The sequence below is a fragment of the Pecten maximus genome, chromosome 1, assembly GCF_902652985.1.
Source record: "Pecten maximus chromosome 1, xPecMax1.1, whole genome shotgun sequence".
Lineage (NCBI taxonomy): Eukaryota > Metazoa > Mollusca > Bivalvia > Pectinida > Pectinidae > Pecten > Pecten maximus.
The window spans coordinates 33,456,764-33,700,556 of NC_047015.1; the positions used below are offsets into that span (position 1 = coordinate 33,456,764).

The following is a 243,793-nucleotide window of genomic DNA, read 5'->3' on the forward strand; positions in this document are numbered from 1 at the left end:
TGGTAATATTAATATTATAATGTGTATTATTTTGAGTGGCTAACGAATGCTTGGTTTGCCAGATTATAGTCATATGATATGCCTCACTGGATATTATAGTTAAAACATGAACAAAAAATGTCATTCTAGTACTAGTGCACAAACTAAATATTGCAATTTGATAACAAGTGTAAATTGCTTTGTGTTGCAAACAACAGCTATTATTGACCCTATAAGTATATAATGTGGTACCTAGATATATCATAATGTTTTCTGTTTACTTGATGTTATATAAAACACATATTACTCTGAGGTCAATATTGTCTATACGGTTTTTTCGACTGTTTGTGATGAGGTGTTAATGCTTAAATGATGCACAAAGTGTGTTGTGTGTTATACAATGAATGCATCGGGGTTTTTTTTTTTGGGGGGGGGGGGGGGGGGGGAGTTCATGCAACTTATAATTTTTTAATCAGAAAAGGCGATTGTAGCATATATATACTGTTATGATTTAGAAATATTAGATTAAGAGCAGCGGTTGCAAACAATGTCAGTTGAAATAACATTTTTTTAAAGCGTCAGTTTCATCTTATTACAGACGAGACGATTTGATCGACGTTGTCAAAACTGGACAAATGCTTCCCCTGTGTAATGAACACACAACGTCACAGCTGTATACGTTAATAAGATAATTGTGAGGAACGTAGGTACTATCTGTTGACATTTTTGACAGGTGATCCCAGATGGGGTAACAACACGTATAATCAAATCTCTTCAATTAGGTAATGCTAGAATTGAAGCCTAGACGTACTTCAACACCCACGTTTCCACGCTGTAATCTCGTTGAACATTTTGAGAACAAGGAGTTTAACAAAGACGTATTGGGATATAAAAAGGAATAACGCACAGTAAATGATTTAGAACAAAACAAAACACATGTACAATGCTGCCTTTTACATACTGGTCATGAGTATGTACAATGCTGCCTTTTACATACTGATCATGAGTATTATGTTCGATAGAACAATTAGTTGGGGAAGTAAAAAGGACAAATTTCCATTTACAAACAGGTGGATGAATAAATAAGCTCAACCCTAACATAAATGGCCGAATTACAGCACAACTTAGTTGCATAACATATGCCAAGAATTGTCCCGGGTAAATAAAACGAGAACTAATCGACTGTTACACTAGCATTCGACCAACCATGATAAAATTATTTCGTATTGGTAGCTTGGGTACTTCCCGCAAAAACAAAAACAAAAAACAAAAACAAAAAACAAAAAACAAAAACTTGCTTACATGATATATTTCTTCCATCATTCACAGATTTGTCTCCCATTAACCTGTTCAAGATTTCTGGCAACCCCCAAGGGTATAACAGATAGCACGTGCTGGTGACAATGCAATAGCGTCACGTCGTTAAATTCAATCAAGTTACTTCAACATTGTGTTGCATAACAATATCTTTTTTGAATAGTTGAACAACTTGACCGTGCATAATCAAAATAATCTGATGGGAAAAAAATAATAATCACCTACCTTAAGACCTTGACAGAGAAATAATTCCCAATCCTTAGATGATATTATGCGTTTATAATATATTATGAAGGTATCATTTTCCCCGAAAGATTGCCCGTTTATTACCCTACAACAAGTGCAATAGGTTATTTATTTTGCCGAAACATAATAACAAATGAGGATAGAGTCAAGATATAAATATCGTTTTTATTTTTTGATTGATACAAAGTTAGGCATTTTACCAGTTTCCTTTAGAATCTCTCGAAAACAGTTGACCGGTATACTTGTTGATTGCATTGTATTCTGCGCATTCTTATTTTGCTGGATTGTTATCTATTTCTGTTTCTTCGACTGACGGAAAACGTTTGTGCTGTTTTCGTCTGTCATTTGTCAAAAACCGGGAGTGAGACAAGTCGGTGCAGCAGATTATGAGGGTCACCATGGGGGCAGGCGTCCCAGTGATATAAGAAGGTTGTTTTCTCTCACGATATGATGTTTCATTATCCTCGTCACCTGATGCGTTTTAAGTAGTCATGGACACCGTTAGGAACATGAGGTGTAACAGTTTGGATTGTCTAGCCCTCGCCAGAACGTCGAGTTAGACAACAAAGAATATTATCCATATGATTTCTCTATCCCACCCTCAAGGTAAGGTATGATTATATTAGTCAACAGCATCTTATACATTATATAAATATCTAAAACAACTGACTGACCACAGATATGATATATAAACACCTACATGTTACTTTCGAGGATCGGGAATTGATAAACGAGGATCAATGTTGGTTTCAATGCTTTAAAATATAGTTACACCGATGGGCAAGTGTTTGGGAACACACACTCGACCGGTCTATATGCAAGATGATCTGCTTTTTTATTGTTTAATAGTAAAATTCTGTCTGAAGTGGAACATCAAATGGAAAGTCAACATGAAATTGTAAGTAACTGAATGTTTTTCTCCTAGTTGCTAAACATAGCATTGCAGTATCAATCAATTGAAAGACATGGCATTAACAGTTAACAAACAAGCATTGCAAAGGTTTTTACATATGTTCATTACCTGTTACTATGTATCTAAATCGACCATTGTTTTGGAGACATAGGTGTGGATAAATAAAGTCAATGCACAGTATTTATATAATTACTTAATTCACATTTGTTCACAGTTCTGAGATAGAATGCTGAAACAAAAAAGAGAGAATCGGCTATACCATCGACGTAAATATTAAATTTAAATTTAAATACAGAAAAGAAACAATGGAATTGAAAACCATTAATGCTATACATTTGATACTTGTCTTAATTGACGTAGATTGACGCCGGTGATGAAGTAGAAGGTGATTGCCTCTTTGGAGCTCATGGTCATGTATTTGTTTCTACTATGTAAATTTATAATGTTCATATTACACTCTGGTGTTGTTAAACTTTTGTTTCAGCTCAGGTGGTGGGTTTATATGTCCGTATTCTTGTTTTCTTACTTGATGGTAAATGTTACCTTCACGTCGTGTTTCAGTTCCTTCCTGAGGAGAAATGTAATGCGGGGTGTGTTTAAAAACTTGAACAGAGAATGTCGAAGACGGCGTCTTCTCGTTATTTTTCAGACGAACGTCTATGTAATATAAATGTCTATTCAATGACGACATATACAATTTTCACATTAGCAAGAGGAACAAAAGCGTCTAAGTTACACGCGATAATTGGTAAGCTTGTCGTTAGGAAACACTTGGTGTCTGTTTCTAATGAAATGGTATTGCGAAAGTGTAAGTAAGGAGGACAATCGTTACACCAACACGTCCGCCAATTGAAATGTTTGTCCGTCCTTTCACTGATGCATCCGTAACAACGTCAATCAACTGGTCATTCCCGACGATTACAATAACATGGTACATTAAATCCTGGTCTGATTCCCTGCACGGTTCAGCTAATAGTTGATCCACAGACAACCTTTATTGCATTTTCTAAGACGTCCTTCGAGGGAATTAGGGGGTAACTGGATGAGAGAAATGTACTGTAAACATTTTATATTTTACTTGTTTATGCTACTGGATGGGTTGGTGGTGTTGGGGATAACAATATATAGAAATGTACAGATATATCAGTGTACAAATTGTACGGTATGTTAAGCAAGGAAGATGAGAGATAGCAAAATATATGAAGCATAGCAACAAAAATAAGAAGAAAAAATGTAACGGTCGGGATCACGAATTTACGACCTCCAGCACAAAGTAGCCTAGACCAATTGAACGTCTTTTGTTTCATCAACGACACTCGCTATGAACAATTAAATAAACTACGGATAATGTCATGTTTTGTAAAGTGCGATAGCAGTGTTGAGAATGGAACTAAATGTTCAATATCAGGCAATTACAATATCTTCACCTATTCAGTAAATGTATATGGGATGTTCATGAAAAAGAAAGCAAACAATACAAGTTTCGCTAACAGTGTGAAACATCTGTTTTATGTCGTGTTTGCCATCCTTCTTTACCTCGTGTTTTATAAGTTCATTTTTTTCTCCTGTTTTCCTTTTTTCTTTTTTTTTATTGTCAAACATTGGCGACACATTTTTGTTTATATACTAGCGGGAAAGAAAAACTGAACTAACTCCGTGCACGGTGAAAATGTCCTTCAGTTAAAATTCAGTTGACCGTAACGCCGCTCGACGCTGCATGCTTTTAGCAGATTTTTTTAAGAAAGCGTGCATTCAGGGTACTCTTGCACCATATGTACTGGTAAATCATTACAAATCGAACATTGGAACAGTAAAAATCAGTTACAAAACAGTTCGAAGCATTTGCACAGCGAATTGCCGCGTTTAAATAATGTCAATATGGGTAGGCACCATTGCTTTGATAATGCATGGGCATTCACAATGCCATGTACACCAGAAATTTGGTGTACATGAGACAACAATACCCCGTTGAGTTCGGCATCTCTGAGTCACAGAGATATTGGATGACTGTCCCAGGAGCGGACGCCCGCGCATTACGTCGCGACGTCAATATAGACACAAACGTGTCTCGCACCTCCGTAACCGATTTCAGACGGCAAGGGAGACGGAGACGGCACGTCAAGTTGTCGGCACTCATAGTCGGCCAGTCTGTCCAGGAACGGTTAGAAATCGGTTACGAGAGTTTCATTTAAGGCCATGACGTCGTTATATTGGTCCGCCACTTACGCAGAGGCGACGCCAACATCGAATGCAGTGGCTACTTGCACACCTAATCGGTTTTGTTTGGCCCATTGGAGACACATGTTGTTCACTGACGAGTCCAGCTTTACAGGTCAGATGGACGACAACGTGTATAGCATGTAGTGGTGAGAAATATTTTGAAGCTTGCGTAACGGAAAGCGACAGATTCGGGGAAGGATATGTTATGGTATGGGCAGGAATATCTCGTGAAAATTATATCTCGTGGTTATTGATGGTAATCTTACATCAGTAAGATATCGGGATCAGATCTTCCTCTTATCCATCAACGTAACCTTACGTTACAGCAGGACAACGCCCAATGTTGATAGGGTTTGTTGTGACATTCTTACTCAAAACAACGTTCCGGTTATTGTTTGGCCAACATGCAGTTCAGATATGTCCCCAATCAAGCATTTGTGGGACGAGCTAGACTGGAGGGTAAGAAAGCGCCCTCCTACAATACAGGGTAGCATCATTAGACAAGCAGTAGGGCAACATGTACAGACCAACATGTTTTAGTTTGGATTAACGGGAAGACTTTATATATATAACAGCAGTAGTAATAGGATATAGGGCGAGTAATATGATTTGCCAGTCGTTGACTTTGACCACGACACATGATGCATTTCCATTCCTATCAATGTCGGAGATCAACTCTAGTGGACTGAAATCTGCAAAAGCATGTAGTTTTCTATGATGGAAATATGGTAAAATGATGAAGCTAATGCATTAGTCGTTCTGATGCCTAGACGACACTGGATACACTCATGTCCCATCAATGTCACACCAATTTGTACACGTATATTTGTGGACGTCTGAGATATCGTGGATCTAGGACGCTAATTGGGCTGACATAACACTGATTAGGTAAACTGTCTACCAGTCACCGAGAACCAGACGTAACGATGGGATACCTGTTCACATGAAGGAGGGAAATGGCCAATGATAACAATGTATGCTTAACGTCATGAAACCGAATCTTTTAAAACTATTTACGGTATGATTCTGAATTACAGATATGTTTTGATTCTTGTCACTTATGTCTAAATGAAAATAACAGGTTGGAATGACAATCAACTACTGCGGGTACAGGACAACCGAAAGGAAGAATCTACAAAGAAATGTTATGTAGTTATGTCCGATTTTTGTTATTTTATGTTAAAGATAAACATTTCAAAAAAATGTCATTCTTAAGCGACCATGGTTGGTTGTTATTGTGCAAAACAACAGCGAACATTGAAAATAGAACGTACCGTAATTATAACTCAAGTCCATAAAACGAGATTAAGATACGAACGAAAGATGTAGATCGTCATGGATACATATCGATAAAACACGATACAAGGATTCTAAGAACACGTGTTCCGGAGACAATTCATCAACTATTGCACTCTTATAATTTCATAAAGAAGAAGGAAAATATGATATTTCCAAATGAGAGCATGGTGTCGTCTATGGTCTTCGACAACCTGTATCTCTCAAAATCTTGTGTTGTCAATTCAATCAGGGAATGTCGCATCAACTGGGACAAGGTAACACCGTAGGTGTGGGATATAGGGATGTAGCTATCTAAAAATTGAAAATTAAAAATTAGGAAATTGAAGTCACCACACTTAGCCTGCAACTTATTTGTAAACTGGACCTGTTGCTTACGTTGAGAGTGAAGAGCAAGGTAAGCGGCTGAATAGTCTGTAGTGTCTTTCTTTAATTTCGTGCTCTACAATGTATATCCGATCGACATGGGACCTAGTCGTGTATTCAAAGAAATACGCTTCAGTGTTGTCCACAATTATAGTCTCCGTCGTTAACCTTTCTTTCTTGGAATGCTTTCATCACAAAGAGATTGAAGGCGCGTTCCTTAAGTTTGAATCGAGGAATGACAATTTTGAGAATGGAAAATGCTATAAAAGAAGACACGTGCAGATGTCCAAGATTGATCATCAAACGCTAGCTGTTATATTGAAAGATTGAAATACCAAAGAAGGATTGGTCACTATTTCTTTAAAAAAATGTATATGTAGGTTTTTCGTGGTTGTGAAGAAAGAAGGACATAACTGATAATGATGTAAATGTAAATACACTTGAAATCGCTTGTTGATATGGCAATATCTGCATCATAACGTGACCGTTTAATTGAAAAATGTACATTAATATTGCAATTATGTGTTACTTTGTCAAAGATGCATTTGGTTTCTATTATTATTAATCAGTTAATATGCAGTTGATATGCATTGTATTTCATATATGACTACTAAATATGGCAAACATTCGTAATCAGCAATGCTAACAATGCCAGTCTAGGCAACCGAAGTGTACATTACATACTGACTCCAGGCGTCGTGTTGACAGGAACAGATCACATGATAGATACATAGGCAGTATATTATAGTAACGACTTCATGTATCATCATTATCCGCGTCACTCACCCCAGACTCTGTCATCGTTACTTTAAATAACGTTAACATAATGATGAGATAAAATTGATAAAACAACACGATGCCATCCGTAACGAAGGCCACTGGGTTCAATCAACAGGTATTTTGCATTCCATTGGATTTATATGTATATCACATCAGAAAAGAAAATGCCGATTGCAGTATTCAATGCTACGAGTAACCAGTCTCACCAGCGATATATGATAATTTTAAATAATCAATTTTGATATTTCTACATCTGTTGACGTTTGTTAGTGATGTTCTTGGTCTTCTTGCGTCTGAACTAAACAAGAAATCAACAGATTTTTCAAACAGGATTCAGTCCTTAAAATTACTGCATTAAATTTACCTCAATCCAAATCCATTCCTCACGAACGTTACAACAGCGAATTCCCATGTCAAATTAAAGTATCACATCATCGATAGGTTGGTTTGGGCAAACGCAAGTAGATCAGATTTCAACATGGCGAAATTAATGGTTTCCTTTTTTAGATTGTGTTGATAAAACAAGGCAGAATCCCGTAATTAGAACTGAAATCAATATCGGTAAAACTCAGAAATTCACAAAAAGGTGAAAAATACAATACTAAAGAATCATGAAAAATAATTTTCTATAGGACGAGTCTCTGCCATTTCGTATTTGGCAGCCACCATTTTATTTGACGGAATCTTAACAAAATGGCACGTTTACTTGAGGAACAAAGAGAGAACACAACGTCGTGGCAGTCTCTAATGAGCATATAAAAAGCGGAAATATCACATCGTAGTGTGAGGGATAACAAAAAAACAAAAACAACAAAAACATCGATGGTTACCATATTCCCATGTTTTAAATATATGATCGCCGCTATTTGACAGCAGTTCCCTTTGTGCAATTATAAAAAAAATAGAAGATGGAAGGAACACAGTTGTCATTATCGTCAAAGGGGGAAATTCAACATTTTTTATTAGAACCAGCAATGTTGTTTCTCTTTTCTCTGTTACTGTTGTTTAAAAAGCTTCTGATTTCGCGTTCGAGATTGCCTTTGCTTTTATGAAAATTGAAAGCGTTGACAGGGAGCTTCATGTGGAAACAAAAACAAGTAGTTCCTACTGCAAATGCGTCATCATCCATGGCGTCATGAATCCTGGAAGAGCGTGTCAGTTACTAACGATCTAGGATATTTTGACTTTTACGATTTTATATTAGGCAGGAGATAAACAGGCTAAATAATGAGTTTTACACTTATAGTCTTTAATTGGATATTATAGCTGGTAGTATCTAGAGTTCTTCGTGTCCCTATCATATCTTTCTATTGGTCCAGTTTTATGATTACATTTCTCTCCTCGGAAGTGGTACAAATGTATATCTGCTTCGTAATTATGTGACAGGGATAATCTATATATGTCTATGAAGGGGGATCGGTGTAATTGGTCGTCACCAGCTATATCGTTATTCCTGAAATGTAACCATAATAGGATTATGCTTTGTACTATGGTCTCCACTGGTTCATTGTAGATAATTTTATTAAAATTTATATATCAATTACATCTTCACAATAAATGAGACCAATGGAGATATCGACTCAATTTGCCCAATAAAAGTGATACATAGAAATATCGATTGTCTCTCACACAAAAAACGACAAATGGAAATATTGGTTTTATTTTCATTAATGAACTAAAAGTTTAACATCGATTGCATTAAAACAATACAATCACCAAAGGAAATATAAATTATAATATCTAAGAAGTGTCCGATGGTTATGTTGATTTAATTTCCACAATAAAGTGGCCAATGTAGATACTGATTTTATTTTCACTACAAAAATGACCGATAGTGATATATTGATTTTTATTTACACAATAAAATCACCAATGAAGATATCGATTTGATTTCTCCCCGTGGATTCGGTTTAAGCTGTGCTGTCCAACAAAACACTTGATTTGACGCAGATGAGTACATATTCACACATTACGTCTTCTGATTACAGTCGAGTTTTCTACTGGTTCTAACTGATCTAATTATGTTCCCCGGACGAACTCCCACCGACATATTACATGATGAAACGCAATCAAGATGGCGCCGATCATAAGAACGAAATGTGATGTAATAAAGGGCGAGTCTTTTCAGTACATCCTACCAGTGGAATTACTATTCCCCGAAAGAGTTGTCACAATAATCTAACAAAATCAAATCTTTCATATCAACCAGACAAAAAACAAATAATCGGACATGGCATGGACACGGATGTGTCTCAGGGAACTCCGTAGTCAAGGGATCAAATTTCGGCGATATTGACTGTTTCAGACCTTAAATATCTATCAATTGAATATGTAGTTAATCTAGTCTTCATTCGAGTCTTCAATGTTGTACCTTTGTAATGATATTTTTGAGGAAACAACTTTTAAAATGGGATGAAACAAAACCGGAAGTCCAAGAAGCCCCGTAGGCGCCATAGTAGGGCGTTTCAAAAAGTGAGAGACTTTGCAGGATGAGCCTACATATGTTGAGTTTAGCTGCATGGCATGTTCTAAAACCTTTGTCGAAAAGAAGATAAAGATGATTAAATGTAATCGATGCTACGGTTTTAGATATATAGACTTTGATACTCGCAAGTATGAATCCTATTTAAGTCTGATTCAATGTGGTTTTGTTCATCTTAAAGATTGACAGTGGGAAAAAAAGTATGTTAACGGATAAAAATATTGAAGACAGGTGTCGGGAAATGATAGAAGAATACGAAGGAAGGATTGCAGAACTGGATAATTGGATACAAGTGAAATGTAAATCTGAAACCACCAAAAGATCTGATATTAAAGGCTGTATAAAGGAGAAAGTTAGCACACAGTTTAAATCAAAGGAATTACAATCAAACACGAATGTCATAGTTTCAGGAATGAAAGAACGTAAGGAACGAGAAAACAACCTCGTATTATTTGGCATCCCATAAAAGTCAGAGAACGGCGAAAGAAAAAGAATGGAAGCCGACATCAGAGTGGTAGATGAATTAGTAGATATATGTGGAATAGGAAACAGCAATCAAGTAATGCACAGAAAAGTAATCGGACTGGGCCAAAGGCCAGAAGCAAACGAGATCTCGGACACAACTCGGCCGATTCTTGTATGTTTCAATTTTCTGACACCGAAGAAATTATATTTCAAAGTATAAGAAGGCTCAAAAATCATCACATCCTTTCCATTATACAGATACGTAATGATCTTACAAAATGCGAAAGAAAAGGAGAAAAGAAACTGAATTATGAAGCAAAAACGAAGGGAAAATGAAGAACAGAGAATTTCATCTATCGCGTTGGGGACCATAATAGAGTAGGAGAAGTGGGCGTCTACCTAAACCAACGAATACCTTAAATAGAAGAGAGCAGGAATTTGATTTTTTTTTTCATTACGAGTTAAGACACTTTTAGGATGTATATGTGTAATGATCATAGCCATAATTATATAGATATGGACATGAAGGCATATGTTTTGACTGCTTTCAATATCTATCTATTTATTTATTTATTTATTTTATAAGTTATGGGGCCGCGGTGGCCGAGTGGTTAAGGTGTCCCGACACTTATCACTAGCCCTCCACCTCTGGGTTGCGAGTTCGAAACCTACGTGGGGCAGTTGCCAGGTACTGACTGTAGGCCGGTGGTTTTTCTCCGGGTACTACGGCTTTCCTCCACCTCCAAAACCTAGCACGTCCTTAAATGACCCTGGCTGTTAATAGGACGTTAAACAGAAACAAACCAAAAATTATAAGTTAATTGTATGGCTTACTTGTAAGTATGGAAGTGCGAGTGTGATGTTGAAGGGAAGTGAACCTCGTGCAAATGAGGTGAACTTCAAAGCAGTTCATGTATTATTTGCGCGAGGTTCACTTCCCATCATCAGTCTTTGGAAAATTCGGTCGCAGCGGTATGAGTGTGGCAGCTCTCTTTCCAAAGACAACACAAAATATAGTTTTGATTATTAAGATGTTGATAAAAATTAATACGACTTTTTCAGGATAAAATACTCATTCACTACAAATATTTAAATACTTTATAATAAAAACTTAAACAAAGATGGCTGACGCGTTTGAATATCTTGGGGTTTATGTCCAGGCCACTCTTTAACTTAACACATTTAGTAACAGTGAACTACGGGTCTTGTGTACCTCCCCATCCAGATGTTGGCATTTCTTTCTGCCTCATTGAGAAATCTCAGAAGGACGACACAGCTGTATGGTGCGATCTCCTTTATTTTGCGCACCAATATACGTCATTTTCAGTTTGTTTTGAAAGTTGCTATACCTTGTTTGTCTTTTTGCACAATCATTTTAAGACTGTAAATCGAACATCAATACAGAATATAAATAATGCAATATTAACAAGTTCTGCCAGGCTTCGAATATGGACGAAATCTATAAAACTAGAACTTTTGTTGATGCCAAAAATGATCCAAACTATCTTTCATAGTTTGGATCCACCTATATTAATCTTTGATGATGATGCTTTTCCGTTTCTGGTAAAATGTTGGAATTATTTCCCAATATGATAGCTGAACTACATGTATAACTGTTATTTATACCTAACTAAAAACTAATCATATGTTAAAGAGTTAGTCAATTCCGTTGTGGGTGTGAAACTTATCTTTAACATGATTTTAAATTACAAGCATCAATGTGTGCTGAATGTTTCCAGGGCTTCTTCTGAAAGTCATTATTTTATAGTAATAGCTGACTCCTGAAATCGTACCGGTATGTCAGTTCAGATAAATGGCTCATGATGACAGGCTATAGCCATGTGTGCCAGATGAACTAATTAGAGAGGCCTGGTACGTACTAATGGACTTTTCGTTAATTTTAGATAGAGGTGTCAATTAAAATACGGGTTTATTGTGATGAATTGATTTAACAAAACCTTTTTATATCAGAAAGGTGGTATATATCTGTATTGTAGTGATGACTTGTAGTGTCGACATGCAAATAAAGTTTAGTCCTTTTCAATCCAATTATGGTTCTTTGACCCAAAATCCCAAATTGTGATATCTATTTTAAAAAGGGAAAAATTTAGAAGAAAAATAATTAAAAAAAAACATAAAACAAAAAACCACTGTTTGATTGATACGTCAGCAATCTGAACTGTAGTGGTCTTTTAAAATTGTGGTGATCTTTTTGATGGTGGCTACCTTTTTGACATTTCAAAATTGTGGTGATCTTTTTGATGGTGGCTACCTTTTTGAGATTCCTTGTTAACATTATATTTGTTGAGTTCGGCAGCAAATATTTCCAACAGATTTTTGTCAAACCTTATAAACCTTGTCATCAACTTCTAGTAGGAATAGACCTGTCCTAATTTTGCACTACACAGAAAAGTCCCCGTGGACCATTGAACTCAGACAGACACTGTCACATACGATTTAGTATGAAAAGTGTTATTTAATAAAGTGACCAGGCCGCGGTTTACATAATCGTCCTCAGATTGACAAAACTGCCCCTGCCTTCAACGGGCGTTTATCTTTGTACGGTATCAAATATTGTGAAAAAAGATTGGCAATCAATTGTTTCATGACTTCACAATTTTGTGTGTATGCAAACGAATCCGAAAACGAAATCACAAAACCAGTAAAAACAGGGAGGCATTTGGACATTAAGTACAAGTTAGTGTTTTGCAAGATTAGGTGCTTTCTTCTTCATCGACGATACCCGTTAAATCGAGATAACGGCAAGTTCACTACAGATAAATAGTTTGATTCTATCAAGACAAGTTCTCTATAGAGGAATGTTTTTTATTTAATATTCGTTAAACTTTACGCATGTCAGTCTAATTGTTATGTGTCTGAAATCCCGCATTAAGCCACAATAAGACATTAATACGAAACACGTCCTGAAACAAATGTCTAGGCTAGGATTGTCTGACACACATCCTGATTAAAGGATAATGGACAGTTTAACCTGGGCAGACGTAACGCAGAATTAACTTTAATAACAGTATGTCGATGTCACTACCCATTAGCTGGCGCCAGACGGCAGCAATTGCGTGTGTGATCCAAGAAATTGTCACAGGTGGATGTGCTCAAGATGGTAGATTACACGTAGATCTGTTTAGATTATTTGATCAGCTGGAATTCGTTCCATTGATTTTTATCTTGGGCTACGTCGTGGTAGGAGCCAGATAGTGTTACATGTTGTCCGTTCATCGGTCCGTCCGTCCCAGAATTGTGCGCTGGCGTCCCTCCGTCTGCCCGTCCGGTTCGGACGTATTGCATAAATAAAGAATTGTACCTTGATTGCCTAATTGCTTTTTTGTTACTTTGACTAGTTTTGGAATTTGTACTTTTTTAATAACAATATCTAGGTTTACAGTTAAAGTGAGACATTTTCAGAGTTTTACATTTATTAATCAGTAGCATCAAGATGCTGATATTATGTACGGGAATTTTTGGATCACGCATCAGTGGTGTGTAGTCACACTCTTGAAATGTTTCGAAGAACAGATTTCGTTAAGAATATCTCATCATTAGCTTTACCATTACCCTGGGACTTCGTTCCATATAAAATATTTTGAACTGCGGATTACCTTTAGCTCTATTAACGTCATAGCGGGAGTGGATACACATATGTAAACACGTATTCTCTAGTCGAAGTGTATCATTTTTAATCATTCGTTTTTTAAAGCAAGATGCCAAAGCATAGCACTAAAGGTTGTGTATGGGATGTGCAAGAAGAACATTAAGTTGTGTTATTGATCCGGTGATATCAGACTGGTAAGTACAAAGTAGTACTTACCAAGAAAAAAAAAACAATATAAAAATCACTATAAAATCATAAGATAAAATATATAAACATATAAATATGTAATTTATATACAAGTGTAGACAAGTATTATAACATTTTTAATTGACCGCGTTAAAGCATTCTGGACAGAATTTGTTCTATTAAAGAACAGGTTAAAGCCAGTAGGGGAGTCAAAGTTGATGTATCCTCACTTGTGTTATTCCTAAGATAGCGTTTGTGTTCTGGTCAAACAAACTCGTGAAGCAATCATCTGATTCTGTATGTAAGCCATGAAGGTTCTAATCCAACAGATAACTCTAAACATTTGTGAGCAGATAAGTATAGGGGTCAACTTATCTCAAGAATTTACCGTTTCTATATCGTCAATGTATTGATTTTGGTCAATAATAAAAATGATTGATATGGTGCCAGCTCAGAATTGCTATTGATTTGGTAAGCTATAAACTGTACAAATTACTTGAGACGCCAAGGAAATGAGAACAGTTCAGGAAATGGGATCAGCACAGGCCATCTACACACGTGGATTTTTTTTTTTAATTATTCAAAAATGTCGTAGATTATTATTGAAAACGAAACATAAATATAGAAGTATGTTTACCAAATATACCACTTACTTCTATCTTTTTGTTAGTGTTAGTAACAGGGACAGTTTATACTATGACGAATCGCCCTTTCCTTGACAGTAATTTCGATCTTTTTGTGCGTAACAGGGACAGTTTACAGTATGGCAAATTCCTCGTTTCCTGGCAGTAAATTCGACGTTTTTGTGAGAAACAGGGACAGTTTACTCTATGGACAATTCCCCTTTTCCAGTTAGTAACATCACTGCTTCCCCAATTGAGCATTCGCATTTGACTCCACATCTTAGAATGTATTACATGTAGCATTATCTCGATTTCAGTGATGGATGTTGATTGCTGAGGAATGATGTATGCATAAACCTTTGTACGCAACATTAAGATGAATAAAACTTGGAATATGGATGCATAGGGGGAAATTTCATTAAGGATCTACAGCAAATCTTATCAGTCAAACAGCTATGCTATAGAGAATCATTTCTGATATTTTCTATACTCAGAAGGTATGAAATTGTTACTTTGAAAGATGTTTTATTATTAGTTGTGGGGAAAAGGCGAGGTGGCTGCCAGAATATTTGGGCCATTCGTTAAAGCTCGGGATCCCTCGGACCATTTTTAAGAATTCGAGACTTGATCATTAAGTGTTGCTGTAGAAATTCAGATAGAATACATTTTTAATTGAAAAGAGGTAATGAAATACCATTATTACAGGTAGACTATTTTGTATTAGTATCACAATAATGTCTGTCTGCTGATACAATACATTGATGTACCGCAGATAATACATTCGGAACATTTAAAAAAAAAAAACAGATTATATTTTACTGATCTGATACATATCAGTAACAATACAACATGGCTAAAATGGATTTCCTGGATATCTTTTATTCTGATTGACCTTCCGAACCTTATAAAAACGTCGCACCATATGACTGATATTGTAGTTTTAGTGCTTGGTCTGATGATCACAGGCATCTCATTAAGAAACCATAAGTGTATATCTAGTGTAGAGGGATCAAAGCTTTACAAACAGACACACAGGTGACTACCACCATTGAATGGATAGAGTAATATATGCAGCATATGCCGAATAAATAGCGAAAGAAAACACCGCGTCTGATATATATATAGCGCAAACAGGTGTGTCAGTACAGTATGATTCCACTATAAATGTGTGTGTCGGTAACCGATCATTTGTAACCACCGTCCTTTTTCTGTGGTCAATAAGACGTAAAAGAAATACTACAACCAACCAGGATTTGTCAGTGATGCTAGAGGCCAATATTCGAAAAAAAGGCGGGAAGTTAGAAAAAATCCAAAAGGCATAATCCACGGTATCCTGTAGTTTATGATATTTAGGACTGTATATTAATCATTATTACATAGCGATGTCATGCTAGCCATGTATGTTTAACTTGTTTTTAAACAGTAAACAGTATCAATAGATGATTTTAACGGAATATGGTGAGATAAATATTTATACCTGACCTTATAATTCACGAGTGCTATATAGTTTCTCCCAACAAAATCTTCGCACACATGACAATGTTAACAAACATATACTTGGTACTTTGATATAACGCTACACATGACAATGTTAACAAACATATACTTGGTACTTTGATATAACGTTTGTTTCATCAAAAAAATATACACTGTTATATATAATTATTGCATTGATCTATCTGAACAACAAACATGTTTTGTTTTTGTTTTTTCTTTATACATACCTTTTGTTGTTTTTGACGATGTCGAGATAAGCGATGCAAATTTTAAATCTCATGGTTCATTGATCAGACGAAAGGTTATAGACATTATCTTTTCCACATGTTATGTTCTGTTCATAACATTTTAAGGGTCAATAATCCAAACGTGAATAAGATTTGTATCTTTAGAGTAAACCAAATGTTTATGGAATCAACAATAATAAAAAGAAACTTGTCTGTGTTATGTCTTCAAATATCCGTTAAGTTCTTACAAAAATCATCAACGTCTTCTGTATATAAACAAAGCAAAATTACACTGTCCGATACGTTTATCCGTGCCTGATATGTTATTGTTCAATCCAGAACATCCCTGCGGCCATACTGAAATACCGACGACCTTATTGATCACAACTGTGAACACAACACAACGACGTTCATCAAAATACTATGATAATAGGTAACAATATACCTAAAAGTATCCGAAACATCCAGCTCAGCTGATGACTACAGGTTACACAGAGCAGCCCTCACGAGTTGAAACTGAAGTGAAATGTCGTCACACATTGGATGACTAAAACATTAAACAAAGTAATGTATAGCTCATTGTGGTTCCCTCGCGAATCCTGCAGTGTACTCCTTCCATTAAAAGTATTATGTCTTGTTAAACACGAATGTTGTGGCAGTCACTACCGCTAAAGATCACACAATCTTAATGGGGAGTGTAAACCATGCCTGGTCCCCCCAACCTTCCTAACGGTAGGTCTTATCAACTTCGCCAGTACCACTCTGATCGTGTGTCGTTACTGCTGGGTGGTAAGCTCTACCGGCAGACTTTTAATCCCCGACTTTTGCCGTAACCTTAAATTCGTATAAATATTGGGAACTTACACATGTAGATCTTATTATCATATTTGGATTATCTCATAGGGGGGACAACCAACCAATTGAAAAATAGGAAAACTGTTTAGCAGCCACTGTAATGTAAAACATGAATGTTGTACAGTCAAATTTGAAAATTAAACAATTTGCTTTGTTTGTATTGTTTGAAGTTCCATTTACAGCTATAGGTATGGCCATTTAAGGACGGAACTGATACCGACTTTATAGTGCTACCTCACTGCAGCATGCTGTCGGTGACACCCAGCAAAACACCACACCCGGTCACATTATACTTGAAACGGGCAAACCAGTCGTTCCACTTCCAGTATGCTGAGCAGGAATAGTAACTACCAATAGTATAGACTCTGAAACCGTATCCCAAGTATCATTCAAAAATGATTATAAATAAAAGCAAAATCTCCACCACACATACACACACACACACACACACCCACACACACACACACAAAGAAGAGAAAAGAAAACCCGTAATTTTAGTTCAAAATTGATCAAACGTAGATAGTAGATATGATACTCTTGAATAAGACAAGAAATATAAAACCAGGTGACCCGAAATGGTAAAAGATTATCCGCCATCGACGATATCTGTAATACAGGATATCCATGTAACTCTTTGTTGAAGAAATAAATTAGTCAACTCATAGAAAAGGCTTTTTATTGTTCCTTTCCTTTTGCTGTTATTTTACATTTACATCGGAACACTACACATAGCGTAACTCCTTTAACATTCCATACAATTGGACGCAATGGTCACATGGACAAATAAGATAGGAGGAAAACAGGATCACAAGTGTTAATGATATCACATACAGGCATGAACTCAATAAAAGTAGGTCCCTTTTGCTGAAGAAAAAAACGATAGGGACTCAATTTCAAGCCGTGTGTGCCGTAGACAGAATTGTGTTGAGCTTTACAAAGGAGACAAGACAAGAGAAACATTCCCGATTTACAATGAGAGTTATACTTGCATGTAACACGTTTCTTAAAAACAGAAGGCCCGGATCTAACTGAAGAAATTCTAAAGCGTCGTGATTCCATCACTCCGATACAGAACTGCTCTCCAGATAGACAAGAATAGCCGAAAGTCATACCACCAGATAGAGCACCCCAAAGTCGGGTTGTCTTGTATGAAATATACATTTAATGGTTTACATGGGTATAAAGCATTAAATTATTGAAAAAAGATTAATTACTGTTGAAAAGTTACTACTTGTTTTTTTGTTGTTTTTTTAAGTATTTGCCACCAGAACTGACAAGACGTAAAATTATGTCAGTGTGACCTACTTTTTAATGGTATTTTTACATCTCATTAACAGAAACTTCAAAAGAATCAGTTTTACTCCAGTTTTGAATTTGTATCAGCCCGAAAAATGAAACTTGCATTTTACACCCTGTGTCAGGCTGTGACCCCTGAAATTTCTATGAACCCAGAAAAAACTGATGTTTTGAATAGCATATCATATGCATATGCAACTGACCTTGAAGTATCTTTGTGCAAAATATTAGCCTTATTACTGATTGGCCGCAGAAAGGCCCAAATTGGCACTCCTTTTTAATGATCATTTTCTGGACAACAACTTTTGAAACCCTTGTCTCCGCTGCCTGTTAATTCGAATGAGTGTTTCAGACAGCTTTGAAAAGAGATAGTTACTTCATGACGTGTGGTAATAAAATCTTAACATGTAGCCTAAAACAAGAAAAAAAATAGATATAAAGTGCAAAGTAAATCCAAAAAAACGATCAAACAGGTATTCTACGAGTTTTAATGCTTCCCAATTATCACCAAATATCAAATAAACATTACAAACCATGACACTGGTCTACTTGGATAAACATAGATAACCCTTAACAAGACAAGCTTTCACAAAAAGAAATAAGAATCAAGCAAAGATATCAATGAATAGAAATAACGGCACTTTGTCATTTAAAATGTGACCCCCCCCCCCCCCAAAAAAAAATAAAGAAGACATTTTGAGAAAAACTCAAGAGCGTGATATTGCAAGGTTCTTTCGCTCTAGCGTTGGTTATGATGAAATGTTTATAAGCGTTTCTCATCAATATCATATAATTTGCAATGGCTTTGAAGGGGGTAATTATATTTTTACAGTAATTGATATATTGCATCAATTAGTTTAATCTATAACCAAAATGTAATTAGGGAGATAAATGGTCGGAAACATTCTAGGCTCGCACTGAGCCAACCAACAGCGGATAAGACATTGGTGATATGGAATCTTTAAGGTCCACATGGAGTCTTCCCGTAACTTGTCCCTGTATCTACTTCACGGCATTTTAAGCGGTATAATGATATGTACTTATGTAACTAACGTAATAATGGAGTAGAAAATATATCTTACGTCATCCATAATATGACGATGCATACAAGATATAAAAAGATATGTTTTTTGAGAATTCATATATAATGTTTCCGCTGGATCTTATTTCTAAATCTAGGAATTATTGTATTTTAAACCAAGTCTTACTCTTACATGCACTGGTTTAACTCCATGATAATATACCATCTTATTATTCTTTCTTATTGGATTGGAGAGTTCTTTGATGATGAACCTGTAACATTTGATGGAAGAGACAACGATTTCACAAGATGCAATGATAGGCTAATTGTCTACTACGACTGAGGCTGAGTATCTTCAAAGAAGAGAAAACAATAATTAGACTTCAAAGCTACACAATAGTATAAAGTCCTAACTCAGGGCAACAAACCCTCAGTAGTAGACATTGGTTATATTGTCATTGTTGATTAGCTGCGAGATGTGGGCAGTACAACTTGATCAGACGTAAATAGCACAAGTTTGACTCTACAGACAGACAACACTTTCCATGCCTTCTAGCATGAACCGAAAAAAGGTGTTCTTGATTACGCCTCTTTGCAAACGTCAAAAATCATTGGATAATAAGCCGTTCACTAGCCTTCTCTTTTAAGCTGAAACATATCTTCTCAATGGCATTTTATCGCCTGTCAGCGACCATTCTGAATAGTTAAACCTCCTGAACAGGTGTGAGTGATTAGGTAAACAAGCTTCCTTGGCGGTCAAACCAAATCATAGTAAGGACAGATAAGCCCACGTTTTGTTGTCGTACATCGTTGTTGGCGATGTAAGGGAACTGATTAATGACTATCGAGCACGCTATACGTGTATGTTCTGAAGGTGTTTACTAAATCTCATGCGTAATTGGCATGCTGTTTTACCATCACGTTGATCGTTTAGCATGTTAATCGGTGGTGCGTATGTCACGTGACTAATCAGTTTCCAAAACCTTGCCCCTAGCATATCACTACCGAGTAAAAATTACGAAATCGATGTAAAAAAAAGTAATTTTATTCGATATCTGGCAAAATCACTTTTTGTATAGTTGATTTGAAATATGTTTGCCTACGACTGTAACTTAATGTCCTTTATGCAATCCTTTAAATCATATAATGTATACAGTTTGATTAAACTTTATCAAGAAAAATATAGTCGTGTGTGTGATAAATTCGAAATTTATGCTCGGTAGTCAAATTTCTAGATATATTAAAGACTGGAATAAAGATATTATCCTTGTGATACCACTGCCTTTAACAACACCTTTAAATCTCCGATCATATCCAACAAAACCTCGACATACTCCATTTCTATTGCCGACACTGACTTTATCGACACACTGTCATACCCGACATATTGACTTGGTCCCATACGGTGTCGGTAAAGTCAGGTTTCACTGTATAGGAATTAAAACCAAGAAAACAGACAGTTTAGATGTTGTGCTCAACAAATTCTAGTATCTTAAAGCCACATCATTATTTTTGGGAAATACATGCAACTATTATTGAATTATCCACCCAACAAGACTGATCTTTATAGAATTCGTATGTTGCGTGACATCACGTGGTATTTGTTGATGTTATACATAATGTTGTCAATGTTCTATACATCGCACGCCTGACCTATGATTTGCTCGGGGAAGAAAGAAGTATTTGTCCTGGTAATGGCCAATTGACCTGGCTATGTTACTCAATTAGTAAGGCTAGTATATAGTTTCTGCCTATCAAGACTCTATTTCTATCCATTTTCTGTATTTGTGCAGCCTAGTAATCTGCGTTTAATACTATATACGAAACCAATAACTCCATCACACTGCTGCTCCAAAGAGTCTCCAGGCTGTTTATTATACATTCTTTATCTCGATAGTAGGTCCCTAAAAAGGCTGATAGTAAATCAACATAAAAATCACATGTAGTTAAGTACAAAGATTGTGTGACAACCTGTGGATAAAAGCCAAATTTATGCAACAGAAAAAATAAATCAAATAAAATAGACAGGACACCGAGGCGAGACCAATCAGTTCATAGAATTGAATTTGACTGTTATTGAATGAAGCGGTACGGCACGGGCACGTATACACAAACATAAATGTATACTGCATGGTAGAAACGGGCAGATGATGATGATGATGATGATGATGATGATGATGATTAGCAATTGCACTTTCTTGAAAAGTCCTGATGATGATGATGATGATGATGATGATGATGATGATGATGATGATGATGATGATGATTAGCAATTGCACGTTCTCGAAAAGTCCTGATTCATAAAATGTGAAATGTTTATAACAAGTTTCAACAAAGATGAAATACAAGATACTTAAGCATCATCTATATTCAAGAGACGCTAACATCTATAACGTTACTAGTAACAACCCCTTACACTGTAAAGCGATCGATCATGAAGCACAGACATTTAGTATTTGGGTAATAACCAACTTAAGTCTTACATTATTATGTACATGTATATGCGTTTATTACGCCTAGTGTAAAAGTACCGTCATGCTAATTTGTTGCAACTATTGCTACCGTCCAAACTTCATCATCCATTTATAATTCCAAAAACCGGAAAAGATAATTGAATAACAACATATATAAATTGTATCGCCAATCAAACATAAATGCCAATCAATCATCGTTCCCGATATTGTCACAGTCGCTTTTGTTAGACATACCTGGTTTCATTAGCATGTATTAATGAGGAATCATTGAAGAGTGTTCTTAGTAACTCTAATATCTGGTAGAGCTAATAAACATGACGCTTTAATAAAGAATCTTGTCCTAAGGACTTCAGACGATCTAGTCCTAGTGTGGTACGTACATCCAGAGGGCTCGCAGTTTCCTAATTTTAACGAGTTATGTGTTGTTGCAATCCCCCTTATGAATACAGTCGTTTGCCAGTTATTCGTACAGACAATTAGAAATGATTTGATGTAAAGCTTCATCCCAATAACATGATACTACAGTACGTATGCATTAGAAAATGTAAAAGCACAGCTGGCGTAAATATACAGATAATCATTCAAACAAAATGTGGTTTGTTACAAAAATGTTGCTGTTCCTACTGAAATGGCTGGTCATTTGCAGTGGTTTCCTAGGTCATAAGGATGCCTGAAATGCTACCAAAATCAGGGTCCTGAAGCTGCTTGATTAATTGTAAAGGAACCCTACCCCACTGATTAAATCTTAAAGGAACTTGTCCCATTAATCTGGGATAGCTTATTGGCTGTCTAAGGACAGGCTTGGTTTTTTTTTTATATCCTATAGGAATTGATCAATGCGATTACTTGAATTAAACTCGGAAGACACCCGTTAAATTCTCTAAAGAGATCAACAGGATAGCTACTTATAGTAATTAAATATAGATGTCGATAGAAAAGTCATTACATCATAACAATGCGTGTGAGGTCAGAGGTTAAAAGTAATGACCTGTATACTGTCAAATAAGACGTTACCCACATTTATTTAGCGTATCCTGTTTAACATACGAATGGTTCCAATCACGAAATCTCCAGTAGCTGTAAGAAAAACACGAGAAAAAAGATGGACATGCGTATTAACTTCAGGTAAATGTTATACCTGGTGTCAATGTTATACCTGGGTGTCAATGCTTTACCTGGTGTCAATGTTATACCTGGTGTCAATGTTATACCTGGTGTCAATGTTATACCTGGTGTCAATGTTATACCTGGTGTCAATGTTATACCTGGTGTCAGTGTTAAACCTGGTGTCAATGTTATACCTGGTGTCAATGTTATACCTGGGTGTCAATGTTATACCTGGTGTCAATGTTATACCTGGTGTCAATGTTATACCTGGTGTCAATGTTATACCTGGTGTCAATGTTATACCTGGTGTCAATGTTATACCTGGTGTCAATGTTATACCTGGGTGTCAATGTTATACCTGGGTGTCAATGCTTTACGTGGTGTCAATGTTATACCTGGTGTCAATGTTATACCTGGTGTCAGTGTTATTCCTGGTGTCAATGTTATTCCTGATGTCATTGTTATACCCGGTGTCAATGTTATACCTGGTGTCAATGTTATTCCTGGTGTCAATGATATACCTGGTGTCAATGTTATACCTGGTGTCAATGTTATACCTGGTGTCAATGTTATACCTGGTGTCAATGTTATACCTGGTGTCAATGTTATACCTGGGTGTCAATGTTATACCTGGTGTCAATGTTATACCTGGTGTCAATGTTATACCTGGTGTCAATGTTATACCTGGTGTCAATGATTTCATTTTATATATGAGACAACCTGAACTAGTAGAATTATGAGATTAATGACATCAGGATTGTTTCGGTATATTTAAGATATTGGTATATTTAAACATATATGTATTTCACATATAATAGATAAGAACAATCATTATACTGTATACTGGTTACTTTTCGTGGTTTTGAACTAGGTCAAATGCTGCCAATTACCTTTATCGTTTATCATAGTTGATAAATAAAACACGGAATTGTCATGGTTGCTTATCAGGTCTAGAATGAACCTAGTCGATACTAAGGTCAGTAATAATCCTAGATTATACTAAATTCAGAAATGATCGTGGATGATAATAGAGTCAGGAATTATCCTGGTTGACATTGTTGATTCTTAAGTCTGGAATGGGAATAAAGCCAGTATCTTTTATTGATGATTTCGAGTCTAAAATGTGCCTTATTGATATTGAATTGTGGAAATGTATTCGTTAGAATATAATTATATTCGCTGATATGTCCTAAATTGTCATGTCATGTGACGTCGATGAAACGAAGACGCTTCTGCTATCAATCATCGTTTTGAGTTAGAATTATAGTTCTTTATCACAGCGGATTTCTCTGGTTGTTTTTCTACCAATATCAACATAACAGTAATAAACATAACCCATATACATAGCAATCGAAAAACCATAAATTATAAATAAAATACCACCAATAGAGGTCGTAAAATACTCATCACACATTTTACATAAGAATTTTATATCAATACGTCAGTATTACGATATTCCATTATCTGTCTGCGTCCTCGTTCCGACAGTAATAAATAGAGATAAGACTTCCTACTGTATAATGAGGAGACCTGGTCCGTCCTTACAATCCAGCCACATTAAGATTGTTTTGTAACAAGGGCTGGACTATCTTATTGCAGAAAATTATTTTTTATGATACTTTATCACGCATATATTGAAAGTTCTATCGCTTTGTGGAATGCAAAGATAAATCCATTCTATGAATTTATGGTCAGCGTAAAGCAGAACAAATTATTGACAACTGAATTGCAACCTGACACAGTATGTTAATTAGCAAATTGAACTACTTCGGTAAACAATATGATATATAAACAATGATAAGTATGATATACTGTGTTATTTATTTACAGCTTACAAGAAGGAATCGATAGCGAAACACACATGTATCGCTTTCATTGAGAAACAGTAGAAGACAGAAGGTCAAGACAATAAATAAGTCACCAGGGGAAATGCGTCATCGCTAATAAACGAAACGATTCAAGTTTCATTTTCCGGAAATATGAGCTGATCCGACCATGGAATACATAAAACTTACCAGAACAGACTTGTTTTGTTAGTACACACTTAGATTTTTTGTGATAGTAAAGACTGAACATCACTCTGCACATGATCAAGGTCAATTTAGAGTTAAGTGCACGTGTTATGATAATTAAACCACACATTGTTAATCGTATGAGAAATCATCGCGCCATTCTGCCTTCATGTAAAATAAATAACACAAATGATACATGAAGCTACCAAGGAAAGGAGCGGCCTGATTATGGATACCGTTATTATTGGTTTTATATGATGTAATCGATTGTTGTGCGGTCAATTCTGGTGTTCTAACATAGAGAGGTTACCAATCACAGCATTCCTAAGAGTTGTTTTGTTCAAGATTAAGAAATGTTCGTTTCGATAAGAAATTAGTAAGAAATCCTTGTTACCATAAAAAGACGTGTAATAGTATTGCTATTAGAGGAATGTTTTCATTTGATGCAAATTAACCCACCTGTTTTTACTCAAAATTAAGCAATCAACGTGAAAAGTCACACTTGTTTGTTACGTGAATTACATAAAATCTATATCGGCAGAGAAATCTGTCTTTTATCTTGACAAATGTCCACGATAATCTTATAAGGTATCATCCAACGCTACTATAATAAGGTGTAAACATGAAATTGAATCTGTTCAGAAGGCATTAGATACTCAAAATAAGTTACACGTAATGAGGTCACTCTGGTAACAGTTTCTGGTCAATGTCAGATTCGATGTTTTATCGTTGTGATGTTTCAATTATTTCTTCATCTTTTACGTTGACTTTGGATGAATGTGTATTTCAGGATCTCATTTCACAAAAAGAAAAGTTATAATGTCACTAATGTTTCGCATTCATTAAGAATGAATACCATTTTTACGAGATAATTGATAGAGTCTTCAATACAGTATCAACATTTCTATAAATAGAGGATGGTGATGACCTTGGTATCATGCAATGTAAATTGTATCGGAGTCTCCTCAAAGGCCACAACAGCTTGAAATTTTATACAAACGTTTTGAGAACATTTCTAGACTGATGACAACTCGAAATAAATGCGTGTGAACGAAGCGTTTCTTCTCCAGAAGAACCACACGAGGGATTTAATTATTTTAGGGTGACATGTAATATAACTGACAAAGAATGACGTCAAAGTTGGATCAGTTGTTAGAATTACTCTGAAATGGTGTTAAAACCTATATAAACATCGTAACCATCAATAAGAAACACTTACTGTCAGAAAAAACATGTTCTTGTGCCATCCAATAAATGCACATTTATGGGTAATGATTGATTATTGTTACACTCCTGGTGTGGAAATTTCAGTATAATATAATCTCAAAGAATAATTACAGTCTACTACCTGTGTTACCTATCAGAGGATGGTATGGTTGATACAAATGCTCTGAGCAGTCTACTATGTGTGTTTCCTGTCGGAGGATGGTATGATTCGTACAGTTGCTCTGAACAGTCTACTATGTGTGTTTCCTGTCGGAGGATGGTATGGTTCAAACAAAGCTATGCCCAGCCTCGCTCGTATCATTGTTTTACTTCTTTTCCCTATCTTAATTATTACAGCACAATTATAATTAACACGGCGTGAGAGGGTTGGCAATCAAGTCATAGATAAATTCTAATTGTCAATTAGCTTTTGATTTGTAGATGAGGAACATCTGGTCTAAATGTCCACATGTTGGATTCACAGGGATAGCATGAATTCCCAGCTTAACCCATTCCATATATGGACTTATGATATATGAACCGAGGGTTTTGAATTCGTGTCCCAGTGCATCAATATGATTTGTAGGTTAATGTATAAGACGCTGAGTGTTTGTCACTCTGTCCTGTAAATGTACACAGCAATCACCTTGTGCTCCCTTTATAGAGGTAGGCTTCGCCCAATATCATTAAATCGGCGTATGCTTGACGTTTTCTAGTGAAGGTTATCTTGCTATTGTGTTTTCGATTAAGATAGTCTATAATTAGTTTGTTCCCGGAGGTATACACAACGCATGGATGCATAATTAAGTCATTGAAATAATTTAGTTTTTTTCTGTTTTATTTGTCTTTTGGGATATTCTGATATCAAACTTAACAACATAAATGTACCAATTATAAAGCGCTCAATATTCAGTTGATTATTAGTGGCTTTAGGCCAGATACTCATACATAGCCATGGTTTAGCTGTCGTTCTGATATTGAGTACAATTTATATATTACAGCCACATTGGCATGGCTTCTCTCTCAGGCTATTTACCGACACTTGAATTGACTATTTAACTGCTTTCTGCATCTCTTTTGGACCCTGAACATCATAAGGTACCATTTTAATAACTTTGGTGCATTATGGACTGCATAGATAATACAGAAACCTTCCTCCTAGGACGAACACTCAACAGTTCAAAGGTCAAAAGAGAGGTAGTGGTCGAATCCAAACTTTAAATACGCCGGAATATATTGTCTGGTATATTTCATATGTAAATTAATTTATTACGTAATTTTGGTTATCAAAACACAAAAACAGAACATTAATAGAACGTCCATGTACATATGAAATCTATTTTTTTCTGAAACTGAACGCTATTGGAAAAGTGATCAACACCATCGTACATACAATACCATATGTAAGGTTTACATAGTATCTTATATCCATGTACGTATAGTATCTTATATCCATGTACGTATAGAAAGACAAACACATTATGTCGTGATATAACACCGAGCAGACGTAACCCACAATGAGGTCAAGGAGTTTGCACACAACGACCGGATTTACATCTCTTCTCAAGTAAACACGGATGTCACGGTTCTATGTTGCCACAGCGACACGTGTGGTCTGAAATTAGACGAAAGATTGGCATACAAAATAGGCGGCGTAATTGTCGAATTCCGCTTGATTAATAAATCAAAGAGATTATGATTCAGCTATTTGATGTCAGGAATCGAAAAGTGTTAACATGTACCACGTGATTGCGTCTAATGAGAAAATCCCTGAATCAGCGAAATAAAACAACGCCGACAACCTTCTAGCTGTCTCTGTCTATGCCCAGATTTAAGATTCTGTTGGAGACGATTGTTAGGTGTATGAAGACATGCACATAAGCGATTCCACGAACCTCTCCGGAGACAGGCCCGCCGCTTTAACAGGTCATTGATATAGTTATCACCGCGCCATTTGAATATCGATATATACAAGTATGCAGCTGTTAAGGAGATGAAACAATAGTGACGTATTGCATTGATAACAATCGAAATCAGCATTACTGGACGTCTGTCCTATTGATCAGCTATATGAAGGACATATACGGACATACTTATTACTTAGTTATACGGCAACAGTTTTAAGTATACGACGCTTGAGATGATGTATAATATTACACAAATAAATCTATAACAAACACGTTGCTGATAAAAATTGACCTAAACCTTTCACGGAAAGGAAGACCTTGAGGCCCGTATTATCCATTAATGGTCAATGTTCTGAAAGACACTAACCTATTCATGTCCTTCCCTGTGGATGTAGGAGCTGCATTATCGTCATCAAGCCTCATTCATACATAGTCGGGTCCATTTGAGTAGATGAAACGGACATCAGGTGTGTTCATTAAAAGACAACAAAAAGATTTCAATATCTTACGAGAGGTGTTTATATCAGTATCAATCCTATAGCTATACACGGATTGTGGACGAACAGGTTTTCTTTGAAAGACACTAATTAGATAGTTATGGATGGCTGTGTGGCATAGTGGTAACACACTTGCCTTTCACCTAGGCGGCCGGGATTCGATTCTCCGATTGGACATAAAAGGTATGGGGTCTCTTGCACAACCAAACGGCCTGTCCACTGGTTAGCAGGTTTCGTCCCACTGTAAGACCCTTCGGGCGCTTCTGCCCTGCTCAACAAGCGTGAATAATATAATTTACATAACCTGTTTCACAATTGTTGTGAAATAAATCAAGTTTACCTTTTGGATAGCTATGTATAAGTTTATAGTACAATATTTACCTTTGTATGGCACTGCCACTATATAACCCTACCAATTCAGTTGCGAGTTTACCAGCTTATGAACTGCCAACTGAAAATTTCAAAAAAAAATCGCACGACAAATAAAAAATCGCAGATGATAAATATAAGCATTGAACGGCTTTCAGTTGGCATTCATATTGACTATGAATGCCAACTGAAAGCCGTTCATTGCTTAAATGTAGGATGAGTGTTTACTAATTAAAACTATAGTTTTAAAAAGTGAATATACAAATGTAACTAATCTAGTGTATGATTATTACCACAAATACATACTTTATGATCATTATCATTGATACATATCTTATGATTATTATCATTGATACATAGATTATTGTTATTATCATTAATACATACTTTATGATAATTATCACAAATACATTCTTTTTTGAAAATTATCATTAATAATACATAATGATAATTATCATTAATAATACTTTATGATAATTATCATTAATACATATTTTATGACAATTATCATAAATATAACTTTATGATTTAGTTACACATTTCATGCAGATAACAAATTCAATCAACATACTGATACTTAAACACTAAATAAATGATTTCATTGAAATAACATTTTGCTATGTTCCTAAGTTAATGTCCTCAAGTAAAACGAGAATAGAAAAAAACGTAACTATGTTGGAACCGGTGACGTAAGGATTTATTCGAATGTTAGTTTAAATAGCTCAATCTGATATGATCGTGTTTTAATTAAGATGGCATAAAATGTTGTTGTTGTTGTTTTTTTGTTGTTGTTTTTTTGTATGACAAAGAATGTAAGGTAGAGCAATATATTATACAAAAAAATCACAGAAACAAATTCGACTTTCGTTTTTTTTTTTTTTTTTTGTGTAGACTATAATTTTTCCTTTACTGAGATATATTTTTCGCGTTCGCCTATTGTAAATCTTTTGTCTTGTCGTTAGCTGACTATTGATAGCAAGCATTGGACTGAAACATCACGGGACAATGAGGTTTTTATACGCCCATACATGTCAGTAATATACAACTCCTACGATGATATAAGGGAAGCAAAATGTTGTCTTTGCAAACATAAAAATACCTCCTCTACTTATTACTAAAACGGCATTTGTGTGGGGAAAAAAAACGAAAAAACACATACACAATTCAGTCTAATTATATGTCTAAAACACACAGAAGAAAACATTCTATATATTAAACCCACGGGAAAGAAGGGTAAGTCAATGTAGAAAAAGCGTTATTGATATGATATACCACCGGCGATAAAGGCTGTACAAACAGAGGAATAATACCTTAAAGTACATAGTATTAGATACAGTATATACCGAATACAGTGTGATTAATAAAACATACAACTATTTTGTCTTCCTACAACTCATGGTTGGTAAAGGATGAAGTGAGAATATTAAAAACAACCGGAACCAGGCACAATAAAGGTTTATGTCTAATACAAGACATCGCTGACAAGAGGAAGGAAGAAAATCCTGTATGATATAGAGCATCTACCACTAGTTGTCCTTTTAAGAATATAACTTAACCCCAGGGGCCGCAGTGGCCGAGTGGTCAAGGTGTCCCGACACTTTATCACTAGTCCTCCACTACTGGGTTGCGAGTTCGAAACCTACGTGGGGCAGTTGCCAGGTACTGACTGTAGGCCGGTGGTTTTTCTCCGGGTACTCCGGCTTTCCTCCACCTCCAAACCTGGCACGTCCTTAAATGACCCTAGCTGTTAATAGGACGTTAAACAAAAACAAACCAAACCAAACAAACCAAATAACTTAACCCGAATTATATCTAGATTTGCATATGCCGGTTCTTGTCGATGAAGCAGAAGACGTTTAACCTCCCGGAACCCCTGGTTTTATCATCCTTGTTTTCAATGGTCGCCATGCAAAATCTTAATTTTGTTTGTTTTTTACCCTCGTTTGGTCAATTTTGAGTTAGAATTACGGTTTCGCTTGAATGTTGGTATTCTCTGTTGTTTTCATATTCTAGACCTTGTCTGTACTATCTGATAATTTAACCAAATTCGCCAAATTAGGATATTCTATTTTTTTAACAATATGAAACTCGCATGCATGTTTAATGACACATTTATGCATAATGGAAAAGACTTGTGGAACGAAAGAACTCTCAGTCGGAGGATAATGTCAAAGTTCTATCCATATGTTCATAAATACAAAAGTCAAGATGAATGACTAGCAGCTAGAAAGGCCAATATGTCATGAAAGATTAATATATTCTATTTCTCCGGAAATACAGGAATACATTCTTGTTGTTCCTATGTAGGTTCTATCTCCTGATTAGTCAGAATACATGAATATTTCCAATTTTTTATGGTAAATTGTAGCCAAAAGATAGATATTCTTCTGTTTTCAGTATTGCTCGTCATTGCCTTTTCACGTCTCTTATCGTCCCCAGACGGATCTGTCTTCAAAAAAGTAGCTAGGGAGTTGTTCCCTCACGTCTAGTCACAGGAGAATGGTTATAGTGATATAGTAGGAGAGGTGACCTAACATGAGGACGTCTGTAGTGATATAGTAGGCCCTAACAAACCTGATGCACTTCACAGTGTACAGCGATGTCGGTTTTTAACCAAATCATTTGTCAGCGGCTATGCCCTATTGTGTACAAACAGAACAATAATCTGATTAATTATGCATACTTTCTCTGATTTCTAATATAACGTTCGGTACTGTACATAGCATCATTGAAGAATCCTGGAATGACGAATCAGCTTTTTGATGCAGTTTTATATTCATTTTTTTCCATATAACGTACTTATAAATACGATGCCGCTTTAAGGATTAAAGCAATGCAATGACTTTTCTACGTTTCTTATTGCCATATACTGTATTATGTATAGTTTTATACATTTTGTCACCTTTATATCATTATCAGCAGACATTTATATCAGCTCCTACTGTAATGATGAAAAGACGCGGAAGAGATTAGCATATGTTAGTACAAAATTAGCGTACATATGATAGAGCTAAAATGAATCCAACTACATCATACAGTTTGATAAACAAGAAAATGATTGAAGCTGAATGATGAAGAGTTTTCGTTAAGGAGTTAGCTACGGGTCGCCGGCCCTGGACATTTCAGGATGGTATTAATGCTGGTCGATAAAATAGCTGAACCCTACAAATCCAATTAATGCTACAAGTAACATTTTGGAAATGTTTCAGAATTGAAGCTTCAGCTATTTTTACACAGCAATAGGTGTTTCCCAAGGCGGTATTTTGTCACTTATATTTCATTATAGGAGGTTTATGATCAAACTTTTGTCTAATTGAAACATTTTTGTCTAATTGAAAAATCTTTGTTTTTGTAACCTTCAAATAATTTCACAAAAAAACGACATCCTTTTGATAATGGCGTTGTCAGTTGATAGCGTACAGTGTTACAGATAAAAAAAAAAGATGTGATGGTAGTAACTCAGTCTTTGTTTCTGCACAAAATCAGTGCACAGCGTGCGTTTGAAAATTCCAGATGAAATAAACTCTTTTAAGTATTGGAGATTCTTGTTGATGTTACCGGGGTTAATCAAATTGTTTCGTTTTACTGAAATGTTAAAAATTGGTGACGGAACCACATCCATTTACATAAAACGCTATGTATGATATTTCTTAATGATAAGCGAATGTTGACAAGACATTGATATGGTAAGATACCGTCCGATATCAATCTTATTCCTAGAAGTGCTTGTATGCATTTATACAATTGTATTTAAAATACGCTTAAAATGGTCGAAATGGAACCCAGCATTACTTTTTATTATGTCAATTCAACTTCAACAGTAAAGTTGATTTGTATTGCTCCATATCAAATGAATGCCAATGCTTTCATTATATACAACACTCACTTGAAAGACTATCTTTAGATTGATATAACACGTATAGATTAAGGAATACTTTCAACATTACTAACTAGAAAAACAGTTGGTTACAGTATCATCATTACCTATTGCTATCAATAACAAATGTTCAAAGCGCCTTAACGTTAACAGGCGAGGTATGAAATTATCGAGGATAAAGAAATATTACCTTTTCACTGCATAAGTAATGAATAACATAATTGTTCAATATCACAGCTACGAAATTGATAAGCTTTACAGCCACACATTTCGTTTAAACATTCAAACTGGACCAATTTTCATCTTAAATTCCCATTGGGAGGCAGTTTTTGACTTAATGATACAATTTTTTCGTTAAGAAGTTCTCAATACAATTCTCCAATGATTTGTTCTCAAAAAATACGTGAAGGAATATCGATGAAAATATAATTATAGATGAAAATGTACTTACCATTTACAGTGATCATATGAACGGCGTCGACGACTTAGAACTGCTTGTTAAATAAGAAGTCCTCCGCTGATTTAAGTGCATTATAGAATTCTAAACACTACTTCGAAGAACACATTTGTCAATTTGTGGCAAGATTCTGCAGCTTCGTGACTTCAGTTACAACTATGCTACAAAAATAGATGTAACCCAACTTCTACTATACGTCCATCTGAGAGTTCGCCACGGCTACACCCAGCACTACAGCGTCCGTGAATACCGGAGCTCTCTCTCAGGGGAGTCCAACCGTAAGGGAGGTACGGTCACGGCCAAAGGGATTTAAAAACCTGAGCATCTGTTTGTAATAACAGATACTGTGATCTTCGGTAGTCTGATGTTACTATAATAATGATACAAAAAATATTGAAATTCAAGGGCACCTGTTCATGATGATTGATAACATCATTTACACAGACTTATTATGTATAAAAATGTTCGCAAAATGTTTACAACGTGCAATTTTCTATGGAGAAGTATGCTGATGGAATCATTGCTTATATTAAAAACTTTCTGAAGTAGGCTACTTTGAAGGTTTTAGTATACATAGAACATACACAGCTAAATAATAGGTAGTCTAGGAATGTTCTTCTTTATTTTCTTCTCATTTAATGGCTAAGTGGAAATAGAACTCGAAATAAATATACCTCTTTTACTAGATCAATGATAAAGATATAAGTGTTATGTATTAATAAAATACACATTCAAATACTAGTGTTATCATTATACTTCTACATAACAACTTGAATACCTGTAACGCTCTGGCCTACCATCTTCATATTTCCTAATTACGGACGGCAAGATGTTTTTTCATCAAGTGTCATTCGTCTCCTTCGGATTTAGTAGATAAGGACAATGTATTATTTGAAAAAGTAATTATATATGTCTACACTTACAGTGATTTACCATTATCAATATCATTATGTTTTACTAAGTACGCATACTTGTAAAATAAATGCATTGGTTCATATATATTACTTACTACAACTCATATACTGTTGTTGACTAGTAATTGAACATATAGTGTGTGTTACGGAAGCGTATTAGGGCCACATTTAAATTTTTCTTGTTTTAAATTCCCACACTTTAATGTTTAAATTATACACTTTAATCTGTACATTTTACACTTAAATGTGTAAATTATACACTTTAATCTGTAGATTTTACACTTTAGTTTGTAAATTTTACACTTTAATCTGTAAATTTTACACTTTTACATATTTTAGTGTATAATTTACACATTATAGTGTATAATTTACACATTAAAGTGTGGAAATAAAAAATCAAAAAAAAGTTTAAATGTGGCCCTGATACGATTCCGTAGTGTGTAGTTCATTAATTTCTTACACTCATGTATAACACAATGCCTTTAATGAGTTCATTGACCTTTGTTTATGACAAAATAATTATACCAATTTCAAAGTTGAATATTTCATGATAAGATATAGTCTATTGATAGTGTATATGGATAACTGGAAGATACAATCTATAAAATGTGAAAACACAGGTATATTTCAGTGTGTTTTCTGGTGATCGTTCTTATCTGTGTGAAATAATGGTTGATGATACAAAAAACTAATTATTCATATAAGAATATTCTTTAAAATAGATACCTCCTGATTCACCCTCCCTAACACTTCAAGGCGGGATGTTCTTTCAAGTATTTGCAATAAACACTGACACATAATTCAACTGTAGAAAGTTGCGACAAGTTCAATTTTCTGATGTCGCTATATACCAACCCAACGAACCGAATTTTTCAAGGCTTTTAAGGTATGTAATTTTCCTCTAAAACCATATAAATAGCTTGTTCGGTAAAATCAGCAATGCAAATGAAAACATGAAAATAACCGTCTTTTAAAAATGTAGCAGACTTACGAGTGACGTTTTCAGGATTGGGTTTTAGTGCAATGCTATTAACCAGCCTTGTGACCTTGTAAGCATTGCATGCCTTCCTGACTGTAAGTTCTGTCTGTCTGTTGTTTTGACTAGTGTGCATTTGAAGGCTTTTTGGCCTCGAGGGACTGGTCTATGTTGTTTCCTCGTTAAAATCGTTACGTAACTCTGCTTCTCTCGGATGATTACATCATTGTTCGTATTACCAGAGATGTCATTGTCATTCTTAGCCTTCTGGCAATATGTAACACCTCACAGATCCCATTTTTTGTCTACTTTTCCCCCTTTTTTCAAAAAATAAATGATTTCAACAGTTTCCCGTGTTACAATGTACAGATATCCACGTGTTTGTGTTTCAGCTTGTTTACTCAAGTGAAATATTTTGATTATTTGCAGATGATGTCAAGCCAGATATCCAATAGTTTGTTATTCCTGAATAATATATTCCCTATATGCAATGCCAATACTGCTTGTATATAGCCTTTAAAAGTTGTAGTACTGGCTGCCTTGTCTTTATAACTGTTAATAATAAGCTTACACACATATGTAGTTTGAATTAGGTTCCAGCACTTTCTAAAAAAAAACAATATTTATTCACTACCGTTCCAGTTCTTTAATCAGCAAAGAAACGAATCGGATCTTAATGAAATAGTATGTGAATAAAATCGCAAGACCTGTAATTTCATTCTAATGTAATTCATATGGGACAATCTATTCGTTGCGTTCAGTGGTAAAAGCTTGCATTAACTGCTTGCTATCGATGGCCACAAAAAGTGGCCATCCTTGGTTTATTTGGGGAAAATTGACTGTGCAGAGCGATGATAGCACAGTTCCCTACAAAATACTGAAATATTCATATAGTGAGGATGACGCTGGTTTTTGTCCAAGAATATGAAAGAAGAGTCGATGTTTGCGAACACTTACTTGAGGCAATAAGATATCACGTACATTTATGAACGAATGGTAGGACTCTGCTACACCTCTGATTACTCATCGTGAGGACATAAAACAAGTATTAACACCAAATCAACAAAAACCGCTTAGAGAATGGATTTGTGTCTCGTACCAGTAAATCATAGTGGCACCACTATTGTAACTTTGTGACCTAATATTGGGAAGGTGATTCTGGGTCAGATTCCTTTTTGATACATAAAACGAACTCTGATTGGCTAATATATTTCGTGATGGTGTCAATAATGATGAATGTCATCACTTCTAATGTCAAACAAACCCAGCTCATCAGTTGGTGGTGTGTGTTACGGTTACAGTTATATTGGTCTTAGAGAGCATAACACGATATCGACATCATTATTTACTACATTTTACCATTGAAATATATAGAACTATCAAATCAGTTAAAGTGTTGATTTTTATCGCAATGAAAAATAACACTTTTGAAGCTAAACACCAATCAAAATACACGATACACTTGACCAATCAGACACTGGACAAAAACTTGAAAGGATCATATCAGTATTATTAGCTTATTTTACTGCAATCTACACAAATAATGTCTTTCTTTTCAGGAACTTGTATATAATTTAATGTGAAGCTAATATGTATTACGTTTCGTTGCTTGTGTTGCGCACTCTTAAAAGATAACAATTATTTGCCTCAAACTGAAATAAGCCATCTTTTATCAGGTTTGCACGTCACGACTATTGCTCAACTGAGATAGTGTTAAACTTCTATTGGGTTCGACGTCACGACTATTGCTCAACTGAGATAGTGTTAACCTTTTATTGGGTTCGACGTCACGACTATTGCTCAACTGAGATAGTGTTAACCTTTTATCAGGTTTGGGCGTCACGACTATTGCTCAACTGAGATAGTGTTAACCTTTTATTGGGTCCGACGTCACGACTATTGCTCAACTGAGATAGTGTTAATCTTTTATTGGGTTCGACGTCACGACTATTGCTCAACTGAGATAGTGTTAACCTTTTATTGGGTTCGACGTCACGACTATTGCTCAACTGAGATAGTGTTAACCTTTTATTGGGTTTGGACGTCACGACTATTGCTCAACTGAGATAGTGTTAATCTTTTATTGGGTTCGACGTCACGACTATTGCTCAACTGAGATAGTGTTAACCTTTTATTGGGTTCGACGTCACGACTATTGCTCAACTGAGATAGTGTTAATCTTTTATTGGGTTCGACGTCACGACTATTGCTCAACTGAGATAGTGTTAACCTTTTATTGGGTTTGGACGTCACGACTATTGCTCAACTGAGATAGTGTTAACCTTTTATTGGGTTCGACGTCACGACTATTGCTCAACTGAGATAGTGTTAATCTTTTATTGGGTTCGACGTCACGACTATTGCTCAACTGAGATAGTGTTAACCTTTTATTGGGTTCGACGTCACGACTATTGCTCAACTGAGATAGTGTTAACCTTTTATTGGGTTTGGACGTCACGACTATTGTTCAACTGAGATAGTGTTAACCTTTTATCAGGTTTGGGCGTCACGACTATTGCTCAACTGAGATAGTGTTAAACTTGTATCGGGTTTGGACGTCAAGGTTATTGCTCAACTGAGAAATTAACCTTTTCAAAACATATCAAACGAGCGAGAGACTACAAATTTGAACATATTGACACCCTTCACCTAGCAATCTTAGAGCAAAGAATGACCATACCAACACAAATCAATTATTTCATCAAAACATAAATAATAACCTTGCATTATAACCTTAACTATTGTTTTAATATCAATACTTCCACTGTGAGAACATCAATATCAACAGATAGGACATTATACCAATCATGTTATGTTGATGCATGGAAATACAATATACTGGCGTAATATTCGCAAACAAACAAAAAAATATTTCTGTATCATAATAATGTGTTGTCTAACTCCAACGTCTCAAACTCACTGACAAAAATTACGGCAAAATAAATGAGAAATCTAAAATATGACACAAAAGCTAAACCACGATCCTATATATAAGCGAAAACACAACGTTTGAATGAGTATTTACTGCCAATAAACCGAGGAGAATTCCATTAATAGACTCCTAACACCTGCACAGTCTATTCCAGCAATTGATAAGATCGTGCGACAGCCTGAGAGAAGACAGAAAAAATCAAGAATTGGTTTTAGAGGCCAAGCTCTTTGATAACTTGTCAGACAGTCTTTACTTCATTTATATTTCTTAATTATTCATCAATATCACTTGGTAATATATAGCTACCTTAAAAGGGTATGGTGCTAACACAAATTCTGCAAAAAGCAACTTCGGGTTATCCTGATTAAAATCAATATCACTTTAAAGGAGAAAAAATAACAAGGTGATTAAGAGCCTTTTTTAGAACTGTGTGTTACTCTGTCAAAAATTCAATATAACGCAGAACTTCATGGACTATTCCGGGTCATGCTATTCATCATGATGTCATTCCATGATGTGCCGGGGTCCATCGAGGTCAATGACGTCATAAAAATCGGCATCCCGTTGGATTCGTAGGCAGATGAATAATTCAGCGACCGTGCTTACAATGACACACATTATTTTTTCGTTGGCCAATCAAAAGTCGCGTTATATCTCAAATGAATGAGAACGTCATTTCCTTATATGTGATGTCTTAATACGATAACTAGCCGAAAGTTTATCTTATAAAACAAAAAACTCTCCCTTAGAAACTTTGTTAATGGCAAAGTTGTACCATGTCATTAATGGATTGTGCTGTAATTACGTCGACCTTTCCTTGATATTTGTTGTCTTATTCCCAACGGTGATCCATTCCATGCAAATTACGACAACTCCATCAACCTTTACACGATTAAGAATCATCCTATGGTTTTAACTTGGGTCATACATCTGTTGATAATCTAAGGTCTTTTTTTAACAGAGTCTATGGCGGATTGAAAATTATACAGATTAATATTTCCGGTAATGCTATCGAATTGAACCAGGATGTTGTCAATATATTTCCAAAAAAGCTATAATCGGACACTATTCTCATGTAAGATTCAATGCGTAATTCTGCTCATTGGTTTAGAGAAACTTTTGATAAAAATTACCAGTCTGTTGTGTCTGTTTTCAATGCAATTTAACATCAATCCTGTAAAATCTACCATTGCATCAATGAATTAAGTTGATGGCTTCTGTTTTATGGTTTTACTGCAGATGTGCTTTGGAAAAACATTTAACTACATGCAGTTTTAATGAAAGATACTCCATAGCTTATTGTACAAAGATTGATCGGGGTTTAATAGCGCCTTCACAATAGCCAGGATCATATGAGGACGGCTATTTACGTAGCAGAGTTTAGTAAACTGAACAGATTGCTTCTGGTCCTGGCTGTTATTGGTTTACATGACACCCGTCCTTATATAATTCTGGCTGTTGGTGGTTTACATGGCACCCGTCCTTATATTTGGTCCTGGCTGTTGTTGGTTTACATGACACCCGTCCTCATATATGGTCCTGGCTGTTGTTGGTTTACATGACACCCGACCTCATATATGGTCCTGGCTGTTGTTGTTTTACATGACACCCGTCCCTATATAGTCCTGGCTGTTGTTGGTTTACATGACACCTGTCCATATATGGTCCTGACTGTTGTTGTTTTACATGACACCCGTCCCTATATGGTCTTAGCTGTTGTTGTTTTACATGACACACGTCCTCATATATGGTCCTGGCTGTTGTTGGTTTACATGACACCCGTCCTTATATAGTCATGGCTGTTGTTGTTTTACATGACACCCGTCCCTATATGGTCTTAGCTGTTGTTGTTTTACATGACACACGTCCTCATATATGGTCCTGGCTGTTGTTGGTTTACATGACACCCGTCCCTATATGGTCTTAGCTGTTGTTGTTTTACATGACACCCGTCCTCATATATAGTCCTGGCTGTTGTTGTTTTACATGACACCCGTCCCTATATGGTCTTGGCTGTTGTTGTTTTACATGACACCCGTCCTCATATATAGTCCTGGCTGTTGTTGGTTTACATGACACCCGTCCTCATATATAGTCTTGGCTGTTGTTGTTTTACATGACACCCGTCCTCATATATAGTCCTGGCTGTTGTTGGTTTACATGACACCCGTCCTCATATATAGTCCTGGCTGTTGTTGTTTTACATGACACCCGTCCCTATATGGTCTTGGCTGTTGTTGTTTTACATGACACCCGTCCTCATATATAGTCCTGGCTGTTGTTGTTTTACATGACACCCGTCCTCATATATAGTCCTGGCTGTTGTTGGTTTACATGACACCCGTCCCTATATGGTCTTGACTGTTGTTGGTTTACATGACACCCGTCCCTATATGGTCTTGGCTGTTGTTGGTTTACATGACACCCGTCCTCATATATAGTCCTGGCTGTTGTTGTTTTACATGACACCCGTCCCTATATGGTCTTGGCTGTTGTTGTTTTACATGACACCCGTCCTCATATATAGTCCTGGCTGTTGTTGTTTTACATGACACCCGTCCTCATATATAGTCCTGGCTGTTGTTGTTTTACATGACACCCGTCCTCATATATAGTCCTGGCTGTTGTTGGTTTACATGACACCCGTCCCTATATGGTCTTGACTGTTGTTGGTTTACATGACACCCGTCCCTATATGGTCTTGGCTGTTGTTGGTTTACATGACACCCGTCCTCATATATAGTCTTGACTGTTGTTGTTTTACATGACACCCGTCCTCATATATAGTCCTGGCTGTTGTTCGTTTACATGACACCCGTCCTTATATATAATCTTGGCTGTTGCGAGGAAGCTCAATCCCAATCAATCGTCATACAATATGCCGTTGGCGTATTTTTCATCAGATCTGTACTATATTTTAACACCAACATACAGGACCATATGAGGACAGGTATCTGTTACACCACCAACAATTGTTAGAATATATTTCGTTCAATATTCGAAATTTATACTTTTACATTTACTGGAAAATTTTGTTATGATCTGGATACGGTGTGCAAGTTACAGCATCCCACTCAGTGGCTTGCCTAAAGTATATATGGATGGTTTAGACATACATTACGTTCAATACAAAATCAATTAAAAATTGTATCCCTAAGTGACGCTAGATGCTGTATCCATAAGGTGATACAGAGATCGTTTTGAAAGAAACATAGTAATGCAGTCACTTTCTATATACATTGTATGTTATTTAAGTCGGGACATTGTAATAACGCAATGTCTCCGAGAAGATTTAACAGAGAAAATGTATGAAATGTTTTCCAATTTATTTTCATTAAAAGTGATTGCTGCCATTTATATGACTGATGAGAAGTAATTAAATGAAAACGCAGGGCTACATTTGAAAGCTGCTCTGGATCATTTGGGAACTAATTGGATAAAAACAAATTTACATCTATCATGATTTGCTAAATCATGTTATTAATCATGTTTAAGTATTGCAGTCACTTTGAAAAGGCAAGACTATCTTTACAACTTTGCTCCGCTACTTTTGAAATCAGAAATAGTCAAGACATGGTCTTGTAGATAGCTTTAAGATAATATAGCAATCAATAGCATGTACTGTCTCTATGTTTATTCATACATCGGATGCGAAAGCGAACGTATTTTGGCAAATTCAAATTAGCACATCATCAAATAAACGCATTGATCACCTGTCGCCCCGACAAGACATTAGAAAAACAATGAACAATTTATAAGAGATATCATTGTTTAGTGGAATGTATTAGCCTTTGCAGCATTGTGAGGAATGGCGAACTCCCAGACTCGCCTTTATATCTTCATGTAATAGGTATCGGATTTGAAAAGGTATGGAGTCATCTGTAAACGACTTTTCCCCTACAGTATAAGTTCTCGCTCTCTTCAATGATTGATTTTACATCATGTTTGAGAAGACTGAATGGTTTTCGCTAAAAATCACATATTTTACAGCCAAGACAGAATATGGTACTTTTTTACGCCTGCAAGGCAAGAGTTTAAGTTTATGAAGAGAGGTAATGTAAAAAAATATATACAAAACTTGAATACGGAATCCACATATGTTTTACAAATTATATATGATCTTAATTTAATAAACCTTAAAGCGATGTAACGACATGAGGAAGCTAAAGCGAGAATCGGAACACGTTACTCTTTAAGGGGTATTTTTTTCATATCCGCACCGATCGTCATTAACAATAAGCGATAGATTTTCCTTTAGCAAATTATATTCCAACATCCGTTTAGTCATCCAATCTGCCCATCAATCAGCCAGTAAATGGGGATGCTTCAACATGAATTCGTTTTGAAGTTACCGCAAAACAAATTTAGTTAAGTAGATAAGAAACACTTCTTGGCGTTGAAAAGTCGTAAAAGTTGATGTTTTTACCATTCGTCACGCAGATCTACAGCTGTACCTAGTACGTAGGCGTGGCAGATCTGTGGTTAACTATGTCATATATTCGAGTCGTGATACTTTAAGACAGCAGAATATCACACAGTGTATAGAAACGCTAGTTTGATAAACAAGCAGGAGTAAGGTTCTATAGATGTCACGATCGAGCTTAAAATGACTGAATGTCAGTAAGTCATATCTTTTCAAATATTTCGTTACTTGGAAATGTTGTTTTTACATTGATTCTTCACAAAAACATTTTGACAAACATGAATTTGACTTGCTGACGTGACTATTATGTAATCAGTCACTAAGGACTTAGTGGATACCACGCAGTGCTTACGAGGGCTGATTGATAAGTTGTTAACCCTAACATAAAGTGGGTGACTTTCTGAACAGCCAAGAAAATGAGTTCTATAAAAATGGCATTGAGGCCCTTAAACACCGCTGGCAAAAGTGTATAGATACTGAAGGGGAATATTTTGAAAATAATACAATATTTCCGGCAAAATTCAAATCCTTCAATATGTGGCTCACAACATATCAATCGGCCCTCGTACTAAGATATTGTCAATAATGTCTACAAATAGACAGGGACGGGTGCATGTTCTGTATAGCATACTTCTAGACGATATTCAGCTAATTCAATTATACTGTATTTTACTACAATGATATTTCATTTAAGTGTCACACATTATGATGTATTTAAAATAAAATTATATTGCATAAAATAATCTGCTATGATGCCCAACCCCTTCCGGCTTACGAGACTCTGTATAAAGAGCAACGCAACTCTACTATAAAATCATGAAAATATATATATTCATTAAAAACAGCTTACAATAGTCACTACGTGTACATTTACATATATATCTAATAAGCAATATATTCGGGTAATGATACTTTACTATAAACCAGGAGAAACAGTATTCATTAAACACTACTTACAACAGCTATGAGCACGATAGTCTATGTATCCAATGAGTAATAGGTTTTATACACAATAAAAACTATCTAGGTAACTACGTAATTAGAATATATTTTAAACATTAACAGAACACACAGATATAAACATATGGAAAGCAGACATGATATATAATCCTATGCCTTTCCTTTTTCTTTCTTGAAATAAAATTTATTAAAATTGAAAAAAAGGAAAGTCATCCTACGAAAGACTATTGGCAGTAAACATCGTTCATACTAACTCTAAGTAAACATCGTTCATACTAACTCTAAGTAAACATCGTTCATACTAACTCTAAGTAAACATCGTTCATACTAACTCTAAGTAAACATCGTTCATACTAACTCTAAGCAAGAGAACAATATTCACAAACACACTATTTAAAGTGTAGCGGAACTGAACTGGGTTAGAATAAGAAGGTCCGTCTAGAGTTCAAAGGTCATGGTTCGAGTGTTGCATCCCCCTCTCCTATGACTACTATGTGTGCTCAATTAAATACCCAAGGAAGGTGATCAAAGCCTCTTGTGACTTCGTGTTCGAAGACTTTATTTTGAAAGAGGGAGGTATGCAGCGCAAACTGGACTGGGCTTAGCGCCGATGACCAAGTAGTTTAGATTGTAAGAGTCAGTCTGTTTATAGATACAGTTCAGAACTACTGGGTCGATTCCTCTCCTATTACAAAAGAACTTCATAACTGAAATTCTTATGATAACTTATCTCTGAATGTTGTCCGACACAGAGACACAATTTCCAGTTTTCTAAATCATGCGGGAACGAAATGCTGTTTAAAGAACATGATGATGTATGACGTAACTGTCAGAGTACACAGCCTAAATACACGTATCAATAGTAAAACTTCCAAGTACACGATAATATCCTGTTTATGTTTAAAGTGTATTGTCACTATGAGGGTAGCAAAGTAAACAGAGACAAATATATATATATATATCATACTGTAACATACAGGCGAATCGTTTATACAGATGTAATTTCAGCGAATATATTTTTATAGACTCTACTTTCAACCAAAATGCACCAGTATTGCACTTCTATTGAAATTTGATTTTGCAAATACCGTTCAAATGTATATTTAGCGTTTAATGACGATACGTAGATATACACGGGCTGTAGCGAGTGTCTTTTGTAACTTTTGAAAATTACAAACGAGAACGAGAGTGAAATATACCATATCCAATAGACACGAGTCGCGTGACTTGTTTCTACCACATTTAGCAATTGTAATTAGTGATTTAACGTGTCAAAGCAAACATGTTGTCCTGTTTTGTAAAAAGGGAAAAAGATGCGATAAAAATGACTCAGATATGGCACTTTGAAAATATTCAATTCCCGCCAAAATTCAAATTCTGACAAAATGCACTTACGCTTTTCTTCTCCTTTATCTATACACATTTGATATTTTGCACATCAATAGCATGTATATATGGCTACAAAAAGGTCATTCAAGGTCAAAGGGTCAAATGATATATTTTTAAACCTTTCAAAACATTTTTTTTTTTTTTTTTATAATTTTTTGAGAAACAAGCCGTTTACCTTGACCTTCGAAGTTCGAAGTCACAGTAAACTAATGACCGGTCAGAGAGGAAAAGGGAGAGAAAACGTAAGTACATGTACATGCAAAACGTATAAAAGCGATCGTCAGATCGATAACATATCCAAGATCAGTTCCTTGTTGAAAATCCCGTGTTTTGATCTCCATCAAATCTAGTTATTTGTTTTTGCATTGTCTTTGTGAACAAGTTTGATCTTCCCGACATTCGAAAAGCCATCTTTTCCTTCGATCACCGCGTATCGTTCTCGTTATGAGGAGCGTCCAAACAAAAATACCCCGTATTCTTTGAATTCCACTCTTTGTTTACAAAAAGATGCGTAAGAACTAGTAGTTTAAAGAAACCCCTAGCAAATAAGAACTCTTCTTTGTAGGAGATACGGTATATCGATAGGGCACTCTACCTTAAACTAATCAAACGGTGTACTGTTAATACGAGCTACTTATAAACATGTTTGTCAGAAGTGTAAATACACGGCTCGGTTTGATAGACAACGGAGACACTGATACGCGTACATAAACCTCATCAATACACTTTTAGAGATATACGATACATGAATAATCCTGAACCAGTACTCGAAACTAATTACAAACAAATTCCCATAGTGATTTGCCTTCAATCTATTGAACCTTTGCATTTTTACAGACTTCTTACAGCAATTCATAGTGGGGTCATTCACCATGAGTCTGAAACAATAAAAGCCGGACGCTCTAAAATATGATACTATTTATTAAGGTAGTAAACTTCAATCAGATGTCGAATTGAATTCTGTATGAAGTACACACCCAAATCTTCGCTATCGATGTCGGAGGCTACACAATGAATGATGTTCTCCCATTACGCGATCTTTAAGGATGGTGAGTTGATTGTGAGAATACAATACCCCAGCCAGTGATGTAGGAAATTAATTAAACGAGGTACTTATATCACGATTCGATAACTTTTTAAATCCTTATAAAGCCAACACACCGAAAGGATCATGTGTCGTTATGTTTGTCTTTACATTGTCATCTGTGAAACCAGTCAGTTTTGTCTTTTCCAGTAATTAAGGTATCTATTTCTTGATTGTAATCATTCTATTTCGGAAGTTACCAGTTAGATCAGCATGATGAGTTTTTCCTACCGATCTCTACACCAACATCCCACAGACAATACCTACTCTTATACCAACATCAACGAAAATGTCACTGCCGTTTTCATTGGTGAGAGCCCAATCGATACTGGTGAGAGCCCAGGTGTCATTAGTCAGAGCTCAATTATCATTGGTGAGAGCCCAAGCATCATTAGTGAGAGCCCAAGTATCATTAGTGAGAGCCACATTGTCATCGTGAGAGCCCAATCGTCACTGGTGAGAGCCCAGTTGTCATTGGTGAGAGCTCATTCGTCACTGGCCTGGGGATAGGCCAGTTGTCACTGGTGATAGCCCAATTGTCATTGGTGAGAGCCCAGTCTTCATTGGCATTGGCAGCGTTGTCTTTATATATGCCACAACATACTCCTCTTTATTTTGTTGATGGTTAACCGTTGTTTTATCGATTTTATTGAGTATAAGGATTCCTACGGTTTCGTTAACACGCACGTACGCTCGTTATTGTCTGGTAAATCCTACAGGCGTCATCATCCGATTTCCAACAACGGCATTTCAACGTCAGGTATGATTAAAGATAGGCTTAATGTATAGCATCTTGTTAGGTCGGCATACCCTCCCCAAATGTGACATCATCACAGGAGTCACGTGAACACAGTGCAGTTGCCATAGTTACTATTCATGGCCGACTGATTTCGACAGCACTTTTGTGGGTACTTAGGGTACATTTTTATCTTATAGACGTCATTGAATCGCATGACATATCAGAGGATTTTTTTTCTCGGTTCTGACTTTTTAAGTTCCAATCGTTGATATTTCACCTTTGTTAGTTCAATGTTAACAGACACGAGCGATAAAACACAAGACAAGTGATCAGATTATCTCAAACTAAAACCAATATCGGAAAACGTTCATGAATCCTCGGGGAAACAATTGTAAAACGCATACAGTTATTGGTATTTTACTGAAAACGTGATACCTATAACACAAACTCGTTTTCCTATCCAAACAAGTTTATTGATAACCAAAAAAAAACACAATCAACAGTGTGTTTCAAAATAACTTAAAAATAACATTTAAAATTGAACGTTTTTCAGTGTCTTAAGAAATATATGTATTTCTCTGTTCACAGTGATTGGTCCATAGCAAGCATGATTAAAATATGGTCAATTTGAAAACAAATTACTCAACAAATTACTCATGGTATCTCACTCCAGTAGGGCTACCACAATATACTTCCTTCTCACAACAATTAATTCCAAGGATTGATTATATAACTGTCCAAGCAAACTTTTAAGAGATCCTGCTATATTTTAAACATGCTAATGGCTGCAATACAACTACAGTTAATGTAATTATAAAAGGTATGTACCATTAGTTAATTAAACTCCCCTTCCCAGTAAGCCAAGGAATAAAAAGCACAATAAAAGAAATAAAAAAACAACTTCTCATGATAAAATCTTAAATCTTACACTGGTGAATTGATGTCTAAAAATTATACAATTGACATGATGTACATGTAATTATCTGTAGTATAAAATTTACATTTTTTTTTTAACGTCCTATTAACAGCCAGGGTAATTTAAGGACGTGCCAGGTTTTGGAGGTGGAGGAAAGCCACCAACCTACGTCAGTACCAGGCAACTTTCCCTTGTTGGTTTCAAACTCACAACCTAGAGGTGGAGGGCTAGTGATAAAGTATCCGGACACCTTAACCACTGGCCATGGTGGCCCCATTTACATCCATACAGTCTGTATCTGATCTAATTGGACAAAGTTACTACTTTTTAATTTATACAGCACTCAGGTCACGGATAATCCGAACCAAATAAAGTTAGATTTAATTAAAATCATAGAGTAAGTAGTGCTTTAAAAATCACACTTATGCTACATGGGACTAAACCTCCATCATACCTAAGGGGCTAGGGGATGCTCCATGTGAAATTTGGTTAAAATCTAACTCAATGTTCTGGGCATTTTCAGGGAAAGGTCAGGTGAGTAATGAATGCTGTGTGGCATGGCATCAGCACACTTATATACATGTAAAACTTTAGAACTATGTATAATTAGTATAATAACATCTATATACGGAATATGTCACTGGGGTGAACTAGGATATGATGGCTAGAGTATACACTGTACATGTATGCATGTATATACTGTTACAGTGTAAGGTTATCTACACATGTTTTACAATGTATAGTAGATCTGTAAACTACATTGAAGTACCTTTTATTAGATACATGTTCATACATGTAGATACACGTGTACAACGTATAGAATACATTTTAGTGTAATATAGTGTCAGTGTACATACAATAACATATAATGTCCATCTTATTGCATTGGACTTGTTATTTGCACACAAGCATGTTCACACCAGAATTGTTTTAATCAAATGAAGCTTAATCAAGTACTGACATGGTACGAACAGTATAAATATTAAAAGTATACAGTAAAATTGTATTATAAAATAAAATATAAATGAACACAATGTCCAAGAGTTAAATTGTCAATTGTGGTTGTGCAGTACATGTTAAGCACATACATTGTATACATATATTTATGCATTATCTTCTTAAATATTCTACAAATTGTTGGAGTAAAGGTACCGGTAGACATCAACATCCAGGAATGTGTTGCCATACCAACAATAAATGATGTTACCTGGTAATACACCAGAAAGAACATGCATTATAATGCAACATTACCCAGATAAACAATATTCAGTAAAAACAGTAACTTACAGAGTAAATGTTGCTAAAATGAACACCTGTCATTTCCACTTGTCTGTAATCATAATTTTGTTTGAATGGTTAGTATTTCACTGTACAAACTTATAAAACATGTTCTTCAGACTGGTAAGTATATGTGAAAAGACCAAAAATATACCGAAGTCTATTCGCACTGCACAAATTTGTCTTCAGGGGTATAACACTTATGACATACAAATATAGGAAACCTTTATATTGAAGAATGTTGCAAACAGGGGGGTTATTGATGTTTAAAACTGTGATCCAAAATGATTAAAATAAAATGATTGTACTGTACTGCTACTGACCCTATATCTATACTATCCTATTGTTTCCAGCTACCCTATAACTACTGACCCTATATCTATACTATCCTATAGCTACTGACCCTATATCTATACTACCCTATTGTTTCCAGCTACCCTAAAGCTACTGACCCTATATCTATACTACCCTATAGCTACTGACCCTATATCTATACTACCCTATTGTTTCCAGCTACCCTATAGCTACTGACCCTATATCTATACTACCCTATTGTTTCCAGCTACCCTATAGCTACTGACCCAATATTTATTCACACATCTTACTCGTACACTATCTCTATGAAGAGCTATAGATACATAGTTATATATAAGACTGATCTTTATTGGTCCTACATAATTATATATAAGACTGATCTTTATTGGTTCTACATAATTATATATCAGACAAATTTGTTTTTTCTGTCAATTAGAAACTTCAACTGTCAGCCATTTTGTTTCTGGATCAGACTTAAAATGAAATGAGCACAACTAGGAAACATTATAGAAGCCTACATGTAAAGTTTGAGAAATATCCCTCCAGTACTCCTTAAGAAATAGTGATAACATGGATTGTTTATGGACAGACAGATGACAGATAACATACAACGGACCATGGACAGATGACAGATGACGTACAATGGACGATGGATAGATGACATACAATGGATGATGGACAGATGACAGACTACATGTACGGACCATAGACAGATGACATGACGGACGATGGACAGATGACAATGATATAAAACAGACCATGGACAGATGACGTACAATGGACGATGGACAGATGACGTACAATGGATGATGGACGGATGACAGATGACGTACGACAGACCATGGACAGATGACATATGACATACAACGGACCATGGACAGATGACATCTGTTGTACTAATTTATACATCATCCATGGTCCGTACACCCATAAACAATACTTGTTATCCCTATTTCTTAAGAAGTACTGGAAGGATTTCATATCTATGAAAAACTTTCTGTGAAATATCATCAACAAACTTCAACTGTCAAAATTTAAAATGGCCACCTGTCAACCATCTTATAATTTCAGATCAGGCTCAGGATCTACCATACACAGCTAGGAACCAAGAGGAACCGACATGATTGAGAGAGATACATCATAAACTTCTCAGAAATAGCATATTCTGCTGATTATATACAGTAAGATTTTACGAAAGGGTAAGACTACTTTAAGTAATCTGACCACTCTGATTATATAACCCTTAATGCAATATTAATACACATGTAAATGTATGTAATGAACAGGAGTGATTGTCATGTAACAAATGTTTAACTTGTATAATTAATGCTACCAGTTGAAAAACAACAACAAATACCAACTACAATAAAAAACAAAACAAAACAAAAAAAGTAAAACATCTGTTAGAAACGTCCATATTAAACATCTTGTGTAGTTTGGCTTCAATAGATTAAGTGTTGACTAGTTTTGACACTAAGGCTTGTCGTCATCAGAGCATGTAACACGATGTGATAATGCATTTTGTTTCAAATTTGATCCCTGATTGCATAAAAACAAGAGGCCCAGAGGACCTTGATCGATCACCTGGATATGTTTCAGTGATTATGACAAAACACTCTCAGTTTAGTTCTTTATCATATACTTTAATTCCATGTTGGGATCTACCACTCAGTGCTTTGCATTCCAGTCAACACATTCATTTAACAAACATTTAGTTTTCTGGTTCCAGTGAAGATTATAAAATCAAATGAAGTTGAAAAGCACTTAATACATGTGTATTGGATTTACAAACCAATTCTGTCGACTTCCTTTATTGGGCCCAATCATTCCTCTGACAGTGGGTAATAGACTTTTAAGTTAAACCATCTTCAGTTAAGTTACCCAAGAATGCTGCAGACCGAATTGATCCAACTTCTGAGGAAACCAAATTTAACCAAAATCTATCAGTCTGTTCAAAGAATTACAGGTACATGTACAGTACTTTAAATGGTGTCATCTTACACTTTGGCCCTAGCTGCTCCTCCAAACCATAGGGCGCTAGAACCCCAGGATGCTTTAAACCAAATAGGACAAAATTCTGTCATTCCTAAAGAAGAAAAATTTAAAGAAGTTCCTATAATTTGACTATCGGACCCAACCCTTCTACCCCTTGGGTGCTTGACCCAGACTGTTTACACGAAACTAGTTCCCTTTCACCCAAGGATGCTTCAGACAAAATCCTGTCAAAAACCACCCAGTTATTCATGACTAGTAGAATATAATTGAAAAGTTGACAGATGACGATCGAACACTGCACTATGGCATATAAGCTCACCGGTACCCTTCAGACCAGATGAGCTAAAAATGAAAATATATCCACTAACAAATTATGTTATCCCTCATGTCAATCTTAAAATATTAGTTTTCAAAGCTGATCTATTTTGTGCATTTTTAAAACGAAAAGAAGCACCCCGTATGGACAAAAAATACAAATAGATAAAAGATTCATTTAAAATACAAATTACATCATACCTTCTAAGATACTTTCTTCTATCAAATAAAACTTTGTAGATATTGAACACTTTTTTATGTGATCATGGATTTGTTATCATAACATTATTAATTTAAAAGCTTATTGAAAATTTGTTTACATTTTAATCAAATTAGTTTAAATGACATAGTTCTGAGAGCTACTTTTGTATGATTAATTCCTTACAGGATAATGATTCTTCCGTAAACCGGATTTTGTCTGTCGACAAATTATAATGCATGGAAACAAGTTCTAAACATCAAGAAAAATATTCAAATCAGATCAATAATAAGTAATCCAACCTGTAACAGATGTCATGGCCAGTATAGTGACAAGGGAGGTAACTGTAAATTACCAAAGTTCAACATTGTCTTCAAAACTTCTTTTTACTTTACCTATAATCTACCAGTATGTTAGATTTTATCTAGACCTGAAGACTTTACCTGCCTTAAATTTACCTTTCTTTGAATTTACCAACCCTAGATTAACTCTATGGGTGGGCCAGCTGACCTAGATTTTAATTTATCTCAAATATCTATTACCAGTATTTACCTTCCTGACTTTAGTTTTTACTCATTACAAACAAGCATCTTTAAAGATGGCCATATACCGGTACTGTATAAGCATGCTGTAGACTTACAAAAGCATGTGTGTTTGTTTAACAAAACCATTTACATGTAAAACTTTCTATACAAAACTTCTGGGTTGAGAAAAAAAACTTAATTTTCTCCAAAAGATCACTTTTTAATTAGTTTAAAGACTGAAGATTAAACTGGCACAGTAGTGAGGTCAGAAGCTTATGATTTCATTTAAAAGACCAATATATTCTCTTTTAACACAATAAATGCACTCAGGATATATAAAAAGTTGCATACATGTGTGGTTATGAGGTGTAACATTGGATATAAATTATTTAATTAAATTGTCAATATTATGAAAAATAAAAATCAATCTGCTCATTTTGTAATGTACATCATTGGAAAAACAAAGATGAAATTGCCTTGATTCTTTAAAAAGAAATGTTAAAATTTTGTTAATATTAATTAAAGAATGGGGACATGTTACATAAGAATGGTAGTCTGGCTAAATATATAATTTAAATGCTGTTTATCCATGAAAACTATGGCTAGGTGCTGTTGTAGTGCCCTACAAAAACAGGTCCTTATATTTCCTTACATGGACTTTTCCGTACAGACAGCCGATCCACAGAAGACCGTTTCTGTCAAAGTTCACAGACACAGGGTGTCGGATGCCATCCTTATGGGTGAGAATCAGTTGTTTGTACTTTCCTTTTGTATCCAGGAGGTGAATAGCATGGTTTCGACAGTCTGTTACAATGATACAGCCATCAGCATCACAGCATATTCCCCGTGGTTCAAAGGTTTCTGAGGGGTTTGGTCCTATGGCTCCAGCATATGTTGCTACATGTTTGAGATCAGAATTCACAACTCTAACACAACCTCTGGATATGCCTGGGCCCTCTAGGTCCAGCAAAGGTGTGTCTCCAGTTACACTCTGACAAAATCTGTAGGGGAAACGGTATGTCATACCTAGAGTGACCGATTTTAACTGGACGCCATGCTCATCTAACTCAGTAATGCAAGTTCTTGGTCTTCTCTCTTGGACTTTTGAATGACAAACTATAATATGATCATCATTTGACACATTTAAACATTGTACTGTAGAATCTGCAGGAAATTCTGCCAAAATTATAACCGAGTCTGCACTTGTACATTTTTTCACGTATGTTCTTTTTTCCTCTATAAATACAACATGACCATCCTTGGTCATACTAGCATCCGATACATTGGACATCATGGTCTGATGCGCTTGACGTTTGTGCATTTTATCTGGGGACATGTCAGAGCCATTTATCAATGCATTGACAAACTTCATGCTCTTTGCTGTCAGCATATAGGCCGACTTGGAGTTGTAGCATGGCAGGATTTTATTCACAGCTCCTTGTCCTTCAAGTTCGAAGTTAAGAGAGACATCTTGATATTCATCCATTATAGGGACTGTTGCATAATCCTCCATTGCATTTCTCTCATCGCAGCTTTCATCTAGATCATCTTCCACACTTACATTTTTTTGTACATCATTCTCATCAGTAGAGGTAGGTCGTATGACTACAGGATCTGTATTTGTTTCTGCATCTTTCTTATTGATCATTGAATCTTGACAGTTTTCTTCACTCAAACTGTTTAGCGTGAAATGACCAAATAATGATTCAATTTCCCTATCACTCAAGTGTTCTTTACTGTTTTCAAATGTCATCAGTGGCCCTGAAGGAATATCGTCTGGGTTGGGAACTGAAGTCAATTTTGTGTCTAGTTTTGTTTGCATAGAAACTATTTCTCTGTCTGTCTTCTCTTCTGTATCACTCAGCATTTCTGAATAATTACTGATAAGCGACAAACATTCGTCAATTTTCCTCTGGGCTTCTGTAAAGGGCTCCTCGCACTGTTGTTGATAGTGAAGTACAAGGGAGACAACTTTCTCCCTAACTTTGTGAATTCTGTCTACTAGGTATTCAGCTTTCGTATCTACCTGATCAATCAGACCTTCCGTCTGGATCGAAAAGTTGTCTTTGAATTCCTGTACCTTTTCTGAGTATGAATGGAGACGGTCAAGAAGAGCCTGTCTGTCACTCCCTAGTTGTCTTATCAGGTCATTCCGTTTTGTCTCCGCCACGCGTCTGATGCTACAGAATGCATGCTTGCTGTGTTCACCGTCAATACAAACATCGCATATTAAACGTTCACAGTCCGTACAGAAGAATCGGAACAATTCATCACCGTGTTTCTCACAACGATCTTCCATATTAGTGTTTTACAACAGGACGGTCAATGCCACTTCTCATCGATTATAATACAAGTATAATAAACCGAATGACGTGTCATTTTATCCGGGATTCTTAATTTAAACTAGGCATCGCCCTGTTATATCATGTATAGTTGTATGATTGGATATATAATAAGCTTGTACATATTTTTTAGAATATAATGTACATCGCTGTTGCCATTGTTTAATTTATGAATATATTTTTTTATACAGCCGTATTTTAATTCCACCAAGAAAGTCTAAATCTACCATACCCGGAATTGGCTTCTACTTTCGTTTTCCATTATCATTATGCTACGTTATGGCATAATGTAGTTTGACGATAGATACAAATAAAAGTTCCAGTGCCGCTAACACCTGGAAATCTGTTGTTTGACGTGTTATATAAACACAGCAAATGGTATACTGTTAGTGTATTCGGATTAAACTATTTAAACTTCAGCATATTTAGATTTATGTCAAGTATAAGATTGTGGATGTTTATTTTTTCTGATAGCCCATTTCACCTTTGATTGTAGTACTTTTGTACATTTACCTTTGTATCTAGTGCACAGTACACTGGAGCCAAACAGATGATGGACACTCAAAGAAAAACCCACACAGGTATGTACTAAGCAGTGCACATGGATACATGTGATTTTTACCTGTTGGCTACAGGTGACCCCCGAAGACAACCACAACTCAGTTTTTTTTAGCTCCAAGAAAACATCTTGATCTCCTATAGATCTATTTTAACACATGTTCTTAGATATTGTATGGCAGTAGTATTAATAAGTTGTCTTATACAGGACCTATCACCTAATCGTAAAAATCAGTTAAATTTTACTTTATAAGCTATCAATTTAAGTAATTTTGATTCTGGTAAAATGCCCACATTATATATACAACTACATATACAGTGTACATGTATTTAAAAATAGGTTTATTTTCATACATTACTCAGGTCAATTTCTGTTGATTTGTTAAAGACAGAATAAGACACACGTGCTAGATTTTGCATGTTGATATTTACTCGGTGCAATGACATAGGGCTTTGACCATTAACGGAACCTTTTACTCAGTGTAATGACATATAGCTCTGACGGACAGGGGAGATATGTTGATGGACAACACGCGTACATTTCTACCAGAAAGTAAGGTCGAAAGATGTTTCGGGATCTCAAACGTCTTGTGTGTCATCACCTTCAGTCGTTCTGTAAATGTAGGTAAAATGTAAGTCAGTATGCACAGCTACCCAAAACGTCTAAAATGTGCTATATACACTAGGCAATGTCCAATTACAAAGACTGTAACAAATTCTCAGGTCCATATGACTATATTGACATTTACACTGCAGCCCCACTATATAACTTAACCAAGCTCACTTGAAGGTTACGAGTCCATAACTTCCTAATCTTGATTATGACGTCATTATTATAGTGACGTCATAATTGTAACGTCGGCGATAACAAAAGATGGCTGTTGAAAAGGCTGTTCCGTCTTTGACGATAATAATTTGTTCATTCATCGTAGAAGCAAAATTCCTGGATATAGTCTTTAAAAATCGTTGCCAACTGTAAATATAAGCATTGAACTGCTTTCATTTGGAAGTTATGGGCTGATGAATATCGCGCTTCATGTTGAATTTGCCTTTGTCCAGTTGGCATTCATCAGCCCATAACTTCCAACTGAAAGCAGTTCAATTCTTAAATGAACGCTGTGTCCATCACGTTCAGTTTACGACTATGTATGTTAGCAAAAGCATAACGTCTTTATCTTTCATTGATCATGCGGTCAATGCTACTAGGAAAAGCATGAACATTCTTTCTCCCAAAAGTACGGGGGCAATTTTTTCTCGGTATTATTGGTCTTTATTCTAATATCAAGGGTATCGAATCTAACTAATTAAGAGTCCACGTGGTAGTGGTGCCTCATGGGAAAAACAGTTTTCATGAATCTTCAATTACTTCAATACACACTTGGATTGAATATTGACAAATAAAAAGATGGTCTCTGTTGATCTCAATGTTGTTACAGAATATATGTTTCTGTTTTTGTCAGAGTGACACGGCGTCATTACTGAGAAGTAATGACACACTTTTGTCGCTAGCGGGTTGTACACTTCTTGAAACCTAACCTGATTTAGGAGGTAGATTTCCAGAGTATAGCGTACTAGGTCTCCCGGCATTTCTCGTAATACCGGAATAATTAACGGCACATTACGGATAAACCCAGTTATTTCCGGATGTAAATTCTCGTTTGCCAGTTGTCGTATGCTGATATTCTGTTTTGACTCGTTCTACACACTGTCCACTTGTTGGGGGATAAGTTAATATATATCTGTATGCTGTGTCGTCGGCAAAGGAAGCCTCGTGGTAAGATCTACGTATGTACGTGTAATACTATACTCTAACAATCATTTGTTCGTAATTGAGTTAATCAGAAGAAGAAAAGCTTGAAGGCATCATCTTAGCAAATATTTGTCGGAACTGTGTTTAGTTCACATGACCTTAATTGCGAATTTGAGCTGAAGGGTGTTGGAGGAGTGATAGAGGTTGATATACCTACACGTATGGCATGACTAACAAAACCATATCATTCAAGTAACGCGAGTTACCTTAAACATATTAACTTAATCGTGTTAAAGTTTATATCGAATTCGATGAATTAATTTTGAATGAATTTATTCTACACTTTACGTGTTAGCATTAAGGGTAATCTAAAATCCTATTTTCGTTACCCAGTCCGTCCTCATACGACCATGGCTATTACGAGGAAGTTTAACCCCTGAAATAAATTTCGCTGCTCTGACCAGATTTCAATTAATAAATATCAATTGTGCATCATGTCTGATCGCGGACCTTTCATTTGTCGTGAAATTTTCTAAACTGTTTGGCAGAAATCCAATCCCTATATAATTAAGGAGAAAATACTTAGCGTGTGTGGGTTACATATGTTGCACAAAACAACCATGCCGTTATGCTTACAAGTATCTATAGCATGTAATACGGGAATGTGTTTGACTAAATATGACAAAATAAAACATTATACACAAGAAAAATATTTTGATATTGAAATGCAAATGGCGTCTGTTAATAAAATTATTGAAATGTCGCTTTATATGTCATATTTGTTTTATACTTTCTACTGTCACCATTTTCATTTCAAAGTCAAAACGGAATCAACGTGTACGCTTGTATAGAGACATATCCAGTCAAACATATGTCTATTGCATGGTGTAGGCACTGATGAGCATAATGGCAACAGCTAAATATTATATTCTCCTTCGGGCATTTTTTGCATGCTTTGCAAAAAAAAAAATTTACAGTTTAGCAAATTACATGACAAAAGCAAATGTCTGATATGAGATACATGTATGATGTATACAAGGAATTTATTTAAGATATTTATGTTGAATGTGAGGCGAATAGAAAAATTAAAGGCTTCATACGAAGTATCGAACCATTCTTCTCTATAGATGCCAGCTAGAAGCTGGTATTTATTTATTTAGTATTTAACGTGTGAAAGTTTAATTTGATACAATTATATGTCTCTGGTGTTCTTTTGAGAACACAGAATCGCCCAGTTTTGACATAGACTTACACAGCTATGTATGCCGCCGGTAAAGCTGAGGACGCTTACTCTTCCTGAACTCCTGTTGACTTCAATCGTTAATGTCCTTTGTTCTTACTTTGCCCTCACCTTTTTCGACTTTGAATCAGAATTACGATTTCGAGAAAATGCTGCTATTCTCCTGGTTTTGTTTTCTATTTGTCATCGTCTTAATGTCATATTAAACAAATGATAGTTTTTGTTAACCTTAAGAACAAAATGTTGTTTTCGAATGGAAATCGTATGTGATCGTAACCCCTGGAGTATGGAGGATGTTCTAAGTCTCTTATCTACGATTAAGAAGATACAACTCACTGATGAGCCCTAGAAGGACAAGACAGCTATAACTTCGCTAGCAAAGCTGCCAAGTCAAAGAAGGACAAGACAGCTAAATGATGTCCCTAGCATCACTGACGAGTTCTAGAAGGACGAAACCGCTGATTGATGTCCCTTGCATCACTGACGATTTCTAGAAGGGCAAAACATTGCATTATGTCCCTAGTATCACGAAGTACTAGAAGAACCATAGAGCTGCATGATGTCCCTAGTATATCGAAGTCTTAGAAGGACAAAATAACTGTGTGATATCCGTAGCATTACGTAAAGCAAATAGAAAACAGCTGTATGATTGTATATTCGTTATCGGCATATACTGTAGATATATTACTCAGTTCTTAGTGCTTATCACTTATGTGTGTTTAACATGTACGTTAAACCTTAAGAGAATGTCCCTTATTGTAAAAACTTACTAACCTGTTAACTACTATGCCATTCCATTATCGGCATTATCGGTAATTCTTTTTCCTTTAGTAATTCAGAAACTGTATAAATATCGCCAACATTATACATTCATACTTTTCATGAACAAATGGTGCCAATGTAGCGAAGCTGTATTATCATACACATGAGGACATGTTTATTCAATGAAAACATGTCCATAATTCTTATAATTCAGTGTGTCTGAAGTCTAGGTATATTTGTATGATGCATGTATTCACACCACCATATTTCATAAAGAATATTTTTCTCTATAGAAGAGAGGTAACTCTTATAAATGGAAATCATTGATCAGAACAATAGTCCAGACTGTCTTAGATGAAAAACACGGTTTGGATTTCATAATCAATGTATCTGATTTTTCGCTAATCATTTCGAAACAATAGCTATCACGTGAGTGTTTTGCTTCGTACGAGTTGTTGCATGAAAAAAATCACAGACTTGTAGCTGAGAAGAATAGTTGAAGACTGAGCATAAATAAAGTCACAACGCGTTCATCACAGGAGGAATACGTAGTTCCACTTACCTTTCATAGATGGTTATCTCGTATCTGAAAGAGATCTGACAATACCTGGTGGCGTTAACCCTTTTAATATAACCCTTCACTGCTGTCCCGAGGGAAAACACTGCTTTTACTTAGTAATCGTGATACAAATATAACCAAGGCTAATCTTTGCATGTTATCAACTTTAGTGTTTGTTCATGTGGTAATAAGCTATATCGTTTTCATTCAGATCAAACCGTAAAACCCTTTCTTGCGATTTCCCAATTTTCTTTGTCTATTGCTATCTACAAAAATGGAGAAGGAGACAACAACCAGTCCTTTCTGTCCAAACTCACTGTTGACATGCCTTTCTGTCAAAACTCTTGCCGGAACTGTCTTTCTGTCCAAGTATACACACTTCTAATTATCGATTTTAATGAAGTAATATTATTCTATCAAAAATGGTAGAATTTGAATTTCCAATAATTACAAAGGGTTGTCAGCGTCATAATCAGACTTGTCCCTTCTTAATTCAGTCAATCATTTCGACAGAAGTATTAAGATTTAGTCGGCCCGAACCCCGAGGTACTAATCTGAGGCATGCATTTGTTAGTGTTATCTCTCACTCCACTGTTTCCTGTATACCACATATAGCTGTTAATGGTATTTACAGCCTTGCTTGATGAACTAGAAAAGGAGAGTTTCCTTGGTAACAGGTCACGTGATGTCAAGACAGTCGGAATCCGTGTAGATAATACGACCACATCACAATATATAGCTGTTAATGGTATTTACAGCCTTGCTTGAGGAACTAGAAGATGAGAGCTTCCTTGGTAACAGGTCACGTGGTGTCAAGACAGTCGAAATCCGTGTAGATAATACGACCACATCACAATATATACACATGTAGCTGTTAATGGTATTTACAGCCTTGCTTGAGGAACTAGAAAATGAGAATTTCCTTGGTAACAGGTCACGTGGTGTCAAGACAGTCGAAATCCGTGTAGACAATACGGCCACATCACAATATATATGACCCTCCAAAATCTGTTGCCATTTCTCCAGCACGCATAGCAAGGTAGTCTGACACAAAACCTGTCGTGTTAAAATATTAAGTAATAGTATTTGAAAATATCATTTCAGGTTCAGTTCTTGTCAAAAGTGAAACAGCACAAGTAAGACTTTAAAACAAGAAAATAAGGTGTTAGAAATGGAGAGAATAATTAGTCGCCTCTTCCCTGTCATACAATCGGACATCCTACAGCCACTTTTGATTTGGTTTATTTGGTCAAACATGTATTTAAGGACGTGCCAGGTTTGGAGGTGGAGGAAAGCCGGAGTACCGGGAGAAAAACCACTGGCCTACGGTCAGTACCTGGCAACTGCCCCACGTAGGTTTCGAACTCGCAACCCAGAGGTGTCGGGACACCTTAACCACTCGACCATCGTGGCCCCTTCCTACACCCACAAGCTATCGAGGAAATAAAGGCATTAGTAATAAAAATATGCAATCAAATGTCTTTTATAACAACAGATCGCTCGATAAAAAGCAAACAATGTATTTAGTTATATTGACATTCAAATCTATTATTCCGTAACTGATATGGCCTCCAGAGCTTGTTAAATGAAGGTTTTATTGAATGCTGCTTCTTACATTCCCCACGTTGTTTAAGTGGGAGCCGTTTAAGTACTTACTCTGTATACTAGAGGCTGGTTGCTTTGTACCAATTAATCACCTGTAATCGCTATGGTTGTGCAAAGAAATATGGACGTTTGATAAGCTGGGTGTCTGTTTGTAAATATTCAACCGATTTATAAACATTTACAAAATTACAATTTTAGACCAATGTACAATTAGGATTTCATTCGAACTGTTGGATTTTATATTCATAAAAAAACCGTCTTCCCTTGACTGCCGTTTTTTATAAACGACGACGACAATAACACACAGTTGATATGGACTACGAATTGTAGAATTATTGCTGAAAACAATAACTTTATGCTTGACTATGATACCTTAATTACAGTTCGGATACAGGCACACATATACAGGCACACATATATTTACAGACAATGATAAGTATGTTATTTTACAGAAACCTCGGAAATGATCATTTGAGTTACATTGCAGTCGATCTAGCCTGTTCTTGCGTGTGTAAAATTGTATGTAAATGTATTTTATAAACACTCTGAATGTGTCTCGCTGCTTTGCTTAAACCGCTATTAAAGTGGCCTGAAGTGATGTCTGAAGCTGTGTGGTAAATTTGACCTCAGGTAAAGACTGTCTGTATCCTTATATGACTGTAGATTTCCTCAGTCTATAATTTCTCTCAAACGCCTCATCCAGGATTTTGTTCCGGGTAATCTATGTCCTTGACATTACACTTAAACTGCACGCGAGGTGAACCTCATTCCTAACGATTATCTTTAACAAATGTTTTTAAAAAAAAATAGCCCTAGAAAGTGAGATTATCCCTCAAACGATACGAAGAGAAGGTCATATGGACAAAAGATAAACGATACGAAGAGAAGGTCATACGGGCAGCAGTGATTCCCTTATGAGACTTTTCACATATTCCCCGTTATTTTTTTTTATCATTATTTTAATTCTTTCCGTGCGATACGGTCTAGTATTACAAGTTATCTCCCTTCGGACACTGCATTCAAGCTGTAATGATTCAGCCAAAAACAAATATAATATGTCAGCTATTAAGATGAAATGCCGAAATGTATTTTAAATACGAAAATTGTTTTGAAATATGTTTATTCCTTGTTAATGGCAGTAAAGAATATATGTGAAATATTTTTCACATGCAACTGCATTTCATGTCATTTTCCTTATCGTAGCAGGGTCTACTCTAGGTCTTTGCACGAAACACTCCAACACAACTTTTCCCATTCAAATGTTTATAACATCCGTAAGAAACCCTTAAAATAACAAATAACATTAATTAGTAAAATAGTAAAGCATTACCTCAAAATGGAATGGTTCAATTAAGCATTGATGTCATTTTTTTTAGTTTCATCGGGGTATGAAACAAATTTTGTTTGCAAACTTCTGTAAGAAGCTGCTAAACGCGGATTCATACAGTTTGCAAACAAAATTTGCAAACTTTAAAAAACGTTTAAAAAACTTACAGAAGTTTGCAAACAAAATTTGTTTCATACACCGATGAAACAAAAAAAAAATGACATCAACGATTATAATTAATTTTTGAAAATGATTTTCTTACTTAAAACATGTTTTATGTACAATTTTACTGGTTTTAAATGGGATTCTTTTTCTCAAATCAATACGCAACGTCAATTGTCGTATTGTGACGTCACATTTTTCATTTTTTTCATACCCCGATGAAGCTAAAAAAAATTGACATCAATGCTTAAATAACACAACAGGTGTACGCACCTGTCCCCATGCTACTTTACGCCTCACTATATAAATATTACTATACAATTTTACTAAATAACCCAGGTGTAATCATTACAAATAAAAAGAGCGCTTAACGCCTACCGTACAATCACATAAAACATGTTTTAAATTAGAAAATTCTTTTCAAAAATTAATTATAAGCGTCGATGTCAATTATTTTTTAGTTCCATAGTGTTATGAAAAAAAATAAGATTTGACATACTAGCAACTGAAGATACTAATTACAACAATACAATTAAAACAATGCTATTGACAATACAAAAATCATATGGAAAACCTACCTCTTCACAGACGAAGAGGGCCCGACTCCCGGGGAGACAACCCGTACGTCGGAACTTGTGATACTACAAACAATAAAATAACAACATTTACTAAAACGTACTGACGCCGGACATTGATCAGAATATCTAATACAAAAAACAAAATACATAGTACTTATCAAATTAATCACAAATGTATGTCCACAAGAATATCAGATAACTAAATGGCGGGACATTCAAATTCCATACAATCTTAATAAATGAATTGACAATTTCTATGAATTTATAAAGCAGATAATTAACATTACAGAAGACATGTAATAGTAACTAATTAAAATACTCACATTGGAAAAACATGTAAGGTGCGCTGACTAATCACACACGTCCGACCGTATCAACGTCCAGTACGGGAGTGACACTAACCCAAAAAGCGCGGGAGCGTATTGACCCCTGGTCATTCCAATATAAATATAGCATGACCCATGAACTCTACAAAACAGGTTTACACAGGTATTATAAACATGTAACACTATACATGTACATCATGTATATACCATATGGCACAGCAATTATGCAAGGTAAGAACACAAATTAAAATATAAAGATACTTCAATGTTATGAGATAATGACACTGTTACATAATCAATTAAACATTGACCTTATCACGAATTGCCACAGAAAACAAAAGCGGATAATGCTAATTAGATTTAGGCATCTCGGGAACAATCACTCGTCGATTACTCTTAAAGGATATCCATGTACCAGCTTTAACCACGAGGACTAAAACCACATAAAATATTCATTAGCCCATGTCTATCAACAAACATTGTTGCTGAACATTTCAGATCATTTTATCAATCTCTTCTATGATAGAATACACACACATGCAGTTACACGATCGGCAAAAAAAAACATACAGACCCGTGTGGTTAATAGTTATACGACTGGAAATAAACCATACAGACCCGTGTGGTTAATAGTTATACGACTGGAAATAAACCATACAGACCCGTGTGGTTAATAGTTATACGACTGGAAATAAACCATACAGACCCGTGTGGTTAATAGTTATACGACTGGAAATAAACCATACAGACCCGTGTGGTTAATAGTTATACGATTGGAAATAAACCATACAGACCCGGGTAGTTAATAGTTATACGATTGGAAATAAGCTATACAGACCCAGGTAGTTAATAGTTATACGATTTGAAATAAACCATACAGACCCGTGTGGTTAATAGTTTTTTTTTTTTTTTAATTTTTAATTTTTAAGACATTTTTAATACATAAATACATGAATAATCACACACACACACATACATACATCGATTCCAATCGGTATGTTTTTCACACTATCATTTTCACCATCATCACAAACTGTCTTTCATCATCATCATCATCATCATCATTATCATCATCATAATCATCATCAAACTCTCATCATCATATCATCATTACATTATCAAACTAATCATAACCATTATCTTATCGTCAAACTAATCTTCATAGCATCATCATCATCATCATCACAATCAACATTATAATCATAATATCACAATCATCTCATTATCATAGTGTTTTCATCAACATCATATTCTCATCATCATCATACTAATCATCACAATCTTATCATCATAATCTTTTCATAATATCATCATCATTTTCATCATCATCATGGTCATCATCATTCAAATCATCATAATTTTCATCATTATAATCATCATCATCATGGTCATCATCATTCAAATCATCATAATTATCATCATCATAATTATCATCATAGTAATCATCATCATGCAATCATCAAAATCTCATCATAATCTCATCATTTTTTCATCATCATCGTCTTCAACAAAACATCACAATCATCATCACATTATCAAACTAATCGTCATAGTATCTTCATCATCGTCCATGAACCATCATCATCATCATCATCATCATCATCAATAATCACAATCATCATATCATTTTCAACAAACATTTTCATCATTGTTTTCAAACAACCATCATCATCATCATACTCAGCAATAACAGTCATATATCATCATCCATCAACAGATCATCATCTTCATCATACATACTCATAATCATGAATATAATGACAAACATATATACAGAACATACACACATCCTCATACACCGACACAGAATATACAAACACACACAAACATATTCAGTTTCCTGGTAGCCTGATCAATCATGTCAAGGGCTAAGTATCTGTGTTGGTCATATCAACTCTTTCCACATCAACAGAGTCATTGACATGATTGACCAGGCTCCACACTGATTCAGTCGATTACATCTATCATATCCTCTCACAAAAAAAAGATAAATAAAAATAAAAAAGCAAAACAACATACTGTACATCACATTCAAAACAATCTCATTCACGTACACATATGAGAGAGAGAGAGAGAGAGAGAGAGAGAGAGAGAGAGAGAGAGAGAGAGAGAGAGAGAGAGAGAGAGAGAGAGAGAGAGAGAGAGAGAGAGAGAGAGAGAGAGAGAGCTGGGCTAGTCAATACACAATGTTAGGAATAGAGTGAGCAAAGTATCTTTATTAAGGGTTCTAGACAGAAAAAGAAAGAAACAAAAATAACACATGATGGAGATACAAGAAAGAGAAACTTTTATCAGTAATTAAATGGAATAATTAGATTTAGGGTATATGAAATAATTAACTGGCTGCAATTTCTAAAAGTGGTTTCCATTTTCTCCATTCATTGTCCAATATTGCTTTTGCCTGCTCTCCTTTACTATTAGCTATATATTTCTGTAATATGTAATAATCTTTCAAATAATTAATCAGAGCATCTGGACTTAAAGTTTTATGTAAACATCTTGTCCTATATATATAAAATTTAATGATAATTAATACTTCATTATCAAGTGCGTTACCTATGGCAGACTCATTATTTATAAATAAGCCAAAAATGAAAGTTTTTTTATTAAATGAGAACGGAATAAAAAATGCATCTAACAGAGTTTCGATACTTTGTAAAAAACTCTGCACCTCTCGACATTCCCACATGATATGTAGTATTGTTTCTCGTTCTTGATTGCAGAGTGTACAAAATGGGTTGTTCACTAGCCCTACTTTAAACATTAAGGAATTTGTAGTTAAAATATGGTGGACTAATCTGTACTGAAACCATTGCAGTTTTGTATTCTTTGTCGCCCTGAAAATATTTTTATAAATCACTCCCCAGTTTAAATCATTTAATTCCATTATGGCTTCCCATTTGTTCCTACCAGTCGAAGCAATATTATTTTTCACCATAAGATTATATATATCTTTTGTTCCTTTTGTCTTCTTTATGAAACAATCAATATTACTTGGAATTATCGGATAAAGCAATTTATAATTTTCAAAATCAACCCTTGCTAAGTATGTTTTAATAGCAGATATTACACCTTAATATTGGAGAAAGTGTGTATTTATTCGATAAATTTGAATAAATTCTTGGAGTGTGTAGAAAGTATAGGTATTATTATCTTTAACAAGATCATCTACTATTGTTACCCCTTTATTATACCAGGTCTTGAAAAAAATACTTCTTTTTCCAATGGTTAAGTCTTTATTATACCATAATGGGGTTTTCCAGATATTTTTCTTCTTAATTTGTTTTACCCTATCACATTCATCAAATCTTATCCAAGCTCGAAAGACATCCTTCCAAAAACTATTTTTACATTTCTTTAGACACTCCCGAATATATTCATTACCACAGGTGGATAGCATATGTAGATCAATAATAGTTTTTAAAATGACTTGCCATTTACCTGACTTCTGAAATAGCCTTCTTACCCATCCTAGCTTCAAAGAATCAATAAAAAGTCTAATATCTACCATTTTGAGTCCTCCATCACTGTAATCCTGTATTAATACATCCCTTTTTATTTTGTCTGTTTTACTATTCCACAAAAAATTAAAAAGTATCTGGCTAAGATTATTCAAAAAGTGATTGTCTGGATTTGGCAATGACATAAATAAATGATTCAATTGAGATAACAACAGAGTTTTGATGAGATGAATTCTACCTATTGGAGTAAGTAATCTCCTACTCCATATCTTAATAATAGATTTAAGTTTGATCAACTTTTTGTCAAAGTTTAATTTGGGAATTTCATGAAGATTAACACTAAATTCTATGCCAAGAAGGGTAAATTTTGCCATTCCCCATTTTAATTTTAACTCTGGCAGAAAAGTATCTTCACTATATATTTTACTCCCTATCCAAATCACCTGTGTTTTGTCTATATTCAATTTCAAACCAGAGATTTTTGCAAAGGTATTCAATTCAAAAATGGACTCCCTTAAAGAATTTTCTGAACCATCTAATATCAGAGAGGTATCATCAGCATACTGTGAGATTAGGATTGGAGTGTTACTAACATTTATGCCTTTAATTCTACTGTTATTTTTTAGTCTAATACTCAAAATTTCTACACATTTTAATAGTTAATAGTTATACGATAGGAAATAAACCATACAGACCCAGGTAGTTAATAGTTATACGATAGGAAATAAACCAAACAGACCCAGGTAGTTAATAGTTATACGACTGGAAATAAACCATACAGACCCGTGTGGTTAATAGTTATACGATTGGAAATAAACCATACAGACCCGGGTAGTTAATAGTTATACGATTTGAAATAAACCATACAGACCCGTGTGGTTAATAGTTATACGATAGGAAATAAACCATACAGACCCAGGTAGTTAATAGTTATACGATAGGAAATAAACCAAACAGACCCAGGTAGTTAATAGTTATACAATTGGAAATAAACCATACAGACCCAGGTAGTTAATAGTTATACAATTGGAAATAAACCATACAGACCCAGGTACTTAATAGTTATACGATTTGAAATAAACCATACAGACCCAGGTAGTTAATAGTTATACGATTGGAAATAAACCATACAGACCCAGGTACTTAATAGTTATACGATTGGAAATAAGCTATACAGACCCAGGTACTTAATAGTTATACGATTGGAAATAAACCATACAGACCCAGGTAGTTAATAGTTATACGATTGGAAATAAACCATACAGACCCAGGTAGTTAATAGTTATACGATTGGAAATAAACCATACAGACCCAGGTAGTTAATAGTTATACGATTTGAAATAAACCATACAGACCCAGGTAGTTAATAGTTATACGATTGGAAATAAACTATACAGACCCAGGTAGTTAATAGTTATACGATTGGAAATAAACCATACAGACCCAGGTAGTTAATAGTTATACGATTGGAAATAAACCATACAGACCCAGGTAGTTAATAGTTATACGATTGGAAATAAACCATACAGACCCAGGTAGTTAATAGTTATACGATTGGAAATAAACCATACAGACCCAGGTAGTTAATAGTTATACGATTGGAAATAAACCATACAGACCCAGGTACTTAATAGTTATACGATTGGAAATCGATTCATATAATCAACGAGAACTCGAAAGCAGGAAGTTAAACGTTCATTGATTGTTAGGCTTCTGGATTTGTCAATAGAAATAGTAATGAATTAATCAAATTAGATGTCAAAATGCAAAGAAACATTATTGGAAAGTTTCTGATTAATGAAATGAGACTAAATCCTATTACATTGAATTTTTTATTTGGAAGAAAATAACTATTCACTCTCCACGACGTTCAATTACAACGAATGTCATTTCAGCATCGTTACGACATTTAAAACGAGATCAATTGTTCAAGTCGATGCTCAATGCATCTTTAGTGTCTTGGGACACATTGAGTACAAATGACTCATTTTATTGGATATGACACTACATCACACATGTTTTAAGAAATCCTGAAATGTTTTGAAGTATCATCTTCTTTATTTTACTCTGTCTTTTTATACTTTACGGTATCGGTGCGTTATATACTTTTGTCAAAGAATCAATCCCAGAGCAGAAAAAAATATTGCGGTCTTTAGGATGACGTGATTTCTATCAATTAGATTCCAGTCTCCTTCTCTAGAAATAATACGAGTGAAACAGATAGCGATGTTTGTCCGGTGGTATTGACAAAGTATCGGAGAAACTTCCTGTAAAATGCCAAATACATGATTTAAAGGGACAATATCTTGACTGGTATCTTGAGAAGCAGCCATCATACACTTAGATCGCTATTTAGAGAGTTGTCTATCTTTTACGGTAATTATCCTTTTGCGAACGTTTCACTCAAATTTCGTCTGGAAATAACATGAATAATAAGAGATATTCAAAAGCAAAAACATGAAGACAATTGTTACAGATTAAGTGCGCTATACACGGTGACGAGGTTGTACGACTGTATTGTGTATAGTCTGTAGATTAGACAATGTGCTATACACGGTGACAAGGTCGTACGACTGTATCGTGTATAGTCTGTAGATTAGACAATGTGCTATACACGGTGACAAGGTTGTACGACTGTATTGTGTATAGTCTGTAGATTAGACAATGTGCTATACACGGTGACGAGGTTGTACGACTATATTGTGTATAGTCTGTAGATTAGACAATGTGCTATACACGGTGACGAGGTTGTACGACTATATTGTGTATAGTCTGTAGATTAGACAATGTGCTATACACGGTGACAAGGTCGTACGACTGTATTGTGTATAGTCTGTAGATTAGACAATGTGCTATACACGGTGACAAGGTCGTACGACTATATTGTGTATAGTCTGTAGATTAGACAATGTGCTATACACGGTGACAAGGTCGTACGACTATATAGTGTATAGTCTGTAGATTAGACAATGTGCTATACACGGTGACAAGGTTGTACGACTGTATTGTGTATAGTCTGTAGATTAGACAATGTGCTATACACGGTGACAAGGTTGTACGACTGTATCGTGTATAGTCTGTAGATTAGACAATGTGCTATACACGGTGACGAGGTTGTACGACTGTATTGTGTATAGTCTGTAGATTAGACAATGTGCTATACACGGTGACGAGGTTGTACGACTATATTGTGTATAGTCTGTAGATTAGACAATGTAATAAATTTGTATTAAGTAATGTAGAAAGATTTATAACTAATTCGAGAAGGTTTTAATTCTCTTTTATTTCTGTTTGAATCAATTAATTATATAATATTTCATTAATATGTATGTATATCATTATAATTGTTCAATAAAACACTCTTAATTCTTTCTCAACGTCAGATAGGTGAAGCGCTTTTGCTTTACAAAGTCTTGTATAATTATCTATTTTCTATATATAATGTATATAAATGAAAATATTTCCTGAACTTTTGATACTTTTTATCTATAAATTATTCCATTAAACTATGAATGACTACTTAAATTATTACAATGATGTGTGTATGAGTGTATGAGTGTATGTGTAAGTGTTACAAATAACCCTAATTATATAGTTCTATTGTTCAATTACTTTATCAAAATGTCTTTTATGTGGGAGAAGACTGATATAGGCAAAGCCTGTTGTCAAATCCCTTTGTACTATAATATCTTGTATAATAAAATTTGTTGAAATGAAAAATGTGACAAGGTTGTACGACTTTATTGTGTATAGTCTGTAAACACCCCGTGAAGAGATTGTTAAATTTGTTGCATACTCTATTCAATGACACATATACAACATTTATATATTAATACGAAATCTTAGCATGGAAAACGACTAGACAACCCTCAGTATTAAAATATAGCTACTAGTATACAGTTGGTGACTGGGGTTGAGGGCAACAGATGATCTGTTGAACCCGAAAGCAAACCGTTGTCTGAGGCCGAAGGCCGAGAGAAAGTTTGCTTGAGGGTCCAACAGGTCATCTGTGACCCGAAATCACAGTCGATAACTGTTTTGTTATATCTTTCTCAAACATCAAATATTTTACTGAAAATAACAATAATAAAATTCATAATAATTTATAGACATAAGAAAATTGTCAATGCTTTAAAAAATTGACAGTGTGTTGATTTGTTGTTAGAGTCTACATGTATTATCTTCTTCATGCAGACTAGATTACAATGAAACATACTTATATGAATTCATTAACAATGTTAAAGAATTAAGGATTTTTAAGCATTCATGGTTCCATCTTGTTTACGAACTGCGTAGTAGAACTTTCTCAGCAAATCGTTCAAATCATCAGTTGAATAATCATTGATCAGCGTAAGAGAGATATCGCATGTCAACAAAAAGTCGGTCAAGATGTTTTCACCACATTTTTCGTATTTTTGCTGTCACGGTCATCCAAAATTTGCTGTATTTCGTCTTCAGACGCTAGGGCAAACCTACACAAACCGTCTGCACCACTCATAGCAAACGACAAGGGAAGGTAACTCTAATGTTTACAGTAAATCTTAATTACTCGGACGCATTCGGGTACTTCCGGAAAGGTTAGCGGTTAACAGTTCGTTTAGACCGGCGACCACAACAGTTAAACTTTTGGCATCTTCACTCTATATATTTATATAGTAACTGTTGATTAAGGGTATAACAATACATTATATCACAGTAATTATGTTGTCGCTATACATTGTCTCGATCATACCCGAGTGTAGCGGTCTCACAGTAATCACAAAGGAAACCATTATGTAATTTTATCTCCAGTTTCCTCTCTAAACAACATAACTGCCGCTTATTGTTTATTAATACAAAACATGCTTAATTTCACAGTCTGTGTCTTCGGATAGTCGATAATGATGATAACACCACCATATACATTGATATTGACCTACCACAAACATTTATGAAGTATATACATGTACTCTACAAGACTGGATAGCGTATAAATTAACAAATCGTTTACATCTCTCTTTCATATCCTTAATATGACATTATTTACAGACAATTCTATGTCGTGTTCATTTCTATTTTCCAAGTCTTCGAGTTATTGTTTCTAAAGATGATAGGTACTTATGTCAATTAATTTCTCAATACTATGTTTAATACGACAATGTACCAATTTTTAAGGTACTTTACGACTCATTATTTTAATAGTTCTCCAAGCTTATATTGATGTTCATGTAGAGTATCTCATATGTCACGGGCTAACTTTAAATCAGTAAGACCGGAGGGTAGAAGGTGATCTATTATCGTCCAATAAAAACATAAAGTTTCCCCTACAGAACACCTTAGTCTAAAATAAAATGATCTTTCTCGAAAACTAACTATGAAATCCAATTGTTCAGTTTCGTAAACAGTACAGTGCAGAGAATATGAACATTAACAAATGGATAACAGTGGCTCTGAAAGGTTTTTTTTAGTTCAAATCACGTGACCCGATTAAGCTGGGCCACACCAAGGAAGACTTTAGCCAGACATAGTTTCTTGCTGCTCGGTCAGGTTTTGATCGTCCCATGTGCGGTCGCCGCCATATAACGACTGCACGACAAAACATGACATTACGAGCATTGCTCGTGCGTGACAGATTCAAGACTGGTGAGGAGACTATACCTATATACTCACGGTAGACTCACCAGTGCTCAAACTATCAGGAATCGTGCCGAGAGAAATCATCGCGCAATGACCTTATGTCGGCGTCTTGATTGGCTGTTAGGTGCACAGACATACATGTAGCTCGAATATGTTTGGGATGTGTCGATGGAGGCGTGTGATGTTCACAAACGAGTCTAGATTCTCCTTGTATCTCGCAGACGCGTTTAGCGTTTTGACGATGCCTGCGTGGTTGAACGCCATAGATTCGTTGTGGCTACTATAATGATTATTGGAGCCATTTCCCACAAAATGTGGTTCTGAACCAAAACCAGAATCAATCAGTGTATCAATAACGATACAAAGACCAGATCATCCAACCACATGTTCTTCTACTTTATTGTTCAGCAAGACAATGCTCGACCACATGTTGCTAGACTAGAGTCTGTCATTAATTTCTCAAACAATATCCAGCCTCTAGAATGGTCTCCATATAGCCCCGACATGTCTCCAACTGAGCTTGATAGACGTATAAGAAACCGCCAGAACCCTCCAACTCATCGCACCCAGTCGATTGCAACATTAACAGAATGAAACAACATTCCCTTTAGGCGAGTTAACGTTCTGATGAATTACATGCACGAGAGAATCCGTGCAGGAATTATCACAGGAGGTGCCCACCCCAGGTACGAAAGTGTCATTTTTCTATGCGAGGGAGAGTGGGTATCCCACTCGGAGGGATTGCTGACAACATGGATGACGTCACACAAATGTTCCCTTTACAGTGGTCTACTTTGAGCGTCTACTATAATGACTAAGGTCTGACTATAGTAAATAGTTGACGCCAGAAGTGGGCCATAATTCTAAAGTGTAGTACACATTTCTGTAGGAGCCAAATGTGTAATTAGTTGAATGCCGTGGAGTAAAACAATGATTCTGTGACGTAATATTACAATAATTCCATTGTGTTTTAGTATCTTATTATTTTATTCCAACATTCTTTGAGTAACAAATAAAATCCTATCGCCATTAAATTCCCTGGTCTCTCTCGTAATAACCCCTTTATATGTACTTGATACACCCTTTAAACGCCCGTGTATCTGGAAAGTAAACGTATTTTAATCACATAAAAACATTATTTGAATTAAGAATTCGCACAATTCAAAGACGATTTAATTACAACCTCTAATTAGAAATCATTCTTGCTCGTACATCGAAAGTTTTTTAACTATACAAAATTAAAAAAAAAAATGTTTATGGTTAGAATTCATTCTCCGTGCTCGTTGTTAATACCTACATCACAAGGACGCTGCCCGCATTGAAACTATAGATCATGTTTTATTGTAGTGGAAAACGTGCCTGTCTGAATTAGGAGTAACTACCTTAGTTTTTACTGTTTTCTGCGTACCTTCACATAATACATACATACATGTATATATACTGAGCTAGGGGACTATCTTGCACTGTTATATTTGCTGATAATGCACAAAAACTATCATATGAACATACATCAATGTATTCTTCCACGTGCATGATGGTTTCCTAGTACATAAACTTGATATTGCTGATGGATTATATTGACACTGAGAGAGTGACAATCCCGCGGTGAACCTAACTGGAGGGTTATTTTACACATTCTGACAAAATTTTCTTTCATCCTCTGCGATTTATTTAACAATTTTACTAGCTACTACACAGGGTATAAATGGAAGATGACACAGAGAATATGACTCCATACTTCTAAACGGGGATATTTATTGTCGACAACGAGAGGCAGGAGCCAAGTCCATATCAAACCAACTTATCCAATGACGAATAAAACTATGCATGCATGTGTCGCTGGAGCGAAATGTGTTAAAACATGGAACATTAGGACGAATGATATACAGACAAGGAGGCATTGATCCCCTTACCGAAGTGTTCGGAATCATATCTGGGCTCGTATAGCAACCATTTGGAACATATTAAAATCTAAACTCTACAATACATTGATCCAATTCATTGCTGTTTTAAATATCGAGCTATAAATCAATCTAATTCACACCACGCTGCATACCATGTCATATATCTATACAAATTAAACAAATGTAGATCTTGTAGCAAAATACAGCCAGATTCCAGAGCTCTATGTTTCAAACGGGGTAATTTCTTCTGCAGTCAGAAAGATAGTTTGTGTTATTTAAAGATTGGGTCTATTTCACCTCCCTATCCATATTTTTACGTTTCTGACACTTTAACCCCTAAGCACAAACGAGTCATAGAATAACGAAACAGCTGTATGATGTCCCTAACATCACGGACGACTACAAGAAGAAAGAAAAAGCTGTATGATGTCCCTTACATCACTGACGACTACAAGAAGAAAGAAAAAGCTGTATGATGTCCCTAACATCACTGACGACTACAAGAAGAAAGAAAAAGCTGTATGATGTCCCTAACATCACTGACGACTACAAGAAGAAAGAAAAAGCTGTATGATGTCCCTAACATCACTGACGACTACAAGAAGAAAGAAAAAGCTGTATGATGTCCCTAACATCACTGACGAGTCCTAGACAGATGAAACCGCTGTATAATGTCCATAGCATCATTGACGAGTCAAAAATAACAAAAAGCTGTTTGATGTACCTTGCATCACTGACGAGTAAAAAAAAAAGCACCGGAACAGCTGTATGATGTCCCTAGCATTACTGACGAGTCTTAGAATAACGAAACAGCTGTATGATGTCCCTAACATCACTGACGCGTCATAGAATAACGAAACAGCTGTATGATGTCCCTAACATCACTGACGAGTCCTAGACAGATGAAACCGCTGTATAATGTCCATAGCATCATTGCGGAGTCAAAAATAACAAAAAGCTGTTTGATGTACCTTGCATCACTGACGAGTCAAAAAAACACCGGAACAGCTGTATGATGTCCCTAGCATTACTGACGAGTCTTAGAATAACGAAACAGCTGTATGATGTCGCTAACATCACTGACGAGTCCTAAAATAATGAATCAGCTGTATGATGCTGTTTGATAAATTTTGACTCACCGTTATCTAACTCTCAAATTGTGTTGGAAAATGTGTCTTTTGTAAGCTGCCTTTGTACGTTACCATAGTGACGGTTGTACGACACTTCGGCAATACATAGGTGAGGTATTGTCTGTTGTGTCTGCATAGTCATTGTAATGGTTATTTACCTCGTCAGAAATAGTTACAAATTGCATGACATATTTGTGTAATATTAAGAGTGAGAACGACAGAATTTAGAATGGGCAGTGAAAAGATAAACGGATTGATCAACAACTCTGAGAGACTTTAAACGAGGAATGACACCTCCTATACATAGCAGACAATTGTTCTCTACGGAATTATTCTTACCGATAGGATTTGACCTTTGTCATTACGCGGACACTTGCTTAGACACTGGGTTCTGACAATGATGACCTGATCTACCTTTACATCTCTCTTATTCTACTTTGTTGTCTTGGAGGCTGAAGGAATGTACCTGCTGCCCCATTTCATGATTCGAAAATTTGGGATTGTATCTTTCCTCCTTTTATCAACTTTTCTCTTTCGGTTGTCTCCAAGGTTATTACCTCGTTTTTGGCTTTGATCGAATGCTTGCCAGTGAGAGAAAGTTATTGGCTATGTCCACTGGCCGAGACATGCCAAGGAAGCAAAAAAAATTAGTACTTGTACTTCCACGTTCAGCGTTTAAGTTAGCGCTAGGAACTGGTTCACAGTTGTCAGTAATAGATGACTTTCTTCTGGGGGGCGGATCATGCTACATATGCTATATCAGTGTGACAGCACTGTAAAAGTCACCGTCTTGCTGGATCATTAGTTTTGGATATCGTCTATAAAGGACATTGTGCGTGCTGATAGGACGAAAAACAATACAAATGAATAGTAACGTTTTAATACGAAGATAGATTATATGTCTTAGTCAGGTTAAGGAGTCAAACAGACAATGGATCTATCAGTCTATTCTTTAGCAATTATTTTCTTGTTTCCTCATTGTTTTAGGGCTTGATGTCTTCTTGCTTCGATTGTAAATTCTTTCAAATTGAATATGTTTAATTTATCAAATAAGGAACATGGCGATATTTACTATATGATATATATATATATATGTGTGTGTGCGTGTATATATAAATTTTCATCCTCTTGCCCAATGCCCAGGTCCTCTAGCTTGAATTTAAAAGCAATTAAGTATAAAGTATATTGAAAAATATATATATATTATCTAATATTTTCCTTAAATCTTCAATCAGATATACATTTATTTTTTAATGTTGAAATCATATCAGTGTTGTACTGTAGTATATAGAGAACTGCACAGCACATGGTAAAAAAAATATTGTGGAAATGACACATAGGTAGCATTTTGAAGGCATATCATCTACGATATTTCCTCAGAAAAAAATATCATCGCTCTTTTTAATTGATTTAACTGTTACATTGAACATATCGCAAACAAAGTTGTGTGTTTTGAAAATCGGTAGGTAATTATAATCGGTAGGTAATTATAATCGGTAGGTAATTATAATCGGTAAGATAATACTGACTTGTCGGATAACAATCGTCAATAACTCCTAAATTATATTTATGTTTTTCACTTGAATATCGTAGATCCTTCAACTTAAATTAGCAATTCAGTAATAGATGTAGTTTGTAATATATAATGAATGAAACTGTATCATAAAACTGATCCACTCCTTCAAAAGTGGTTGTCAATGATAACTCGTGTGTAATGATGTTCACGAGGACTTGGGCATTCGTGAAATAGCAGTGCACATTAGACTATTGCTGCTTGACACATAGAGGTTACCTTGCCTATATTATAAACCAACAGAAAAAAACAAAGGTATTTGGAAAGAAATTATTATGAGCTCTAAATCTGGTTTTTCAGCCCCTATTAAATTCTTTGTAATTACATTTAAAATAAACTTGTAGAAAACTATTTATTTTAGAAAAAAAGTCTGTTAACAACCATAATAAATATACTATTTATATAAGATACAATAGGCCCAACTTCGTAATGGATACCAACCAAGCAATATAAACTGCATGATAATCGATGTCGTAATATAAACTGAACGCAGTCGATTGACAGTGATATAATCCACTGTGTATCTACTACAAACAGAATATATTACAGAAGTGTCCTACATAACCTCATGGTTTACTTCGCCATCACCCGAAACCTTATCATTAATTTATTTCTAATTTCACATTAAAAAGGGCTGTTTTGTCAGGTACAGCGCCAACTGGTTGTTATTGATATACCTCGACTTGAGGGTGTAAACACGTGTGACTAGTAAACATGACCGTTAGACTAGTAAACATGACAGTTAGACAGGGCCTTCACCTCGCTATACAGGAAGTAATTTTCACTTATCCACCATCACCTTTTGATTGAATTATGTTTCTCTTAGGAAGTCGGTGTGTGGATCTTTGTACAACTATAAATGTCCAGTTTTAAAACGTCAAACTCAGCATTATCAGCCTAGAGTGCGTGTATAATGGTGGGTGTTGTAACGGGAGTGAAATTGTGTTCAGAGAAAATTATGAATCTCTTGTCAAAAGTAAATAGTCTGCCATGAAATCCAAACATGTATTGTTAACATCTATCTAGCAAGTTTGATGCAATTTATCATATTTCCTCTTAATATTAATGTGAAGTAACGTTTCGCTTGCAATTTTTGCAGGATGCATAACTTGCAAACATTTCATTATCCACCACAAAACTACATCCATATTTACATCAATTCAAATTACTCATTTGTTTTAACTTGTTATAAACTGCAATACATATAACTTTCAGGTGTTTGTTTTACCGCATTGCTATTTCAACATCAAGAGCTACGAGCGGTGATTGATATGTTGTGAGCCTCGTATTGAAGGAGGTACTCACTGATGTTTTTTTTAAGTCCTACTATTCTCTGACTATATAGGGCCGTTTACCCAAGAACCGGTGTCATTTGGTTAGTTTATATTGACGAAGTAACACTCTAAAGTAAACAAGACAAACGGCTTTTGAAAAATGGACAAAATCGGTGAAAGAGCAGTGATCCAATATTTGCATCAAAAAGTTTAACACCTAAGGATATCCATAATGATATGGTAGCAACACTAGGGAAAGATGCCCCTTCATATGCTACAGTGAAAAGGTGGGTGGCGGAATTTAAGCACGGCCGACAGAGCCTTGAGGATGACCCCCGTCCTGGTAAGCCTGTCAATGTTGCAACCAAATAAATGGTTAATAAAGTTCATGACATTGGTATGACTGACAGACGAACCACAGTCAGACAGACAGACAGACTCTTTATTTCCTCTTTCAAGAGATTTGACAATACAAATTCAAAACAACAAAAGAATATTTACAATATTAGAATGAATGGAATGTTACATTATCATTATGTCAGGTTATGAAAGTTTAGATTTCATATCGTCCAGCAACATCTCAACACCATCCGCAACTACCAGCGTTCCCACTCATCTTCTTCTAATTGAACGTGTGTACGACTACCTAGTAAAAAGTCTGTTTGATAATTATCTTCCAGAAATGAAAATTTCGCATAATCTTGGACATTTATAGTATTTACCACTTTATCAAGAAAAATATCACGCGTGAGGTAGAGCACTGGACATTCAACAATTAAATGCGATACAATATCTGTTGAACATTTTTCACACAACTTACACGTAACTCCTTTCTCTTCATAAGTGATTGATAACAATATCAGGTCAACTATTTTCCAAGTATATTTTGGGAACTTTTTACATATACTTAGGAGTGGGTTATGGCCCATTGACTCGTGAATACCATGATATCTTCTTGCGAAATCATGTTTCCATTTACCATAATACCAATCTGACACGAAATTTTACCATTAGTTTATAAACGTCTTGTATAAAACCCATTTTTGGTTTCAGCGTGTCGCCATATAAAAAGCTGCATAACCTGACGATAAATATCATGTACTAGACAAATGACACATTCCCGTTAGCAAGCTTATTCAAAAACGTCATTTTCCTCTCCTCGACCACACTCCATAGATCCATCAGACCAATGCATTGAGATGTAACTGCGGTGGATGATCTTTGCGGAAGACCAACGCACCGTCTACATGCGTGCCTTAGGGTTATATTTACTTGTTCAAACGTTTTTGGTGTATAATGTTTCCATAACTCACATCCATAAACGATCCCTGGAATGATAACAGATGTGAGGATGGTCTTACTGGTCAAGGGATCTACACCATTATAATGTAGTCCAACACCTACAAGCGAGGTTAGTGCCCTTCGGCCTTTTTTACATGAGTCAATTATTCCTTCATCGTCTTTAAAATTAAATGCAAATCTAACCCCCGCGTAAACGGTGCTAGTCACCCATGACAGTTCCTTCTCACCGAGATGAACAGAGCGATTAAATTTCAGCTTCTTACGATTTAATGCAAATTGCATAGCGCTGCTCTTTTGCGGGTTGTAGTTAAGACGCCATTGACATGCGTATTTATATACAATGTCTAATTCCTTTTGAAGATGGTCCATGGAAGCGGCCAATACCATGGTGTCGTCCGCTAGAAGAACGCCTGGAACGTGTACATTTCCCACTTTCAGACCATGGTTGTAATTGTCGAGTTCGGCAATTAGGTCGTTTATAACTACCAAAAAGCACCAGGCAGACAAAGTTCTTCCCTGACCGACCCCTTGCATCACCGGATACTTTTTGCTTAAGACTTGATTGTAGAGTACCGATGCCTCGACGTTTCGAAAAGAGTCAAACAACAGGCGCCAAAACTTCCCATTAAGTCCAATATGGTAGATTTTGTACATCATGCCCTTGATCCATACACTATTAAAAGCCTTCTGATTGTCCAAAAAGGCAGCGAATACTTTCGAATCCCTTTCTAAGTAATGTCCAATGGATTCTTTCGCAACAAATGCAGCAGTTATACTACCGCAGCTACTACGGAAGCCCTGCTGTAACGGATGAGGAAAATTCATTTGCGAACATTTTTTCCATAATCTGTGATAGATGATCTTTTCAAACAATTTGTGGATAACTATTCGGATCAAGTTTATCTTTCTTCCCTCCCCTGAAAAGACTTATTACAACACCATATTTGAAATGCTTAGGGTACCGTTCGGAAAACATTATTCCATTGTAAATTCTGACAGAAACGTCAAGCGCTTCTTCGTTCAAGAATTTCAAATGCTCGGCCACGATACCATCATGTCCACCAGCCTTCCCAGAATTCATTTCGCGCAATGCAAGCTTCAGTTCCGTAAGTGTTATGATGTCGTCACATATTCCGTTGTAGTTGTTAAAACTTTCTACTTCTAGTTCGCATACACGCTCGGATATATTGTTCTTGAATGTTTTATCGAAATGTTCCTTTTCTAGAGGGCTTGCAAGATGACTGTAATGATTCCTCCATGCGTCTCGCACAAGGTCCGGATCGCGTACTACAGTTCCGTTAACGCGTAGTTCCGATGAACTATTGCCCGCATTATTCCCGCACCTTGCCCTTACAGCTTTATAAAAAGTACCTGCATCTATTTCGGCATATCTACCAAGATTTTGAAACTGCTCTTCATCGTGTTCTTCTTTAGCTCTATTCAGTTCGTTCGTAAACAACCTTTTCGCGCGTTTATATACAGTATATGACTCAAATGTATGTCCTCTTGGACGACCTTCAGATATCCAAATTGACCTATGTCTCATGTACTTATGCAAAGTTTTAACATTTCCACGGCTCCAATATGGTTTGAGATAACGCTTGTATTCTTTATGCGGGAGTATGGTATCTGCCGCAGTTTTCATACATTTAGCGAAGTTTTTTTTATACAACTATCCGCATCACTCACTGCATCACTATTAAAGACACATGAACGTAGGTTAGTTAAAACAGTTAACTGATATTTTTTATATTTTCTGCAGTTGCCGCCTTCCAATTCACAGTACGTGGAATGGTTCGCTGGTTGTAAACTTCGGGAAATTTACACAAACCAATTTGCACAGGAACATGATCCGACACATTTAGAAAATGATCGTCGCAATTGCGACAAAACTCGACCAAATCGATTTTAGAGCTATTGATTAATATATGATCAATCATACTAGCGTTTAACCCATTACCGGAATCGAACGTGTATTCTCGCCCCGTGGACCACGATTGAGAGTTGGCTGACATCAATTGTCTTTCAGACATGAATTCTTCCAAAATTTTACCTCTGTGATTCGCTACATCATAGTTCTTTTCACCATACATCTTTGAAATATGAGCATTAAAATCGCCCATCACGATCACTGTTCCCTCTTCAATAAGCCTATCGTAAACGTCAGCTAGCGTATCGATGGTGTCGCGATATTCACGTAAGCTCTGATTAGAGGACGGTAACAAAACACCCATAATAAACAACACAGAATTGCCAGTCTGGATTTGAATGCTTATGATTCTGTCGTTTCCTTCACTGAAATGCGGCATTACCCGCAAGAGCGTATTCCACATGATGGAGACGCCGCCAAAACCGCGGTTCCCTCGATTATCAGAGTTTTCGGAAATCCGGCTATCATGCCTTGTATAAGACTTAAACTGTGTGTCTACGGATTCAAAGAATCCTATCTGTTCAGGCATTAACCAATGTTCAACCACAACAGCCACGTCAACTTTCTTTAATGTTTCACATAGATACGGCGTGCCATACATGGCTCCCCTCATGTTCCATGCTTGCAAGATCATCAAGGACAAAGGCACTAACAACAAAAAATCTAATAACATGAGAAACTTGCGCCTAGTATCCATCAATGTCGTCGTGAATATCCGTGTATCTGAAACCGTCAATTCTGTAATGATTTGAGTTCACAGACAATAACGATACATATATTCGTTTTGGAAACCATCAATACCTTTTCCGTTCCATCGCTTTCGATCGCAATCGCGCTTTTCCTTGTTCGGTTCTCGCGAATCTTCCCTATCCCACCAGTCACGAACTAACACACCATCTGGCCAGAACGAACCATCAATAACACGATGGTAGTCCTCCTCCACTACGTTGACTCTCGCTGTATATGTAGGGTTATCTCTGTTCCAGTATTTTAATAATTGCATCCAAGTTATTTTGACACCGCGATTCGCTGCATAAGATATAATAGACTGAATAATTTCGTTCGACGAACCGTCTGCCTTAATTCTAGACATAAGTAAACGTTTAGGCTTCGACTTCCTTTGTACACCCTGGAACACGTATTTAGGTCTGTTGTTCGAATACCACTGTATTTGCCTTATTTCGGGAAATGTCTCCTGATGTAGATGTACTCGGCCTTTGACCGTTTTTCAGTTTTTCTGCGTAACTCTGCCGTTGGGCAGCCGGTTCTGGTTCCGAGGCAATGGGGTCATGTTGTCTCGTATTGTCAGCGGAAGTATCACTTTTATTTACTTGCCTTTGAATACTGTCTGTGGAGCCACGATGGGTATTTTGTAAATCTTGCGCGTCACAACTGCGATTCGCCTGTACATTTTCTACGGTTTCGACCTGAGATATTGGTGAACTTGTATGTTCATGTCTAGCTTTTATATTGAGCTCTTTATCGAGAAGTGCTATGCGTTTATCCTTCTCGGTGTTTTCGTGCTTTAAAGTCTTTATTTCATCTTTCATTTCGCGTATCTCTTGATTCGAAGTCTGTACCAGTGTATACAGTTGCTCCATTATTTCAGAGCGCATACCAACTAGTAGTCGGAATAGATCTTCAGTAGCGTCCACGCGTATGTGCCGGTTCACTGGAGTACCGTTATCGCTACGCTCGGTTGATTTCGTATTAAGAGTAGTCGTATCGATATCCGTTTCCGTTCGCGACATATTTCGATCATTGTACCTGAGAACATGTTTTAATTCCTCAATCCCAACACTACCCCCGATATAGTGATACAGGAGATAAATATCTTCTACAAGCTTTTCCTCGGCTTTCGAGCTCCCTCCATTAGTACGCTTTACTAAGACTCCATAGGGCGTACCTGGAATCCGTTTTAATGCACAATCATACAGGGACTGTCGAACATTTAGTAGTGCTTCACTTTCACGTTTATATACCCTTCTAATATAAGATTTAAAGTCAGATTTGTTGAGTGAGCCTGCCTCCTCCGACAACAATTCATAGATACCATTGTCTATTTGAGTGGACGTAATACTGATTTCACTTTTATTAAACACAGTTTTTTCCTCGGTTATACTGTCATCACAAATATTTATCAAAGTTGTCACCAAGTAAAGTCAATAAATGCGCATGCTACATACAGATATACGTATAAAGTGTCATTACACGTATATTGTACATGTACTATACATGTACGTACGTATTACTATCGTGAAAACAGCTCACCGGTCACCAGGTTCCGAACAATGGAACCGAATGTATAACACAAATTGCTGCCTATATAACACCATTTTCACTGAAATCCATAGCATTACAGAATGTTCATGCAACTGAAAGCATGTTTTTCAGTTCAAAAGTCTAATATGTGTCTATTAAAACATGAAAATAGGCAAAACTTACGGAGCAGTAGAATAACCATCTGTCCACTTCAACGCATGCGCAGTGCTTTTCCTTCACAGTAAGATATATAGCAAGTATATTTGGCATTTTACAGGAAAGGGTACATTCCATTCTGACCGAGGATCTTGCAATGACAAAGCTTTCGGCCCGATGGGTACCAAGACTTCTGGAAGTTGATCAGAAGCACACCAGGCGCATATTATTGCGTGCTTATCTTAACCTTTTTGAGGAATATTCTGCCAACTTTCTTCAGAGATTTGTCCCTATGGATACATGGGTCCATCATTTTACCCCAGAGGCAAAACAACAATCGAAACAATGGAAGCACCCTGGCTCTCCCCCGCAAAAGAGGGCAAAGACTGTTCCATCGGCTGGGAAGGTTATGGCCTCAGGTTTCTGGGATGCAGATGGTATTCTGCTGATAGTTTATTTCCAAAAGGAACAAACAATCAATGGTACATACTTTGCTTCACTTCTGAGGCAGTTATGGGGAAATATTAAACTTAAGCGCCGTGGAAAGCTCACAAAAGGTGTGTTTTTTCCATGAGGACAATGCTCTTGTTCACAATACCGGCATTGCCATGGCTGCCATTCACGGTTGTGGCTTTAGACTGATTAAGCATCCGCCTTATTCAACTGATTTCGCTCCATTAGACTTTCATCTATTTCCAAAACTGAAAACAGCTATTTCAGGCACCCACTTTCAGTCCGATGATGACGTCATACATGCAGTGGATGACTTTCTGAACAGCCAAGAAAAGGAGTTTTATAAAAGTGGCAGTGAGGCCCTTAAACAACTCTGTCAAAAGTGAATAGATTCTGAAAAATAATACAATGTGTCTGGCAAAATTTAAATCCTTCAATATGAGGCTCACAACATATAAATCAGCCCTCGTATAACGCTTATTGAGTAATTTACCATCGAAAATTTTAGAAGCCCTTGAATTAGATCCTATAAAGTTTACAGGTCTTTTGGCAGAGAACTACAAATGTTATCTAAAAGAAGCGCAGGTGCATAGTAGAGAAAACTTCAATAAACTTCAATAATCATGTTTTTGTTAAAGTACTGCTCTCATAGTATGCATTTCGGATGAAACGCCAAAAACTGTTATTGTATTAATTGAACATCACATTTATGACAACAGAACATTGCAAATCGTTGACAACAGAATACTACAAAACGTCCGCTCTGTATGACAACAGAATACTACAAAACGTCCGCTCTGTATGAAAACAGAAGATCACAAATCGTTCACTCTGTATGACAACAGAAGATCACAAATCCTCCGCTCTGTATGACAACAGAAGTCTACAAATCGTCCGCTCTGGATGATAACAGAAGACCACAAAACGTGTGTTCTAGATGATAACAAGATAAAGTGATCTGACACGAATCCCCGCTCTATATGGTTACACAAGGTTACAGATCTTTGCTCTATATGATGACAAAGGGCTTCAAATCATCCGTATTAAGTGACTGGTTATTGGTTATTGGTGATATCTTTCTAACAAATATAATGTGGCTGTATTGTACACTAATTAATCTGTTAAGATCTGCTTCATAGCAGGAATTGAACGATCTTCCATGGTCTCTTTAGCTACATATATACCTACCGCGGGATACTATGACAGAGAGCACGTCCGTATCATATTCCAGTTCACCCCGCTATTAATGTCCAAAAGTTGATTGGGATCATGCTACAGTACCAACAACATCTGTGAAACAGACAGAAGATAACACATATTCAGACAAAGCTACAGTATATTTTCAAATCGTTCAATTATCTTTCAAACATATACCGCACATGCCAGTCTGTCAGGTTGGTCGATCCAATGGTTTTACGTATAGCGCTGTTAATCACGAACCCGATTATGTATTTACCAATACAATCTATAATTCTATCACTGACACGGGTTCATAAAGTAAATATTTGGCTTGCCAGTCTTCCATCGCTTCAGCTGCTGAGAGAGAGTGGATCACGACTGGCTGTGCGAAGCAGCGTGAACTGCACGCGTCCCACACCGTGCTGTCATACCTCGACGTACTGCCGAGGCGGAGAAAATGTCGCGTAGTTGATAGCGCGAGTGGTCACTGTTTGTCCGTTATGGTAAGGGGAAAGTGCGCGATCGTGGCTGCGCGGCCTCGCTATCCTAGAGATTGATCATGTGTAAGGTAAGTCACTTCATTTCTCCTGTTACTGTGAGTACTGGGTTGTTAGTCACCAAATCGCGTGTAATGTTAGTTACACAAACCTTTATAGTTGTGTGACGATTCACCAGATATTAATATAAGGTCGTAGTTAGCTGTATCTATTGTTAAATTGATAATACGATAAAAAAACTGTTATGCCATTGAAAGGATTGCGCAACGTCGTAATTATATGAAGCATGACGCTAGAACACATAACACTTCAAGTTAATGCTCTAAAAACACGGGAGTAAATCATGGATGTGTAACTTTACCTGACTATACCGTCACACCTGGCAATACCAGGTAAGTCAGCCAGACATCTTATATTCGTCCCTAGGGACAATCTATCCTCAGTAGTAGCGCATTGTTTGTCTGTGGAATGGTGCTCAAATTATATTTTTGGTAAGGTATAAAGTACCACTACAATAATCAAGAGAAGATGATTATTGAAAAGGGTTTAAAATCCTTGAAACCAGAGACTTGTGAAACAGTCAAGATCATTATATTACGAGGATAACACCAAGAGAGAGTAAAGATTAGAGAAAAAGAGCAGAATTCCGGTAAATATTCTGTTCTTCTGGTATTATTCTCTGTTCCATATAGACGATGAACATCACCAAACAGATTTTCACTTATCAAGGAATTTATCACTTACTGTGATACCATAAATAGTGTAAGCTACATAGACAAAGTGTATTGATGTCAGATAGACTTTAGATTTTTTTGATTTTTTTCTTTTCGTCCCGGATATGACACGACAGGTGACGTTACTGGTCAAAATGAAGTATGTGATTGGTCAATGTAGCGGTAAATGCAAAATGCAGATATGCAGTTAAAAACGAAACAAAGATAAGATTGAATGCAGGCTAAATAAGTGGATGTATCTTTTCAAATGACACATTGATAAAATTAAATACCTGATTTAAAAACAGTCTTATTATCACCAAAAATGATTCAAACTGATATAATCTTGTTATCCGTGCTGAAACGCATTAGTTCGTTATTTTTTTTAACACCAGCAGTTTTACATTATAACCACCAGCATTAAAACTATGCCGTTTATCTTCTTTAAAGATATTTCTTGAAGTATTTTTTTTTTTTTTTTCAATTTAAAAAACTGAAATGTCAAGAAGCTTTGATACAGCGGTACCTTCCCTACAAATTGTTCAAGCAAATACTTAGTATTTTATACATTTACCAGTTACGCCTGTTTCTGAAACAATTCTTTACCACTAGTAGAAATCAATTGAATAGTGTGTTTGAGATTGTGCTCAAACATTCAACAACATGACTTCCTGTGGTCGTTTCTTCATGAATAATTTTACTCTTCGCGTCAAATGAAAGTGTTGGCATACGATGCCTCGCTTCACCTAATCAGTGCTGAATGTGTTTGTGACTGAAATACATTGTGTTAAACGTCTGGTATTGAGACATTGGAACAGAAAACATTAGGTGACTCTTATCAATGCCGCTTGTGGCTCCAAACCATGGCTGACCGAGTTGGACGTAAACACAATACTGGGAATTAAAAACAGTATCAGCCTGATGTGACTGTTTATTCAGAGTAACACGTCTTCAATGATTGAGTTGTTGTATTGACAGTGTCTGTTGGAACCCGGCGTTATATACCGTAATTTACCGTCTGTGGTGGCAGCGGTGGGTGCTGCAATTAACAGTGCATATGTAATAGGTGTTACAATATTCAACATGTTTACACTTGTCCGCTCAACCAGAAACCAAAGCTGAAAATTATGTAGAGCTTAATTTTGCTATCGTTATACTCGGAAGACCGTCTTTGCATATGTTTTGAACGTCGACGCTTTTTGTTTGTGTTAATTTATACGATGATCTATAAATTATTCATCAAACTCTGTTACGCCGACCTATCCCAAGTGTTAGCGAAACTTTTGGCATCAGACTCTGTTACACTAACGTATTCCAAGTATTGCCGCTCATGTAGGCATCAAACTATGTTACACCGACGTATTCTAAATGTTATCGCACCTGCAGGCATCAAACTGTTACACCGACGTATCCCACGTGTTAGCGCACCTTTAGACATCAAACTGTTACAACGACATATCTCAAGTGTTAGCGCACCTGAAGGCATCATATATGTGAATGCTTGTAATCCATGAAAAGAAGCTTTCGGTCATTCAAATCGTCTTGAAGTAAGGCTTCTCTCAAAAGACTAAAGTTTCTATCGTCACCAAGGTGACCGATTGTATTTCTGATTAAAGTAGTTTCAGTTTCAGTACAGACACCCAGCATACTCGAATATTTACAATCTGTTGTTAATTGATAGTATAAACCTATCGATTTCTACCACAAACATCAGCTTCAACTTTTTGTAAAACCCATTAAACCATGGGTAAATTAAAGCGACGCACAGACACACATCGTCCTATATTCCAGACACAGTCAATACAATGTATATGCTCATTGGAATGTACGATCTAAGTTTCCCTAACTTGTGTGAAAAATAAACCATAGCTTGTGTTTTCCTGTTCACTGATAATTCTCGGAAATTCATAGCAGTATTTGATGATTGTAGAATCCAAGGATGCCTAACGACATGTTCAATATAACTTTTATGAGTACTTGTAAAATATATGTATACTGGTCAGACCATAGGTTCAATGTACAGTGTTTTCTGGTCATTTTGTCGCGGATGATGTTAAGTATCCTAGTAACATTTGAAAGGTTAACATGTACGATGGAATCGTTCACTGGAAGAAATCGGAGATCTATAAACTACAATGAAGTCTGTTTGATTTAGACACTAACTTGCAGGCATGTTTTTCTGTCAAACATCCAATTTGAAATTGCATTGTGATATATACAACTAATGATATGGAAGTCGAGTCTGTACTAGTTTCCGGTTTCGTTGGTTTGGTGGTTGGATACAGATTGCATTATATATTCTCTGCATAGTATCTGATAGAATCATTGTTCCCCTCCCTGTGTAACTGTCAGCAGTTTACAATGATGTTATTGGAATCGTAACAATCGGGTACTACATGGTCAATGTCAGATGTCAACCAACCTTACTGTCAGACGTAAAACCAAGACAAGAAAGGTTGGGTTCTGTATACTATAAGTATATATACGGCTTCCCTTTATCTGCCGACGTTCGTCACAGTAGGAGTATGTTGGGTTGAGTTATGAGGTGCTTCAGGAAACCACCAAACCCCTTCGTAAAAACTGTCATCTTTGACGAATAGTATTCCGAAATATTCCATTCCCTACTCTTTACTAAACAATACACAACACATAGAAATCTAATCAAGTTACAAGCTCAGTAGTGAGATAAACAATCAGTTTACCCGCATTGTATTTTATTTTTAAGTCTAAATAAAACATATGTACAGAGTTGTGCACTAACTCTCCCTGATATCCCATTAACACATTTATCGTGGGTTGTGAATTTAACAGCTTCTGAAGTTTATACAAATGATCCTTTTTATACATTCTGATATGTGCGTGCGTGTATGCGTGCGTTCGTGCGTGCGTTCGTGCGTGCTAAACAAAGGAAAATGAAGAACAGGAATAGCGTATATTAGTTCAATGAGTATATATGTATATATATAAGGTAACAAGTTGTTATATGCAAATTAGGTAGGGAATTTTAAGTATGAAACCTTAGATATTGAATATGAGATAATGGATATTTACAGTAAGGACACTATTTAAGAGTTGTTATACTGTTTTCACAATGGAACATTTTTCGAGCCTAGAACCCCAGCATTCATCACAGGATTCCATCCTCTCAAGGATACAGACTAAAAGTGTACAGTCTAGAGTCCAGAACTCGTCCATAAAAATACAAAAGCAATACGACAGAATAGCTAATAGGTCATTACGGTTGCTGAATTGAAAGACATTGCCCAACAGCAACTCAGATGAAAATGTTTGATACAAAGGAATGATATATGTTCCGTTATAACATTCCACTTTAAAGTCTTGACGAAAATCACATTCTACCAATACCAGAACTGGTTCCAATTATACAAATGTGCACGTTAATGTTTGAAAATTATCCAACATCCTAATTTCATCATATTCATTGAAAAATGGGGTAAATACAACGCCCTGCAGGTAGGGCGTAAGAATTGTACCTGCTGCCCTCATTGCATGATCGTAAGAGACAGCTAAATTTAGGATCTTATCTTTTCTCTTCTTTCTTAACAGCTTTCTTCTTCCTAATGTCTCCCTTGACAATGCCTCACATTTGGCCTTTAGTTGAGCGTTCGCCCCTGTGAGGAAGGCTTTGGGTTCTGTCCCCTGGCCGAGACATACCAGAGTCTTTAAAAATGGTAGTGCTACTCCTGCTAAGCGCTCAGCATATTAGGAGTTGGACGACTGGTTCGCGCGTTGTCAGTATAATATGACCGGGTGGAGTGTCCTGTTGTGTGTATTCGGCAGTATGCTTCAGTGAGATAGCACTATAAATCGGCAAAAGTTCCGGCCTATCACAAGGAGACATAACACAAACATACCGCAGCCTCCCAAAACACACACGCACTCACCACACGCATGCATATCGCACGCACGGGAGGCCGTCCTTATAATGACCTTAGCTGTTGATAGGACGTTAAACAAATAAAACCAAACCAAACCAAATACAACGCCATTTATGTTTTAACACTTATTTAGGTCCATTTTCATTTACCTAACTTCTCTTCTGGACTTCCACACCTTCAATCCCTTACATCACTTAGGAGTCCGAGGAGGACGGACCGATAAAGCGAGTGTTACATCAATTACATGACATCTTCACCTATCATGGAATCCACATTTAATATTTTTATTAACATATTTTCCCATTCCATTGTACAATTGTATATCCTGAAGTTTGGGTTATTTGATCTACAAACGTAGACTGATATGATTTTATATGGAACATCAAATTGTATTCAAAGACAGAGCAGAGTTAGAAGTGCCATCTTCACGCCGCATGATAAATCCTTTAAGAGTATTTCTGTCACTGCCCTAAGCGCTCTATAGAAATACAAGTACACAATGCGTGATCTCTAATTGGTTGTAGTGAACACCTGTTCCTGTTAGAATCTCATCATTGCGCTTTCCAATTATTTGTAGCAATTGCTTTACGAAATTCAACGCGCTGCAAGTTTTCTGTAAACTTAAAATTAGCTTGCTTAATTTGTTGGGTTTGTTAGTTTCATAAGTGATTGACATCGGAGTCATCCAGGATACAGATATGAAAGATCGCCATAAAGAGCATAATCCATCTGTTCCTTCCTTTTGACACTCTAGATGGTAGTGGCCAGAAGTGTTAAAATCGGTCTATATAAACGATGAGTTGTATATTAAATGCTGACAATTTTTCAAAGAATAAAAATTTGTATATCCTGAGTCAGTGACATTATTTATACGGACTTAGTCATGGTAGGCAGGTTACTACAAACGTTTGGACTAAAGTACCCACAAAAACAGCTCCTCATTCAGTAATCTAACAATGTATGATGGTAATATCCAAACGCAAAAATACAGTAAATTTCCAAACTCTGGAAACATGAATTATCTTATCAATGATGGGATGTTACATAACATGCGTAATTATTTCAATTAGCTTTTTTTCCCGTTTCTAGATGATAACATCCCGCTTCCCCAGCATACGAAGTATATGCAGCACCTGATTCCATATCCAAGCACTTCCAAAACTCGATATATAAAGATGACGACTGATGGCAAAAATATATTACAATACAGGGTTTCGAGAGAGATATTTTGATAAAGACTAGTTTATGTTACATGTAGCATTGTGTGATCTTGTTTAGGTGTGCGTCTTGGACGTGCTCGTTGACATGCTGGTGGTTCTGTTGCCCCTATTTCAGTTGTCATTTTGAGGATGTGGCACTTCCTTCTTTGACCTACAGTGTAGATTTATAAAGCTGATTACGGTAATGAAATCCCTCCGATACACGCGGTCTTATTGTCTCTGTACATGGTCTCAATTTACAAAATCGTTTATACGCCATATTTGTTGTATCGGTTTTGGTTTAGGATAACGGGTTTATTTACATGACAGTGTTCCTGTTCCGTGATGTTTTCGTCCGTTGGTAGGCTTATTTAAAAAAAAAAAAGCAAAAAAAAAAAGTCCTTATCAGCACTGCCTATCATTCACAATATTAATTCTTACTTCTTAAATAGCAAATATACAAAGCATTAAAGTGAATACTAAAGTTGCGTTGATTAGATCAGCTTTCACTCTTCCGGTACAATTTCAGCCTCGAGAGACATCAATTAATTAGACGCCGATAGTTATGAGCCGATATTTATTGGAGCAGTAGCCAGTCTGGAGTAGGAGAACAAGATGGCCGCCACTGATACCATGTAGTTACTGATTAGGTATCAATATATGTCGGATATTTGTACCATGATTCTCGGGAAGTCTCGCGAGATTAGCTGGTATGATACCGAGACACTAATTAACCACAGTCTACTACAATAAACCAGTCTCTGTATATTGGTATGTCGAGTAGACTGGCGTGACAGTCAACGATCGCTACATACAACGAAGGACTTGGGGTCAAACCAGTCTGACATCACGTTCAGTGACTCTAGGTTTCATCAATGACAATTTGAATATGGACGAACTAACAGAAAATTGTCCTTTTTGTAAATGTTGCTATATTAAGACCAATCTCTCGTTTCCTTGGTGATTGTCATTGGAAGTCGAACAGTGTCCTGTATTGAAAATATCCGTAAGTAGTGGCTTTGTTTCCGTCTGTCTGAAAACATATTACTGTTATAGAAAGTCAGTTTTTATCTGATTTAGTATGGATTATACAGAGGTTCTTGTAAATCAGATTACAGATCAGGAAATGTAAAACGAAAACGTACAATAATGCCATTTTATCATCTGATATCTGAGACTGTTTCGATATGTAGAATTCCTGTAATGCATGTTAAATGTGCAGAATTATGGACAAATGAACCAGAAGTCATGCCTAAACATCAATTTCCATGTCACAAAAATGTTTGTCTTCTGTCTATTTAACAGTTTCTACAAAATATAAACAAAAGAATAGGCACAGGTACGAGTAATAAAATATCTGCACCACATAGGTGTTTTATCCCTCTCGGATTTTACTCTGATCATAACTAAATAGAAGGAAAACACAGCTCGTATTTTCTTTCTTTACTGATCCAAACAACATATTAGTTTATAACTTCTCCTTTCATAAATACAGTGTCTTTGTCTTCGTCTTTCAGGATTTGCCGATTTTCTCATCAATGGCAAGGATAGGGCTGCATATACGAATTTCAGTTATCAATAACTTACAGCCACTGAGAAAGATTGTGGAAAACATGTTCAGACCTTTGCATATATGCATCTTTATCTTTCATATTTGTTATGTCATATACCTCTATCCTAAACGCATTGACAATACACATGCAATCTATTATTCGCCGCGGTCCTGTTCTCCTGTCATCCATGTTTAATTCTCTGCGGACCTGTCTGTAGCTGTTCCGTCCTCGTGCAATCGATAAAACGATATCGTATATGAAAAGCACCGCCGTACAATTTATTCAAATATGTAAATTGTTCTCACAGTTTCCATATTGTTGACTTTTAATTACTATAAACCAGATCATCAAATCTAAACATTCCGCCAAGAACAAAGCATCATCGTTGCGTGAAAAATAAAATGAGCATTTTTGTGATCCCATGTGGCATATATGATCCCATGTGGCCTGTATGATCCCATGTGGCCTGTATGATCTCATGTGGCCTGTATGATCCCATGTGGCCTGTATGATCTCATGTGGCCTGTATGATCCCATGTGGCCTGTGTGATCTCATGTGGCCTGTATGATCTCATGTGGCCTGTATGATCGCATGTGGCCTGTATGATCTCATGTGGCCTGTATAATCCCATGTGGCCTGTGTGATCTCATGTGGCCTGTATGATCCCATGTGGCCTGTATAATCCCATGTGGCCTGTATAATCCCATGTGGCCTGTATGATCCCATGTGGCCTGTATAATCCCATGTGGCCTGTATAATCCCATGTGGCCTGTATGATCCTCGCACTATTACAGGCCATCTGGTATCATTGAAAACTATGTAGCCAATCACGTTCTATTTAAGAGAGCCGATTTTGACTTCAAATTATATACACAATTTTCTGCATATAAATACTAACAGTAAGACAGAATTTGTGAATTGAAGTAAATCCGACACATAACCCTGATAAATATTAGCCGCAATATAACGCTCGTTTAGATAACTTGATTGGTTGAGCGTACGATCAGTAACCTAGAGGACACGGATTCGATCCCTGGCTGAGGCAGTGATATAAAAATGTAATCAATAAAGACATCTGCATCATACAAAATTATCATACCGCAACGTGACCAAGCAACAAACTTTATCACATCTTAATGTTTCTGATAATTCTGATCTTTGTTATCGGACATTAGTGGTTTTTGTTGCTGTTGTTGTTTTTTTTTCTCCATGTAACTCCACGTATATTCTGACATTTAAACTAATTTAACCTTCTCTGTGAATGTCCGACACGTGCTGAATGTAACCCACTTGGTGTCGTTCTACATCAGCACATGGCCACTGTGACATGTCATAGCTTCTGGGGATTAGTTTGACTATAAAAGACAATCGAGGTTTTTCTTCCTTTTAACCTTGTACGTGTTTAAAGTTTTATGTGTGATAACTGTTGATGGAGACGTCGGATCAATGATATTCTGGACTATAGCGCAGCCCTGTAATAACATCAACATACACATACGTGAGCTGCATATTGTTCGAAGAGTACGGTCAGTTTCGCTTTATCTTGCTAAACATTAAAGACGTTTTCATGAATCTTTTTCCCCTGACAATTATGGATAGAAAACAATGGCTGTCAACCTATGAATTGAGATTGATGACGATAAAATACGCCTCGTTTTCCGTCAATCCCGCGTGACTGTCCCGTCGCACGGTCGACATGTATTTCCGCTTGTCCCAAATCGTCTCACTACTCGCCAGTATTCAACATTTCCATGCAGACCAAATCGAATTCCCAACCATCTACAGATAAAGAACCATTTTGCACTGGAATGCCTACAAATGTTATATCAGATATCTTCATTGCACACATTTAATCGCCTCCCTTTAACCGATTGATCAGATGTTACGTAATTGGTTTTCAAACAAATCAACAAAAAACATAATATTGAAACCCCTTTTGGGATTAAACTGATAATTGTGTTGGTAAAACAAACTGCGTTCTGTCTAAAAAATGACTCGGTATAAGGGGTAACAAGAGACTATTCCGGCCCGGATGTCGTCTGCGTCAAAACTCCACGAGGAATTGCACTGCTGGTTGTTTCGGTGCACTTAAAACATGGTCGATTTCTGTAATTCGCGACTTCCTGTCGCTCTAAATAGCCCGAAACCTCGTTGTTTGAAATAACCACTTTCATGTTTTCTCTTCCTTAACAGTATTTAACATCCTTCCCGAACCCCAGAGGTCACGCAGGACACGTGACTATGACACTCACTGAAAGTCGTGACACAAAAATCATTATCACTTTAAAGATGTAAATTGAAGTCTTTTCACAGAAAACTCGACAAGAAACGCGGGTTATTCAGTTCTTTATATTGAATCATTCATTTGAAATTGACTTTTTTAATCGATACAATAAATAGATGATGCAATGCCTTCGAACGTGATGACTTTTAAGTGATTTATTATTTTGTTGAAACATTTTACACATCAGAAATAAAGCACATAGGGAAATTGAGAAAAACACAAAATCTTGTTTTAATTCATATCAAAAGCGTGACGATGGCAGGTCAATTGTCAACACAACAATTTTTTGCTAAATAAACGTGAATAATTACATTTTTGGTAAGAAAATAAAATGTATCAAGATGAGATATTCTTCATTTAAATTATATTAAGTAAGCAAGATGAAATATTATATGCCTTAAAATGAATGCATTTTCAATTCTCCGGGGATTACGATCAATTCTGCTCTCTTCATCCTGGAAGCCAGTACTCGTTGCCCTATTGGTGTCTCCTTGACTCCATTGCTCATGACCTTTGCTATTGTTGTCTCTTTGTCTACAGTGCTCATGACCCTGATTGTTGATGTCTCCTTGACTCCTGCCCATGACCTTGGCTGTTGATGTCTTCTTGACTCCCGCCCCATGACCTTGGCTGTTGATGTCTCTTTGACTCCCGCCCCATGACCTTGGCTGTTGATGTAACTTTGACTCCCGCCCCATGACCTTGGCTGTTGATGTAACTCCTTGACTCCCGCCCCATGACCTTGGCTGTTGATGTCTCTTTGACTCCCGCCCCATAACCTTGGCTGTTGATGTCTCTTTGACTCCCGCCTCATGACCTTGGCTGTTGATGTCTCTTTGACTCCCGCCCCATGACCTTGGCTGTTGATGTAACTTTGACTCCCGCCTCATGACCTTGGCTGTTGATGTCTCCTTGACTCCCGCCCCATGACCTTGGCTGTTGATGTAACTTTGACTCCCGCCTCATGACCCTGAATGTTGATGTCTCTTTGACTCCCGCCCCATGACCCTGAATGTTGATGTCTCTTTGACTCCCGCCTCATGACCTTGGCTGTTGATGTCTCTTTGACTCCCGCCCCATGACCTTGGCTGTTGATATCTCTTTGACTCCCGCCCCATGACCTTGGCTGTTGATGTCTCTTTGACTCCCGCCCCATGACCTTGGCTGCTGATGTCTCCTTGACTCCCGCCCCATGACCTTGGCTGTTGATGTCTCTTTGACTCCCGCCCCATGACCTTGGCTGTTGATGTCTCTTTGACTCCCGCCCCATGACCTTGGCTGTTGATGTCTCTTTGACTACGCTCCTTGTCCGACCCCTGTTGCTGCGAGGATGTTACTGTGTGCCAATATGAGACATTTTAAAGGGGGGGATCACTATGTTATTGTGTCCCCAGAAAAGTATGGTGGACACTTAAAGATTCACTTTACACGTCAATCTTTAGTTGTTCGGATTTTGTTTCCTAACCGCTTATCACATCAATTTGTAAATTACTATGTGGCTTTGTCAGAATGAATTACAGTTTTGAGTTCAAACCCCATGTCAATATTTCAATTTTACTCGAGTTATTGCCCTTTGAAAATAAGAATTTTCCCCCGCTACTGCTTGCTTCATCACTTTGTTACTTGATAGATGGCTTTATGATATTGAATCACAGATCGAGTCTGAACCAATGTGTTGAAATTTTCATTTTTTGCTGGAGTTATGAATATATTTGCACATTGTAAATTCGCATAATTAGCAATCAGGTCTGTTTTTCTACAGCTTGCCACATCATATTAATAATGGATTGCAGGTCATACTTGAAACCTGTGTTAATATTCTTTATCATTTTGCTGGAGTTACGGCCCCTTGGACATAAGAAATTCTCATAATTGTTTCCCGTATTTTTAGCGAAATGTTTGCCGTATCAATTTCGGGTTGTTTTTACTTTGCCGGTCCCCAGAAGTGTATTCAATGCGCATGACCCATGAACTTACGTGACCCGAGGTCGGTTGCCAGGTCGAGTAATACTATCCGCCATTTTGTTTTCTCGCTTCGGTCAGGTTAGGTATTCTAAGCGGGGTTTTGGGGCGTCAGCCCCTAATAGATAATAAAGGACTTACCTTACACTTGAAAGTCATCCAAGCTACCATTTAGATTGGTTATGTTAGCAAATGGAAGTCTAGGTTTTTTGGAAACGACTGAGACAATACTGTTTGTTGATCGAACCCCAACGACTTCGTTCTTGATGGTATTTGGGTCAAAGACCTCCTTAATTAGCTCACAAAACTTAAGAACTTTTTCAGGTGTGTCATTAAGGAAAAGTTTTCTGACGCAGTATTGTGCAAAATAGCTGTCGTACAGAGTTTTAACTGTTCCTGTTTTTTGGCAATGAATGTTTTAGTGCTCTCCATGTGGACTCAATAGTGTTTGTGTGAGCGCCGGACACTGGATCAACGAAATTGACTGAGTGGTTTACGGTCAAATGCGTGAATCCCTCTTTCTTTAAGTAGGAGTACGCCTTCAATCACTGATGATAGTTGTTCCCGGTCTTATGTTGTTTTTAATAATTTCTATTTAGTGTATTAGCAGTTCTGTTCTCCACTGTACAGAAAAAACAACAACACTTTTTAGAGTCTCTTTCAATCCCTACAAACACCCAAATCCCGTCAACCTTTCGACCTTTGTGAAACTTCCTCTTCCATAATTTGCTTTCGTCTATTTCGACGACTTTGCCTTCTCCCCCAACGATGTTATTTTCATTTTTACACAGAATTTCGGTACAAACCTCTCTTGCAAAATTATACCAGTCATCTATAGTTTTATGGGAAATACTGAGTTCATGACAAACAAATTCTTGGTTGCATTTATAAACCCAAAAATATGTAATGTACACAATTTGCTCCAAAGTCAAATTATGGTTTTCAAACCATGATCCCTTTCGTACAGACACTTTTTTTATGACATTTCTTGTCACTGCAACGCCAAACATAACAATCACTGGAGTAGGATTTGTCTTTACGGAGTCCAAGAACGCCCTTTTCACAACATTTACATGGTAAGGCACGTACATCCAATAATAATCCCAAGCCGATAAGCCACTCGATTAAAATTTCAACAGTTTCACATTTCGATACTTAACCTCGCAATCGGAAAGGCATGTTAAACAAAAGCACATGTCAATGTTTACATTTTTGAACCAAATATAAACGTTACAAATGCGCATGCGTCGCACGCGCCCCATGTCAACAGAGGGGAATTTCCAAAATGTGAACCGAGAAACCATCATGAAAACTATGCGATTTCGCTGTTAAAAAACAACATTTAAAACGTTGGTTTTTAACCGAAATAAGGTATGTAGAACTCAATTTTTACCTTAAAAACACCCCAAAACCCCTAGATAAGATTTTAGAGAGAAGCGCGAATTCTCTTATAAGACACCGACTTCGGCGGTGTTAAGCTTTAGCGCCATTTTTCTGGGGACCGGCAAAGTAAAAATGCTCCGGCAATATACAGCAACGGTTTTTTTACCACTTGTCACATCAATATCATATCAAATTATGTAACATGATACATTTTTTTTCATGAATTAAGAATTTCGAGTTCGAGTTCGACTTTAATCTTTGTATCAATTTCCATCTATTACCGGAGTTATGTCCCACACAATAGTATCATGATACCATCACTATATGACATAAATGGTTGTGGTGTGGAGGTCACACCCCGTCAACCAACCAACCTCCAACATAAATCATCATCTTTTTTATGGCGACCATATTTTTTTTTAAAATACATCCTTTCGATTAAATAAGCGGATGCGACACACTTGTGTAGAGTTCTGGCGAGTTCTAGACGACATATTTGTTATCAACTTCTTATTTATGTTATCAATATCTACTCAAAATTGTGAAGCTCTAAACCATATTTGTGGTAATGCAGGTTCTAAGTTTTTAGAGAAATATCAAAAGTTTACACTGCAAGAAGACTTTGGAGTGTCCAATAATAATACCCGTTTTATACCATTACATGTTGATCGTAGGAAGAGACTAAAATAGCCCCACTGCAGAATTTCCCTCCGTGCCTCTGCCTACATTATAACACTTTTAAATAAAAGATCCACATTTGACTCTGTCTATTGGTGTTTTGAACCCCTAGAACAAAAACAAAAACTTCCTGTAAACATGATGGAATTCGCCGAGATGTTGTGGTTGACGTGTTAGAACCATTCTTATCAGAGTAAGATTGGTATTTAAGCTAAATCTTTTAGATAAAGTCATACAAATGCTAACTTCGTATCTCTATAAAAGTTAGTATGCTCTCGACTGCAGGACTCTTGTACGTTATGAGATCAAGACACGTTTAATCTGAATATTCTCACCTTACTCGGCTTCACCGAATGGCTTGATCATCATATAAACAATAGCCAGATATTAGATGTAACAGACACGATTTACAAACACAGAAAAACGCGGACCAGGGACCATACAGTGACACCAGCGCCCTCTATATCCTGTCAAAGACAACCTATACGGTGGCTCAATCAAAGCCTCTCATGTGGCGCCTCTCGACGCCCGGGAATACTTACTTGTCGGTTTCAATCCAAGGCAATCGAAGATACTTACACCACGCAACGAAAACTGAATCTTCAATCCACCGATTTAATTCTTCTATCTTGTTAGTATGTGTCGTTCTGATGACGCTAGGAGCTCATTTCCTTTCCGTGGAGTGCTTTTCTAAATGCCTTGGGTACTTCTGTAGACAATATCCCTGTGTAAGTTTATACGTACGAGGACTTGACACAGGTGTGAATATCGTTCTGGGCCTAATTAGGCTGGGACGGAAGGTTAGAAATTCATTGGAATAAAACATCATCAGAATAGGACTGCTTTTTAATCTTACCATTTTATTGGCCGTCTATTTAAACAACATAAAGTCGCTACCAATTTATTTCCCTTTGAAAGTCGCCAATGAACACTCCCTGGGCAGTAGCATTAACATCTGCAAAAGCATTTTTAAAGATTAAAGATAAGTTGCTCGTGAGGTATAAATGTCAGCTAATAAAAAGATACGTCGTTTGTATTTTTTATATATAGCCTTGTACGGTACACTGTAAATGATCTGTGTTATGTATCGAGGTGTGGTCATAGCGTGGGGATGTCATACATTTTAGGCAGAAAGACGTCTTACAAAAACTGATAGTTGGACGAGCCTTCACTTACACGGGGTTTCTTTGTCGGCTTTAACACATCAAGTATAATATGTGTCTAACAAACACGTCTTATTCAATATGACAAACAAAGAGAAAGAAAACAAGAAAAACATACTTCTGGGATTTCTTTCCATTCTCTAACTGTGTTTTGAGAACACAGATTGACAGCCTAATTCAGGAAAACGAAGATACTCGCCGCGCTCTAGAGAAGAACACATGCGAAAATTCTTCGTTAAAGAGATCTATCGCAGTTCTTACGTCTGAATTTCAAGTGGTACAGAAAGACAATTCTGATCTGACAAAACAGATAGGTGACCTTAAACGATTAGGTATGAAATTCAAATTTTCAATGAAGGACATGAATGAAAAGGTCACTGATTGCAGCATAATAACACGGAGGTTTGACGACAACAAGTCTAATGGCACCGAAGGTATCAAGAATAGACTCAAACATGTCATGCAAACCACAAAACAGTGTGAGGACGACATTCACGCGATGGAAGGTTCAATAAAATCATTACAGAAGGTCGCTGACAACACACAAAAGCAATTAACTGACATTAAAAGACAATTGAAGCACAAGATACACGAAAATGTTGAAAAATCCAACCCTGTTGAGGAAATATACAGGGTCGAAGTGAACAACCGGTTTATGCCGTTACAAGATCCACCTTCACCAAAACTACCAGTTACATTGTGTGAAATCTTGGAGAAGGCCCATCCACCCCCAAACACCAAAGCTCAGAATCCCGACACCCCTCTTAAAATGGTCAACCCTACAAGTGAAACAGCTGGACCTGTTAAGAGCTTTTCCGCTATTGTGAGCAACAAAACACCAAAAACGAACGACAAAGTGAAACCTGACGCGACGTCATCAATACCCGTACACTTTCCGACATCGGTGTGTAGATCTTCTCTGTCTTCGTCATCTGCAGTGCCCATAAAGAGAGACTTCGTTGGATTCACTACTCCAGAGAGAAGAAAGAGAACACGCAGATACTACATTTACGGTATAAATAAGAGAATGTCCTCAGAACAAGGAATGAGAAGTTTCCTTGAAGAGAGAAGCGTTACAGTTACGTTCCTACGATATTTTGAAAAGCGTTGGAAGCGAACGGCGTCGGCACAGGTAAACGTTGTTGACGATGAACACAACAACCTACAGGATCCATCCTTCTGGCCTGAAGGTGTGTCTGTTCGGCCCTGGCTCCCCAAAACTGTTTTTGTCACCGAACATGAACAAAATACATAACAAATTAAATCTTATGTGTTGGAATATAGAAGGTGTCATGGCAGGGACGCCGTACCTTCTACGATGCCTGGATGAATACAATATTGATATTTGTGGTTTGTCTGAACATTGGGTGAGAGAGTACAACTTGTCATTCTTTGACACGTTTAATCATTGTGGTTACTCCAGTATAGTAAAACCTGTACACGAAATAGACCCTTTTCGGTATAAATGTAATATCAGAGGCGGCGTTTGTATCCTTTTTAAGTCCGATCTAAACGTTCAAGAGATACTAACCGATAGTCCTCGGATAGTTGGTATTGAAATTCAAGAATCTGATAGTAACTACATCTATGTATTTGCGGTATATATGCCGGCATCTTCAAGACACTTTGATGCCTTCAAGGAAACTCTCGACGTATTAGACTCTCTTGTTACTGTATATTCAGAGAAGGGTAAAGTTATCATCATAGGTGACATGAATGTAAAAGTTAAGGGTCCAAGGTACCAATTTCTGTGTAATGAAAGATCAGAAGTTTTTGAAAAGTTTTTGGAAAGAAACAATTTGCTTTCGGTAAACGTACAGGCCAATTGTAAAGGTCCTAATTATACATTTTGTCCTACCACGGGTCACTATACGATGATTGACCATATACTTGTTGAAAAAACCATAGATAATTTAATAGAAAAGTCTGAAGTATTAGACGAGTGCGAAGTAAACACGTCAGAACATCTCCCTGTCCTGTGTTCTGTAAGAACTCCCAAAATTCCATCCATCCAGTGCAATAGTGAATTTTTGAGATATAACTGGAAAAAAGCAGTAAATAGTGACCAAATCAAAAAGTATAAGTCTACAGTCGATAATTATCTCAGTTCAGTAATATTGCCTCAAAATGTAACGTCGACTTCAGACATAGATATTTATTATGATGTTCTGAAATCTGTTTTGCTCAGTGCATCTAGTCAATGCATACAGAAACGCAAATTCAGAAGGCACTTAAAGCCTTACTGGAATGAAGAGTTAACATTTGTGCACAATCTAATGCGTAGTAAAAGGCAACTTTGGAAAGACAATGGCCAATGTAGAGGTACTGATGTTTATTTTTTAGACTATAAGTCATGTAAAACCATTTTTAGAAAGAAGCTAAGAATTGCTTTTAACCAATATATGAAAGGCCAATTCGAAGAAATTGATAGATCAGGTGAAGTTGACCAAACGCTGTTTTGGCAACTATATAAAAGTAAATCACATAAACCCAAATTATCACAGACAGAACTAAAATATGATGGTAATGTCCTACGTAATCCCAGCGAAATAGCAAAGGCATGGGGTATACATTTTAGTAAATTATTTCAAAATGAATCCAATACATTATTCGATGAAGAGTTCTCAAATCATGTGAACAGTAATGTATCAAACATGTGTGTAAAAGCAATGCATGACAAAGATGTATTTCTTGAAAAAGAATTCAGTGTGAAAGAGGTTTCGAATATATGCAAATGTCTGAAGAATGATAAATCTGGTGGTCCAGATGGTCTTGTGTATGAGCATGTCAAATATTGTAATGATCTGATGATTGAACATATCACGTTTTTGTTTAATCTTATAATTAAGTACGAGTATATTCCAAAATCTTGGAAAGTCGGCATCATTGTTACTCTTTATAAAGGTGATAAAAAACCGAAAGATGACCCCAATAGCTACAGAGGTATTACATTAATTCCTGTATTTTTTAAGATTTTTGAAACACTTTTGTCTACCCGTTTAAATCCCATTCTAGAATCTCATACTTTTCCTAACAGACAGCAATCAGCCTATCGGAAAAAACTGTGTAGTCTATGCACTTCATTTAATTTACAAGAGAGTATTAATTATAACTTAGAGAATGGATCTGAAGTTCTTGTTGCTTTTCTTGATAGCAATAAAGCCTTTGATTCTGTATGGCAAGAAGGCTTATTCTACAAATTGTACAATATGGGTATTAAAGGGAAAATATGGCTTATTATGAAACAAATGTACTCGTGTTTCACTAGTAATGTTGTTTTTAATGGTTTTAAATCAGAAAGTGTAATTATGAAACGAGGGATCTTACAAGGAGGTTCTTTGTCTGCTAAAATGTATCTTGTTTTTATCAATGATTTGTTAAACGAAGTAGAATCCAGTGGAAAAGGAGCAGTAGTCCATTCATCACGTGTTAATATACCTACACAAGCAGATGATATATGTGTAATTACCAATAACGTCGAAAGTCTCCAACACTTACTATCTATGTGTGACAATTACAGTAGAAAGTGGCGATTTACATTTTCCGCCTCTAAATCTAAAATTGTTGTTTTCACATACAAAAAGAAGCCAAGTACTTGTCGAAATGTATCCTTTTACGAAAAGAATTTACCAATTGTAGATAGCATAAATCATGTTGGTGTTTTATTAAACAATAGAAACAACAATGTCGAACGTACAGAACGTGCCTGCTCCAAATTAAAATGTGGTGTAATGTACTTAATTCGTTCTGGAGCACACCAATGTGCCCTCAATCCTTTAACCATTGCTAAAATCATTAAATGTAAAGTATATCCTTCCGCACTCTATGGTTGCGAATTGTGGCAGTTAAAGAACAATGAAATGTACATGCTTGAAAAAGCACAGAACTTCATTATAAAATCAATTCAGGGTTTTAATGTAAGAACAAGAACAGACATGTGTACGTCATTGATCGGTTGGTTTTCAATAGAAGTATATATCAGTGTGAAAAAATTACTATTCCTTGGTAGAATATGTTCCATGGATGTTGGAGTTTTGACGCGCGAAATTTCTATAAAGCGCATATTTGATTACAAACTGTGTACTTTCTCCAGAGGTTTTATTCCCGACATTGTCAATATTTTGACAAAATATAATTTGAATTATGTTCTTGGTGAATTCTTGAAGAGTGGCTTGTTCCCAAACAGATGCCAATGGAAACGATTAGTGAATGACCATGTAAGAAATTGTGAGGAGTTTAATCTATGTGAAAGAATGAAAACTGATAAAGAATTTTCTCGTTTCGGTCTTTTGCATAATAAAATACAACCATATTCAATATGGAAATTAGCTCTACATTTCCCCCAATACAGTTCATGTTTTAAACAAATTGTTAAACTTTGTGTCGAAATGCGAGATGACGAAAATGTATTTTTGTGTCAATATTGTGGTTTAATTTACAATGATGTAATCTTACATAGCGTGCTTGAATGCTCTCATACAGAGTCTTTGCGTGACCAACTGTGGTGTGTTCTTTGTACTATAAAAGATATCGATTTTGTATGTTACCTTAACACGTTGTCAAATTACCATCTTCTCCATGTTCTTCTTGGGGGTATCGTCAATTATGACTTATCCTCATACGAACTCGAGGACTTCAGAGTTAATTCAATCGTTATTGTATTCAAGATTCTTCAATGCAGTGGTATTTTGTAATTATTTCATATGAAAAAGAGAACTTGTAATTATTATTAATGTTGTTAATAATTCATACATGTATATAAAATGCATTTGCATTAGACCACATAATGAAATGACTGCTATTCATTTTCTAAAAATGAAGTACGTATATATGTGCTAACTAAGAATCTAATGTGTTTTAACTTAAGAAACATGCGAAGAAATTTCCTTTACTAACATCATGTAATCATTATTATATCTGTAGTTTATTGTGTAACGCGTGAATCCTTATGCGAGAGGTGAAAATGAGCGTGAATGAATTTTGTTCTAATTTGTAAATCATTTCTGTATACTCTTCACATCTTGGAGGAAATAAAGAAATAATAATAATAATGATACCATCCACATATGACATAAATGGTTGTGGTGTGGAGGTCACACCCCGTCAACCAACCAACCTCCAACATAAATCATCATCTTTTTTATGGCGACCATAAGTTTTTTTTTAAATACATCCTTTCGATTAAATAGGCGGATGCGACACACTTATTAACTTCTTATTTATGTTATCAATAACTACTCAAAATTGTGAAGCTCTTAACCATATTGTGGTAATGCAGGTTCTAAGTTTTTAGAGAAATATCAAAAGTTTACACTGCAAGAAGACTTTGGAGTGTCCAATAATAATACCCGTTTTATACCATTACATGTTGATCGTAGGAAGAGACTAAAATAGCCCCACTGCAGAATTTCCCTCCGTGCCTCTGCCTACATTATAACACTTTTAAATAAAAGATCCACATTTGACTCTGTCTATTGGTGTTTTGAACCCCTAGAACAAAAACAAAAACTTCCTGTAAACATGATGGAATTCACCGAGATGTTTTGGTTGACGTGTTAGAACCATTCTAATCAGAGTAAGATTGGTATTTAAGCTAAATCTTTTAGATAAAGACATACAAATGCTAACTTCGTATCTCTGTAAAAGTTAGTATGCTCTCGACTGCAGGACTCTTGTACGTTATGAGATCAAGACACGTTTAATCTGAATATTCTCACCTTACTCGGCTTCACCGAATGGCTTGATCATCATATAAACAATAGCCAGATATTAGATGTAACAGACACGATTTACAAACTGAAAAACGCGGACCAGGGACCATACAGTGACACCAGCGCCCTCTATATCCTGTCAAAGACAACCTATACGGTGGCTCAATCAAAGCCTCTCATGTGGCGCCTCTCGACGCCCGGGAATACTTACTTGTCGGTTTCAATCCAAGGCAATCGAAGATACTTACACCACGCAACGAAAACTGAATCTTCAATCCACCGGTTTAATTCTTCTATCTTGTTAGTATGTGTCGGTCTGATGACGCTAGGAGCTCATTTCCTTTTCGTGGAGTGCTTTTCTAAATGCCTTGGGTACTTCTGTAGACAATATCCCTGTGTAAGTTTATACGTACGAGGACTTGACACAGGTGTGAATGTCGTTCTGGGCCTAATTAGGCTGGGACGGAGGGTTGGAAATTTATTGGAATAAAACATCATCAGAATAGGACTGCTTTTTAATCTTACCATTTTATTGGCCGTCTATTTAAACAACATAAATCGCTACCAATTTATTTCCCTTTGAAAGTCGCCAATGAACACTCCCTGGGCAGTATCATTAACATCTGCAAAAGCATTTTTAAAGATTAAAGATAAGTTGCTCGTGAGGTATAAATGTCAGCTAATAAAAAGATACGTCGTTTGTATTTTTTATACATAGCCTTGTACTGTACACTGTAAATGTTCTGTGTTATGTATCGAGGTGTGGTCATAGCGTGGGGATGTCATACATTTTAGGCAGAAAGACGTCTTACAAAAACTGATAGATGGACGAGACTTCACTTACACGGGGTTTCTTTGTCGGCTTTAACACATCAAGTATAATATGTGTCTAACAAACACGTTTTATTCAATATGACAAACAAAGAGAAAGAAAACAAGAAAAACATACTTCTGGGATTTCTTTACATTCTCATATCTGACACTGGATAAAGGTCAAAATTGCACCACAGAGACAAAAGTGTCTAAACTCTCTGACTTTATTCTGTAGCCTCCCGATTTTCGTGGTTTGTGATATATGAACAAGTATGCAAGAAAAAAAATACTAAAAATTGTGAAGCAGGCCTCTCCGATCATACATAACCGCTTAGTGGATTGCATAATTGTTAGACTATGGCTACTTCAAACTGATCGACTCAAGGTCCAATTCATACAGCTACATGTATTTCACTACACACATTGGTATGACATTTCTTCAGGTTCATTGTACTGACACCGGAAGTCATGTCACAGACACATTGATGTGACATAGCTTCCGGTTCATTATACTGACACCGGAAATCATGTCACAGACAAATTGACATGGCCTCCTTTCCAGTCACTAACGTGCATAATTACATAAATTCACGATCTAGGGACATAACAAAAAGCCTTTCTAACACATGACTTTGGTATGTCACGGCCTTGGCACAGAATCCACAGCATTCCTAACATATGCTTCTTGTATGTCACGGCCTGGGCTTAAATCCTACAGCCTTCCTAGCAAATGACTCTCGTAAGTCAGGGCTTGGCACAGAACCCACAGCCTACCTAACACAGGACTCTTGTATATAAGGGCTTGGCAAAGAACCCACAGCCTACCTAACACATGACTCTTGTATATCAGGGCTTGGCACAGAACCCACAGCCTACCTAACACATGACTCTTGTATATCAGGGCTTGGCACAGAACCCACAGCCTACCTAACACATGACTCTTGTATGTCACGGCTTGGCACAGAACCCACAGCCTACCTAACACATGACTCTTGTATATCAGGGCTTGGCACAGAACCCACAGCCTACCTAACACATGACTCTTGTATGTCACGGCTTGGCACAGAACCCACTTCCTACCTCGCAGGGCCGAGCGCTCAACTACAAGACCAAACGTGAGGCAGCGTCAAGAAAGACAAAATGATCACAACTTCAGTCGCCTCTTGCGAATCATGAATGGGACAGTCGGTACATGTATATCCCCTAACCGCAGGTACTCAGAGTTGGTTACTAGATTTCTAGGTAACAGACTCAGACGAAAACAAACAAAACTTGTCCTTAAAATATTTCGTCAGCTTGTCAATATTCACTCTGCTTGCCAACAGGTCCTGTTTGTGGCTTTTTGTTTGATATACAAGATGTTATTTGTTATACAAGATGTCATTTTTTTTATACAAGATGTTATGTTTACAGGTCTCGAATTCATACACGAGATCAATTTCCATCAATTTTCTCTAGAGTGTCAACATATCTAAAGACGATGTATAAGTGAACTTCGTCAATAGCCAGAATTGCTAATTTATTTATTAGCCCACTCTACCACTGCGTTACAATTTAATCTATCGATCCAAAACCTGTACAGTTTTCCATTAGAATATCTGTATAAAAGGAATATTGGTTTTGTGGTACCTCATTCAATTTCATGTTTATTGGGAATCGGTGATTCATTTTACAGTAACATCGAAGTTTCAGAACAATTTACATTCTTTCCATTTTTACCTCAATTAGAAGACCGTTTTTGTTGGGGGTTTTTTTTGTGGGGAGAAAAGGGGGGGGGGGGGGGGGGGGGGCTTTTTTTGTCGTCGTTTGTTTTGTTTTGTTGGGGTTTTTTTTACTCTTCTTGTTTTCGCACAACTATATTTCGCCTAGGATACCGGTTCACGTGCTTGCATTTTCAAAATATATCTCATCGTTTATCTTTTATCATTTATGCTGGAAATGTTGAATTAATGTAGGGAAGGGAATGAACTCTTAACGCCTACGTACAAAAGAAACATATTTTGCGTCCATGTGCGATCGGTCAAGATGTACCAATAGAACCCGGACTATGGCATGCAAGTAAGTTTTAGATTGCTCGCCTCGATTAATATCCTTCCCTTTCTTTTGCCGCTAGTAGACTGGAAGGGGATAGTTCGCGAATGGACGCTATATGTTGCGTGGTGCATTAACTGAAAGACTTTTCTCTTGCACCTTTTTTTTTTTTTTTTTTCTAATTGCTTTACTCGCCCCATCCGCCTAACCATCCCCACCTGAATATTCGCTCAACCCACTAGCTGACATTGTTGTGTCAACAATTTAAGATTACAAAAATAAGCATAAGGTATGTAAATATTTCAATATGGTTTTAGCTGAGATCGTTACCAAGAAAGAAAGGCTCTAGTAGAAAAAAACGTATGCATCTTTCTTGAGGATATCGAACAAATCACGCGCCCTCGTGAGTCTGGCTTATACAGTTCTATGAACAAAGCTATATCACACGTTTTCGTCGTGAAACATCGTGACATGTATCAGCCATTGATATGTGTTAGACGTATAATCACATGTGTTCACATTACCGCTGACACGTGTTCACATTACCGCTGACACGTGTTCACATTACCGCTGTAACGTGCTCATCTGTCGTTTTTCATGGACCCCTAACTTGTAGGATGTATTTACATGTGATCTGGGATGATAGTCGATTCTTATGACATTCTGCTGAATGGTATCATGGAACGGATATATATGTGTGTGTCGATTGTATGTATACATGGATTCCGTAATTGGATTGAAAGTCTAAAGTATTCTGAATTCAACGTTGAAATTCTGGTTATTACTGGCCTTGAAAATGAAATTAGTTAATTAATGGAGTTGATACGCCTGTCCTTCACTGTACTGTCAATGAAGGAGAGGACGCTCACTCTTTCGGATCACCTGGTCCTATTCTCCTTGTACTTTTTCAATGGTATTCAAGTAAATCTTTATTTTTTGCTAGGATTTTGGCCTCGTTTTCTCAATATTCAGTTAGAAATACGGTTGTTTTTTAACATGTGTTGGGTAGCTTTATAGTTTGAGCGTTTGCCGTCTTCACCTCTGCCAACTTCCAGTGTTTGGAAGCTTAAGTATCTTACCCTGAGGGTTGAGATTAATAGAATATTTCACCCCCTTTGGGGTGAGACAGGGGAATCTCAACCCGAGGGGAAGATTCTTAAGTTGCCAAACACGAGGCTTGCCGAGTGTTTAGCAGCTTAATTATCTTACCCCGAGGATTGAGATTCCCCTGTCTCACTTCCAATGGGGGTGAATGATTATTTTTCTCTTACCCTGTTTACCCTCTTATGTATCTAATATTGACGTTACGTTAATGCAGGGACATGTTGACGTGACGTGATTGAATAGTCGACGTGACGTCATCGTTCTGTTGATGTGACGAAATTCAATTGTTGAGAACGTGCAAAAAGCAGGTGTAGCTTGTCTTTTCCATAGGGTGAGATAAGAAAACTCAACCCGGTAAAACTGCGGATATCCCTGACCATTTTTACGACTTGTTTACTCAACGTAAAATGATGACGTTACTTTATTGTGAGCAGCGTCATATAGCGCGTGCCGACTGTCTTTACCCACCCTGTGTAAGATCGATTTATCTTTTCCCTAACAACCGCCGGATACCCCTGTGAAGTATGTGAGAAAAGAAAATCCCATCCCGGTAAAACTGCGGATATCCGTGTCCATTGTAGGAGAAATTAGATATATTTTCGATGCCACCCTCCCCGTCCAAATTGCAAAAACTAAACCAAGAAAAAACTTAACAGTAGAATTTTGTCAGTGGGGACGTACTATATGGTAACAGTAGACGTTTGTCAGTGGGGACGTACTATATGGTAACAGTAGACGTTTGTCAGTGGGGACGTACTATATGGTAACAGTAGACGTTTGTCAGTGGGTACGTACTATATGGTAACAGTAGAAGTTTGTCAGTGGGTACGTACTATATGGTAACAGTAGACGTTTGTCAGTGGGGACGTACTATATGGTAACAGTAGACTTTTGTCAGTGGGGACGTACTATATGGTAACAGTAGACGTTTGTGTGTGGGGACGTACTATATGGTAACAGTAGACGTTTGTCAGTGGGGACGTACTATATGGTAACAGTAGACGTTTGTCAGTGGGGACGTACTATATGGTAACAGTAGACGTTTGTCAGTGGGGACGTACTATATGGTAACAGTAGACGTTTGTCAGTGGGGACGTACTATATGGTAACAGTAGAAGTTTGTCAGTGGGTACGTACTATATGGTAACAGTAGACGTTTGTCAGTGGGGACGTACTATATGGTAACGGTAGACGTTTGTCAGTGGGGACGTACTATATGGTAACAGTAGACGTTTGTCAGTGGGGACGTACATGTACTATATGGTAACAGTAGAAGTTTGTCAGTGGGGACGTACTATATGGTAACAGTAGACGTTTGTCAGTGGGGACGTACTATATGGTAACAGTAGACGTTTGTCAGTGGGGACGTACTATATGGTAACAGTAGACGTTTGTCAGTGGGGACGTACTATATGGTAACAGTAGACGTTTGTCAGTGGGGACGTACTATATGGTAACAGTAGACGTTTGTCTGTGGGGACGTACTATATGGTAACAGTAGAAGTTTGTTAGTGGGTACGTACTATATGGTAACGGTAGACGTTTGTCAGTGGGGACGTACTATATGGTAACAGTAGACGTTTGTCAGTGGGGACGTACTATATGGTAACAGTAGACGTTTGTCAGTGGGGACGTACTATATGGTAACAGTAGAAGTTTGTCAGTGAGGACGTACTATATGGTAACAGTAGAAGTTTATCAGTGGGGACGTACTATATGGTAACAGTAGACGTTTGTCAGTGGGGACGTACTATATGGTAACAGTAGACGTTTGTGTGTGGGTACGTACTATATGGTAACAGTAGACGTTTGTCAGTGGGGACGTACTATATGGTAACGGTAGACGTTTGTGTGTGGGTACGTACTATATGGTAACGGTAGACGTTTGTGTGTGGGTACGTACTATATGGTAACGGTAGACGTTTGTCAGTGGGGACGTACTATATGGTAACAGTAGACGTTTGTGTGTGGGTACGTACTATATGGTAACAGTAGACGTTTGTCAGTGGGGACGTACTATATGGTAACAGTAGACGTTTGTCAGTGGGGACGTACTATATGGTAACAGTAGACGTTTGTCAGTGGGGACGTACTATATGGTAACAGTAGACGTTTGTGTGTGGGTACGTACTATATGGTAACAGTAGAAGTTTGTTAGTGGGTACGTACTATATGGTAACGGTAGACGTTTGTCAGTGGGGACTTACTATATGGTAACAGTAGACGTTTGTCAGTGGGTACGTACTATATGGTAACAGTAGACGTTTGTCAGTGGGGACGTACTATATGGTAACAGTAGACGTTTGTCAGTGGGGACGTACTATATGGTAACAGTAGACGTTTGTCAGTGGGGACGTACTATATGGTAACAGTAGACGTTTGTCAGTGGGGACGTACTATATGGTAACAGTAGACGTTTGTCTGTGGGGACGTACTATATGGTAACAGTAGAAGTTTGTCAGTGGGGACGTACTATATGGTAACGGTAGACGTTTGTCAGTGGGGACGTACTATATGGTAACAGTAGACGTTTGTCAGTGGGGACGTACTATATGGTAACAGTAGACGTTTGTCAGTGGGGACGTACTATATTGTAACAGTAGACGTTTGTCAGTGGGGACGTACTATATGGTAACAGTAGATGTTTATCAATGGGGACGTACTATACAGTAGACGTTTGTCAGTGGGGACGTACTATATGGTAACAGTAGACGTTTGTCGGTGGGGACGTACTATGTGGTAACAGTAGACGTTTGTCAGTGGGGACGTACTATATGGTAACAGTAGATGTTTATCAATGGGGACGTACTATACAGTAGACGTTTGTCAGTGGGGACGTACTATATGGTAACAGTAGACATTTGTCAGTGGGACGAACTATATGGTAACAGTAGAAGTTTGTCAGTGGGGACGTACTATATGGTAACAGTAGACGTTTGTGTGTGGGGACGTACTATATGGTAACAGTAGACGTTTGTCAGTGGGGACGTACTATATGGTAACAGTAGACGTGTGTCAGTGAGGACGTACTATATGGTAACAGTAGACGTTTGTGTGTGGGGACGTACTATATGGTAACAGTAGACGTTTGTCAGTGGGGACGTACTATATGGTAACAGTAGACGTTTGTCAGTGGGGACGTACTATATGGTAACAGTAGACGTTTGTCAGTGGGGACGTACTATATGGTAACAGTAGACGTTTGTCAGTGGGTACGTACTATATGGTAACAGTAGACGTTTGTCAGTGGGGACGTACTATATGGTAATAGTAGACGTTTGTCAGTGGGGACGTACTATATGGTAACAGTAGAAGTTTGTCAGTGGGGACGTACTATATGGTAACAGTAGACTTTTGTCAGTGGGGACGTACTATATGGTAACAGTAGACGTTTGTGTGTGGGGACGTACTATATGGTAACAGTAGACGTTGTCAGTGGGGACGTACTATATGGTAACAGTAGACGTTTGTGTGTGGGGACGTACATGTACTATATGGTAACAGTAGACGTTTGTCAGTGGGGACGTACTATATAGTAACAGAAGACGTTTGTCAGTGGGGACGTACGATATGGTAACAGTAGACGTTTGTCAGTGGGGACGTTCTATATGGTAACAGTAGACGTTTGTGTGTGGGGACGTACTATATGGTAACAGTAGACGTTTGTTAGTGGGGACGTACATGTACTATATGGTAACAGTAGACGTTTGTCAGTGTTGACGTACTATATGGTAACAGTAGAAGTTTGTCTGTGGGGACGTACTATATGGCACCTTTTTGTCAAGTTATCAATGAAAAAGAACAATGACCTTTATGTTTGGTGCCCCGAACACTTTTTCTATGTCACTTTTGATCGGAAACGTTTGCAGCCGTCTATTGTGGATAATATATTTAAAACATGTCCAGGAAATCGATTTTCTGACATCACATGTTGGATCAATTCGATACCATCTCTCTCTCGTATACCGACTTATTCCTTCGTACGACCCTCCTTTTGACATAGCTAAGAGCGCCAGTCCAGGTGAGACTCACTCGATTTATATTCCCTCAGGAAGTTCGAAATCCTGGAATCTCTATGTATCGTCATATATCTACAAATATCGATCGTACATATCTACTTCCTTTTAACCGATTTAGAGCCTAAATTAGGCAATACTGCAATATAAAACATTACTTGTGGCTTTTTTCACTACATCGGTCTTTGAATTAAAGTAAAAAAACATTTGAACATCGTTTTCTTCAGTGTTTGAAAGATTCTCTACAATTATCGATGTGAGTGCTGTTTTGTGGCCAAGCAGCATACCTTATTTAAATTTGCACATGATTATTCAACTTGAACGTCGTCGTAATGCTGTCGACTCTTAGTTGAATGACATTGCTGCTGAAACCGTTTCTACATTGTATGTTATGTTGCCGAATACGTTTCTGTAAAAGATACAAAAATATTAAATGCCGAACTGTTTTGCTGTGATGTTGACTATGCGTCGCGCACGAGCACGTATCGCGGTGACACTGTATTGACACATTGCTGCCGAACTATTGTATAGTGCAGGTCAATTGTTTTGTATATAGTATTATCAACGGAAGTAATCGATACAACAAGGCGCAGACACAGCTAGCGAGATAGATTTACTCAACATAAACTGGTTACAAAATGGAAAGGATTCCGATGCAATATGGTGCTATGTTAGTTAAATTTATTGTCTTAATTTCAAATGAGAGAACATTGTAAATGAACGAAAATGTGTTAGACTGTTGGTAGATATCGATTCTTCAATTTTTAATTGTAATTTAACCAAAACTGTTTGTAAATAGCAGTTGTCTCCCTTTACACACTCTCCGGTCATGACGACCTATCAAAGCATGTGTCTATCAATAGAAGGTAATATAACTATATTTTCATTATTGTTTGTTGACTGTGGTGTGTATTAAGAGGAAACGTGATCACTTGAACGCTGCTTGACAATATGACACATGGCACATTTAAAATGTTAACTTTTTTTTATCATACAACAATTGCCAAAAAAGTTGCAACATCTCTCATTCTAAAATTATGTCAATATTCCATATTGTAAAATCATATGTTGTAAAATTATATTGGGAAAGGGTTTGGTATACGTTGGATAACTTGTGCCCCAAATCTCCTGTATACAGAATACTAATGAAAGATGTTTCAATCGATACATCATCTTGTACTAATCACACTTGTTGGCCCGGATTGAAGCGCGCGAGGGGTTTTACTCTGTGAGGTTACCGGAGTACCCGGGGGACGGGGGTCCCACATGGTCAAGCTAGTGACCTCATACCTTTTCAAGTCCGCTCGGGGAATCGAACCACGACCGCCTAGGTGAAAGACGAGTTAGTTACTCCTGTGCCACTCGACCACCCGCGACACATCGTATACATGTACAGTACGTACATGTATCTGACCTTATTTCAAACTTTTCTGGTTTGATAACTCAATATCGATAAATTCTTCGCCCACAATTAGGAATACGGACAAACAATTTTATAAAAAAACTATTTCTGAACTTATATTTATAAACTGAAGCTTCTACCTCGCTCTCATATATCGACTGTAATATAGCTAGCGATGCTAATTTTATCATTAAATGTCTTGTAAGAGAAAGTTTTCTTGGTTTAAGTATTAGTTATCACTGTCCTACTATTTTAACATTGTTAAGCCTGTGTAAAACAGTTTCAGGCGTAACCGTGGAAATAACGATTTAGAGATAAATTAAACTGTTAACTGGAATGTACTGATCGAAGCTGATGATATTTTAAAATGTCTCGGTTAAAGCCTCTACTAATACGTTGCCTCACACTGCTAAAACTTGTACCCAAACAAAACTGTAACTGTAAAGTCTAACGAACCATCTTGAATGTCCAATGAAATACAAAGGCCGATTGAAGAAGGCAACGTGACTAAATTTCGTCAAATCCGTTATAAATGTGTAAACACTATTGAACAGGCTAAAACCATTAATGTTAATATCCTCTGCAGGAAACTTAGAAAACCCTCCAATCTCAGTAAGAAGAATGGATGGAATAGTTATATACACTTAATTGTCGATCTCTAGGAAATCCTCAATGCACCACTTCTCGACAATGACAATGTTGTCTCATTTGACCTCGATAATGAATACTTCTTTGCACAATCGACTGTTGATGACTCTTATGCCGTCCTTTGGACAACAAACCCCGAATCTATCAACAAAATATCTTATATTTATATAACTGCTACTGAGGTTAAAGATGCTACACTTCACCTCTAAAGCTGTTGGTCCTAATCTTGTCAATCCTCGAAAAGTTGTTGGTCCTACTCTTGTTAGTCCTCGAAAAGTTGTTGGTCCTAATCTTGTTATTCCTCGAAAACCTGTTGGTCCTAATCTTGCTAGTCCTCGAAAAGTTGTTGGTACTGATCTTGTTAATCCTCGAAAACCTGTTGGTCCTAATCTTGTAAATCCTCGAAAAGCTGTTGGTTCTAATCTTGTTAGTCCTCTAAAGCTGTTGGTCCTGATCTTGTTAATGCTCGAAAAGTTGTTGGTCCTGATCTTGTTAATCCTTGAAAACCTGTTGGTCCTAATCTTCTTAATCCTCAAAAAGTTGTTGGTCCTGATCTTGTCAATCCTCGAAAAGTTGTTGGTCCTACTCTTGTTAGTCCTCGAAAAGTTGTTGGTCCTGATCTTGTTAATCCTCGAAAACCTGTTGGTCCTGATCTTGTTAATCCTCGAAAAGCTGTTGGTTCTAATCTTGTCAGTCCTCTAAAGCTGTTGGTCGTGATCTTGTTAATCCTGGAAAAGTTGTTGGTCCTAATCTTGTTATTCCTTGAAAACCTGTTGGTCCTAATCTTGTTAATCCTCAAAAAGTTGTTGGTCCTGATCTTGTTAATTCTCGAAAACCTGTTGGTCCTAATCTTGTTAATCCTCAAAAAGTTGTTGGTCCTGATCTTGTCAATCCTCGAAAACCTGTTGGTCCTAATCTTGTTAGTCCTCGAAAAGTTGTTGGTCCTGATCTTGTTAATCCTCGAAAAGCTGTTGGCTCTAATCTTGTCAGTCCTCTAAAGCTGTTGGTCCTTATCTTGTTAATCCTGGAAAAGTTGTTGGTCCTAATCTTGTTAATCCTTGAAAAACCTGTTGGTCCTAATCTTGTTAATCCTCAAATATTTGTTGGTCCTGATCTTGTCAATCCTCAAAAAGTTGTTGGTCCTACTCTTGTTAGTCCTCGAAAAGTTGTTGGTCCTAATCTTGTTATTCCTCGAAAAGTTGTTGGTCCGAATCTTGTTAGTCCTCGAAAAGTTGTTGGTACTGATTTTGTTAATCCTCGAAAACATGTTGGTCCTGATCTTGTTAATCCTCGAAAAGCTGTTGGTCCTAATCTTGTTAGTCCCCTAAAGCTGTTGGTCGTGATCTTGTTAATCCTCGAAAAGTTGCTGGTCCTGATCTTGTTAATCTTCGAAAAGTTGTTGGTACTGTAATCCTCGAAAAGCTGTTGGTCCTGATCTTTTTATCTTCGAAAAGTTGTTGGTCCTAATCTTGTAATTCCTCTAAAGCTGTTGGTCCTGATCTTGTTAATCCTCGAAAAGCTGTTGGTCCTAATCTTGTTAATCCTCGAAAAGTTGTTGGTACTGATCTTGTTAATCCTCGAAAACCTGTTGGTCCTGATCTTGTTAATCCTCGAAAAGCTGTTGGTCCTAATCTTGTTAGTCCTCTAAAGCTGTTGGTCCTGATCTTGTTAATCCTCGAAAAGTTGTTGGTCCTAATCTTGTTAGTCCTCTAAAGCTGTTGGTCCTGATCTTGTTAATCCTCGAAAAGTTGTTGGTCTTGATAATATTAATCCTCGAAAAACTGTTGGTCCTGATCTTGTCAATCCTCGAAAACCTGTTGGTCGTGATCTTGTTAATCCTCGAAAAGTTGTTGGTCGTGATCTTGTTAATCCTCGAAAAGTTGTCAGTCCTGATCTTGTTAATCCTCGAAAAGTTGTCAGTCCTGATCTTGTTAATCCTCGAACAGTTGTTGGTCCTGATCTTGTTAATCCTCGAAAAGTTGTCAGTCCTGATCTTGTTAATCCTCGAAAAGTTGTTGGTCCTGATCTTGTTAATCCTCGAAAAGCTGTTGGTCGTGATCTTGTTAATCCTCGAAAAGTTGTCAGTCCTGATCTTGTTAATCCTCGAACAGTTGTTGGTCCTGATCTTGTTAATCCTCGAAAAGCTGTTGGTCCTGATCTTGTTAATCCTCGAAAAGTTGTTGGTCGTGATCTTGTTAATCCTCGAAAAGTTGTTGGTCCTGATAATGTTAATCATCGAAAAACTGTTGGTCCTGATCTTGTTGACCCTTGAATGATAAGAGAAACTGCATATATTTTATGTTACCCTTTAAGCGACCTCTTTAACACATCTGGCGTTTTTTCCTGGAGAACAGAAGACTACAAATGTAACTCCCGTACATAAACAGAAGGCAAATCTAACTTAACAAATCACAGGTCTGTCTCTTTATTATCTATCGTCATCTTTGAATATGTCTACAACTTGTTACATTCTCACTCTCTCCTATCTCCCCACCAATCTGGATTTAGACTTTGCTGATACATCCGTTAAACAGCTTCTTACGATCCCTCATGACATTAACTCTGCTCTAGATAATATTTAATAATTACTTTTTTATATTAGTAAAGCGTTTGATAGTGATTGGCATAAGGGACTTCTTAGTTAGCTATTAAGTTGCTGAGGCTCACATCCAACATGGTTCTAGAATTATCTTTATAACCCAAACCAAAGTGTTATCAAATTGTCTGATTGGTCGAACATTGTACGTCATTATTGATACCACTAAAAATAGTACCGGGCTTTTAAATAACGATCTTATTAAAATACCTATTTACTGAAATCAGTTCACACCTTGGCATGTCTCTGTCCAGAAAATGGTTGTTAGACCGACCACATCAACTATGTCCAAACGAAGATTTCGAAAAGAATTAACACTTTACGTGAATTTAGATTTACCCTTGATCATGCTTGTCTTTAGATTCTGTATTAATCACACACTTATTTGACCTATGTTTTAATATGGCGAAGTTATTTTCGATAACCTTACTAAAGCTTAATCTGACTTGTTAGAAGATCTTCAATAAGAGGCAGTACGTATAGTTACTGTAGGTAATTGGTTAACTGGTAGAGAGAAAATGTATCTTGAAACATGCTGGCTCCCTCTTGAGACAAACACAAACATCACAAAATCATTCATTTCCACAGAATGGGTTATGGATTCCTCCCTCAGTATCTACACGAAATCCTTCCTCTATGTAATAACAGCATCCATGATCACAATTAACCTTGTTGGCCACAACTTAGGTCCACCTCACTGTCGTACAAATCTTTACATGAACTTTTTGCAGACATCTGAAATTGGCCTCTGGAAATCTCTGTCGGATTCAATAAGAAGTGACCCGTCAATAAAATAGTTAAAAAATCACTTAAATGCACCAGACTACAAAGTTCGAGCTTTCTATTCTAGAGGTAGCAGACTGGGTCAGATTCACCATGCAAGGATGGAGTGCATTTCCCTAATTTATATGAATGAAATAAAGTTTAAATTAAGAGAAAATCGCTGATTCCGCTGAAGGTCGGCATTAACATGTCTCCTAGGATTAAAATATATTTTGATGCTCATTCCTGAGTTCCTGAATATGCCAGAAACAGAAAACGTTGGAGAATCCACACCATAGCCATCGCCTTTTACAAGCTGATGAAGGAACATCTTTTCTCTCTAAACTTTATTTTACTTTGTTTATACCGTCATATCTGTGCCTCGAAACCAGAAAGGGGGCAATCTGCCAGCAGTTTTCCGCTTAACATGTTTATGTGAAATAGGACAGTTTGAACCATAAACTAAATACTAAAACAGTAATTATACTGCCGATAATATTAATTTTTTAAATATTTTGTGAAAGAAAGTCATTTTTTGTGAACATTCAGCCCATTAAAAATATTTAGCGTATAGAGAGCTTTATCATTTACCCTAATCTTGCCGAAAGATCAAAACTTTACCATTTGTGCAAAGTTTTGATTTTTGGCTTTGACGTGTGTCTTCCCAATGACTTGGTTATGCTGACATGTGTAGGCAATGTCCTTAGATGAACATCACTGTTAATTATAATTAGGACGTTAAATACGATATATTACATGACCGATAATGACTTAACAAATCTTACAACAATATACATCATATCTCATTGTTGTTTTGACATTACATTTTACATGTTCTTCAAGTAAACAGCTGGAAGATTTAAACTTCTGAGATTGTTTAGTAATTGATTTCTAGGTAGTGTATATAATGGGCAAGAATAGAAGAAATGAAAATTGTTTTCAGTATTTCCGCATGAACACGACGGATCGTTAGTTAAGTTGGCCCTAAATAGATCATCCTGGAGAATACTGCATTTGTTTCTAAGTCTTGTGTGTAAAATTGTGAGTTTCCTGTCTCCCATAGTGAGAAATTTTGGAGTTGAGATTATATCAGGTTTTATTTGATTTCTAAAGGCGACAAGAGAGTTAGTGGATTTTAATGTGGGGGCAAGGGAATTCCATTGGGATATAGAAGAGGGTTAAACGATTTCCTAAATAATTCGGTCCTACATCTTGGGATTGTAAAGTCGTTCAAGTTTCGAGTGGAATATGCAGATGCTTCAGAGCGCAAGTTTGGTAAAAGATCTCGAAGATAATTTGGTGTCATATTGTTTTGAATGCGAAATATAGTTGATAGTTTTAATTGTTTACGACGTTCTGATAGTAGTTCCCAACCTGTTTCATAATATAAAGATTGTCTTGATGCATAATCAGGTAAACCTGTGACTATTCAAGCGGCCAATAATTGAACTTTTTCAAGTTTTTCTGAGTCCTGAAGAGAGCAACCGTCCCAAACTACAGATGCGTATTCTAAAAGAGGACGGATATATGTTTTATAGAGTATTGATCATGAACATCTGGACACTATGTATTTAAGTTTTTTTAGTAAGATTATTTTTTATAAGCTGATTTGGCAATGCAATCGATGTGGTAAGACCAACTACCATCACTTGAGAAATTGAGCCCTAGGTGTTTATGGTGTTGAATAAATGACAAGCTGACATTTTAAAAAACAATATCTGGTATTTGTGAGTTTCGTCTTTTTGAGAAAACAATAGCATTTGTTTTTTTCAGCAATAAATCTCATCAACCATTTTTTAGACCAATTTTCTAATGTTAGCATATCATGATTAATAAAGGCTTCAATCTCCTGAGTAGATCGGGATGACTTACTCAGTGAGGTATCATCAGCGAAAAGTCTACTGACGCTTATCATATTTTCGGCAATATCGTTAGCATCAATTAAAAAAAGTAAAGGACCACGCACTGAACCCTGGGGTACCCCAGCTGATATATTTAATAATTTATAGTAACTTGACTTGTAGATAACTCTTTGTTTTCGGTTTGATAGATAATCTTTTAACCATAATAAAACAAATCCAGTTATTCCATATTTTTCTAATTTATGTAGTAATCCTTTATGCCATACCCTGTCAAAAGCTTTAGATAGATCACACAAAAGCAATACAACATTCCTCTTGAATATCTATGGCAGAAGTTATATTATGGTAGATCTCCAATAACTGAAAGACAGTTGAGTGATTTGGTAAAAAACCTGACTGATATTTGTAAAATAAATCATTAGATTGAAAAAAGTTATATATATTTAAAAACAAGACGCTCAAACACTTTGCTAATGCAGCTTAATAATGAAATCGGTCTGTAGTTTGACATAAGGCTGGGATTGTCTTTTTTAAATAAAGGAACAACATTTGCGATTTTCCAGCTATTTGGAAAACAATTTTCAGAAAGTGATCTATTGAATAAAATACACAATGGTTTGCAAATAGTAGAAGCTGTATTCTTTAACACCCCTGTTACTATTTCTTCTGGTCCTGTAGCTTTGTTTATATCTAATGTTTTAAATACATCTTCGACCTCTATTTCATTAACATTTACATCTGTAAGAGAGAAGTTCGAAGTAACTGGTTGTGGTAGGTCAGTATTAGGTTCTTCTATAGTTGATATTGATGCAAAATAAGAGTTAAGAGCATTAACATTATCTGAATCCGAAAAGGAGGTTGAAGTGCTTCCATCAAAATTCGTATGTTGCAAAGGAGGAATGTGTGATGATAATGTTTTGTAAATTAGCTGCTTAAATAGTTTCCAGTACAATTTCTGGTTATTGACAGATGCATCAGAAAATATTGTTATAATAATTTAAGATGGCATGTTTCTTCATATTACATACTTTATTTCTAGCTGCTTTATACAAGTTTATAAGTGTTGTTGTTTGTGATGTCTGAGCTTTTTTCCTTAGCCTATCTCTTTTCCTGATTTGACGTCTTAGAGCGGAATCAAACCATGGTTTGTCCCTCGGATGAATAGTGATTTGTTTGTTGGGTATATGTTTTCGTGTTAAATCAACTATAGCTCGAGTAAAGGATGTGCAGGCATGATCTAAACTAACTGGACTGTTAATGATGTTATTCCAGTCAGTGTTGGCTATTTCGTTGTTTAGTTGTACAAAATTGGCATTTTGTTATATGATATAAATACCTTTTTGTGGGGAAACCCAAATCTGAGCCAAGACCTGAACAATGAGATTTTTAACTACGTATGTAAATACATTAAAGATACAGACCGTTTTTAGCACCTTAACATCTTTCTTAAGAAATGCAACTTTTAATCAATTCATGCGGCAATCAGGTAAAAAATGTTGTGCTAAAATTGGGCATTGAAACAGCTGTCAACAACCAGTTTTAACTATTTTCTTCTTTTTTTTCTTTTTCTCCTTTGCTTATCCTTACCAACAGTGTTATTTATCCAAATAATGACAGTCGGACCTTGTTATCTCGAAGCAGGAAGAATCATCTGTTCGGAAATCACATAGCAACATATAATCTTAAAAAAATTGAATACACAACTGAAATATTATTCAGTATTATAAACATAGATACAGTCCCATTTCTAGCCATCAGGAGAGCTCGAGATAACAGGGTCCAATTGAAATTGTAATTGCAATTGTAATTCATTGTAAAGTATTTACAAAATGAGCAATTTATTTATAGCTAATATGCAGCCATGATTCACTGTTAATATTTGATGTTCAGGAGAGGGCCTCGATAACTTTTAGAACTTGTGCCCCAATCCTATTTGTCAGTATGAACCAATCAAAGGCAAATAAAATATGTTTAAACCAAGTAAACAGCTTCTATATTCATGATTTGTAATATTATATTAAAGTGCTTCTATCCTATTTATAAAATCACGTCAGACGAAGACTTCACACTCCTAATACAGTACTATTCTCACAATGAGAGATAGGTGTGTAGGTGCGGTACTGTCCTCACAATGAGAGATAGGTGTGTAGGTGTGGTACTGTCCTCACAATGAGAGATAGGTGTGTAGGTGTGGTACTGTCCTCATAATGAGAGATAGGTGTGTAGGTGTGGTACTGTCCTCATAATGAGAGATAGGTGTGTAGGTGCGGTACTGTCCTCATAATGAGAGATAGGTGTGTAGGTGTGGTACTGTCCTCATAATGAAAGATAGGTGTGTAGGTGTGGTACTGTCCTCACAATGAGAGATAGGTGTGTAGGTGTGGTACTGTCCTCACAATGAGAGATAGGTGTGTGGGTGTGGTACTGTCCTCACAATGAGAGATAGGTGTGTAGGTGTGGTACTGTCCTCACAATGAGAGATAGGTGTGTAGGTGTGGTACTGTCCTCACAATGAGAGATATGTGTGTAGGTGTGGTACTGTCCTCACAATGAGAGATAGGTGTGTAGGTGCGGTACTGTCCTCACAACGAGAGATAGGTGTGTAGGTGCGGTACTGTCCTCATAATGAGAGATAGGTGTGTAGGTGCGGTACTGTCCTCACAATGAGAGATAGGTGTGTAGGTGCGGTACTGTCCTCACAATGAGAGATAGGTGTGTAGGTGCGGTACTGTCCTCACAATGAGAGATAGGTGTGTAGGTGCGGTACTGTCCTCACAATGAGAGATAGGTGTGTAGGTGTGGTACTGTCCTCACAATGAGAGATAGGTGTGTAGGTGCGGGTTGTAAAGTTGTCATTAGGAGAGACATTAAAACCATGAAATCTGCTAGAAACATAACTGGTTGTTTGATGTTTTAAAAGCAGATGACAATAATTTAACTGATGATTAAGAGATTGGCTTGCGAAGTGTTACACGAATTATCAGAAACGAATGCCGTGACCTGAGGATCAAAACGTTGGTGTTAATCAATGCTTACTATGTATAAAGAGTTTAAATAAAAACTCGATCATTTTGTCCAAGCGCGCAAAACACTACCTCAGCTTTCATCACAAGCTATGGTGTCCGTGATCATCACATATTTGTTAACATTACCTCATAGGGAAAGATCTTAAACCTAAAGTTGAAATTCGCATCGATGAAAGAGAAGTAATGAATTCCCAGCTATACCTTCCAGATCAAAGGAAATCACCACCGACCCTTTAGAGTTATTACATGGAGTGTTCATTTCGGAGATTGAAATGGTAGTCTCTCCTGGCTGGAGAAAGATGGCATTGTTGTTGTTGATTGAAGATTTAGGGATGTTTTGCCAGATTTGTGATCACGTGGTTTGGCAACAAAGATGGCGTCTTTTCTAAAACTTGGACAGACTCATTATGACGACCTACAAGCTAACCTTGATCCATAACTCAATACAAATGGGTAGTGGAGTTACGTCATGGACGATTCAAGCAATGTCTGTTTTTCAGAAAAAAAAATTGCATCCAACTATTTCATTGTCGTCATCGAGACACTCATTAGAATATATAGTAACAGTCTGTCTCAATGTAATCCGAGGACCCCTATATGTTAGAACACCAGAGAGAGACACAAAAGATAGGGTGCTGCCTGACAAAATGAAAGCGCACCTTAAGTTTTCACAGCACCTTGGCTCAGTGTATGAAAGATGAACCAGATCTTACCAGAAAGGCCATGTTACTATTTGTCAAACTAAATGCGCCTGCGGATAATTGTGACTTTTCAATGTTAGACATGAAATACCTTCGGACAATATTTTGTGGCACATACAATCTGGCTACATCAGTGGTCACTTCAGTGATAATGGTTAGTGCGAGATCTGGATATATCGGCACTCACGGGGCATTGTCAGACCAACTCGAGGCAAAAGAGCAGTCTAAAGTACAATGTTTGGATCCAGCGTGACATCTCCGACACCATCCCATAAAGGATTAGTATTGCCAGTGTCCTACTGGACAGAGAACCATGGAGGTAGGTACCTTGCCAGTGTCCTACTGGACAGAGAACCAAGGAGGTAGGTACTTTGCCAGTGTCCTACTGGACAGAGAACCATGGAGGTAGGTACTTTGCCAGTGTCCTACTGGACAGAGAACCAAGGAGGTAGGTACCCAATTAGCAGTATTCTAGACTATTTAGGATACTATATGCATTTGGAAACTTGTAAGCCTTTGCATCCAAAAGTCAAAGGGTTTAAGACAAACCTCGAGCAATGCAGATTTCGCAACCAATCTCCCAGGTATTAGGTATGGTTGAGTTGGACACTTCTAACTACCATGTAGACCAACACTGGCATGGCTTATAAGATTCTAGGATGAGGGAGCCGTATTGGATCACATATCGGGTGGTTTAATTTGTAAACCACCAAAAGATTATCATGTAGCGGTTGTAAGAACACTTAATATCTGTGGTTATCAGGGATTTTGACGGCCATTTTAAAAGAGGATATTTCACTTTAGTGGGTTATAAGTAAAACCAAGTATAAACATTTATTTCAGTTCACATAACAATAGTTCAGTGCAAAAGAGGTTTTCCCCTATGCTCCTTTTTTCTTTTTAAAATTACATTACAATATTGTCAATCAATTTTAATTACTTTGCAAGAAATCCTTAATTTTCTATTTTTATTTATCTGATATTGTTTGAAGATGATTTTTAGCACATCATTACGAATGGACTGCAATAGGAAGTTGTATTTTTGACATTTAGATAATTTCGCTGAATATTAAAAGAGCATGTTTCTTCTGTTCCTAATGCATTCAAAATGTAACGTCTTGCTTTTTATATATGCCATCTAGCATGCTATTATCAGCATGTTTATGTTTAGTTTTTTTTCTCAAAAAGATCAAGAATTGATATTATAGCATTTCCTCCAAAAAAAACCCATTCATTAAAAATAATAGCACAAAATGAGCGCTTTATTCTTGCGTATGTGCATTATACATTGTATATGTTTTGACTTCAATGCCTATTCATACAAATGTAAACGTAGAACTACAGAGGCTGCCAATAAAACATACAAGGTGTTGTATTTGTTTCTTAGGCCATTTTGAAGTCCAAACTTTCTGCATCCTCACTCCCGTTACAACCATTCTGCTAATAAATATTCTGTCTGCATTCTGCAGTGTTACATTAGTCAATAATTCCCAAACTTTATCTAATCAATCAAAATAACGCTGAAACACCATCCTTACCTACACAAATTCATCACGTGACCGACGTGTTTAACTGTCGCGATTGTGTTATTGCAGCTACATTGACGTCGAGATCGATATAGGACCGGAAGTGACTGATATATTGTATACTTATCTCACAAATTAGTTTCCTGACGTTGTGTAGGCCAGTCTGGATTTGGCTGTCGCAACGGCAATTGAGGGTATCGTGCGTGCGCGGAACATTATCTTATAATGTGGTATTTAAATCTTGTCCTGATTGGTGTAAGTATAATTAGTCTAAATACACTACCTAATAAAGTCTAATTATATGTAGTCTAAATTCGCTACTCAATAAAGTTTCATTAGTCTAAATACACCATCCAATAAAAGTTTAATTAGTCTAAATACAACAATTCATAAAGTCTAATTAGTCTAACTACACTACCCAATAAAGTCTTATTATATGTAGTCTAAATACACCACTCAATAAAGTCTAATTAGTCTAAATACACCACTCAATAAAGTCTAATTAGTCTAAATACACTACTCAATAAAGTCTAATTAGTCTAAATACACCATTCAATAAAGTCTAATTATTCTAAATACACCACGCAATAAAGTCTAATTAGTCTAAATACACCACTCAATAAAGTCTAATTATTCTAAATACACCACGCAATAAAGTCAAATTAGTCTAAATACACTACTGAATAAAGTCGAATTAGTCTAAATACACCACTCAATAAAGTCAAATTAGTCTAAATACACTACTCAATAAAGTCTAATTAGTCTAAATACACCACTCAATAAAGTCGAATTAGTCTAAATACACTACTCAATAAAGTCTAATTAGTCTAAATACACCACTCAATAAAGTCTAATTAGTCTAAATACAATACTCAATAAAGTCTAATTAGTCTAAATACACTACTCAATAAAGTCAAATTAGTCTAAATACACCACTCAATAAAGTCTAATTAGTCTAAATACACTACTCAATAAAGTCTAATTAGTCTAAATTCACTACTCAATAAAGTCTAATTAAATTAGTCTAAATACACCACTCAATAAAGTCTAATTAGTCTAAATACACCACTCAATAAAGTCTAATTAGTCTAAATACACTACTCAATAAAGTCAAATTAGTCTAAATACACTACTCAATAAAGTCTAATTAGTCTAAATACACCACTCAATAAAGTCGAATTAGTCTAAATACACTACTCAATAAAGTCTAATTAGTCTAAATACACTACTCAATAAAGTCAAATTAGTCTAAATACACTACTCAATAAAGTCTAATTAGTCTAAATACACTACTCAATAAAGTCTAATTAGTCTAAATACACTACTCAATAAAGTCTAATTAGTCTAAATACACTACTCAATAAAGTCTAATTAGTCTAAATACACTACTCAATAAAGTCTAATTAGTCTAAATACACTACTCAATAAAGTCTAATTAGTCTAAATACACTACTCAATAAAGTCTTATAGGTCTAAATACACTACTCAATAAAGTCTAATTAGTCTAAATACACTACTCAATAAAGTCTAATTAGTCTAAATACACTACTCAATAAAGTCTAATTAGTCTAAATACACCACTCAATAAAGTCTAATTAGTCTAAATACACTACTCAATAAAGTCTAATTAGTCTAAATACACTACTCAATAAAGTCTAATTAGTCTAAATACACTACTCAATAAAGTCTATTAGTCTAATACACTACTCAATAAAGTCTAATTATTCTAAATACACCACTCAATAAAGTCGAATTAGTCTAAATACACCACTCAATAAAGTCAAATTAGTCTAAATACACCACTCAATAAAGTCTAATTAGTCTAAATACACTACTCAATAAAGTCTAATTAGTCTAAATACACCACTCAATAAAGTCAAATTAGTCTAAATACACCACTCAATAAAGTCAAATTAGTCTAAATACACTACTCAATAAAGTCGAATTAGTCTAAATACACTACTCAATAAAGTCGAATTAGTCTAAATACACCACTCAATAAAGTCTAATTAGTCTAAATACACTACTCAATAAAGTCTAATTATTCTAAATACACCACTCAATAAAGTCGAATTAGTCTGAATACACCACTCAATAAAGTCAAATTAGTCTAAATACACCACTCAATAAAGTCGAATTAGTCTGAATACACCACTCAATAAAGTCAAATTAGTCTAAATACACCACTCAATAAAGTCAAATTAGTCTAAATACACCACTCAATAAAGTCTAATTAGTCTAAATACACCACTCAATAAAGTCTAATTAGTCTAAATACACCACTCAATAAAGTCTAATTAGTCTAAATACACTACTCAATAAAGTCTAATTAGTCTAAATACACCACTCAATAAAGTCTCATTAGTCTGAATACACTACTCAATAAAGTCTAATTAGTCTAAATACACTACTTAATAGTTTTAGCTTTCAACACCTAGAATCTTCCTTCAATGACATGTTTTCATCAATGTTTATAAAAATGTTAAGTATGAGTAAACCTCTGGCATTGTTTTGGTTTCAAGATTCCAAGGTCAGGGTCAAGGTGAATTTAGAAAATAATCTTTTTTTCAGTTTTAATACTTAGAAACTACATCCTTTCATACATTTTTATCAAACTTTATATACAATTTTGGGTATACTTCTGACATGGTTTCAAGGTCAAGGCACTGTTTTAGCCTAAATATAAAAATCATCAACGGATTCAACGTCATTATATGGTAGCTACATCATTTCTTTTTTGATGGAAAGACACAAAAAGACAAAATACAGTGTATGCATTAAACACACGAGTTTTTGTGCTTCAGGGTCCACAGGTCAAAATCACTTCATAGACACCGTCCTGTCCCGTCTGTCCCGTTCTGTCCCGTCCTGTCTCGTCACGTCCTGGCCCGATTCAATTTAAACACCTAACTTCATTCTTTGATAAACTTTGGTGAAATATTTGAGTATACTTCGAACAACAGGTGTTTCAGAGTGTCAAGGTCAAGGTCAGACATGCTATATATAGAAAGTCATCAATTGTTCAATTTAATCGCTATATATTGAAAGTCATCAATTGTTCAATTTAATCGTTTAGCAACTTAATTAATTCTTTAACAGACTTGGGTAAAACTTTATGCAAAGTTTACATGGCAGTGGGGGTATTTTTGTCGTACTAGTTTTCTTCAATTTAATGCCAATATATACATTTATAACTCGTTTCTGTTTTATGATTTTCAAATAAATATGATATTTGATAGGTGAATTACTTTAAGGCTGTGTTAATTTCATAATGTATATAGCAAATAATGATATTATTGAAATCGTTTCATACAACAAAACAGTTGTTGATTTTGTTTAGGTTTATACACCGAATTGTAAATCGCAATCGCAAATTATTTATAAACAAACGGACTACAAACAAACGAGAAGTCCTGCCTAACAAATCAATAACAATTGAATTTGATTGTCTATATCATAGGTTTATTTAATTTTTATTGCAGAACAATTGGTACTGGTAGCGTTTCATCACTCTGTATACACCGCTGGCTGTTGGATATGTTATAATGATGAATTACTATGTAGTCTTCCAGTCAATCAAGAACAAAGTCAATAATTGTATGATATAGACTACTTATTGTATATCATACCGTCCGTTAAATGACACTATGAAATACCTATTATACATCAGTCCGCCCGTTAAACGGCGATATAAATGCTTACTGTACAGCAAAATCGAAGATTATGTGTACAATATATTATGAATTTGGAAAATGAAGAGGTTTAACACTGTAAATTTGACCACAGGGTAAGGTTTATGAAAGCACTTACTCAAGTATTACAATTGGAAATGTTAATGATATCTTAAGTAGATAGCACTCTTAGCTTATGATTCAACAGGCCCACAATTATCATGGACTTGGTACACGTTCTCAAAGTAAAGGAGCTGATGATACACATATACATATATATAGACCAAAATCTGTCCGCCTCCCCTTCCGACACGCGTGGTCTTACTGTCTTTGTACTGTCTGTTACACAATATGAAGCAAGCACAGTGACGAAGATGCATGTTCTGTCAAAACTGACAAAATATGCAAACATTATCCATGCGTTACACCTGGCCACTAATATAACCCCTACTCAGAACTATTTTCTCAAGATCACCAGCTGTGTTTTTGATGTAAATCATAAAACTTGTCACAAGCACCACTAGAAAGGGTCGACAGTATCTGCCATGCTAGGATAATGCATGTCCCACGGAGATTTTTTATCGATGGAGATCAACTGACTCACAAACCGTTAGTGAATGGGGTCTTGGTATTGATCCGGGCATTCTCCATCACAGCGACTACGTCATGCTTCTTTATCAATAAAACCTTTTGACTCCCTCTGTGTATTTCCCTCTACACCCGTGCTTGTGTTATTGTGGACGCCATACGGTCAGTCCTGAGACCCTACCGTCCGTGTCCACGCTCGTTAGTGGCTGACGTCTGTAATTAGGATGGTTTGTGAACTGTAGATTAGACAGGACATATTCTCTGTGTCGTTATAGCTGGTGTTGTCAGCGCTTCAGAAATGGATTGTGGATTCCATTCCTGTAAATACTGGAACGCCAAGGCTGGTACGTGTCACAGACTTATCAGGAATTAGTCGGAACATTCAGTAATCCTACTCTTTATTTTCACACCCGTCATGGCAGTGCCAGACTCACCCAAGATAGGTATACGGATGGCTCAGAACGGAGTGACGTCAGGGGAGGGGGGAAACACCGCTTACGACGAGACCTCCATCCACAAGGTCAGTACAAGGTCAATTCAGTTTAACGCATTTTTGTAAAACTGTCAATTTACAAATAATGTATTTTAAATGTTGTACTTATTTTATGTTTCCCGTTCTTCTTTACCGCTCTTGGGGAAAGACCGTGTCACGTGACCTATGGAACGGTCTACGGGGAACGACGTGTGCATTTGTGTAATCCCAAATGCATTAAGTGACAGAATTGATGAAAGTAAAATGACATGTATCTGGAGACTATATTGATGTTTCGTTGAGAGAGTATGGGTAGGGGTTTAACCAGATCCATACTGTTTTATTTGAGACTCAATGTCTATCAAACTGAGAAAACGACGAGGAAATGTTTATAGACACAAATAGACACGAAAGCATTCGGTACCAACATATAGAACAAAAGGGTCATACAACCTGCTGTATCGAATGAGAGACGTCATTACCATACGGTTACCCAGGGATCATTATCGATATAGATACCAGTGTTTACTTATTAACCTACCGCACTGCCCTACAAATCACCTGGTGTCCGAGATACCTGGTATCGATCGGTACATAGGGCTCTACATATTGTCTGCACTATCCATTTCGAACTCATCCAACATTTTTATTTCATTTGGCAGTTTCCCAATATCACTATTTATTTATCATGAGTGTTATCCTCGCAACATTACATCTACCCTGACCATTATACCGCCACCATTAAATCTACACTCTACCCATTAGATGTATACTTCAACCAGTTTACAACCATTAGACCCCCACAGTATTAAATGTATACTTCAACCTTGAGACGCCCACACCAATAAACCCGTGCAAGAGCAAGGCCAGTATTCACTCTATATTGCTCTGCATGTAGTAAGAGGCGATTAATTGTAATCCTCACACCATAAGATGTATACTTCAACCATTACACCCTCACACCTTTAGGTGTATACTACAACCATTACACCCTCACACCATTAGGTGTATACTACAACAATTACACCCTCACACCATTAGGTGTATACTACAACAATTACACCCTCACACCATTAGGTGTATACTACAACCATTACACCCTCACACCTTCAGGTGTATACTACAACCATTACACCCTCACACCATTAGGTGTATACTACAACCATTACACCCTCACACCATTAGGTGTATACTACAACCATTACACCCTCACACCATCAGATATATACTACAACCATTACAGCCTCACACCATTAGGTGTATACTACAGCCATTACACTCTCACACCATTAAGTGTATAATACAACCATTACACACTCACACCATTAGGTGTATACTACAACCATTACACCCTCACACCATTACGTGTATACTACAACCATTACACCCTCACACCATTAGGTGTATACTACAGCCATTACACTCTCACACCATTAAGTGTATAATACAACCATTACACCCTCACACCATTAGATGTATACTACAGCCATCACACCCTCACACCAATTAGGTGTATACTACAACCATTACACCCTCACACCATTAATTGTATACTACCACCATTACACCCTCACACCATTAGGTGTATACTACAGCCATTACACTCTCACACCATTAAGTGTATAATACAACCATTACACCCTCACACCATTAGATGTATACTACAGCCATTACACCCTCACACCAATTAGGTGTATACTACAACCATTACAGCCTCACACCATTAATTGTATACTACCAACATTACACCCTCACACCATTAGGTGTATACTACAACCATTACACCCTCACACCATTAGATGTATACTACAACCATTACACCCTCACACCATTAGGTGTATACTACAACCATTACACCCTCACACCATTAGGTGTATACTACCACCATTACACCCTCACACCATTAGGTGTATACTACAACCATTACACCCTCACACCATTAGGTGTATACTACAACCATTACACCCTCACACCATCAGATATATACTACAACCATTATAACCTCACACCATTAGATATATACTACAACCATTACACCCTTACACCATTAGGTGTATACTACAACCATTACACCCTCACACCATTAATTGTATACTACAACCATTACACCCTCACACCATTAATTGTATACTACCACCATTACACCCTCACACCATTAGGTGTATACTACAACCATTACAGCCTCACACCATTAAGTGTATACTACAACCATTACACCCTCACACCATTAGGTGTATACTACCACCATTACACCCTCACACCATAAGTTGTATACCACAACCATTAAACCCTCACACGAAGGTCAAATGTGAGTCGATTTATTTCGTGAAATTAGGTTGATGCATTTTGACACATCAGACACTAATCGTTGTTGACTCGTTGTTGACTCGTTATTGACTCGTTGTTTAGGTTGATTACATGGTTTGACACATACTGTCGAATCAATGTTGATTTATTTTTTATGAAAATTGACGCAATGATGAATCTTCACCAAAAAATGACTTTTTTACTTTTATCTATTAGATATTGTGCTTTTGTTGTCATAATCGATATTGTCAAACGATACATAAATATTTTACACGATAATTTATAATAAGAAGGGGTTTATTCATCCTTTAATCGTTACGCTTTGTCCACTTCATACATCGTTTACCTGTCTGTACTGACCAAATTGGTATTCGGTGTTATCGCTCTGTAAATAACCATTATTATTACTGGTGTGTCATGCGTAGGCACCAGTACGCCTACATGGGCAAATTAGGAATATCAGCTCTGACCAAATCTGCATTTAGAAACTTCCGGGTTGAAAGGGTCATACGATAGAAACTAACTATGTTACGAGATTTCAAAGTGTTTCTTTGACAGAGGTGGCCGAGATCTCCAGCAGTTCTTGTTACCTTTTCATCTAACTTATTTGACATCTTAATACAGTCTGGTGTCGTTACTACAGTCTGGTGTCGTAACTACAGTCTGGTGTCGTAACTACAGTCTGGTGTCGTTACTACAGTCTGGTGTCGTTACTACAGTCTGGTGTCGTCACTACAGTCTGGTGTCGTTACTACAGTCTGGTGTCGTAACTACAGTCCGGTGTCATCACGACAGTCTGATGTCGTCACTACAGTCTGATGTCGTCACTACAGTCTGGTGTCGTTGCTACAGTCTGGTGTCGTAACTACAGTCTGGTGTCGTTACTACAGTCTGGTGTCGTCACTACAGTCTGGTGTCGTCATTACAGTCTGGTGTCGTCACTACAGTCCGGTGTCGTCACTACATTCTGGTGTCGTAACTACAGTCCGTTGTCGTCACTACATTCTGGTGTCGTCACTACAGTCCGTTGTCGTTACTATAGTCCGTTGTCGTCACTACAGTCTCGTGTCGTCACTACAGTCTGGTGTCTTTACTACAGTCTGGTGTCGTCACTACAGTCTGGTGTCGTCACTACAGTCTGGTGTCGTCACTACAGTCTGGTGTCGTTACTACAGTCCGGTGTCGTCACTACATTCTGGTGTCGTCACTTCAGTCTGTTGTCGTCACTACAGTCTGGTGTCGTTGCTACAGTCTGGTGTCGTAACTACAGTCTGGTGTCGTTACTACAGTCTGGTGTCGTCACTACAGTCTGGTGTCGTTACTACAGTCCGGTGTCGTTACTACAGTGTGATGTCGTCACTACAGTCCGGTGTCGTTACTACAGTCTGGTGTCGTCACTACAGTCTGGTGTCGTCACTACAGTCCGGTGTCGTTAATACAGTCTGGTGTCGTTACTTCAATCTAGTGTCGTAACTACAGTCTGGTGTCGTTACTTCAATCTAGTGTCGTAACTACAGTCTGGTGTCGTCACGACAGTCTGGTATCGTCATTACAATCTGGTGTCGTCTCCGCAGTCACGTGTCGTCACTACAGTCCAGTGTCGTTACTACAGTCTGGTGTCGTCACGACAGTTTGTTGTCGTTAATACAGCCGTGATCATGTGTAATACAGTGTGTAATTTGTGTCTTGTCTGTGACCTTGTTTGATACAGTAAGTAAAGTGTATCTTGTCTGTGACCTTGTTTGATACAGTGAGTAAAGTGTATCTTGTCTGTAACCTTGTGTGATAGAGTGAGTAAAGTGTATCTTGTCTGTGACCTTGTGTGATACAGTGAGTAAAGTGTGTCTTGTCTGTGATCTTGTGTAATACAGTGAGTAAAGTGTGTCTTGTCTGTGACCTTGTGTAATACAGTGAGTAAAGTGTGTCTTGTCTGTGACCTTGTGTGATACAGTGAGTAAAGTGTGTCTTATCTGTGATCTTGTGTAATACAGTGAAAATGTTTGTCTTATCCGTGACATTGTGTGATCCAGTGAGTAAAGTATGTCTTGTCCGTGACCTTGTGTAAAACAGTGAGTAAAAGTGTGTCGTGTCTGTGATATTGTGTGATAGAGTGAGTGAAGTGTGTCTTGTCCTTGACGATGTGTAATACAGTGAATAAAGTGTGTTTTGTCCGTAAAATAGTTTCGTTTACTTGCAATTGTGTTTACAATTTGTTGATACCGATGTCTTTTCCGTGACATAGTCTCACGTTATAAATCTGGTGTCTTGTCTATAGTGAATCTGGTGTCTTGTCTGTAGTGAATCTGGTGTCTTGTCTATAGTGAGTCTGGTGTCTTGTCTGTAGTGAATCTGGTGTCTTGTCTGTAGTGAGTCTGGTGTCTTGTCTGTAGTGAGTCTGGTGTCTTGTCTACAATGAGTCTGGTGTCTTGTCTGTAGTGAATCTGGTGTCTTGTCTGTAGTGAATCTGGTGTCTTGTCTACAATGAGTCTGGTGTCTTGTCTGTAGTGAATCTGGTGTCTTGTTTGTAGTGAATCTGGTGTCTTGTCTGTAGTGAATCTGGTGTCTTGTCTGCAGTGAATCTGGTGTCTTGTCTGTAGTGAATCTGGTGTTTTGTCTGTAGTGAATCTGGTGTCTTGTCTGTAGTGAATCTGGTGTCTTGTCTGTAGTGAGTCTGGTGTCTTGTCTATAGTGAATCTGGTGTCTTGTCTGCAGTGAATCTGGTGTCTTGTCTGTAGTGAGTCTGGTGTCTTGTCTGCAGTGAATCTGGTGTCTTGTCTGCAGTGAATCTGGTGTCTTGTCTGTAGTGAATCTGGTGTCTTGTCTGCAGTGAGTCTGGTGTCTTGTCTATAGTGAATCTGGTGTCTTGTCTGCAGTGAATCTGGTGTCTTATCTGTAGTGAGTCTGGTGTCTTGTCTGTAGTGAATCTGGTGTCTTGTCTGCAGTGAGTCTGGTGTCTTGTCTATAGTGAATCTGGTGTCTTGTCTATAGTGAATCTGGTGTCTTGTCTGTAGTGAATCTGGTGTCTTGTCTGCAGTGAGTCTGGTGTCTTGTCTATAGTGAATCTGGTGTCTTGTCTGTAGTGAATCTGGTGTCTTGTCTGCAGTGAGTCTGGTGTCTTGTCTGTAGTGAATCTGGTGTCTTGTCTGTAGTGAATCTGATGTCTTGTCTATAGTGAATCTGGTGTCTTGTCTGTAGTGAATCTGGTGTCTTGTCTGCAGTGAGTCTGGTGTCTTGTCTGTAGTGAATCTGGTGTCTTGTCTGTAGTGAATCTGGTGTCTTGTCTGCAGTGAATCTGGTGTCTTGTCTGTAGTGAATCTGGTGTCTTGTCTGCATTGAGTCTGGTGTCTTGTCTATAGTGAATCTGGTGTCTTGTCTGCAGTGAATCTGGTGTCTTATCTGTAGTGAGTCTGGTGTCTTGTCTGTAGTGAATCTGGTGTCTTGTCTGCAGTGAGTCTGGTGTCTTGTCTACAATGACCCTGGTGTATTGTCTGCAGTTAATCTGGTGTCTTGTCTACAATGAGTCTGGTGTCTTGTCTACAATGACCCTGGTGTATTGTCTGCAGTTAATCTGGTGTCTTTTCTGCAGTGAGTCTGGTATCTTGTCTATAGTGAATCTGGTGTCTTGTCTGCAGTGAGTCTGGTGTCTTGTCTGCAGTGAATCTGGTGTCTTGTCTGCAGTGAATCTGGTGTCTTGTCTGCAGTGAGTCTGGTGTCTTGTCTACAATGACCCTGGTGTATTGTCTGCAGTTAATCTGGTGTCTTGTCTACAATGAGTCTGGTGTCTTGTCTGCAGTGATTCTCGTGTCTTGTCTTCAGTGAATCTCGTGTCTTGTCTGCAGTGGATCTCGTGTCTTGTCTTCAGTGAATCTGGTGTCTTGTTTGCAATGTGTCTGGCGTGTTGTCTGTAGTAAATCTGGTTTCTTGTTTACATCGAGTCCGTTGTCTTGTCTGCAGTGAATCTGGTGTCTTGTCTGCAGTGAATATCGTGCCTTGTCTGCAGTGAATCTGGTGTCTTGTCTGTAGTGAAACTGGTGTTTTGTCTGTAGTGAATCTGGTGTCTTGTCTGTAGTGAATCTGGTGTGTTGTCTGTAGTGAGTCTGGTGTCTTGTCTATAGTGAATCTGGTGTCTTGTCTGCAGTGAATCTGGTGTCTTGTCTGTAGTGAGTCTGGTGTCTTGTCTGCAGTGAATCTGGTGTCTTGTCTGCAGTGAATCTGGTGTCTTGTCTGTAGTGAATCTGGTGTCTTGTCTGCAGTGAGTCTGGTGTCTTGTCTATAGTGAATCTGGTGTCTTGTCTGCAGTGAATCTGGTGTCTTATCTGTAGTGAATCTGGTGTCTTATCTGTAGTGAATCTGGTGTCTTGTCTGCAGTGAGTCTGGTGTCTTGTCTGTAGTGAATCTGGTGTCTTGTCTGTAGTGAATCTAGTGTCTTGTCTGTAGTGAATCTGGTGTCTTGTCTGCAGTGAGTCTGGTGTCTTGTCTGTAGTGAATCTGGTGTCTTGTCTGCAGTGAGTCTGGTGTCTTGTCTATAGTGAATCTGATGTCTTGTCTGTAGTGAATCTGGTGTCTTGTCTGTAGTGAATCTGGTGTCTTGTCTGCAGTGAGTCTGGTGTCTTGTCTATAGTGAATCTGGTGTCTTGTCTGTAGTGAATCTGGTGTCTTGTCTGCAGTGAGTCTGGTGTCTTGTCTGTAGTGAATCTGGTGTCTTGTCTGTAGTGAGTCTGGTGTCTTGTCTATAGTGAATCTGGTGTCTTGTCTGTAGTGAATCTGGTGTCTTTTCTGCAGTGAGTCTGGTGTCTTGTCTGTAGTGAATCTGGTGTCTTGTCTGCAGTGAGACTGGTGTCTTGTCTGCAGTGAGTCTGGTGTCTTGTCTACAACGAGTCTGGTGTCTTGTCTGCAGTGAGTCTGGTGTCTTGTCTGCAGTGAATCTGGTGTCTTGTCTGCAGTGAGTCTGGTGTCTTGTCTACAATGACCCTGGTGTATTGTCTGCAGTTAATCTGGTGTCTTGTCTACAATGAGTCTGGTGTCTTGTCTGCAGTGATTCTCGTGTCTTGTCTTCAGTGAATCTCGTGTCTTGTCTGCAGTGGATCTCGTGTCTTGTCTATAGTGAATCTGGTGTCTTGTCTGCAGTGAATCTGGTGTCTTATCTGTAGTGAATCTGGTGTCTTGTCTGCAGTGAGTCTGGTGTCTTGTCTGTAGTGAATCTGGTGTCTTGTCTGCAGTGAATCTGGTGTCTTGTCTGTAGTGAATCTGGTGTCTTGTCTGCAGTGAGTCTGGTGTCTTGTCTGTAGTGAATCTGGTGTCTTGTCTGTAGTGAATCTGGTGTCTTGTCTATAGTGAATCTGGTGTCTTGTCTGTAGTGAATCTGGTGTCTTGTCTGCAGTGAGTCTGGTGTCTTGTCTACAACGAGTCTGGTGTCTTGTCTGCAGTGAGTCTGGTGTCTTGTCTACAATGACCCTGGTGTATTGTCTGCAGTTAATCTGGTGTCTTGTCTACAATGAGTCTGGTGTCTTGTCTACAATGACCCTGGTGTATTGTCTGCAGTTAATCTGGTGTCTTTTCTGCAGTGAGTCTGGTATCTTGTCTATAGTGAATCTGGTGTCTTGTCTGCAGTGAGTCTGGTGTCTTGTCTGCAGTGAATCTGGTGTCTTGTCTGCAGTGAGTCTGGTGTCTTGTCTACAATGACCCTGGTGTATTGTCTGCAGTTAATCTGGTGTCTTGTCTACAATGAGTCTGGTGTCTTGTCTGCAGTGATTCTCGTGTCTTGTCTTCAGTGAATGTCGTGTCTTGTCTGCAGTGAATCTCGTGTCTTGTCTTCAGTGAATCTGGTGTCTTGTTTGCAATGTGTCTGGCGTGTTGTCTGTAGTAAATCTGGTTTCTTGTTTACATCGAGTCCGTTGTCTTGTCTGCAGTGAATCTGGTGTCTTGTCTGCAGTGAATATCGTGCCTTGTCTGCAGTGAATCTGGTGTCTTGTCTGTAGTGAATCTGGTGTTTTGTCTGTAGTGAATCTGGTGTCTTGTCTGTAGTGAATCTGGTGTGTTGTCTGTAGTGAGTCTGGTGTCTTGTCTATAGTGAATCTGGTGTCTTGTCTGCAGTGAATCTGGTGTCTTGTCTGTAGTGAGTCTGGTGTCTTGTCTGCAGTGAATCTGGTGTCTTGTCTGCAGTGAATCTGGTGTCTTGTCTGTAGTGAATCTGGTGTCTTGTCTGCAGTGAGTCTGGTGTCTTGTCTATAGTGAATCTGGTGTCTTGTCTGCAGTGAATCTGGTGTCTTATCTGTAGTGAATCTGGTGTCTTATCTGTAGTGAATCTGGTGTCTTGTCTGCAGTGAGTCTGGTGTCTTGTCTGTAGTGAATCTGGTGTCTTGTCTGTAGTGAATCTAGTGTCTTGTCTGTAGTGAATCTGGTGTCTTGTCTGCAGTGAGTCTGGTGTCTTGTCTGTAGTGAATCTGGTGTCTTGTCTGCAGTGAATCTGGTGTCTTGTCTATAGTGAATCTGGTGTCTTGTCTGTAGTGAATCTGGTGTCTTGTCTGTAGTGAATCTGGTGTCTTGTCTGCAGTGAGTCTGGTGTCTTGTCTATAGTGAATCTGGTGTCTTGTCTGTAGTGAATCTGGTGTCTTGTCTGCAGTGAGTCTGGTGTCTTGTCTGTAGTGAATCTGGTGTCTTGTCTGTAGTGAGTCTGGTGTCTTGTCTATAGTGAATCTGGTGTCTTGTCTGTAGTGAATCTGGTGTCTTTTCTGCAGTGAGTCTGGTGTCTTGTCTGCAGTGAGTCTGGTGTCTTGTCTACAACGAGTCTGGTGTCTTGTCTGCAGTGAGTCTGGTGTCTTGTCTGCAGTGAATCTGGTGTCTTGTCTGCAGTGAGTCTGGTGTCTTGTCTACAATGACCCTGGTGTATTGTCTGCAGTTAATCTGGTGTCTTGTCTACAATGAGTCTGGTGTCTTGTCTGCAGTGATTCTCGTGTCTTGTCTTCAGTGAATCTCGTGTCTTGTCTGCAGTGGATCTCGTGTCTTGTCTTCAGTGAATCTGGTGTCTTGTTTGCAATGTGTCTGGCGTGTTGTCTGTAGTAAATCTGGTTTCTTGTTTACATCGAGTCCGTTGTCTTGTCTGCAGTGGATCTCGTGTCTTGTCTGCAGTGAGTCTGGTGTCTTGTCTGCAGTTAATCTGGTGTGTTGTCTGTAGTGAGTCTGGTGTCTTGTCTGCAGTGAATCTGGTGTCTTGTCTACAATGAGTCTGGTGTCTTGTCTGCAGTGAATCTGGTGTCTTGTCAAAAGGACTCTGGTGTCTTGTCAAAATTATTCTGGTGTCTTGTCTTCAGTGAGTCTCGTGTCTTGTCGTCGGTGAATCTGCTGTCTTTTCTGCAGTGAATCTGGTGTCTTGTCTGTAGTGAATCTGGTGTCTTGTCTGCAGTGAGTCTGGTGTCTTGTCTTCAATGAGTCTGGTGTCTTGTCTACAATGAATCTGGTGTCTTGTCTACAATGAATCTGGTGTCTTTTCTGTAGTGAATCTGGTGTCTTGTCTGTAGTGAAATTGGTGTCTTGTCTGCAGTGAGTCTGGTGTCTTGTCTACAATGAATCTGGTGTCTTGTTTTCAGTGAATCTGGTATATTGTCTGTAGTGAGTCTGGTATCTTTTCTGCAGTGAATCTCGTGTCTTGTCTTCAATGAGTCTGGTGTCTTGTCTACAATGAATCTGGTATCTTGTCTACAGTGAGTCTGGTGTCTTGTCTACAATGAGTCTGGTGTCTTGTCTACAATGAATCTGGTGTCTTGTCTACAATGAGTCTGGTGTCTTGTCTGCGGTGAATCTGGTATCTTGGTTGGAGTGAATCTGGTGTCTTGTCTACAATGAGTCTGGTGTCTTGTCGACAATGACTCCAGTGTCTTGTCTATAATGAGTTTGGTGTCAAATATTAGTATATGTAAGAACGTATCTGAGTAGTTTCTGAATGTGTTAGTGTCATCTCTGTAATGGTATATGATGATAGAGTGCAACATTCAACTCTGATATCCACATCACATAATGTGTCGACAGGCCCGAGAACTCATTCTTGGAACCTTACTTCTAGAAGGAGATCTTATTTGCAATAATGTGATTGTATTGCTAGGGATTCTGTGATAGAATTCCTGGCTCGAGGCATCTAATGAGAATCGGGAACAGCAATCGTTAAATTAATAAAACATGCGTGGAACGCATTATGAAAACAATTTAACTATGGTCGTACAACACTCTGCTGTTGACTCGCCTTCATCTGTTTCATTCACAGTTTCGTATTCCGCCTCATATTTATCGAATTACACGTTTATATAATGTTGTGGTGGTTGTGTAGAGGAGTTGTATTAGAGTACAGACTATGAACCCAGAAAATCGATGTTTTATGCATACATGTTATATTTACAATGCCTGTATGATAGACAGTGTTATTGCTATGAGGGGCGACTTGTCCCGCTGTTAGGCCTCCTATAAAACACCAGGATCGTGTCTGTACACTACGAGGGAGGCTCTTCTGTATGCTATGTATTTATTAGATTTTGCATTGTTATTCCTGATGTGGTTTTTTTCCTTATTGTAATGTAATTCTGATACAACAATAAATAACAATCTGACAATATCAGACGCAACCGTCGAGTGCCTTAATTGATCACACGGATATTCTCTAGCAGTCATGATATTTGTAATTTGAAGCTTTACAGAAACATGTTATAAAATGAACACACAACACAATTTAGAGCCAGTCATAAACCTTATATTACAGGAAGTATCGTGACAAGGGAAGTAACTCTAAATATAATAAAAAGTAACTCACGATTGAACAAATGATAGTTTCGAGGACTATACAACAGCATGGTGTGTTAATATTTTTAATAGTTTCGAGGACTATACGACAGCTTGGTGTGTTAATATATTTGACTGTGTTTCCCCCGTACTCATTATCGTTATAATAAGATGGGACAGATCGCCATAGACCTTAATCTGGAAACTTTGTCATTTGAGAAATGTTTCTGAGAACAAATGTGACAGAATTACCGAATATTCCCACTGTACATTATCTTCAACTACAAGAAAACATTTCTGAAACATTTGCAGAATTGGATTCCTTGAGTAATGTGCAATATGCCGCGCAATTACGACTAGCGATCGATCTTCTTTACCCAAACGTCGCGTTCCCTTGTGGATGCCTGAAAGAGCTTGCACTGACGAATGTGATTGATTTTTAAATGATTATGGTAAAAAAAAAAACTCGTGTTATCAAAACAGGAATCGGTGAAATCGGGGGTTTTCTCCGTCACAGTGGTGGAATTACTTCACTTACATATATAGCATTGTAATAAATGTGATTGATTGACGCCCTCACAACAGCCAGGGTGATATGGGGAAGATTCTTGCCGAGTGTTTGGCAGCTTAATTATCTTACCCCGAGGGTTGAGATTCCCCTGTCTCACTTCCATGGGGGTGAATGATTATTTTTCTCTTAACCTGTTTACCCTCATGTATCTAATATTGACGTTATACAACAATGCAAGTAAATGTTAACGTGACGTGTTGAATTTGTCGACGTGACGTCATTGTACTGTTACCGTGAAGTCATGATATTGTTGACGTGACGAAATGCAATTGTTGAAAACGTGCAAAGAGCACATGTACCTTATCTTTTCCCTAGGGTGAAATAAGAAAATCTCTCCCCGGTAAAACTGCGGATATCCCTGTCCAGACTAAGAGAATAATAGAATCTTTCAATCCCTTGGGGGTGAGACAGGAGAATCTCAACCCGAGGGGAAGATTCTTAAGTTGCCAAACACGAGGCTTGCCGAGTGTTTGGCAGCTTAATTATTTTACCCCGAGGGTTGAGATTCCCCTGTCTCACTTCCATTGGGGTGAATGATTATTTTCTCTTATCGTGTTTACCCTCTTATGTATCTAATATTGACGTTACATCAATGCAAAGAAATGTTGACGTGACGTGATTGAATTGTCGACATGACGTCATTGTACTGTTGCCGTGACGTCATGGTAGTGTTGACGTGATGTAATACATACAATTGTTGAGAACGTGCGAAGAGCACATGTAGCTTGTCTTTTCCCTAGGGTGAGATAAGAAAATCTCACCCCGGTAAAACTGATGATATCCCTGTCCAGGGTGAGAGAAAAATCGATCTTACACAGGGTGGGTAAAGACAGCCGTCACGCGCTATATGACGCTGCTCACAATAGCGTAACGTCATCATTTTACGTTGAGTAACCAAGTCGTAAATGATGACGTCATCAATACTTATGCACATTCCAAGGAGTATTGAAGACGGCGCGATGACACACTTTCATAAAAACTTACGTTTGGTTGCAAGTATGTGAGAAAAATAATCAATCATGGATCTGTTCCGTGAACAAGGATATCTCAACTCTCGTTTAAGAGTTTGACTGGCCAGCACTCGGCAAGCCTCGTGCTCACTGGCCAAACTCTTACACTCGGGTTGAGATATCCCTGTCCACGGAACAGACCCATGATAGATTCTATTAATCTTGAATGTCGCGATATCGACAGGAAAGATAGTTAGATCCTGAATGTCTTGATTTGGACAAGAAAAATTGTTATATCCCGAATGTTGCGATTTGGACAGGAAAGACATTGAGATCCCGAATGTCGCGATGTGGACAGGAATGATATATAAATCCCGAATGTCGCGATGTGGACAGCAGATTAACTTTAGTCTCCAGTGTCATTTTAGACTATCCCCGACTCTGTGGAGTGAATCCACTTACAGTTGTCTACTACGATCGACATCTTTGATATGGGGCCGTTTTCTTGCATTCGCAGTGTCCAAACACGAGGAGGCGACGACGGCATTGGAGAGACCTTCCCTGATCTCCAGGGAGCGGGGATAGGGTTGGTTCTCCAGGGAGTGGGGATGGGGTTGGTTCTCCAGGGAGTGGGGATGGGGTTGGTTCTCCAGGGAGTGGGGATGGGGTTGGTTCTCCAGGGAGTGGGGATGGGGTTGGTTCTCCAGGGAGTGGGGATGGAGTTGGTTCTCCATTGAGTGGGGATGGGGTTGGTTCTCAAGGGAGCGGGGATGGGGTTGGTTCTCCAGGGAGCGGGGATGGGGTTGGTTCTCCAGGGCACTGGGTTGGGGTTGGTTCTCCAGGGAGCGGGGATGGGATTGGTTCTCAATAACATATTTATTGTACATGCATACTACAGAGAATAATGGAAATCGAATCTTAAAAAGTGGATTGATTGCATAAATTAAAACTCTCAAGGTAAACTTAACATATTTGACAAACAATTACAGTTTTAAGACCAATCATGTTGTGACTACTCTTTATGTTGTATCTTTGGGAAACTAGACTACATCATCTCTTTCCTGCGTATTTTTCTTCGTCTTTACAAGAGATATATTTTTACAAATTAAGAAACACCGTTACACGTCTCCGTTTTAACCAACAGCTGTAATTGATTACATGCAGTAGACAGACTTTACAAGTTCCACTACGGTTTTAGATTGGCGTCTGTCAGCATTGGTTAAACACTAGTTTCGTTGTGCTTTGTCCTTAAACCTTTAAAGCTCACAAGTAATACTTCATTTTCCACCTATCCCCGCCTACATATATGTACGATCGCGATGCATTTTGATGTATGTACTGTATAAAGCGCCTTGTACATGAACTGTCTAAGTGCGCCTTGTACTGTATTAGTGCGTCTTGTACTGTATCAGTGCGCATTGTACTGTATCAGTGCGCCTTGTACTGTATTAGTGCGCCTTGTACTGTATAAGTGCGCCTTGAACTGTATCAGTGCGCCTTGTACTGTATAAGTGCGCCTTGTACTGTATTAGTGCGTCTTGTACTGTATAAGTGCGCCTTGTACTGTATTAGTGCGCCTTGTACTGTATAAGTGCGCCTTGTACTGTATAAGTGCGCCTTGTACTGTATCAATGCGCCTTGTACTGTATCAGTGCGCCTTGTACTGTATCAGTGCGCATTGTACTGTATCAGTGCGCCTTGTACTGTATAAGTGCGCATTGTACTGTATCAGTGCGCCTTGTACTGTATAAGTGCGCCTTGAACTGTATCAGTGCGCCTTGTAATGTATTAATGTTCCTATTTCTTATGACTTGCTGCTGGGACTGACTGATACCTTTATAACAAGGCTGTTCGCCTATTCCAGTAGACACCATCTTTCTTGTGTATCAATTTAAAACTTCACATAAAGCAGGACAATGTTTCGTATTATTCACGGATTCAACAGATTGGCCAGTACCTACCAAAGTCTGAAACTATACTAAACAAGTACAACAGATTGGCCAGTACCTACCAAAGTCTGAAACAATACTAAACAAGTACAATAGATTGGCAAGTACCTATCGAAGTGTGAAACAATACTAAACAAGTACAATAGATTGGCCAGTACCTACCGAAGTCTGAAACAATACTAAACAAGTACAATAGATTGGCAAGTACCTATCGAAGTGTGAAACAATACTAAACAAGTACAACAGATTGGCCAGTACCTACCAAAGTCTGAAACAATACTAAACAAGTACAACAGATTGACCAGTACCTACCGAAGTCTGAAACAATACTAAACAAGTACAATAGATTGGCAAGTACCTATCGAAGTGTGAAACAATACTAAACAAGTACAACAGATTGGCCAGTACCTACCGAAGTCTGAAACAATACTAAACAAGTACAATAGATTGACCAGTACCTACCGAAGTCTGTAACAATACTAAACAAGTACAATAGATTGGCAAGTACCTATCGAAGTCTGTAACAATACTAAACATGTACAACAGATTGGCCAGTACCTACCGAAGTCTGAAACAATACTAAACAAGTACAATAGATTGGTCAGTACCTACCGAAGTCTGAAACAATACAACAAGTACAACAGATTGGCCAGTACCTACCGAAGTCTGAAACAATACAACAAGTACAATAGATTGGTCAGTACCTACCGAAGTCTGAAACAATACTCAACAAGTACATGTTATAATTTCTCCTTTGTTTAGGAACAAATATGCTTCGTTTTGTGGAAGACTGGACTAAGATATATAGAGTTAAAAATGGATGGGGAAAAGTGGGCGTAGTCAAAATGTTCCGTATGCGAAGGAACGTGACCGAAAGGTTTGTTGGGCGAATTCGACTCTGCACCAACGAAACCGGTATGAATGTTTACAACAAAGAAATCATTAACTGACACAAAGACTTAAGAGTATCTGTTAAACACAGATAATTCTCTAAATGTTGCGAAACAATTTCAAAGACAGACAGAACAGTTTTAGACATGAATTTCACCATAAGTTGGTATTGTTGGTAAGCATATAATTTGAATATCAGCTGTGAAAGTATTTGCCTTTTTCTTGCGTTAAATGTTTATCTAAGTTCTGTATAAAGACCATATTGTCCTAGTTCCATATATTTACATGAACTAGGGATGTCAAACCGGTTAGTCGGGAAATCTTACGATCGAGTAACCGGTTAAGTGGTTAGCCTAACACTTGGCTGGTAGGCCTCTAACTGGTAAGCAATTATAACAAGTAACAAGAACACATAGTTTATATACGATAATTGATATATTCTAACCCTTTAGTTTATATATGATAATTGATATATTCTAACCCTTTAGTTTATATACGATAATTGATATATTCTAACCCTTTAGTTTATATACGGTAATTGATATATTCTAACCCTTTAGTTTATATACGATAATTGATATATTCTAACCCTTTAGTTTATATACGATAATTGATATATTCTAACCCTTTAGTTTATATACGTAATTGATATATTCTAACCCTTTAGTTTATATACGTAATTGATATATTCTAACCCTTTAGTTTATATACGATAATTGATATATTCTAACCCTTTAGTTTATATACGTAATTGATATATTCTAACCCTTTAGTTTATATACGATAATTGATATATACGATAATTGATATATTCTAACCCTTTAGTTTATATACGATAATTGATATATTCTAACCCTTTAGTTTATATACGATAATTGATATATTCTAACCCTTTAATTAAGTGCGTCGATTATGAATTGTGTTTGACACTTGATGAATATTTGATAAATATATGACGAATATAAGAAAGTAATATGTATTTTGAAAAGAAAGAAGGAACACTTTGTAATTAAAGCATAATGCATGCATTACGTTATCTAGATTATTTAACATAAAACGTGTTTTGTTTACAAGTTAAGTGGGATATTAAAAGCAATAGTCTATTTAGGATACATGTCAAGTGGTACATGCGCAGTACACACATTTACTGTCCTAGTACCATACAGAGTTACGGTTCTTGATGGTCAAAGGTGTTCGGATTAATCTAGTCTACCTCAGTATTAAAACCATCCCTTACACTCAGACCCCGGGGTGGTCTCAATAGAGAGGTTTTACTGCACTATCTTTTATGGTCATCAATGCTCTTACATGATAGCATAGTTACCAACAACATTGTACGCTTCAACGTTGTCGTTGTTAAATGGTATTTGCCACTTTTCGTTGAGGTTTTGAAAATTCATATTAGCTGGGATTTGTTGTGAACATAATGAGCAATCTGAGAATCTCGAACCGACGTATATCCGGCCTAGTACTGGGAACTACTATGGACTTGTCTGTGATTGGAGAACTTGTTGACATATGCAGATATAAATGGGAAATAGAAATCAATTTTGATTTGGTTTTCATAGAAACTAACAACGGCACGCCCACATGTACAGGCACAGACTGGAGTGCTTGCGTCAATCACCGCTACAGTCACAATTCCAAATGTCAAGTGGAAGAGAGACGAAACAAGACTGTTGGATACGTTGGATTAAGAAATAAAACACGCTTGATTATCTAACTTTGGGAAGTGGTGACGTGGGTGTGATTGAAAGGCAGTACGTGCTATTGATAACAAAATAACATGCGATATTGTCTTTTTTCAATTACTGGACATAGTCTTGGCGCCAGCCTTAGGCTTTGCATCAAACACGTAAGAGGCTTGGTTGTTGTCAGATGTTAGATATTCTATAAGCCGAGATTGTGAAAACTGATGTATTAAAAATCTACGACTCGACATAGAGTCGAACTATAGACTACAGAGAGCAGGCCTAGCTGTCACGGCAGTAGGAAGTTGGGTAGTCACTGTTAAGTTTTAATTGTCAGTATGTTTTAGTGCTGTTTATTGATTTTATAACTGCGATTTTGCAACACCACAAACAAGAACCAACGAAAATACATCTTAAAATTTAGCTTAGATAGTTCCGAGGTCCGGGGTTCAAATCTCGTTCACCTTCATTTTCCCTCTCCTCTTCTACACATTGCGACGTCAGAGAGCAAATTTACATGTACCCACAAGGGGAAACACTTTTAATTGCTTCTTCTCAGAATGAGAGAGTGCTGGTGGTACCTGTGACTGCCATACAACAAATCTACCAGAAAAATAAGTGTTTTTCAAATGTTTGGATTTATTATTTTGTTAAACATATATGATTTCAACAGACAAAGTACAGTGTGCATACTCTATCGATCTAAAACATGATGGAGTGGGCCTCGACTCTCGTTCTACAACCAACGCCATCAATTTTACACCCACCACGCTTCTTTACCGCTATCCTGATACGTTTACGATGCTTGAGGGTTTCGTCGTGGGCTGGGATGGCGTGACAGTTTATTAGATCAAGTGTAGATTCAAACATGGCTCCGTTACAAGGTCTAACCCTGCCATGCCTGTAATCTAATCTCACATGTATCAGAACAGGAATGGCGATCACTCATCAACTAACGACATTAGATACGAAAGTAAAGACGGACGAGAAAACGATACTTTCCGTTACACGACATGGTGGCTGCTATAGTGACAACCGAGCTGACTTCCGCTTCCGTATGAATATACACAAAATGCACAAATCCAACACTCCGTCAAACTTTGTCAGATATGTCACGAACCACGAGGGATCCATTGGGATCTTGGCGCCAACTGTCAATGACTTTAATTAGTTTTATGCAAGTTTCCTCTTTCTTCTTTCTTTGCCTGTAATATATTATCAAATTCTTTCAGATATCTGTGTTCAGATGTCATTCAACCTACTTACCTGAATATTATAAAGATATTCGAAAAGGGTTTACTGGTTCAATCATGCTTTAGTTGTGTCATGAACAACTATGCCCAATATTCAGCACATTTCTATGTGTCAACTACATGATTTAACTAGTTCTTGAGAAATAGCTGTAAGCAATTTCAAATGCCAAACTTTCAAATGGCCACGAAGAAAAATAATATCCGCACATACTCGAGAAAAATATGTCAAAATCGGCTTCGATTGGTGTTTATTCTCAACCAGAAATAGCAATCGAAAAAAACGTGACCTAAGTCTAGAGTTATCGGCTAAATAGATATCCAGATAACATCACTCATTCGGCGTTACCTGTAAGTGTCGAGAGAAACAAAACATTTTACTTACTGACCAATACCTCCGCATTGATGACTGACTTGTCGGACAGGCGCCAATCATTTTTTATTTATAGATATGTTCGTTAAACTGGAAGTGTATTTTAAGGACGGGGACAGCAGTGATCTCTGCGCCGTACCGATTGCACTGATACATTGATTTCGTTAGAGGAATCAGTCATCACCTGCGCGAATGGAATTCGATTGCTTTCTACGTATTCCAATTAAGTATGTTGACGAAGATGTGTGAGGGCAAATGGAATGTCTCACGAGAAAATAAGACATGATATTTAATCGTAGGTTCGTTAGTCGGTGAGTGTAGTTTCATATCTATTGTCCGGTTTGTAGGTTAGACGGTGAGTGTAGTTTGATATCTATTGTCCGGTTTGTAGGTTGGTTAGACGGTGAGTGTAGTTTTATATCTATTGTCCGGTTTGTAGGTAGTTAGACGGTGAGTGTAGTTTTATATCTATTGTCCGGTTTGTAGGTTAGGACGGTTGAGTGTAGTTTATATCTATTGTCCGGTTTGTAGGTTCGTTAGACGGTGAGTGTAGTTTTATATCTATTGTCCGGTTTGTAGGTTAGACGGTGAGTGTTGTTTTATATCTATTGTCCGGTTTGTAGGTTAGACGGTGAGTGTTGTTTTATATCTATTGTCCGGTTTGTAGGTTAGACGGTGAGTGTAGTTTTATATCTATTGTCCGGTTTGTAGGTTAGACGGTGAGTGTAGTTTTATATCTATTGTCCGGTTTGTAGGTTAGACGGTGAGTGTAGTTTTATATCTATTGTCCGGTTTGTAGGTTAGACGGTGAGTGTAGTTTTATATCTATTGTCCGGTTTGTAGGTTAGACGGTGAGTGTAGTTTTATATCTATTGTCCGGTTTGTAGGTTAGACGGTGAGTGTAGTTTTATATCTATTGTCCGGTTTGTAGGTTCGTTAGACGGTGAGTGTAGTTTTATATCTATTGTCCGGTTTGTAGGTTCGTTAGACGGTGAGTGTAGTTTTATATCTATTGTCCGGTTTGTAGGTTCGTTAGACGATGAGTGTAGTTTGATATCTATTGTCCGGTTTGTAGGTTCGTTAGACGGTGAGTGTAGTTTTATATCTATTGTCCGGTTTGTAGGTTCGTTAGACGGTGAGTGTAGTTTTATATCTATTGTCCGGTTTGTAGGTTCGTTAGACGGTGAGTGTAGTTTTATATCTATTGTCCGGTTTGTAGGTTCGTTAGACGATGAGTGTAGTTTGATATCCAACCTTTAGTATTCTGATCGCTCATGAAGTCGTTACCAGACGAAATTGGATCAAGTAATACAACTAGATTACAACAGTTTTTTCCTTATGACCGGATATTGAGGAAGAGTAGGAGAACTACCAGTGGTTTGCTGTCTTTGTCTGGTAGAATACTGCCAGAATTCCCACAAATTACGTTACAAACGGGTAATTGAGTCAGTGATTACCGGAAGCCATATGGACCTACGTGGAAGATGGAGGGTTCTTGTTGTAATAACATCTTATCTCGTGAATAATTGAGTTGGAGGTGGATCGTTCATTAATTCAAGGACTAACCGTGTGCCAAATCAAAATTAAAATGTTTCACAAACCTTGCAATAATAAATCGAACGCACAGACATAGGTATCTATTTACGTCAACATTTTTTTTCTGGTCACTTATATCCCTATTTCATTATATCGGACAATTTTCTCAATGTTTGGAATCCAACCAAGAAAACGTCAATTTTTTGCCAGAAGTTACTCATTCACTTTAGCCTTGTGTTGTTTGTCGTGAGCCGTGCGTAAACTTTTCATATTTCAAAATTCTTCTCATGTCTTACCGATGGGATTCAGTTAAGACTGGTCTGAAATGATCCTGAGATGGTCCTGACCAAGTGTTCTTTATTTCCGGGTCGATTTGAGATCCAAGATGGCTGCTATGACTACCATTTTAAGAATTACATTTTAAAATCTTCTCTAGTTAAACAAGTTGGATTTAGTTGAAACTTGCAATGATCCTGAGATTTTAAACTTGTCCAAATTCCAACATAGAATCCAAATTGTTCTTGGGACCAGTATAATGCTAGTGAGTATGTATGCTACATATGTACTTGGGTCTTTATAGTCAGATGACCGTTAAGGCCCATGTACCTCTTGTTTTATCGATAAACCTGTGATTTTCTGACTGTACAGTAATATTTGATTCCGGGTATTGACGGAATTATTGTGTAGTACGTCATAACACCTTGTGTGTTATGTGTCATTCGTACACTTATCGTGTGGTAATTCATAACACCTTGTGTGTGATATGTCATATGTACACTTATTGTGTGGTAATTCATAACACCTTGTGTGTGATGTGTCATATGTACACTTATTGTGTAACACGTCATTACACCTGTGTGTGATGTGTCATATATACACTTATTGTGTAGTACGTCATTACACCTTGTGTGATGTGTCATATATACACTTATTGGGTAGTACGTCATAACACCGTGTGTGTGATGTGTCATTCGTACACTTATTGTGTAGTACGTCATAACACCTTGTGTGTCATGTGTCGTATGTACACTTATTGTGTGGTAATTCATAACACCTTGTGTGTGATGTGTCATATATACGCTTATCGTGTAGTAATTCATAACACCTTGTGTGTGATGTGTCATATGTACAGTGTACACTTATTGTGTGGTACGTCATAACACATTGTGTGTGACACCTTGTGTATGACACCTTGTGTGTGATGTGTCATATATACGCTTATTATGTGGTAATTCATAACACCTTGTGTGTGATGTGTCATATATACACTTATCGTGTGGTAATTCATAACACCTTGTGTGTGATATGTCGTATGTACACTTATTGTGTAGTACGTCATTACACCTTGTGTGTGATGTGTTATATGTACACTTATTGTGTAGCACGTCATAACACCTTGTGTGTGATGTGTCATATATACGCTTATTGTGTGGTACGTCATAACACCTTGTGTGTGATGTGTCGTATGTACACTTATCGTGTAGTACGTCATTACACCTTGTGTGTGATGTGTCATGTGCTTAGTCTGGTTAGTCTGGGAACTTCTTGTTGAATACAGGTACTCATCACTCAGGACAAAGTCATGTACAATGTTTATATCCAGTCTCCCAGGTGTCGGCGTTGGCGTCCAACCCCACTTTAAAGTTTTCGGGAATCAGTTTTTGGAAAACTTCCAAGTCCAAAAGTATACACCTCATGACCTTCTAATTTGGTTTATACATTTATAAGAGGTCTAGGAGTGATGTTATGGCATAATCATGCAGAAAACAATTGATTTTTTTTCGAATTTTACCATTTTGTGGACTTAACTTTTTTAGCACCAAAATCTACTTTAAAGTTTTTTGGGTAAGTTTTTGGAAAGCTTGTAAGTCCAAAAGTATACACCTCGCACCCTTCTAATTTGGTTTATACATTCATTAGAGGTTTAGGAGTAATGTTATGGCAAAATAATGCATTTTACCATTTTGTGGACTTAACTTTTTTGGCACCGAATTCACTTTAAAGTTTTTGGGGTAAGTTCAAAAGTGTACACCTCAAACTTTCTAATTTGGTTTATACATTCATTAGAGCTTTCGCACTTGTTTTACTCAGTCTCAGCAATTTGATGGTAAAGAAGCAATCCATATTTGTTTCATTATTGAACATTTAAACGTATTTAAACTTGAGTTATATAAGAAGAGGAACTCAAGTATGGTATTTTCTCGTTAGTGTTACTTTTCTTGGCAAAAATTTCTATGGACATAAATTTTCCGAACAATACATTAGTTGTTTTGTAAATTTCACAATGTCTAACGTCAAATTAAACTCAAAATGTATGTAACCAATTAAGTTAAATTTAAGCTAGTATAAGTTCTTTTGTTTTGTGGCTGATGTCAATATGTTATTTTTTTTCAGACTATACTGGTAGGGGACAGCGGAGTGGGTAAGACGTCACTACTGGTACAGTTTGATCAGGGAAGGTTCCAGCAGGGCTCCTTCTCCGCTACAGTGGGTATAGGATTCACGGTAAGTCTTTATCTTATATATACGTATATTAGAACCTCCATACTCCGGACACTTTCATATTACAGATTATTCTGGAGAACTACATGTACTGCACCGATATCAAAGAGTTTCTTACTACATGATCCACTCTAAACAATGTGCGGATTCAATAAGTCTGGACTAAGGAGGTACTAGTGTGAGTCGATTTCTAATAAACATCAGGCCCCGTAGTGGTCCGTATTTCAGAGAAAGCATCTCCTAAGTTCTTAAGTTGGATTTCCGCAAGCGTCGCGATGTGCTTGAGTCTGATTAACTCGTTCTGTCTGGGATTAAGTATAATTATGGTCTAGGCTAGGTGTTTTCGGTCCCTGTGCTGTAATAGGCTAGTGGAACACTCGGAACACCTCGGCCGATTAGATGAAACGTACGGAATCGGCCGAGTAGTTACGATTGCTAATGGACTTACAAAGCCACAACAGGCAGATGGTCTTCACAACCAAAGGGACTAACCAATCCACAGTCCAATTATATGTGGTACTATGATACATATAGTTCAAATTTATGGACAGCGAGTCGGTATTTCGTGGCAGGCCCCTTTGCTGTTCACTTCATTGCACATCCTCACACCTCACATCGATCGCAATATCTCGGTTAATTCCGTCAAAACTCGGTGCCTTTACGGAACTTACCGATATATTGCGATGGCGGGTCACATACTGTTTAACTAATCTCAATTGATCGTGAGGTAATTGAAACAACTTGCTTGAGTAAGCTGTTCTCGCACTCTCCTGGCTATCAGGTCAGTCAATGGATTTCCAGATAGGACAGTATGCTTACTTAAATACTAACAGAAAATGATTGCACGGTTAAGCAGGTTCCTATATATGGCCATGCTTGATGATGCATTGACAGGGTCGGTATAAATAGTATGTATAGTAATGATATCATATACATGTGCCAATCCGAAATCGATATTGTCGGTTACATGTGGCCGTTCATAGTAAACGATGCGTTTAACATGACAAATATTTGAATAACGGATTTGTTCTGTTAGGTGAATATCTTCTTTGCAATGCTAACCCCAGGTCTTCAAAAGTATGAGATAATAGAGAATTTTCTTCTGTCATCTCCTCTAAAAATAGCGTGTTGACGTACAAATGTGTTCAAATCACATTCCAGCTGGTTCAAAGAAATGCGTGTACGTATTTTGGGACATTTTTATCTGTTACACAGTTACGTCAAATAATGTAAGAGATCCCATCTTCTCCTGTTAATTAAATCATTCAGTTTATGCCCCCTGGCGTCTGGGCCCTACAGTCTGTATGCCACTAAATCTACATAAATGACAAGAAATACACGTGTAATATGTACGATTAGTAGCTTGTTATATTTTCTCATCTCTTTTTGAGTGCCAATTTTATTAAAATGCCAGTGCAGTAATGCCTCAAGCTTTTAATAACCTTTATATGTAAATAAGCTTAAATTTGTAACTCTTTGGCGAAGAAAACCGGGCTTTGGATGTAAATGTTAATGCATTCGAACATGTGCAGTCTTTCTTTAAATCCAGGAGGAGGTTTTGAACATAAACTATATCAATATATTTAATGCAATTAACATGTAATAGACTTCATTCTATAGTTATATTTGAAACCATATATAGATGTAATATTCTGTTGATAGGAGATGGTTTCATAAGTTGCTATAACTTGTGCCAAATCCTTTGTACCAACATTTTGGACAATATGTATAAAGTCAGCCAAGTGAGTAATTGAGGAGATATATCTATAAAGTATATAGTGAATCCCGTGCTTACTACTCTACATTATGTACGACATGAACAAAGACATAAAATGTGGTTTAAACAAAGCAATCTTGCTGTTTACTGCCCTTGTCGTCTAACCGTTCGTGGAGTGAAACGTAATCAGAAGCCTTGGTTAGCGAAGATGTGCTCTTTTTGGATCGATAGCTACATTTGTTTTTGGTTTTAGCTGGCAAATATGTTGAAGGCTGCTAGAGTAATCTCCCTTCTTTGTGAAGACTCGCAGAAAGAGAATATCAACTCTTTAAATGAAATTTATCATTTGAACATTCCCTTTTTAAAATAAGGACTCTTAATTACGATTTCAACTTATAAGACAAATGTGTAGATTGTGTATAGGGTATGGTTCTGTCTAGAGAAAGTATAGTTGTGATAACATATACAAAGATATTTAGTGGAGCCTCTAAGTGAATCCCGCGGGGCACCTTTTTGAAGGAAGGTTGAGGTGATGATTTTCTGAAAATTAATAAAAAAAAAAAAAATAACGCGTCTGGTCAATTTAATGACGTCATCAAAATGGCAGACATAGCAACCAAACTTGTCCAAACTGACACAATGAAAGATATTTTGATGCTGATAGTGTTTTTAAAAGTCAAAGGAAAGAGTTCTTAAAAGTAAAGAACTGCCAAAATTGTTTGCCACTTGTACGGAATATCTCTTTAAATAAGTTAAGGATGTATACCTCTGAAATATCAAAAAAAAATCCTGTATTAAACTTTTTTTTCTCATATACATTTTCGGAAATGGGTGTTAATGGCATAGCAGAAAATGTAAGAAGAATTATATGACTGTATGCTCGTTTTTTGTGCTATAATCAGTCAAAGATACCAATTTGACATGATGCGTGATTTAAAGTGAATTTTGCTGTTTGTCAGATAAGTATGAAAGCTTGCAAAACTGACAAGAAAAGTATTTAAATTTCTTTAATCTGTTCATTTAACTCAGAATAGCAATTTATGTTACTCCTAGCCCTTAATTTCCAATGGCATACAAATACTCATTTTTTCGCATTTTTTTTTGCCAGATTTAACGCTTTATATAAAAACTTCTGCTGTTAATTTTTTTTTAAATATTAAGCAGATCATAAGAAAACGATTAATCTTTCTAAAACAGCCATAAAAATGGGCGGTCCGTGTGCTTCCTTTTTGTCCTATTATTATTTGGTATTGTTATGTTTTCATAATTTTTCATCATTTTTCATCATACTTATCTGACATTTTCATCATTTTTCATCATACTTATCTGACATTTTCATCATTTTTCATCATACTTATCATTTGCCAGAAATCCAAAGTGCTTAAGTTACACCAGAAATGTCAAATGAAACAACAAAAAACACACAGATATCCAAATGTATTCGCATTGTTTTATATTAATTTAATTATATTGAATAATACAAGGTTTTACAGCATATAACTGAACTTGATAAAATGCAAATGACCACACACTGAAGATTTGAGTAATCAATCTAGAGTCGAAAGGTGGAATTTTGGCTTTTGAAGGGCTAGAAATACACATTTTCAAAATTGCCATCCAATTGGTATTCTATTTGAATTGATGTGAGGTAGTTCTGTAAGCAACAGACGTCTTTAGCGGAACTGGACCGGGTCGACCATCGGCGACCAGGTAGCTCAATCGGTAGAGCATCCGCCTAGTGTTCGGAGATCCCGGATTCGAACCCCGTTCTGGCCGTGCATTTTTCCACTCCTACTACACGTCTAGATTTGTTTACTTTTTTTCAGATTCGTGATTGCTAATAAGATTAGTAATGTTTTGTTAAATATTACTGATAACCCTAACATGAGATCAAAACGAGACTTGAACGTGATTGAAACAACAGAGGAGTACATCCTTAAAGTGTGCACATAGTGTAAGTCACAAAATCGCTACTAACAGCAGAACTGCGAGCTAAATTCTTACCGGAAGTGCGTTGATAACTTACTGAATTTGACTCGACGCGCACTCAAAGTTGTTTTTGTCCTGTAATTATTGGAAAAGAGTATCATTTACTCTCAGGGTTCATACGCTATACTTCATTAATACCATACAGATACAACAAACAGAAGAAAGTGAACACGAAGTTTATATTGAATATAGTTTCCTTTGTATCAGCAAACCGACATCGCCAATGAAGTATATTTGGGAGAGTATTGTGTATTATATTGAGTTGAGTGATAAACAAAAGATATATTTTAACGCTATCCCAACATTAGATAAGGTTCAGTTTAATCAATCGAATAAATCCTGGGATAAATCGATTTATGTGATGCCGCGATACATACATAGAACAATAAGGAATTCTGGGATACATTGTATTATGTAAGAACGAGGTAAGGTTGAATGTAAACATGCTTGAACAAACAGCGCGAAAGTACAGGACGTTCGGAATACATAGTGTTTTACTCGGAAGACGAAGACTCTGGATTGTACGAGCAATCCCATTGCTTACAAGTTGTAGGATCGTAAGATACAAGAACGCTTTCCACTATAACCATCTTACAAATTTTCGACGTTTATACACATGGAATTATTCCAAAAATATGATAAATAATTCAAATAATAATAATCATGCAATGCAGTTCATGTTTAATTCGACTTTTAACAAAATTACGAAACTGTGGATAGATGTTTAATGCTGAAAAAAATGTGAGAGCGATCGGTTGTCGACGGCTTCGCAAAGAAACAGGTGTTATGTGAGAACGAGGTAATGGTTAGAACAAATGAAAAGAAACACAAGTATGTGAAAACGAGGTAAGGACAAAGAAACGCGGGGAACCCTGGGACAGATCGAGCTGTTGAAGAACATGACATAACAATGATGAGCTATTCTGGGAGATAATTGTCTGTGTAAGAACAGAAAGCTTAGTTTTATGTGCTATTAAATGAAGCTGTCTACTTTTCGGTAAATTGCCATTGGTTACTGGTAAGGCATGGTACTTATATAATGATTAACACGTATCCCCACTAGACAACATGACAGGCGGTTTAACAAAGAACAAATGTCATTTTACAAAGAGTTGACTGGGAATTAAGTGTGACTGGCAAAGTACGATTGAATCATGTAATTTGACAAAAGATAATGCAAACTCGACAATTTCCCTCCTAATGGATAAAAAAAACTTTCATGGATTTGAACCAAGGAAGATGTTAATCAAATCCATTTATCCCATATTTTGATGAAGGTTTTTTTTTTTTTTTCTACAGTTTTTGAGTTTTTAAGTAAGTAGGTACCTAGATACGAGGGCTGATTGATATGTTGTGAGCCTCATATTGAAGGATTTGAATTTTGGCGGACATTTTGTATCATTTTTCAACATAGTCCCCTTCAGTATCTATACACTTTTGCTAGCGGTGTTGAAGGGCCTCAATGCCACTTTTATAGAACTCCTTTTCTTGGTTGTTCAGAAAGTCATCCACTGCATGTATGACATCATCATCGGATTGAAAGTGGGTGCGTGAAATAGCTGTTTTCAGTTTTGGAAATAGATGAAAGTCTGATGGAACGAGATCAGGTGAGTAAGGTGGATGCTAAATCAATTTAAAGTTACAATCGTGAATTGCAGCCATGGCAATGGCAGACTTGTGAACAGGAGCATTGTCCTGATGAAATAACACACCGTTTGTGAGCTTTCCGCGGCGCTTAAGTTTAATATTTTCCCGTAACTGCCCCAGAAGTGTATCACAGCATGTGCCATTGATTGTTTATCCCTTTTGGTGATACTCTATCAGCAGAATACCACCTGCATCCCAGAAAACCGAGACCATAACCTTCCCAGCTGATGGAACAGGCTTTGCCTTCTTTGACGTGGGGGAGCCAAGGTGCTTCCATTGTTTCGATTGTTGCTGCGCCTCTGGGATAAAATGATTGACCGATGTTTCATCCGTAGTGACAAATCTCTGAAGAAAGTTGGCAGGATCTTCCTTTAAAAGCTTAAGATTAGCACGCGTCAATGTGCGCCTGGTGTGCTTCTGATCAACTGTCAGAAGTCTTGGTACCCATCGGGCCGAAAGTTTTCTCATTGCAAGATCCTCGGTCAGAATGGAATGTTCTCTTTCTTGTGAAATGCCAACTCTACTGGCTATATAGTGTTGCTACCATATCATTATGAATATCCTTAGGTGTTACACATTTTTGATGCAAATATTGGATCACTGCTCTCTCACCTATTTTGTCCATTATGCAAAAGCCGCTTGTCTTGTTTACTTTAGAGTGCTACCTCGTCGATATAAACTAACCAAATGAGACCAGTCCTTGGGTACACGGCTCTATATAGTCAGAGAATAGTAGGACTTAAAAAGAACATCCTTGAGTACCTCCTTCAGTACGAGGCTCACAACGTATCAATCATCCCTGGTAACACCGCTTTCATTAGCTCGTCACCCCGGCGTCAGCGTTGATTTTCTAATATTAACATTTTGGTGCAAGTGTTGAAAGGCATATTGATATTTGTTTAAGGGTCCCTGCAGGATCACACTATTCTCTCCCGGAGTCAAACTTGGAGACTGTATTGGGGAAATACCTGCTTTTTGACATATTTTGGACTTAGACTTTCTTTGCGGAGAAAAACTTTAAGATTTTGTGCAAGTGTTAACAGTCATTAACACATTACTTTTTAATTGTACTAGCGTACTGATATTTGACATTAGGGACTATCATCACATCCCGGAGTTAAACTGAATGATTTTTTTTTGGGGGGGGGGGGGGGGGGGATGTACCTATGTATGAAATGGGGATATATAGATTCCAATTCCTTCATCTCCCACTAAATTAATACATTTTAAAAAAATCTTGCATAATGATTAGAATTGGAATGGAATGTCCCTGCCCTCTATGTCGACATGCGTCACACTCAATTGTGTCTTAACTTTACTGTTTTAGCTTGTATACGATTTATTCCAGGTTGAGCAACACAAATTAATTCCGTCAAGTACCCAATATAAATCTTATTTATCCAATTGAAAAATAATACCAATTTATATATTTGAATTATCTATTGACAAGCATTTGCAAGATCAGCTATGCTGTTCTACAACAGCTTTTCTTAACGGAAGGATCGCTGGTGCGCAAGTTATTTGGGTGGAACGGGCGTAAGCGAATGACCCGAACACCGATCCCCCTTAGCAGAGGCGAGGTGTGGTGTATCAAGACAGAAGGTATTTCGGACATCTGTCTTCATTCTTTGCTATGTTTTAGCAACCTTACTATACGCCGATACAACATTAATAGGGGAGATAACTCATGTAAAGGGCCGTTGGCGTGGACGGTCCTTTTGGGACAAAATGACATGAAGCAACTATGTGATAATCAAATAAAGTAATCTTCATTTTCCCAGGGTGTCCTAACAAGTGATCCTCACGTTCCCCGGGTGTCCTAACAACTGATCCTCACGTTCCCCGGGTGTCCTAACAAGTAATCCTCACGTTCCCCGGGTGTCCTAACAAGAGATCCTCACATTCCTCGGGTGTCCTAACAAGTAATCCTCACGTTCCCCGGGTGTCCTAACAAAATATCCTCACGTTCCTCGGGTGTCCTAACAAGTGATTTTTACGTTCCCCGGGTGTCCTAACAAGTAATCCTCACGTTCCCCAGGTGTCCTAACAAGTGATTTTTACGTTCCTCGGGTGTCCTAACAAGTAATCCTCATGTTCCTCGGGTATCCTAACAAGTGATCCTCACGTTCCCCGGGTGTCCTAACAAGTAATCCTCATGTTCCTCGGGTATCCTAACAAGTGATCCTCACGTTCCCCGGGTGTCCTAACAAGAGATCCTCATGTTCCTCGGGTGTCCTAATACGTGATCCTCACGTTCCTGGGGTGTCCTAATAAGTGATCCTTACTTTCATCGGGTGTCCTAACAAGTAATCCTCACGTTCCTCGGGTGTCCTAACAAGAGATCCGTATGTTCCTCGAGTGTCCTAACAAGGGATCCTCACGTTTCTGTTTGTTTGAGCTTAGAAACGCATAATGTAACTGCAAACGACAGCTCGGTGCGATGTTGACACGAAAAAAAAAACAATGCGTGTGGTTTCGCTGACAATGATACAATTATAACAACGGATCGTCACAACGTAATTCATTAAAATATCAAATATGACATCTGATTTCACTTCTCAATACTGTTGCAATTTGCTTGTTCACTTAAAATTTCATTTTTCCGAAATCTGCAAACCAATGAATTCCCTCATTTTCGCTGTGTCAGCATTGCATTACCATTCCAACAAGTCGTTCACACTAATGGTCAATTCACCACCAGATATATTGGTAGGTGCGTGCTGATCCTCATTTTATTTGTTTTGTCACAATCGATCCCCACAAGACCGTGCACATCAGTCATGCACGTCAAATTTCACACGCCGATGCTCGTCAGATTGATGAGATGGGAGTAGCGGGCTAACATCAGTCTCGCCGGGTACCGTATTACATAGCCGTGGTTACTCGGCCGTGCTCTCACAAACTCACTGCACCTTCGTTAGACATGACTAGGCCACACAAACTCCCAGGGAAATAAAACATTCGGTGCTAATAGGAAAGTAAATGCATTTTTTCTTGTTTGAATCCTTCATATTGCATCATAAACTGAGTGATAATTGAAATCCAACCATCCGATAGTCTTGGTATCATATAAATGTCCGCGGTTTCTGTTTAATTAGAAAGAGATGAGTTTTAATTAGAATACACTTTGGAATTGAAAAGAACTTAAATCAAACATCCTGGAGAAAGTTCTTCTACTCAGATCGAATTTAAAAAGACTTTCTTTCTTTTATTTGTTTATTTATTTAATGATTTATTTCATTGTTTATTTATCTATTCTTGTGTTTGCTTTATAAATCGAATTTATAATCTTCTTACTATTTTGGTTTTTTGAATGCAGTGAAATTTCGGTCGTAAAATATTTGAATATGTCAAAGATTGGCAGCCGAAATGGAACCAAGGTCTCTTCACACAGAGCATATCTGACAGAGCATTATCAGAGATTGGTTGTCAATTACAATGTTCAATATCTGTTCCCTTCCCAACCCATTAACCATTATTGAGAATGTGGTAATCAGCGCCATGTGAGAACAACGTAAACAATTCGATAGATAAGCCCACAGTACTGTCATCCGGAATCTGCCAATTTTACGTTTTGTGAATTATAAAAGACACGGCCAATATAACTAAAGTCAATAACGGTTACATTAAAGAAATAGTCTGTGTTTCCAGTCACGTAAACTCGTTAGTGAACGGAGTCTGATTCGGGAACTCATTCATCCTGGGAAAACAGACAAAGAATGCTACATCCACTACACTTAATGTCCCCTGTGGCACTAAATTGGATTAAGGAGAAGAAAAGATGTGATCAGAATTTCATTACTGGGTACGATTGATCATTAATCCTTGGCGCTGTCGACGTTCGGTCAACGTTCGACCACACCCTTCATAGACTCCCCCGAGTAGCGCCTACAGGTGAAGACCCCCAAGTTAACTAGATTCCACCAGTCGTTTATCAAGGCAACACGCGGTTTGTTAATCCTCGTTTTGCATAATGACATCAAAAAGGATTCATTAGTGTAAACGGCAAGACGCCGTGACATCGGCTGCTTTGGTAATGGCAGAACCACATTTCTTCTCAATATTCTAGGCGTTTGGATTTTGGAGATGAAGTTTTCTTTCAGGTTATGTGATGTCATTAGTTTGCTTTGATTTCTATGATCATGGCACTATTTTATGGTCTATGTTAATAGCAAGAATCATGTCAAATGTCGGGGGCGGAACCGGTACCACTCTAGCAATGACTGTGTAAGTTTGTGATGCAACAACTAATCAAAATAATGTAATACTTTTTTAATTTGATCGAACGATCGTGTTTTTTGACAGGGTTGTTTATAGTTTCTGTTCTTTGTAGTTTCTAGAGCTTTCAAGAGCGTTGGCGTGAATTGTTGAGTGCTTCGTGAAAATGTGTGATATCAAATCTAACTTGAAACAAAACATATGTAGGCCAACTAAATTGCATTGATTGTTAAAACGTGCACATGATGCATAAGTAAAAAAAGAACGTTGAGAGGTGTTGTTATTGAGTTTTATTTATAAGTGTTGCGGCAGTTATAAGGCTATGAACGCAATTAGATAAATGATTTTTGACATTCTTTTCATCCTGTCAATTTCTTATGAAACAGACACTTTGACACAAGTATTTATCAAGGACCCGTAAGGATTCCCTGCAGTATGGATTGCGATTGTAATCCGCTCCAGGACGCTTTCTCTTCCGGAGCACCTGAACTTATTCTCCTTGTAATTTTTCAGTAATATCCATACTAATATATACATGTATATATATTTGTTTGTATTTTGCCCTTATTTAATCGAAATTGAGTTTGAATAATGGCTTCGTTATTTAGTCGGTACTTTTTGTTTTGCAAGTGATAAATCCGAGAAGGTAGATATACTTTTAGCACTAGTACGTGTATTATTTTGAACGAATCGTACGTAATGAAGTTAATATTCCATGCAATTAGGATGTTTTTAAGTACCAAGCTGCTACCGGTTGACATTCACAATCAACATGGATCACAAATGGAAATAACAGATTCAATATTTGTATTTGTCATTAGTAATTGCAAATTCATTATTTCTTAAATTAATTTGAACCATGCGATGCCAAGGATTACACTTGATCTTTGTTTAGGGTTGAGTCGTAAAATATCATTAAAATTTTCCGTTAACTACAGAGTGTAACTGCAATTATCAAAGCCGTATTAGATCGACTTTGCCCATCATTTACGGCGTCAATGCTGAGGAGCTAGACAGAGAAATAACGGTTGGTTAGGCCTAAAACTACCCAGGCAGATCATCTCTCTAATTGACGTCTTCACTTTTAGTCAAAACAATGATACATGCGACATACAGCCGAATGGCGACAGCCTTTTTACTGACGACACCCGACGAACAATAATGCCCAAGTATGATCAAACAGGGATTTGGTCGAACTGGTTTAACGGTTTCTGGTATAAGATTAAATTGATCAAGAACTAAGAATGTGACAACAACTGAAACAGGCATAGTAATATATCCTTTCGGATATAACATTATCTATTTATAGAATTGATAAATTATTTAATAGAGCGTTACATTAAGTTACATTGTTGATATTTTAATTAAACTCATTAATAAAAGAGTATTGTGTACAATTGTGAGAATACCCACATAATTACTTTAACGTAGCTTTCTAAGCTTTCTTAACTACAGGAAGAACACAAGGAAAAAGTAAAGATAAAGACGTCTATCTTATCCACGGAGAACTTTAATTCTATCAATTAATGCATATCATTGTTTAATTCTACCAAATAATTCATGTCATTGTTTAATTCTACCAAATAATGCATATGCCTTTGTTTAATTCTACCAAATTATGCATAGTATTGTTTAATTCTACCAAATAATGTATAGTTTTGTTTAATTCTACCAAATAATGTATATTATTGTTTAAGGCGAACATAGAAATAAAAAACAAGCTGCATTTAAGGCTCATTAATGCTTTTCTAAGATAAAAATAGACTACGTGCAATGCCGTCGAAGACATATTTTGGTTCACGAGAAGGACAAGACATGTCCAGCGAACCCCAACCCTTTCATTCTACCTCGTAAATACGGCAATCGACGCAATTACACGTTACTTTCATAGCTTTTACTATTTGTAGAAAGCATTGTAAGCTTAGAGAGACGTTTAACCACAGATTTAGAAATCATATATTATTTTCAAAAGAAGTATGCATAAATTAGCCTTTTATCAGATGTGTTGTATACCATCAATGTCAGTTTCGGGAAAAGGGTAGTATTGTCGGATATGGTAAACACAATACAAGTACAACGTTTTAAATAACAGTATTAGACTTCCAATAATCCTGAAATGCGTGCCTGTTTATTCTCTGCGGAACTGTGATAATGGCTTCGTAGAGTATCGGTAGGTAATAACCTAGTGGTCACTGCGATGAGATGCCTGTTATCTCGTTTTAATCCGAGGTCGAAGTAATGGCCACTCTCATCGTGTGGAAGATAGGATTTTGTCAAGTTCAATCAACTGTTTAGATAACTTTGATGCTGTTTCATTACGGAAGACCTTGTCTTAGCTTCGAATACCGTCCTTTCTGCCGGACAAGAGACACTGGTAGTCTGTCACGGTTTACAAGGCTAACACATACTTAGTAATCACAATATTATAATGTTATTATATCCTTTTTACAATACTTGGCTATCGCCCCCTTGTCTTTTATATCTTGTCATTTTTTGCAAGATTGTGTGACGATTGTCCTTCTCCTTAATTGAAACAACAAAAGGTCCTTCAAATCTGACACTAGCATTCCCTTTGAATTTGATCGCTTGTCGATTCTGGTACAAATTAATCTGCAGTTTTTGCAGTTGTTGATCATATCTTCGTCGAATATTGGGTTTAATTCAGGTAATGTTGATTGGAAGTGATCTCGCAATTACCACTGAAAAAATATAATACAGAAAGTACAATCGAAAATTTGCGTGCACCACGAAGAAGTTTATAAACAAGGATTGGTAAGTTATTTGTTTGCAAGTACCAAACCCTAGGTACGTAATTTATTCTTTGATATAGGAAAACATCGTTTATCCATTGGTCAGCATCAAAAGAAAACCTTGGAATACAGAAAACATTTAGATTATCGTAAAGGTTAGTTGTACTTTTTCCACTCTCGGCATCATTCATTACACAGAATACTATGGATAGCAATATCTAAAGAACAGTAGACTGAAACATAGTACAATATGTTTAGGACCAATCTTCTTTGAAACCATAAAGAGATGTTCTAGTCAGTGAAATGATACCATTAGTAACTTACACAAGAGAAAAACATTACAGACAAAAGGTGATGTATGCGATAATGAGTTTTTTTTTTTACAACGGCTGAACTCGATCAAACGAGGAATGCTCCCCAATGACTTCTGCAAACAATCAATGTGATTCAGTGCCTAGGCTCAGAAAAAGAAAGAACTTCAGATATTACATAATGCACCAAGCTCATTAACCACGGGTGTCTTACGAGACGCACCTTGTAGATGTGTACTCTAAGTCTTCCTGCAAAGCTTTATTCGTAACACCAAGGCCGACGCCCACTTAACAGCAAATCATTATCACATAAATATCAAACTGATAGCGTTGAAGAGACTGGTCCTCTTTGTGTTGTTAATAAGAATGAGATATATGACTATCGACATCCGCTTCAGTCCCATCCTATCCTGTTTTTGTAATACGGCGTGAACCTGGTTCTACAGTTCTTTTTAGTCCGTTAATGGCAGTGGTTTCTTGCACTTGATTACCGTATTGTTTTCTTCTTCTTGTGTTGTCGTGACGAAAGGTATCAGCACTGATGAGCTTCAAAGCTCAAAGTCAGTTAATGAATTGAATGAATATAATTTTGTCGGCGTCGGTAATCACATCAACGTTAATAATTTGCGTTTATCTCAGTTTCTAAGGTTTTATCGACATTTCGGCAACCAAATCTGTTTTAATTATAATACGATGTGGAACTGAGATCAGAGGGCATTTCATACGCTCTGATTACATGTGCCCGATCCTTTTGTCTCCTTTTAAGACAATGAAATGTGTTAAAACTAAATCTAAAACAAAGATCAGGACAAAATAATATTTTACATAATGTGATCCAATATTTGGGTGACTATTCACTTCAGAACGTTCAAGATGATATGGCATGTACAACTAATAACGGAAGCTGCAACGAACGTAAAATTCTATTTAATACATAACCAAGATATGTTGCAGTTATTTATGAAAAGAGCATCTTCTCAAACTGACTTGAAATTTGCATTGATTTAATCACTGTTAAATATGAGCATTCTCATTTTACTCATTTGTTGATAACTTGATAGGATAATGTCAGTCATTGACAATTATCAAACCTTGCAGTACACAATATAACTCAAAGTGATAACTTAGTTACCTAACAACATCTTTAACCGGCAAGGAACATGTACAGCTGTATAGGCTGTACATCATACAGTAATCTCGTTCAGCCAGGCGCTTTATAATTTTGTAATTCTCTGCAGCATGCGTGAGCGAACTTGGATATTTCAGAATGTGTCATTATTATTTAATTATATCTTCTTAGTCACTTTTCCACTGCACGAATAATTAGGAGGTAACTGAAATTAATTCCTGCAAAATCTGGATTTTTTTTTCTGTTTATTCTACCAAATGGACATTGCAAAAAACCATTGATGCTTCCAATGCTTGTGTTTTCCTTTACCTCTGCTCTTTTTTTCATTTGTTGTTTCCAAAGAAACCCCAAACAAAACACTTCTTTGAAGTAATAGCGAAGACCTTACCACGGTATTCCTTCATCATGAGGGTATGGTGCATCCATGTCTATTCTGACGCGAAACCCTGTGTTGGAGTCGAATATAAAACGACCAAGCATTTATCCGGATCGCAAAATAAATCAAATCGTAATTGGTGCTATCACCGGGATCTCCGTAATAAGGTCAATCAAATTCGACAAGATTGACGGGAAATGACTATTCTGACTCTGATTGATTGGGGATAGTTTGATGGTTTACATCAAACTGGCAGTTGTAGCCAGAAACTAAGATCCAAACACTGATACTGATAGCTAATTGGGGAAAATCTGTGTGGATTTCTTTGAACAGATGGTAGTTTTTAATTTCATGGGTAATGCACTTAATTTCAGTATTGAAAAAATATATATCATTCTAAGTTGACATAAATATTGCGCGTGTTTTGCCTGTTTTGTCGCATGTCGTCTTCGACTCAATGTTAAACATGTAACACATGTACTAACAAGAGTTTTAGGGATGCTATAACCGGGAATAGACTGTGATTAAGGCTGATGAACCAGACTCAATAACAATCTATTTATCGACATGATTTATACATATTCATCTAATTATGTTGATGCTTCAGTTCTACATTATAACAATATCCGGTTAAGTATTATGTCTGTGACTTATATTTTACTAAATGTTCCACCTAATTTCGTCTACATTTCAGCTTCCAAATGATCTTTCTGTTATTGCTGTGGGGATTATATGAAACATCATATCAGATGTGTCTTAAGTTGCTGTTTTGTCTGATATGCTGGTAAATGTCACTGATTTTTTTTTCTTTTTTTCTAAGGAATATTGAATATACAGGATTTGGGATTTTCATTTCGACAGATGAAATTGTTGAAATGTAAACTTGGTTAACCTGAGGTTGTCACAAGCAATAACATCTAAGAATCAAAAGAAATGAAGCTTTATTTTAGTGACGCAATATCCTCCGTCATAATTAAGGCTCGCAAATAATTATGACAAATATAGCAAAAGAGGAAACATGCAAAATGCAAAATCAAGACGGACGTTCTAGCCTTTTCTGGCCACCGGCGTTCAGTCCCGTCCAGTTCCGCTGCATTCATCCCTCCTGAAAGAACTCACGAGACCCAAAGCCACATCCGCGGGTATTTAGCTGGGCACCGAATATAACAAGAGAGGGAAATGCAACGACCAGACCGGGACTCGAATCCGGGACCTCCGAACTCTAGACGGACGCTCCAATCTTTTGAAATACGATAGCTGGCTATCGGCGTTCATTCCCGCCCAGTTCTACTACATTTCTCCCTCCTTCACCAAAGTCTTTGACCCCGAAGACACACACGAGATCCTACACCACATCCGTCAATATTAAGTTGGGCATCAAATGTAACAAGAGAGGGAAAATGAACCGAACAAACAAGACTCGAACCCGAGACATCCGAACTGTAGACGGACACTCTAACCATTTGAGCTATCTGGATTACTTATATGTCAAAGCATTTCTTTTACGGACGTCCCGACGGTCCCCGATTGATTCGTCAATTGATATAGAAGTGCTAGCATTAGGTTCATTTAATAACTGAATATATCTTCTGTATTCAAATTTAAGATATACATCAAAGATTCAATGAACGCTTGACCTACATGTAGGTGGTGATGAGCTTTCTGTGAAATGTAAAGTATACTGTTGTCAGTTGGCAATTTATAATGATTTTAAGCTGACTGAATGCCATCAAGGACATAATAAAATAGTTCGCCAATGGCATTTCACGCGGAACGTCGTATGAGCTTCCCATGAAGGACACTTTTATAACGTTGATTAACTACATACTGTCTGATGGACGATTATGAAACCGATATTTTACGGAATTATTTCAGCCGATACAAACATATTTGTTACAGACTATACAACATGGGAAATCTCATTCTCCCTGTAATCGTCCAATATCTGTCTCTACAAGGATAATGGCATTGAATGTTACAACATCACCAAGGAGATTAATTCTGACAGTTAAAACCAACAAAACGTTGAGCTGATCAATATCTGCCTGGGGATATTGACGGACGGGGATGCAATCACACATTCGGAATTATTTGATTTATTCGGCAATATTATCAAATTTTTACAGAATGCTTTCCCTGCATGTTCTAAACTCCCTCCCATAAACTCGCCACTATTACCCCCGTCAATGACATGTTACAAACAAATGTATACCCACTCGAATAATAACGTTGCTTTATTTTCAGGAGCACATGCCGTGATTAAAGTTCTTGCAAACTCCTTTACATACTCGTGCAACTTGCTGTTGGGATGTGTCTTAATTAAACCATCAACATTGCTAACTATCTCTTGCCAACTATCCCCAATTCCTTGTGTATCTCGGGCTATCATAGCCCTATTGATATAGTATTAGAACAATGCAGACTTCGGTGAAAATCTGAGTTGTGTGGCTTAATCCCTTCCTTGGCAAACCGGAACCACGGTCCTTCTGGTGATGTTTTATTATTTTCCTGCAGAATTAATGGAACAGAATTTTACAATCCACATAGGCCGAGGAATAACACGTTATTGCGGTTTTTTATGCTTTTTTTATGCTTTTTTTTTTCAAAGGCTTTTGCGTGTCTTCCGTTTACGTAGTCTTACCACCCTAATATCTGTCGGGTCAGTTAGTAGTCGAACATCGGAAATGGTTTTGAGATAAAAAGTACATGTTAACTTAAGATTATTTTTCTCCGTCTTTGACACATAACTTCGGTAAAATGTCACAGATCTAGTTAAGAGGTGTGGAATTAGAAAGATTTATGTTTTTTTCTTGAGGAATGAAGAATGTCATCTGCGCTTTCCAATGTTCATGAGTTTAGTAGTACATGCAAACCAGTCATAATAAGTATTGTGTGGCAAAATAAAACAAAATGGATGACATCTTACTTTATATCAAAGTATCTCTTTAATTGGGCTTCATCCTTGCTTTAGATTTGCTACTCAAAACGTCGGTCTTATACCAATCCAAAACTCCTTTGAGACAATTGCATTGGTTGTTTCCGTGACCTCTCGGGGAAACCTATCAGCCGATCCAACAGGACGCTTTTACCAACTGAGCTTACCTCTTAAAATTCTGTAGTGATTGTAGGACAAAAACACAGATAGTTTTGAAAGAGTAAACATAGACCTTGATAGGTTTTCGGAAATTGTTTTCTGAATATTTTATATAAAAAGCATAAACACTGTATTTTATGCCGGCATGAAAAATAGGTTAAAGTATATTGTAGGGAATCGTTTTTCCCCGAAGATACATCATATATCACCCATTGGCCTGCTGTCATTGTCAGTTACTTTGATCGGGCCATCAGGATCCCAAAGGCTTAGATTATTAAGTTAATCTCTTCTATCCAAATTTGATATTTTTTATATTCGGGATTGAAATGGATTTGTTTTTCATTTAACTCATCTGTACATTCATTGCTATCAAATTTTTTGACATTCAACCTTTGTCGCTTGAGCGGTTTAATATTTGTCATAGAAATTTTAACGAAAGGAATTGGTGTATTATCACATTTCACAAATTACAAGTTTTATTTTAGTTCGATTTTCATCAATTTATCTAGCTTTCGGAAACAAATGAATTCTTCATTTCGAATTTGTATTATTTTGATATGATGTTATGCAATAGCTTATGTTGTCTATTTCAAGATCTCATTTCAGCTTTGAAATGGTGATTGGTTCATTTTTTACAGCTTTAGAGTAAATAGATTTGACAGCGCAAAATTCCCCCATTTGTTCAAATATTCGTTACTTACGGTAGATTTGATATTTTAAGATATTGCAGGATTGAGTTGGGCGTAATTTGATATTTTGTCGTGACAAATGGTTAATGACAGCATCATCTTACTGCCATTTTTATGTGTTTTCTATCTTATAGATGGTATTGGTGACAGCTGGGAAGATATTGACAGATGTTAAGAAATTTTGAGATAACAAATCACGTGGCAGCAAGACGCTTCCATAAATAGAGATTAAAAAGTGTTTTTTTCTGTTTTTGTTAATATTTCAGGCAGTGTCGGGTACATGTTTTAATGATTGTTTCTAATTATTTGAATTTGATCTATGATGTCCTGCAATATCAGAGTAATTCAGATGGCTGATTACATGTAATTCCTCGTCTGTTTTATAGTGGATTTATCATTTGATGTGAGAAGAAATACCATGTTAGATGTTAAGAAATTATTGAGGGCTTCACAATTATCCATTATGCGAATGAATATATTGTTACCACTATATAAAGGTTTTGAGCTGTCCCTACTTACTGATTTACAACTGTAGTGTAATGGTGTAATGTTACTAGTGATCAGTCTTTGGTTAATGCAGATCTGTCCTTAAATATTAATCTGATATAGAGTTATTCAATATCTGTCCTTAAATATTAATCTGGTATAGAGTTATTCAATATATATCCTTAAATATTAATCTGGTATAGAGTTATTCAATATATATCCTTAAATATCAACCTGGTATAGTGTTATTCAATATCTATCTTGCGTATTTCAATATCTCATTTCGGTTATGAAATTGTGATTGATATTTTTCTTAGTTTTTGATAGATGATGGTTTCTTTTGTACAAATATATGCTGCTTCACTTACCTTTCTCGAACACTTCTTAGTATTATTCTCATTTGTATTTATTTGCAATGTCGAGCAGATATTTTCTATAGAACTTGAAATCAAAGACACTGCAGTCCCTTCAACATCAGCCGCTTGCCTCCATCTGTTTTTACAACTAACATGGATAGCTTACAACTGATTTCAGTATCCCAATTGTTAATTTTCCATATCGATGTAGTAACAAGGAATCCGACAACTGACGGAAACATTAACAACATAAGGTTTCGAGAGATGCAGGTTGATCTAGTCCACGCAAATCCTTAAAAAGGAAAATGGTGGAAGAAATGAAATATTCACTCGGAGCATGTAAAGCCAACAAAGGCACTCATTTTGTCATGTTTTACATGAGAAACACCCAGCTTAAATATAACATAACTCAATAACTGTCAATTTACCCTGTTCGACACACGGTACCCTAGATAACTCGTATAACAGATCTTAACATTGGTCGTCACTCAATCAGAGACACGATGCCTCAAGCCATATACCAAATAAGGTCATTTCCTTTTCCGACAAATATAATTTGACTGTTTGTGCACCAGACAGAAGACCGACAACCTCAGCCTTTCTCCAAACCAAATCTACATCAATCTAGATATCTAGCACAGACATTGGCCCTCGTTAATGACGGTTAGCTAATGTCTGTTATGATAGCATGAACAGTCGGAGATTTACGTATTGGCATTTGATATTTAGCTTTATGATGGAAATTAATACTATTTATACTGGACCCAAAAGGATTGAGGAAACAATAAGTATGTTATGTGTGTTCCGGAGGTCATGGTTGGTACTCAATGTTGGGTTTATGGTGGTGTTACAATCACTCCTATCCATAGCAGAGCCTCAATCATAGGGTCCTAGAGGGCAACAATTCTCTGTGGAGTCCAGGGACAGAATCTCTTCAAGGCCGCGACTTGTATAGAATAATCTATGCCCTGCTCTGTTCTAGAAGGTTGTTGACAAATACTATCTAAAACGTACAGATATTGTGATGGACGAATATTCCGTTCAATTACATGTTTACCTTAGCTATGACCATTAATAAAGTACATATAAGTACGTTTGTGGAACAGTGTCGGTGATTACTTCAAAATGTTCAGCCTTATCTATATAGGAGAATAATGTTCAATTTTAAAGAATAAATATCTACAAATTTGCACAAAACTGGTCATGCAATATACTAAAATGTTTTTTTCTGGACATGAAGTTTCTCAAAGCTATCAATATTACGATTCCAACCGTTTCTTCTGTAGAGTTACTTTGCGGTTGGATGTAGCAGGGAATAATTACCCGAAGTCACACTTATCAAGCTAGAAAAAAAACAAGCTGTTATTCTCACAAATATCTATAGCACACAATAGGGGCATTTGTTTGACTGGATTTGAGTTTAGGTACGTATAAACACTTATTTGTTTTTACCTTGAAATGCAAATGGCATCTGTGAATAATTACACAAATATGAAATGGAGGCATTTCAATCAATGAAAATGTTCCCATAGCATACTACATTAGTACTAAGACATCTGATCACAGTAATGAGGATGTTTTCAAGACACCAATACCTCAAACTCTGCAGTTGCGCATTTTTCCTAAACACAGTCTCATTGCCATGTTCAGAGATATTAATTAATGTCGAATTCGAGCATTTTTATGGTTGAAATGCCTCCCTGTATGTTTATGGTTGAAATGCCTCCCTGTATGTTTATGGTTGAAATGCCTCCCTGTATGTTTATGGTTGAAATGCCTCCCTGTATGTTTATGGTTGAAATGCCTCCCTGTATGTTTATGGTTGAAATGCCTCCCTGTATGCCATATTTGTGTGATATTATTCACGACTGCTATTTACATTTCAATGTCAAAATAGGCTCCGTATAATATAACGTGCCAGTGATTGTTTGCTATAGATACTTGTGAGAAAAGCGGTACGGTTATTTTGTGCAATACATGTACATGTGATACAAATTCGCATTTTTCGCATATTTTGTTGATTTACAAACAGCTTAAAGAATTACATGTCAACAGCAAGGCCAATGGTTAGCCTTATTACATACTAAAAATTGATCAAGTTACTTCTGTAAAATTGCATCATAGTAGTCATTTATAGGCTTGTAAAATATCACTCATATCACTGGGTTTTCTCTTTAGGCTACCCTTAAAAAATAATTCGTATATCACCGGGCTCTCTAATACTTCCAGTGGACAATCAAACCTACAAAGTCCTTTAAGAATTCGCTGATAGGGGATGTGGCTGATCGAGAGGCCTCTGTAATTACCTGTGCTACAGGGTGACATTTACAGAGTACTATCACGATCCAATGACAGCGATGACATAGGACTGCCTAGCAATTACAAATTCCTATTGACGATTGTGAGTGGATGAGACACAGGCCGCGTGCGGTTTACTTTGGTCAGTCGTACCGTGTTGTGTGCACGAGACGAGATCAACAAAACGTGACTCCTGGACAGATGACGTTCTATAAGCTGTCTTTCTCATACAAACATTTTGGTACCTTGATCCTTGTAATAAATCGGGAATAGAGTGACCTTATTGGACTAAATACGCGTTATATGAACGTCTGTTTGTTACTTATGCTGTGTTGTGTGCACGAGACGGGATCACAAGAAGTGGCTGCTGCCTTACTTTACTTTCAGTAGTCTTAGCGACCAAGATTACTTGCGACATATCCTGTGTACTGTGACGACCAAGACTACATTCGACATATTCTGCGTACCGTGACGGCCAAGACTACATTCGACATATCCTGTGTACCTTGACGACCAAGACTACATTCGACAGATCCTGTGTACCTTGACGACCAAGACTACATTCGACAGATCCTGTGTACTGTGACGACCAAGACTACATTCGACATATTCTGCGTACCGTGACGGCCAAGAATACATTCGACATATCCTGTGTACCTTGACGACCAAGACTACATTCGACATATCCTAAGTACCTTGACGACCAAGACTACATTCGACATATTCTGTATACCGTGACGGCCAAGACTACATTCGACATATCCTGTGTACCGTGACGACCAAGACTACATTCGACATATTCTGTGTACCGTGACGGCCAAGACTACATTCGACATATCCTGTGTACCGTGACGGCCAAGACTACATTCGACATATTCTGCGTACCGTGACGGCCAAGACTACATTCGACATATCCTGTGTACCGTGACGGCCAAGACTACATTCGACATATCCTATGTACCTTGGAGACCAAGACTACATTCGACATATCCTAAGTACCTTGACGACCAAGACTACATTCGACATATCCTAAGTACCTTGACGACCAAGACTACACTCGACATATCCTAAGTACCTTGACGACCAAGACTACATTCGACATATCCTAAGTACCTTGACGACCAAGACTACATTCGACATATCCTAAGTACCTTGGAGACCAATACTACATTCGACATATCCTAAGTACCTTGACGACCAAGACTACATTCGACATATACCTTGACGACCAAGACTACACTCGACATATCCTAAGTACCTTGACGACCAAGACTACATTCGACATATCCTAAGTACCTTGACGACCAAGACTACATTCGACATATCCTAAGTACCTTGACGACCAAGACTACATTCGACATATCCTAAGTACCTTGACGACCACGACTACATTCGACATATCCTAAGTACCTTGGAGACCAATACTACATTCGACATATCCTATGTACCTTGACGACTCCTATGACTCAATAGTGCTTCAGCTTTTTACTGGACTTAACACACGCTATAAACATACACGGTAGTGTGATAATACGATTGCGCGTGCGTTACACTTTTACCAGCCTAGTTCTATTACCGGTGTCTCGGCCAGTGTGATTTTGTTCCTGTCATCAGAACTACGTAATGTAAACTGTGGTGTATGTAGTAAGCTTTGAATTGTTGCCATTGTGTTGCCAACATTGGACCGAATGGTTCTGTTCTGTGCCGATCTTGATTACTCGTCAAGTGACAACCGAAAGGTAGGGCGGTTTATTGTTTGTATCCATATATGGTAAAGAGAAAATAATTGTCTCCATTACGATTTTGTAAAGGGCGTTTTCGTCATTTATTATCAGAAAGTATATACTCCAATGAGTGTAATATGAATCATGTAAACAGATGTTGCCTTAGACGATATTAAGAGAATTGAAGTAAATGCAAAACAAAACAAATAACTAGTAATTTAAACACATATTTGTTTTCTCAATTTTTGAGATTGTTAACAAAACGTCAGCATGAGTTTTCAATAATCTTACCTCAAGGTATTGTGTTGTCAATGTTTTCCTTAATAGCATGTTTTCGAAATCCACTTGTCCGCTCATTTAACAAAACTATACATCTTAAGAATTTCACAGAATTACGTCTTGGTACGCCACCATTTGAGGATCCGATCAGTCTAGGCTGGTTTTTAATTGTTAAGAATGTACAAATAGTTTCCTATTCCATTTCATACCTATTAATTCAAAGAGAGATTCTGTGATGACTAAAATGAAATCCGTTAGAGTAATCGGTTCACACTTTAAAGAATAATTTGTTCACAGTCTCAAAAGCTAAGAAATATTGGTATAAGTACAGTTTATGTATTAGTACGATTTATGTATTAGCACGATTTGTGTATTGGTATAATTTGTGTATTAGTAAATTTTGTGTATTAATACGATGTGTATTAGGACGATTTGTGTATTTATACGATTTATGTCTTAGTAAGATTTATGTATTAGTACGATTTGTGTCTTAGTAAGATTTATGTATTAGTATGATTTGTGTCTTAGTAAGATTTATGTATTAGTATGATTTGTGTCTTAGTAAGATTTATGTATTAGTATGATTTATATATTAGCACGATTTATATATTAGCACGATTTGTGTATTAGTACGATTTCTGTGTTCATTATTTATCGTTTATATATACTTGCTGTCATTATTTATTTTTGTTTCCTCCGTGTGTCGTTTTTATTCTCGCTTTGAATTGGTGTCAATGTATGATGAATGGATAATTATCTATTTCTATAATCAGTCGAGATTAATGATTACAAGAACAAAACAAGTGTTACTTGTACAAAATTGTGTCTTTTAAGACAATTTATTCATATATAAAGTAAATTCCGAATAGTGACACAGCAAGGACTCGTCAAGGATGCTAGGAATAGCACAGCTGTTCTGTCCTTCTAGGACTCGTCATTGATGTTAGGGACATCAAACAGCTGTTCTGTCCTTCTAGGACTCGTCATTGATGTAAGGGACGTCAAACAGCTGCTCCGCCCTTCTATGACTTGTCATTGATGTTAGGGACGTCAAACAGCTGTTTCCGTCCTTCTATGACTTGCCATTGATGTTAGGGACGTCAAACAGCTGCTCCGTCCTTCTATGACTTGTCATTGATGTTAGGGACGTCAAACAGCTGCTCCGTCCTTCTATGACTTGTCATTGATGTTAGGGACATCATACAGCTGTTCTGTCCTTCTAGGACTCGTCAGTACTGCTAGGGACATCAAACAGCTGTTCCGTCCTTCTCGACTCGTCAGTGATGTTAGGGACATCAAACAGCTATTCCGTCCTTCTATGACTTGTCATTGATGTTAGGGACATCAAACAGCTGTTCTGTCCTTCTAGGACTCGTCAGTACTGCTAGGGACATCAAACAGCTGTTCCGTCCTTCTCGACTCGTCAGTGTTGTTTAGGGACATCAAACAGCTATTCCGTCCTTCTATGACTTGTCATTGATGTAAGGGACATCAAACAGCTGTTCCGTCCTTCTAGGACTCGTCAGTGATGTTAGGGACATCAAAAAGCTGTTCCGTCCTTCTAGGACTCGTCATTGATGTTAGGGATTTCAAACAGCTGTTCCGTCCTTCTATGACTTGTCAGTGATGTTAGGGACATCAAACAGCTGTTCCGTCCTTCTAGGACTCGTCAGTGATGTTAGGAACATCAAACAGCTGTTTGGTCCTTCTAGGACTCGTCAGTGATGTTAGGGACATCAAAAAGCTGTTCCATCCTTCTAGGACTCGTCATTGATGTTAGGGATTTCAAACAGCTGTTCCGTCCTTCTAGGACTTGTCAGTGATGTTAGGGACATCAAACAGCTGTTTGGTCCTTCTAGGACTCGTCAGTGGTTCTATGGATATCAAACAGCTGTTCCGTCCTTCTAGGACTCGTCAGTGATGCTATGGACCAAACGTGCAGAAATCCAGAAATGGAAACAGGTGGTAGGCTTTAAACATAACATGCATGGTCAAACGTGCATTGATGGCTGGTTCCAGACCCGAGCTGTACTTAAGAATTACATTGTACGCAGAGAGCTCGATAATCTACCTTGCCCCTATAATTAATACAGACCAATTAGGAGCCCGGTAAATCAACCTGTATACAGGTAGGACTTTACAAGTCATACTGTTTTGTCCTGATCTGCCAAGAACATGGGTACTTTTGAATTCTATATTAATTAGCTCATTAATTCATTCTTCAGTAAGGTTTGCGTATAAATGGTGTATGATTTTAATACATATATACATATATTTACATTTACACGAATATGATGACTTTTCGCCCATGTAAAGAACTCTGTGCTCAAGAACTGTACAAAACACTCTGTAAGTCTATAGCACCTATAAGGGTCATCTAAGTAGCAAAATTTGGCCCGTACGCAGCTATTCCGGCCAAGCTTTGTCATGCACACGCAATCCATGCAGTGATATTTTACAAATCTTTAAATCACAACAATGGTGCAATTTAACAGAAGTAACATAATCAATTGTTTGCCTGTATCATGGCTAACCCTCATTTGTACCACATGAACATGTATTGCACAAAATAACCGCGCCGCTTTACTCACACGTGTCCGTAGCAAACAACAGGAGCATCGGTTTGACCGGATTTTACTTTATATTACACTGATTCTATTTTGATATAGAAATGTAAATAGCGATTGTGAATAATATCACACAGATATGACATACAGGGAGGCATTTCAAACATCAAAAGTGTTCTTATTAGGCACTATAAGAACTCTGACAATGGCAAGAACACTGTTTTTAGGAAAAAGTGCTCAACCGCTGCGTTTGGGACATATTTCTGAAGAAAAAATGACCTAGACTCACCAGTTTAACAACTTGTCTTGAAAACATTCTTCTTGCTATGATCAGGCGTCTTAATAGAATACAATTAGTGTTTTTCAATTAAATGAAATGCCTCCCTTTCTGCCATAGTTGTGTAATATTATTCGCAACTACCATGGCAATTCAATGTCAAGTGATGATACGCATATAAAGTTACATCTGGTCAGATACCTGATTGTTAGTTATAGACACGTGTAAGAGTAATGGTGTGGTTATAGACACGTGTGAGAGTAATGGTGTGGTTATAGACACGTGTGAGAGTAATGGTGTGTTATAGACACGTGTGAGAGTAATGGTGTGGTTATAGACACGTGTGAGAGTAATGGTGTGGTTATTCTTCAGGTTAGTTGATTGTGTGACTTATACTTGTTCGATGCTACATCTTACCACAAAGTAACTCTACAGCGAAAACTGTTGGCATCTACAGCAAATTGTTGGTTATTTTGGAAAACTATGTCCAGTACACTTACAATGGGTAAAGATAAATTCCAAAATGGATATGGCAGTGGTAGCGAGCCTGGCTCTCCAACTGGCCACCATACCATCCGCGATCGTAAGCCGGCGACTCGACAAAGCTCAACGGAGCTCTTTGATTTGGCTTCCAGGGTAGGCCTAATGCAGAAAAAAAATTTGGTATAGTGTATAACATGTTTTATGTAAATGTGTGTATTCGTTCGATTTTCACATTCATCATTGTTTTGCAATACAGATGACCATTTAATAGATGCTTTATCAGTAGACCAATCAATATCAAGAACTGCACCACACAGCTATTTAGACTCATTGAAACCAATGATGCTAGGAAATGGTGGAAATTCAAAGGGGAAGCCAGCCCAATCAAAAAGAGTCTTGTTATTTTGTTTAGCAGCCAGGGTCATTTAAGGACGTGCCTGGTTTTGAAGGAAAGCCGGAGTACCCGGCGGAAAATCACTGACAGTTCCAGACAACTTCCCCACGTGGGTTTCGAACTCGCGACCCAAATTTGGCGTGCTAGTGATAAAGTGTCGGGACACCTTAAACACTCGGCCACCGCGGCCCCAGAGTCTTAGGTTAATTCGCGTGAGTTAAAAACATCTAAAATTTTATATTGTGTAGGTTATTGTAAATTTGTAGCTGAGCACTATTCGGGGTTAAGAAGTAAGCGAAATTGAACGAAAGATAGTATTTGAGCAGATTGTTTCAATCGTCCTTTACTATTGGAATCAGGCTTTCAAATTAATACCAAGTTTCAGGCGGTTTCTCATTTCCTACAAATCCTCAGTATAAGCTGTTACCAGTGAATGGTAGTCGGTTCTTTTTATGTCCTTATTGTATCGCCCTGACACGACAACTTCAGCAGACAGTTTGACTGATGACTATTTGATTTCGGTCTGTGTAGTACGTCAACAGGTCTGGTGTCTACAGAGCTGGAACTTACTGCCGTGCAACCTTCAGCGATTAATCCGTCGTGTGGATATTATAGATAAATCACTCGATCGTGTAGAAATATAAAAAAAATAGAGGTTCGTTGTGGGTGGATCTTTTAGCTTAGGATTCTATGTTTCAAGGTAAACAAAACATTATCTTTGGATTCCACACTTTTCCCATTTGACGGATACTCCATTTTTGTATCGCCAACGACAGCAGAACATCAAAGTTAAATTAATTATCACGCGCACTTTCTGTATTACGTCGCTGATCCCTGTTCTGGAGTCGGTTACGTTGCTTCAGTGGCCGAGCTAGACCTGTATACCACGGATAGTTACATTAAAACATTGTGTTATTCAGCAAGGATATCGCAAGACGGAATAGATATACTTGTAAAAAAAACATTAAATGTAAATAAAAATATCCACGAAAGTGGGTCATATACATGGTTTTCGTACTTTTTGAAGTTAAACGCGATAATTTTATTTAACACGTATGTGACTTTAAAAATGACCCCTCATTTGTTAAAAAAAGGAAAATTGAAACAATATTTCAAAAAATCAATGCATACGAGATTTGAAAATTACTCTTTAGACGAAATGCAAGATTTATATCAAAATAGTAGAATATTTTTATAGAGAAAACTCAAGAAAAATATGAGGAGGAAACCATAACGTTGAGGTTGAAGAGGTAGGACTAATGACTAGCAACTTTAGCGTGACATGGGCCTTTTTATTGAAAAGTCAACTGGGAAGGCAGCCCTACATGTTAACACTATGATTTTGTAACACAATTCTTTGATATCGATCCTTTGTTCGGATAAAAGCATGCAATAGAGCTGATTGATTGTAAAATGAAGAACAAAACCCCAGCCACACACGTTGGACTATATGTAGTCCCCCAGATAATATAGTGAACGTAGTCCCCCAGATAATATAGTGAACGTAGTCCCCCAGATAATATAGTGAACATACTGACAAGTGTCTAATGTGTCTGGATTAATGAGGTATATAAACAAGTTGGATTTTTTTCGCATTATGTCAGATTTTTTAGCAATATTTTGATATCATAGAGTATAATCTTGATAAATTGTAGTTGTGAATGTCACCAGCACTAGACGAATACTCTTGTGTTCATCCCTGATATAATTTATACATCATTCATTCATATATTCCATTTATCATTTCGATTGACTTAATTGGATTTTTTACTTCCTGTCAGAGATTTTTTTTAATGGAAGCTGTATAATGTGATATACATTTTATTCCTTCCTGTTATTATATATATATTTATCTATTTTACAGATGTATAAATATATATATATAATGTATTTTTTTTATATACGTCCCCGGTAAGATATAGAATCTATATGTTGCTCTTTTACATAGATATATACAATTGTACGTGCATTGCAAAACTAATGCAACTTACATATTGACCGATTTTAGTGATATCAAAAAACGTGGATGTAAGTTCGTTAATTATCAGGAAATAGATCTAGTTACGTCATACAAATTGTGATCAATCCTTAGTCAGCTGTTAGTTGTGCCCATTCAATTTTGAGTCTGACCGAGAAAACAAAATGGCCGACAGATAGCCATCTTGACATCTGAAGTTTCTTGACAAAAGTACTTGCAGGTTTCCCTTAGTCCCTAGTTATGCTCATTTGACTTTGGTTCCGATTGGACCAAAAACCATAAGGACAAAATGGTCGACATGCGGCCATCTTGGATTTTGACACATTTAGGTTTCCCTTGGTCCGTAAGTATGCCCTTTCGATTTTAAGATAGGAAAATAATATGTTAACGCAGAGACATATATAGAGAGATTGGCAGCTCTATATTTGCCCTTATGTCTACGTGGTGGCCCCTGACCTTCCCATAATCCTTTGCGGTCGCTCGGTTCAGTCATCTCCTGACGCCATATTTGAGAAAACTTGAAAACCACACACATAATTATCGATAATTTCTATTTGAAATCATCACCAAGATCCAATGATGTGCTTTAATTTTATTAATATCAAAGTGCAGAAGTATCATCAATATGAAATATATCACAATCTGCTGTCAAAGTGTTTGTATTTTGAGTATGAAAGTCAAGCACACCACAGGGAAGATCGGCGGGAATCTCCAATTTTCGAAAAGTCCCTAGACTTCTATGGGGTTTTCGAAAATACGGATAAATGACAACAATGTGCATGATAAACAAGACCATATCCCATAAGTATGATAGTTTTTGGATAATGTAGTATCTTTTGTAGTGGCCTAAATAAAACGATGTGCTTTTTGTGTGTATTTGAAATTGACGATGTTTTGGTCTGACGTAATGGCGGATTAACCAGAACATGTCGAATAAGTTCCAGTACATCGATACACACATGCGCAAAGCCCGACTTACCTGTGTTCGCGTGTGTTTGATAGGGGACGAGGCGCTATCGATAAGGTGGTCACGAATAAAGGGAGCCACCACTTGTACGGGAATATAGCGATTTTACTTATCTCTCCATATATGTCTCTGGTTAACGTATATATAATATATGTATCATATATCATTTTCTATCTTACCTACGGAACGGGCAAACATCGATCTTTGATTTTGAGATTTGATATCGCTATCAATATTTCTACAGTAGTCCTGGTTTCCTAAAGATGCAAAAGGGGAGGGGGAATAGAGAAACATTTTATATAGAACCACTAAAATCACCTAATCGTGGTCGTCAAGATCCATCTGTGATCTCGTGTTTATTGGATCTGAATCGCAATTTGTGATACAGAGGAGGTAACTCTAATATGTTTATGCCCGGGTACCTGTTGTTGCACCCACGTCATTTAAACAGAAAGCTGTCGGTGACAGTCGATGGCCTGTTATGTTCTGTCCGTTGGTGTGTTGACAGTAGGCACAGCCATAGTGTAGTGTTTATTCTGACAGAGCTTCACACTGCTGGAGAAATATGTGACAGTATACTTACAATGGGTAAAGATAGACTCCAAAATGGATATGGCAGTGGCAGCGAGCCTGGCTCTCCAACTGGCCACCATACCATCCGTGATCATAAGCCGGCGACTCGACAAAGCTCAACGGAGCTCTTTGACTTGGCTTCTAAGGTAGGCCTAATGCAGTGTCGGTATGGTTCACTGAACGTCATAGTATCTGTCATAGTTGTCGGTGTCAACACTAACAGACATTTTAAGTATTATATAATTTACAACTTAGAGGCATGCTCACATTGCCGTAGTAAATATAACCCCCTGTCCAAGTATTTCTTCAGATGTAACCAATGTCACGGTTTTAGGTAATAACCGCTATATGGACATATACATGTAAAGTCTCCATCAGGTACATTGTTTTTTTTTTGTACTTTAATATGTAGACCCCAGTATATATATACATTTGATAGACTATGTAGACTCGGTATATACTATATACATTTGATACACTTTCAGAAACCTTGTTGGAAATATTTAATAATTGATGCTAGATCAAGGACATTTAAAAGTTATAATCTTAATTTGTTAAACTTGAGGTAGGAAATTTTGCTTTTAAATGGTTATTTTTATGTTTATATACAGGTTTGAGTACTGATATTCTTGTGAAAATTAATTAGTTTAGTTAAAAATCTAACTAATGTCCCTGATAGGATTAGAAGATTACTTAATCCAATTACAAATAACACTTTAACTATCTCAATATTTTCTAATATATCTTGTCTTTGGGGTTAAAATGTATTGCACTGATTTAACTTGAAAATCCACTCATTCATAACAAAATGTTCCTGATAAGACACTACTACACCTGTGTATAGTAAAGTTTATGGTGATATTTCATTTCACATAACAATTGACAAATGTTACCTGAGGCAAATGACTTGTTAAGAACCTGATATTGTCCTTTAACAATGCCCACATACCTTAATACATGTGGATGTCTTGAGATAAACATGGAGATATTTGAATCCTGCTAAAATTTTACGGTAACATATGTTAGAGATGATGACCAGCATAGCAATGTAAAAACCACTTATTACATTTGGATATGTATGTTCAAAAGCACTTACATACAGTGTTGGATTCTGTAAAGGTAAAAAAAGACAATGGTTTGTGTAAAATGCTTGTATGTTGTATTATGTAGAATGTTGATGGCATGTTGATAGAGTTTCAGTTTATTTTTACATACAATTTTTATTATGATTTCAAGTTTTTATTCAAATTCAAATAATTTCTGTCAAAGTTGACTGTAGGAATTGATGCTCATAAAAAATTATGAATGATTTAAACTGATTAATGTATACACTTATGCACATTGAATTATATAATTGTAATGATATTGTGTAATACATTGTATGTAACTGATGCATTGTATGTTTTACATAATTATAGTTATATTATGTAATACATTGTATGATGAACTTTTGAATATATTGTGACCTAAACTAAAGTCATTCAAATCTAATGTTATCAATTTCTATATATTTTGGTCCTAAAAGGTCAGATCCTTCAACTAACCTGGTATCCAAAATCCATGTTATGATATAACAATTACATTTTAAAGACGGGGTTGGGAGAATAAATAACGCTTCACTGTTACAATATAATAAATATATATACAATGAGTGTTTATCAAATGGTGTTATGGTCCTATAACACACATTGGTCATCATGCTAACGAGGTTTTTAGGTTTGTGATCTACACTGGTTAGGTAGGTTACAGACCAAAACATGTGCCATTTGCTGAAACATTTATCGCTTAACATCAACAGAACACCAAGTTTTGAACAGTCCCATTTACTGAAACATTGATCGCTTCAACATCAACAGAACAACAAGTGTTGAACAGTTGTATCCTATTTGTCAGTGATGACAACAGTATAACTATAAGTTACTACATACATGTAGGTATCATGCTATCAAATATTTATTTGGAATTGTACGTATCAGAGGTAATGACAATTAGATTTTGATCACACGAGCATCAATTCCTACAGACAAATCATATTAATGTTTAATTTGTTATTCATTGTGTTGTTTTATTAATGTGTAGTGATAATTAGCACCTAGAAAGAAAAAAAATCACTTAAACTCTTAATGAAGACCTTTCTTGCAGGTTTATTTCACCACCAGTGTGGCAATAAAGTTGTGTCTAACACCACAAGTGGGCCACCAAGAGAACCTGTGATAATTAAATATGATTATAATTAATGTTGTTTGTAGGTGATGTTAATAGGGGACAGTGGTGTCGGAAAAACATGTCTTCTTGTTCGATTTAAAGATGGTGCCTTTCTCTCTGGCAGTTTTATTTCCACTGTCGGTATAGACTTTAGGGTGAGTTTAATTTTTTTTTCCTTTTGTTTTAATTTTAATTTACTATTTATGGTGATGGGTGTACTAAAATGAAGATATAAGTAATGATTTAAGAAAGTAAGTTATATAATATTGTAAGGTCTAGATCGAGACTACATTAAGTAAAAGAACCTAGTTTCAGCTTGTATACAGGTCTGACATGTACATTCCTCAAAATGGAAACTGACTCCATCTCATTAAACATGCTTGTTTCTGTGAGAATAATTTTGGTAATGGATGAAGTTGCTGAAGTTTTCTTTGACTCTCCCTTTTCTATAATTAACAGAAAATCTGAAGGCAAGGGAGGTTTTGACTATGTATAAAGTTACAATAGATCGATGTCACTGAAGGGATTTTTGTCACATTGAAAGAATTCTTGACAACACAAGGAAGAAGGAAAATTTTTGGGGACTGTACCAGATGGAAAATCTCAATCCAAGGGAAAATATTCTGTAGTTTCCCAAAAGTTTGAGACTCTGTTAAGCTGAATCTTTCTAATGTGGAAATCCTTGTTGCAATGACATTGAAAAATCTGTTTCGCTTTGTGAGGTAATCTCTGCCATATGGCAAGAGCTAGATCGAGAATCTCTTTCACTATGTCGAGATATCCCTGCAATGGTGATCATGAGGGATTCCCTATATCTGCAAAGGAATTCCTGTCACTATATTGGTAATCTCTGCTATGGTGAGGGATTCCCTATATCTGTGAAGGAATTCCTGTCACTAACTGTTATATTGATAATCTCTGCAATGGTGAGGGATTTCCATGTATCTGTGAAGGAATTCCTGCCATGGTGAGGGATTTCCATGTATCTGTGAAGGAATTCCTGCCATGGTGAGGGATTCCCTATATCTGTGAAGGAATTCCTGTCACTATATTGGGTAATCTCTGGTATGGTGAGGGATTTCCATGTATCTGTGAAGGAATTCCTGTCCCTACCGATGTGAGTATGATCTCTGCCATGGTGAGGAATTTCCATGTATCTGTGAAGGAATTCCGTCACTATGTTGGGTAATGTCTGCCATGGTGAGTGATTTCCATGTATTTGTGAAGGAATTCCTGTCCCTACCGATGTGAGTAATCTCTGCCATGGTGAGGAATTTCCATGTATCTATGAAGGAATTCCTGTTCCTACCGATGTGAGTAATCTCTGCCATGGTGAGGAATTTCCATGTATCTGTGAAGGAATTCCTGTCCCTACCGATGTGATTAATCTCTGCCATGGTGAGGAATTCACAGTCAAGCTGAGACACTTCATGTCATTATAGGGAATAGCAACTTTTAACATTAATATGAGGGAAATAATGTTAAGAGGTAATTCCTGTCATGAATGTGAGAGTATCCATTATCAGTCGGATCCCCATGGGAAGGTGAGGGAAACTGTGTCAATATAAGGGTATTAGTTAACTACCACTATGACAGCATTGAAGGTTATCATGTTCATTAAAAAATGTAAAAGGAAGATTTTGTTTACACAAGATGAACTTTGAAGTCTATAAATAGCTATTCAAATATAGCCCCTAATCAAACTTGTGACCTATACATTTTAAGAGATTTGCCTAAAATGTGGCCTGCAAGGGATCTTTTTGTCACCGTGTACAGAAATATCTAGCGCTGCAAACGTAATCCATGGGACGATATATCGGGGTGTGAATAGTACCGTACGGTTCGATCCATTGTATTTTTTCTCACATCATGGTATGCCCACGGTTTTCCGGATCAGGCTGTTTCTGATTTTCTGCTCGGTAATTGATACAGCCCAAAACCAGCATGGCGGCAGAAGCGCTTTCATCGAGTGACTGTTTAAAAATGTATAAAGTGACTTGATGTTTGGTATCCTTAACCATTACTTTTGAAGAATAATAAAGTAAACCATAGAAAGTTTTCTTGGATTTTATTTTATTGATTATTTGCAAAATAAATGTGTCGTAAAACGTATCGTATCATGAGACAAAGTTGGCATTACATATTGCATCATGAGGGAAACATATTGTTGCAACACTAATACTGATATTCGAAGATGAACCTGATGGACCAATAACCTCGAATGTGATTAGCGAGCATATGTCAAGGTTTAAGTAGAGTGAGCCTGCTAATTAATGCAACATACAAACTGGAAAAAAAATATGTCTGACATTCTACAGTTCAGCAAGGCCCGTAATAACCAAGCCCTTCATTTTCAATTAATTGCATTAAATTGTATTCATAACTTTTTTCTTAAATGTATGAGGCCTGAGAGTGTAAGAGATTATATCAGTTGTCGAAATAGAATACTGAGAGGAAAATATCTGTTTACTTTCTAAGTCAATTTAATATAATGGTGCAATGAAAACTACCATGCCCAGGCTGACTAATTCAAGCTAGTGATCCTGCCCTGTCTAAAGTGTATACCTTACCATATAAGGCTAAAGGGAAATTCCTACTAGTCTGAGCTAGTAAGGTAAGTAATACTCTCCTCTTTTACGCTATTTCTTCCTTCACAAAGTCTTTGCTCTTGATCTCCTATACCTTACTTTTTGAGTTGTCAATGGCACCAATATAATATATAATATATTGTAATATGATATATAATATATAAAAGACCCTCTAAGCACATGCCTTTAATTACCACCAGGCTAAAGAGAAATTCCACTGACCAGAGCTGGCAAGGCAACCTATAGTCTCCACATTTACAATATTCATTGTCTAATCATGATGGTTGGCGGATGTTTGTCTTTCAAACCTAATTTGATATGTAACATACGTATATGGAGAGAATAGGTATGAAATAGCATGTTGGTTTCCAGATGGATCATCATTACACAATAATAATCAACTGTGAAATTCTAATCATCTGTTCAATGCCATACCGAGTACACAGGTACAGTAATTAATTGGTGTGTCACTGATGTGGTATATGTAACCTGTTTCCTTTATATATTGACTCTAGAAATGTGTACCGTATTAATCCTGTAATAAGCTCAGAGGTTCAACACATAAACTTTGATTCAAGGTATGGGTGGGCTCTTCTTCAGTAACCCATGGGGTTCCTCAATAAGATACCCAGCAATACAATCCAATGTGGGTTACGATCCTTCACGTCCTAATATACCCAGCAATACAATCCGATGTGGGTTATAGTCCTTCACATCCTAAGATACCCAGCAGTACAATCCAATGTGGGTTACGATCCTTCACATCCTAAGATACACAACAGTACAATCCAATATGGGTTACGATCCTTCACATCCTAAGATACCCAGCAATACAATCCAATGTGGGTTACGATCCTTTACATCCTAAGATACCCAGCAGTACAATCCAATGTGGGTTATAGTCCTTCACATCCTAAGCTACCCAGCAGTACAATCCAATGTGGGTTACGATCCTTCACATCCTAAGATACCCAGCAGTACAATCCAATGTGGGTTACGATCCTTCACATCCTAAGATACACAACAGTACAATCCAATATGGGTTACGATCCTTCACATCCTAAGATACCCAGCAATACAATCCAATGTGGGTTACAATCCTTTACATCCTAAGATACCCAGCAGTACAATCCAATGTGGGTTATAGTCCTTCACATCCTAAGCTACCCAGCAGTACAATCCAATGTGGGTTACGGTCCTTCACATCCTAAGATACCCAGCAGTACAATCCAATGTGGGTTACGGTCCTTCACATCCTAAGATACCGAGCAGTACAATCCAATGTGGGTTACGATCCTTCACATCCTAAGATACCCTGCAGTACAATCCAATGTGGGTTACGGTCCTTCACATCCTAAGATACCCAGCAGTACAATCCAATGTGGGTTATAGTCCTTCACATCCTAAGATACCCAGCAGTACAATCCAATGTGGGTTACGATCCTTCACATCCTAAGATACCCAGCAGTACAATCCAATGTGGGTTACGATCCTTCACATCCTAAGATACCCAGCAGTACAATCCAATGTGGGTTACGATCCTTCACATCCTAAGCTACCCAGCAGTACAACCCAATGTGGGTTACGGTCCTTCACATCCTAAGATACCCAGCAGTACAATCCAATGTGGGTTACGGTCCTTCACATCCTAAGATACCCAGCAGTACAATCCAATGTGGGTTATAGTCCTTCACATCCTAAGATACCCAGCAGTACAATCCAATGTGGGTTACGGTCCTTCACATCCTAAGATACCGAGCAGTACAATCCAATGTGGGTTACGATCCTTCACATCCTAAGATACCCAGCAGTACAATCCAATGTGGGTTACGATCCTTCACATCCTAAGCTACCCAGCAGTACAACCCAATGTGGGTTACGGTCCTTCACATCCTAAGATACCCAGCAGTACAATCCAATGTGGGTTACGGTCCTTCACATCCTAAGATACCCAGCAGTACAATCCAATGTGGGTTATAGTCCTTCACATCCTAAGATACCCAGCAGTACAATCCAATGTGGGTTACGGTCCTTCACATCCTAAGATACCCAGCAGTACAATCCAATGTGGGTTACGATCCTTCACATCCTAAGATACCCAGCAGTACAATCCAATGTGGGTTACGATCCTTCACATCCTAAGCTACCCAGCAGTACAATCCAATGTGGGTTACGGTCCTTCACATCCTAAGATACCCAGCAGTACAATCCAATGTGGGTTACGGTCCTTCACATCCTAAGATACCCAGCAGTACAATCCAATGTGGGTTATAGTCCTTCACATCCTAAGATACCCAGCAGTACAATCCAATGTGGGTTACGGTCCTTCACATCCTAAGATACCCAGCAGTACAATCCAATGTGGGTTACGGTCCTTCACATCCTAAGATACCGAGCAGTACAATCCAATGTGGGTTACGGTCCTTCACATCCTAAGATACCCAGCAGTACAATCCAATATGGGTTACGATCCTTCATGTCCTAAGATACCCAGCAGTACAATCCAATGTGGGTTACGATCCTTCATGTCCTAAGATACCCAGCAGTACAATCCAATGTGGGTTACGATCCTTCATGTCCTAAGATACCCAGCAGTACAATCCAATGTGGGTTACGATCCTTCACGTCCTAAGATACCCAGCAGTACAATCCAATGTGGGTTACAATGTGATGACCTTATTGCTTTTGGATGACATAGAATTTGTAAGCATTTTACTGAATTCTGATACATGGGTACCATAGGCTTATTACTAGTTATGTGCTTATTGGCAGATAAATATCATTCTACTATCAAATCTATTTTTTCTAGCTTCTTTGATGCTTAATGGATGACTACACAGCCTTGGTATTGCCGTCCATAAATAAATATAGCTGTTGATAGATCAGTATTTAAAAAAAAGCCTGTTTTGTGTCAGCAGTTTGGGCAAGTGTTTAAAGTGTATGTAGTTTAAGTTTCCTCTGGCCCTGCCACCAGATTTATGCATCTACAGTCTATAAGTCAGGGCCAGAGGAAGCTTGATCTAGACATTAGTATAAGCTCTTAATAGACAGATTTGTACCAATTATACATGTAAATTAAATCATCTAGGTTTCCGAGACAACCTTGAACAAATTACAAACATTACAAAATTTAGTGTCTATTTAGTATTTATGTGACATTGTTTGTGACAGATTGGTTTTCAGCAGTGCACTCATACAACTACAAAATAACTGTTACTACAAAATTGGTACTGTAAACCGTAAATATCACTAGATTCAGATATTGCTATTTATGTTAAAACCTGATAATTGCGTAAAACATTATCTGATTTGATGTATGTGTGTGTGAGTCATGTTGACTCCCTTGAAACTATATGCATTTAATATATATATATATACATGTATATGAAATAATTGTACTTGATTTCAGATGATAATGAGAACATTTATGTATACTTGAGTCCAATTATCTCACAGTTACATTTGATTCTGTGGTACATGTCCTTTATCGATCAATGTGTGTACTTTGTATAGATATAGTATAAAATGTCATAAAAACAGAAATATAGTACTGTGTATAACATCCCTTTGTCTGATAGATCTGGACAGATATACATGTATAGATTCATATCATAATATATGTATAGCAGAACTTTGTCGATCATCGGCGACCAGGTAGCTCAGTTGGTAGAGTGTCCGTTTAGATTCAAAGGGTCCCGGCCTGGCTGCTACATTTTCTCTTTCTCCTGTTACAAAATTGGCCAGCTTGCTAACCCATGTCTAATCATTAATGGGAGTACAGTATGCTTAGCAAGGGTATACCCTGAACTTGTGGTTTTGGGGGCAAAGACTTGAAAAAAGGAAGGAGGAATGTAGTGGAACTGGACTGGGTCAATCATCGGCGACCAGGTAGCTCAGTTGGTAGTGTCTGTCCAGAGTGCGGAGGGTCCTAGGTTCGACCCCGGTCTGGCTGCTACATTTTCTCTTTCTCCTGTTACATATATATATATATATGAAGTTTTACCTCTCCAAGCTAGCATACTCTAATAATCACTGTGATGAAAATGTTTTGTTTTCATATGACATTTGATAAAAAAAACTTACAAGAGTTAAATTACCCGTGTCTGTAAGTTCTTTTTGACATCACATCTTGAAGCAACATGAATGTGAACTCCTGTGAAATGACCCAGGCTAGGTCTGACTGTACTGACAAACTCTGCTTGTGAACTCCTGTGAAATGACCCAGGCTAGGTCTGACTGTACTGACAAACTCTGCCTGTGAACTCCTGTGAAATGACCCAGGCTAGGTCTGACTGTACTAACAAACTCTGCCTGTGAACTCCTGTGAAATGACCCAGGCTAGGTCTGACTGTACTGACAAACTCTGCCTGTGAACTCCTGTGAAATGACCCAGGCTAGGTCTGACTGTACTGACAAACTCTGCCTGTGAACCCCTGTGAAATGACCCAGGCTAGGTCTGACTGTACTGACAAACTCTGCCTGTGAACTCCTGTGAAATGACCCAGGCTAGGTCTGACTGTACTGACAAACTCTGCCTGTGAACTCCTGTGAAATGACCCAGGCTAGGTCTGACTGTACTGACAAACTCTGCCTTTGAACTCCTGTGAAATGACCCAGGCTAGGTCTGACTGTACTGACAAACTCTGCCTGTGAACCCCTGTGAAATGACCCAGGCTAGGTCTGACTGTACTGACAAACTCTGTCTGTGAACCCCTGTGAAATGACCCAGGCTAGGTCTGACTGTACTGACAAACTCTGCCTGTGAACTCCTGTGAAATGACCCAGGCTAGGTCTGACTGTACTGACAAACTCTGCCTGTGAACTCCTGTGAAATGACCCAGGCTAGGTCTGACTGTACTGACAAACTCTGCCTGTGAACCCCTGTGAAATGACCCAGGCTAGGTCTGACTGTACTGACAAAACTCTGCCTGTGAACCCCTGTGAAATGACCCAGGCTAGGTCTGACTGTACTGACAAACTCTGCCTGTGAACTCCTGTGAAATGACCCAGGCTAGGTCTGACTGTACTGACCAACTCTGCCTGTGAACCCCTGTGAAATGACCCAGGCTAGGTCTGACTGTACTGACCAACTCTGCCTGTGAACTCCTGTGAAATGACCCAGGCTAGGTCTGACTGTACTGACAAACTCTGCCTGTGAACTCCTGTGAAATGACCCAGGCTAGGTCTGACTGTACTGACAAACTCTGCCTGTGAACTCCTGTGAAATGACCCAGGCTAGGTCTGACTGTACTGACAAACTCTGCCTGTGAACTCCTGTGAAATGACCCAGGCTAGGTCTGACTGTACTGACAAACTCTGCCCGTGAACTCCTGTGAAATGACCCAGGCTAGGTCTGACTGTACTGACAAACTCTGCCCGTGAACTCCTGTGAAATGACCCAGGCTAGGTCTGACTGTACTGACAAACTCTGCCCGTGAACTCCTGTGAAATGACCCAGGCTAGGTCTGACTGTACTGACAAACTCTGCCCGTGAACTCCTGTGAAATGACCCAGGCAAGGTCTGACTGTACTGACAAACTCTGCCCGTGAACTCCTGTGAAATGACCCAGGCTAGGTCTGACTGTACTGACAAACTCTGCCCGTGAACTCCTGTGAAATGACCCAGGCTAGGTCTGACTGTACTGACAAACTCTGCCCGTGAACTCCTGTGAAATGACCCAGGCAAGGTCTGACTGTACTGACAAACTCTGCCCGTGAACTCCTGTGAAATGACCCAGGCTAGGTCTGACTGTACTGACAAACTCTGCCCGTGAACTCCTGTGAAATGACCCAGGCTAGGTCTGACTGTACTGACAAACTCTGCCCGTGAACTCCTGTGAAATGACCCAGGCTAGGTCTGACTGTACTGACAAACTCTGCCCGTGAACTCCTGTGAAATGACCCAGGCTAGGTCTGACTGTACTGACAAACTCTGCCTGTGAACTCCTGTGAAATGACCCAGGCTAGGTCTGACTGTACTGACAAACTCTGCCTGTGAACTCCTGTGAAATGACCCAGGCTAGGTCTGACTGTACTAACAAACTCTGCCTGTGAACTCCTGTGAAATGACCCAGGCTAGGTCTGACTGTACTGACAAACTCTGCCTGTGAACTCCTGTGAAATGACCCAGGCTAGGTCTGACTGTACTGACAAACTCTGCCTGTGAACTCCTGTGAAATGACCCAGGCTAGGTCTGACTGTACTGACAAACTCTGCCTGTGAACTCCTGTGAAATGACCCAGGCTAGGTCTGACTGTACTGACAAACTCTGCCTGTGAACCCCTGTGAAATGACCCAGGCTAGGTCTGACTGTACTGACAAACTCTGCCTCATAAAGCGAGGTACAGGAGTAGACATGAATTTGATTGTCTGTCTTTCCAAATGTCCATTTGTCCGTAGGCCTTTTTTTCTGAACAATTTCAATAGTTTTCATGAAAATTTTATCAAAAACTAAATGATATATATTTACATGCAGTGATTGTGATATAAATTACATAATTGTCCTGTTATCCTGTGGCTTTGCCTGTGTAATATTTTTGCATACGTTGTATTATATGTTACTGTATATAGTGTAATATACCTTTGAGCGTTTTCCATTGGCTGTGCAAGTCAGAAATCAGTTGTCACATGTCAGAACTTAGACAAGAATGTCATGTCATGAATTAAAAATGGTGCAAAAAATGGCCACCGTTACCCTATTTAATTTTGTCCTCTAATATAAAATGAAAACTTGGTCAGTTAAGATCCCATATTTATGGAATGTGTGAATCTCAAAATGTGAGTCGTATCTGTTGGAATGAGTTACTTCTGTATATGTAGCCTACTCATTGATGTGAGTGGCTTATATGTGAGAATTAACTTACTCAAATAGATCACTGCCTTTACAGCACAGCTATCTTTATTACCCATTCCAGACCATTTCTGTCAGGGGTTGTGGAGCTGTACATACACAGTATTCAGAGAAAATCCTGCAGCACCTATTCAAAGGGTCACCAAACCCTTCTTAGCCTGATTTCACTGGAATAAATTAAATATAGTTTTACTGTAATCACAAAAAATTATTCATTTTAAACACACTTCTTGAAAATTCTTGTTTGTATAGTTAAGTCATATTTTTGTCCTGATTGAGAAGTTTTCCCCGAACATTAAATTCTATAACAAAGTTTGTCTCTATCAGACCAATTACAGGTAATCCTATCCCATTTGATTTTTTAAAAGGACTACGTATACAGTGCATTAAACATCACAATTGTCATTACATACATATATATTTATTGTTTATAAACAGACTATAATATTGATACATATATTTATTGTTTTCATACTCTACATAGAGGATATTAAATAGTTTCCCGTTGAATATAACATACACATTTATTTCAGTTGTATGACAGAATATCAATATTTTCACAAGTTCGACGTAGGAGTGAAAGATATCAAAACATTCTGTCATACAAGTGAAATGTATGTTATATTGAACTGGAAACGATTCAGTTTTCTTTTTATTGCATTTTTATGCCAAAAGCAAAACAAATAACAAAATTAAAAACATCGCAAAATTTATAGTGTCAAAAAGTGTGGCAATTCATGACATTGTCTCTTTGGGACGTTACTCCATGTCAACTTGACCGCACCATTTTGAAAGGACTGATCAAAGTAGTTTAATTGTTTCCTCTGTTATCAGAGAATCTGTGCATGAAAAGGTAACATAAAAGTGAATATTTTGTCAAAAACTAATCTGAAATACAGCAAAATAACCCATTTATCTATCTTCGCTTTGATTCGAAATATTGGCAAGTGTCAATGAAGTGAATACAAAGATTAGCTCGAATTGGTCAAAAACGAAAAATTTAAATTTTCACTGCAAAATCTAAAATTTTCCCTGCTCAATGCTGCAGTGAAATATAAGTTTTGTCAGTTTGATAAATTTCTATGTTTTACTGACAAAAATGCAATAAAGGTTTATTTTTTAGAACTGAATTTAATTGTTATATATATTATATATATATGTCTCAAACATTAAAGAAATGATTGTACCATATAAGAATCACAGGCGCTTTTTCTATGCAATCGCCTGTGATAAGAATAGCCTTAATGGTATCTGAAACTCATCTTTGTTGTTTACCATATATCAACTAATCTCTTTATTTTATTTATTTTTTCAGAATAAAGTTGTTGATGTTGATGGTACTAAGGTAAAACTACAGGTAAGAACAAACAGCCTATTTCTAGCTTGGTGCTATATTTTTCACATTGACCCACTTTTAAAATCTGATGTATAATTAAAAATTCTACAGTCAACCTCTAAATTGTCATGGAATTCAAATATATATGCAAAAAGACTCAAATGACTTCTTGAGAACCACAAAATTTTAGGTCAAACTATTCATCCTGCAGCTTGTAGGAGTAGTGATATGGTAAGGGTGTGGGCAAAAACTTCTTGATACGATTCTTATTCAGGTATTTTTTTGTAACCAGCTACATTTCAGTAATCAAAGTCTTATCTTATCTGTGCTTTCGTAACTGGCATGTTATTTATGTACAGAGTACGATATGAATTGAACCACATAGGAGTAAAAGTTGTAGTAAGTGTGTGTACAGGGAGACAGCAGGAGCATTGTTGTATGTCAACAGGCTTGGTTTACAATCTTGTCACAGCTGACGACCGGGGTCACAGATGGTCCTACCCACAGACATGTGATTGGTAGCATAACATGTATTACTCTGTCAAACCATTAGCTTTCACACACTGCATACCGCCTACGAGTCTATTGGGTTATACATAATCTGTAGCAAATTACTAATCTAATGGGGGATTTGTCTCTGATAGGGAAGTCCTGTAATCTTTCAAAGGTTATCAGATTTATCACAGATATTGATGGAAGTAGGCCTGCCATATTTGCCAACTAAAATTTATTAGTTCATAGAACAGAATGTTATAAACAGATCATTGTCCACAGTACCTACAGCATTATCCAAGGCCCCGGGGTCATTAGGTGTCATCGATGTTCCTCCTCATCTTTCCAGAGGAGCATTACAGAATTTATGGGGAAACCTTAGTTCAGGAACTTTCCTTAAAATTCTTTAATACTTTCTTATGGACACTTTAAGTTTGGTAATTTCCTTAAGGAATAATGATGAAACTGAGTTAGGTAATTTCCTTCAGGAATAATGATGAAGTAAGAGAGGAAGCTTGCCAATGTAGTAGGCAGTACTTACTCAGGTCCTGACTAATGGGGGACTTTATAAGGGAGGTAACTTGTCACTGTAGTAGAGGCGGTACTCACTCTGATCCTGACATTAGAGGGACTTTATAAGGGAGGTAACTTGTCATTGTAGTAGAGGCGGTACTCACTCAGGTCCTGACATTAGAGGGACTTTATAAGGGAGGTAACTTGTCATTGTAGTAGAGGCGGTACTCACTCTGATCCTGACATTAGAGGGACTTTATAAGGGAGGTAACTTGTCACTGTAGTAGAGGCGGTACTCACTCTGATCCTGACATTAGAGGGACTTTATAAGGGAGGTAACTTGTCACTGTAGTAGAGGCGGTACTCACTCAGGTCCTGACATTAGAGGGACTTTATAAGGGAGGTAACTTGTCACTGTAGTAGAGGCGGTACTCACTCAGATCCTGACATTAGGGGACTTTATAAGGGAGGTAACTTGTCATTGTAGTAGAGGCGGTACTCACTCTGATCCTGACATTAGGGGACTTTATAAGGGAGGTAAGTTGTCATTGTAGTAGAGGCGGTACTCACTCAGGTCCTGACATTAGAGGGACTTTATAAGGGAGGTAACTTGTCACTGTAGTAGAGGCGGTACTCACTCAGGTCCTGACTAATGGGGGACTTTATAAGGGAGGTAACTTGTCACTGTAGTAGAGGCGGTACTCACTCTGATCCTGACATCAGGGGACTTTATAAGGGAGGTAACTTGTCATTGTAGTAGAGGCGGTACTCACTCAGATCCTGACATTAGAGGGACTTTATAGAGGAGGTAACTTGTCATGGTTCTTTGTCTGGCAGATGCTAATACTATTGCTGGAGATTCATGAAAGAATTTAATCAGGACAAAAAATATTAACATAGCTCACACCTAATTACATTGCTTTGACTGTCAGTACATGTCTGTTTATGCCCCACAGCCCACTACGTTGGCCATCAGGTGTGTTTTTTCCCCGTTCAATTAGCTCTTTAAACCTCTGCCTTTCCATATCAGTGTATTGAAATCTTGGAACAAACCGTACTCAGCTGTAAATGAGTGATTTTAAATCTAGCAGAAAAATGTCAATAGCCAGTAGCCACTGTCCATTGTTAAATCTTAAGTCTCAGCTACCCAGTCTTGAAAAGTGTGAAATAAAATGTTATTGCACTCTATCCCAGCAAATGAACATGATACCTTGTTAAACGATGTAGGTGACAGTGCTGTAATAGTCTCGTGTGTAACTGTAGTGTTATCTATGGAATGACAACAGAATCAATATTACGGAAATAGTTTCCTGGACAAGTTGTTTAAGTTAACAGTGAGTTGGTTGATATAGTGTTAAGACATATTCTAGAGATATTATGAAGTCCCTGGTTAAGTCAATATTGCTCTGTGTCATCGGAGGTCCCAATATCCGGCCTTTGATTACATGTAGGTAAGAATATACCTGTCTTAACTGAATAAAATAAGTAGATTATACAAACTACTGGCCAGTTATATTGAGACTTGACATTTCCACAGCGAACTTACTAACTCTAGGAGATTGATTATTGAAATGGTCACATTTGTTTAATATTTGTTCCATTTCAAATTAATGAAATCTCTAGACGTCCAATCTGTACGAATAGTCCTCGGGACATGAAGTTGCTTGTTTACACTTGACTTAGCGTGAAAAGCTGTGTTGATCCTTAGTTTTACCTGTAAGAGGTACATCCAATTATATCCACCCACACCAGGTAGAGGTCACCACGATCACGTTCCATACCTGAAAAATAACATTTTCCTATCTTTGTGTCCTATGGGTGTGTTTTACTCAAGGAGCTTTTACCTGTGTATCTTATATATAGTACAAACATATGAATAAACCAGACTGTTGGCATGCGTCATACTCAAATGTAGCATTTTAAGTGTAATTGCTTATTTTATGTTAAATACCTGTAGTGACAAACCTTTCAGATTTGAATTATAGATAGTTTATTATTCTAATATTATGACTGTACTTTTAGTAAAAAGCCTGTTGGGAAGGAATGAGATAATACACAAAGAGAGTTATTTGTTTGGCCCAGCAATCTCTTTCTAAGATTATTTATTGTAAGGATTAGTGTATACAAAAATTAATGGTTTTGAATAATGTTCGACTTTCTCTTTTCACAAAATCCCATTATTGGCATAATGTTACAGTTATATATAAGAGAAACATGTATTTCTCAGCGGCCACAACTTCTCAACATTAAGTTTAATGACTGAAAAAAATCGGCAGCACGACGTCCCCTCATTGTCATCAGCAGCTCCCATAGACATTGGTATTGATCATAAATCCGTACAGCTATTTCTACATAATTACTTACACTATCAGGAAACCTCATCATTGACTGAGAAGTCTTTTCCTGTCATCTGAATTGACATTTTAACATCATGTGGGCTGAAAGCCATTACTATTACAATATGCATTTAATGGAGAGATGACATATTAAGCAGTAGACAAAAGTACAACTTAAAAAGGTTTGATGTTCACAAGGGGAAACATGGCTATCGGAAAATAGTTCTCCATCTTCAACAGATTTCTTTATGATCAAATTCCCATTGAAGCTGTAAGAATGATGGTGTACTGATGGTAACGTGAACGCAATGTAATTATACAACTGTACCAGGCTATATACACTGGTGATTCTGACATCCTTCTCTGTACCCTAGATAGTACCAGGCTATAGACACTGGTGATTCTGACATCCTTCTCTGTACCCTAGATAGTACCAGGCTATAGACACTGGTGATTCTGACACCCTTCTCTGTACCCTAGCTAGTACCAGGCTATAGACACTGATGATTCTGACATCCTTCTCTGTACCCTAGATAGTACCAGGCTATAGACACTGGTGATTCTGACATCCTTCTCTGTACCCTAGATAGTACCAGGCTATAGACAACTGGTGATTCTGACATCCTTCTCTGTACCCTAGATAGTACCAGGCTATAGACACTGGTGATTCTGGCATCCTTCTCTGTACCCTGGATAGTACCAGGCTATAGACAACTGGTGATTCTGACATCCTTCTCTGTACCCTAGATAGTACCAGGCTATAGACACTGGTGATTCTGACGTCCTTCTCTGTACCCTGGATAGTACCAGGCTATAGACAACTGGTGATTCTGACATCCTTCTCTGTACCCTAGATAGTACCAGGCTATAGACAACTGGTGATTCTGACATCCTTCTCTGTACCCTAGATAGTACCAGGCTATAGACACTGGTGATTCTGACATCCTTCTCTGTACCCTATATAGTACCAGGCTATAGACACTGGTGATTCTGGCATCCTTCTCTGTACCCTGGATAGTACCAGGCTATAGACAACTGGTGATTCTGACATCCTTCTCTGTACCCTAGATAGTACCAGGCTATAGACACTGGTGATTCTGACATCCTTCTCTGTACCCTGGATAGTACCAGGCTATAGACAACTGGTGATTCTGACATCCTTCTCTGTACCCTAGATAGTACCAGGCTATAGACACTGGTGATTCTGGCATCCTTCTCTGTACCCTGGATAGTACCAGGCTATAGACAACTGGTGATTCTGACATCCTTCTCTGTACCCTAGATAGTACCAGGCTATAGACACTGGTGATTCTGACATCCTTCTCTGTACCCTAGATAGCACCAGGCTATAGACACTGGTGATTCTGACATCCTTCTCTGTACCCTAGATAGCACCAGGCTATAGACACTGGTGATTCTGACATCCTTCTCTGTACCCTAGATAGTACCAGGCTATAGACACTGATGATTCTGACATCCTTCTCTGTACCCTAGATAGTACCAGGCTATAGACAACTGGTGATTCTGACATCCTTCTCTGTACCCTAGATAGTACCAGGCTATAGACACTGGTGATTCTGACATCCTTCTCTGTACCCTAGATAGTACCAGGCTATAGACAACTGGTGATTCTGACATCCTTCTCTGTACCCTAGATAGTACCAGGCTATAGACAACTGGTGATTCTGACATCCTTCTCTGTACCCTAGATAGTACCAGGCTATAGACACTGGTGATTCTGACATCCTTCTCTGTACCCTAGATAGTACCAGGCTATAGACACTGGTGATTCTGACATCCTTCTCTGTACCCTGGATAGTACCAGGCTATAGACACTGGTGATTCTGACATCCTTCTCTGTACCCTGGATAGTACCAGGCTATAGACACTGGTGATTCTGACATCCTTCTCTGTACCCTAGATAGTACCAGGCTATAGACAACTGGTGATTCTGACATCCTTCTCTGTACCCTAGATAGTACCAGGCTATAGACACTGGTGATTCTGACATCCTTCTCTGTACCCTAGATAGTACCAGGCTATAGACAACTGGTGATTCTGACATCCTTCTCTGTACCCTAGATAGTACCAGGCTATAGACACTGGTGATTCTGACATCCTTCTCTGTACCCTATATAGTACCAGGCTATGGACACTGGTGATTCTGACATCCTTCTCTGTACCCTAGATAGTACCAGGCTATAGACACTGGTGATTCTGACATCCTTCTCTGTACCCTGGCTTGCGCTTAAAAGTTTGATGTCATCTGTTAGAAAGTACTTGATAGGTTTTTGCCAAATCCTGTTCACTTGTTCCTCTTCGATCCTAGTTGTGTTACTCCGATACATTCTCAAAGTCAAAGCTCAAGGTCATTTCCATTTAAGTCCATTATTATCCAATGCACATAAACAATCCCTTTGAATCCCTATTTCCTGAAGAGTACTACCTAACATGTAGGTTCCCTTGGTCCCTACTTGTGCCCATTGATCTTTGAGTCTGATCAGGAAAACAAAATGGCTTAAAGGCAGCCACTGTGGATTTCAGCTTTTATTGATACATTTCCAAATGTTTTTCTTAGATCTTTCTTAGACTTCATATGTATGTTTCCCATCATCAAATGATTAAAAGTAAGAGGGGAAAGAAGAAAAGTAGAGAAAAGATCAGTCTTTCATCGGACTGTTAAAGATCATTCAACGGTGGGTGCCAAGATCATCTATTGTTTATTTCATCTGTCATTTCCGTATATGGATGAAAAGTGATTCAGATAAAATGCCTGCTGTATGATAATACAGAAACACTGGGTCTGCTAGTTGACATATATTTGATGAAACACCACTGAAACTGATCAGGATTGAAAACACTAATAGGATCTCCAAGGTTTCAGAAACAATTTAAATGGCGAAGTGATTTAGATATAAATGGATAGCATGAATGTGTTTGGGGAATGGGTAGAGTATACATTTACTGTACTGTGATGAGAAGAATATAAGATTACTCTACATATCCTCAATAACTCCCTGATGTACGGGGGTGTTGTCTGTAGGAGGTATTATAAATAGCAATTATTGGCATTCTGTTGGAACTGCAATAGATATGGGAGGGCTTATTTAAGGGAAAAGAAAGCATTGCTGGCATTCTATTGAACTGCATTAGGGAGAGAGGGCTTATTTAAGGGAAAAGAAATATCATTGGTTGGCATTCTGTTGGAACTGTAATAGATATGGGAGGGCTTATTTAAGGGAAAAGAAAGCATTGCTGGCATTCTATTGAACTGCATTAGGGAGAGAGGGCTTATTAAGGGAAAAGAAATAGCATTGGTTGGCATTCTGTTGAACTGTAATAGATATTAAATTGGTTACAACAGGACATTGAAATAGGATTTGTTAGCATTTTATATATGGACAGGCTTATTACCGGACATTTTCAGATCAATACAATACTACCAACAGGATAATGTTAGGCTGTGGTCCCTAATTATGATGTTCTGTTTTCAGATTTGGGATACAGCAGGACAAGAACGTTTTCGCAGTATAACACGAGCTTACTATCGTGATGCTAATGGTATGTCACCATGGCGACTATTCTTATCAAATCTTCATAAAGTATAACCTGTGTATAATGGACAGCTGATTTAAATTTGACCTATTCAATTAGAACTTCACATCATCTGAAATAAATTTTGATAATTTCGGGAAAAATCTCAAATTATATCCTAACAGTGTTTAAATCTTTTCCCTAAAAGTGTTTGTATTTTACAGCTTCAACTGAATCAATAAAAGAGTCTTTTTAACCCAGTTGTCCATTAAATGAGGTTTATACTTGGTTTGTGTGACCTACTTTGCTGATGACCTTGACATTTGTTGTTACAGATTTGGGACACAGCTGGACAGGAAAGATTCAGAAGTGTAACACACGCATATTACCGAGATGCACATGGTACCAAATTTATTGATCTGCTGTGTCTAGTACTGTGTGCCTAACTTATATCTTCTCCCACTAAACACGTCGGTGTTGTGATGATTGTTACGGCTTTCACAGCTGTGACTTGTAAAGTAACATTTCAGTCTTTACTAATTTATATATATTTTCATTGTGTTTTAACAACAATCTGGGTGTTTTTTTATGTAAGTTGCATGTATGTAAGTATTTCATGTTCAAAGGTTTACATTCCAATATTGTTTCTTATTAGACAATTCAATAGCAACGTTAACATGCACTGGCCATTTCCCTCAACAGAAAGTTCCTGTGTTACTTCTTGCTTTTTATTCAAATTATATTCCTGACGAATACAGATTATTATGCTATTGAAGTCAAATAGAAACTTGAGTGATTGCAAAATTGAATACATAATTCACTTTCAAAATTTACAAAATATTCCTTTGTTTCAAGTTTTAAATATTCTATTCAAATTCCCATTTTCCCAGCATCATACATCCCTATATACCAGGTAGATACAAATATATACTTTTAACATTGTATATACCCATTATTCATGCTAACTGCTGTTTTTCAGCAAAGTAGTGAAGAGGCGCGTGACAAATTGTTGTCGGCTGACTGATTACCGTTGGCAGACAAACTAATTCATGTTTTTTTCTGTTTCATATTTAATTAATAATGATATGTGAAAATGAGCCTGCATCTATTAGTAATGAGTGTGAACATCTCTCGTCACTACATTGTATGCTAGGAAATCAATAGAGCAGTGTGCATGAAACCCATTGATATTGTGTTATTATTGGAGTCACCCTTCATGTTCATTTTCTCTGAATTTTTACCATTTGCTTTTCAGGTAATGGAAACATTATGATGTTTATCACAATATTTCCGTTATTCTATTCCACTTTTCCCATATAATTAATTATATAGGCACGAGAAAGTAATCATGATGTTTCTGGTTTCACCAGAATGTTTTTGTAGTGTATACAAAACAAGGGTATGGATTTAAACAGTGCTAATGTGAAAAACTGTCATGAAAACTTCAAGGTTAACCACCAAAAATAAAGCAACAGAGAAACCAGAAACACACAAATTATTTCTTTGGCCTAAATGATATAATAACCCATTACATTGTACTTACAAAGGTAAAACAAATGCTGTGTAATTGCACAGATTTGGAAATGTCATCAGATTATGTCTACATCAAAAAACATTCTGATAATATGCTGCTATGATGGTAGTGAACAACACATGTATATGTTGTTTGTTGATTTTCTCCTGAGTTATTCCCCTTTCTGGTTTTCCTGTAATGTGTAAGTTTATAATTATTTATCAAGGTTAATATTCTGGCAATATTCAGTCAGTGTCATCAAAAACATGGAATCAAAATCCTGATACAATTATATCCCCTCAAAGCTTTGTAAACTGATCAGTTTATATTTTCAGTGAGTGAGTGAGTTCTTTTTCAAAACACCTATTTATACTATTGCTTTATTTATATCCATTTCATCAATAACATACTTTGACTTTCTCCATTTGACATGAATTAATTGTCTGTCTGTGTAGCTAGCTATGCTGCATATTGTTGTTAATAACCAGTAGTGACAGTCCTGTTAGAGTTGTTGCCCTTAGGGCTTTCTACATTTAGTAAACAAATATTGTCACAGTAGTTCAAACCACACAGGTTTAATGGTTTCAAAAATAGCTCACTAATTAATACCACTATTGATTTATATAAATGATGTATTGTCAGGATATTGTTTTATTGTCAAGGAAGTTATTGTTTCTAGTTTGTAAGATTCTTGTTTGTCATTGTAATACAGTCAAATTTTGTTATCACAAACTCTCATAACTTATATACTGACAGGAAACCAAAACACTATTAGAATTGTCTGGTTTACTACAGGAAATAGAAACCTATACATTCTGTAACATCTTTTATTTCCCGTAAACCGTATAATTTCTGATTTCATTTCTTTTTCCTTTGCTGTTAAGGATGATAAGTAATTGACTTTTACTTAGTCTGTTTTGTTTATAATGAGCCAGCCCACTTGTGTGTTACAGCATTGCTCCTCCTATACGATGTCACCAACAAAAGCAGCTTTGACAACATAAGGGTAAGGCTCTACTTTGAAAAATCAAACAAAGTTATGTTTCTAAGAAACAATGAAATCTATCTAAAGCTGACAATCATCATAATCTATTCATACAAAATTGTACCAATATAAGGCCTGGGTTTGTTTTGTTAGGCATTGTGTATCGGGGTAAATAAAAAGTTGATACAAGAATGAACATACCTTCAGCATATTTCTTATTTGCATACAAAGACCAGGTGACATTATACTTTATTTCAGAACAAAAAAACTGTGCACATTACACGAGTTTTTACGGTATTGTATATTGTCAGTGCCCACAGCATTTCTCAAAACCCTGTACTCCTGCATATATACACAACTTTTCTCATTTGGACCTTCGACATTGGTCTGAGGATGAAATAAGACAAATTTTCGAGGTCTCACAAAACCAAGGTCACGCTCTTGTCAAGATCTTATACAACAAAGGTCACATTCTTGTCAAGGTCTCACAGAACTAAGGTCACGATCTTGTCAGGTTCTCACAGAACTAAGGTCACATTCTTGTCAAGGTCTCACAGGACTAAGGTCACGGTCTTGTCAAGTTCTCACAGAACTAAGGTCAAGGTCTTGTCAAATTCTCTCAGAACTAAGGTCACGGTCTTGTCAGGTTCTCACAGAACTAAGGTCACGGTCTTGTCAGGTTTTCACATAACTATGGTCATGTTCTTATCAAGGTCTCACAGAACTAGGGTCATGTACTTGTCAAGGTCTCACAGAACTAAGGTCATGTTCTTGTCAGGTTTTCACAGAACTAAGGTCACGGTCTTGTCAAGGTCTCACAGAACTAAGGTCACGTTCTTGTCAGGTTTTCATAGAACTAAGGTCACAGTCTTGTCAAGGTCTCACATAACTATATTCATGTTCTTATCAAGGTCTCACAGAACTAAGGTCATGTACTTGTCAAGCTCTCGCAGAACTAAAGCCACATTCTTCTCAAGGTCTCACAGAACCAAGGTCAAGGTGTTATGGTGACTATTTGTAAAGGATTACACTGTAAAAATGTCCATTTTCACGCATCGAAATGTTTGCTTAATCAGATTTCAAACTGTTCGCCATGTGGATATTTTCGAGTTGTCAGTCATGCTGAAAATATATTTTCATGCTACGATATCATTGAGCATGTATATCCGAGTGCAAGTTATCTCCCTTGATTAATGAACACTATATATATATATACATGTATATATATATGAAAACTTTAAAGGACGTTGTGCATTGTGTAAATAGTAGAAATAATTCCCGATTTTTGTACCAATACATCTAAGAAGGCTAGTTCTGTTTCACTTTGCTCCATGGTAAATTGTATTGACATGTTGAGGCTATTTAGTATATCCTGAAATATACCTAGCTCAGGTTTTGTCTTTGTCCAAATAGATGACGTCATAATGTAACTAAGCAGGAATAAACAAATCGCCTGAAGATGGCCAGCAAGGCCTGAAAACGTTAGCGAAAATGCCGTGTTGATTTCATTATTTCTACTATATATACAAATGTATATATAAATAAGCAAAAATTTCTGCATCGCAAAATTTCCAATTTTACAGTTCTACCATGGATACACCAAAATAAAATAAGAAACAAGATCTGGCACACTGGTTTGATTTGATAAACCATTAGCTGTAGAATTAACTGGCACACTGGTTTGATTTTGATAAACCATTAGCTGTAGAATTAACTGGCACACTGGTTTGATTTTGATAAACCATTAGATGTAGAATTACCTGGCTCACTGGTTTGATTTTGATAAACCATTAGATGTAGAATTACCTGACACACTGGTATGATTTTGATAATCATTCGCTGTAGAATTACCTGGCTCACTGGTTTGATTTTGATAAACAAATGGCTGTAGAATTACCCGACACACTGGTTTGATTTTGATAAACCATTAGCTGTAGAATTACCTGGCTCACTGGTTTGATTTTGATAAACCATTAGATGTAGAATTACCTGGCTCACTGGTTTGATTTTGATAAACCATTAGCTGTAGAATTACCCGGCACACTGGTTTGATTTTAATAAACCATTAGCTGTAGAATTACCCGGCACACTGGTTTGATTTTGATAAACAAATGGCTGTAGAATTACCTGGCTCACTAAGTTTGATTTTGATAAACCATTAGATGTAGAATTACCTGGCTCACTAAGTTTGATTTTAATAAACCATTAGCTGTAGAATTACCTGGCTCACTGGTTTGATTTTGATAAACCATTAGCTGTAGAATTACCCGGCACACTGGTTTGATTTTGATAAACAAATGGCTGTAGAATTACCTGGCTCACTAAGTTTGATTTTGATAAACCATTAGCTGTAGAATTACTTGGCTCACTAAGTTTGATTTTAATAAACCATTAGCTGTAAAATTACCCGGCACACTGGTTTGATTTTGATAAACAAATGGCTGTAGAATTACCTTGTACACTAGGTTTGATTTTGATAAACCATTAGCTGTAGAATTACCTGGCATACTGGTTTGATTTTGATAACCATTCGCTGTAGAATTACCTTGCACACTGGATTGATTTTGATAAACCATTAGCTGTAGAATTACCTGGCTCACTGGTTTGATTTTGATAAACCATTAGATGTAGAATTACCTGGCTCACTGGTTTGATTTTGATAAACCATTAGCTGTAGAATTACCCGGCACACTGGTTTGATTTTAATAAACCATTAGCTGTAGAATTACCCGGCACACTGGTTTGATTTTGATAAACAAATGGCTGTAGAATAACCTGGCTCACTAAGTTTGATTTTGATAAACCATTAGATGTAGAATTACCTGGCTCACTAAGTTTGATTTTAATAAACCATTAGCTGTAGAATTACCTGGCTCACTGGTTTGATTTTGATAAACCATTAGCTGTAGAATTACCCGGCACACTGGTTTGATTTTGATAAACAAATGGCTGTAGAATTACCTGGCTCACTAAGTTTGATTTTGATAAACCATTAGCTGTAGAATTACCTGGCTCACTAAGTTTGATTTTAATAAACCATTAGCTGTAAAATTACCCGGCACACTGGTTTGATTTTGATAAACCATTAGCTGTAGAATTACCTGGCATACTGGTTTGATTTTGATAACCATTCGCTGTAGAATTACCTTGCACACTGGATTGATTTTGATAAACCATTAGCTGTAGAATTACCTGGCACACTGGTTTGATTTTGATAAACCATTAGCTGTAGAATTACCCGGCACACTAAGTTTGATTTTGATAAACCATTAGCTGTAGAATTACCTGGCTCACTAAGTTTGATTTTGATAAACCATTAGCTGTAGAATTACCTGGCACACTGGTATGATTTTGATAAACCATTAACTATAGAATTAATCTTAACTTTGGAATGTTTCAGGCATGGCTGGGTGAAATTAATGAGTATGCGCAGGAAGATGTTGTAATCATGTTGTTAGGTAACAAATCAGACTCCACTGCAGACCGAGTAATACGAACAGAGGACGGAGAAAAACTTGCAAGGGTATGTATGGTTTTCTGTGTTGTAAACAACAGTCATCTTCTGGATAGTAATGAAACCCATTACAATTCAAAGTACATGTACTCTGTATGAGAAAATATACCAGTTATTTTTTTTTTTTAAATCAGATACTTGTTTTGCTTTTCAGGAATTAATATGAAATCTTTCTGGCTTCTCCAGTACACTTACAAAGTAGCTAATAGTCAAATTGGAACAAGGTCTGTAATATAATAGATTTGTTTTCATCTTTCTCTTCAGGAATAGTGAATTTTTGGTGGGTAAAATTCGGTGAAAATTAGTGATTCTGCGAAATTTGTTATTTGTTCAGAAATAAATCAATCAATACTAACATTCCTATGTAATATACAAGGTGTTTACATGCTATTCAATTTATTAATGCGGATCAAGGTTTGTACTTTTTGGAAAAAATACAGAATTTTGATTTTTCAAGTGAGTTTTAGAGAGTGCTTAAACTTGTACATGTGTGAACAAAGTGTGACAGACGAGACTCTTGCATTCATATATTATAAACATGGGATGCTGTTTCGTAACGAGCTTGCCCATGGTCTAAAGGGACGTAACTCTTATGTTATTATTTTACAGGAATATGGTGTTGCCTTCATGGAAACTAGTGCCAAGACTGGAATGAATGTAGATTTAGCATTTATGGCAGTGGCAAGGTTTGTATACATTACTTAATACAGAAAACTTCATTTTACAACAATAACTTAGATAAATCACGCTTGTTGGTCCCGATGGTAGTGGGGTGTTACTGTGGGAGGAAACCTAGAGGAAACCCACCTGGTCGGCAGGTGACCCTGTACTGTTTCACATCCAACAGAAATCAAACCCCAGCAGCCAAGGCGAAATGCGAGTGGGTTACAACTGTGCCACCCAGCCACCCAGCCACCCCTTTACTATGATTACTTAGGATGTTGTTAAAAGTAGCATGCTTTAAAAAATACAATAACTTACCCTGGTAATTAAACTTGTTTTTTCATCCATCTGATATTTTGATATGCTGTATTTTTTTGTATTTCTTTTTTATGAAAACTTTTATATTGACAGAACTTACCCTGCAGTGTGGAATATTTAATACTTTGCTAAAAATTATCACTAAGACAATCTGGAATCAACAGTTAATATATTACTCAGATTTAGTTTTAATGGAGTTTTTGTGTATACAATATTGTTTATTATACATTGACTTTAATTTATAATTGAATAATTGCAGAGATTTAAAGATGAAAAAGACTAGAAAACCGACTGAGCCAAAATTCAATGTGGCAGATTATGTAAACCAGGAGAAAAAAACAGGGGGCTGCTGTAGTTAGTCTAATACATGGAACAGCCAGAGAAATGCCAGGGGTGACTGCAGGTATTCCAACTGATGGCACTGCTAGAGGAATCCCAGGGAGTGTTTTTTACTAGTCTGATGGGCAGAGGAACTTTGGGATGTCCCTTAAGGGAGATAACCCAGTGGAGTAATCCCCATAGTTAATTACAGAGTATATGAGTATATATGAATATTATATGGCTCAAATCAAGGATTCCGTTATTTGTTAAATGTTAATACATATTTCATAGCTTTTGTTTTTTACAAATTTTTTTAAAATATTTTAATATATAAAATAAGTGCGAGGTTCACGATTATTTATATATTTTGTGTTTATCCTTGATTTTCTCTGATAATGTTTTCATAACATACAAACATAAATTATTCTTATAAACACACTATGTAAGACTATTTGTTTCCCTATAAAAATTGTTTAAATGGATATTCAATGTTTCTGTTTTGAATTTTTCAATAAAACATTGTACATGACAGTTCATTAATCCAGTTTATATACATATTTATATTAAATTACATATTTGATAAATAACTTTCATCCTCCAAGTAAACTAATTTGCCATGTTGTCCTTCTGTAGAAGTGAAGCCCTGTAGAACATAAGACATTGTTTTACGATTTGAAGTTAATATGTTAAAGAAATGATGTTGAGTTTTTGTTGTATTTTTTCTTTGCATTTATGATTATGTTGTTGTAAGTTTATAAAATTGATTCATTCAACATTCCACTTTAAAACAACAACAATTATTCCTTTAAAATTACTGGTCGTATTTGATTGTTGGGTTATAACCCTTGAACTGCAGAGTTATTTGTAGTGGCTGGCTGCTACTTCACCTGTTGGACCTACACATACGGTTCACAGCAATTTGGGTTAAGTGTCGCTGGATGATACCTGATAACTAATCTGAACTTGGCAGTATTATTAATTCACCTCTCCAACACAAAAAAACTTCTATTGCTGAAAATTGATATGTCAAACTGATAATGTAGTAAAATTATATTTATAATCTTCCATTGGTGTAATTTGTTAAAGTGTTGATTTGTATGTGTATTGAGGAGAACTAATCAAGTCTGTGTAAGTGATGACAGAGCATTTGTTCTGGTATATGTTGTATATGTGAGCGTATAAACATATTCAGTATGTTTGCTTATTTCTCAATCATAATGTATTTATTTTTATTTAGTGAATTAGTCTAACTCTACTGTTCAGTAATACCTGAATGGAATAATGTTGGAGATGTGTCCATGACAACTGCATTTATGGGTTTGACATGCTGTAGATAACCCAAGTAATACCATGTTATAGATAGGTCAGCTCTAATGTTTGCTTTGTTTGCTGGTTTATCAACCTTTGAATAGACATTTTCGAGATATTGTAGTAGCCGGTGGCTACCTCATTAAAAATTATTGGGTATGTTATATAAGATACCCATCACATATTATCCAGAGTAATTCGGGTTAATGTTATAACCGCTGCCCAGAATGGCTTGTGATCTTAACTTCAAGAGATGCAGTTGGAATTGGACCACATAGCTTGCATTAGTAGTTTGATGCTATACCAACTGAGCTGCCACTCATTTATATTATAATATTGCTATCAGAATTCTGTTTTCATTGAAATTTTAAAAGTCTGTTTTCTCTTTGTTGTTTATATTGCTATTTGATTTCAAATGTCATTTAAAGCTACAAGAATGATTAATCTTTTACTATTTTGACAAGTATCTGTGTTAGTATTAATGCATAAATGTGCCAGGGATTCTACCAGTAAATCTGCTGTATATACTGATCACTTCTGTCTCGGGTTTTGGCAAATATTCATATTGTTAACATTATACACATGTCACATAGTTTAGCTGTCATTTACATCTTTGTTTAGTTGATTTTTACAGAATGGTTTCAGTTATACTATTTTAACAACTACTGCAATATTAATTTTTTGAGGAAATATTTTGTGAGAAAGCAACCAACCATTTTATACACCTGAGTGTGTGCTTTACACAGTCCAACGGCATATATAGTGGTCAGTTTAACAAGCTGACCAATTTCTAATCTGGGCATAACAGAGGTATTTATTTTTCTAAAACGTGAGATGAAGTGTCCGACAATCTCTGTAAAATAAATCTCAGGACTTCAATAACACTAGAACCCCTTTAAACCCTTATGGTAATGTGAGAATCAGAAATAATGGCACCTCCTGCAGCATAACACATCACATGTTTTAGTTGATTATAGCCCTATAAATGATGTTGTGAAGTGGTATATTTTGGAATCTCCCATATAAATATATGTGACACCAGCTTTAGGTATTGACTATTCCAATGAGCTCAAAGTGTTACACTGCTGTGAAATATTGTATTCTAATTGTCACAAGGATTGTATTGTGCTAGGTCTGGTTATAATAGTCTTTTTTTCTCCACATAACACCTGGTCTAATTCTTCTCATTTATATCAATAAAAGGTTTACATGTGCAATCCTTCCTAATAGCTGTAATTCCAATTATCAGTTTAAGGTTGCACCAAGAGAAATTTTGATATTTTTCTAGAAATCTTAGATTTAATTTCCTTAGAAATATACTATATCCATGTAGTAACGATTCTCATGTTTCTTGGTTACTATGTGTTACCTGGTAACTGTTCTTGTATTATTTGGTTACTATGTGTTACCTGGTAACTGTTTTTGTATTATTTGGTTACTAAGTGTTACCTGGTAACTGTTCTTGTATTATTTGGTTACTATGTGTTACCTGGTAACTGTTCTTGTATTATTTGGTTAATAAGTATTACCTGGTAAAGTTTCTCAAATTATTTGGTTACTATGTGTTACCTGGTAACTGTTATTGTATAACTTAGTTACTAAGTCCCCCTACGTAAACTTGGTTACTGGTTGTTACACTGGTAACTTGACTAGTGTTACACTGGTAACTTGACTAGTGTTACACTGGTAACTTGACTAGTGTTACACTGGTAACTTGACTAGTGTTACACTGGTAACTTGACTAGTGTTGCCTGGTAACTTGACTAGTGTTGCCTGGTAACTTGACTAGTGTAACACTGGTAACTTGACTAGTGTTACACTGGTAACTTGACTTGTGTTACACTGGTAACTTGACTAGTGTTACACTGGTAACTTGACTAGTGTTACACTGGTAACTTGACTAGTGTTGCCTGGTAACTTGACTTGTGTTACACTGGTAACTTGACTAGTGTTGCACTGGTAACTTGACTTGTGTTACACTGGTAACTTGACTTGTGTTACACTGGTAACTTGACTAGTGTTACACTGGTAACTTGACTAGTGTTGCACTGGTAACTTGACTAGTGTTATTACTGGTAACTTGACTAGTGTTACACTGGTAACTTGACTAGTGTTACACTGGTAACTTGACTTGTGTTACACTGGTAACTTGACTAGTGTTATTACTAGTAACTTGACTAGTGTTACACTGGTAACTTTACTAGTGTTACACTGGTAACTTGACTGGTGTTACACTGGTAACTTGACTAGTGTTACACTGGTAACTTGACTAGTGTTACACTGGTAACTTGACTAGTGTTACACTGGTAACTTGACTAGTGTTACACTGGTAACTTGACTAGTGTTACACTGGTAACTTGACTAGTGTTACACTGGTAACTTGACTAGTGTTACACTGGTAACTTGACTAGTGTTGCCTGGTAACTTGACTAGTGTTACACTGGTAACTTGACTAGTGTTACACTGGTAACTTGACTAGTGTTACACTGGTAACTTGACTAGTGTTACACTGGTAACTTGACTAGTGTTACACTGGTAACTTGACTAGTGTTGCCTGGTAACTTGACTAGTGTTACACTGGTAACTTGACTAGTGTTGCCTGGTAACTTGACTAGTGTTACACTGGTAACTTGACTAGTGTTACACTGGTAACTTGACTTGTGTTACACTGGTAACTTGACTAGTGTTACACTGGTAACTTGACTAGTGTTACACTGGTAACTTGACTTGTGTTACACTGGTAACTTGACTAGTGTTATTACTGGTAACTTGACTAGTGTTATTACTGGTAACTTGACTAGTGTTACACTGGTAACTTGACTGGTGTTACACTGGTCACTTGACTAGTGTTACACTGGTAACTTTACTAGTGTTACACTGGTAACTTGACTTGTGTTACACTGGTAACTTGACTAGTGTTATTACTGGTAACTTGATTAGTGTTACACTGGTAACTTGACTAGTGTTATTACTGGTAACTTGATTAGTGTTACACTGGTAACTTGACTAGTGTTGCCTGGTAACTTGACTTGTGTTACACTGGTAACTTGACTAGTGTTGCCTGGTAACTTTGTAATTTGTTCCACTCTGTCCTGTACCTTCACTTTACTTTAGTTTATTTTCATAAATGTACTAAATGTGACTGTATAGTGTTACCCAGTGAAGGAGGAATATAACGGTTGTGAATATTGTGATTGATAGATTAATTGATGTGGTATGAACTCTTTTATTAGTTCTAACATATATCCCACTTTATCTTATTCTCATACACATGTTGTACATACAGAGGGTGTAGTTATCCAGGAACTAGCTACATAGAAATTATCTTTTAGTTCCGTTATCTACTGTACTGTGTTCGGAACCGTGTCTAGGTAGAAAAAGTTTGTAATGAAATGTTGCTACTAGGTATTGTCATTAGTCAGTCCTTAAAAGGTTTGTAATCCAAACTTTAGATGTTGGCCATGTCATTGGCTTATCATTTTCCTGCTGGACACTGTTATTCACTTTTTCAAATACCTGTGCAATATATTTTACTAGCCAACAGTACAAACCTTTGATTAAATCCAGCCAGATTGTATGAATGAAGTTCAGCTCTCTCTTCTTTCTTTTTTTTTTAAATATTTTTCTCCCTTCAAGATGTTATTGAACTTTGTTTAGTTAAATTTGTTTTCTACCTAACCTATTGTATTCACCATTGTTTTGTATAGCTTCAGTTTTTCATAACCAAATGATATTAGTGTCAATATACTGTTTTAAATGACTGTTCCTTGGCAGTGTATAAGTATAATAGAAAAACAAAATTTCCATTAATGAACATAGCTTCGCTGGTGTTGCCTGTGTCACCTAATACATTACAATACTACAGTACGTGTGATAAAGTCTAGGGATAGCTACAGTACATGTGATAAAGTCTAGGGATAGCTACAGTACGTGTGATAAAGTCTAGGGATAGCTACAGTACATGTGATTAAGTCTAGGGATAGCTACAGTACGTGTGATTAAGTCTAGGGATAGCTACAGTACATGTGATTAAGTCTAGGGATAGCTACAGTACGTGTGATTAAGTCTAGGGATAGCTACAGTACGTGTGATAAAGTCTAGGGATAGCTACAGTACGTGTGATTAAGTCTAGGGATAGCTACAGTACGTGTGATTAAGTCTAGGGACAGCTACAGTACATGTGATTAAGTCTAGGGATAGCTACAGTACATGTGATTAAGTCTAGGGATAGCTACAGTACATGTGATTAAGTCTAGGGATAGCTACAGTACGTGTGATAAGTCTAGGGACAGCTACAGTACGTGTGATAAAGTCTAGGGACAGCTACAGTACGTGTGATAAAGTCTAGGGACAGCTACAGTACGTGTGATAAAGTCTAGGGACAGCTACAGTACGTGTGATAAAGTCTAGGGACAGCTACAGTACGTGTGATAAAGTCTAGGGACAGCTACAGTACGTGTGATAAAGTCTAGGGATAGCTACAGTACATGTGATTAAGTCTAGGGATAGCTACAGTACATGTGATTAAGTCTAGGGATAGCTACAGTACACGTAATTAAGTCTAGGGATAGCTACAGTACACGTGATTAAGTCTAGGGATAGCTACAGTACATGTGATTAAGTCTAGGGATAGCTACAGTACATGTGATTAAGTCTAGGGATAGCTACAGTACACGTGATTAAGTCTAGGGATAGCTACAGTACATGTGATTAAGTCTAGGGATAGCTACAGTACATGTGATTAAGTCTAGGGATAGCTGCAGTACGTGTGATAAAGTCTAGGGATAGCTACAGTACGTGTGATAAAGTCTAGGGATAGCTACAGTACGTGTGATAAAGTCTAGGGATAGCTACAGTACATGTGATAAAGTCTAGGGATAGCTACAGTACATGTGATTAAGTCTAGGGATAGCTACAGTACATGTGATAAAGTCTAGGGATAGCTACAGTACGTGTGATAAAGTCTAGGGATAGCCGTGGGTGCTAAGTATCGTGACATGCATAATGTATTGGCAACAATACATTCCTCCTCTATGATGATGCCAAGTTTGATTCCATGGTTCCAAACGAGTTATTTCTTCCAGAATTTATTTAAAATAAGGAATTTAAAATTTTCATTTTTCAATTAGGAAAAAATTGTACAGACACACTGCTGGGGAACAGTTATATGTGAGGTTGACTACATGTCAAGATACCAGTCGTATCGGTGTGACCATCGTCCTATATAAAGAGGTTGACTACATGTCTAGATACCAGTCGACTCGGTGTAAACATCGTCCTATATAGAGAGGCTGACTACATGTCAAGATACCAGTCGACTCGGTGTGACCATCGTCCTATATAAAGAGGTTGACTACATGTATAGACTCTAGATCTATACCAGTTGACTCGGTGTGAACATTGTCCTATATAAAGAGGCTGACTACATGTCTAGATACCAGTCGACTCGGTGTAAACATTGTCCTATATAAAGAGGCTGACTACATGTCTAGATACCAGTCGACTCGGTGTAAACATTGTCCTATATAAAGCGGCTGACTACATGTCTAGATACCAGTCGACTCGGTGTGAACATCATCCTATATAAAGAGGCTGACTACATGTCAAGATACCAGTCGACTCTGTGTAAACATCGTCCTATATAAAGCGGCTGACTACATGTCTAGATACCAGTCGACTCGGTGTGACCATCATCCTATATAAAGGGGTTGACTACATGTCTAGACTCTAGATCTATACCAGTCGACTCGGTGTGAACATCGTCCTATATAAAGAGGCTGACTACATGTCTAGATACCAGTTGACTCGGTGTGAACATTGTCCTATATAAAGCAGCTGACTACATGTCAAGATACCAGTCGACTCGGTGTAAACATCGTCCTATATAAAGAGATCAAGGTTGACTACATGTCTAGATACCAGTCGACTCGGTGTGAACATAGTCCTAAGTAATAAGGTTTACTATGTCTGGATAGTCGACTAGGTGTGAAATGCTAATTAGAATATATCTAATGTTGTCTTAAAGCAAGGACAGCAAATTATCTGAGAGATCTGAGAATGCCTATGTTGATATGAAGAAATTGTTGAAAAATAAACTGTACATTGCAGGACGCCCAGAGTTATCTTTATTTGTTAAGATATGTCATGAATATCATAATAACAGATGTCCCTGATATCGCTAGTTTGATGGATCTTCAAATTCTGAAAATAGCCTTAAACCACAGATGATGGAGTAAAATAATTAACAAAATTACAAACTAGGTACATGCACATGTATATATACAGCCATTTCCAAACTTGTGGAGAAACCATCAACAACAGCAGACACATTTTATATCATCAAAATTTTAATTCCCTGATCAAGAGATAAATGTGAAATGATTATAGAACATGGAATGGTTAGCACCCTAGTCCTAACTAAAACATTCTCTGTACACCTACAATAACTAAAACTTAATAATCAACAATTACTAAAACTTAATGAACAACTGCTTGACCATTACTAAAACTATGTTAAACCAAACACATTACAAAAAACAATATCTTACAACCAGTAAGAACAGTTCCTGTGATGGCATATAGATAAAACTAACATACTACATGGACTAGATCAACAATACCACATAGAATAGATCACCGATATCTCACATCATGGACTAATCTCTGATACCTCACAACACCTTGACTAGATCACTGATACCTCACAACATCATGGACTAGATCACTGATACCTCACAACATCATGGACTAGATCACGGATACCTCACAACATCATGGACTAGATCACTGATACCTCACAACATCATGGACTAGATCACTGATACCTCACAACATCATGGACTAGATCATGGATACCTCATAACATCATTGACTAGATCACTGATACCTCATAACATCATGGACTAGATCACCGATACCTCATAACATCATGGACTACTTCACTGATACCTCATAACATCATGGACTACTTCACTGATACCTCATAACATCATGGACTAGATCACTGATACCTCATAACATCATGGACTAGATCACCGATACCTCATAACATCATGGACTAGATCACTGATACCTCACAACATCATGGACTAGATTACTGATACCTCATAACATCATGGACTAGATCACTGATACCTCATAACATCATGGACTAGATCACCGATAACTCACAACATCATGGACTAGATCACTGATAACTCACAACATCATGGACTAGATCACTGATACCTCATAACATCATGGACTAGATCACCGATACCTCACAACATCATGGACTAGATCACTGATACCTCACAACATCATGGACTAGACCAACAATACCTCATAACCACATAGAACAGATCACCATATATCATAACATGGACTAATCTCTGATACCTCATGATCATAACAGCATGGACTAGATCACCAATATCTCATAACAGCATGGAATACATCACCAATATCTCATAACAGCATGGAATACATCACTCAAATATCTCATAACAGCATGGAATACATCACTCAAATACCTTATAACTGCATGGACTACCTAACTTAAAATCCATCACACTTCAGGAACTTCTTACTTTCATAATCATACTTCAGAAACTAAAACATCACTTTCACAATCACTTTCATTTCAAGATTTACTTTGAGTTGGACCCGATAGTAAAATTTAATGAGATAACTAGAAATATTCTAGATCATAATTATATAACAAATCCTCATCCCTTCACAAGATATATCACAGAACATTACCAGTATAACACTAACTAAACACATTTTTCAGAGTATTCACAGAAAACAATAAATCGAAAGGCACATTCTTGGTTCCTTGACTTCAACCTTAAGTGTTTTTCAGCACTATATACAACAGTAAATCATCATCTAAAAATAAAACAATTAAAAATTATATATATATATACATACCAAGCACCTGAAAATTGTCACATTTTCAACTTTTAGTACATTAATTGTATACTTGTTGGTATAACATAGGCCTTAACAGAATAGCACTGTTTATAGTAGTTGGTGTAGTGTGAGAGGAAAATAAACATGAGAAGAATTGTACACGTACATTTTTAACTGAACAGAGACTAATTTACTTGTAATGATCTAGTACTCATTCTATAGCTTGAAAATCTAATGCAACTGTCCAATCGCCACATTCAGGTTTTTGATTAATGTATACAAATACCAATGATGGACAATCGTAGAAGGTAACACGAGATGTCTCTGTTGGTCTGTAAAAATCAATATTGAAATTTATACAAGTGTAACACAACCAGAGATCAGTCACAAGACACTCTATCACAGTGGTAAAGTATCACGGTAGAAGAAGGGCTAGGGTAACATTCAGAGCGTGGGACACCAAACACTGGAGACGGTTGTGGAGTTCCATAGATTTCATGTTGCAGGACAGATGATGCAGGAAGGTGATGAACTTCTTCCACTGGTGAAATTGGTCCTTCAGCGTGGCGGAGTCTCGGATGAGGCCAGAACAACTTGTCTCTACCACTCTACAGAAGGAGTCGTCTTGTTCCGAATCCACCTCTCTCTGTTAATCAAAAACTTGATGATAACAAACAAAATATTGTGTGTGGATTATACTCATTGAACTCATTTAAATAAGGAAGACAATTTTAGGATAAACAATATATGTAAAGCATTCAAATATATTGCTCCATTTAGACTATCAAACTATGTAACTATATTAAGGGACTTATACCAGAACCAGTATTTGTGGTAGCATTGCTTATCTTATTGACCTTTTCATAAATGGTCAGATTGTGGAATTGGCCATTGGTTTAACATTTTCACAATTAGATCTTAAACCATACAACTCATGATCAGTGCACATATTTCTCATACTATATAATATAAGATTCCCCTTTGCATCAAGTGGTCTAAACTTACTGCCTGTGTTTTATATAATGTTGAATTTGTCTGTGTTTATCCAGCAATGTCCATGTCTAGCAATAAGACAATCCATATCTAATGCTTTTCAGTAGAAACAACAAATACTTGTTCATAAGCCCAGACAATAAGTAAGTGGTGGTATTTTGCTGTGTACCTGTATGAGACATGAACAAGTGTAAGCAGCTTTCTCCTCGAATCCCTCTTTCCTCCACACCTGGACAAGCAACATCCTCAGTACACTCCTCTTCTCCTTCTCAGTCAAGGAAGACATGTCTGCAACAAGAAATTATAAAGTTTAACATTGATGATGAAATGTTCAGTTAGACATTTATGATTTAATTAGAAGTTTGACATTTGTGAAGTTATATAAGTTTGACATTTATGATGTAATTATGAGTTAGACATTTATGATTTAATTAGAAGTTTGACATTTGTGAAGTTATATAAGTTTGACATTTATGATGTAATTATGAGTTAGACATTTATGATTTAATTAGAAGTTTGACATTTGTGAAGTTATATAAGTTTGACATTTATGATGTAATTATGAGTTTGACATTTATGATGTAATTATAAGTGTGACATTGATGGTGAAATTAATAGTTTGACATTGATGGTGAAATTATAAGTTTGACATTGATGGTGAAATTATAAGTTTGACATTGATGGTGAAATTATAAGTTTGACATTGATGAAAAATGAAAAAAATCAGTGTTTTAAAATAAACTCTCTATCAGCAAACAGGAATACATTTTAATATTTAATATTGCCACAAGCTGTGTCAAATCTTTTTGTCTTAAAATATATTTTGACCTAATACATTTTATCTTTTTAACTAGAAAATGTTTGTAAGACATAAATGTCCCCACTGCCACTTGACACCCTGAAGAATAGTTTGGTGAGGACCGTATCAGCAGTTCCTGAGATTAGCTAGTAACAATTTATCGCGACAGGACATGGACGCGATGGGATGGGACGGACATGGGTACTATATGCCCCCACATTTCATGGCGGAGGCATAATTAAAAATAGGTTGTGAGTATGTTTACAATAACACATTTTAAGCTTTCGTTTATTTTAATCAGACATTCAAACACAAACTTGTGACTGTACAAAACTCATTAGTATAGTATAACTAACCTGTGTGAGCCTTGATGAGGAGCTTCCTATGGCTGTCTGGGTACTGAGCAACATCACTGGTAAGTCTGGTACTGTCCTCAACACACAAGTCTAGGTTCAATGATCCAATACCAGAGTCCCCAGAGGGGTGGCGGTGCTTCTCTGTTCTGGTAAAGGTCTCCTCCTCTGGCTCAATAATGACAGAAACGACCTCAAGCGGCTCCTGTATATCAAAACAAGGATAATATATGTCCATATTCCAACTTGTCTGATGTTCAAAGGAAATTATTAAGCTATGCAAAATATAGCATGGTTTCAAGAATGATGACTAGCACAAGATATATTGTTTTGGTATGTACATGTACATATACCCCAACTATTGGCCAGACATATGTCAATATTGAAAGTTCTGCAAGGTAGACACAAGACAAAATGTTTGTAAAGATTCATCAAATTCATTCAGAAAGTAAATAACATGAACGGTTTAATACTTTTGTCTAGTTTGTGATGAAATGGTTTGGAAGCAAAAGCTATATATAGCTACAGTATGGTGTTTTCCTGAACTGATATAAACTTTAAGCTTTCAGTGTAGATGAGTTGTTCTATATCAAAAGTCCAACTACGACACTAGTGTATGCCAGACCCGACCAGTAAAACTTTCTTCAGACTGATAATTTGTTTCAATTAACTGGACTAAATGTCTTGTATACGATTTGTCACTTAGTTTAGTTTTTCCAGTTCTGGTCTCCGAAACGTTTGAAAACTTGTAGAATCAAAGGGCCAAAGGCCCTGAGAAACATCAGGGTCTGAGGTCATGAAATAAGAGATTTACAATGGGATTTTATAGTCAGACAGTTACATTTGTATCAGATGAAATGTCTTAATCTGGTTATTCCTATTCTATATATATTCAAGAAAACATGTATGATTAACATATTTATGTGCTGAAAACTTTCCAATAGCTGAGTATAGTTCTTTCCCTGATGTTATTATTTAATGTTTGTGGAAGATTATTGATATACTTCTGAATCAGCAAAGCTGCTTGTAAACTTTGGAAAAAAATCAACTTAAAGACAAATCCGTCTATTAACAGTTACATGAACAATCAGAGATAAAATCCAAGATGTACACAGCCAAAGTTTTTTATTTATATTATAAGATGTTAATTAGGCCCAGCAAAAATCTATTTTATGACCCCTAGTGACATTGAAAATGCAAATAATTTACCTCCGATAGAAAACTGTGGTTGCGGTATCGGTCACGCTGTCCGACGAGACAATATTAATAGGCCTAGTTTTGACAAACAAAATCGCCAGTACATCAGTCACTATTAGATTCTTTTCAAATTAACAAATAATAATCTTATTTAATAAAATCCTCATGAAAAACGGCAATGTAGTTTGTAACAACTTGCCTTCAATTCCTGTTGTTATTTCTTCTGTATTCTAGCGACATACAAATAAATATGAAACTGTGAACGATCGCTGGTTTAGTTACATTAGACATAACCGCCATTTTGGCTAATGATCACATGATTAGTCACGTGACAGCTGAAGTTATCCTTGTTCCGCTGCAAAGCTATTTATAGAATTGAAAACATTTTACTACGTAAACACGGTTGGTTTAAGGCTTATAGGAAATGTTCATGAATATGAACTCAGGATGAGTCTAAGACATGCGGATAGTTTATCTGGGGACGACGATCAAACTGAACTTTTCACTTTCGTTTTCAAGGCAGGATTGAGACAGAACTACATAATCCTATGCCAACAAAATTGCATATACTGGTGAGGAATTGTTTATGTTTACAATCTAAAATAGTCTAGAACACCAAACATTCATATTTCATTTTAAATAATTGCAGTAAACACGGGAACCATCAGTTAAATCGTATCAATAATTGCTGTCAAAATAGGAACTATATTAGGCTGCGGATGTATTACAGAAAAGAGGAATTTATTAGCCGGAAACAAATGTGTCACTAACAAAATTTACCCACCACGACTATAACGGCAGGTGCCAAAGGCATCCTGACATTAAAAATATGCAAAGGAAGAAGAAAATTTGAAGCAAATACGGTGTAGTTTTGTTGTTGTCTTTGTTTTTTTCGTCAGACACATTCTCTTTCGGTCCTATGTGTTTCATCAAAAGTTTCGCATATTGCTATAATATATAGGGTGAGTATTCACTTTAATAATTCAATCTTGTTTGTAACAAGCATTTTCAATGGCTTAGACATTTATGTTTTCAGTGAATAATGTAAAAAAATGATGCAATAATGTAAAAAAATGAAGTCGCCTTTTGTAACGTAACTTTTGATTGGCAGATGGAACAGCGTACCACGGTAATGATTTGTAAGAGTCCATCAATAAAAGTGATTTTTTTCAGGGGATATATCTGTATTAAATTATAAGGATTAACTTGAATATATCTTTTATGTTTTGCTTTGCAGTTTATCTTTGAGTACACTCTGTTTTTTTTCTTTGTGTTATACCTCCATAACATAAAAAATATATTGAGGTACCCAGTATATTCCTATAGCAAATAATTAAACACCCTTAATTTTATCAAAAAACATTTAACTATTTTTTTGTGAGAAAAAAATATGAATGAATAGTATAATTCTGTAGCACATGGATACAATGATGTTGTTTTGTAATAAAGTGTACGACTTTTGACATACCTTGAAGCTGACATGCCTCTGTTTCCGGGAAACTGGCGAGTGCAATGTTTCTGTAGGCTGTGGAGTATCTTCGGTATGTGCGTTGGAGAGCTTCACACTCAAAATACGCTGTTCATCAATCAACTTGTCGATATTGCGTTTTGCTTTAAATAAAAAAGGTTAATTTAAATACATACAATTGTATACAAAGAAATGTAAGATCAGATTTTGTAAAAAAAAAAAAAAGAAAAAAAAGAAAGAAAGATATTGTTAAGGAGAGAAAATCTTGATATTCTAATGTACTGAAAAAAATGTATTAAGCATATGAATCAAGCTTCTTTAAACTAAGAAAATACATGGAACAATATAAGCTTGTAGGATGCCAAAGATTACAGCTATTTAGCATGGAACAATATAAGCTTGTTGGATGCCAAAGAATACATCTAGCTCTATAGTGTAGAACAATAAACATCTATCAATGCCAAAGAGTACTGCTAGAATGGCACAATATACGCCTATCAATGCCAAAGAGTACAGCTAGGCTGTAACAATATATATACATGTACACCTATCAATGCCAAAGAGTACAGCTAGAATGGCACAATATATATACACCTATCAATGCCAAAGGGTACAGCTAGAATGGCACAATATACACCTATCAATGCCAAAGGGTACAGCTAGAATGGCACAATATACACCTATCAATGTCAAAGGGTACAGCTAGAATGGCGCAATATACACCTATCAATGTCAAAGGGTACAGCTAGAATGGCACAATATACACCTATCAATGCCAAAGGGTACAGCTAGAATGGCACAATATACACCTATCAATGCCAAAGAGTACAGCTAGAATGGCACAATATACACCTATCAATGCCAAAGGGTACAGCTAGGCTTGAACAACATATATATGCCTGTTTTGATCAAATGACAGATCTAGAATATGTATAGTTAAGATGTAACAATATTCACTTTTATCAGATGCTAAAACGACATGGATTCTTGTATCAAAATGCATAAAATATGAAAGAATAACAAGAATTCTTCAAACAAAATACTACTTAATTAATATTAAGCCATTAGAATGCCAGCAAGTATAAATTTTATAGATATTCTTTTAAAATAATTTCCAAACATTTCTGTACAATCAAAATTAAGATTAAACACTAAAATAAACATTGGGCAAGATTGAAAAAAAATTGTTGAACCAAAATGCCACCCAGGAAATTTTAAAAAGACCAATATTATAAAGTCAGCCAATTTTCAAGGAGATCGGTTAAAAACTGTGGGTTAGGAGATCTCCAGATAAGATTCATTATGATTGTACTGAATAAACTTTTGCTGCTATAATTTATAATTTGTAAACAAGGGCAACAGTGGAACTTATCAGTACTTCCAAAAACAACTTGATTGGATCTTGAGGTTTTTCCTGTATGTGAATTTTATATTTGAAAAAATAAGTTAAAATGGAGAATTTGGATTTGTGTCTGACACATACTTATACTTGAGCTATGAAAAAAAACGGCATATTTCACTTGGTCCGATACTTACTCATCAAGGTTAATTAAAACAAGCATGCTGGGTATCAGTATTGCTAAAGCAATACATGCTCCTTACCCCCCTCCCCACTACAAATAGTAACAGTGACCTTTGTCTATACATACTGAAGTTACATACTAACTTTCACTAACATATGTTTTTCTTGAAGCATGGGAAGGAAACATATAGCATGGAGCATAAAGTATTTATCATAAATACAATGATAAACCAAAAGAGCTATTTCATAGAGATTACGACAGACGGAGATCCCAGAAACAGAAATAACCAATGCAAAGGGAAATAATTCTTGAAAACATTATTGAATCAAAATGCCACTCGTGAAACTACTAATCATATTGTGATTATAAATGCTAACAATGCAAGTTTCAATATAACACAAAATCAGTAAAAAACTTTAGGATAAGATTCAAATACTGAAATAAACAGCACATTAACTTTTGCAAAAATTGCAGAATCAACATTCCTGCTGAATGTCAAAAAAGATTTATTTTATATTTCCTGATCATAACTTATAATAATTTTGCCTGCAACCTATAGATGACTTACCAGGTATCACATAATGCTGTTTCTCTGGTCTGGACCTCAAGCCTTTGCTGGTACATGTGGCCATGATGTTAGATTGATCTGTAAATTAACCAAATTCCATTTTAATTATAAAACTCATTATAACTTGACCAAACCTACATGAATAATTTTAACAGTTCTTTTAGAATATATAAGTCTATTATTAGTTTTAAACCTATCTAAAGACAGGCAATATGAATTGACCATACCACTCAAATAAAACTAGGGTAAGACCCATTAGGCAGTTACCCTATAGGAACTTACCAGGGCGTCCATGCCAGTAGACCCCTGAGTGTGTGTTTTTGACTCTCCAAAAGTCTATTTGACTCTTGAAATTGAAGGGACATGTCTATTTGACATATGTTTTGACTCTTCACATTTCTGATGCACTGACTTACATAATCCAAGATGCCTTAATAGCTATATATACATGTATATCCTGCATATTAAATCTTGAAAAATTGACCTTTATTGGGAATTTTCAGTGGCAAATTCACAAGATTTTCATTAGGAGAATGGGTCCTTCTATATAGCTAACGGACCCAGATTTTCTTGTAGGAAAATCCGATACATGCCATCATTCTGGCCATTTGAAGCATTTGTTTTTATTATTTTATTTATAACAGGAGAACATTCAACAGGTACACCCTATCAATTTTTATCCTGCAACTGCCACCGCATTGTCTGAATACACCCACCATATATATTTTTGCTGTATACGGCAGTGACGGAAAACAGCTGTATTTTGGAATTTTAGCATGATGTGCGTCAATTCGACTGACCTACTTCCAAGTGAAAAAACGTTTAAAAGGCGAACATATTTGGATCATTGTTGATACCGTTTCACTTCAAAATGTATATTTTTGATAGAGTAACTGTTGCAGGATAAATAGAATACATGGTCTGAGTGTCTTAAAATATCAGCTGTATTTTTGGCTCGCCACTTTTGTCTTTCTTTACCCTCGCCAAAATACAGCTTATATCTTAAGACACTGATCATGTATTCTCTATATAATTGCATTGTATTTCATAACCTGCAGCAGATCAACTGTCACTTATCAGATGCATGTACATGTACAGTTATTTTTCAAAAACATTTGAACCAATATGGCCATATAACTGAAGTTACTTTAGATTTGTCAGATGTCAGTGGAGGAAGGTATACCCTTTGGCTTTGAAGTCTTTAGTGATCAGGGGAAAATATCCAGTTCAGAAGTGAAGTGTGAGCTGGCACAGGAGGTGGTAGTGTTAAATAAAGGTTGTTACGACAGTTATCTATAGGCCTATATGTCTCTGATTATATACACACAGACATTTGGAACTTTCTGATAATGACTCGTTTATTAAATGAGTACCATTGGCATCAGTGACAATAGTCTAATAACGGTGATGAGCGCATAGACACCTTTAGGCTTTACTCGACTCTACTTTTGGTTAGGCCCCTGTCTTATCTAGATCTATTTCAAATAGGCCTATGGTCGGTAAAAAGTTGAAAACAAATTGTATCTCACAAACATCTTGATCTTACCTGTCACTAAAATCAGGGACATATCTATTGTTTTAATATTATAATACGTCTCTACCAGAATGTAGCTGACTGCTGTAAATACAGTCGGCCTATTTATGTAATTTTAATGTTTGTACCTGCTGTCTATATTAACAAAGGTCAACTTGACCATTGTGAATCTGATACAGTATTAATATATCATAATCAAACCAAAGCTCCAACGGAATCCCACAAGTTGGCTATTTTTAGCATTTTGGGGAATTATCGTTTACGAATTATGCTTTGAATAAAAGACACATGTCAAAATAAAGTACTTACATTTCTTGATGAGCACTTTCACTTGTCTGTCGTTGAAAAAGGCGTCGTGTGTTCTGTTGCAGAAATTGCAAGAATATTATGAGTAAACTTTGTTTTCTACACAAGGATAAAGAGACAAAATATGTGACGTCATAGATTTCTGTGTTCGAACAGTTTCCGCAGCCCTGATTGGCCGAATCAACCGCCTTTGATCTCGCCACACCCCCTCCCAACTTTCCAGGCAACATAATTATTTCATTATGGCATTAAACACACAATTGCTTCTAGTACCTATACATAAGCTTGTACATCAAAGCGTTGTTTGAGGAAACACGTGTTTTGTTTTACTGCCTGCTGTTTTCATTTGGAGGTTAATCATCTCTGTTAGCTGTCATTAATTAGGCAGTGATTACGGTTGTAAAATCACCGTCTTACCGTGATTATCTAATATTATTCTTGTTAAAACAATGACTATAATAACCAAAAAACTATTACAAACACATTAGGAATTCAATAAAGCTCTCTTAGTTTTTGAATTTCACAATGCATAGAAAAATAAAAAACATAGAAATATTTTTTTAATTTCACAATGCATAGAAATTTTTTTTTTTATTTCACGGATAATCAACATTATTAGATGAAATTCTGAAATCGATTGTTTTCTTCATTGAAATTACAAGTTTCTTTTATTAAAATTTTTGAAAATCCAAAATTTTTACCACATACAGCAGTTATAAGTTAGATATGTTCTTCACTGTATCAATTATAATGTGTCAAAAAGAAAATTGTATGTATTTTTTCTTAAAGTGTGATGTAACCAGATGTTAAAATAAAGTCAAAATAAAAGAGATTAAATTTATTTATAATAATGACTTTTTACTTATTATAGAGAAAATATTTATTATATGTCCCTTGCTCAACATCATAATAAAGTTGAAACTTTGATTTCTATTCTTGATCATCATCAACAATCGATTTTTAACAGTGAATTGGCACTTTACTGCATGTGTCACTCAGGGTTCCGTTCTCGAGCCTTTTTTTCTAAATAAAGATAGCTAGTTGGTTAGTATTCAAACCTTCACTTGTTTGACAGCGAATGTTGTATATCAGCCGCCCGCAGTAGGTTATCGAAAGGACGTCGCCGGTTATTAAATTGGTATTACCAACCCACAGTAGGTTGATATACATTAATTGCCCTCTTGGCAGGGTGATATGAAGGTTTGTCTACCTGAAGTAATATGAACGACGTGTGTTATTCATTATCCTTATCTTTTGTCCAGCGGAACCACCAGATTTTCTTGGTGATATTTCAAATTCTAGTGGCCTAGCATATGTTGTAGATAGTAAGATGTTATATAAATTCCATGTATACAATTCTTTGTCAGCTAGGTAACCTAATTATTTTGATTTCATATTACATATCAAACATCTTTATATTTTTTTAAAATCATTAATTATGAACGGCCCCTTTTGGACCACTAGTTCAGACCACCTGTGTGGCTTTAATATTTAGGGTGGAATTGGTCACTAGGGTCACCGCTATTACATGTGTATAATTAACAATCACGACATATACGTCATATTTATTTTATTGTTGTTATACATGTATTTATACTGATGGGCTGTAAGGCCTAAAGTTAAATAAAAAATTGAAAATTGAAACTGAAGTAGTCGTATTCCCCCGAGTTCATGTATCTGGAACTTTTGACTTACAAAAACAAAAATTCACAGATGCAGTGTACATATATATTTTCTACCACAATACATAGAGGTTACACAACGAGTGGTTGTTGGCTATGGTTGTGTAACCTCTATGTATGTAATAACACAGGTATCATATATCACTGTCATCAAACATTTCTGTTGCATTCTTGTGTTTGTTATTAACTTAATTTCTTTGTCTTTTTACTTACTCTATATTAAACATACAATGTATGTTTAATGATTCTCTTTCCTTTCTCGTAAAGTTTTCTGAGATCGGAATCCCTCCATGATTTCCAGATACCAGAGACATATATATATGTGTATGTCTCTGCAGATACCAACTCGAAATATTGAGATGGTTCTGACTATTCATATACAAAAAGTGTATATTATTAATACCTACCTAACCATGATCAATGACGTCAAGTTTAGCAATATAATTAACATTCAGCTTGATTTTGTTCCTGATCACATGTAACTTCTAATGTATATGGAATATCCAACCAAGTTATCTTCGATTGTGCGATGTGTCACGTTGCTCTTTGAGGCATTACATGAAGTCTTATTAAATACACAATGATGAATGTTATATAAAAATCAATTTGTACTACTGCATTATAGGTACATGATCTCCACGCTAATCTGGATACGGAGACAACACAATCCAATTTAAATTAGACATGCGATTTCCCTTCTTCTACCAGACTCTATCGTAGAGTATGGCAACCCAAAGTGGAAAACAAGTCACTATTTATGGATATCCATAATTCATTTATGGATATTCAAAATTGATTTATGGATATCCATAATTCAGCTTGAATTATGGATATCCATAATTCATTTTTTAATATTCATAAATCTCTTGCTAATATCCATTAATGAATTATGGATATCCATAAATCCAATTATGGATATTAGAATTAATTATGGATATTTATAATTATTTATGGATATCCATAATTCATTTATGGATATCCATAAATAGTGACTTTTTTCCCACTTTGGCTTGCCATAGTAGAGTATCGTAGAGGAACAGAAAGTACAAGGCTAATTTCACGTAAATTGAGAGTCAACAGTTTTATATTCAACCGGATATCCTCTGAATTGGAAATCAATTTGACAAGACTTGGCACAGTTATGGAGACCAAAGTGCGTTATTCCGTTATTTTGCCTTGGTAAGAGGTATGACAATAAGAATTAAGCATTTAACTGCCTTCTTTTGAAACCTATTGCGGCGCCCGGGTGTAAAGCTCAAGAGCGTCTTCGTCGCCACAGGTGTAAAATACGGAAATGTTTAATTTTCCTATTTGACTATTACCAATCAATCCGATAAGACTTGACAATGTCAAAATAATTAATTCCGATAAACTGTGAGATTTACAGTCATTTCGATAGCGGATTTTGCTGTATATGTTGCATAATTCGTGGATTGCGGCATAATTTGGTCATACCCGCCTACACGGTGGGCGAATTAGCAAAAAATGAGAGGTGTTTTTCCTGTCCGTTATCTTTGCAAGTTATAGCCAATTTATCATATTGTTCCGTGGTCGGGTTATTTTCATTGAAGGACAACATTATCACATCAAAAAAGGGAAAAAAATATCTCAGCCGTTCTTCCGATCCCGTCTTCGGCGTTCATTTTCTATAGAAATTATCGTTGCCCGGGAGTAAAATTCATCGACGCCCAGGTGTATGCACCGGCGCCTGGTCAGTACGATTGAACCGGTGGTAGTGCAATCAGCCGTACCGTAGTACACATTAGATGTACAGAGAAAATCATATTTACAACAATGTACAAACAAAGCAAATTTGAAGCATATGGAGGACAGATGATGAGACTTTTTGAAACATATTTTTTTATAAATACATATTTCTTAACTTATTATTTCTGAAAATTTAATAACATTTGGTAATTCGTATATATACTTATCAAGACATTTTTTCTGTATTCAAATCAAAGTACAATCAACTGTGGATACCCGGCGATGTAGGGTTACCTGATTTGAATTCATTTGTAAAATGTAGTTACAAATTTAAGATGCTAAAGTTGAAACGTGTAACTAGTCTTCTACAAAGCGATAGTGTTACTATACAAATGATCACCATTGGGAGTTACTAATGACAAATAATGAACTTGTGATTTTTTAATGTAAAGCACACGAGCGTTTATAATTGCACGAGCTAACTATAACATTATTTCATGTACGGGATATTTCGGGACAATTACATACAATAATTACACGAATAATGGCAAGGGAAGGGGAAGCTTAAGTTACTGGCCCTGTGGGATCTATTCATAGTACTTAGATTTCTGGTGCTGTTTAATGATGTTACATAAAGCGAGTCTCCTTTGTCTGGGACGGTAATAAAATACACGTTTTACCGATGTGTATTCCGTTTTGTGGAGCGATTAGAGGCGATCCCAGCTGAGTTTTAAAGTAAAGATGGCACCGCGGTGAAATGTATGTATGCCTTAATCCAAGCCATCTCGTACAAAACAAATCCTACGTTATTTCAGGTAACGATCGAACAGTTCTGTTTCTGCTGTTGTGACCGCCTTTAATTGCTTTCCCGTCTTGCTTATGTGGTATGCGTTAACACATCCGAGGAAACCGATTAATTGCGTTTTACAAATTACTATTGTATAATTCCTTGATTTCTATATCAATAGCAAACTCAATCTTAGTTACAGAAAACAGTCCCTGGCATTACTAACGTATACTCTACAGAGATTAGGCAAGGGAGCGCTACCATTGGCGGATCGTAAGTGGCATAAATGAATGGGATTGGTCATTTCCCTCTGTATTGCTTAGTATCATAACATGTAAGTCACTGATCAATCCACGTAAAAGACTGGCGATCTCCGATGGGGCAGTGAGCGACCACCATAAGAATCTGTCATCACTAAATCGTCCTATTAAGCTTGTGCTGTCATTCTGATGAAGAAGACGTCGGAAACCTATCGAACGTAAGTTAGCATTTTCATTTTCATTTTGTTAGAGTAATGCAGTACACTGATGTTATCAATAGCGTCATATCTTTATCTGGTGTCGTGTAGGACGGTAGTATGTTAGCGTCACATCTTTATCTGGTGTCGTGTAGGACGGTGGTATGTTAACGTCATATTTTTACCTGGTGTCGTGTAGGACGGTAGTTTGTTAACGGCACATCTTCGTCTGGTGTCGTGTAGGGTGGTGGTATGTTAACGTCACATCTTCGTCTGGTGTCGTGTAGGACGGTAGTATGTTAGCGTCACATCTTTATCTGGTGTCGTGTAGGACGGTGGTATGTTAACGTCACATCTTACCTGGGGTCGTGTAGGACGGTGGTATGTTAGCGTCACATCTTTATCTGGTGTCGTGTAGTACGGTAGAATGTTAACGTCACATCTTCATCTGGAGTCGTGTAGGACGGTAGTATGTTAACGTCACATCTTCGTCTGGTGTCGTGTAGGACGGTGGTATGTTAACGTCACATCTTTATCTGGTGTCGTGTAGGACGGTAGTATGTTAGCGTCACATCTTTATCTGGTGTCGTGTAGGACGGTGGTATGTTAACGTCACATCTTTATCTGGTGTCGTGTAGGACGGTGGTATGTTAACGTCACATCTTTATCTGGTGTCGTGTAGGACGGTAGTATGTTAACGTCACATCTTCGTCTGGTGTCGTGTATGACGGTGGTATGTTAACGTCACATCTTCATCTGGTGTCGTGTATGACGGTAGTATGTTAACGTCACATCTTTACCTGGTGTCGTGTAGGACGGTGGTATGTTAACGTCACATCTTTACCTGGTGTCACTGTCGTGTAGGACGGTAGTATGTTCGCGTTACATCTTTATCTGGTGTCGTGTAGGACGGTGGTATGTTAACGTCACATCTTCGTCTGTTGTCGTGTAGGGCGGTAGTATGTTAGCGTCACATCTTCATCTGGTGTCGTGTAGGACGGTGGTATGTTAGCGTCACATCTTTAACTGGTGTCGTGTAGGACGGTAGTATGTTAGCTACACATCTTTATCTGGGGTCGTGTAGGACGGTGGTATGGTAACGTCACATCTTTACCTGTGTCGTGTAGGATGGTGGTATGTTAGCGTCATATCTTTATCTGGCGTCGTGTAGGACGGTGGTATGTTAGCGTCACATCTTTATCTGATGTCGTGTAGGACGGTAGTATGTTAGCGTCACATCTTTATCTGGTGTCGTGTAGGACGGTGGTATGTTAACGTCACATCTTTATCTGGTGTCGTGTAGGACGGTGGTATGTTAACGTCACATCTTTATCTGGTGTCGTGTAGGACGGTAGTATGTTAACGTCACATCTTCGTCTGGTGTCGTGTATGACGGTGGTATGTTAACGTCACATCTTCATCTGGTGTCGTGTATGACGGTAGTATGTTAACGTCACATCTTTACCTAGTGTCGTGTAGGACGGTGGTATGTTAACGTCACATCTTTACCTGGTGTCACTGTCGTGTAGGACGGTAGTATGTTCGCGTTACATCTTTATCTGGTGTCGTGTAGGACGGTGGTATGTTAACGTCACATCTTCGTCTGTTGTCGTGTAGGACGGTAGTATGTTAGCGTCACATCTTGATCTGGTGTCGTGTAGGACGGTGGTATGTTAGCGTCACATCTTTAACTGGTGTCGTGTAGGACGGTAGTATGTTAGCTACACATCTTTATCTGGGGTCGTGTAGGACGGTGGTATGGTAACGTCACATCTTTACCTGTGTCGTGTAGGATGGTGGTATGTTAGCGTCATATCTTTATCTGGCGTCGTGTAGGACGGTGGTATGTTAGCGTCACATCTTTATCTGATGTCGTGTAGGACGGTAGTATGTTAACGTCACATCTTCGTCTGGTGTCGTGTAGGACGGTGGTATGTTAGCGTCACATCTTTATCTGGTGTCGTGTAGGACGGTGGTATGTTAATGTCACATCTTTATCTGGTGTCGTGTAGGACGGTAGTTTGTTTGCGTCACATCTTTATCTGGTGTCGTGTAGGACGGTGGTACGTTAGCGTCACATCTTTACCTGGTGTCGTGTAGGACGGGGGTATGTCAACGTCACATCTTGATCTGGTGTCGTGTAGGACGGTGGTATGTTAACGTCACATCTTCGTCTGGTGTCGTGTATGACGGTGGTATGTTAACGTCACATCTTCATCTGGTGTCGTGTATGACGGTAGTATGTTAACGTCACATCTTTATCTGGTGTCGTGTAGGACGGTGGTATGTTAACGTCACATCTTTACCTGGTGTCGTGTGACGCAGTAGTATGTCTGCATCGCATCTTTATCTGGGGTCGTGTGACGCAGTAGTATGTTAGTGTCATATCTTTATCTGGGGTCGTGTGACGCAGTAGTATGTCTGCATCGCATCTTTATCTGGGGTCGTGTGACGCAGTAGTATGTTAGTGTCGCATCTTTATCTTGGGTCGTGTGACGCAGTAGTATGTTAGTGTCACCTCCTTATCTTGTGTCATGTACTATAGTACTATGATGTGTCATATCTTTACCTGGTGTCTGTACTGAAGTATTGTAAGGAAAGGACCCTATTAGCGTCCCGATTCTACACAACTTTGCTCGTATGCTGGTAGGATGTCTTCATTTTAGAAGATAATTCAGATGATATGAATTCTCTTATACGTGGAAATAATCTACGGAAGCGTATAAGACTCGCATAGGAATATATTCTCCGTGATTGCGGAATATTTTCTCTGGCGGTCGCCACGATCGGCAGCCACTGGATATTTATGTGTCGGCTGCCGAATAAATATCCGGCTGGCATCACATACATGTGTTAGTCTGATGGGCGTGACTTTTTCTAAAATTTCTCTCAATGGCACAAAATCAGATAAATACCATATCGTGAAATGAAGCAATGTGGACAATTTGATACATTGAAAATATTAGCTTAAATGTGTAGATGGATAGATAGATTAATAAATGGTAGTTGCTATACAACTTCCGGCTTGCAGATAAAGGCAGATATTTAAGTAACGACAGCAAAATAGCATATTTTCGTAATCAAGAAAAATATATTTCTATGTAAAATGAAGTAAGTAGAGAGTAGACGGCAACATTTTTGTTTATAGTAACAATGATCTTATTTTTGAACCCAGATTCCATTGTGCTTTCGATGAATTGCGTCATGAGGGGATAATATGACAACCGTCTAATTTACATTTCATAGATCATTTCCCTGCCTATTTAACATTATAAAAGAGCGCTTCCTAAATAAAACACAATAACTTATATATAATTACAAGATGGATACAAAGCTATAATGATATGCCAGAACAACATGGCTAAATCTACATATTATAGTTAATTGGAGACCATTACACTACTGATATGCGTGGTCGGAAATAACTTTTAGATATGTGCCACCATATAACCTGATAGGCTTGTTGTTGTTGTTTTGTTGGTTTTCTCCCAAAAAGTAGTGTTACTAGTATGCCTCGTGACGCAAATTAATATGCAGTTTGAATAATCCGTATTGCTGGCTGTGTATCAGCAGGATAAGACCGTATATATACATATATCATGTTTTATCTCTGTCTCATACATATATGTATGTAGTGAGGATACTTAATGACATGTTTGTCTTGGACAGCTCGTCTCTGTCTGTTCTGATGAACAGCAACACTACCGACTGACGCAATGCACCCCTACCCCCGGGAATATCGGAAGGAAAACAGAAGGAGCAGTCTAACGTGGAAGGATTACACAAGAGTTCGCGCTTCTCTTGACCAACTTAAAAGCCAACGCAGGGACCAGGTGGGATATGGCAGCAGACGACACAAACCGGAAGTACGTGTTCACGGGATAGCTGAGGGGATTGAAGACCACCAACCGGAACAGGAAGTGGTACATAGAGAGCCATTTCGTTTGACACTAATAATTGAACAAGCTCGACAGTTCATCAGTTTCAAGTTTCTTTTTGTTCTTTTAATATTCTTAATAGTGGAGTGCTTCGTATTATTATTTACATGGAAAAATAGCTAGATTGTTAAACGTTTCTTCAATACATATTATAGACATGAATACATTGCGCCATGTGCACTACAACATACATTACTAGATTTTCGCTCAGATGATTCAAGAAATTTGTTTCTTATTTGAGATAACACATGCAATTCGGATTTGCAGTTTACATGTCACATTCATCCCTCGTTATTCACGCTATCGTCTAACAGTTCTGAAAATAAATCAATAATCTTTTTGTATATGCTCTTCCCTGTTCATGGTTTAGTTGTTTTGGACAACATCCCACACAAAATAGTATTATTTTAAGATTTCCATGATAATAGATGTATTTTCCTCTCTCAACAAAGAACGTAAACGACAGTCCAGTCAAGAAAAGGATTCCGAGCCTGACAGAATTGGTCGAGATGTTGAGATCGTGCTCATCATTTGAAAAGTTGAAAATGATGGCAAATATATTAATATATGATATACAATGTTTATATACATTACAATTTTTTTCGAATCTTAGTTTTCAGTTTTTTATATTCAGTATACATTTATTTAAATAAATTTACCCCCTCCCACTTATTGTTGTGTGCTTGATAAAAGTGACTAAGGATGAGTTATTCAGAATTTCAGTAAAGCTTTTCCTTAAAACGTATTGATTTTCTGCTGTTGTAAACCACACATACAGCTGTTTGGCGGTGTGCATTTTCCAACCGGTACCATATTTGTGATCATATACAGTACACGTACTGTTTTACAAGTATTCATGAAGATTACCATACTTCAATATTGGCAGAATAATTAACAAGTTATTGACAAGATTCAGACAACAATATCAAGATAGCTACGTCTAAAATGTAATAAGCGATCCCGAAAGTTATCATGAGGTACAGGTGTACTTTAAAGTAAAGCTTTCAAAATGTAGTGAGTTAGGTTGCACTAAATAAATATTTTGCTTTCGCAATTTCACTTTTAGATTTAACAGTACAAAAAACATAACACATTTGTTACGGTGTTAGAGAATGGTCATCGATTTCTCTTTGACAATAGGCATTTGGTGAGTGACATATTAAATTACGGTAAATAAAGTGTTAATTAAGTCCTCTCTATCAAAAATAACACGTATATGTTTAAACTGTGAATGTGTGTCGCGGTGTTCAAACTTTGAATTGCCCACACGGAATTAAAGATCTTTAAAAAGGAACGACATGGCCTGGTACAGCGTACAAAAAACAAACGTGGTTTTGGAAATTTTGCTCTGTGTACCTTTCCTTTTGTATTCTGATTTTAAACCGGATGATTTATTTTATCTTTGACGATATGTGAGTACCAGCGATACTTCGGGAAAGAATAAAAGAAATACACAACTCAACCAACTTCTACGTGCTATATCCGACACAGAAAATAGGTATTTTAATAACATCTGGTTTCTGTAGTTTAAAACGCTATGAAGTTAAGTGTTCTGTGATGGAAAGATCGTTAGTAACAGTACGTATCTAATCCCTGTCCGTGATAACAGACCCGAGAGGTCAAGATATATCACCACAAAGCAATTAGCAACTGTGTTTATTGATCTTACAAAGCCTTTTATAAAATTGAATCTGTCAAAAACTGGTAAACGAATGAAGTTAACGAGAGACGTTTGGTCCACCCATCGCTTACAGATAAACATCTTATAGTCTATAATATACAAAGGTGGCGGGAGTCCTGTGGTACCTCGTCTGGTACCAAAGCCTACTAAATCTCTTACTCAGAATTAACTGATACATGTTTGCTGGGTTTATCACCCCGTGAAGAGCCAGGGGTCTCCATGTAGTAGATCGGTCAGAGCAATTCTCCCCCTAACGGATGACGGCGTGAACAAGCATTTCGGTCCGAACGATTGATGGTTATGATTTATGCATTCACCTTAAAAAAGGTTGACGTTCGGAACAATTATTTCATCCTTACAGCATTTTTAAAACAGCAAAAACAAGCACCCCACCCTCCAATTTCCTTAACAGTGACATTCTTATATCCCGGAGGTTTGATAATCCAAAAAAGTTAAATATTAATACATACATATGTATTGTATAATAATGTTGATAAATACTTTTTTTTATGTCAGCATTACTCGTAATTGTTACTAATTTTTTTAGGTCTTATTTATAACAAGATCGAGATCCCAGAAGAATCTTGTCGACACACCATTAAATGATCTTTACTGGTTCAATGTCAGACTATTTGCCTCAATTTTCCCATCTTTCTTTCACCTCTCTTATTTAATAATATGAATAAGTGGAACCTACACGTGAAGTTTGGAAACATCCCTCCTTTCAAGAAAACAAACTTTAATTATCAAAATCAAAGATGACTGCCTGTTGGTCATTTTGTTTTTGTGATCAAAAATATCAATTCAAATGGCACAACAAGGGACCAAGGAAACCTATACACGAAGTTTGAGGAATACTCCTGCATTACCTTTCGAGAAATAGTGATAACTTCAATTACAAAAAAATCCAAGATGGCCACCTGTTTGTCATTTCAGTATTCTAATGAAAAATTTAAAAAAAATCAATTGGCACAACTATAAGGACAAAGGGGATCTTGAAGCTTGAGGAATATCTCCTCAGAACGTTCCAAGAACGTTCCTAGGAAACAAGGAGAACCTTCGCATGAAGTTTGAGGGATATCCATCCAGTATTTTTCAAGAAATAGCGATAACAATCTCCTATTCTCAAAATCAAAGATGGCCGCCTGTCAGCCATTTTATTTTTATGATAGAAAAAAAAGGAATTTGATTGGCATATCTAGGAACCAAGGGGAACCTTCACATGAATTTGTAGAAATATCCCTCCTGTATTTTTTCAAGAAATAGTCTTCACATCTAGTTTGAGGAATATCCCTCCAGTACTCGAGAAATAGTGATAACAAGCTCAAATTATCAAAATCCAAGATGGCTGCCTGTCATCCATTTTGTTTTTGTGGTCAACAGTCTTAATTCAAATGGCACAACAAGGGACCAAGGAGAACCTTCAAATGAAGTTTGAGGAATATCCCTCTTGTACTCTTCTAGAAATAACGATAATTAACTTCAATTCTCAAAATCCAAGATGGCGGCCTGTCAGACATTTTGTTTTTATGATAAAAAAACCGGAAGAATTTTAATTGGTTTATCTAGGAACCAAGGGGAACTTTCAAATGAAGTTTGAGGAATATCTCTCCAGTATTTTGTATTTTTTAAGAAATAGCGATAACAAACTTCAATTCTCAAAAATCAAGATGGCTGCATTTCAGCCATTTATTTTCTGATGAAAAATCTCAATGCAAATTGCACAAGGGACCAAGGGGAGCCTACATATCTAGTTTGAGGAATATCCCTCCAGTACTTTTCTGGAAATAGTGATTACAAACTTCAATTTTCCGAATCCATGATGGCCACCTGTCAGTCATTTTGTTTTTCTGATCAAAAATCTAAATTCAAATGGCACAAATAAGGACCAAGGGGAACCTACACATCAAGTTCGAGCAATATCCCTCTAGTACTCTTAAATTTCCGAAATCCAAGATGGCTGCCTGTCAGCCATTTTATTTTTTCTGATAAAAAAATTATTTGATTGGCACAACTAGAAACAAAGGGAACCTATATATGAAGCTTGAGGAATATCCCTCCAGTAGTTTTTCGTGAAACAAACTTAAATTCTAGAAATTCAGGATGACCGACTGTCAGCCATTTTTTTTTCTGATCAGAAAATGAATTTGATAATTGGCACATCTAGGAACCAAGGGGAAGCTTCACATGAAGCTTGAGGAATATCCCTCCATTTTTTTGCTAGAAATAACATGAACAAACTTAAATTCTCGAAATTCAAGATGGCCGCCTCTTAGCCATTTTTTTTGCTCACCTGATCCTGGTAGCATCATTATGGGGTGAAAATTAAAACTTGCACAAATAGTGGGACTGAACCTGCTGGGGGCCCGGGGGCCCGGGGGCCAGAGGACAGAGCCAAAAGGGGTTAATTTGGCTAAATTGATATAAGTGATTACTTCTCTAAAACTGAGCAATGGATATTGCTCATATTTGACAGGTTACATCCTTATGGGGTAGGGATACAAAATTGTACAAGTGGTGAGGCTGACCCCTTGGGGGTCTGAGGGGCGGGGCCAAAAGGGGTCAACTTGGCTTTATTGATGTAAACAACTTCTTCTCTGGAACTAAGCAATGGATATCACTCATATTTGTCTGGTAGTATCATTATGGGTTGAGGATTCAAAATTATACATATGGTAGGGCTAACCCCCGGGGCCTGAGGGGGCTGAAAGGGATCAATTCAGCAAAATTAATATAAACGACTTCTTCTCTGAAACTAAGCAATGTATATAACTCATATTTCACTGAAAGCATCCTTATAGAGAAGGGGTTCAAAATTGTACAAATGGTGGGGGCTGACCCTCTGAGGGCCTGAGGGGCAGGGCCGAAAGGGTTTCAATTTGGCTAAATGTAAATAAATAATTTCTTCTCTGAAACTAAGTTATGTACATGGCTCATACCGTATAGCGAGAAATTTTAGCGGTCATAAAATTTGTCGATTTGGTCATGAAAACGGAAAGTTAAATTTTGGCGAGTTAAAATTTAGCGATTTCCCTTAAATCTAGGGTTTTAATTTGACGTTGAGCATATATATTACCTACTGATATATAGAGATAGAATCTAATTATGTTATGTCCATACATTCAATTCATGTTGAGTAAGTGTGTTGTGCATTATCGATCCTCTGTCTCGAAACCAGAAACTATTACCAAAAAATTTCAGACAAAAACATACATATGAGTATGTGTACAAGCAACAGACAAAGAGAATTTAATCAACCGTAAGATATTGCCATGGTCATCTAATGTATGATGTGTATACGTATACAGGTAAGTTAAACAATGCGACTACAGGTAAAGTGTTAACATCAGTTCATTGAATGGTATGGGTAGATGGCTTTGTTTTCACAA

General features: G+C 37.0%; 3 protein-coding genes and 1 long non-coding RNA gene across 9 annotated transcripts; 1 reads left to right on the top strand and 3 right to left on the bottom strand.

The window, feature by feature from the left end:
- Positions 1-47,153: 47,153 nt before the first annotated feature.
- On the bottom strand, positions 47,154-54,642 carry LOC117330926 (tripartite motif-containing protein 2-like). The gene has a single exon (XM_033889496.1). It carries the CDS (start codon positions 54,541-54,543, stop codon positions 52,867-52,869), a length of 1,677 nt encoding a protein of 558 aa, XP_033745387.1. The 5' UTR covers positions 54,544-54,642; the 3' UTR covers positions 47,154-52,866.
- Positions 54,643-62,146: 7,504 nt separating this feature from the next.
- Positions 62,147-64,045, bottom strand: LOC117326812. The gene is made up of 3 exons (XR_004532518.1): positions 63,451-64,045; positions 63,128-63,190; positions 62,147-62,344 (listed from the first exon to the last, which is right to left on the bottom strand). It is a non-coding gene; the product is annotated as an uncharacterized LOC117326812 (long non-coding RNA).
- A 22,084-nt stretch (positions 64,046-86,129) lies between these two features.
- LOC117330943 (ras-related protein Rab-26-like) lies at positions 86,130-217,130 on the top strand. Of its 6 annotated transcripts, none has more exons than XM_033889561.1 (8): positions 86,130-86,261; positions 154,633-154,743; positions 198,001-198,042; positions 205,232-205,298; positions 207,363-207,415; positions 210,795-210,917; positions 211,518-211,594; positions 212,149-217,130. In XM_033889561.1, the coding sequence occupies exons 1-8, from the start codon at positions 86,253-86,255 to the stop codon at positions 212,246-212,248; spliced, it is 582 nt and encodes a 193-aa protein (XP_033745452.1). In that variant the 5' UTR covers positions 86,130-86,252; the 3' UTR covers positions 212,249-217,130. The 6 variants fall into 6 exon arrangements, with proteins under 6 accessions (XP_033745452.1, XP_033745435.1, XP_033745427.1 ...); XM_033889544.1 differs by lacking the exons at positions 86,130-86,261; positions 205,232-205,298 and adding exons at positions 131,613-132,002; positions 204,857-204,923; XM_033889536.1 differs by lacking the exon at positions 86,130-86,261 and adding an exon at positions 131,617-132,002.
- A 1,341-nt stretch (positions 217,131-218,471) lies between these two features.
- LOC117330934 lies at positions 218,472-230,303 on the bottom strand. Its single transcript, XM_033889509.1, has 6 exons — positions 230,156-230,303; positions 228,313-228,390; positions 226,222-226,364; positions 223,560-223,761; positions 222,574-222,692; positions 218,472-222,057 (listed from the first exon to the last, which is right to left on the bottom strand). Exons 2-6 carry the CDS (start codon positions 228,374-228,376, stop codon positions 221,827-221,829), a joined length of 759 nt encoding a protein of 252 aa, XP_033745400.1. The 5' UTR covers positions 228,377-228,390; positions 230,156-230,303; the 3' UTR covers positions 218,472-221,826.
- Between the last annotated feature and the right edge of the window lie 13,490 nt (positions 230,304-243,793).

What these genes read in the sequence shown, in the direction of transcription:
- LOC117330934 (XM_033889509.1), bottom strand. Translation starts at nt 228,376, where the DNA reads ATGGCCACATGTACCAGCAAAGGCTTGAGGTCCAGACCAGAGAAACAG. An exon ending in ACAGCATTATGTGATACCTG is followed by an intron (nt 226,365 to 228,312) that starts GTAAGTCATCTA and finishes TTTTATTTAAAG; the next exon opens with CAAAACGCAATATCGACAAG. An exon ending in AGAGGCATGTCAGCTTCAAG is followed by an intron (nt 223,762 to 226,221) that starts GTATGTCAAAAG and finishes TTTGATATACAG; the next exon opens with GAGCCGCTTGAGGTCGTTTC.
- LOC117330926 (XM_033889496.1), bottom strand. Translation starts at nt 54,543, where the DNA reads ATGGAAGATCGTTGTGAGAAACACGGTGATGAATTGTTCCGATTCTTC.
- LOC117330943 (XM_033889530.1), top strand. Translation starts at nt 185,054, where the DNA reads ATGGGTAAAGATAGACTCCAAAATGGATATGGCAGTGGCAGCGAGCCT. An exon ending in GTACTAAGGTAAAACTACAG is followed by an intron (nt 198,043 to 204,856) that starts GTAAGAACAAAC and finishes TTCTGTTTTCAG; the next exon opens with ATTTGGGATACAGCAGGACA. An exon ending in GCATTTATGGCAGTGGCAAG is followed by an intron (nt 211,595 to 212,148) that starts GTTTGTATACAT and finishes GAATAATTGCAG; the next exon opens with AGATTTAAAGATGAAAAAGA.